Source organism: Notolabrus celidotus, chromosome 7 (genome assembly GCF_009762535.1).
Source record: "Notolabrus celidotus isolate fNotCel1 chromosome 7, fNotCel1.pri, whole genome shotgun sequence".
NCBI lineage: Eukaryota > Metazoa > Chordata > Actinopteri > Labriformes > Labridae > Notolabrus > Notolabrus celidotus.
The window spans coordinates 33,557,552-33,793,259 of record NC_048278.1 but is presented as its reverse complement, the minus strand read 5'-3'; the positions used below and the strand labels follow the sequence as shown (position 1 = coordinate 33,793,259).

At 40.7% G+C, this 235,708-nt stretch overlaps 8 protein-coding genes across 10 annotated transcripts in view; 4 read left to right on the top strand and 4 right to left on the bottom strand.

Moving 5' to 3' along the window:
• Positions 1 to 699: 699 nt before the first annotated feature.
• LOC117816585 (voltage-dependent calcium channel gamma-2 subunit-like) lies at positions 700 to 113,377 on the bottom strand. Its single transcript, XM_034688919.1, has 4 exons — positions 111,264 to 113,377; positions 37,659 to 37,742; positions 9,384 to 9,524; positions 700 to 2,967 (listed from the first exon to the last, which is right to left on the bottom strand). The coding sequence occupies exons 1-4, from the start codon at positions 111,472 to 111,474 to the stop codon at positions 2,441 to 2,443; spliced, it is 963 nt and encodes a 320-aa protein (XP_034544810.1). The 5' UTR covers positions 111,475 to 113,377; the 3' UTR covers positions 700 to 2,440.
• A 23,827-nt stretch (positions 113,378 to 137,204) lies between these two features.
• On the bottom strand, positions 137,205 to 142,953 carry LOC117816227 (CD209 antigen-like protein E). Its single transcript, XM_034688411.1, has 6 exons — positions 142,775 to 142,953; positions 142,005 to 142,103; positions 141,733 to 141,915; positions 139,477 to 139,610; positions 139,188 to 139,288; positions 137,205 to 138,366 (listed from the first exon to the last, which is right to left on the bottom strand). Exons 1-6 carry the CDS (start codon positions 142,923 to 142,925, stop codon positions 138,219 to 138,221), a joined length of 816 nt encoding a protein of 271 aa, XP_034544302.1. The 5' UTR covers positions 142,926 to 142,953; the 3' UTR covers positions 137,205 to 138,218.
• Positions 142,954 to 148,411: 5,458 nt separating this feature from the next.
• Positions 148,412 to 155,968, top strand: LOC117816637 (protein CutA homolog). Of its 2 annotated transcripts, XM_034688995.1 has the most exons (7): positions 148,412 to 148,512; positions 148,856 to 148,920; positions 151,930 to 152,078; positions 153,250 to 153,309; positions 153,420 to 153,465; positions 155,367 to 155,416; positions 155,612 to 155,968. In XM_034688995.1, exons 1-7 carry the CDS (start codon positions 148,479 to 148,481, stop codon positions 155,709 to 155,711), a joined length of 504 nt encoding a protein of 167 aa, XP_034544886.1. In that variant the 5' UTR covers positions 148,412 to 148,478; the 3' UTR covers positions 155,712 to 155,968. The 2 variants fall into 2 exon arrangements, with proteins under 2 accessions (XP_034544886.1, XP_034544887.1); XM_034688996.1 differs by lacking the exon at positions 148,856 to 148,920 and having other exon boundaries at positions 148,413 to 148,512.
• Positions 155,969 to 157,581: 1,613 nt separating this feature from the next.
• LOC117816095 (somatostatin receptor type 5-like) lies at positions 157,582 to 182,703 on the bottom strand. Its single transcript, XM_034688205.1, has 3 exons — positions 182,570 to 182,703; positions 164,616 to 165,466; positions 157,582 to 159,148 (listed from the first exon to the last, which is right to left on the bottom strand). The coding sequence occupies exons 2-3, from the start codon at positions 165,399 to 165,401 to the stop codon at positions 158,423 to 158,425; spliced, it is 1,512 nt and encodes a 503-aa protein (XP_034544096.1). The 5' UTR covers positions 165,402 to 165,466; positions 182,570 to 182,703; the 3' UTR covers positions 157,582 to 158,422.
• A 3,483-nt stretch (positions 182,704 to 186,186) lies between these two features.
• On the top strand, positions 186,187 to 188,947 carry LOC117816084 (trypsin-2-like). Its single transcript, XM_034688192.1, has 6 exons — positions 186,187 to 186,279; positions 186,827 to 187,007; positions 187,410 to 187,613; positions 187,765 to 187,823; positions 188,448 to 188,605; positions 188,719 to 188,947. The coding sequence occupies exons 1-6, from the start codon at positions 186,237 to 186,239 to the stop codon at positions 188,866 to 188,868; spliced, it is 795 nt and encodes a 264-aa protein (XP_034544083.1). The 5' UTR covers positions 186,187 to 186,236; the 3' UTR covers positions 188,869 to 188,947.
• Positions 188,948 to 203,473: 14,526 nt separating this feature from the next.
• Positions 203,474 to 217,988, top strand: LOC117816083 (trypsin-2-like). Of its 2 annotated transcripts, none has more exons than XM_034688190.1 (6): positions 203,474 to 203,539; positions 204,226 to 204,406; positions 204,832 to 205,035; positions 205,187 to 205,245; positions 217,462 to 217,619; positions 217,733 to 217,988. In XM_034688190.1, the coding sequence occupies exons 1-6, from the start codon at positions 203,497 to 203,499 to the stop codon at positions 217,880 to 217,882; spliced, it is 795 nt and encodes a 264-aa protein (XP_034544081.1). In that variant the 5' UTR covers positions 203,474 to 203,496; the 3' UTR covers positions 217,883 to 217,988. The 2 variants fall into 2 exon arrangements, with proteins under 2 accessions (XP_034544081.1, XP_034544082.1); XM_034688191.1 differs by lacking the exons at positions 217,462 to 217,619; positions 217,733 to 217,988 and adding exons at positions 205,878 to 206,035; positions 206,149 to 206,389.
• A 9,192-nt stretch (positions 217,989 to 227,180) lies between these two features.
• On the top strand, positions 227,181 to 229,856 carry LOC117816050 (trypsin-like). Its single transcript, XM_034688139.1, has 6 exons — positions 227,181 to 227,297; positions 227,900 to 228,080; positions 228,482 to 228,676; positions 228,847 to 228,908; positions 229,229 to 229,377; positions 229,501 to 229,856. Exons 1-6 carry the CDS (start codon positions 227,255 to 227,257, stop codon positions 229,687 to 229,689), a joined length of 819 nt encoding a protein of 272 aa, XP_034544030.1. The 5' UTR covers positions 227,181 to 227,254; the 3' UTR covers positions 229,690 to 229,856.
• A 3,716-nt stretch (positions 229,857 to 233,572) lies between these two features.
• Positions 233,573 to 235,708, bottom strand: part of LOC117815591 (transmembrane protease serine 9-like) — a 13,977-nt gene continuing 11,841 nt past the window's right edge. The window contains exons 7-10 of the mRNA XM_034687395.1: positions 235,358 to 235,558; positions 235,148 to 235,206; positions 233,904 to 234,061; positions 233,573 to 233,808 (exon numbers count right to left, since the gene is read on the bottom strand). Of these exons, the coding sequence (XP_034543286.1) occupies positions 233,656 to 233,808; positions 233,904 to 234,061; positions 235,148 to 235,206; positions 235,358 to 235,558 (571 nt within the window). The 3' untranslated portion in view covers positions 233,573 to 233,655. The remainder of the gene's footprint in view (positions 233,809 to 233,903; positions 234,062 to 235,147; positions 235,207 to 235,357; positions 235,559 to 235,708) is intronic.

Sequence of the window (235,708 nt, the reverse complement as noted above, 5' to 3'; positions counted from 1 at the left end):
CGCGTGTGCATCCTGTGATGAAATCAATATATGAATTTATGAAGCCACAACATTTTTCAGGATGATTCCTTTCTTTACTTAACAGCAGCAGTGTCAACAAAGTCCGAGTGTGTTTACATCACTTTGTGGTACACTCCCTGGTTTCTATTGGCTAATTCAACTGCTGCTTATTTCTGCAGCGTGAAAGCTGTTTGACCAATTTATCACTGGTATCGAGTTAATTGTATGACTATCCTGAACTGTTTTACCACACAGCTCTGACAAGTGAATTTCCCATACTGAAGGAATCAGTAAAGCATTGTGTTTTCTCTTAGTTCATAAGTTCCCTTTATCACAGCTGGCTACCTGACTAGCCTTCAAAACCAACGTTTGCACCACAGTTTTCCCCTCCATTGCAGACACTGACAGCAAAAAGGAAACAATTCATGTGACACAGTCCCAGTTCATCCCTGCTCACTCATGAAAAAACATTGTATAAATCAACAACCTTTAACTTGATGTATTTCTCTTGAAACTCCACCAATGATCTTCGATGTCATCCTTCACACCTTGAAAAAAGCGAAGCCTGGAGGCAGCCACTGCTTCTCTTAACATTTCTGTGTCTTCTTGCAGAAAATGCCTTCAAACTAAATGTGATGCCTCCTGTAGGTGTAACAGAGTCAACATTGTGTTTCAAGACCAACATGATACAACAAAGACTCTTTCTGTTCCCTACAGGGGGGTTCAATTTTTATTCGTCATCAGGACTTGATGCATCCAAGTTCAGAATCATTCAGTTTTGGCACCTTGAAAGACATTACGCTTTTTTTAAATTCTCATTTACAACAACACAACGCAAAAACCAAAGAACAAGAAAAAGAATGAGACAAAGAAAGAGACTAAGGCTGTGTGAGAGTCTGAGAAAATAAAAGAGAAATGAAAAGGCAAAATTTTTCTTCTGTTTAAAAAAAAAAAAGCCTTGATACGTTCTCCAAAGTCTGTTCTTTTTGTTTCAAGCGTAATGAAGCCCCAACCCAAATTACCCTCTTAGAAATAAAAAAGAAATGAAAGATTGAAATAGACACAGTACTGTAACATTAAGTTCTACTTTGACACCCCTCTGCCCTTACATGGTATCATTGTTCAGTTGTTCAAAACATAGGTTCTTTAAAAGCAGATCGGATGATTTTTGATTAGCATGCATGTAAATTCTTAATTTTTTGGAGTCATTTAGTTTCACCTCGCTGGTAGCCATGTTCTCTCACGCACTACTTTGTGTCTTTGGCAGTAGTGACGCTTCATTGTCCACAGTCTTCATCAAGTTTGTTGAGAGATCCTCCATTACTCAGAGTTCTCTCTTCACTTCGCCCCTTCATGGAGCGGAGAAAAAAAAGGCAGGGTCAACTTTTAGAAGTAGTCGACCCCGAACGACGGTGGCTGCCAGGGTTTTGCCGGAAGGCCCAAAAAATCTTTTGAAGTTGTTGTAAAAGAATGTAATAATGTGTCTAATACTAACCAATATCAGTTTATCAAGAAGGCTGGAGCCTCTGCCCTTCAGATGAGCCGGTCACGACAAATCCTCCATCTTGGTTTTGAATTCCATGACGACTTGATTTAGTTTCTCTTGTAGGTTACGTTGTTTTCTTTCTTTTTTCTTCTGGTTGATATTTTTGCGCCAGGGAAGTCTAGTCATGATTTATTAACATATATATTCATATATTTATATATATAATCAATACATATATTAACTTACGTGTTTTTTTCCTTTTTTTGTCTTTTTTTTGCGGCTTGAATCGCTCCCTGCTAAAAATTCCCACACCGCAAAGTTTCACAGTATTGATGCGAATAAAGAATGAAATCAAGAAGATACAGCAACTAAAGAAAAGGAGCGGGGTACAAAGGGAGGTTAGGGGGTGTGTGTGTGTGTGTGTTTGTTGGGGGGCTCGTGGGATGGAAGCGTGAGGGCGGGATCATAGGCGGGGGCCAAGGGGGTCAACTACGCCGCCTTATCGTCAGACTGAGGAAGAGTAAAAAATATAAAGTTCACCTTTTTGAACGGGTAGTCTGGCCCAGCCCACCACTCTACTGTTCCACAGCCCCGAGACAGACAACCACCAGCAACCCCCATCCCCCCCCTCCCGACTCCTCTTTCCCCATCCTCCCCCTCAAATCTTTACAAACATGTTCAAAACTCGTTAAACAATGGTAGATGGGAAAATCATGCATGTTTCTTTTTTTATGCATTTTTTTCTCTGTTTCCTTTTTTTTTAAACAGAAACTCAGTGATCATCTGAGGTGCTGCGGAGCGCTCAGAACTCCCCCCTCTGCTGCTAACCCCTCACCCCATCTATCCATACGCCTCTATCCATCGCCTTGCACCATGATCTGTCTTTTGCCGCCCCCCCCCCCCCCTCCCTAAATTCCCTCTGAATATTCAGTGTCTGAGGTCTCTCCTTTAGTTTCATACAGGTGTGGTGCGTCGGTTGGCGGAGTTCCCGCCTGAGTCTTTCAGGTCCTTCTGGATGCAGTTGTGGACCTGCAGGAAGTTGTGGTCCCTCTCCGTTGAGTTATAGGTGGCTGTCGGAGTGCCTGTTTGGCCCTTTGGCAGCGTGTACATGGACAGCTCGGTGGAAGGCAGCGTCCCGAAGGCCTTCAGGCCCACTGGAGATGCCTCGCGGGAGTGCGAGGGATCCGTCGAGCGGGACGAAGAGCGTGAGCGGCGCCGGTAACGATAGCGGTAGCTGGGAATACGCGTTATGGCCGCACCTTGGAGGTAGTCGGCGGCTCGAGCCCCCACTCGCAGCTCCCGATGGCGGTCGATGAACATGTGCACGGCCAGCACGCCCACCATTTCGGCCATGATGAAGGAGAGGGCACCGAAGTAGAAGGACCAGCCGTAGGAGTAGCTGTTCTTCTTGGAGTCACTCTTGGAAGGGTCCCCGGCGTTGGCTGATATGTACACAATGATGCCTATGATGTTGCTCAGGCCTGGGACAAAGACAGAGGAAGAGAGATTAGAAAAATAGAGTGCAGCCAAAGTGTTACTCAAGGAGGCCCACACATTTAACAACTAAAGTCATCACAGTTATTATCTTTGTCAGCTGAAACAAAGCAGGACCGGTTCATCAGAGTTTGGAGGGAGAGTGTTTTTGTACTCATGATTTTAAAATTAGGTAACAAGGTTTACAAGTAAGCATCCTGACAGGCTCATAGACTCGGTGCTATCATGCTCCATCAATCAATCTAATCCAGTCCCATTTTATCAGTACCGAGGATTCTTCATCATCACAAGTAATACCTGAGAAGCCGACCCCCTTGATCTGCATCGATCACAAATTAAACGCTTTTGTCTTTTTTGAATTTTGTGATGATTAGGCGGACTTAGGATCAGATTAGAGGAGCCTACAGTGAGGGGGAAAAAAAACTTTGAGCCAAAGCACGAATGAGCCGGAGGCGGTGGAGCAGAGCAAAGATGGATACCTGCTTCAGTGAAGTGAAAAAAGAAGCTTAAAGAAAATGAATATAACATGAGGTGAAAGCTAGCAGCACCTCATCTTAGGTGCCTTCTTCGTGCAAGCTGTGCAGGACATTCTTTCCAACTTGTTCACCCGTCTCAGTAAAGACAGGGGCGTGCAGCGGCTCACATCTGAACATCATCAGTAGCAAATGCAGGGAAAAAGTCTGATCTTTGGGTTCTGGGTTTGTAATTTCTGACTCATGAAGACTTGAAGTTTTAGATGCAAACGTAAGTAAAGCAGTGTGACAGTCTTAAATCAGTCTGCATCTTCATTAAGGCTTCAACGCCAGACTACATCACAAAAACAACATTTCAAACCATTACAAAGTTATAAAAATGTACAGCATGTACTGTCTGTGTGAGTCTTTGCCACTCATCAGAAATGCTGTATCCCATGTGTCTGCCTCTGATACCGTCTCTGGAGTCACAGGTATTCTCAACAACATCAGAGAAGACAAGGACTTCATCCTCTGTATGCTGCACACCTCATGTCTGCACCCTCTTCATTAAAACAAAGACAGTTCATTTAAATGAGCTACAAAGTCTGTCAACTTAAATGTTAAGTCCAAAAATGAAGTGCTTACAAAAGCAGAAACTGAAGGTAGAGAGTCAACTCTTCAGTGAGGCATGAAAATGTATCGCCTTGTAAAGTTCTTGACCTTTTTTTGATACGAGCTTGTGCAGATGAACCCATAAACTGTATAGATAATGGAGGTAGTATCAGTGATGTCACCCATCTGTTCCTGAGTGCTGTTTTGAAGCCGATCATCGGTCAGAGCCATATTGGTAATGCTGAACTCAACCAAACTTAGTGTGAGGAAAAGAGGCGGGGTTTGAGCCTCCTAGCCTACAGCTATGTGTTCCCGCATGTCAGTCAAGTCAGTCATGTCCTTATTTGGGCAAAACTGGTAATCTTAATATATTCTGAGCCGCCGCGTTAGAAACCCCCAATAGAAATTAGCTAAGTAGACCGAAGCTGGTTTTTGAACCAGGCTGTAAACATGTTTATTTCTGCTGCAAAGATCGTCTTTTTTGAATGGGTGTGTATGTGGTTTCCGGTGTTTCTGCAGCCAGCCTCAAGTGGACGCTCGAGGAATTGCAGTTTTATAACACTTCGGCATGGGCTTCACATTTTGAGACCGGAGGTTGCCGCTTGGATCAAGCTTTAATTTCAATCTTATATTTTGATATCTTTAACTGTTTCTCTGTAGTTTACCCATCACAGCCTTCACTACCCACAACCATGTTCAAATTCACAGCCAAACTCCCTCCACTCTTTTCTCCCCGATCGACTTCTTGTCATACACTACCAGTCAAAAGTTTGGAAACACCTTCTCATTCAAGGGTTTATATTTATTTTAATTATTGTAAACACTGTAGATTAATACCAAAGACATCACAACTATGAAAGAAAAAAAAGCAGAATATGTTTTATATTTTAGATTCTGTAAAGTAGCCCCCTTTCTCCTTCATGACAGCTTTGCACACTCTTGGTATTCTCTCAGTCTGCTTCATGAAGTGGTCTCCTGGAATGGTTTCTAATTAACATGAGCCTTGTCAAGAGTTGATTTGTAGAATGACTTGCCTTCTTAATGTGTTTGAGACCATCAGTTGTGTTGTTCAGAGGTAGGGTTAGTACACAATGGATAGCCCTATTTGACTACTGTTGTAATCCAGATTATGGCAAAACCAGATTATTTCACAGTTTTGATGTCTTCAGTGTTAATCTACAATGTTTAAAATAATTAAATTAAAATAAATGAGAATGAGAATGTGTGTCCAAACATTTGACTGGTAGTGTACATCATGACTGTCTGTATGTTTTCTGACACAGACACATCCATGAACTGCAAACAGACGAAAAGACAAATGCAGAAGCAAACAATGATCCTGTTTAAACAAACAGAAAAGGTGTGAGGACCGTGAAGGTCTGATCGAGATGGATCAGAGCAGAAGAGTATCAGGGACGCCTTATTTTTAGAGTGTAATCCCAGTGGCCTCCTCTTAGCCTAGCAACAGGGCGAGAGAGACAGACAGAGTGAGAGAAACAGAGAGAACTGCATCTCTCACTTCTGACTTGGAGGGGAACTAGTTATCTAGCGCAGCACAGTAGGCCATGGCCTAGAACCAGAGTACAAACACACTCATGCATGCACGCACAAACACACACATATGAAAACACACACACACACACACACACACACTCACAAAAATGCTCAGGCAAAATGGCAACCTGGACTATCTTTGTCTCCCTCGCTTCATCCCGAGGCAGAGAGTTTTATGGTACACACCCAAGGATAATGCATCACCTGGTGATTAACATTCACCAGCAAGGCTTTAGTCGTCTCCAAAACAGGACTTTGTTTTTATTTAGCTGCTCCACAAAACTCACCTCTGTTCCTCTTTTGAATGTTCACATACTGTGACTTTAAAGATGCTCTACTTACTTCTGTAGATTGATAAAGGAGCATTTGCACATTTACACATATTCTGCATCATTATCACCGTGCAAAGGTAGCTTAAAATTCAGTGTATAAGACGCACTTTTAATACCTTTTCTTGCAGTATCTAACTGTGAAGATGGTGCTTGAAGAAGCCAGCAGACGCCTAGCTGTGGAAAGCATGCTGGATGCATAGCAAGCTGGTAGTGCCATCTTTTAATACCCTTCTCCTTCATCAGATCATAATCATGAATATTAAGAAAACAGTGCTATACTATCAAGTAAATGAACCTTGTGTATTAGTGGTTTAATTGGAAAGACTCCTTATGTCTGCAGAGGGGGGTTAAGTCTCAGTGAATTGGACGCAGGTAGTGGATCCATCTGTACCACACAACTATCTATGCCATGCAACTACTATCTATCAGGGTGGCTACACATCCGAAGTTAAACTGCACATAGCTGAGCGCAATGGACATCTTCACACAGGAACACGGTTTAATTATTTTAACCACTGGGTTACTCTCAAATTTTCTGCTTAAGGAGGGAACCGTTTGCCTAGTGGTTTAAGCCTGCAACCCATATACAGAGGCTATAGTCCTTGTAGCAGCAGTCGCGGGTTCGACTCCCATTGTGTTGCCAACTCCTCAGTGAGGAAAGTAGCCATTGGCTGTCCTAAAAGTCGCTAGAAGTTGCTAAATGACCACATCAATTAATTTCCATAACTGAAATTGTAATGGACGCTGCAGGAGAGACGTGTAACGTTGAGGGAGGGACAAAAAAAGGTTAAAAAACACCCTAAATATGTTTAGAACTACACTGAGGAGCCTACAACAAATCAAAGTTAAACATTACATTTTTTAACTATAACATTTTCAAGTTATTTATTGTATACAATCTACATTAACTATCTAAATGGACCAAAAAGAGACAGTAGGCGGGATCAGCCAGCAATGTCTTCGAACATGCGTGATACATTTGCAGTCTGGATGCTGAGGGCCGAACGCCTCCTGCTCTGAATGCAGCTAGGAGGGACTCCCAGCAGCGTCCACTGCTCGTTAAGTAGAGTAAGAACGATACATGCTTTCATGTCAGTCTCCAAAAGTCTCCATTAACACCAGAAAGTCACTAGATTTGTTGCTAGTCGCTAGTTTGAAAAAGAGTCGCTAGAGGGCTCTGAAAAGTCGCTAAGTTGGCAACACTGGACTTGCAGCCTCAACCGTTTGCTGCATGTCTTCCCCTACTCTCTGCTCCCCACATTTCAAAGTCAGTCTCCGTTCTTGTCAATACTGCAGTATGCACCGAACATACAGAGGAGTGAAATTAAATTTCTCTCAGACCCTTGGTGCAACAAGGGTCTGAGTCCTACAACACGAAATTTAGTAGGAATAAGATAAAAGGGCGTGCACGTGAAATAAAAAGATAGGCTAAGCTAAAAACATAACCCAACTGAATAATTAATATAATAAAATAGATGAAAAACAGTGAAAATATTTCCAGTTTCTCTCCAGCTGTCCTTTAAGATAAAGGCAAAAATGGCCAAAAACATAACTTTAGAAAAATAAATTACTTTAAAAAAAAAAATCGTTTGTAGCTTTATTTCACTCTCTAACCAACTACAATCAAGATCAAGATTTATCCTTCAATTCCCAAATTCAGCAAATCTCAAGGTCAGCCTATTTTCACTTGCGCAATATTTCTAAAATTAGACACTTCCTATCTCAGAGCGATGCAGAAAAACTAGTCCATGCATTTGTTACCTCCAGGTTAGATTACTGTAACTCCCTCTTATCAGGCTGCCCTAATAAGTCTCTAAAGATTCTTCAGCTAGTTCAAAACGCCGCAGCTCGAGTATTGACTAAAACTAGGAAGAGGGAGCACATCTCTCCAGTGTTAGCTTCTCTACACTGGCTCCCAATAAAATGTAGAATAGAATTTAAAATCCTTCTTTTAACCTACAAAGCCCTTAAAAATCAGGCACCCTCGTATCTTAAAGAGCTCATAGTGCCCTATTACCCCTCTAGAACTCTACGCTCCCAACATGCAGGCTTGCTAGTTGTACCTAAAATCTCTAAAAGTAGTATGGGAGGTAGAACCTTCAGTTATCAGGCCCCTCTCCTTTGGAATCATCTACCAGTCAGGGTCCGGGAGGCAGACACCCTCTCCACTTTTAAGAGTAGACTTAAAACTTTCCTTTTTGATAAAGCTTATAGTTAAGCTGGATCAGGCTTGGACCAGCTTTTGTCATGCTGCTATAGGCCTAGACTGCCGGGGGAACTGGCACACTGACACTGGGATCCTAGCTCACCTTCTTCCCCCCAAGCCCTTCATCACTTACTTTAACTCTGCCTGTCCCATTAAAGTTACTAACCATAGACCTTTCTGGAGTCCCTGAGCTCCATTGTCTCGTAGATTCCTCTGAGCTGCCGTAGACGTCCTCCTGCTGTGGACGATCTGGACTCCAGCTGATATGGACGTGCTGGACTCCAGCGGCAACAGCTTCTACGACTCGTCTCATCACTATCACCTCTCTCTCTTACTCCCCTCTATCTGTCTTTCCAGACCCAACTCAGTCGAGGCATGATGGCTGTCTAACATGAGTCTGGTCCTGCTCGAGGTTTCTGCCTGTTAAAAGGAAGTTTTTCCTCACCACTGTAACTAGCTAAATACTGCGATGTGCAATGCTCATGATGGATTAAGGTGGGGTCAGACTGAGTCTTACCCTGTCTTGGTGTTGGGTCTCTGTTCATAATTTGACATAGTGTGGTCTAGACCTCCTATGTTTGTAAAAGCGTCTTGAGATAACGTTTGTTGTGATTTGGCGCTATACAAATAAAGATTGATTGATTGATTGATACAATGCTAATGACCCTTTTATATGTGCTGTAGATAGTGCTGAGAGTGCAACTAGTAATGGAGTCTGCACCATGTTTCCTGAACAAGATGAGATATTAACATTTCTAAATTACCCCGGGCTTCATTTTTGTGCTTTATATGTTCTGGAAAAAAACATTTCAAGGATTTTTTTTAAAACTCTGATATCTAAACAACCGAGAAAGGCCAATATAAGTGACCAGTTTCTGTCGTGCTCTAGTGCAGGCTGATAACTGTAAGTCCATTGACCACAGCAGACAACAGCTCTTTGTGCTCCGACTGCCCAGCACCAATCAACAGACTGCACCGTGGAGCCTTTAGCTGCCAAAGAGCCGCATGAAGAGACAAAACATTTACAAGAAGTGTAAATGACTGACACATACTTTTCAGTTCTTTTCCCAATGAAAGACAATATTGCTCACTAACTGCACATCCACATTCCCCTTTCCCTCCTGAAGCCTCCTCCCTCACTTTTGCCCTTCACACATTCACTCTGACATTTCCTGCTCCTCCTGCCATCCAGTCCCTCCTTCCCTCACCCTTCGTTGCCTCCTCCCCTCCCATTGGCTTCGTACCTGCAGAGACAAAGAGGATGCCGGCGCTGAGGATGATGTTGTGGCGTGACTTGTAGAACTCGCTGGCGGCGATGCAGAGCCCCCCCATGAAGAGTAGGATCACACTCAGGATGGGGAAGATACTGGAGGCTCGTACAGCACCTGCACACGGACACACAAAGGCAGAAATAACCGTCATTGACATATTTGTCATCACTCAACACGTGCTCAAGAAATCATGGATAGGGGTATGAATAAATGACGAGTGTGATGGATGAAATAGATGAAAGACCATTTCAATAATAGCAATAAAGTGCTGAAGCATCCATGCTTACAATTTCTAAAGCCTATGGTACCATAACTATCCTTATTTCTACTTTTTCAGGTTGTCAATCATTCACCTAGATAACAATGAAAAGGATGATTCTGAAAAGAGAGTCAGCACCATTTGCTCCCAAGCCAACTTTGACTTTACAAGTGAATGTAGCCTTTAAAGTGAAGCCAATGCCCAAGGACCTTGAACCTGCATTCTTTCCAGAGAACGGGCCAGTAGAGGCCCATTCTGTTGGATTGCAAAAATATGTCAAATTGCATGGAAGTCTATGATAAATTACTCTACTTCTTATTTGTTTTATCACATCAGTAAACAGTTTTATATTGACTTTATGGTCCAAATCTCTAGTTCCAAGTTTCCTTAAAACAACATTATGTTGTGTTATTTGTGGGGATGTGGGGATGTGGGGATGCGGTGCAGAGAGAAACACTGGACGCCGGGTTCGGGATGTGGTTTGGACCAGCAAATTTAATCTCAAAAAGCACAAAAGCAACGTCTCCAAAACCAAGCATCACGTCCGCTCCAAAATCCAACAATCTCTGAACTACGGTGTTGCAGGAGGGACAAAACAGAAAACAAAACAGCAGGAATTGCTCAATGTGGCTGCGATAAACAGCTGAACAGGGACACCCGGTGGCCTTTTTAGGCTACTACCTTACAGTTACTTTATTCGTACCTGTAGGTAGATTTTGTTTGCAGTGAGTCAGCCTCCTTTTAACATCAAACCAACAAACAGCACAGGACAATACATGCTTAGTGCTAAAGAGGTAACCCTTAATAAAAAACAATAACAAATGGAAATGAGCAATCAATAAGAGCAAAATCAATAAAAACAAGATAGACATAAAATCAACCATTGGTCAATAAAAACAAGATAGAAAGAAAGAAAGTGCCACCAGTAAAAAACAAGATGAAAAGGTCCATAAATACTAAATACTTTGTGACCTCTAAATCCTGATAGGGGTGGATCAATGTGGATCCACTTTCTCATTCACATATGGTCACTTTTGGTTCTGAAGAGCAAGTTGGCAACCACCAAAATGCAAAACTTCACCCAAATCAATGATGGAAGCAAAGATAGCTACATCCAGTCATTTACTCTAAAAGTAGTATGGGGAGTAGAACCTTCAGTTATCAGGCCCCTCTCCTTTGGAATCATCTACCAGTCAGGGTCCGGGAGGCAGACACCCTCTCCACTTTTAAGAGTAGGCTTCAAACTTTCCTTTTGATAAAGCTTATAGTTAGAGCTGGATCAGGCTTGGACCAGCTTTTAGTTATGCTGCTATAGGCCTAGACTACCGGGGGGAACTGGTGCACTGACACTGGGATCCTATCTCACCTCCGAACCCCCCCAACCCCCCATCACTTACTTTAACTCTACCTGTCCCATTAAAGTTACTAACCATAGACCTTTCTGGAGTCCCTGAGCTCCCTTGTCTCGTAAGTTCCTCTGAGCTGCCGTAGACCTCCTCCTGCTACGGACGTTCTGGACTCCAACGGCAACAGCTTCTACTACTCATCTCATCACTATCACCTCTCTCTCTTACTCCCCTCTATCCCTCTTTCAAGACCCAACTCGGTCTCAGCAGATGGCTATCTAACATGAGTCTGGTTCTGCCTGAGGTTTCTGCCTGTTAAAGGAAGTTTGTCCTCACCACTGTAACTAGCTAACTACTGCGATGTGCAATGCTCATGGTGGACTAAGGTGGGGTCAGACTGAGTCTTACCCTGTCTCGGTGTTGGGTCTCTGTTCATAATTTGACATAGAGTGGTCTAGACCTCCTATGTTTGTAAAAGCGTCTTGAGATAACGTTTGTTGTGATTTGGTGCTATACAAATAAAGATTGATTGATTGATTGATGATTACTGTCTATAGTTGGAAGATAATCAGCCACCTTCGACGACTTTAACATGTTGCATTCACATAGAAAAAACCCCACAAACGTTCCCAGAGATGATTCTCCCAGGGTTGAGTTCATGAACTTTCTCCTTGGCTACATTCATACATGTATTTACTTGCAAAAAACTTGTGCCACCTTATTTTCTTGTGACTTTCGTATCTGTGTCACAGATCACCCCTCCAGTGAGCGGTGTGTCCATCTTCTCCTATCGGGCCTTTCTCTATCTCTCTGTCACTGCAGCCTTTAAAGTGAAGCCAATGCCCAAGGACCTTGAACCTGCATTCTTTCTAATGGCCAGTAGAGGCCCATTCTGTTGGTTTGCAAAAATATGTCAAATTGCATGGAAGTCTATGATAAATTACTCTACTTCTTATTTGTTTATCACATCAGTAAATTATTTTATAGTGACTTTATGGTCCAAATCTCTGGTTCCAAGTTTCCTTAAAACAGCATTATGTTCCATGTAAAGTAAGAAAGACTTTAAAGTAGGGTTTGTTTTCTGTCACCACCTCTGTGACCTCTAAATCCGGATACATGTGTATCAATACGGACCAGCTTTCTCATTCAAATATCGTCACCAAAATGCAAAACTTAACCTAAATCAATGAGTTAAGCAATGATTGCTACATCCTCTATCATTTACTGTCCATGGTTGGAAGATAATGAGCCACCTTTCACGACTTTAACATGTTCCCAGCGATGATATTCCCAGGGTTGAGTTAGTGAAACTTCTCCTCGGCTACATTCATATTTACTGGTGAAAAACTTTTTCCACCTTATTTTCTGGTGACTTTGGTATCTGTGTCACAGATCACCCCTCCAGTGAGCGGTGTGTCCATCTCCTCCTATCAGGCCTTTCTCTATCTCTCTTTCACTCCATCTCTCCAACTCTCTGTCTGTCTCTGTCCTCCTTTCCTCCCGTATCAGTCTGTCCATCAGCTGTCTCTCTGTTTGCCCTCTGCATGGCTGATTTGCTGATTGGCCTTGGGGTTGTCATGGTGCTGCCATGGTCGCGGAGCTCGATGCTGGTTTTACTTATTTTCGGATTCCTGAACTGAAACCTGTTTTTTTTTTTCCCCTGCATATTTCTGCTCCTTCTTCAGATATCGTTTTCTTTCTCATTCTAAAAATATTAATGTGTAAGTGAGACAAAATGAAAATTGGAAAAGGATGTTTTTGACATGGTGGGTAAAATATCAGAGCTGTCCCTTGGGTTAATCTGAAACATTATGACCCAGGTGACGAACAATGTTGTCAGATCATATTTGGTTGAATGTAAGATGTGACATCAGATAACCAAAATTCATTGTCAGGACAAACCACTGAAACCAACATAGACAATACTGAAATCAGCTGACATGGACATGTAGTTGGTGGAAATGTGTTTTCAAGTAACTCAAATCCAATGTCCTCAAAAGACCTCACTCCAATGGCATTTGACAGTAGATTATACCTCAAGACAAGATGTTTTCATGAGCTAAATTAAAGGTGACATATCATGCAAAATTGACTTTTTAATGGCTCTCTACCTGAAATATGTGTCCCTGGCATGTCTACAAACCCCCCAAGAATGAAAAAAATCCATTCTGCCCCTGTTCTGATTTCTCCACCTTTCTGTAAATGTGTGTGAAACGAGCCGTTTCAGACTTCCGTGTTTTTGTTACGTAACAACAATATCCGGTCTGTCACGGAGTCAGAGCTCGGAGCTTGTTCAGCCCATAGACTGTATAAAATAATACTGAATCCCTCCTCCGTTTTTCATTACCTGCACACGTGTGCTAACAAGGAGCTTAGGAGGGAGGCATGCTAGTTGTAGGCTGTCTTAATAAACACAAAGGTCAGTTTTACTCCCCACGTCTGCAGATTTGAAGATCTAGTGGATGATTTTTTTTATCATGGATAAGTGCTAGCGCTAGTTAGCATAGCTACATGTCGTAGCTGTAGCTGTGTACCAAGACACACGTCTACATACTGACAAATAAAACAACAAGAAACACAGAATCTGTGACCAATCCTTCAGAAAGGTCCTGCTGCCTTTCTGGCAGAGATCGGTTTTACTCCCCACGTCTGCAGATTTGAAGATCTAGTGGATGATTTTTATTCGTCATAGATAAGTGCTAGCGCTAGTTAGCATAGCCACATAGCTACATGTTCGTAGCTGTGTACCAAGACACACGTCGACATACTGATAAATCCTTCAGAAAGGTCCTGCTACAGGCGCCTCTCCGTCAGGATCAGATTCTGGATCAGATTCAGAGGGTTGAAGTAACGCGATCTCTGAGCAGCCGTGTATATTCAGCCAACATGTAAACATTAGATCAACGTGCTGGAGAGCCGAGGCACATCCACTTCCTGAGGGGGCGTGGTCAGAGAGAAAACAGAGTGTTCTGAGGAGGACTGAAGAAGAGGGCTTTTCAGGCAGACCAAAATCTGATTTCAAAGTGTTTTTTTGAGCATAAACTTTAAAGACATGTTTTGGGGACCTCTTAGACCAATATATATTGATGAAAAAAGTGTGATATGTCACCTTTAAACTCTGTCTGTGAAATGTCATAGTCTTAATGTCTATAAAACACCCTTATGTTACACATATACAATCATTCTCGTGAGTGCATTACATCTAAAGTCTATATAAAGACGTGTTTAGATGCATGTTCTTGTCTGGCGCCGCAAATAACATGAATTGCGTGGCGTGAATTGTACGAATGGAGCGTACACGAAAGACATGATTGACGCCAATGATGCAGATTCGCGACTTGTGAATAAGCGAATGAAGCGAGTGTTGAACAATATCTTGAAAAATCTCATCTACAGCTAATCATTCGTGGCATGATGGCCAACAGTATGGAGACCCTCCAGTGATATATTATGTGAACAACAGACCGGCGGAGGATAGTTGTATGGAAAACAGAGGGAAAATTGATCGTGTCTGCATGCAGCTACCTCCATTTTTATTTTAATCAACCCCGAATAAAAGGGAAATTACTTGGAGGAAAGTGAGTAAGGAGGTCGAACTATCTGGAAAGTTTTGAAGTCTTTTGTCTGTCACTTGATTCAAGCTGTTGGTTGTTAACACTGCCCCAAATAGCATACCAGCCTTGAATCTGCAAACTGATGTACACGCAAATGGAGCAAGTTGTTTGTGTGAATGAAGTAGAGTAAACACAGTATATCCTGGCATTCAAATATAAATGAATCAAGAAACCAAATGATTTTATCAGCATCCAGCATGACATTAGAACGCCTCATGACAAAGTTGTCTTCATGCTATCTGGATGACAGCATGGTTTGGTAACCTCTCTGTTCAGCTGAAAACCAAACTCTCCCGCCTGGTGCAGACTGCCATGAAGGTCATTGGAAAGACTGGCAACCCTCCCCTACAGGCCATTTATGAGCAGTGTGTTCTCGGACAGGCTCAGAGAATACTTGTAGATCCATTGCACATCCTTTACTCTGAGTATGAACTTTTACCATCTGGAAGACGGTACAGAGTCCCCAAGTGTAAATTGAACTGTTTTAAAAACTCCTTTGTGCCGATCTCTATCAGAATTTTAAATATTAAATAGCCTGTTACAGTTGGGACAGTGTTATGGTGCCCTCTCTTTCAGAGTATGCTGTGTGTTTGTATGAATGTGTGTACTATTTATTGTATTTTTTTCTTATTTATTTATGTGTTCTTGTGTCATTGTGGTGATTTTTGAAGGAGCAGGTAACACGTGCAGCACTGATATCAAAGACAAATGTCCCTACAGGGAAAAGTACATCGTATCGTCTTACAAATTGAACTTCTAATCAAAGTTGGTTGTTGATGTGACGCCAAAGATAGGCTGTGATGCTCATCCAGTTTTCAGTTTCATTCAGGATTCAACATTGGGTTTTGCCATTCAATCCCAATTAATTTCAAACTAAATATGCATATCCATCCAATATTCAAAACCAACAGATCAGTAATGTAAAGAGGAATCATGTCGAGGTAGTGTGCCTTAAAACTAGAATAAGTTGTGAGATAAAGTGAACTATGTCTTTTAAAGCTGGGGTTGGTAATCAGATTTAGATACACTTTTTGTCATACTGGTTAAAATGATCTTTATGTCCTGATGGTAATCAATACATGATGTGTTCTTAAAAAAGAGTGAAAAAAAGCTGCTATCTACAGCCGGAGTAAACCTGGGAAAACACCAACCAATCAGCCTTTTTTGGCTCCCCAAATTTTAAACCAATCAAATGCCGTTCTGCCGTTCTGCCCTCCTCCTGCGAGTACATTTCCCCGGCGTGCACTCCTCCGAGTCCCCGTCTCCTGCCTCTACTTCCCCTGACTCTATTTACTGCCCCTCTCACTCGTCCTCGGGCCTGTCCCCTCTGACCTGATAAGGTGCTTTGCTCAGGACTGTAGTCCGGATCAGAGTCTAAAAAGCTCTCACCACGGGGGCTCTGACAAGCAGAATAATTAATGACATTTAGTAAGTAAAATATATATTTATTGAGGCGTCCGTCCGGACGCTGTAGTGATGATGAGCCGATTTGTGAACACGTTGATCTTTAATAACCGGTCACTGTCAGCCGTGATCACGCCAACCAACAAAACAACAATCAATGTTTGAATGAATGAAGAACTTCTCCTCTTGTCTCTCCTCTCTCCTGCTCACATACTCTACACCTCTCCTGATGCCTTCACTGACCGTCAACACTGTAGGAATTAAGAACATCTACACTGAACACGTTTAACAAACAGTAGAGCTGTTACAGTATTATATATGTGTTATAACTTTTCTCCTGATATCGTGTCACCGGTACAACTGGATAATGCTAGCATGATAGTTGTGAGTGCTAACAGCAGCCATGTTTGTTTGTGTTTTTAACTTTCACTATGATAATGTTTTGGTGAGGACCGGTTTTGAATCAGTCACGATCATATGGTCGAGAATCAGCGGCGCTCGTGCATGTGAGCGGGGGGGCATCGTTTTGGAGAAGCTCCGAGGGAGGAGGGGAGGGGTTAGACGGAGTCATGAGGAAAAGCTACATTCAAATTCATGCTGGTTTTCCGAGACTACCAACCCTAGCTTTAACACAATATGACAAAAATCTTTGACTAGTTTAAACTTCTGTTATACATTTGTGGTTATTAATTATATATCTAACTTTCAGTTTCACACTGAGTTCAATGTACGTTCTGTCCCAAAGTAACAATCTATAGCAGTTCAAATCCAATGTTTGAATCTAAAACCCTTTAAACAGAAGTCTTTGGTTGAGGACGTACACACGAGGAAGGGCAGTGAGCTCTCAGAACAGAACCAAACTGCCAGATATAACTGATGGCCTGCACATAACAAATCCCTTTGACGAGAGCGGTCCTGACTGAAATGCAGTTTGATGAATGAACCTTTTGGTCTAGTGTATTTAACTTACTCGTGTCCATACAGCTTTTTTTAGAAATAGTAATGTGATCCAGACAATCTGGTTTAAAACTTCTCCTGCCTTTTAGTCTGACTGCTCAAGTGCCTTATCCTGTCAAGTTCTGTTAGAGCATTGTGTTCAAAGAGTATAATGTTATCCCAGTTAATAAAAGTGATGGCCAAATCTAGCAAAATAAGATACTTTATTGCCTTTCTCCAGGGCGCCTAAAAATGGCTGCGTAAGGAAGAAATAACACACTCGTCCTTGATCTTATTTCAAATGACAATAACTCTCCATCTCCTTTTTCTCTTTCCTTTTTTTTTACATTCCTCATCCATCCCTGCATCTTTCTTTTCAAATCTAATTTCAAATTCAAATTATTTTGCTGTCTTTCAAAGCGAGCTCAGGTGAATCCATTCGGCGAAGCAGATCAGATATTAAGGTGACCTCAGACTTGGCACTGCATCAAGCTTCCCCTCCTCTTCCTCCCTCCATCGTATTTGTTTTAACCCCATCTCCGCTTCTTCATTGACATGAGCTGTCAGGACAAATTGTCTTCAAGGTGGAAAGCCTCTTTATCCAGCAGCATACTGTATGCACAATCAGGCACACGTCTCTTTTTACAGAGTAAGCGGAAATGCGTCCTGTCACACACACCCGCACACACACACACCTGTACTACACTTAATTTATCACTCACTAGAGGTGGACACACTGCTGGCTGCTTCATACTGTAAGCACACACACACAGGGCATGTCCTGCACATTGTCTATGGCAGCAGGCTTGTATTTTATAATAACATTTTTATTGATTCTTTTCTAAGCTCCGCCCACTGAAGCTGCTGTTGTTAGACATGTCAAGCACATCATATATGTTAGCATTGAAAACAGTGACATTATGGCCACAGAAGTATTTTTGTAAACACATTTTTCCTGATCTCAGAGAGAAAAAAAGACCTAAACTGAACTCTCAGTTTTACAAATCAATGGACACCTGATAGATTTCTTTACCTGGCGCTAGCTAACCAATTTCTCTGACATTGGAAATGAGAGTTGATTGAAAGCTTCATCTCCTTTTCTTTTTTTTTTTTGACTCATTTGAACACCCAGCTGGAGGGTCTAAATATACACTTGATGGATGTAATCATGGTGTCATGATGATTTAGTACTGGGCCATGCTGAAGATTGAGGCTAAAGTTTGTCTGAAACATCAAGTAGGTTTATAGAGAAGTGGATGGAAGTCAGCGGAGGGTTGCATCAGCTTTGTGCAAGTTCAAACATAGCCTGGTTTGGATGTGATTTCTAATTACACTGGAGTTTACCAAGGGGCAACGTCCAGATGCAAGAATTGAAGCCAATGTGGAAGTGTTAAAATATTCAGTTCAGCAGACTAACAACAGAAATAAACATGTTTACAGCCGGGTACAAAAACAAGTGTAGTCTGGGTAGCTCATTTCTCCATCGGCACACACTGTATGGGGGGTGAATTTTATCATAATGCAGCAATTTCGAAGATATTAAGATTATGAGTCTTCCAATGAGAGGCACAGCTGACTTGATTGACAGGTGGGAACACTGTAGCTATTGGCTAGAAGGCTTAAAGCCCGCCTCTTTACCTCACACTCGCTCAACAGAAGTTATTTTGAGTTCAACATTTCCAATATGGCTGCCGCCACCAATTGGCTTCAAAACAGTGTTTCAGGAACAGATGAGTGACGTGACGGATACTACGTCCATTATTTATAGTCTATGGAGTTTACATACTACTAACATTTTATAAGGAGGAGCAGGGGATTTTAGTTTATCATATATAAGTTACATCCTTTAGAAACATATGATGACTTTGATCTGTGCTGTTGCTTTCGTTTCCACAAGCAGTGACACACTAACAAACACTGTAGTTGATGGTTTCCCCTCTCACATTTCCTCTAGATTAATTATTGCCTCATCAGAAAGCTTTGTCATCTTTTACTTTTGCATTGCTGTTAGTTGATTTCAGGCACAAGAGACAATGCTGCAACAAACACTGCATTAAGAAAAGTGCTTTTCACAGATTCACTAAAAGAAAACGACAATATTTTGGATGGTTTGGACGTTACGCTCAAGATGAACCTTATGTTTCCATAGTGAAGCCAAGCGGTATAGCCTCCAGTCTTGAAATATGAAGCCAATGCAGAAGTAGTAAAAACTGCAGTTCCTTGAGGGTCCACTTGAGGCTGGCTGCAGAAGCACCGGAAGCCACATACACACCCATTCAAAAAAAAGGCCATCTTTATGGTATTACCCAGGGGTTCCCAAACTTTTCAGTCTGCAAAATAAAGGTGCCAAAGACTTGTGACCCCCACTGTCCCTTGAAGTGGTTAAATGTTGCTTCATTACCTTACCTACATGCACATGTGGCTGTGTTTCCTGTGCTGCTGTGAATTAACCTACAGTTGCTACTGATCCTTTTGTTAATGAACTGTTAGCTAACCCTAACTCTAACTTTAGGAGACATCTGGCGACAAAGAAAGGCAGAACACTAATTAAATGTACTTATTTGCAGGGTTTTATTTGAATTTCTGTCTATATTTTTTCAATAATAGGTAAAATAAACAAATTTTGATTACTTAAAGAAAACAAAAAATCTGGAAGACATCTCACGACCCCCCAGAGGGTCCTGACCCACACTTTGGGAACCCCTGGTATTAACAAATATGTTTACATCCTTGTTCAAAAAACTGTTTTGGTCTGAATAGCGTATTTCTGTATCTGCACAGGCCTGCCTCAACTCCACTTCTTTGCTCCTTGCTAGGTCAAATGAAAGTTTAGTTGAGTCAGCATTTCTGATTTGGCCACCGCCGTAGATCGGCTTCAAAACTCTGCTTCAGACACCAATGTGTGACATCACTGAGACTACGTCCATGTTTTATCCAGTCTATGAAGACAATGTAAGAAATGTAGAAATAAGTGCAAATATGGTGTTTTCCCAGTAACTGTTTTGGAGTGACTAAAAAACAACTATGGTTTACACAACCAGTGTAAGCTGATGAAAGCAAATCTGAAAGAGCTTTCCCTAATGCGTTTATCACATCAACTCTTTTGAAAAATATTGAGAAAAGTAGGAGAGAGAATTAAAACAATTTCTGTGCAAATGATCAACTTTCATCCAGCCTCTCTATTCTAATATTGCACACAAAAGACCTTTTGGAAAATGTGACTATTGCTCATTTGTTGCCTTTTTCATTAACATATAATTAAAAGCTTCTCCTTCAGAAGTATCCATTTGGGTTCTGTGGCAACAGTTTTAGAAAACGAGGCAGATTCATGTCGCGGTTTGAGTAATGGCATGTGACTCCATCAGAACAACATGCTGAATGGATGCAAGGTAGAACAATGATGATAACAGATGTTTGTAGCGGGTATCATGCTCAAGAAGAAGCCAAATCACAATGACTTCTACACACAAAATATGATGTGTCAGCAGTGTCAGCGTTCTTCATCAAATTGACTTAGGTTTTATTTGTTGTTGTATACATGATCCTGGTCATCGTTCAGTGATTGTTTCCGTGCCCTTCATGCCTCACTGCTGTGTTGCCTTCAGAGTTTATTGCTTTCTTAATTCTTTTTTGGTGAAGTCTGGCTTCTTTACTGCTTCTGTTCAAACAACACAGCGTGGAAAAAAAAGAACTCTGGACTCTCCTCTGCAAAGTGCCTCATAATTTATAGCTATTCCTAGCATTTAACAAAAGGCACTGAAAGTCTCCTGGCATTGAGTATATATGGAGCAACCAGTGGTGAACTACATCTCTGCTCGACTACATACTTTAGGCGATGCGAATGCAAGCAGGAGGAGAGTTTCTGAGCAAAAAAAAAAGAAGCCAATATAATTAGCCCAGGAAGTGTTTTTTGGAAAAACAACATAGATTGCAGATACTTGAAGTGTTGCGCGATGAGGCAGGAATCCCCAAAGTTTACGAAAGATACTCCCACAACCAGGAAGACAGTGGTTCAAGCCCCGCAGCGGCCCCGAGCAACGTCGACAAAGAAACTAAAGACATATTGTAGACGTCTCCTCACACTGCTGCTGCTGCTCATTTACTCTCAACTCACCTCTCTCCGTCTCTCTGCCTCGCTGCTGTCATGTGCTTGGTGGCAGGGTGCGCCTGGAGGCCAGCGCATTTGGTTAGAAAATCTTCCTTTTAAACTCCCTGCCTTCCGCTTGAAGCGCCAGTGCAGAGAGGAATAGAGAGAGAAAGAGAGAGAGAGAGGGAGGCAGAGATCGCTCCAGGCAAAGCAGCTTCACAGAGAAGTGAAGGCCTGCAGTCTTCATGCTTCTGCTCTAGTCTCATCTCCTTTTCTGCTCCCAGTACTTTTTTTTTTTTTACCTTCTCTCCTAGATTCCCCCCCCTGCCTACTTTATTTCCTCCATCTCCATTTTTGTCAATTCTTTACTTCCCTCCAAAGTTATCATTTTGTATCATCCTGTATTTCTGTCCTACTTTATTGACTGTCCAAGTCTTGGCAGTCGCTGCTGGCTTCCATAATCCAGCGCCTGATTCCTACTGTCTTTCATTTATCTTTACATAAGGATGAAACAATTTCCTGTCGTCTATCCGATCAGAGGGAGAAACTGGATTCTAATACAGCATTTGCAGTTTACAGTTAAGTTTATGCATGCTTTCATTGCAAAGGTTGTTAAAAGTTTAAGATGCTTAAGAAACCAAAATCCAATATCTCCAATCGTCTACACACCAGCAGCATCTTGAAGTTGAATACCTTCATTTAGTTAAGAAGAAAAGTAACTGGAACCAAATGTCTGCCAAACATTTCTAGATGAGCGAAACTCTCACTCTTTGTGTGGATGTCTGATTATGAGGATATGAATAAATCATCTTCAGATGACATCCATCAGGTTTCCTGGATTGCAAAAAATTGGACTTTCAAACACATTCAGTACTTAAAAATAATGTCAATGGACAATCAGGATTAACCCTTTTTTAAAGACATGTTTAAACTCCCATTCATTTCTTTTTCAAAGCAGTTTTGAGTCAATATCAAAAACCTAAAGTAATTCCAATCAGTGTCTTGTAAAATGAGTAACTGCATTGCTGTAACTCTGCTGTGGATGCAATTAAGTTGGTCTCATTCTGAACTGTGAGTCATGAGTGTCTATATACTGTTTTCGTATTTGTGTACCATATATGAGTACATATGAACATATGTGTGTTTGAAATAAAGGCAGGAGTGACAGTGGGCGAGCCGAGCACACATTGGTGTAATCAGCTGTTCCAGTATGCATAGCTTGTAGGTGGTAGCTCAAAGTTAAAGCACTTAGGATATTTTACCACAACAGTCAGTGTATAAGACACACTTTTAATACCTTCTTTTGTCATCTAAAAAGTAAGCTGCTTCCGGTCCACCAATGTGACCATTACACCAGTATAAAATAGTTATAGTATTTCATTATGGCGCCTGAAAAAGCAAGTGACTGCTTCAGTGTGTGAAGCATCCTTGATACAGACCAATCAAGAAGCGGCACTGTTTAACGTTTGCTACCCCATTAGGTTTTAATCATGCAGTTAAAGAAAACGGTGGTACACTGCGAAGTAAATAAACCTTTTTTAGATCTTAAAAACTCCTCAGTTTAAAACAACAATCGACGCAGGGGTGGTGCAAGTCTCAGACAATTGGTTGCAGGTAGTTGATTCGTCCATATCACACAACTATCAACGTTACTGTAAAATGTGCAGAACAGCTGTATGGGGAGCTTGCAAGGCAACAGACGGTTCCAGAAAATAGCTACACGATCATGCAAAAACCACACATTGCTGAATACAACAGAAACACAGGAACACAGTTTGAACCTTTCCCTCTGAGAGCCACCCAAAAATGCATTGCAGTGCATATTGCTTTTGATATGGATCATGAGCTGTCTAGAAGCTTAGTGATGTCGTTATTTTCATAGTGGCAACAGGAAGCAGGAAGATGCTGCAGGGGCTCAACTACATTGTGCTGAAAGCAAGCGGCAACCTCCGGTCTAAAAATATGAGTCTAAGGAAGTGTTAAAAGCTGCAGTTCATTGAGGATCCGCTTGAGGTTGGCTCCGGAAGTACCGGAAACCACATACACACCAATTCAAAAAAGCCGATCTTTACAGCAGAAATAAACATGTTTACAGCCTGGTAGAAAAGACGAGTGTAGTCTGGATCGTTATTTTCTTGATCGGCACACACTGTACAGGGGGGTGAATTTTTTCATTACGCGGCAATCTCAAAGGTATTGAGATTACGAATCTTCCAATGAGAGGTACAGCTGACTTGATTGACAGGAGGGAACACTGTAGCTGTTGGCTAGGAGTCTCAAAGCCCGCCTCTTTATGTCACAATCACTTGACTGCAGCACTTTGGCTCCCACTGACGATTGGCCTCAAAAAAGCGCTTCAGAAACAGATAGGTGACGTCACGGATACTACGTCCATTATTTATACAGTCTACGGCTGAAAGGGATCATTTAAATATAAAATAAAATGCTAAATTCGGGCTTTAATCACATCATGATGAATGCGTCAACATCCCTGTATATATATGAATATTTATGGCTGTTCTCATAGCAAGTAATTCTATCATTGCTCAGTTCTGTTGGTGGACAATCATATCAAATAACTATCAAAGGAATCAACAGCTATCCATATACCCAGCAATGTACTCCATCCATCTTCCTGCACAGTGCTGCAGGAGGACTGAGTTTATCCAGTGAAAGAGGTGGAATACACCCTGAACTGGTCATCTGCTAATTATCTGCATATAAGCAATTTGTAATATTTTTGGAAGGGTTCCCAGTCTGACCATGCAGTGCTCAGGGTTCATTATTTTACTGATACTCTTTAAATTAGAGGAGAGTAAGGAAGGCTTTACACCTTACTGTACTTACTGAGAGAGTCATCCAGAGGAGAAAGAGGACTATTCTGATGATAATGAAGAAGTTCTTTCAATTATACAGCACTGAAGTTCCTGATTATTATATTATCACTTGCTGTATTGCTTATATATTGCTAGTTTTTTCACTTTTCTTCTTGATTTTTCAATCGTTTAACATTTGTGCAAATTAGCACAGCGGAGCGACACTGCTTGTGACATTCCCGTCATTCTTGTGCGATGTGAGTAATTGTGTTGTGCGCGCTATGACTCTTTAACGTGGTGTAATAAACAATCCCAGGGGCTGCACAAACACACAAACACACTAACCAAACATGTATTTGTCTTTCCTCCTCTTATCAAACCTCTATTCTTTTTCATTCTCTATTTCACTTTCAACCTACCTTTACTTCTCCCACTGCTTGGTTGGTTCTGCTGCAGTGATGTGCGTTTGTATTGTAGTGTGTTCGTGTGTGTGTGTGTATGCGTGTGTGTGCGTGTGTGTCTCTGGCTGACTTATGGTTTCATTAGCTGCGGCAGAGGAGAGCCTTGTAATTGTGGCTGAATTATAGAGGCGGGGGTGGACACTACCATGGGAGCTCCCAAGGTTCACGCACGCACGCACGCACACACACACACACACACACACACACACACACACACACACACACACACACACACACACACACACACACACACACACACACACACACACACACACACACACACACACACTACAGAACAGTGCAGCAACCCACCTATTACTTTGTCTCACACACACACACAAACACACACATCAGCTCAACAAGCTACAAAGTGAACACACTCATCGATCAGCCGCCCACCCACTCACTCGCTCACTCTCCAGCTCCAAAGTGGGGTGTTTCCCGTACACACTGTACACTACCCACGCAAGAACGATCTGCTCACTCTCTCTCTCTTTCTCTCTCTCTCATACACACACACACACTCACTTGACTTCTACCTCACACACACGCACACACACATTTCGCCCACGTGGGAGAGCCCAGCAGCACAGAACATGTGGTAGTGGGAACTTGGCAAAACAGCTTCGGGGGGAATAACCGACTGTCTGTCTGTGTGTCCGTGAAAAGCCGACAGACGTGTTCACCAGTGGAATCCTTTTGTAGAAAACGAACACAAGTTATTGAGAGGGAAGAAGCAGGCGTGCACAATCCATCAGGCAGATGTGTGTGTGTTTGTGTGTGTGTGTGTGTGGGCGTCTGTGTGTGTGCCTGTGGTAAGTGTGTGTGTTTTCATATCGATGCTGTAAACACACACCAGGGTGCTCGCGCAGCCTGCCAGTCATTTTCATGCCGTATTACCCGTTTTAATCGTGATATGCCTCCATGTCACAACTGCGCTCCTAAAAATAGCAGCGGTGACATCAGTGAGGGGGATGATGTCATCAGTCGGTGACGTCACGTGTCTCCTAGCATCCCGATCCGGAGTATTAGCATTATGTACGAAGATCCAGCGGTCTAAATTTAGAAACTGCGCACAGCTTCCACTTCAGAGTGTTCAGAGAAAACCAGAGGTCTGTGTGTGTGTGTTTGTGTGTGTATATTTGCATGTTCTTGTATTCCTGTCTTTGTGAGGACCCGGTGTTAAACCTCTGAAATGAGGACATTTTTGTAAGAAGAAGGGACATCAGCTGGTCCAAATGGCTTTTTGTGAATTAGGAAATAAAATGTTTCACTTTGTAATAATATGTGTAAACAGTACATTTTACTTCAACCTTTTAATTCAGTTATTGGTATCAAATATGAAGTACTTGTATATATTCTAAAACTATTTAATCATTCTTCTTTATTGCAATTTAATCTAAAAATGTTGCTCTTTTGTTTAGGTCCTGATATACCTTTCATTTACTTTCTATTCATCTTTCTTTTGGCATATTTATACCTTAAAAAATATCAGTAAAATATGTCTATATGCAAACATTACCCTGATTCATTTCATGAGCATGAATAGTCATGAAACAGTGAGGTAGTGAATCAAACTGGCAAGGAATCTATTTATGGCTCTGTATTTTTTCAATCTAATCATCAGTATTTGGCTCCACTGTCAATAATTTAACTGAACACAACTCAGGTTGATGATAATTTTCAGTGTCAGTATTTTGTCCCAACCATAGACTGTATAAATAATGGACGTAGTACCCGTGACGTCACCCATCTGTTTCTGAAGCGCTGTTTTGAGGCCAATCTTCGGCGGCCGCCATATTGGAAATGTTGAACTCAACATAACAGCTGTCGATCGAGTGTGAGATAAAGAGGCGGGCTTTGAGCCTCCTAGCCAACAGCTACAGTGTTCCTGCCTGTCAATCAAGTTTTTTGTACCAAGCTGTAAACATGTTTATTTCTGCTGTAAAGATCAACTTATTTGAATTTATGTGTATGTGGTTACTCCCAGAGCTAGCCTCAAGCGGTTCCTCCGGTCTCAAAATATGAAGCCCATGCAGAAGTGTTATAAACTGCAATTCATCGGATGTCCACTTGAGGCTGGCTGCACAAACACCGGAAACCACACACACACCAATTCAAAAAAGACGATCTTTGCAGCAGAAATAAACATGTTTACAGCCTGGTTAAAAAAACGGCTTGGGTCTACCTTGCTAATTTTTCTTTCGGCACATGCTGTACGAGGGGTGAATTTTTTTCTTACACGCCTGTTCAGAAGATATTACGATTATGAGTTCTATCACCTCTCCCTCTTACTCCCCTCTATCAAGACCCAACTTGGTCGAGGCATGATGGCTGTCTAACATGAGTCGGGTCCTGCTCGAGGTTTTTGCCTGTTAAAAGGAAGTTTTTCCTCGTCGCTGTAACTAGCTAAATACTGCGATGTGCAATGCTCATGATGGATTAAGGTGGGCTAAGACTGAGTCTTACCCTGTCTTGAAGTTGGGTCTCTTTTCATAATTTGACATAGAATGGTCTAGACCTGCTCTGTTTGTAAAAGCGTCTTGAGATAACGTTTGTTGTGATTTGGCACTATACAAATAAAGATTGATTGATTGACAAGTTTTACCCAAATAAGGACATGACTGACTTGACTGACAGGCGGGAACACTGTAGCTGTTGGCTAGGAGGCTCAAGCCCCGCCTCTTTACCTCACACTAAGTTTGGTTGAGTTCAGCATTTCCAATATGGCTCTCGCTGATCATTGGCTTCAAAACAGCGCTCAAGAACAGATGGGTGACGTCACAGATAATGTCCATTATTTATACAGTCTATGTTTCCATATCTTTGCACTCCTCCCATTACAAGAACAAAACTGTTGAATCTATTATTGTGTTAGGACTCACATCTTCAACATCTGTTAAGTTTTTAAAGATATTTTAGTGTGTGCCATTCTTTCTCAAGTAAGGGTCCTTACAAATATAGGAAGACAAACATTAGTGTGTGTGTGTTTGTGTGTTTGACTGTGCCTTGTTCAGCCAGTTAGGGCTAGAGCTGAGCTGTTGGCCATATCTAATCCCATTCAACGGCTTCATGCAGGATAGGACACACGCACACACACTCGCACTCACACTTCACACGCACACACACTGACACCTATAAAACACACATTCTCACACTGTTGTGTACTTCACACCCTTCTGTCTAACCTTGCATACACACAGTCACTATAATATCCTAAATACATTCTGGAACAAGTGAACACAAACCATGTGACATACACACAGAGACCCGAGTGATAACCAAGTGTTATACACTTCCCTTCATTTAAATCAAACTCCAAATCTACGTACATCCTTCTTTTTTAAACAAGTGTGAAAACACTCTTCAACAGTCCAAAACACTCGTTCAATTCATGTCTCAGAATTTCTTCAAAGTCGTAACCCTAAAACACACTTCATATTTGATACTTCATCCAATTTTAAAATGATCTGAATAGTTTTGTTTCAAGTTGAACACAATGAGGCTCTTGATTATAATCTGGATTCATCTCAGCACAGTGGAAGCAGCTGACATTTTCATAATGACACCAAAAGACATCCATCTAACTACGCTGAGATAAACACCAGCTCTGGGTTCAAGGACGATAATAGCAGACGGCACAAAAAGTATGTGGAATAAAACACAAAGCATCCAAAAACTGGCTCATGTAAGACATTTTAATGTCTAAGTAGGCTGAAAAGAATATTATATATCTCTGTCATCTACTTTTTTAGCAGAGCTTGTAAGTTAAACTTCAAGCAATCATCATTTCGTTCACATTCATGATCCAAATTAAATGTTGAACCACTGTCAGTCTGAAACTTAGACTGTATACAAAGATGGGCGACATGGCAGCTCTCCTAAAGTGCAACCAAAACCCCAAGTTACAGCAGATTGAGGATAGTTAGTTCATGCAGGCCACAAAGTCAAGCTCAGCCTGGATGCCAGGCTATATCAGCTGACAGCTCAGACGATTACCTTCTACACATCCAATTGGCAAATCTCAAAACGAACGATCTATTTGAAATGCTATAGCCTGCCTCTGCTTCCTGTTTCCTCTGCTTTACAATCCACCTCCACTCAAGCTCCTCCTCGTTTTTATACTGTGTGATTTAACAGGTGTCATATGTATTGTCACAGGTGCCTGCTCTGTTCTGTGCCCCTGTAGTCTTTGCAGCTGCTCTGCCTGCCTTGGCTTTTTTATGTATGCACTTGAAAGGGAGTGGAGGTGTGCTCTCCCTGCCTTAAGCTTTGGCATTCCACATATGCACATGGAAGGGCAGGGAGCTCTCAGAACAGAAACATACTGCCAAATATAAATTACTGCATGCAAGTAGTAATTATTTTTGACAAGAATGATCCTGACTGCAATGTGTGTGATTTGGTTTGTCGGGGGGAGTGTGATGTCAATATCACGGCTCAGTCGGCTGATCCCTTCAGCACAGACTCTGACTCTTAATGATGTCAACAACACTAAGGAGAAGGTGTAGACATGTCTATCTTCAGTCAGCAGTCAGTAAGAGTACTTACTCTCTTCCAAGTTCAGTACCTACAATTACATATGCCATTAGTGGTACCTTTTTTTAATTTTAAGTATACAAGTTTTGAAAATATTTGAAGGGGGGTCTGGGGTTTTGAGCATCAAATGCTTTATTTTCTGTATTTTGTTGTATTTTCATGCAACAATTTGTTATGAATCAGATTTTGCTTTTGGAAGCCATTCCAAAATGTTTTCTGAATTGAGTTCGCTTTAATGGAATGTTGAAACCTTGTCTGTTTTGTTGTAGTGTAAGGAGTTGCCTATATCTTTATTCCCTTAATGAACTTATTTAAAATATCACATTGAATTAATTATAATAATACTTCTACAATAATAATAACAACAATAATACATCATAATAAAAAATAAAATAATCCTAAGCTTCTTCTTCTTCTTCTTCTTCTTCTTCTTCTTCTTCTTCTTCTTCTTCTTCTTCTTCTTCTTCTTCTTCTTCTTCTTCTTCTTCTTCTTCTTCTTCTTCTTCTTCTTCTTCTTCTTCTTCTTCTTCTTCTTCTTCTTCTTCTTCTTCTTCTTCTTCTTCTTCTTCTTCCTCCTCCTATTTTTGGGGGAATTATTCTTAATGTAGGCCAAAATAAACTTCTACTACTAATAGAGAGAGAATATAGAGTACATGTTTATAGAAGTGGGGATGTGAAATTGTCTGCATGTTAACAGAGACAAACAGTGACAGCTGTCTTCTATTAATGAGTGTCCGGGTTGTAGGTTGAGCATTGAGCGTGCATTTGGAGATCCTCGAGTTACATTCAAATCTAACAATATTCTTGGTAAACACAATTCAATGGTGGAAGGGTTATGTCCCTAACATCCATACCCAATCCAATGCTTTTGAGGATTCATTTTTCACAATAAAGAGAGCTCTCATTTAAAAGAGAACCTCTAAAATGTAGTTGACATAAAAACACCCAAATTAAAAGACAACATGAAGAACAGCAGCATGAAGCAGCATGGATTTTACAGTAGCATATGTCTTAAACAGTAACACTGTGATAATACTGCTTCAGCAGGAAATAGAAAATCAAGAAACCAAATCCAAAAATGACTTTTCCATTAGTAGAAATAATTAAAACTCCTACTGTGTTGACAATTTAACATCTTGTTGCCAGCTGGGAATTATCAAGGTTTTTTTTTTTTAAACTTTATTTTTGGGGCTTTTTATTTTACGCCTTCATTGAGAGGATAGAAGAGTGGATAGAGCAGGAACCTGGGAGAGAGAGTGGGGAGTGAGAGGGCCACAGGTTGGAATCAAACCCAGGTCAACTTGCCACACATTGGGGGGCACGATTTAACCTAAGTTGAAACTTTCTTATGAAGAAGTTTGACAGAATTTGAAATATGTCAGTCAGAAAAAATCACCATCAGTTTCCTAATTTTTTTTGTCAATTCAATATAGCAGTGAAGTTGATGGTGGCTAAGATGACACCTATGGATATGTTATCATTAAAACATGGATCATCCAGATCTCAGATGATTTCACCGTGGTCCAGCTAGGTGTCCATCAGCATGGTAAGCTGTAAGGACTTGGGTGGTGGCTCTCCCATTCTCTCTCTCTCTCTCTCTGTGGCTGCAGCTGATAGTACTGCTGCAGGAGGACGGCTGACTGCTCGCCCTTACATAACCACATGTACAAATTCACCCAGAGAGAGGTGGGTGGGGATGGCGGGGTGACAAACAGACAGAGGGAAAGAGATCAACTTCAAAGACTCTCGGGGAAAGAAAGAGAGACACGCAGGATGTTAGGTAGAGGGTCGAAAGTGGGCATGGGACAAAGTTTGAGTATTCAGGACAGACATGAATAAATACAAAAATAATGAGATGTGAAACAGAGAGTTCCAAAACCTGCAGCCTCTACGAAGCAGTCAGTGAGGTAACTTCAGGGTTCACTCTGGGTTACAACCTAAGCTGAACAGCTAGCCTGCTCCAGAGTGGGTTATATTTGGGACAAGAGATCATAACATAGCCTACAGACTGATCACTTCTCTTGATCGGGACCTTGTGCAGATTCTGACTGGGGAGGGTGAGAGGGTTCACATCATGTCAGAGGTTGCAGTTTGGTCATTACGCTTTTTAAATCAACTTACAGGATAAAAAAAACACCATTCTGTTTTTAACTAAAGGTTTGGTTTTACTAACTGATGCATGATGCATTTTCTATATTACATCTTCATATCTTTCATGTCTAACATGAGTCTGGTCCTGCTCAAGGTTTCTGCCTGTTAAAGGAAGTTTGTCCTTACCACTGTAACTTGCTGAAAGTTTCAAAGTGCTCTGCTCATGGTGGATTAAGATGAGATCAGACTGAGTCCTGTCTGTAAGATGGGACTGGATCTTATCCTGTCTTGATGTTGGGTCTTTGTCAATAATATAACAGAGTACGATCTGGACCTGCTCTGTTTGGAAAGAGTCTTGAGATAACGTTTGTTGTGATTTGGCGCTATATAAATTAAGATTGACTGATTGATTGATGGATTGATATCAGTAATTGTTATCTCTATATTTTCCAGTTACCCCAACCAGTCAAGTGTGGTATAGGGTCTATTTACAAAGCAAATGTCATACAAGAGTAAACAGAATGTTCTTTACAGAGAGACCTAACATGAGTGCAGCGAAAAAACACTTCCTTGAAACAGGCAGAAACCTCGAGCAGAACCAGACTCATGGTTAACAGCTATCTGATGTGACTGTATGTGCAAATGGAGATGCAGAAAGAAAGAGAATGAATAAGATGTTGATGTTTCCATATTGGCTATTCCCACTTCCCATTTTATATCCACATACATACATGTACAGAGTCGTGTGATTTAGTGGTATGAATGAGACTGATCAGTATAATATGTCACCTTCCTACCTCTACTGAAGCCTTTAAATTAACCTACAGTCACAGGGTTATATGCGTTTTATAGTACATTAGTTTGACAGGTATAAGTACAACTAGTAGATGAAAACAGCCAGGACAAATAAGATCCATGTTTTTGTACAACTTTCGTATATAGGTGGAACATTCCTTGTCAGACTCATGACCTGCTTTCGTATTTCTAATCCAGATATAGGGTTTGAGTGATTGGAGACTAAAATTGAAAAGGTTCTGCTCTTACTAACACCTTCTGACCACTTTGATTCTGAAGCAGCTGAAAGGTAAATGAACAACAGTCACACCGGGCGAGGGACAGCTGCTGCAGTGCACTGTTTCTGAGGACAGATCCCCGTCATTAATGTTGCAGCAGGTGTTGTCCGTTGTTGCTTTTTTAAATCCTGTGTAGTGTTTCTTGTCAAAGACAACTGATGCAGAATCTAAAATGTGTTATGAAATCTCATTAAAAGATGAGTGTGGCAGAATTTTAATGCCTTCTGTTGCTCGTTTGATAACTTCTACAATGTGTTTAGTGACGCTGATGGCAGGAGAGACTGTTTCTGTCAGTCGAAGGGTTCTATTACCATGCCAAATTTGTTTTCCCAAGCAAGTAGTTCTAGCTGCTAAGACCTGAAAAGACCTCAACCAGAGATGTCAGGTCAAATCAAGTCAACTTTTTTATACAACACATTAAAAAACAAGGAAAGAGGATTGAGAGGAAATGTTTAAAACTGCTTTAAAGTCATCTCAAACCACCATATTTGTTATTTAAGTAATTTATCTCACATTGTTATTCTGAGTGACATCCAGTGAGTGCATTTTTGTGCATACAGTAATTTTTAGATAAAAGCAGTGCTTTTAAAACAAACAGGAAAACAGTTCATTTATCATCTAAAAGTATCTTAATTCAGTTATAAGAATCATGCTAAGTGGACTGTTCTTGGAAAGTGCTTTTTCAAGTCCTCTGAACACTCAAAGCACTTCAACATGACAACTCACATTCACCCATTCATACTCACACTGAGAGAAATGCTATACAGAGTGCACATTAGCATTAATTAATCCCATTCATAGGACGCATTGGGGTTCAGGGTCTTGATCAAGGACACATACTGCAGGAGCTAGAACTGAATCACCAATCCCCTTGGTTGAGCGACAACTGACTCTGCCACTGAGCCACAGCCACCCCATGTATGAGTCCTCCTGACTGAGAAAGGCTAAATTAAACAGGCTTGCTGGTATCTAAACACTTGATCTGTCAAGCCTTTAAATGTTTAAGCAAATCTTTAGGTTTGGACTGAGCTTAAATAGTCTGAAACTTTATTTTCATTTGTGGAATCTATGGCCATAAGCAAAACTTGAAGGTGTATTGGTCTGGCATTAAAAGCTGCTTACTTTTAATGCTTCATGAGACAACACAAAGTAGTTCAAAGCTTCACACATATGTGAGATTAACAGCAAGTCTGTTCCTCTAGCTGCACTCGCCCTCTTTGGCCAATCAGCCGATGCTGTGAGAAGGAAACCTGCAGCCTGTTGCACCAGCTGTGCGCAAGTTGTGTCCTAAGTTAGGGTGTAAAGTCCTCCCTAAACCGTACGTTGAAACTAGTTAGTTTGTAACTTAAGTTGTGTCATTGTTTGGTTTCAGCTTAGAGACGTAAGGTTCATCTTAACTAGTAGACTGTAACGTCCAAACTAACCAAAACATTGTCGCAGATATGACGTCTTAACTTGGAACTATCTCAGCTGGTGCAATGCCCAGCTAGTAGAGTGTAAACTCCATCCTAAATGAAAACTATGTTCAAACTAGGCAACGTTTACACGTACGCACAGCTGGTGCAACAGGCTGCTGGTCACTAAATGTGCACAAAATATGCACCTAGTGTGTTCCTTGCTAGCACAGAAAATACAAACGCTTCCATCAGTAGGCTGTTGGCTCAATAATGTAAATGATGGCATAGCTATAGAGATGTCATCCATTGGTGTCTTGACTGCCTGCATGGAGAGTTAAGTTTGGCTAAATCGGGCCCCACCATCATCCATATTCACTTTGTGGTGGAAAGGCAACAATCCCAAACTATATGCACTGAGCAACAAATAAAAAGTTAACACTGAACAGGCTTATGAGCTTGGTATGGCAAACCAAGTATTCCTGCTACGAAGTGCAAACATATCCATGCAAAACAGTAGAACTTCACTCAACAGGAAAGCTTTATTTCAGATGTTTTGAATGGTTAGCTTGAACTACACCGAATATTTTATGTCAGTTTTTCATGAAACCATATCCAGAAGACAACAACATAAACACAGCCAACACAGGAGAGAGGTTCAGTGAATTTGAATAGCTGTGTTTATGTCAAGCAGACAGCCAGCGGTATCTACCTGTCAATCAAAATGAGCACGCCCCTAAGAGTGCAGGACTTTGGGAGCGATTTGGCCCAATGGCTAAATTGGGCACCAGTGAAGCGGTTGGCCTGGGTTCGATTCCAGCCTGCATGTCATTCCCCCACTCTCCCTGTTTCCCCAAAATTATAACTTAAGAAAAAAAAGTGTGCATAACTTTGGGCTGAGTGCAATGAAATATTCCCTCACCTGCAGCTGTCAAAAAATCAAATGATTAGCCTTAAAGACCAAAAACATTTTATATATCAGGGTGCAAACATTGCTGTGAAACAGGGCATGACAATATGAGACTGACTAGAGATTGACTCAGTTTCTGAGCATCAAGCAGGTACTTGAGGAGCTGCAGATTGTGTGCACTTGCATTAGCCTCATTTTTCAACATGGAGATCGCCACTTGGCAAACACACGAGCGCAGAGGGGTTTGAAATGGTCATGGTATAAAGTTAGCAGTTAAGAGAATCAGTGGTTCCCCTGGACAACATTCATAGATTCAAATGAGAAGCATCTTCTATCCGTCACTCTGAACTTGATGATCTGTGTTTCAGTGAACACCAGAGTGCAAAGGATACACGAGTAACAACTGATGTGTGTCTTATCTGTGAGGGATGATTTTATAACACACCAGGAAACCTAACATTGGAAACCAGCAGCCAACACACTCATCCACTCATACTCATGATACTTAGGATTTAACACAAGCTCTTGTTTTTTTTTTCTCGAAGCCAAACTTCTCCCAAACTTTCCAAAAAGTTAATTCTGAATCTGATTTTGGTTCCCTCTCCGTCCTGTTCCCCAATCAATCCCACCGCTCCACCCAGCAGCCTCCATCCACCAGCTGTCAGACAGGCGTGCAGGCCTCAGTGGAGACGGACAGACAGATGGATGGAAAGCAAGAGGGGAGGAGGCAGGGGATGGATGGAAGGAAGGAGGAGAGGGAGAGGTGTGACCCATATAGCAGAGCCTGGAGTATTTATAGAAGACAGTGTCCTAATTGGCAAGCCGCTGGGAGAGCAACAGCACTGCACTGGTACCCTACTCCTTGTCCTTCACCTCCTCAACCCTCCTCTCTCCTTGTCTTGTGCCTTCTCCCTGCCACCTCGTCCTCTTTCACCTCCCAGATTTTTGTCTTCTGGAGCACTTTGTTGCTTTTTCTGATGTTATTCCCTCCTTCCTCCTTCAAATCAGTGACCTCCTGCTTATCCTTCAACTTCCACCTCTTACCATCTCTCCTCTTTTTGAGTCTCTCCATTTCTGCAGTGCCCTCTCTAGTTTCTCCCCTTCAGCTTTATGCAACTTTTTGTCTTTGTCCTCTATCTTTCACCTCAACTTCTCATATCAGCCTTCCTGTCTTCTTTTCCTCTATCTTTTGCTCTAATTGGTCATGGTCCACAGCCAATGTTTGTCCCTTCCTTCTCATCTATTACAAGTGTTATAAGACATCAGCAGTCAACGAGAACTGAGATGTGAGGTAGAAGGGAGCTACTGTACTTTCTGGTCTACTGAGTTGGCAGTGAAGTCTGCATAAAGGAAGGGGAGGAACCTCTGGTTTCAAAAGTAAGGCCAATACTTTTTATGACAGCTCCTCCTGGGACAGAGTTTGGAAGTGTCAGAGTTCAATCCATATCCTTCCTTTTTTGTTGTTCTGAGGAAAGCATCGTCTTTTTAATATTCTACCCTCACTGTTGGAGCTTAGCACAGCTATGAAGACACACGACTCCTCAACGATTGACAGGTGTAATGCCTCTATTAATGGTGATGGAATATGTCACATTAAAAAGGCATTACACCTGTCACTCGTTGAGGAGTCGTCTGTCTGCATAGCTGTGCTAGGGGTTAACAGTGAGGGCAGATCAAGCGATCAATCACATGTTTAATCAGCAATTTAAAATTCCATTGTTTTGCATTTCAGAACAGTTTTAAAGTCTACTGTTAAGTGCCGTGTCCACTTCCGCCATTTTTTTTTGTTGCACTGGCAGAACCCACAACCTCAATTTCAGAGCGCTTCTCCCCAGTGGTTCTATTCCACACTTGCGCTTGCCAAAGTAGAGACCGTTGAGTCTGTTTTAAGATGCTCTGTGTGATTCATACTTCCTTTCATTCAATGGGATTTCATCAAGAAACTATAAAAACTATTGAAAGAAATCGTGTCATAGCATTAGCAGCAGCTTTAACCTCAGAAATTGTACCTTGAAAATATGAGTGTGATAACTTTTCTCCTCTGTATGGACCTCCGCTATTGTTGTTGACAAAGTTGATCTCAGAAGTCCCGCCCCTTCTTGATTCTGATTGGTCAGTGATCAAGAAGTGACAGTGATGAGCGCAATGATGTTCCAACAGTTGAACTTTTTTCAACTGATAGCGCTGCGGCAAAAATCAGATGACGCTGAGGGCGTTTTTACACTGAGGACGCTGAGCGCTGGAAACGCTGGACAACATTGGGTTTGAATCATAGACTGTATCTGTGATGTCACCCATCTGTTCCTGAGTGCTGTTTTGAAACCAATCGACGGCGGCATCCATATTTGAAATGCGGACTCAACCAGGGTTAGTGTGAGTTAAAAAGAGGCGGAGTTTGAGCCTCCTAGCCAACAGCTATGTGTTCCCGCCTGTCAGTCAAGTCAGTCATGTCCTTATTTGGGCAAAAACTCATAATCTTAATATCTTCTGAACCGTCACGTTAGAAAAAAATTCACCCCTGTACAGTGTGTTGATAGAGAAATTAGCTTTGAACCAGGCTGTAAACATGTTTATTAATGCTGCAAAGATCGTCTTTTTTGAATTGGTGTGTATGTGGTTTCCAGTGTTTCTGCAGCCTCAAGTGGACGCTCGATGAATGGCAGTTTATAACACTTCCACATGGGCTTCATATTTTGAGACCGGAGGTTGCCGCTTGGTTTGAACAGAAAACAGGCGCTGCCAGTGTTAAAAATGGCGGCAGTGGACACGGCACCTAAGAATCTGAAGAAATTCTTACCAGTGTCTTGAGTTGAGAATCAAACACATGCAATGAAATGTATTTATGATCTTGACTTTTACATGTATTTAAAGAAATGCTGCACTGCTTCACAAATGAGGTCTGAAAACCACCAACTGTCATTAGAAAGAAAGGAGGGGATCTATTATAAACTAGAGGGCATGGCTTCCTGTGATTCATACGGCACCTTATGAATATACCTGCTAACTAGAATTCAGATATTATCTTTTAAGCCACCCAAATATGGACAGCTCTGGTTTCCTAAAAACTGAAATGGCCACATGCCAAACTCAACAAAAAAGGGAGTGCAACAACCACTCTTGTCACTCTTTGAACAGTCTGTCATCAAAATCTATGTGTTGATTTGTTAACCCAGCAGGGGACATTTAAAAACAAATACAAAGCAGGTGAAACAAACCGGTTCTGAATGATCTTTAAAAAGAAAGAAATCCTCAATGCATAAATGTTGATGTAAAACAGATTCAGAGATTGTGAATGAATGAATAGAAGGAGAGACTCACGTAGGAAGTACTCTGAAGCATCCGCCTCATAGTCGGCATCCTCGGGGAAGTGATCTATCTGCTTACACATGCCTTTGAAGGAACCTGTAAGAGAACAGAAGAAACAGAAAGAAAATGAGAACTGTCATAGGTCTGAGCAGTACAATGTCTGGATTTCACTCTGAGAAATCCTGCAGGTGAATAAAGGTGTACTTATGCAACGTGTATGATTGTCTGAGTGCTTCTTTGAGACAATGACAGCGAGAAACAGAAAGGACAGGTTGAAGGAAATTAGAGGAAGTAGTCCAAAAAGAGGTTTGACAAAAGAGTGTGGAACTGAAGGTGAAACCATGAAGGGAGGGACAGAGGAACAAGGAAAGGAAAGGTGGTTTGATTCAACATTTTAAATGAAGGAAACGAGGAAACAAAGCTTGATTTTCCAACAACTTTGAAGGAAACATATCACAGGGAAGAAAGTGTCAGACACAAGGAGACAGGGGGAGTTTAATCTAAACGCCTTGGCAGAGCAGGCGGGAGGAGGCAGGAGGAGAGATTGAGCGAAATGCAAATGGAAGAGAGGAAGAAAGGGGAGCTGATAGTGCCGCTCATTAAGAAGAATTGTGTGCATGTGTGTGTGTGTATGTGTGTGTGTGTGTTTAGCTTGGTTCTGCTCCAGTGGTAATTGCATGCCCTCCCAAACCACTGCAATTAAACGGGCCCTTGTTAATTGGCGATTGAAGGACGAAAGACTCGCGCCCGGCTTTCAAATGGGCATCGGTTACACATACACACACACACTGGCTCACACTTTCAGGCACACACACACACACATAGCATCAGCATGTGAAATATGTAGCATCAGCCCCTATAGTCAAGAGCCTCGCTGGCTGTCTGTTTCTCTCATCCCAGAACACTTACAGCAAAGTTTCATCATGACCGCAGAGAAAAAGACCAATTTTACACCAAAGCTCAACACATGAAAGAGAGAAGGATTACGACAAGACTCTACCTTCATATTTACATATCTTTAATACACCTCAGCAAACACTCTCCTGAACAAAGTGTTTTCCTCTAGGTAGACTTTGATAGATACATTAAAGATATTTCACCAGGAAGAGGCTCGGAAACCTTTCAGCGCGCTGCGAAACACTTTCATCATTTGGATAATTTTCAGTGAGCGGAGCTGTGTGTTGAAATTGTGCTTCCTGAGAGGACTGTGATAAACAACAGAGCAGTTTTTGTATTTTTTTTCCTTCCATGAGAAAATAGCCTCAAATTCTCACTATTTGTTGTGCAAATGTGAGGGATGCTGCAAAACAGACTTGAATCATGCTGCGTGCACTCAAGAGGCTTTCAGTGAAGAACTGAAACGGGCGTGCTGATGAGAGGTCTCTCAGGTGATGTAGTTTACCCTCAGGGAGACTCAAAAGATATCTTTGTGTTTCTGAAAGACTGAGTCATCATTTTCAAACCATTACATCATTACTTCTTCTATTGGAGGTTTATTAATAAAGAACTTATTGGAAGAACAGTGAAGAAAATACCCTCTTCCTCTGACTCTCCTCTACCTTTCTTTGAGCTGCGATGATGGGTGGAGCTTCACAATCTATAGAGGAAGCTAGTTCACCTGTTGCAGCCCGCCATTTCTGAGAGCAAAGACCTGGCTGGGTGCATGCGTGAGTTTCATTTGATTTAAATGTAGTCACAGCATCCTTTCGGCCAAATTCCACCAGATCCGTGTCAAGTCCGTCTCTGATCCACCATGGCACCAGCTCTGATAGGTTTCTATTCTAGTCAATGTGTTAACTCCCACTGGATCCGCTCCGTTGTGTCCCGGCTGCGTCTCTGATCCGGCAGGTCTGAACACAACGGATCAGATACGCAAGACTTCTATTTTTGCCGGATGCCGGAGCACGACGCATCAATATGCACAGAGCAGATGGAGCGGGACAGGAAGTCAGGTTTCACCAAAACAAAATGAAAACATCCGGTTAATTTTCAGAATAAAACACTCTGTGTTATCACCAGATCGTATTTCACTTAACTACAACAACAAACCGTCATGATGAGCGGAGCCAGGCCTGGAGTCAACAGGTCAGAGGTTTCAGAGGACCAGAAAGACAACATGGATGAAGAGAGGAGCAGGATAATCCTTGACTCAGTGTTTGCTGCGGGAAAACCTCGGTCACATGAGTCCAGCTGTCCGGTGGTCCAGCTCCGTGCTGCGTTCCTAAAACGCAACCGGTGGGTGTTGACGGATGAGAGAGCACGGAGCAGGACCACAGCAGATCGGAACTGACTGGAAGTCCCGTGTTTACTTGTCAAAGCACTTTGTAAATATTTGTTTTTAAAGGAGCTATATAAATAAAAGTCACTATTATATTATTAATGTTAATAGTATACCTTTTCCTGAATTTTATACGTATTTATTAATCAGACCTTTACACTGGACTTGCATCCCACTAGCCCACTAAGTTATACTTTTGGGCTTTTGTGCCTTCATGATAGGACAGCTGAATAGAGACAGGGAATGTGGGGAGTAGAGAGAGGGGGAAGACATGCAGGACATTGGTCGCGGCCGGGAGTCGAACCAGCGACCTCTGCGACGAGGACTATAGCCTCTGTATGTGGGGCGCTTGGACCACTAAGCCACCAGCGCCCCTTGCAGCCCACTCTTGAGATTAATAAATAGGCGAAAAAAGAGAGTGTATCTTGTATACTGAATTTGAAGGTAAGTTGATGTGAAGAAGTGATATAAGAGCAGACTGTCATCTGCATATATCTGAGGGTTCCAGGATGGCATTCCAGCAGGTGTTTCATCTCTTCTGCTCTTCACTCAGGCTGTAATCCTGCATACATGCAAAACCTGTAGGAATGCAAGTGGACTTAACATCTGCAGAGAAGTTGCTGACACTGTAAGAGACTACAACAACTGGACACCAGAACACTTTGGATGGGTTCTAGATTAGAATGGATCACAGTTGAGGACTAATTCATGAACATTTTGCAAAGCCTTTTTTTTATTCTAAGGAGAAATAAGAGCATTTAACTGCATACAAGCTCATCAAGGTTGGAACCCACCTACCTCCTCCATTTTAACATTCCTGCACACATCTGTTTACATGAGTTCTGATTTTCTGAACCCTCTAACTCACATAAATCTACAGCATTACAACACATTCAAAATGGTGTCTGTTGTAGTTGCTAGGAGATGCACGGTGTAGAGGATACAGTAAAAACACTGCGGTACCATCACTCCTTCCACTTCAATAATAATAAGAATAATACTAAGAAAACATCTTCCTGTCAATGTTTGCTTTCCCATTTTAATTTAACGGACGTCTCCACATGAAGACGTCAAACACATCAGTTCACACACTCCCTGCCGGACAGAAACTCCCCTCTCTCTTTCCTCAATCAGCGCTCTCTCTCTCTCTTTCACACTCTCCCTCGCTCCCTCCAACACATGCCCACCCACGCTGCAGCACAAGCACATGTAATCTGGAATTGCATTTTCCCTTCCTCCTCTCTTCTATCGCTCCCTCGCACAGCCCTCTCTCTCTCTCTCTCTCTCTCTCTCTCTCTCCTCTATCTGTCTCTCACATGTGCGGTTACCCTGAGGACCAGATTCCCATTTGAACCGAGTTGGCAGCTTTTCCCCCCTCCTCTGCCCCTTTCCTCTTCTATCTCTCTTTTTTCTTCGTTCCCTCTGCAACTCAAATCAAGAGCACACTTTATTGTCTCGACAGGGATGAAACCTGTGCAGCCTGAGCAGAGCATTATGTCATCATCTGAGATCCACTGATGATATTGACTTTAACAGATGGCCAGAAACCAAAACACTTCAAATGGAATGAATTTCAGCACGCTGTTTTTATTCATTTATGAGCCTCCGAAAGCTTCAGTCATGAGGGTTTTACATACTTTGGTAGTTATCAGATCGCTGTAGACCTCAGAACAAATAGTCCTGATGGTCTCTCTTGTCAATCAGCTGCATAGAAAGACAGAAGACAAGGAAGGCTTCCCAAAAGTTAAACCAACACTCTTAAAACTCCCTCTTGACTGGCCACAGCTTAGGTCATAAAACCCGCCCCCTCCATATTAACAGATGGGACATGGCTCAAACAGTAAAATTAAAATTCACATCAAATGGATTTTTCTCAACGGTTTCTGTCATGACAGTATGTTATTTTTGTACAGATTTATGTGCAACTGTTCATTTGAGGAGTTTAGTGCTAGTTAAAGACCATTTTTTGGGGGTGCCAGACTCTCCTGAATTTTATTTTAAATATGCTGAATGAGACAACTGTGGTATCAATGGAAAGCTGAGAATGTCCACTGTAACTGAGTTTTTAGAGCTTGTTGATAGGACTAGTGGTTCAAAAGTTATCAAACATTTAAGAACAAGTAGCCGCCGCCGGCTGTCTAGGTCTATGAGGGTTAATTATCAAGTGCTAGAAAGAGAGGATGTGATGTCATGATTGACAGCTCTGTTGACAAATGAGGGCTCCTGCAGCAGCAGTCCTAACAGGATTAGCAGAGTAAAGGAGGAACAGTGAGAATAAACATGATGAATTCTGACGCAATTTGCATTGAATTTTCTATAACTGTGAGTCCATGCTTTAACAGTACTGATTTTTTAACAGTAAGTTAAAGGTACAGTGTGTAGAAATTAGAATATTTACTGATAAGCTCCCCTGCTCACTCCTCCCATCAGTGAGGTGACGGTGGCCTTTGAGGACAAGAAGCTCCTGTGATGCATGATAAGTATGATCCTCCATTTATCTAGTTTTAACTACCCAAAACATCTCTCAATACAAATTGATTTGTGCACAACAACCAACAATTCTTCCAAACAGTGCATTCATGGTAAATACAAAAACGCATATGGTACTAGTTTGTCCGTTCTGTGCTACTGGCTGTCCAAGATGGCTGCCCCCATGGAAAGAGACCCAGGCACCGCTGGATCCATCCATCCATCTTCTTCCGCTTATCCGGGTCCGGGTCGCGGGGGCAGCAGTCTCAGCAGGGAAGCCCAGACACTCCTCTCCCCGGCCACTTCCACCAGCTCTTCTGGGAGGATACCGAGGCGCTCCCAGGCCAGCTGAGAGACATAGTCTCGCCAGCGTGTCCTGGGCCTTCCCCGTGGCCTCCTCCCAGTCGGACATGCCCGAAACACCTCCCCAGGGAGACGCCCGGGAGGCATCCTAACCAGATGCCCGAACCACCTCATCTGGCTCCTCTCGATCTGGAGGAGCAGCGGCTCTACTTTGAGCCTCTCCCGGATGTTTGAGCTCCTGACCCTATCTCTAAGGCTGAGCCCAGCCACCCTGCGGAGAAAGCTCATTTCGGCCTCTTGTATTCGCGCTCTCGTTCTTTCGGTCACTACCCACAGCTCGTGACCATAGGTGAGGGTCGGAACGTAGATTGACCGGTAAATTGAGAGCTTTGCCTTCTGGCTCAGCTCTCTCTTCACCACGACAGACCGGTACAGCGCCCGCATCACTGCAGACGCCGCCCCGATCCGTCTGTCAATCTCCCGCTCCCTTTTCCCCTCACTCGTGAACAAGACCCCGAGATACTTGAACTCCTCCGCCTGGGGCAAAGACTCCCCTCCGACCCGGAGAGGGCAGGCTACCCTTTTGCGACTGAGCACCATGGCCTCAGGCTGGATATTTCTTGTAACTACTAAAATAGTTCCCCAGAGGGGTGCTGATTTAGCTCAGTTGGCATAAGGGGCGCCCCATGTACAGAGGCTGTAGTGCTTGTGGCACTGGTTGTAAGATCGATTTATGGTCCTAGCATGATTGCGTGCATGTCATTCTCCCTCTCTTTCTCCCCACTTGCCCCGTCTTTCTCAAGCTATCCAATCAAATAATGTACATAAGTTATGCTAAAGCTTTAAATAGCTTGCTTGGGGTCACCCCTTTCCACACTTCCAACCATTGTGAAAATGTTTACTGAATATAGATGTACATTTGTGATGATGTGTGAATAAAACTAAACTAAACTTAAACTAAACATTTAACACAAGTTAACTTGTGGAGGACAAGTGGAAAAAGGTGAACAGATAAACCATATCCATAAACTATTGCAGAAGCCAATATAAATGGGAAATAAGGCATTGCACCATTTTAGAAACATGCACCAGATTAACTTTAAGTAAGCAGGAGGAAGGAGAAATGCAAAGTTTGGACGTTTGATCAGTTGCTCATTTGTTGCTTATCCTTTTAAACAGAAGCTGTGTTTGGATGGACAGCAGCTGCATAAGAAAAAAAAACTCCTAGTTTTTTCCCTACCAATTAATTTGGACAATGATTACACAAATAGGAACACAACAGTCTTCAGTTCTCAACTTTTCCATCATGATTATTTGCGACTGTTGCTTAATTGATCTTGGATTGAATACAGAAAAGGGCAGGTGTGAATAAGACACATCTCAAAGGGAAACTATCTTTCAAAATAAAGTAAAACTCTGTAGAACAACTTGATGAATTTTAGTAACAGACCTAACTTTTACATTCCCAATAAAAAAATCCACGCTGAAGAGACTCCCCGCCCTCCGTCCTCCTCCTCCGCTGTCGTCATAATGAGGTGTCGCTCTCCTAAATTGCTCCTGCTGAATTAAACATCCTGCTTAAACATGGAGCAGATACTATTATTCTAAGAACAACCTGCACCTCAGGGGTCAGGACAGCTCTGTCACCCACTTATCCTCACAGCGAGAGGGCCCTCTGTGACACACCGCAGATGATTTATACCAATAATGTGACACTTTGGAGACCCCCCTGCTGTCATGAGCCAATCAGAGCCCTGGTTGTCGGCTGACCTCATGGCTGTTAAGGATAAGTTAATGTAGTGTGATGAAACACTGGCAGACATCCTGTTATGAAGTATTAACATCCTAACCCACTGCAGAAAGTGTGTGTGTGTGTTTTAGTGTGTGTGGGAGAAGCAGAGATGTAATGTAAAGTACAAACGCCCTCCTCTGAACCAGCTCTGTGTGTTATGCAAATACTTGGCATAGCGTCTTTATTCTTTATGCTAATTATGGCTCAGGCTATGTGTTTGCTTTAATGCCAGTGAAGTAGTCCCTCTGCTGAAAAAGGTGGATGAACATCACACACCTCAAATAAGATGCGGTTCACAGCAAAGATGGCAATCAGCTCGGTTCAGTCGATTACATTTTGTGTGATGCTCAAAAAGAGCGTTCTATTAATGTAATTATTTCATCCTGGAGAGGCTTTTCTGATGAGTAATGCTCTGTTACCCTGCTTTATTGAATCTGCACAAATCTGTAGCATCAGTACCAATAATGGATAAAAGGACAGTTACAGAGATTGCAGCTCCTGCAGATGAAAACAGAAGTGGGGGGGTAGGTTCAGAAGCTGTTCCACCAATCAACATGCACACTTCAGCTCATTTTTTCAGAGATTACTGCAGCAGTGTGCAGAACAGTCTGTAGTTATAGTGATGAAGTGAACTGTCTCTTTTTCAAACTATAGTTCACCCTACATAAATGTTGGTGTGAAGGGCTGCACAGTCCTCTCGCCCCAGTTATCACCAGGCTTCGTTCAACAACTGCTTTTAGGGAGAAATTTCCTCCTTCAACCCACTTATGTAGTTGAAGATAAATGTGACATTCACCAAAGTTTCTTCAGGCCAGGCATCTGCTGTGTGAATTCTGACCCAATATTTGAGTCACATGACCGAAATTGGAGGCGGGCCGAAATTCAGAGTGTGAGAGCAGGGCACGAGGGCCTATCACAGTTGATCAGCTGCTCCTAACCAAGCGCTAACCTCCAGTCTGAAAGTACGAAGCCCATGTGGAAGTGTCATAAACAGCAGTTTTTCAAGAATCCACTTGAGGCTGGCTGCAGAAACACAGGAAACCACATACAGACCAATACAAAAAAGACGATCTTTGCAGCATTAATTAACATGTTTACAGCCTGGTTCAAAAAACGGCTTGGCTCTACGAAGCCCATTTAAGGACATGACTGACTTGATTGACAGGCGGGAACACATAGCTGTTGGCTAGGAGGCTCAAACCCCGCCTCTTTAACTCACACTCTTTTGTATGACTTCAGAATTTCCAATATGGCTCCCGCCAACGATTGGCTTCAAAACAGCGCTCAGGGACAGATGGGTGACGTCACGGATACTACATCCATTATTTATACAGTCTATGATCTAGAGTTATAGTGATGAAGCGAACCGTCTCTTTTTCAAACTAGAGTTCATCCTACATAAATGTTGGTATGGAGGGCTGCACAGTCCTCGTGCCCCAGTTATCACCAGGCTTTGTTCAACAACTGCTTTTAGGGAGACATTTTATCTTATGTAGTTGAAGAAGTTTCTGCAATTCACCAAATTTGAGTCACATGACCGATGTTGAAGTCGAGCTGAACTTCAGCCCAACCGATGCTGCTCCTAACTGATCGGTTGAATTTCTAGTGTGACATAGGTTTCGGTCGACAAACTGCACACTCTCAAAATGAAAGCAGAGCAACACACAGATTCCCCAATTTCAGGGTTTTTTGTTCCCTGATCCATCCATCCATCCATTTTCTTCCGCTTATCCGAGGTCGGGTCGCAGGTCGCAGTGGTAGCAGTCCAAGCAAATTGACCCAGACATCCCTCTCCCCGGCGACACTTTCCAGCTCCTCCTGGGGAATCCCGAGGCGTTCCCAGACCAGGCGGGAGATATAATCCCTCCACCGCGTTCTGGGTCTACCCCGGGGCCTTCTCCCAGTTGGACGCGCCCGGAACACCTCTAAAGGGAGGCGTCCGGGAGGCATCCTTATCAGATCCCCAAACCACCTCAGCTGACTCCTTTCAACGCGGAGGAGCAGCGGCTCTACTCTGAGCTCCCTCCGGATGTCCGAGCTCCTGACCCTATCTCTAAGGCCGAGCCCAGACACCCTTCACAGGAAACTCATTTCATCCGCTTGTATCCGCGATCTTATCCTTTCGGTCATGACCCACAGCTCATGACCATAGGTGAGGGTTGGAACGTAGACCGACTGGTAAATCGAAAGCTTTACCTTCCGGCTCAGCTCCCTCTTCACCACAATGGTCCGATACAACGTCCGCATCACTGCTGATGCCGCACCAATCCGCCTGTGGATCTCACGCTCCATTTTACCCCCACTCGCAAACAAGATCCCGAGATACTTAAACTCCCCCACTTGGAGCAAAGTCTCACTCCCCACCAAGAGAGAGCAATCCACCGTTCCCTGATCATGCTGCTTTAATGGGAGTCAGCATCTGGCAACATACCGTGTGATGAGGACGTTTATAATACACATAGGGTCAAGATGCACATCTATCAGCTACTACATAAGTCCACCTGTGAGTTCTAATGCAATCCAATTCAACAGCTCTACCACAAGTTTGTGTTTTCAGGTTAGAAAAGGTGCCAGTTGTACTTTGAATTTATTGAAGAAGTTTTCAAAGGAAACTTTATTGACATACACTACTAGTCAAAAGTTTGGAAACACCTTCTCATTCAAGGGTTTGTATTTATTGTAATGATTGTAAACACTGTAGATTAATACTGAAGACATCAAAACTATGAAAGAACATATATGGAATTATTAAATTTAAAAAAAAGTGTTAAACAAAGCAGAATCTGTTTTATATTTTAGATTCTGTAAAGTAGCCCCCTTTTTCCTTCATGACAGCTTTGCACACTCTTGGTATTCTCTCAGTCTGCTTCATGAAGTGGTCTCCTGGACTGGTTTCTAATTAACATGAGCCTTGTCAAGAGTTGATTTGTAGAATGACTTGCCTTCTTAATGTGTTTGAGACCATCAGTTGTGTTGTTCAGAGGTAGGGTTAGTACACAATGGATAGCCACATTTGACTACTGTTGTAATCCAGGTTATGGCAAAACCAGATTATTTCATAGTTTTGATGTCTTCAGTATTAAACTATAATGTAGATTAGAACAAATTTACGAAATGTTCTCATCATTTTTCCCCAACATTTCAGATAAAACCATGTTATTGTTTTAGTTTTTTTGAACAATGTGACATTTCTTTCCTTTAAATCTCCTCAAATCTCTTTGGTTCTTATTTCCTTGTCATTTAAACACCAAGAGAGGGGAATGTGTACTTTCTGTACTTCCCTAACAATAAGTGTTTCTGATTAGACCTCTTATAACAAGGGTAACATTTTGTGCTGAAGCATTATTGAGTCTTAATTCACTTCAGGTGAGAGGAGATTGATTCCACTTGAGTCAAGGTGGCGCTAATTACAGAGCTCCTCCCTGATTGGCCCGGCTGGTGGCGGGTTATAAAGAGTGTGGGAAAACAGCAAACCTGGTAGGTCTGTTTAGAGCTGGGGAGAAGAGCTTTTGTTTGTGTTGACGTTGCTTTCTTCTTAGTTGTTGTCTGTCAAGAACCTGTGGTCATTTACTGAATGCACTTCTGGGATTTTATTTTGTGAACAGCAAAAAATTAAATAAGTGATAGATTATTTTGGTTTGACAGAATTTATAATTTGTAAATCCTTTCAACTCACACCTGCCATCTACAAGTACAACAGTAATCTACAGTATAAATAAGTAAAATGAATGTGAAGGATTGACAGTAAAAGAACAGTCATATTTTACTTTTCATCCGATTGTTTTGCATCAGCAGCATACTACACATCTCATCCGGATTGCTTCAGGAATTTCGTACATTCGAAGAGTTAATTTGCAAAAACAGATAACTCACTTTTAAAAAATTATAAAGATGTTTCAAAAAACATTTTTTTCTCTTACTAGCTTTGGGTATTATCAATCAATTGAATTTGGGTGGCTTTTACTAGGTCAAAATGACATTACTAAGTAGCGGTATCTAAAAAATGTAACCTTATTAAAAAAATGTATATTAAAAGGAAATATGTTTTTTGAAAATGTATAAAAACGGATATATCTGTTTATGCATATTAACTCTCCTTTTCTGGTTGAATCTGCTGTTTGTAAATTTTGTTTTGGGACTGGCAAAAATGGTCCATTGCTTGTAAAAGTGTTTCTGATTTTGCAATTTTTTTTATAAAATGTAAAAATGTTTTCCAAAATCAAAATTTGTCTCTAACTTTGAAAAAGGGTTTAATCCTTTGTAGATTTGCATGGCACTTCCCAGCCTACATAGGATACTGTAGCTGTGTATGAAACATTTACAGAGGCTTTCAACCATAAAAAAAAGTACATGAAGAAGAAATCTCTTTCACATTGATTAAGTCTGTGCATCATCCGAAAATATACCCTTCACTTTTTCATGCATCTGATATTGTTTACTGGTTTTATTATCTATTATTTTGTTGTTTTGTTTGTTTAAGTTTTATACATTTATTTTATGGTGTCTATTAGTTTGATATTCAGGCTCAGACCTGTTGGCTTGACTGCAGTTGTTGCTGCTATAAAGAAGTAATTTCCTGTAAAAGATGAAAAAGTATCCGTCTATCTGTTTAAAAATAAAGGATGAATAATGCACGGAAGAATCAAATACAAGATGCAATCCTCAATCGACCTCAGTTTGTGTAAAATCACCACCTGAAGAACTGATAGTGAACATAATCAATGTAATCTATTGGCATTGAATTGCAATTAATGTAATCAATACAACATATATGCACAGTCCAGAATGAACTCTTTGATTATTACAGGATAAAATAAAAAATACAATCCACTCCAAGAAGCTGAGAACAGAGTCTCTGTCTAAGTACTGGCTTCATTTAATAACTTCATCGGGAGCAGTATTTCATTTTAATCTTTGAACCCAGAGAGCCAAATTCATTTTCAAACAATCTCAGAACACATTCAACAATAGAGAGACCCATTAAAGATCATTGTAATAAACGTGGAATTAGATTCTCACCCTACTTGGTCTGACTAATTTAGAGTAAGCAATTACTTTTCCTGTCTGCAGGCATGCACGTGTGTGTGTGTGTGTGTGTGTATCTGTGTGTGCGCAACACATCAATTACTTTGATGTGTGGTTGTGACAGAGAAAGGAAACTGCTGGGCTTTGCTGCTGAAGAAAAAAAACAAACTGTCATGTCTTTGATTTTTCTGAGACGGAGAGAAGTGGAGCAGTGTGTTTTCATGTGGCACCAAACAAGACGCTGCTCATGTGACAGCAGCACAAATGGTTGGTTAATTGTAATTTGGCAGGACTTGAGTGGTTGTGGCGGTGAGGGGCTTTAGAGGGCCAGGTGTTCAGAGACTCTCTCATATCCAGGTGTTCACACTCTCTGTCCTCAGTGGTAATAAGGACTCAAATGAGCCAAAACAACACACATGCTAACTCGCCTCCAATCTTAAGAGAGTTGTGTGTGTCATGGTTTTTGATAAAGTTACATTTATATTTTGATGCCATACCTTTAGACGTGTGAAATTCAAGGTAAATTTCAGAGCAATTTTATTGTTTATGCTGCAAATACAAGCAAAGAAGAAGAGAGGAGAACCTTTGCAGACACCTCCAAGTCTAAAAAAGAAAAATAACCATTTAAAAAATGGCTGCAAAACAAATAAGCTACATTAACTTTCAGTATCAGCAATGTTTAATAAATATTAAAGTAAGGTTACAAGTTTTAAAGTTTGACTCACTTCTTTAAAAACTCAAAATATACAAAAGTAGTTAAATGACTGCAAGTTTAAACCATTTCACCAGTCTGAACATGATGGTTCAGGAACACCCCAAAAACACTCGCCATTTCTCTACATTCAGTTACAAAGTTTGCATTTAAGAGCGAGACTGAACTAACTGGTGAAGAAGGCCAGCTCAGTCCTGGACCCTGTGGAGGTGGTGGCTGACAGGAGAATTATGACCAAGCTGTCGTCTTTGATGAACATTTCTTTTCTATATATATTCTTGATGAAATTCTTGTACTGTACACCTTTTTGTTTGCTGCTGTAACTCCATGAATTTCCCCGTTGTGGGACGAATAAAGGAGTATCTTATCTTATCTTATCTTATCTTATAAACTCATGCTGAAGTCAGACTACAGCTTAGAAGCACGGTTATTTCCTTATCTGGGAGATGAAAGGTTTTGGGACCCCTGATATTTAAAAGATTCATCAAAGTAGTGTGTTATATAGCGAAGACAATCAAGACCATGTCTGGGATGCCACATGACTTCCTCACAGAAACAGTCTGGCATGTTTGATTTTTCTCTCTGTCTTATGCAACATGTTCTGTCAAGGCAGTGGTGTCGACCAATGAGAACAAAGAGTTCCCTTTGGCATGCAAAAATTAAAAGCTGAAAAAATCAGAAAGTGAAAGAAGAGTGATGAAGTTAGTGCTGGTGGGGCATTGTTTGCATAGTGGTCTAAGCACACGCCCCATATACAGAGGCTATAGTCCTCATCGCAGAGGTCACAGGTTCGATTCCAGCCTGGACCATTTACTGCATGTCCTCCCCCACTCTCTACTCCCCATATTACCTGTCTGTCTTCAGCTGTCCTGTCCATAAAAGGTAAAATGCCCCAAAAATATATATATCCCAAAAAATGTTGCTGCTGCCGAGCTCTGGCAATAGCATCCATGTCTTCATGATGTGTTTCTGAGGGACCGCCATGACAGACTGAAACAAGGGAGATGTTGCAAAGATAGCAGAAACCATCAAAACACCATTATATCATTTATTATAATGTTTTGCTAGACAAAAAAATACGTCCAACGTCATCACGTAGGTCGAGTTGATGATTGGTCTGTCATGTCTGTTGGTCACGTCTTTGCATCACTATGGCTCTGTGGTCACCTAATCTGACAGAGACCATTGTAACAGACACAACTCTTATAGTCTGACCTAGACACAAGGTGTGGTTTTAGGAGTAATCTGGGGTATGCAGCAAAGGGCTGAGGCCAGGGGTGAACCAGTGACCGCTGCCATGAGGAGTAGCCGCTGTGTATGGGGGTGCACACTTTAACCAATGAGCTAAACCAGCGCCCCAACAGTATGCTAAAGAGAGGGCAACTGGAGTACTGCCCTGTATTAGATTGATGAGCAGTCCAGGGTGGGGGCCATGGGTCTCAAGCCAAACTCCCCACTCACCCCATACCCCAGACAGGATATAGATGGAACAAGAGTACTATGTTATAACTTTTTTTAATAGTTGTTCAAAATAAGGGGACTCTGCAGTAGCTCTGGACAAATGCTCATAATGTAAGTCCAGGGCTGCAGCCCCCCTTGAATACTGGACTGGTTTAATGCCATCTTTCAAGCCTAAAGGGGGTCGTAGCGATACTGAAAGGACACATTTCACACGGAGCGTCGCTTTAATGAAGACCCCAGTGTGTGAAATCTGCACGGGTCAGAGAAACTTGTGAGTCATTATACCTGGTGGAATCTAATGACTGAAGTCCTCCACAACATGTATCAAAGTAAGAATCACAAATCTGCATTTTAAGAGCATTTCTTCTCAACAGCAGCCAGCGAACACAACCAGCCAACCTCACACATGTGATGTCACTGTGTTTGTTCTTTTCCTGGCTAAGTTCTGCATCCGATAAAAGACCACTGGCATTTTTTTTTTTCAAAGCAATGAAGCTTCATGTTTGAAGCACAACTTTGCTGCTGTGGCCACTTAGATCAGTGCTGTTGTCATGTATAATGCAGGAGAATGTAAGCATCACTAATAATGTTGCTGCTCGGCTCCCATGATGCTTCTTCCCCTCTCTTTATCTGCACCATATCTCTTTTCATGCGCTTCCCCACACAAGAGCACAGCACAAACAAAATCACATTTGTACTGCAAGAGGTTATTACGGCGAGCAGACGTCCACATCATTTCCAAAAGATGACATTAGCAGCATTTTTTTTTTTAAGGGACAGTTTTTTAGTGCTGCGGCTCTATGGTAGCACACAGTGGCTGAAAGTAGGACTTGTTCTGTGTCACCGGCATGTAGTGCTCTCAGGACAAGGACTTTTACAACTTTCTGCACAAGAGTTCTGAATTTCCAGAGCCTCACCTTGTCCTACAGCAGGTACAGCAGTCCAAAGGTGTAGGCGAAAAAAACAGCATCTACAGAAACACAGCTCTTAAATTGACTGCAACAACTGCATAGTGAAAAATGCAGAACACACAACAAGGCTGTTCACAGAAAACTACTATCACATGTCCTTACAAACTAAAAGGTGCCACAAGTTAGACAACACAATATGAATCTGTGTCAGCCTTGACTACAGGAATTCATATTTCCACTCAATCATGAAGTAGGCCATGACACAGCTGGTATAGTTTTGGGCCGTACAGTTCTCTTATTTCCTCAAAAGTCAGCTCTTTCAAGATGACGTGCAGCCTGTTGCCGGTTTCTTACCACAAAAGTACTTCAAGATAGAGTCTGATAACCTCAAAACAATGTCCATCTTTTTCCTCTACTGCAAGTTTTTGGGGGGTAACATATAGATGGATAACCAGACATGCTTACCCTCACACCTATCGACAATCTAAAGCAGGTGTGTCAAACATAAGGCCCGTGGGCCAAAACCGGCCCACCAGAGGTTCCAATCCGACCCGTGGATGACTTCCGCAAATGAAAAAATTACAGAGAAGACATTAACTTCAATTTTTCAATAAAAGTAACTGCTATTTCAGATTTGTCCTCTGGGGGTTGCATACAATCATAGTGCTGATGGAGCGCATCTGAACAATGCAGGTGACAGGAAAACCTGTGTGCTTGGTGTGTGCACAGCAGGTTTCAGTGCTTAAAGAATATAACATTTGGCCCTACTGTGAGACTCATCATGGTGAAAAATACAACAGCTGTTTTTGTAAAGAGATAGTTCATTAAATGTGAACATTTTTAGAATGTACTTGCACTTTTTTGCATTAAAACAAAACGGAAACATTTGGAGTTGTCCCTCTTTATAGGTTATTATGTTATGATTTTATTTGTCTGGCCCACTTGAGATCAAATTAAGCTGTGTGTAGCCCCTGAACTGAAATTAGTTTGACACCCCTGATCTAAAGTGACCAATTCACCTAGCGAGCTGGGGAAGGAAGTGAGTGTACCAGGGGCAACATTCAAACTCCACTCAGAAAGGCCCCAGCTGCAATTCTAGACATAAACCTTCCTGCAGTGAGGCAAAAGCAAAAACCACTGGGACCCCGATACCTGCAGGAAATATGTTTGCAATACATCCAGTGTTTGTTGATTTGACACATTAGCACTGTGTCTTAAAGGTACATGAGTGGTCATATATTCTAATATGAAGTTTTGCATGATAAAGCATGCATTAAATCAGGTAGCAGGTAGTAAGAATCTGCAAGACCGAACAGTATCTAACATCTAACAGAAGGATGATGCCTCTTTCTGCATCAGCTGAGGTGTTTCAGTCCTCATGATTTATGTGTAATGAATGATTATGTCTTCACAGGTGTAAGTCCCAGCTGTGCACATATTCTGAAGTATCTTCCTTGTTGCATGAAAGTAGATTTTAATGCCTGAGATGCTGTAAATTCCAGTGTGTTTCTAATGTGTTGCATAAAGTAATTCCTGCTTTTAAGTTCAAGCAAACAGGAAAAAAAACATGCATTATTATATGAAAGTCCATGGTAAGGCTACAAGGGAATGCAAGCTGCAAAATCCAAAAGAATCAGGTGGATTTATTTAGAAATGATGGCGAAAATAATGAGAACATCCAAGGCAAGAGGAGCGCAGGGAGAAAAAAAGGACAATAATGCAGATACACAGCGTCTGTTTACACAGAGAGGCATTAGCACACCCACCTTTGGGTCCACACCTGCCATTTTAAAAGTCTAAATATGCCAAGTAGGATTTTGGAGCAGAACAGGGTCAAATAATTAAGCGATTACAGTTAATGAACACGTCTGAAAGAGCTTTAATGGGGAGTAACAGCAACCACCTGCAAACAACCACACTGCTGTCCCCCTTTTGAGAAATCCCTCAGCTCCCTCCGGTCCCTTCACTGCTCCATATCCTAGTTTTGTTTAGTGAAACTTTCTGCAATGTTTTCCTCCCACCCTCAAAGCTTCCTTCAGCACAGACGGAGACAAAGGAGGGAAAGAGTGAGATGAGGTAATAGAAGAGGAAGAGAGGAAAGCGATAGAGAAAGAGAAAGCAGGAGACTAAAGGTGGAGACGGAGATGTGACAGAAATGATTGAAATGTGAGCGACTGCACAAAGCCCGAAAGCGCTCCAGCAGCTCATTGATAAATGAGGCAACAGATGTTTCATCCTGCATAAAATTACAGCAGGCAGCTATATGTGGAGCAGCTACCTGCCCTCATTCTGCAGCTCTCATTACATCCTCCCAAAAATCCTCTCTGTTACAACACAGCAGAGCCAGAAAGAGTGATGTGAGCTCAGATTACACCTCATTACTGTGATCTATATCACTCTGCCATTATATCGGCAGCTTTTCAAAAATGATAGAACAGTCGGTGGATGTCGGTTTTAGGTGTCACTTCTTCATATTTTATCACTTAAGGCTTCCTTACAGTGTCTCTGGATCAAGTCAAGTATTGATTCTAAGTGATTTGTTCATGGGTGACAAAATTCAAACCTAAGCTGCCATGATCCACTACACTGTACATGGGCACTCGGGCCTGTCCCCTCTGACCTGATGAGGTGCTTTGCTCAGGACTGTAGTCCGGATCAGAGTCTAAAAAGCTCTCACCAACAAGCAGAATAATTAATGACGTTCAGTAAGTCCTACAGAAAATATATATTTATTGTAGCGTCCGTCCGGACGCTGTAGGGATGACGAGCCGATTCGTGAACACGTTGAGCTTTAATAACCGATCACTGCAACCAACAAAGCAACAATCAATGTTTGAATGAATGAAGAACTTCTCCTCTTGTCTCTCCTCTCTCCCACTCGCACACTCTACACCTCTCCTGATGCCTTCACTGACCGTCAACACTGTAGGAATTAAGAACATCTACACTGAACATGTTTAACAAACAGTAGAGCTGTTACAGTATTATATATGTGTTATAACTTTTCTCCTGATATCGTGTCACTGGTACAACTGGATAATGCTAGCATGATAGTTGTGAGTACTAACAGCAGCCATGTTTGTTTGTGTTTTTAACTTTCACTATGATAATGTTTTGTTGAGGACCGGTTTTGAATCAGTCACGATCATATGGTCGAGAATCAGCGGCGCTCATGCATGTGAGCGGGGGGGCGTCGTTTTGGAGGAGATCCGAGGGAGGAGGGGAGGGGTTAGACGGAGTCATGAGGAAAAGCTACATTCAAATTCATGCTAGTTTTCCGAGACTACCAACCCTAGCTTTAAGTAGTGAGTAACTAGAGCATTGACAGAAATGTAGGGGAGTAAAAGTAATAAGTTCCTCCCCAAAAAATAATACTCAAGTGAAGAACAGATACTCAAAAACTGAACGTAAGTACAGTACTCAAGTACATTTACTTTGTTTACTGTCCACCACTATGCAGCGGCCTATTGATCTAATAAATGATTTAAACAGTGGTCTTGCTCTGAGTGCACACAGTGACTCACAGTTGCTGTAGTGCAATTAAAATGTGAATAATATGCACTGATTACGCACCACAAACGCACATAGTGGAGCACATTCTTTGTATTTCTGTGACCTACAATCCGTGCTTTGATTTACTGACATGAAAGTTGAATGACAAAGCTAGTGATGGTCAAATCGTCCTACATTACAGCACATTAAAACGCTCTCTCCCCGCTGCAGTGGAAAACCTAAATGGGTCAGAATCAGCCATTAGCTCATGAAGGTTGAGATGTGACTGACGGGACCGGGTGAGATAGTGGGTCAATGAGCAATGAGAAGAAAGCGCTCCCCTCTCTCCTTCTGTCTTTCTTCCCTATCCAACTCTCTCTCTCTCTCTCTACCCCCCTCCCTCCTCACCCCCCTCCATCACCCTCCCATGCCCCACAGTGTGTCTGTGATGGCCGTTGCGTAACATTACTAAAGAAACACCACACCAGTGAGCGGCGAAGAAGGGGAGGGGAGGGAGGGGTGAGGAGGAAGCGCTGACCCAATATCTAATGAAAGAGAAGAGAGATGAAGGGGAGGGGGGGGGGGGGGGGGGGGGGAGATAAAGGACGATGGAGATGAGAGGAAGGAGAGAGGGCGGAGGTGAAGTCACTGCGAGAGATGAGGGATGGAAAGAATGGAGACGTGGAGGAAGAAGAGAGGGAGTTAAAACGAGAGGAGGGGAGGCTGGAGGGGGAGAGAGGGAGACAGAGAGGGGCAGACAATGAGTTCAGGCAAAAGGAGCCGGGACATTTAAACTATAAATAACCAAGATACTAGCAGCAACACTGGTCTCCTCTCCTCCTCTTTGTATCCATCCATCCCTCCCTATATCTCTATAAAATCCTCCCTTCGCCCCCCCCAACAATCAAATCCTGCTCCATGTTTTTCCTCCTGTCTGCTGGTTTGTTCTGATTCATGAAGCAGACAAGGATGTTGACATCTGTGGAGAAGTTTGCAGATTCCTCCTCATAATGATGATGTCTCATATCCTCCTAAAATGACTGATAGGTTCAAGTCTTACGGCAAAAATTCCACCGGATCCGTGTCCGGTCCATCTCTGATCCGTCACGGCACCGGATCTGATAGGTTTCTATTCTAGTCAATGTGTTAACTTCCACTGGATCGGCTCTGCACGATGCAACAAGCAGGACAGAAAGTCAGGTACCAATAACACTCTGTGTTATCACCAGATCGTATTTCACTTATCTACAACAACAAACCGTCATGATGAGCAGAGCCAGGCCTGGAGTCAACAGGTCAGAGGTTTTCAGAGGACCAGAAAGACAACATGGATGAGGAGAGGAGGAGGAGACTCCTTGATTCAGTAATTACAGCAGGAAAACCTCGACCACATGACTCCAGCTGTCTGGAGGTCCTGCTCTGTGCTACACCCCGTGGGTGTTGACGGATGAGAGAGCATGGAGCCGGACCACAGCGGGTCAAAGAAGGACCGGACACAGATCTGGTGCAAGCCTCATGTTAGAGAACCATTGGAAGTCAGCAGCTTCCCGTGTAAGTAGAAGGCTCTACTGCAGCACTTTTGCAGTCTTTTGACCACTCTTTGAGACACACTTGCTGTCTAGTCTTGCGTTTGCATATGCCTCCGGCTGCCTCATGAGTGTAATTTTAAATATACTTGACTATGCACTATGCGTGTTATTGGAGGATACTTCCAGAGGGCAGAACATAAAGCTTAGGTCGTATACAACTACTGGATGTGTGGGATGTAACCAACAGACACAGCGACACTCCAGGAGGTTACTCTCGTACTCAAATCAAGGCAGACAAAGCAACAGTGGTTTGCAAGGCCACTAAATCAAGCCCGACAGGACAATGGTGAGTTTACTCCGTCACATCCACTCTGCCTCTACACTGCTCCTGCTGTTTATATACATCCTGTACCTTGTATTTGTGTTCTTTTTTTGAGGACGTGCACGGCCAATGCACCAAACCACTGCTGGAGACACGTGGAAGCCATCATGTAAGAAGTAAGTAAGTGAGTAAACTTTATTTAGTATAGCACCTTTCACAGAGAATAGCCACAAAGTGCTTCACAGAGAACCAAAATCGACAAGACAATACAATGCGTAAATGAATTAGCCAATAATGAAAGCAGACAAAATTACAACAAATTACAAAAGATGGTCAAAAGCCATTGGTGGAAGTAGCACAGCGCACTTGGGGCGGAAGATTGTTCCACAGAGTTGGAGCCACATGCTCAAAGGCACGCTCACCTTAAGTGAGCACAGCAAGCAGACCCTGGTCTAAGGACCTGAGGGGTCTACTGGGGATGTAAGGGATGAGCAGGTTGGAGATATATGAGGGTGCTTCATCATGGAGAGCTACATATGTTAATATGAGGATCTTAAACTGTATTCTGAATTTGATTGGCAGCGAATGTAAGGAGAATAAGGTGAATAGGATGGGGGTGATGTGGGTTGTTTTACTGGACCTGGTTTACAGTCTTGCTGCAGCGTTTTGGATTAATTGTAGTCAGTCATGAGAAGATTTATTGAGGCAGGTGAAGAGAGAATTGCAATAGTTGAGCCGTCAGAAAATAAAAGCAAGAACCAGCATCTCTAACTCTAAGTGTGAGACCAGGGATTTCATTTTGGCTAAGTTTCTTAGGTGGAAGAAGCATGAAGGGGTTATTGATTTAATGTGATTTCATGCGTTTGTCACTCATGTGTTCACTTATGAGTAGTTAACAGCGAATGGCTGTGTCTTCAGGAGCAACTTTGGGTTTGGTGTCTCACTCAGGAAGATGTAGACTTCAAGAGATCCACCATAGACTAAACAGTGAAAGGGTCTTAATGATTTCACCCATTGGTTTCAGAAGAGTTGTTTTCAAGCCTAATGATGGCAGCCATATTGAAAACGCTAACTCAACCTAACTTTTGATTCACCTCTAGAAATGTGCAAAAAGGTGGAGCTGAGGCGGCCCTTTAGCCTCCTCACAAACAGCTACAGCCCATCAAGCACCCACCTCTCACTGAATAACTCAAAAGCTCTCATAGTTATGCACATTTATGTCTAAGCCATTATATAATTTTAAAACCACCCTCTGTAAAGTAGGAATGAATAAATGAGCTACACACCTGAAAGCATTTTTTGAACCAGGCAGTAAACATGTTTAATTTTGCTGTGAAATTGGGCTTTCTAATATGGGCCTTAAATTAAATTCCTTGGCTTTATTATCCAGCCTCAAGTGGACACTCCAGGAACTGTCATTTTTTGCTGCTTGGAGACGACTCACTCTGCCACCTGAGCCACAGCTGCCTTTCATTGTCTCGTGTTTGATGACCAAAATGATCCGGACACTAATAACATGTCATTGATCTCTTTTTATTCCCACCTTTAAAAAGGTAAATTGGACATTTTTAGAAAATCCTTGCTATTAATGTCACACTAGGCAGCTTCATGTTGCACATGCCCACACTATTGTAGGCACAGGCCTTGACATGCATGACTAAGGGAGCTGGCAGCATGTTGATAGATGAGAAGGTGCTCTTACTGACAGACTATACAGATTTTTAACAGGACGATTCATGAATTTAAATACTTTTTCAAACCTCCAAACTAGGAACAAGGACCCTTGTGTGCACCTCACTGAAATGCATATGCACAAACACATGATTCGGTAGACAGGGCATGTATTTTCTGCTCTGAGCATGACTGCCAAGTTCATCTTTCAGCATTTTGGTTGCAGGTGTTTTAAATCTGCCAATCACAACACTCCAAGAGTGAAACTGTATTCCAGTAAATGATCCAGAGGAGGTCAAAAACATTGATTTGGAAATGAAGGATATACTTTTAGTCTTATATTTGAGACGTGTTTAATGCACCAATCCAGGGGGATTGATCTACATCAACAAATATCAGCAAAGGAACATTTTTCTGAGTAAAAAGGTCACTTTGGGGTAAATATCTCAACAGTATGCAGGCCTGCAGGTCGTCCCTAAAGTCTCTAAAAGTAGTATGGGAGGTAGAGCCTTCAGTTATCAGGAACCTCTCCTTTCGAATCATCTACCAGTCGGGGTCCGGGAGGCAGACACCCTCTCTACTTTTAAGAGTAGGCTTCAAACTTTCCTTTTTGATAAAGCTTATAGTTAGAGCTGGCTCAGGCTTGGACCAGCTCTTAGTTATGCTGCTATAGGCTTAGACTGCCGGGTGAACTGGTGCACTGACACACTGGGATCCTATCTCACCTCCTCTCCCTTAACCCCCTCATCACATACTTTAACTCTACCTGTCCCATTGAAAGTTACTAACCATAGGTCCCTCTGAGCTGCCGTAGGCGTCCTGCCGTGTGGACGTTACAAACTCCAGCGGCAACAGCTTTTACTACTCGTCTCATCAATACCAGCGCTTCCTCTATCTCTTATTCTCCTCTATCCCTCTTTCCAGACCTAACTCGGTCGAGGCAGATGGCTGTCTAACATGAGTCTGGTTCTGCTGGAGGTTTCTGCCTGTTAAAGGAAGTTTTTCCTCACCGCTGTAACTAGCTAAATACTGCGAGGTGCAATGCTCATGGTGGATTTGGTGGGGTAAGACTGAGTCTTATCCTGTCGTGGTGTTGGGTCTCAACCTGTGGTTTGTGTTGATTTGGCGCTATACAAATAAAGATTGATTGATTGATTTGATTTGTTGAGGCTGAATGTTTTGACACATTAGAAACAACACCTGTGTGTTTCAGTAAAGGACACTTCCCCCTAATTGCCATATCAGATTGCATGTGGTGTGATCAATGTTTCTGATACCCGGTCTCATCCTGCCTTTAAATCACATTTCGGAATTGCTCCCTCCTCCTCCTCCGTTCCTTTTTTGTCTTCCTCCATGACCATCCCACTGTCCCTGATTCATCTTCCCTCTTCTTCTTTCACATATTGTCTTTCTACCCGTCACACTTCTTTCATCCCATGTATTCCTGCATCCTACATCTGAGGATGATATTCATTTTAACCGTCATTATCTTTCCGTTCATTCAGCTCCAAACACATCCACACCTGAGAGGAGGCTTCGGAGCTGAAACAGTCTTTCTATAAGCCGCAGAGAGGTGAAGAGCTTCCCTCGAACGCCTCAGCAGTGGTTGTTGAGGGCTGTATGCGGTAAGGAGTGTGTGTGTGTGTGTTTCGAAAAAAAAAGAAGACAGTATATTCATGATCGTGTGTCTTTGTGAGATTACACACGCTCTGTGTTTGTATGTATACTGTATCTACAATATGCATGTGCAGCTGTGCACTCACACACACACACACACACACGTCTCCTCCTGAATCCATGTTTTTTGGCTGTCAGTGCACATATTTGTGTTTGATCCATTAGCTGTTATCCACAGGGTAGACATGTTAACAGGTTTGGCTACCACTGAGAGGATTGGTAAGAGACCACCAGGAGCTCTCTGCGTGTGTTTGTGTGTTTGTGTGTGCACATACATGTATACGCAGAGACTGTGTTTGTGTGTGCGTGTATGTGTGTGTGTGTGTGTGTGTGTGTGTGTGTGTGTGTGTGAGGTCCCATTGAGTCAGTGGAAGGAAAGCAGGGGGTATGAGTGTGAGGGGAGTGAGGGCTGGGGGGGGCTATGACTCATCCACTGCATGGGCCTCTGGCTCTCTCTCTCTCTCTCCCTCTCTCTCTTGCTCGTGCTCCTTCTCTCTCCCTGCATAGCAACGGCTGTGCAAAAAGCTCATATAGGTCCATAGCAACCAGTGCAGATAGAGTAGTGGCCTATAAACACTGCATTACCAGGTCAGAGGGACCCAGGAAATCATACACACAGACTCATGAGTGCAAAACATTTTGTGGATACATCAAGTGGAAAGACTGTGATCCACATGGCCTCATGATGAGCCAAATCCAGCAAAGTGGGGTTCCTTTCCCTGACACTTAGACATCCTTGTAAATATCTCCTTCATTCCCAGTGCTTCTGCATGTAGCTAACTATGCACTTCTGTATATACTTTATTTTTATTTTATTTTATTTGTATTTATATCTTATTTTATTCCTTCTTTTATTAATATCTAACTTTATTACATACTGTTTATAAGAGCTCTGTAATGCCCACATTTCCCTCCCCGGGATAAATAAAGTATTTCTGATTCTGATTGATCTGGTCGTTTCCTTACTGGAGAACACTTCACATCAATGCATCACATGTTTATGAAAAGATGAGCCCTGGGTGTTTTGTATCTCCAAGGCAAATGCTTTAAAACTACAAAGCAAAAGGATCAAAAGTGCAACATTAAAGCAAGGTAAGCCGTAGTACTTGTATCTTTGGGACTTATGAATCGACTTGTACTTGAGCACTTATGACTCTTTTGGTGAAGTACTTTTATTATGTTTTTTTATTATGCTTTGCTATTGGCAACACAGATTGACCAAATGCCTGCAGAATGAAACCTTTTGGAAATGTTCACATCATGATTTTGGGCCTGATTTCAGTGTGTTGGTTTGTCATTACTGCCATGCTTCGACTTGTTCTCAGGCTGCAGGAGACGGCCTTTTTGGACCCACAGTAGGAGATGGACACAGAGCAGAGTACAGCTGCTAATGAGCTGGATTCTTTTCTTGGGAGTTGGTTTAGATTGGATGAATGAACCTTTTCGGGAGGACATGCAACTCTACTCCCCAAACCAGATAAAACTTACTTTAAACTACTGCTTAACCCTGTTTAGATCCTGATATTTGCTGGACACTGACACCTCTGTATGTGTGGTGCATTCTGCAGTTTTTGACGATACAGAAAACTTTGACTATGAAGGTTAGTTGTGTCACGTTACCTGCATAACTTGTAGTTTGGAAACTTTGGAAGATAAAGTCAGGGGTGGGTCCATCGATTCGACACAGAAGTATAAATCAGGCTTAAGTACTAACGTTAGAGTATGATACTATCATATTAAGTCACAATTAAAAGTAATTGATTTCTCATCAATGCAACTTTCTTATGAAATGTGAAGAATTATTCTACAATTTAAAGAACAAGCAAAAAAAACCCAAAACCTTCATTTTAATGCAAAGAAAACGATAAGCCAGTTCTCACACAGTCCAACATTTTTATAGGTCCCCACCTTTAATAAGACAAAAAGCAGATCATAGTTTAGGGGTGGCCAATTAGATTTTAAAGGGGGGCCCCATCACCTCTGGGCACCACCCTGGACACACCCCTGGATGAGGTTCTTCCCCAAACTCCCTGATTTATGATTTATATCAGTCATCTCAAGTTTGAATATCAGCCAGTTATTTTCAGGCAAGCTATGGTTCACTGGTCTCAGCAGATGTGTGTCTAACATGAGTCTGGTCCTGCTGGAGGTTTCTGCCTGTTAAAGGAAGTTTGTCCTTGCCACTGTAACTTGCTAAATGCTGCAAAGTGCTCTGCTCATGGTGGATTAAGATGAGATCAGACTGAGTCCTGTCTGTAAAATGGAACTGGATCTTAACCTGTCTTGATGTTGTATTTCTGGTCTTGTTTCTCTCTTTGCCCTTGAATATGGACTGTGTTCTACTCTGTTCTTTGGACGTAATACATTGTTTGACTCCACCTACCTGCCTCTGAGTCACGCCGTTGAGTCAACTGTTTGTGAAAGTGAAATTTAAACTTTAGTCCCTAATCTGGAATAATCTATACATGTAATTCAAAGTCTCTGTGCTGACATGGAAAACACAGATTCCTGCAGAAGTCACAAAGATATCTACCTGACACATCCCCAACTGGAAGCAATACTGTGCAGAATCTCTTATTCACCTTGCCACATAGTCCAGTGGTCCCTAAAAACAAGCTCACAGCTCGCTGTAATTCCTTTAGCAATTATAGAGATAGATGGGATTAAAAGCACAGCTGTAAGGTGTACAGGTGATGAATGATGTTCACAGACTCTCAGGTTTTCTCTCCAGATTAACACCAAACATGATGAAAGTGTTGTTTGTCACCATCAGCTGATGATCCGACCACAAAACAAGCTCCTGGTGTCCAGGTTTCTCTTCCTGCCTGCTGTGTCGACAACATCAACCATGACTAAGAATCACTCACAGCAGCATCAGCCGTCACCTCGGTACACTCTCAGTTTAACATCTCCTCTCCCTCTCGCCTCACCTCTCCTCCCTTCTTCTCATTACAGACGCTGCTCCCCTCACAGATGTTGTTTGGAAAGATTTCTTCCGTACACACTTACAGCTACCTCTCCTCTTTCTACCTCCTTCACAGATGTTGTTTGGCACATATCTACTCGTCCCTGTCTTCCTCTTCTCTACCTCTTCCTTCCTTCCTCTCTCGCTTCACCTTCTCTTCTTCACCTAATTCTGTCGGTCTCTACATCTGCTCTTTCTCCCAATTTCCTTTCCTCTCTCCACCCCTCGTTCTTTCACTTCATGCTTTCGCCCTGCGTTCGCCAAATGATCAAACTCTCCATTTTTCGTCTTGTTTTCCCTCAATCTGTCCACACTTTTCCTCCACAGCCTCTCTGCTGGATGTTGTGTGGATGAAGGTGAACACTTGAGCAGTGATAAGGAAACTAAAAAGTGTCCTAAAGGAAGAGAAGAAGTTGCGGTTCTTGGGTTTGAGGCAGGGGTGTGTTAAGACTCTTTGACTGGGGAGCTCAACTCGGTCAGCCTGGCTACCCAGGGTTGCATGAAGCACAGGTTGGAGTGCACACACGTCTGAATAACAGTTTTAACATTTGTCTTTACTCATCTTTGCTACTTGAACTACTAACATTAAGACATCACATGGATTGTATACTGTGATAGGTTGGCGACCTGTCCAGGGTGTACCCTGCCTTCCGCCTGAAGCCAGCTGGGATAGGCTCCAGCCCCCCGTGACCCCTAACGGGATAAGTGGTCAAGATAATGGATGGATGGATGGATGGATGGATGGATGGATGGATGGATGGATGGATTGTATATGTCCATGAAGAGGTCTTTGATTTGACACTGTAAATTCAGCTTTGAACAACACAGTGGAAAGATGCATATCCCATCTTAACAGTACTAAATTATTTAAAGAGCCACAAAGACGATGCATCCCTGAAATGCAGTTTTAAGTGCCAACCATAGAATTTTGCTGCATTGAAATATCACAAGCTATTCAAGAGCTACTCAACACACAGTCTCAGAAAATACCAGCGATATAGCCTCTGGGAGCCAATTTCTTCAGCTGTGAGCGACAAATAACTATCAGCCAAACTTCCTTTTACCTACGTTACATTGTTTAAAGTGTGCAACTAGCAACTGGAGAAGCAATATCAAGGAAAGTCCTGCATGTAAGAGCTGCATGGAAGCTGCACTTGCACTCAAAATCTGTTCACAGAGATGAACCAAAGCTAAACTGATGTCCTATGACCTTCAATAGATTCTTGCATAGCATTATACCTGGAACAGTTCTAACTAGGGATGGGCAATTATTTTCAAATATTCATGCACTTTGTAAAAATCGAAGAGTTACTTTGAATATTTTCTCATTTTAAAAGTACAATTTTTCATCGTTTTTACCGGTGCCTGATTGTAATACAGTATTCCCTCCAGACGGTAAATGGACTTGTACTTATTTAGCGCTTTTCTAGTCTTTCTGACCACTTAAAGCGCTTTAACATTACTTGTCACATCCACCCATTCATACCCATTCACTCACTGATGGTAGAGGCTGCTATTTAGTAAGGGACCATCAGTATTAGCTGATCTCATTCGTTCACATTCACACACCTCTGAACAACAGAGGGAGCAATTTGGGGTTCAGTGTCTTGCTCAAGGACACTTCGACATGTGACTGCCGAAGCTGGGATCGAACCGCCAACCTCCCGATTGTAAGACGACCGACTCTACCCACTGAGTTACAGCTGCCCAAAGTGTGCAACTAGCGAAGCAATATCAAGGAAAGTCCTGCATGTAAGAGCTGCATGGAAGCTGCACTTGCACTCAAAATCTGTTCACAGAGATGAACCAAAGCTAACCTGATGTCCTATGACCATCAATAGATTCTTGCATAGCATTATTCCCTTCACTTCTCTAAGGCTAATAACGCATCTGGCATTCTTTTGCTTTCCACTGTTGTCCTGTGTAAAGCAAATGGAAGCTGAAACACCACCAGGGATGGGCAATGATTTTTGAATATTCGAATATGCGTTCACTTTGTAAAAATCGAAGAGTTACTTCAAATATTTTCTCATTTTGAAAGTACAATTTTTCATCGTTTCTACCGGTGCCTGGTTGTAATTTGGTATTCCCGCCAGACGGTGGCTTTTGAGCGTCTTAAAGCTGCTACCTGTATTAAGTAACAGAAGAAGAATGCTAACTGCATTAAATAGCAAAAGAAGAAGAAGACACACTAAAGTCGCAGCGATTTTCTCCATTTCTGAATCTCACACCACTACACATGTTTTTCCAGAGATTGAGCATGGCTGTGAAATGTAAACACACACGTCACGCTGGGTCACAGAAACACCGACATAAAGGTTGAAACAGTCGCTATCAGTGCCGCTACTAGCAGCACCTCGTCCTGCTGCTGGTTAATGTGACTGCCACACAAACGGAACGTTAATGGGACAGGTGTGTGTGTGTGTGTATGTGTGTGTGTGGGGTGACTATTCAAATAATCGTTGAATAGATGCCAATGATTGTCGAATAGTATTTTGGCTTGAAATGCCCATCCCTCGTTCTAACATCAAAAGTAAATGTGTACCCCATATACAGAGGTTATAGTCCTCGTTGCAGCGGTCGCTAGTTCGATTCCCGGCCTCAACCATTTGCTGCATATCCCCCCCCCCCTCTCTCTACTCCCTCTATTTCCTCTCTTTCTCTGCAGCTGTCCCATCAATAAAAGATGGAATTGCCTCAAAATATAACTTAAAAGTTGTTTTTTAAGTCATCTTCCAGCAGAATTTGTTACATATAATATTACTGCTTCTAATTTCTGACTTCTATCAGTGAAATCAGCCCATCCTGAAGTGGGATTAAGGGGTGGTCTCTCAGATCCCAGGGGGAGCTCAGGCCATCAGGTGTTTATGTAACTTTAAAATGTTAAGGCCACATTAAAGGTCAGAATACCTGAATAATGCAGAATCTTATTATCATATGTTTAAAGATGATCTTGTTGTATTCTCTTTAGAAGAGGGTCGCAGTTGTTGACTTGTTGCTCTTTATGTCATTGTTTATTCTGCATCAAAATACAGAGACAGAACCCTCTTATTTGTAAACCCACTTGGCAGTAATCCTGATTCTGACTCAGAAACTGAAGAATCCCTTTAAATCAGAGAGAAGACAGTCTCTCTTTCAACCCTTAAGTAGGAGAATTATAATTTATTAAAGGAACTTTTTCATGTCCTTCAGGCACACATTAGTAATTCCACATCTGCTGCTGGTCAGAATAAGTGAGACATCCCCTTGACCATTGGAGGAACATTGTGACAAACACTTGTCATTATTTTTGACATTTTATAGACTGAAAGATTGATTGAATAATCAATAGATTAATCAGCCTTGAAATAGGTGCTGAGAGTCAGCAGAAACACAGAGGAGCACTGACAAACACTGAGAGACCAGAGACCATCCGGTAAGTGCACGTCCTCCTGAGCGAGGAAACATCCCGGTGACCCAGTGAGTGAAAATACCCTGTACACTGTTTCCCTTTTCTTTTTATGGTATCACAACAAAAATACAGTTTCAACCACTTTCAGCAGCGACTGGATCTCCATTAATCATTTACACAGAGCTCACTTTGGTGTGATACGGAAAATGCACAACACAAAACAGACAAGAAAATATTCAAACCAGGCAAACATCCAAAGGATCCTCACATGTAGAGAATATAGAGTGATATACGGGGTATACTGTCTTTTTGTCAAACGATGCTTAAAAGCATGCGCATCAAATAAGCCTAGAAGCAGAAACACAGACAGGAATGAAGTAAATGTTATACATAGGTAATATTTGCATCTCTCATAATGGTGATGCATGTGTTTGTGTTTACCCAAACACTAAAAAGCCCGTGCACCTCACACACAAACTGTAAGAAGTCCCTTCTTTGTTTTATTCAAAAGCTAAACTTTGGTTTTAAAGTTAGTATTAGAGTTATCATTACTTCATTGTTATTGTTGTCACTATCACTGTTGTTATCACTATTTCATCAGACTGCTGTTGGTGTTTCTTTTTATTCACTATTATTATTACTAGTATTATTTATCTTTTGATTTGGATTTTTTCTATTTCCCTACTGAGCAAATTTATCATTATTATTATTAATATTATTATCATTATTATTTTTACAATGTTACAATGTTAAAATGTCATTTAGCAGACGCTTTTATCAAAAGCGACGTACATACAAGAGCACAAGCAAAGATCTAGACGAGAGGAAACAAGATCAGTAAGAGTAACAAAGTGCTTATTATTATTATTATTATTATTATTATTATTATTTTTATTATTTTTATTATTATCATTCATGCTATCATTATTTATTTATTTAATTTGGATTATTTTTGAATTGCCTACTGAGCTGATTTATCCTTTATTGTTAAGATTAGTATTATTAGTAGTAGTATTATTATTGTTATTAATATTAATTATATGATTATGTATTTTTTTTCTATTGGTCTTTTCTATTATTAGAGCTGATTTCTCCTTTATTATTATTATTATTATTATTATTATTATTATTATCATTGTTATTATTATACATGCTAATATTTATTTATTTTATTTTGATTTATTTTTTTATTTTGATTTTTTTTAAGTTGTATTTTTTGTGGCTTTTTGCCTTTATTAGATAGGACAGCTGAAGAGAGACAGGAAATATGGGGAGCAGAGAGTGGAGAAAGACATGCAGGAAATGGTCAACCGGTCAGGAATCAAACCGGCGACCCCTGCGACGAGGACTGTAGCCTCTGTATGTGGGGTGCTTAACCCGCTAGGCCACCAGCACCCCTTATTTTGATTTTTTTTCTATTTCATACAGAGCGTATTTATCCTTTATTATTATTATTATTATTTTTAAATGATATACCTGTTCATTATTTATTTAGCTCAGCCCCTTCCTCAGATTTGTTTCCAGCATTTTCTCCCCTCAGTTACTCTCAAACCACTGTCCTATTTGTTACCCTTAAATATACAAAGACACACACACACACACACACACACACACACACACACACACACACACACACACACACACACACACCCTCAACATTCAATATTACAATACATTGTTAGTTCCTGCTCGTCTCTGTTCTGCCTGGTTTTATCTCATTAGTGTGTACACTCGTAGTCGTGTCTTTCACACTGTTTTGTATATTGTACATCGTATGTCATATCTCTCCCTCGTCTTCAAGCACCGGTCAGAGAGCTTACTGTTTTTATGCCCCTAAGCTGTGGAACTCTCTTCCTCTGGACATCAGAACGGCAAGCTCTCCGGGTGTTTTTAAAAGTAAAGCTAAGACTTACCTTTTTAATCTTGCTTTTAATTTGGAGTCATTTATTTTTAGCCCTGGACTGCATTATTATTATAATAATTTATTCATTTATTAATTTATTTCTTTATTTATAATATTCATCTGAACTTTTCTTTCCACTCAAACTTATTTTATTAATTTTACTGTATTGATTTTAATTTATTTTTAAGTCTTTTATGATCATGCCTTTTCTAATTTTACCATCGCTGTTTTCTGTCTTTCTGTTATTCTGTGAAGCACTTTGGGCTGCGTGTTTATATGTATGAAATGTGCTATATAAATAAAGTTGAGTTGAGACTTCTATCGTTCTGAAACATTTTAATATAAAAGTGTTGGATGTGATTTCCAATGAAGAGTCCTAAAATGAACAGAGGTTTTAGTCCTTGAAGCAGGCAGCCTGGGTTTGAGTCCAACTCATCAACCTCTCCAACTTCCACTGTCCTGTCTCTCTGAATAAAGGCAGAAAAAACGCACACACAAACTGCACATCTTTTTTTATCATCACCTTAGCTCATGTATCCTAAATTATGTCTTCATAATTTCTCAGCGGTCTGAACGTTCAGTGCAAACAGAGAAGAGTTTCTTTTTTACAACCCGAGACAAACTTCATGAAATGAGAGTTTCTCCTTTCTGAGCTGTGTCTCTCTTTTCAGCGTAGGTATGACTTTAAAATCTTAGACTGCAGGATTCCCAGACCAGAAGAGAGATTTCCTCCCTGAAATGATATAAAGAGTGTTTAACGGGGGTGCCACCACAATCGCCATGACAACAATGATTACTCATCCCCAAACAAGTGAAACAACAATGAATAACATCTAATCAGGCTCAAAGCGCTGAAGGTGTGATTATGCACACTGCTGCTGCTTCGCTATCTTTATGCAAACCATCTCTCTCTCTCTCCTTCTTTCTCTCTCTCTCTCTCTCTCTGAGCGCTCTGGGCAGAATGATTAATTTGCAACTATTGATTCCTTGAGAATGTGGGAGGGATTGAAAGCGAGAGGGACAGAGGGAGGGGAGGGGAGGGGAGGGGAGGAGAGAGCATCCAGTATTCTGAGAAGCGCCTCGCTGCAGCTCTCGCCTCTGGTCCTTCATTTAAGAAAAAGCCGCTGGGTGCAGAGTTTGGATCCGCCAAATCACCGTCCCTCCTTCTCTCTTTATCCCTTCATTTTCCCCTCTTTTATTTCCTTTCTCTCCTGCCTCCGCCTCCCCCTTTCCGCCGCCGTCTAAATATCCTTTAATATTCAACAAAAACACCAGAGAATTTCACACCAAGCAGGAGGAAACTGGGGGGCAGAGGCAGAAAGAGAGAGAGGGAGGGAGGGTGAAATGCTTCCATAACAAAAACAAAAATGTTTGCCCCTCCTAAAGTTCATAAACTATTTACTTCCATAAACATCTTGAAACCGAGAGGCCAGCTGTTAGTCGTGTTTCACTACAACTTCAAAACACTTTCTTTTCACCAGCAGAGGAATATCGTCTTAGTGGAAATCTCAAGGAGCTCATTAAAACAACAGCTCCCTCCTCAGTGAGGGCAAACAAGAGACACACACCTGTCTGATGGGATACCTGTCACCGAGTGACTTACTAAATCACCAATTCCTCCCCCTCCTTTTTTTAAAGATTGATTGAAAATGTCACATTACAAAAACTATCCTTAAGAAAGTTTGGGAATCTGTCAAGTTTCAGGGAGATTTGATTCAGAACACAATTATTTCGTTAGTTTGAATTGACGGACAACATGACAGCTCCCCAAAAGTGAAGCCCAAACATTTGGAGATCCCCTGCTAACTGGCTGTAGTCCAGGTTAATGAAGCTCATTTAAAAATGGAACATGGGTCACACCAGAAATTAAAAACAATGTCCACATTTAGTTATTTGATGTTAAAAAGGACGGATGTGACATCATGATTGACAGCTCTGTTGACAAATGTAGGCTCCTGCAGCATTCTTTAACCAGACTAGAAAAGAAGATGAAGAACAGCAAAAGATAATCTATCAAACACAAACACAAGAGTCATGGAACTTTCAATAACCCTGAGTGTTCTTCTGTGGACTGGACTGTAACCACTTTAGAGATCTGATATATTATCAGTGGGTTGAATTTGTGTGTCAGTTAGCGTGAAGAGGAATGGCGTCGATTGTGCCTCTACTCGTGAGGTAGCTTTGGCTCAAAAGTTCATTGAGTGCCCATTGCAGCAATATCTTGGCTTCACTTGTTTACAGTGGAGGGAGACGGAGTTATGTCATCAATGTTTATACACAGACAATGGTCTGAAGTAAAACAAACAAAGTTTTAAAGCCAACTGTCGTGAAGGACTTGAGCACTTGTGCATTATTGTATGTTGTCATGTTCCTTAGGTGGCTGCAGCACGTGCAAAAGCCGCGAGAAATAGCAGACGCAACCCAGTAAGTAACTGCGATTAGCATTTCAGGGTGTCGTGTAGCTGAGCCCCTCCTTCTTCCATCGCGTCATGACGGTCATGATGATTGGTCGGGTACCTCCATGTAGTCTGCATATCTGTCTGTCAATTCACAGCACAAGTATGTGGCTCTGACCTGGGACCGAAAGTCAATAAGTGCCACCCGCTATTTTATGTATGACGGAGTATTAGGGCCACCTAATAGGGAAAAAAATGGGAAAACTTATGAGTAGAAAAGTAATATTTCCAATGATTCCAGTCTTCTATAGCATGAATGTTATTTTGACAGGGAAGATCAGATAAGCAGCCAGCTTTCTGCACTAAAATAAGGATCATGGAGCATCTTAATTGGCTTCAGAAACAAGTGAATGCCCAACCTTTCAGCACATCAACACCGCGTTGTCATGAGTATCAAATTTGAATCGATTGTGCAAAACACAGAGGCTGTTATAAAGAAAGTTTGGCTATATATATTGATCCTGCTGTGTTGCCAAAAAGAAGCAAAAAAACACAGGTTTCAGGGTGTCTGATTTGAGAAAATATGTCTATGCGACTTTGCATTCAGCCGGGGACGAAAAGGAGCAGGAGGGAGCTGCTTCAGATTCTAAAAAAAAAGTGCAGCACAGGTTTGAAATCCAAAATCCAACATCCATATGTTAGGGCCCTGTTGTCTTGGCTCTGCTGCTGTTTTCTTTCTGTTAGATAGAGGTTTGGCTCCCCCTTGATGTTGGCTATGTCTCATGTGGCAGTGTGTGGCTTCCTTGCTGTTTGGAGACACCACCGAGCTGGGATTGCTGACAATGAACACCTGGGTAGAGATGCATAAAAGCCTCTCAGCCTCTCTCTCTCTCTCTCTGCTTGCTATTCTTTATGGTTTATGGTGTTGAATAAAGAAAACTATCCTTTAATTAAAGCTGTGAGGACTTGTTATGTTCTTAACAAGCTGACCCTTACACCACATCCAATCTAAGTTGTCAGTCTTTGGTAGTTGAGGGGTGTACAGTCCATTTAAGGTTCTCCAAGTATGAGTAGCCCAAGCTGCAACCTCCGGCCGCGAGAATTGAAGCGTGTTAAAAACTGCAGTTCATCAAGTGTCCACTTGAGGCTGGCTCTGGAAGTACCAGAAACCACATACACACAAATTCAAAAAAGCCGATCTTTACAGCAGAAATAAACATGTTCACAACCTGGTACAAAAAACAAGTGTAGTCTGGATAGCTCATTTCTTGATCGGCACACACTGTACAGGGTGTGAATTTTTTCATAACAAGGCAATTTTGAAGATATTAAGATTACCAGTTTTCCACTACAAGAGGCAGAGCTGACTTGATTGACAGGCGTGAACCATAGACTGTATATAAAATGGACGTCATTTAGCTTGGCTCGAAGTGAGGCCGCCACAAAAACTGCTGTAGTGGATTTTCCCGATGTTAAATCAACTATTCATTAAATAACACGAAGACAGGATCAACGTAAAGCATACAGCTCACATCTCTGATCATCCTCGACAGACAGACAGACAGACCCAAACCCGAGAAGCACCCCAAAGGAATCCTTTCCTCTGCTTTTATGGCCTCCCAGCGACGTCATTGTTTTACGTTTATCCTGATGATTACTGTGGCGACAACCTCCTACATGGAGGTCTTGCGCCATACTTGGCTCCCTTCTCGCATCCTGTCAACATATTGTATAACTGGGACACGCATTTCTCTGCCAACTCTACACCTAGGTCAGGTTGACCGGAGTATCTGTTTGTGAGAAAGTGAACTAATGAACCCCTTTAATGGACAAATAGAGGGAACATCTGGTTTTTGGGAAACCACGTTCTCACGGACATTTCTGGGACTTTGGATTAGTGAAATCGCCACAACACTGCTACCCCTAATGGCTGGCTGCAGTATCGGTCAAAAACTCTGTCTCCCCCATTCATTTGAATGGGGATTCGGTCAAACTTTAAAAAATGAATACATGTCGTACGAATGTTTCTCACATCCTTATGCTGTGGTTATATGTAGTTAGTATTTGACTGTTTTGTGTTCAAGGCCTCTTTTTTCTGAAAAGTTTATTTTTCGTTAGTTATTAGAGTTTCAAAAAAAAGGGTTTTACATCCGGTTTTACTTTGATTGACAGCTGCCGACAGACAAACTCCATAGGCAATGGGGTAGAATCGTGTATGGACCGTATGCACGTGTCCCTACCAATCTCAAACGATGGCTGCAAATGTCCCCGCCAGTATTAAGGTTGAAGGGGAAAAAAAATGTGCCTCATGCGGCACACAAAGGGTTAAATCCTTTCCAACTTTGAGACCGGTCTGTTTTTTGATTGGCTTAGCTCCCTGAAAGTTATGTCCCCACCATTGTCAAAATCAAACCTACGCCCTTGTCCGTAGGACCTCGGGACGGTATGCTGTAGGGTGGAGCTTGTTACCATGGAGAAACACAAATTCCCTACTGCGCAGTCCCTGGCTGCAGAAAATTTACAAGATGGCAGCGATCTGGAACAGGATATTTTGGCTTCAAAACCGTACAATGAGAAAAGGCGGAGCTACGCCATCCATTTCATACAGTCTATGGCGGGAACACTGTGGCTGTTGGCTAGTAAGTAAGTAAGTAAGTAAATTTTATTTAGTGTAGCACCTTTCATAGAATAAAATCACAAAGTGCTTCACAGAAAAAATGGTCAATTTAAAATGAAATCCTAAAAAAATGAAATCATAAAGCATTAAAAGAAACAGACAATAGCATACTTAAAACATTAGTCTGTACAAGGTGAGTCGGAGGCTCAAAGCCCGCCTCTTTACGTCACACTCGCTCCACAGAAGTTAGGGTGAGTTCAGCATTTCCAATATGGCTGCCGTCGCCGGCGATTGGCCTCAAAACAGCGCTTCAGAAACTGATGAGTGACATCACTGATACTACATCCATTATTTTCACAGTCTATGGAATAGCCCCAGGGATGAATCACTCAACATTTCCATGAGTAGATCTGCTTATTGTTCGAGAGACACTTCAAACCACAGTGACACAATGTCTCCATAATGTTTTTGCATCTGTTTCAGGGCGTCTAATTTGAACACTCTTATATTTTCTTCTGATGTTACATATTCAACTGTAAGCTTTTACAAAGAGTCAACAGCAAACAGTCTGGAGCATGGAAACACAGAGTGAAACGAGATGTGAGAGAAGAAGAAGAAGAAGAAGAAGAAGTGACACTCCACTGTACAGTTAGCAGATGGCGAGGCAGCCAGTTTTAACAGTCACTTAACTCACAATTAGGCTTTGGAAAAAGAGCTCATACTGACACACTAATAAGAATTCCTTACACAAACACATATCGACTGCGAACTCGCACTAGAGTAAAGTCGAGTAGTTTTGCGTGTGTCACCTGTCTGTCAGCGGCGTTTCCAAACAACAAACAAGCAGACTAGCTGGAGGCCATTTTGTGTCCACATGCTGCTGTCACTGCACTGACCTGGACTCAAACTCTTGAGTGGCTTCAGGAAACTGCTGAATCGTTTGGCTTTATTCTGACTCAACTCATGTACCGCCGTACACCTGCTGCAGGGAAGAAGCTCCCTGTTCTCTGGGAAACAGCACAATCACATTCTCCGCCGTGTCATCAGCTGTTTGCATGAGTGAAGCAGCTTGCACATCAAAATCGCAGGTTTCACAGGAGCGGACACGCAAAAACATGGCTCATGCATCCTCTTTAATATCGTTAATACAGCCAACAATAAGACTGCTATCTCCTTTATCTTATCTTCTGCAGCTTTGTGAATAACTTCCTGGTCTTTAAGAGATTCTGAAAGACACTGTTAGAGCTGAAATATTAACATAAGGTACCTGTGCTCTGATGAACACAAGCGTCCCGTCACGCCCTCACACCAGTATTCTACTGATAAGTGATGTAGTCTGCCATATGACTCTGAATGTCACCCACAACCCAGACATGAAGATAGATGGGGAGAGATGACAGCGAGAGCCAGAACATCAAGTGAGCACCTCCCTTCACCGTTGTTTCATTAAGTTAGGACTATGACACCTCAGGGAGGCTTAAGAGTTGGCTCCAGTGTCCTGGAACTACCCCCCCTTTCTTGCCAGCTCTCACCTCCCACCGTACCCTCATGCCAAAGAGGATAAGAGAAGAGGAAAAACTGAAAGAGTTAGAAAGAGGAGAGGCAAGGCAGGGCCAGGGCGAAGAGCCTGTTTGGTCTAGACTAGAGATAACCCCCTGCTGGGTAACAGGGGACTACCAGATCCGTGTCTGGTCCGTTTCTGATCCGCTGCGGTCTGGCTCCATGCTCTCTTATCCGTCAACACCGACAGGTCGAATTTTTGAAATGCAGCATGGAGCAGGACCACCAGACAGCTGGAGTCATGAATCAATGATCCTCCTCCTCCTCTCTTTGTCCCTACTGTCTTTCTGGTCCTCTGAAAACCTCTGACCTGTTGAATCCAGTCCTGGCTCCACTCATCATGATCGTTTGTTGTTGTAGTTAAGTGGAATAGGATCTGGTGATAACACAGAGTGTTTTATTCTGAAAATTAACCGGATGTTTTCATTTTGTTTTGGTGCCTGACTTCCTGTCCCGCTCCATCTGCTCTGTTGAGATTGATGTGTCATGCTCTGGCATCCCACAAGAATGGAAGTCTTGTGTATCTGATCTGGAAGGGTTCGGACCTGCTGGATCAGAGACGCAGCCGGAACACAACGGAGTGGATCCAGTGGAAGTTAACACATTGACTAGAATAGAAACCTATCAGATCTGGTGCCGTGACGGATCAGAGACAGACCAGACATGGATCTGGTGGAATTTGGCCATAAGGCTGTACGCTCTATCTTCCCCCACTCCCCTGTTTGCAGGAGGGAAGAAAGGAGAGAGAGAAAGCAGAGGAAGGGGTCTTATGTGAGATGTTAGAAAGAAGAAGAGCCTGAGCAAGAAGCCTGTATTGGCTCTACCTAACACTACTCCCCCACTCTGGTGAGGGATGAAAGAGAAAACAGAGCTATATGAACAGCAATATTAATACACCAACTTACAGAAAATGAATCACCAACTACTTTAAAAATCTTAGTTTGTTTTCATTTCAAGCTTCAGAAATTAGATTTTTGTAATAGTGAATAAAAGTGCTTGGGGGTTTGAAATGCTGGTTTAAAAAAGGAGCAAATTCATTAGTTAATTTTGTGCTCTTCAAATGTTCTATCATTATTTTTCAGAATTTGTAACCTCTGACATTTAATGAACACAGTCATTGGTTCATTACTTCCAAAAAATCCAGTGGATTAATCAAAAACAGTTAATACAGGCCTACATTGTCTTTTTTTGTGAGGTCAATTCCGGTCTAGCTACGAATACAAAAATAGTGATGTTAAACATTTTCACATTTCTGTCATTGATTCAGTTTTTTTCTCTCACATTGAACACAGCTCTACAAACTTCCCCATGTAAGGTGGTGCATGTGTGTCTGCTGAGGACTCATCCTTCCGCTCGCTGCTGCTGCTTGCTAAGCTCATTGCTAACAAGGCGACTCAGATGAATGTATCACGTCAGATCTTCTCTCATCAAGGTGATGATGGCTGAACACCAAGGGGACAGTTCAGAGACAGTGGAGGAATTTGGACCTTTCCTGTTGTATTGTGTAACACTACCAAAGGGAGAATATCAGCTTCCAGCTCTTTCATGGCCAACAGTTACTTAATCTGTGTTTTTAGGATTGGCTAAAATTTGTTTTTAACTGAGAAATAGTCCCATGATGATCTAGTGTCTTAAATATTCTAATAGTAGTTTAACTTCCAACCTTGAGACATACATCCAGGGACTTGGCCACCATGTTAAAATGGTGCCACGTGTTTGCTCTGTCAAATGGCTTGCGCCCTGCTACAAAGGACGCATGTTTAGAGCGTAGCACCAGCTCAGAGCAGCTGGGTTCAGTATAGACAAAACAACATACAAACAACAGGTTACAGAGCCTTTCTGCGGTTGAATTACTTCACATATGGATAGTATTCCCTTACTTATGTGCTTAAATCATCACTGAGTAAGCAGCAAAACTATAAAGTTTAATATGAATAATTCTGCTCTATTTTGTTGTCCTGTTACCTTCTGACACAGCAATCATCTTAAAGTCCTGTTGTGGTCGACCTGGATCACAGATATGTATATAGATAGGCACCCTCGTATCTTAAAGAGCTCATAGTGCCCTATTACCCCTCTAGAACTCTACGCTCCCAACATGCAGGCCTGCTAGTTGTACCTAAAATCTCTAAAAGTAGTATGGGAGGTAGAACCTTCAGTTACCAGGCCCCTCTCCTTTGGAATCATCTACCAGTCAGGGTCCGGGAGGCAGACACCCTCTCCACTTTTAAGAGTAGGCTTAAAACTTTCCTTTTTGATAAAGATTATAGTTAGAGCTGGATCAGGCTTGGACCAGCTCTTAGTTATGCTGCTATAGGCTTAGACTACCAGGGGAACTGGGGCACTGACACACTGGGATCCTAGCTCACCCCCTTCCCCCCAACCTCTTCATCACTTACTTTAACTCTGCCTGTCCCATTAAAGTTACTAACCATAGACCTTTCTGGAGTCCCTGAGCTCCCTTGTCTCATAGGTTCCTCTGAGCTGCCGTAGATGTCCTCCTGCTGCGGACGTTCTGGACTCCAGCTGATACGGACGTGCTGGACTCCAGCGGCAACAGCTTCTACTACTCGTCTCATCACTATCACCTCTCTCTGTTACTCCCCTCTATTCCTCTTTCAAGACCCAACTCGGTCGAGGCATGATGGCTGTCTAACATGATTCTGGTTCTGCTGGAGGTTTCTGCCTGTTAAAAGGAAGTTTTTCCTCACCACTATAACTAGCTAAATACTGCGATGTGCAATGCTCATGATGGATTAAGGTGGGGTCAGACTGAGTCTTATCCTGTCTTGGTGTTGGGTCTCTGTTCATAATTTGACAGAGTACGGTCTAGACCTCCTATGTTTGTAAAAGCGTCTTGAGATAACGTTTGTTGTGATTTGGCGCTATACAAATAAAGATTGATTGATTGATTGATTGATATGTGGCTGTTTTTAGCTTACATCCATAATCGATAAGTATTTCTGATCTATACAATCTTTTAAACGGTCAGAAGTTCATATAGGGTATTTTATTTTGAAATTGGAGGATGTTGCATTAGATCCTCGTGCCCGACTTCCTGTCCAGGTCGTTCTTTTCTGTGCAGCTGGGCGCAGGTTCCATTGAAAATAGACTTGAGGCGTATCTCTGGCAGAGCGGCGCAGGGGCACGCTCCAGAGACGGCGCGGCCTGTGTGCAGGGCATTGACTAGAATGGGAACGTATTGTCTGCGACATGCACTGCGCATCCTGTATAAATTGGGGTTAAAGAAATTGCACTGCATGCATGCAAAAGGAATACTAGATGAGCATGCAAGCTGCCTCTCAGAGACACACTCCATCTTATTGTTACTTGTACACTACCTGCCCAGTACAACCAGTCTTTCACTGGGTCATTTAGCAGCAGCACTTGATCAATGGCTGGTTAAAAAAAAAAAGAGTGATTCATTCTACACCTACTTAGTGTATGTCTCCCTGTGTCTCTCTGTCCTGCGGGATGATGAGCTGCAGAAATAAGATGCATATAAACCAGGTATCTGTATCTTCCCATGAACGACTTTCTGCACCGTTCACTCTGCTGAAGCCCACAAGAAGCCTCTTTAAGAATAACCAAATGGAGTCGTCCTCTGCTCTACTTATATTTTAGGCAACACCTGAATTTCATAACTCATAAATGTAGATGAAACCATTAGGGGCTACACCTGAGACCCAGCGCCTGCCCAAAAGGCTATAAGAAATGGTAACTGCTCTGTGAGAGAAACGGCCTTAAGCTAATTCATGCAAATTACAAACTCTGAATAATGTTCTTTTTACATCTCTTCAGGCTCCGTGTCCTCTTTAGCGCTCCCTCTTGTACACAGGTCTCTGCTCAGTTACTGTAGCACTAAAATCAGACAAAGCTACAGGATTGATTGATTCATACAGGACTGCTTTATTGTTTTGAGGGATTAACACTGACAGTTAACCCTGCTGAGAGGGGAGGCAGAGCTTAAATTCCACACTTCATTGATCACTTAGGGGAAAAAAACTGAATATTTTGCATCATGAACAGCCTTAATTAAACGTCTCATGCCCCTCCTCTACAGTGTCGTATTTTACTGGATTTTTATGATTGTGTGTTCTAATTTAAACATCCATATTACTTGATTTAAGTGAGTTATTTCCATTTTATATTATGCATTCTATTTTTTATTATAACCTTAAAATCTAAAGCCCTTGTGGGGAGTTTTAGACTGTTATGGAACAGACTGAAATTAACAATGTTGCCTCTTTATGACCTACAGCAGCAAAAAAGAAGATTGACAGTTTCTTACCTCCACTGTGAGGAGGTAGGTGTCAGACGAGATGATTTACAATCCCACTATGGACCCACAGATCAATATCCAGTTTGGATCACAAAACCTCATGCCCACTAAGTCTGCCCGAAATCTGGGTGTCATGATCGATGACCAGCTAACCTTCAAGGTTCATGTTGCCTCGATTGCTCGGTCCTGGCGTTTTTCCCTCTATAACATAAAGAGGATCAGACCCTACCTGACAGAACACGCAACACAGCTCCTGGTTCAAGCTCTTGTAATGTCACGCATTGACTACTGCAACTCTCTACTGGCAGGCCTCCCTGCATTCACAGTTAAACCTCTGCAAATGATCCAGAACGCAGCAGCAGCACGACTGGTCTTCAACCAGCCTAAGACAGCTCATGTCACTCCCCTGCTCATTTTGCTACACTGGCTTCCAGTTGCAGCTCGCATCAGATACAAAACTCTAATCATGACTTACAAAGCAGTAACCAAAACCGCTCCAGTTTACCTGGAACCCCTCATCCAGGTCTACTGCCCTTCTCGCCCGCTACACTCAGCCTCTGAAAAGCGCCTAGTGCTTCCAGCACACAAGGCCTCAAAATCACTAGCTGGACTCTTCTCTTCTGTTGTCCCTAAATGGTGGAATGAATTGGCCAACTCCATTCGATCTGCAGAGTCCCTCTCTACTTTCAAAAGACAGCTAAAGACCCAGCTCTTTAGGAAGCACTATGCACTTAGCTAGACTGTTCTCCACTGTTGTCCCCCAGTGGCAGATCATGTCTTCCAGCTATGATTGACTCGCACTGTCCTGCTCTACTCTGGGAATCTGTGTTCAGCTCTTGAGGGACCCAGCACTTGGTACTTTGGTCATTATTGTGGTGATGTTAATTGTTGATGATGATAATGGAAGGTCTTAAATTGGTTGGTTGCTTCATTGTAGATGTTCCTTATTTCGGGAAAAAAAAAAAATAATAAAAAATCCTGTTTATTTTTGTTCATTGCCTTCACACTGCTTGGCAGTACCTGCACCCAAATGGACTTGAAGCACTTTGTTACTCTTACTGATCTTGTTTCCTCTTGTCTAGATCTTTGCTTGTGTTGTTCTTGTTCTTGTATGTACGTCGCTTTGGATAAAAGCGTCTGCTAAATGACATTGTAACATTGTAACATCAAGCCTTTTTTTCCCGGTGAGTAATATATTTCTTTATTAGCAGAATCAGAATGAGGTTGTCAGAAAACCCAACTTGCACAGGACAAAAATCAACAAAGCTGTCAAAGTTTCTGCTTTGTCCAGATGGGGCGCCAAAAGTAACACAAAACTTTAATCAGATATGCTATGATCAGAAAAGTAGAATAAAATCAAGTCCTTTGTAGTCACATGCTTTAAGTATATCATGTAGAAGAAGTGATTTAAGGTAAATCTGTTGACATCTCCTAAAATAAAATGGTAAAGGCTCGTATGCACGTCCAGCCATTACACAAACGGGACCATTAGTCTTAACGTACCGTTATAGAACGGCCCATTTGGCCATAGCGTTAGCATGAATACAAATAACTGGCCAATTAACTAATTGCACCATGAAAGTGAGGCTGGTGCAAAACATCACATGTCCAGGGAACCTCCTGGAAAACCCCTATCCAGCAAATTCAAATTTGTGCATGCCTACTATGCATAAACAACAATAAAAATGACGAGCGGTACCGCTGTGACTGAGAGAAGATCAAGAAAAAACTAATTTTCAGCGGAAGAAAAAATGGACATTTTATTATAAGAATATAGAATGAACAAACAACTACTATCAGCAAGTCAATCATCAAAGATAACAAACAAGGAGAAAGGGAAAGTTTGGCTTCAGATCTTGAACCGGGTAAATGCGTGTGGTGTTTCTGAGCACACAGTAGAAGACCTACAAAATAAAATAAGCAACATGAAAGCGGCTTTACGCAACAAGCACCGCCACCAACGTGGTACAGGTGGAGGACCACCTGTCCCCCCATTGAAGGATGAAGACTTGTTAACGGAGTTGTTAGGGAAGGATTCACTTCACGGTATTGCTGGTAGGTTACCTAAGAATTATGTTGTGTCTACTAAATCTAAATTTGCTGTATATTTCAACATCTTCATACTTTTCCAAAGGATTCGTTCGATCCCTAAATATCTGTTGTTTTCACATATTTCGTCTTAAACAGTAACGCATAAGCACGATGTCCTCCATCCTTTAAACAACCTAAAAGTTGCGGTAATCCTGCCGTTAGCACCTATAATGGTGGGGTCTCTCATGCATACCGCTAACAATTTTTTTTCATCATTAGTTCAAGGCCCGTTTTCATTGCTATTGGCTGGACGTGCATACGTGCCAAAATCCTTGCCAAAAAACAACATTATTTGTTAAGAAAAAGATATATGACAAAATTTATGAAATTTACATCAGTGTGCTCAAGAAGAATAAAGCTTTTTTTCTACTTTTGTCTCATATTTGGAAGTGATAAAAAAACAGCTGCCGTAGACGTCCTCCTGCTGTGGACGTTCTGGACTCCAGCTGATACGGACGTGCTGGACTCCAGCAGCAACAGCTTCTGCTACTCATCTCATCACTATCACTTCTCTCTCTTACTCCCCTCTATCTGTCTTTCCAGACCCAACTCAGTCGAGGCATGATGGCTGTCTATCATGAGTCTGGTTCTGTCTGAGGTTTCTGCCTGTTAAAAGGAAGTTTTTCCTCGCCACTGTAACTAGCTAAAAACTGCGAGGTGCAATGCTCATGGTGGATTAAGGTGGGGTCAGACTGAGTCTTACCCCGTCTTGAAGTTGGGTCTCTGTTCATTGTTTGACATAGAATGGTCTAGACCTCTTATGTTTGTAAAAGCGTCTTGAGATAACGTTTATTGTGATTTGGCGCTATACAAATAAAGATTGATTGATTGATTGATTGATTGATTTAAGTACTTTAAAAAACATGTCTTCACTCTCAAGGTGTAAAACCAAGGTCCTCACAAAGATAGAAATACAAGAACACAAACACACATGCACACACTACTTAATCTAAACCAAATCCTGTACTCAAACACCCAGCAGGTGTGGTATTAAAACATATAATTGGTTCTTTTAAAACAACTTTGACAAAATGTCCTCCATCAAGGTGTAAAATCAGGGTCCTCACAAAGATAGAACAACAAGAACACACACACACACACACATACCCATACACAAATCTAGCACACTTATGCTGTCATGCACATACAGACAACTTCACCCAAACAGCTGCAAACCCACAAATGTCTCTCTCTCACTCACAGACACACACACAGACACACACACAGTACGGTCTACAAACACACGGAGGATTTACAGCAGACCGGCAGTCGTAAAACACAGACAGCGGAGTTCATCATAACTCGCTTAATGCTGCACCATTACCGTTAACGTGAGTTAGCCACATCTGGTGTGTCGCTGTAAACTCATTCCACTGGCCATAAAATCCTGATGAATCAAAACCTGACGCCTTGCCGGGTTTCTCTCTGTGTCATGAAGACATCTGGCTGCTTCTCACACAGTCAACAACCAGATTACAGAGCTCTTTGTTTGGTCGTCAGCACAGACTGTGACTGGAGGTTACACACTTTCTAACAGCTTCATGTTGAAGGCATGTCTTGAATTTCAGAGAGAGAGATTGAAACAAAACTACAAGGACAGTAACTAGTCAGTATTGGATTCTGGAGAGCAACAGGGTGGTTTAGCTGCTGGAGATCACTCTTCATCTGATGCGTTTGACAGACTGCACCATGGTGTGTTATTCTATAAGATTCTCAAAGTGTAGCAGAGCACCCTGGCTGCCCAGATGGTGTGTTTTACAGTGTACTGGGTTGCATTTAGCCCATGATGTATCCCAAATAGTGCATCTACAAATACATCAATATCATCTTACGGCTTTAGAGCAGCCTGCTCGCTGTTAGGCTTTGGAGTGTATCAATATCAGGTGGAGCCAGTTGTTTCAATGAGCCCTACACAAAACTACACAAATAACACAAAACCTCCTCTTAGAGAGTGCTTGTTGAGTTTATTCCTGCTTGTTGAAATATGTGGTCATTGTGTGTGTTTGTGTGTATGTCACCTGTGTGAGATAATCCATAGTTATGATGTTTATTGGTGGAAATATGTTATAATAAAGTCACAATTTGGCAGTTATACTTTCATCTATCAATATAAACGGTCAGCTGTTTGTGTGTGTGCGTGTGTCCAGTGTAATACTGTCTTTGCACATAACACATGACTTGACATGACAACACGTGTTTCCACCTTTAACCTAAGCACTCTGACCTCACTGGTTGACGCATCGCATCATGCAAGACACAAGAAGGTGAGGGTAACAGCAACGAAGCCAGAAAAAACAACCAAATAGTCTTTATAGAAAAGAAAGTTTGTTTTGTTGTGTGTGTGCTATATGTTTGTTTTGTGAGAGAGATAATGCTGTCACTTTGGAGCAAGTCATGAATTGTAAATGTGCAATAAATGTGCATCCTTATTTATGCTTCTAATTAGCTTATTTCTCAGCATGTACACTGTTTATTACCTGGCTGGGTTAAATACTTGATTCTGATTGGTTGAGAGCCAAGAACAACAGGAAGCAATCCTAAACATTAGAAGTGACACTAGGTTTAACCAGATCACACACGGTGTATTAAATCATTAAGTCCCACGCATTTCACCTCAGCCTGTTGACACTGTGGCAAAAATGTCAGTTCCAGTCTCTGGAAATGGTTACAGTTACAAGGCAGAGATTTGAGAGCAGCCAGAGGAGCTACTGGTCCCCAACCGTCTCTGAGAGGAAAGTGAAGCAACTTCCTGTCCTGTAAATCCAAACAATGGCAGCAGATCATCTCTAAGTTGCTACAAAGTAACTGAAACCACAGGTGGGAGTGATAATAGCAGCAATGATAAAAGTTGGTATAATTTGCACTCTTTCTTTTCAAAAGGAGAGTAAACTGGAAAGCTCTGACGATAAGTAGAGCTGGATGTCAACATACACTACCAGTCAAAAGTTTGGAAACACCTTCTCATTCATGAGTTTGTATATATTTTAATTATTGGAAACACTGTAGATTAATACTGAAGACACCACAACTATGAAAGAACATATATGGAATTATCTAATTAACAAAAAAGTGTTAAACAAAGCAGAATATGTTTTATATTTTAGATTCTGTAAAGTAGCCCCCTTTTTCCTTCATGACAGCTTTGCACACTCTTGGTATTCTCTCAGTCTGCTTCATGAAGTGGTCTCCTGGAATGGTTTCTAATTAACATGAGCCTTGTGAAGAGTTCATTTGTAGAATGACTTGCCTTCTTAATGTGTTTGAGACCATCAGTTGTGTTGTTCAGAGGTAGGGTTAGCACACAATGGATCGCCCTATTTGACTACTTTTGTAATCCAGATTATGGCAAAACCAGATTATTTCATAGTTTTGATGTCTTCAGTATTAATCTACAATGTTGAAAATAATTAAAATAATTAAAAAAACATTGAATGAGAAGGTGTGTCCAAACTTTTGACTGGTAGTGTGGAATGGAAATGTTAGGTATCCATTTGCATCGAGCCCTGCTTACTCTGTCAGGGTTCCAATTTGCATAACAAACACCTTTTAATTATCCCTTACTGATATTTTAGTCCAATCTACATGGTATCATATTCATGTGCATGCATTCATTACATCTTATTTTCATGTACATGGTTATGTTAGCACTCAATGGTTCAGCTCCCCAGTACATCTCTGACTTGCTCACAGCGTATAACCCGACCCGGATCCTTAGGTCATCAGGTGTTGGTCTTTTAAATGTACCCAGAGTCGAATCAAAGTCCGGTGAAGGGGCCTTCAGCTTCTGTGGTCCTTCTCTCTGGAACAAACTGCCTGCACACCTAAGGTCCATCACTACTGTCTCCACTTTTAAGAAAGAAACTCAAAACATATTTATTTTCTCAAGCGTGTGAATGCTAGGATGACTGATGTGACTGGATGCATTTGCAGCAACACTTGCTGTTTGTTTGACTGCTGTGTCTGGTGTATGTTGGGTGTGTCTATTGTTTTTCTGTTTTTATTTATTCTATTTATAATTTGTTTTTAATGTTTTTTTATGTTTGTAATCCTCCATGTAAAGCACATTGAGCTTACGTGTAATGAAATGTGCTTTATAAATAAAATTGCTATTGCTGTATCACAGACTTTAGCATGTTTTTACATATTTCTCGCTTAATGCTCCTACATAAGTTCCATACTTATGTTACAAGAACTTGAAGTATAATTACCCTCCATCCTCATCCCTGCCCAAGGATCAAGGATCAATAAAGTATCTCTCAATTTGATTCCAAACACATGGACAACACATTATCCTTGCTAGCCTATCTGTTCCTATTCACTACTACCATCCTCATCTTTACATATTTAGGGAGCCTACCCACATCCTGTGGAATGAAGGTCTGTTCCAATGCTGGTTTTGAAGTTATCAGCATTGTTACAAATGCCAGTGAGATGTTGAAAGGGGTTCAGTTCCTGCTTCTCTTTGCATATTCTGTTAAGATATGTTAAGATAAGAGAGCCAAAGTGTGTAATATGATTCAACTCTAATTAGTAATCATGTACAGTTAAGTAAAACTGGGAACAACCACACACACAGACATATGACTCATGTAGTTTACAGATGACAGCATTGTTATCCCATCAGATTGAACATATGTTACTGTTACAACACACCAGTAAAAGAAGCAGCACTGGCTTCACTCCCCAGTCCTCTTGAAGGTCTACTTTTATTGTCCTTAAGTGGAAATCTGTTTTGCAGCCATGCAAAACGATGGAACATAGACTCAGTTAAAGTACTATAAATACAAGTATACATCCTAAAAATACATCAGCAGTGAAGAGGACAATGATTACTATGATTACTATGATAGCTGGAGACATTTAGATTCCACCTTTGGTAATAAGTATCTTCTGCTGGAGGGTAAATTCCCCTTTAAGAGGAAGCCAGGAACACCATGAGATGTCTCAGGCCTTAGTTGTTACTCTTTGAAAAGATATTGAAAACCACTCTGTAGACCTGTCACTATGTTATTGACTGTGGGTAGGTCTAAAGGCTCTGGTTGTTACACATACAGAGCCCCTATATTGCACCTCACAGTGAAAACACAGGCAATACTGCACATGGTGGTAAAAGCACTGGTAATATGACATAAGTGAGGATCTATTTTGTGATGACTGTGAGTGCAGGTCATTTTAAAGTAATGAAATGCTAACAGCACTGAGGTTAGCAGTTTGGTAATGTAAGTAGAAGGAAACATACTGTACGTCCATATTGCTCATGCACACTCACACACACTCAGACACACACACACACGCAATGCGTTCCCTGGTCATTCCCTTTGGCTCCTGATGTCTGTAGGATTAGGGAGCAGTCGGCCTGTCAGCACCTCTCCCACCAGGCGTTAAACAGCCTGTGTGGAGGTGCCAACAGCTCTCTGCTGCACCACGCTCAGCCTACTATAATGTAAAACACAGAACGTGACATGCTGCTACTACTGTTCAACGTTGGACTCCACTGTGAAAACAACACGGGATCTGAAATCACTCCACTTATTAAGGCAGAAGGAGTAAAATACATTTCTGCCACACAAGAATATTACAACTATTAAATACTGTACTTTTTAATTGCTCTATCTTTGCAGGAACCTCAAACTTTAGTCTGGGAAAATCTGCAAAATTATGATTTAATGTTTGTGTCCCTCGTCGTACGTCTTTATCTGCTCTACACACGGTTTGGCAAAATCAAAAACTTTGCTAATTCATTCTAACAACAAAAATAACTATGGGAGAGGACTAGGGTTGTAGTTGTAGGTTCTGATGTTGTAAAAACTCAACACATGATTGGCTGTTTGTGCACCGTGAAAAACCTGGCCTTCATGTTCAAACACTACCACATACTATAAAAGTCTTGTTTTCTTCATGTAGCTCCCCACGCTCTTTAGTTGTAACACCTTATAATGAGACAGTCACAATTTGCAGGGCGATGACCTGGGGGATTTTTGTCTTATCAGATTATCCTGAAAACCAGAAAAACACAGATTGGCAGGGAAAGAAAGAAAGTGTTTTTTCAATTGCGTCAATTAAGATCAGGTCACAGCTAAATAAAATGTACCTGTTCTGTGAGCGTTGAGGAGAGAGTCGTACTCCTATAGAAAGTTTGGAATCACCTTCTCATTCAAGGGTTTGTATTTATTTTAATTATTTGAAACACTGTAGATTAATCCTGAAGACATCACAACTATGATAGAACATATATGGAATTATCTAATTAACAAAAAAGTGTAAAACAAATCAGAATATGTTTTATATTTTAGATTCTGTAAAGTAGCCCCCTTTTTCCCTTCATGACAGCTTTGCACACTCTTGGTATTCTCTCATGAAGTGGTCTCCTGGAATGGTTTCTAATTAACATGAGACTTGTCAAGAGTTGATTTGTGGACTAACTTGCCTTCTTAATGTGTTTGAGACCATCAGTTGTGTTGTTCAGAGGTAGGGTTAGCACACACTGGATAGCCCTATTTGACTACTGTTGTAATCCAGATTATGGCAAAACCAGATTATTTCATAGTTTTGATTTCTTCAGTATTAATCTACAATGTTTAAAATAATTAAAATGAATAAAAACCATTGAATGAGAAGGTGTGGCCAAACTTTTGACTGGTAGTTGAATTGATGACATAGCAGCATCGTCCTTCCAGCCTCTATAGCATTAACTTCAGTGCTTTCTAGTTACCAGTGAGGCTGTTGACTAGAAAGCACAATATTCATACTTTCCTAGTTTTAATAATAGAACATGCTATACATATTTAATCTAGATCTGGATGATAATACACATGGTGATAAACGACCATGCGGCACACATTGCGTTGAGAAGCTGCTGAGCTCAAACCATCCGTCACATTTGAAAACGACACGCCTGTGCTACATCTGTATGTATGTGTGTGCATGTTAAATGTGCTCTGTATTCTCCAGCTTTTGCGTGTGTGTGTGTGTGTGTGTGTGTGTGTGTGTGTGTGTGTGTGAGTGTGTGTGTGTGTGTGTGTTTATTATCCCTCCCATGGTGCAGAGCAGAGTGTGTGTCAGTCCCAGGTGTGTGCTCGTAAACAGCGTCTTTGATTGAGAGGCCGTGATGCCCGTTTGACAGGTTGGCCTTGTGCTGCCAACAGAGCACTGTCCCCATAGTTACGCAGCATCATGTGGCCGTAGATACCCTGCACCGCCATGGATGAAGACAAGGGGAGCAACTGCAAATTAAGGTGGAAGGATGACACGATTAAACTGATGAGGGGAAGGTCATTACTGGGTGTTTGAAGATTATAACTATGATGTACTTCTAACTAGGGCTGGGCGATAATTCAAAAACAATAATTATGATATAATTTTTCTCAATATAAATATAACAAATGTTTGATATAAATAAACCTGTAATTACACCACCCAACCACTGGAAAGGGAGGGGGCACTAATGAGCCTTAGACACTGGTTTCCACCAAACATTAGACAGAAGAAGAAGAACACTAAATCCAGATACAAGCTAACAAACCGGTTGGTTTCTTCAACTTTCACAAAGAGGCTAAAATCTGCCTTTAATTTTAAATGAAATAATTATTTCATATTTATCGTGATGACTATCAATATCGAGTGATTATCGTGACAACATTTTTAATATCGCCCAGCTCTACTTCTAACGCTGAAAAATACTAACTACAAATTAAGTTTCAGATGTTAATTCCAAAATGTAGGTTTATTGCATTTCAGTTTTTCCTGTATTGATTTTGGAGCCCCCTGTGGACATAGCCTAATTATCTCGTCCCCTACAAATGTACGTTTTACACAACATTATCAGATAAGCCCAGTTTTTTTTTTAAGCGCAGTTCTAAGGGCTGTTCTTGTCTGCACTTGAGGCTAAGCTACAGGTGCGAGTCAGTTGAGGTCCTAGACTGTATAAATAATTGACGTAGTATCCGTGACGTCACCCATCTGTTTCTGAAGTGCTGTTTTAAAGCCAATCATCGGTGGCTGCCATATTGGAAATATTGAACTCAACATAACTGCTGTCGAGCGAGTGTGAGGTAAAGAGGCGGGCTTTAAGCCTTCTAGCCAACAGCTACAGTGTTCCCGCCTGTCAATCAAGTCAGCTGTGCCTCATAATGGAAAACTCTTAATCTCTTCAAGATTGCAGCGTTAGGAAAAAATTCACCCCCCGTACAGTGTGTGCAGATTGAGAAATGAGCTATCCAGACTACAGTACACTTGTTTTTTGTACCAGGCTGTAAACATGTTTATTTCTGCTGTAAAGATCAGCTTCGTTGAATTGGTGCGTATGTGGTTTCCGGTACTTTCGGAGCCAGCCTCAAGTGGACACTTGATGAACTGCAGTTTTTAACACTTCAGCATTGGCTTCAATTCTCACGGTCAGTGGTTGCCGCTTGGTTGAGGTTGGCATTACATAGCTGTTTGATAGAAAGTGATCTCTCTCATTGAAGACTTCCCATGATTATCAGGAATAAAAATGGAGAGGTATTAAGCATAGACTGTAAATAAAAATGGACAGCGTTGCTCCGCCTCTTCCTGTTGTACAGTTCTGAAGCCAAAAAATCCCTCTTCTGGGCGCCGCCATTGTGCAGCCAGAGCCTGTCAAGCCTTTGTAATAAGCTCCGCCCTACAGCGTAACGTCACAAGACGCTGTGTGCCCTTTGTAGTTTCGTTCTACGGCGGCTGTGAATCAAAGGAAACCAGGAAGTAAAACCCCGTTTTTTAAACTCTAATAACTAACGAAAAAGAAACTTTTCAGAAAAAAGAGGCCTTGGACACAAAACAGTCAAATACTATGTGAGATGTGAGAAACATTCGTACGATGTGTATTTATTTTTTAAAGTTTGACTGCTCCCCCATTCAAATGAATGGGGAGACGGATTTTTTGACCTATACTGCAGCCAGCCACCAGGGGGCAGTCACACTGCTGAAAGCCTCACCACCAGGGCCGTATCCAGCACGCTTGGTATGAAGTATAAAAAAAGAAAGCTTCCCAGCTTTAAATCCAACCATATCAATTTCTGCATATATTCAAGGGAATCATTTCACCATTCCGTTTGCCCTTTGGGTTTGAAACTCTGAGTTTTATTAGTTGTCACAGGCAGAGTCTTTGTTCCAGCCTTCTTATGCAGATTTGGGTCATGATTTAACATTCATAGTTTTCCAGGAAGCCACATTTGCATTTCATTGGTTCAATGAGTACACAAACACTCTGGCCTAAGATGGCTTTGCTCAGCAACATGAGTCATGACGCTGCTAGAGTCATTAACCTCGCACTTTAATCCTGATCTATTATGTCATGTTCTCATGAATACAAACATGTAGCACACAGACTGACCGAGCGAAGCGATCATGAGCATGAAATAATACTCCAAACACCAACTGTGTGAGCAGTTTGTGGATGCCTCCGCAATGATGGGAATTCAAGTGCACACACAGTTTGGGTATGGGGCACTAAAAGAGTAGATGAGTATTACTTCAAGAATTTGAACCTAATGAAACGAGATTTTCTTAAATAAGTCCGTTCTAGTGTTGTTAACCGAGACCAAGACGTGTCCGAGACCAGAGTGCACCGAGACCAAAGAGATTTAGGGATCGAGACCGAGTCAAGACCAAGACCAAGGCAGGGCAAGACCGAGACAAGACCAAGACTATATACTGTATATCAATGAAAATTCATTATGAGAGTTAACAAAATAAAAGACTTCAGTATATTTTATTTAAGTTTGCTTTGAATACTATTGACAGCAACAAACAAGGTTTGGTTTTGTCTTTGTTGCCTTTCTTTTGACTCCTTAAGTTTAGTTTTTTCTCTTATCACAGTAACGACAGGGACATGTGCATGTGGGACAGAGTGCATCAGTGGTGGTCTCGACCAGTCTTGATATAAAATACGGAGTCCGCCCAGTCTGAGACCGAGACAAGACCGAGTAAAAATGCTTTCGATTCTGAGACAAGACCGAGACCTGAAATAGGCGGCCTCGAGACCAAGACCGATCTTGAGTACTACAACACTAGTCCTTTCATCTTTGAACCAGCCCACCTTTCAGAAACAGAATATTTATTTCCCTTTAGGACGTGTATCAATGACATGTCCTCTATTATCAGTCAGGTTTTTATCCCTATGCATAAACATACATTCCTAAACCATTCATTCAAAACACCTAAAAACGTGTCTAATATGTGAGCATTAATGACCCCAGTTAACCTTGTGATTTTCCTTTGTTACTCCTTTCAAACACGCACTGCACTCTTGAAATTTCCTCCAAAATACTCTGGAGGGAGCATCTGAGATAATCAAGTGGCTGCATACGCTCAACTCAACTTGCCAGCCCCAGAGCTAAAAGTCTGCAAAGTTGAGGTGAGAGGACGAGTGAGCTATAGACTGTAAACAACATGGACTTGGTCACCCATTGGTTTCTGGAGAGGGGTTTGGAAGTCCAGTAACTTCTGGCTAATCTAGAAACAGAGGAGGTTGAGCTGAGGTAGGTTTTTAGCCTCCTGGCCTGCCCGTCAGTCCTGTGCCTGCAAATTTAGGCATAACTCTTAATATCTTCAGAATGGATGAATTCAAAATAATAAATCAATCCCTGTGCAGTGTGTTCAAGTAAAGAGTTAGCTATTCAGAGCCAAATCAATCTATGAGGCTGTAAACATGTTGAATTCTGCTGTTAAAATTGGCATTTTAACATGGGATCTAATGGGATTCCTTGCCTTGTGCAGCCAGCCTCATGTGGGTACTTGAGGAACTGCACTTCTACATTGGCTTCAAGTGTCAACACCAGAGGTTGCGGATGTGCTAAAACCTGCAGTTCATCGAGGACCAGCTTGAGGCTGGCTCTGGAAGTACCAGAAACCACATACACACCAATTCAAAAAAGCAGATTTCTTTACAGCAGAAATAAACATGTTTACAGCCTGGTACAAAAGACGAGTGTAGTCTGGATAGCTCATTTCACTACATTTTTTCATAATGCAGCAATTTTGAAGATATTGACATTATGAGTCTTCCAATGAGAGGCACAGCTGACTTGATCGACAGGCGGGAACACTGTAGCTGTTGGCTAGGAGGCTCAAAGCCCGCCTCTTTACGTCCCACCGACGATTGGCCTCAGAAACAGATGGGTGACATCACGGATACTACGAACCCAGCAAGTAAAAGTTTGGAACTCGTCGGAAGAGATGGCATCAGTGGGAGTGATGGTTGTTAGTCAACCCAGTTTTGCAATTCTGTGTTTGTATGTAAACCCATAAGTGGGCGGCTCATAGAAGACACCTCACTCTGCATGCTCTGACGAGATGCCCTCCTCTCTCCTCTCCCCAACACACACCCAAACCAAACCAACTACATTTCAAACTCTGAGCACATCCACTAAACTTCCTGTATAAATGCCAGGAGTTGATGTGTGAACGGACCATCTGTCTGCTTAAAGAGCACCTTAAAACATAGGGCATGAAAGCTCTGTTTCCATCATAGATGACAAGAGGAAATCCAGTAAGATTCGACCTGTCATGGCTAAGAAAACCAGACATTATTCTTCAAGTTAAGGACTGCACATTTGTAAAGGACCAATGTTTAACATAGAAAGGTTTCAGAAGCCCTAAGGTCGTTTTTCTAAACTACAGAGGGTTGTGTGTTGTCAATTTAGAATACACACATGGAGGCTTCCAGAGGTTCAGATCCTTTTTTTAAATAATTGTAAGTGTGATGAAAGCCAAATGCTGATACAACCACACACACCTGCTCACAAAGACTTGCACCTCATTCCCAGAAACACATCTCCTGTCACACACACCTCTCTTGCTCTCAAACCCGCCGTGATGGAGATTAATAGCAGCATTTAGGGCCCGCTGAGCTCCACCTGTCAAGCCTGGGGCCCCCAGGGCAGCGCCGGTCTGTGCCTCGGATCGAGATACTGTCCTGAGGCGAGATTCATCATGGAAGTTCGCGACAGGCTGGATCTCTGGAGCCAACATCCACAGCTGGACCACCAACACGGGGCCATCCTTCCAAGATGACAGACACACAGGGGGAATCCAACCTGAGCAGACTCGATAGCTGCTGGATGGAGGAGTGTGGGGACCAGAGAACCGTGTGAGAGCTGCGTGGATATCAGGAGGCTCAGATGTGTGCCTGCCTGTGCACTTTTATACAAATGTATGCTGTTTTGAGAACACACACACGCACACACAAACTTAATACTGCAAGTGTTTATCATAAAGACCTAAAACAGACATTTGATGTGCTGCATCTAAGTTTAGTTCCCTAATGTGATGTTTATCGTGTGTACAACTTGCTGCCTTTGTATATCTCACTCTCACACTTTGCTCTGTCTCATCCGTTTAGTTTTAGAACAGCAGCAACAAAGTATGTGTTGTGTCTGTGATGTTCTGCGCGTCACAGCAATTCTCAACCGTCCAGTTCAAGTAGATTAGGTGTGCAAAAAGATAAAAGACGGTTTTGTTGTCACAAGCTGAAGTATTTAAACACTTCACTGACTGTACAGTCACGGTGAATCATCCTGAATCCTTGGGTTTGAATATTTTACTCAGTGTAAACACCACAGAACTTCTTTGAACACTTCGAGCAAGCTCACAGAATAATCTGCACATGACATGACTTTAATGTGTTTTTCCAGCCTAAAAACATGGAGAAGGGTAACAATAAATAAAACAAAGTTGAATTAGCATCAACATGCTATATGTAGCTGCTTGAGCAACAATCCTGAATATGTTTGTTTCCTTAATTTCACACTGGAAGAGGACAATAGAGAAAAAAGGACAAGACAGTGTATTCTTTCACTGAAACTCAAACTAGTAGGCCAATGTTCATCGTTTTTGTTTAGCATGTTAGCATGAAAACAAAACAAAATTCACACAAATTAAGGCTAAAGGTTATAAATTGCAGCTATCAAAGAAATAAATGTCTAAAGTGGTTATGGTTCATTCTCAGGGGAACATGAACACCTTGATTTTGCCAAAAAAAATTAAGTCAAATTATTCTATAAGATGATTTAAAATGTATTGAAAACTTAAATTCACCTCAGGTTGGCACTACAGGGAAAATAACAGTACAGCCATCATTGGGGTGTATCTTCTGGAGACCAGATGTGTCGACAGTGTCAAAATATTGACTGACTGCTGGGGGGGATTCACTTAAAACAGATTACTGCTGCTAATATGTTCAATGAGATCCTTGATTTTAGTGAGGTAAGTACACAGTCAGAGCATAAATGCAATGGTAGGGGAGACCGGGGACAGTTGTAACTTTCTGTCTATAACTTTGAGCTCTTTTAACCCAGTGTGTTCAAACTGCTATACAAACTATCTTCAAGTGTCTGCTAATAAATGGCCTAGAAAATGCCTGTGCAACACAAACAGAAAATGCATGGCTTTATCTCAACTCCAAGGAGTGAAATGTTACAATTGTCCCCAGTCTCCCTGCTAATAATTGGTATAATAATTTCTTTCAACTTTCGGTTTTCTGCCTTGGTTTCCTCATTTTCGGTTTTGGGTTTTGGCCAATAGTTTTCATTTCGGTGCATCCCTAGAAAACACCAAAACATTATCATAGTGAAAGTTAAAAACACAAACAAACATGAAATGTACGCACAGGAGGCGGGCAGAATGGCAGGACGGGATTTGATTGGTTTCATAATTTGGCTCCTGATGGCAGGGATTGGTTGGTGTTTTCCCAGGTTTACTCCGGCTGTAGATAGCAGCTTTTTTTCCTGCTCTTTTTAAAGAACACATTATGTATTGATTGCCATCAGGACATAAAGATAATTTTAACCAGTATAACAAATAGTGCATCTAAATCTGACTACCAACCCGAGCTTTAAAGGTCTAAATCACAAAGCATACTCAATCATGATATTTAAGTGCAAAGTTTGCAACCCTGTGTAGTTTGCTCTTGTTTTGCATCTGATTGGAGATGAGCTGTCGGCATCTCCACTCGGTGCTGCGCAGAGCTACACTGTGTGCTCTCATCCTGACGGAGCTAAATGCCTGTCCACATATGGAGCGCCGCCTGCAAGCTAGTTCAGGCAGACAACTCGAGCTGCGCTCAGTCATACTGACACGTCATCACCCTCCCTATCAGCTGATCTCAACATCCTCTCATTTGGCGGTCTATTTAAGCTGCAAGTCTCCCTGTCTCTGCCTCTGCTTTGCAAGTGCTCATGCTGTCCTGCCCACCTCCTCCCCGGCATCCACCTGCGGGCTCAGGGGGGGGTTAGTCCTATCTCATTAGTCCTAAATGTCTGCATTTAAATAATCTACAAGGAGTGATGAGGTTCGGAGCCCAAACACCAAACACAATACTGTATGCTGCAATAAACTTTATCTTAAGTAAACGTGAGTTGTCTGACTGAAATACCCCTTTTCGACCGAGGCGGTTTGAGTGAACCGGCTCCTGGCCGGGAAAACCGGTTCCAGAGCGGCTCCAACTCTTTGTTGGTCTAGAACCGCAAACCGCTTACGTCAGGGGCGAGGAGCGGGGTTGCCGTGATCAAAAACACAAACCAAACATGTTGATGATGAGCTGAATGGAAAGGGAACACTTTTACCTGTTTATTGGAGTCGATTAATGACAGATGTGATAAAAAATTTCACAGCTTATTTGCAGCTTACTTTCTGGAGCGAGTTGGAAAGCAGCAGCTTGATCATATTCAGAATAAACAAACAGCTATAAAACTCAATCATGCATAATGGCACAGCCCATATTATGTGCAGGGGTGGAGTCAGAAATAGCCCCTGATAGAAATGTCAAATTAGGGGCACTGGTGGCCTAGTGGTCTAAGCGCCCCACGTATCGAGGCTATAGTCCTGCATGTCTTCCCCCACTCTCTACTCCCCATGTTTCCTGTCTCTCTTCAGCTGTCCTGCCAATAAAGGCAAAAAAAGCCCAAAAATATAACTTAAAAAAAAAAGAAATGTCAAATTAATATTTACAAACTGTAAGTGTGCATTGTTTAAAGGTCATCCAGATGTTTATTTGATGGAATGGTCACTGAAAAGTTTGAACATGACACATTATAAGTACTGAAAGTAGCAGATGGTAAAATTTCACTCTAACTGAGCCAATGTTTGTATAGGGTAGGGCCTATGTTTCCCCCAAATTAATGCATACTGGTCATTCAAATGTATGCACACAACACCGGTGCACAGTGATTCTATTTGCACTGCAGCACAGTTTGTGCCGTTGTGCATGCTTTGTGAACTAGACTGTGTCTTTGACTCATTTGCACAGGTTTAGTGGGCGCAAAAGCCGCACAATCCTTTTGTGAATCAGGCCCTCGGTTATTTCAGTCATGCCATCTGTGGAGCCACTACAGTCTTTTAGCATTTCAAATATTACAGAACACATTGTGATTATTTAGTAACATCAGTTTGGAATGACAACAATCCTGCAAATATTGCAATTAAAGGTCTAATGGTTTTGTGTAAACCAAACTGCAATAAAATTCAATTGTAAATCAATGCCAGTGTATTATTCTCAGCTTTTTCTTTTTTTTTTTTTTCTTCCCTGCAACAACAATGATGTGCTAGAAATTTACATGATAGAGAAACAATCTGGTGTAGCTTAAAAAAAAAAGAGAAAGCTATGAAGCTAAAAATAATTTCAAATCGATTTGTGTTGCTTTGTTACGAAGAGTCTCTTGGAGTTTGGTGTTTGCAGCACATAGACAGCTGAAGTTTGACAGCTGCTGTGACCTGTCAGTCACTTCTATTACAGTATCAACAGCAGCTCGCCCACAGAGCGCTGCTGGATGCTGACTGTTTGCCAGCCTCAGCGCAGAGGCAGAACAATGACTCTTATTTCCTTACCCAGCACTCCTCCATCACACATCATAAATAGCTCGTTACATCCTTCAGCATTTTAATGAAGACACTATGGTTTTGACTAGACCTGTGATAATTTAAATGTCTGGATAATATTCATTTCTCACCTTTACTGTGAGTAAAGTCCAAAATGTTACCCAAGTAATGGGGTTCACTTCAAGCTGTCCTTTAATATGCATTTTCATTGAGTGAAGTATTAACATTTTATCAGTTAGGAGGTGAGGGTCCTCTTGTGACTTAGCTGCAATAAGTGGTAGAGTTCTTGAAAACCATTAAGACTATAATTCAGATCAAATACAAAATGAACCTTTTCACATTTGTTGGCTTAAGTCTGTTAAAATGCTGACACTGCACTTCCAACAACAGTCACGTTGAGATCAAGCGGCAACCTCCGGTCTCAAAATATGAAGCCCATGCAGAAGTGTTATAAAACTGCAATTCCTCGAGCATCCACTTGAGGCCGGCTGCAGATTACGAGTTTTGCCCATTTAAGGGCATGCATGACTTGACTGACAGGCGGGAACACTGTAGCTGTTGGCTAGGAGGCTCAAAGCCCGCCTCTTTACCTTACACTTGCTCTACAGAAGTTAGGTTGAGTTCAGCATTACATTGGCTTCAAAACAGCGCTCAGGAACAGCTGGGTGATGTCATGAATACTACGTCCATTATTTATAGAGTCTATGGTTGAGATGGGCAACATGGTGGCAAAAAGGTGAGCTGTAAGAAAACTTTAAACCAACAGTTTAAACCAAAGATAGTTGCTGGACCTGTCTGTTGGTGTGTTGAGCTTATTTTGCATATCATGTTGCACCATCAGCAAAAAAGGTCTATCTACAGTGTCATCTCATTAGCAGTCAAACAATCTTATATCATAGACTTAAAACTTAGACTTAAACTTAAGTCTCACTGATGTCACCCATTGCTTTCTGAAGGGGAGTTATCAAGTCCATCAATGACAGTTCCCATATTGGAAATACTGACTCAGACTAGCTTATGGCTAATCTAGAAACAGGCAAAGAGTTGGATTTGAGGCTACAGCTTAGCCGCTTAGCAAACAGCTACAACACAACCACCTGTTGGTCAAACTAGCCGTATCCCCCATAATGCTTAATTACTTACAACTCTTAGCCTTAATACAAACATGTACCGTTGTTATGAATAAGAAATGGCCAACAGAGACCAAAAACTGTTTTCGTACCAGGTTGGAAACATGTTTAATTCTGCTGTAAAAATTATCAGTTTGATATGGGACCCAATGGGGACCGCCTGGTTTTTGGGGCCAGCCTCAAGTGGACACTCAAGTATCTGCAGTGTTTTGCTATTCCACACAGACTTCCTTTTTAAACACCTCTTGATGCAAACAAAAATTCAGTGTCATCAACCTTACTGTCTCATTGACCTGCTGAAACACTTTAAGGACATGACTATGAATCTTGCCACGCCAGCCTAAAAACCTGAATGATTGCCTTTCTACTCCCTTTAAAGTCAATAAAGGCAGAGCTTGTTTTCTCTTCATGGACTCTTTATTGTCCACCAGCAGCCTCATACACACAAAGGCAGCCATTTCTCTTTATCCCTGTTTCCTCTGAATAAAGGAGTTGCAGGAGTTTTCCACCTGTAAGTTATTGTGAAAAGGAAAACTGCTTAGGAGTGGTTGTAATTGTGAGTAAATTGGTGTATCATAGGTTCTGTTCTTTGGCATGTTAAAATAGCAGAATTTTGCATCCTATCAAAAGTTACATCTCCAACTTGATGCTGTATCCCATAATAATGATCAAATAATGTGTTACTCTTCATTTTAAAGATGCTTCTCTGATTTTGAATTACAAACTTTAACAATTTAAACAGTCTTCCTGCACGATGGCCTGTCAGTGATATGATATGAACTGTGCTTGTACATCCACACCAAAGGAAATCCAAAACACTACACTGATATTACGCCAATCAGAAATGTCCAAAACTGCTTGTACGTCATGCAGTGATACAAAATAGAGTCCACATAAACATCAGCAAGAGCAAGGCAAGTATTTGTCTCCAAAAAATATGCCATTCAGGGTTTAATTACAACAGTGGTAACAGAGCTATCTCCCCAATCATCATTTCATTTGTCTGTATTTTCATCATCAAAATCAAGTGTTTCCTATTTGGCACCCTCCAGATCCCAGATCACACATAATCCGACAGTTTTTGACTCAATCTGCCTAATCAATCCCCATTCCATCAAGACTCATTATTAAGACCTAGATAGCACTCCAGTGTGAGGTATTTTCAGTTAGATTAAAAGCATTTGTTAGGTGTATCGTGTACCTATCATGTGACTGATGCTTGATATGAATAATCAAGCGTTTCTTACAATCAGAATACTTCATAATCTGACATTACATGAAATGCACGCTCACTGTTCCCTGAACGGCTAACTGGAGCTTTAGATAAAGAGTCAGTTTGTGTGTTTTTTTTTCCATCTGATTCCTTGTAATTTGTTACTCCCTGTGCTGGTGTATCACTAGCTGGAGCTTTAGATAAAGAGGCAGTGTGGAGAGGCCCTGTTGATGATCAGCACGGTGGAGCTAACAGAGCTGATGGCTATTAGCATAATTAATGTCATCGCCGTAATGCACTTCAATTCTGACACAGCCTCTCTCTCACTCTGTCTCTCCCTCTCCCTCTCTCTCTCTCACACACACACTCACTCAGACACCCCTACATTTATTTAAAGGCCTAAGCATGAAAGCAGAAGCATAATGAAATCTGCAATGTATAACTCAAGGCTCAGCATGAAAATGTCATGTGTGATCTTCCTTGGTTTTGTGATGCTAACATGTCACTGTGATGACAGAGCCACACTGAACAGTCAGTCAGTCACTGCGTTCTACAAATACTGTACATCATGTCCTGAGCGTTAAAATAAAAGCATGCACTGTGACGTATTATGTTAAAAGCCGGGGCAAGATAGGTTAGATAGAACGTAGGCCTGTGTGTTAAAGATAGCACAGGATGCCTAAGGGGGTGTGACAGAAAACCAGGGCTGCCTGATCTTTCTCTTGTTCTTTTTTCTCCTCTTTTTTTTCTCTCTCTCTCTTTTTCTCAACACCTCCCAATTTCTCTCTTCCTCTCTCCTTCTTTTCTCTTCTCTGCACCACGCAGCTTTAAAGCAACTGTAGCTCTGAAGGCGATGCACACAGAGCGAGCTGGATCCCTCTCAGATTCCTCTCTGCTCTTAACCATTTCAAATCTCCAGTGCCAAGGACACAGAGCGAGCTTAGAGTGTGAAAAGTAAAGCCACTTAGCAGGGAAAATAAGCATATCACATGGAGTGAGTTGGCGTGGCTGCATTCACATCGACAAATGTGTTGTTGATTTGACACAATTCTGCAACCTCTGCCAAGATTCCATGTTTTTCTGTTTTGGAAAAAAACAAACACTTTTTTTTGTCCTTAAACTCGCTCCGTTTGAGAAGTTCCAAATCTGCAGCTATGATTTCATTCCCATAACCTCCTCTTTCAATATCATTACATAAAGTGGTCACATGTTTGATCCCAGGTAGCTTTCATCACACCTGCACCAAATTAGCAGAGAAGAACGGAGCTTTAAAAAAAAGAAGCAGTGACGTGAAACAAGTGTCTCTCTGTTTTTTTTTTCCTCTGAGGTGATTTCAAATAAACCACAAACGAATCATGGAGTAGAGTGGATGTTCATGAGACACATGAAAAGATCATGTACACAAAGTTCACACCTCACATTTCATGAGAGAAACAAGAGATCAAAAGATTTTCTTCTTCACACAAAATGATGATCATTAGCTCCATTTGATTCTCGGTGACACGAGAGCCCTGAAAAAGAAGCATGACATCTAGTCTCTTATTTCCTTCCTGCCTTTTTTGTAGCTTAACAATACGCATTAGCATCTCATTGCCTAAGCATGTTAACTCGCAAAACCTAAGCATTTATTGTGCTGCAAATAAGCATGAAGAGTTTCTATACTTTTAGCCAAGTGGGCTAGCATTAGCAACCACCGCAACCATCCAGTCCCCGGAACCTATCGGCAATCATTTCCTATCATCTGACAACGCTTTGCATTAAATGGATGCCAAATTTTCTGTAACACCAGTGTAGCCATGTAGCCGGTGTGGCATTAAGTCTGATTTATAGTTCTGTGTCGAATTGACGGTGTAGCCTACACCGGGGATCCGCATAGCTCCCATACCTACGCAGTGGCCTATGCACATAGCCGAGGAGCACCTCCTCCAAAATGTAACTACCCATTGAATCGACGTGGACCGCAAGCCCTGTGATTGGTCTGCTCTGTGGCATTGTATTTCCCACATTTACAGCACTCCCGGGATCCCGGCACATTGGCTGTGTATTTCATCTCCTCCTCTCTATTCTTCATGTAATCATGTCTGTATGATAAACAGCAACATGTATCAGCTGTAGATTAACATAACACGCTCTGAAACTCTGTGGAAAAGTAAACAGAGATCGTAGCAGGTCCGGAAGCAGGTGACCGGACTATCAGAGAGATCACACTGCCCTCAAGTGTTTCGGCAGAGAATTGCTGCGCAACACGGACACATCGACGCACAACTATGTAGTGCTCATGTCTGCGTCAGACCTTGCTGCGTAGGGGAGACGCAGAAGTATAAATCAGCCTTTAGACGACTCCTAGCCTTGACTTCCTTTCCTGTGAGGTGTTAACATGTCCATCGTTTCAGTCCCATTACATCCCCTAGAGCAGCACCTGTTCATCTCTTTCAAGAGGTTCTCCATGGAAATATGTTACACCGTGATATTTTAACTTTATGAGCACAAAAAAGACACCAATTTTCATGTCATGCATTTACAATTTAGAGGTGAATTTCGCCAAAATATCAAAGTCATGAAGACGTGTAAAATGTAAAAATGCTAACTATGTCGGGTCTTTCCTCAAGAGCGTTGCATTCCAGGGGGTTAGGAACATAGACTGTAGCAATAATGGATGTAGTAACCGTGACGTCACCCATCTGTTTCTGAAGTGCTGTTTTGAGGCCAATTGGCAGCTGCAGCCATATTGGAAATGTTGAACTGTGACGTAAAGAGGCGGGCTTTGAGCCTCCTACCCAACAGCTACAGTGTTCCCGCCTGTCAATCAACCCAGCTGTGCCTCTCGTAATGGAAAACTCGTAATCTTAATATCTTTGAAATTGCCGTGTTATGAAAATATTCACTCCCCTGTGCAGTGTGTGCCGATTGAGAAATGAGCTATCCAGACTACACTCGTCTTTTGTACCAGGCTGTAAACATGTTTATTTCTGCTGTAAAGATCAGCTTTTTTCTTTTTTGTTTTAAATGTAAAGTAACAATTTTGGCCTTCATTTGATAGGACAGCTGAAGAGAGACAGGAAATGTGGGGAGTAGAGAGTGGGGGAAGACATGCAGGAAATGGTTGCGGCAGGGAGTCGAATCAGCGACCTCTGCAACTAGGACTATAGCCCCTGTATGTGGGCCGCTTAGACCGCTAGGCCACCAGCGCCCCAAAGATTGGCTTTTCAAAATTTGTGAGTATGTGGTTTCCGGTCGGGAAAAGTGACGGCTGATTGGCAGCATCCGGCAGATCTGTTGCTCATGTTACAATGCTGGATCTTCAACAGATTGCTACCTTCACTTGCATGAGATTTTTAATTTCTTCTTCCTTAAGGAAACTGTCATCAGATAGAATCTTGGATTTCAAGTCTGTGTTGCGTTTCTCCTGCTTTTGCTCCTCATATGGACTGTTTAACCTGCATTCATCAGAACCTGCTGATACATGACTACCCAAGTACTGGTTCTACATTTTTAAGTTGAATCTATAAATACAGATTATTTACAGTCTGAAAGTGATGGGTTGGCTACTTTTTGTCTGATGTTTGCCTACCTTTGTTTACCCCACCTGCCATCTGTGAAGGCTGTTGTAATGTGATATCACCGACTGACCACAGCCTCCTCACTCTCCATTACTTTGAGGCCGTGTGTATCTTAAATTTCACTCCCTTGTAATAACCACATAGAATGTGTCTAATAAATGACAATTCAAACCATGAAGACGTCCAGATTGTGCTATTATTGTACTTCACAGCCCCTTCTTCTGTGTTCTTCTTCTCCTGTGGTATTTACTGTATGTGGTATAGCCAAGACATCCATGCCTCAGCCCTGAGAGCCCAAGGCCTGACCTTTTCACTGCTTATAAGGTCAGCGGGTTAGAGATGTAGCCTGGAGCAAGGCCTCTTCAAAGCCAGAGAAGCATCTTTGGAGATGTAAAAACTGATGGAAACAAATAGAACCAGATACGTCTTCCCCTCGCCGTCCTGGCTTAAAGCTTTGCTGTAAGGAGAAACCTGAATAACAAAGAACCAAGCCCTGCTGTTTGGAAGTTGTTGTGGTGGATTAACATACCGTTCAAAGCTTAGTATGTTGTGTCGGTGTGACTTCAAATGCAAACAGATCAGCCCTAAACTCTAATATGGGCTTGGAGGAAGTATGTGGCCAAAAAGAGGTGTTTAAATAACGCTGTGTTTCCAGATATCATGCAGAAGAAGAAGATATGCTTCAGTCTGAATGAGCTACTGTAGCAGATGAAGATGTAGCAAAGAAAAGGAGGCCAAGATTTAATACTTAGGGAAGCTGTTAAAAGGGTTTCCACAGAACATATTGATGGATATAGTGATATTCTTTGAGATTTATTTAAACAGCTGTCTGCCTATTATAATGTTTCAGCTTAAGCTGCACATTGTGTGCTGTGATATCTCCTCCGTTAGCAGCAAGAAGCACTTGTCTGAACATGAAAAGACAGATCCAGGAATAGTTTTCCTGCTATGAACCAAACTTGAAAAAATAAAACAGGTTTAAATTTAGCGAGGTAGAGCTGGAGAAAGGTGCATGTGTAACCATCCTATGAGATCGCTGCAGGAGTTAACCTCCAATGCTTCACAGTCAGCTCTTTTTGTATGAATGAAGGGGTTATTCCTCATTTGAGATTCCTGACCTGACATTAAATTGACGCTAGCTCTCCCTGATTAAGATGCAACATTTAAATGTCACGCGCTTCACTTAAACTTGGCTCCTTTTTCTGTAATGTCAGATCTGGCAATTTAGCTGGCATGTTATTCAGATCTTATTTCTCCATTACGCCTCTCTGCCTCTGCAGGATGCTAGCTCTGTGGAGTAAGGTTGAGGAGCTCACTACGACTTGACGTTGCATCGGATCTTATTGTTAAGAGAGGCCTTGCATTAATGGAAGTGTGTGACAGGATGAGGCTGTGTGGTTCAAGCAGTGTGACGATGTGAGGTCACAACAGGCAGGAAGTGTCAAGCCTGCAACTGGATAATATGCATGAGTGCACAAATCAAACACACCCACACAGACACACAGAGGGCATGAGTAACAGGTAGGTGCTTATTATGACACACATCAACCTATAGAGAGAGTTTTGACTCAGCAGCGTGTCATTCCACGTCACAAGTGCGACATGAATGCAATTTTTTGATGCATCCTCAATGCCCAAAATGGGAATAAGGAGCTACCATACGATACGATACAAAACAATACTATACATTGCTGAGACATGACAATAGACCAGGGGTTCCCAAAGTGTGGGTCGGGACCCCCTGGGGGGTCATGAGATGTCTTTCAGAATATGTGTATATTTTCTAATCTAAAAATAGCATATTTTACCCATTATAGTAGAAAATAGACAGAAAAAGTAGCTAACCTTGTAATAAAACCATGAAAATTGAAAATGTGATGAGTTTTCTGCCTTTCTTTGTTGCCAGATGACTCCTAAGTTTAGGTTTAGTGAACAGTTAATTATCTAAAACATCAGTAGCAGCAGGTTAATTCATAACAGCACAGGAAACACAGACACATGCTCATATAGGTAAGCTAATTTTCTGCAAACCAGCTAAATGAAGCCACATTAAATCACTTTGAGGGACAGTGGGGGTCACGAGTCTTTGGCACCTATATTTTGGGGGTCGTGGGCTAAAAAGTTTTGGTACCCCTGCCATAGACTGTATAAATAATGGACGTAGTATTCGTGACGTCAGCCATCTGTTTCTGAAGCGCTGTTTTGAGGCCAATCATCGACAAGAGCCTAATTGGATGCTTTGAGTCTCCTAGCCAACAGCTACAGTGTTCCCGCCTGTCAATCAAGTCAGCTGTGCCTCTCATTGGAAGACTTGTAATCGCAATATCTTTGAAATTGCAGCGTATAGTGTGTGCCGATCGAGACTACACTCGGTTTTTGTACCAGGCTGTAAACATGTTTACATGGGGGTTTGCCTTTATTGATAGGACAGCTGAAGAAAGACAGGAAATTTGGGAGTAGAGAGTGGGGGAAGACATTCAAGAAATGTAGCTCTAGCGAAAGTTCAGACAGGAAGACTATAAAAGCAATCACATCAGTTGTTTAACTCTCCTCTCCCTCGTTCAATAGCTCACCCGCTTCCAGCTGCATGCTCCGGAGCTGTCATTGGCTAATCAGCAGTGGCGTCATCCAATAGCTCAGTGGCGCGCCCTTATCGTCAGCCTATCAACTCTCTGCTGTCTTTTTAAATGTGTCTCTCTCTCCTGCTAGTTCCTTCTTGCATTGATGGTGCGCACCCCTCCACCTCCCCATCTCCACCTGATCTCTGCGAGTCTTCATTTCCTTGGGTCGTCAACCACCACCACCAGTGTCTGGACTCTAGGGGGGATTTCTTCAGCTGCCAAATTCATGCATCCTACGCTCACAACATTATCACCACAGAGTCCTTACGCCAAATATTTCTGTCAAGTTCCATCATTCATTCAGTTGTAATAAATAACCTTTAATATTCAAATTGTGTCTCTCCTGATTGAAATGGTTGACCGACTGGGAGTCGAACCGGCGACCTCTGTGATGAGGACTGTAGCCTCTATACGAGGGGTTCTTAGACTGCTAGGCCACCAGCGCCCCAAAGATCGGCTTTTTTGAATTGGTGTGTGTGTGGTTTTTGGTACTTCTGGAGCCAGCCTCAAGCGGATCCTCGAACTGCAGTTTTTAGCACTTCTGCATTGGACTCATATTTTTAGACCGGAGGTTGCCACTTGGACATGACCCTGCGTGACATTTCCCCTGGACTCTAAGCACTGCATCACGTAGCAGCTGGGTCAAATTTGGAGCATTTTTTCTTCTTTCTTTTTTCTCTTTAACCAACATTTTATGATGACCGGACGGCCTCCCTACTTGCTGTGATCACTGAAAATATAACCAACTGAATCACGGGAGAAACACCACAAATGCACTGAAACTATGTCATCCTGTGAATCAGGTGAATCTGGGGCCGGGTGTTCAGTGATTCAGGCAGAAGATGGATCACACAGACAGAGTGTAAGTATCTGTGTGTGTCCTAATCCTCTGCAGCATGTGTGTGTGTGTCCCTGTTTGTATTGCTATTCTTGTGAGAAACAGCACACTGATACACCTGGCAGTGTTTGGGGCTTAAGGACTGCATGGTGTCAAGGTAAGAATTAAAAACAGGTTGAGGAGAAAGGTAACAGTTGTTAGGTGTGTGGTGTTGATTTCTTGAGGATAGAGACTTGGACAGGTTTATTTTAGGAAGATGTCTTCGCTGCAGAGGATTACAGAAGTGTTGGTTACATATTCTGGTTCTGATAGAGCTAAAGGAGAGAAGAATGCACAGTAGTGCACTGACATATCAACGTGTTTGGAGATTCTCAATCATTCCGGACATGTTTGAGTCTATTTTTTAAGTATGTGTCCTCAGAAATGGGGAAATAAGAAGGAAATTCTAGCCACATACTAAAATGAATTCCAACATTCAGTCAAACTTTATACAATGTGCAGCATTTTTTTCAGGCTTTTTAGGTTGCACAAGCAACCTTTTGAGGAAGCCAATTCAACCAGTTGTCTTTTTTTTTTTCAGTGGATGTTTTGGCTTTCATGCCTTATAGAGAGATCAGAGAGTGGATAGAGAGGGAAACTGGGAGAAAGTGAGGATGAACGTGCAACAAAGGGCAGAGGGTCAGAATTGGACCCGGGCTACCAGCTTCAAGGACCAGATTCTCTGCTCAATTTAACTGAGTTAAACTGGCGCCCCATTTTCTACATTTCTACTGATGACTATAGAAGATTAAATAAACCAGTCTGCTGACGTGTGAAAGAGTCATATGATGCTGTAAGTGCTGCAGCCAATCAGAAATATTCATCGCTGCACCCTGTTCTTTCAAAATGCACAACAACCCTCATGGGGTGGATCTTTTAACCCATTTAGACCGGATGCAACGTATACACGTATTTACCTTTAAGTACAGATGCGACATATACGTGGTTATCCCTTTAAGACCGGATGCAAGGTGTAGGTCATTTCAGACGGTGTCATCATTTTCAAGACATGTGACTAATGAAATGTGCTGTGATTCGCTGAAATACACATGACGGGAATGACGTGCATGTTTTGGGATTTTTTTTATAAAGACGTGACCAATGAAATGCGCTTGCAGGAAAAAATATTTTGTAATCATTTTAATTTATATTTTTAATATTTTTGTTGTTTGATGATTTTTTTGAAAATGTTTAATGCACATAAGAGCAAAGTAATGATGTTCCAATTAAAGCCCAATTTCTAAACTATCAAATGGTTTTCATTCCATGTTTCTATCTGCTCCAGAGGCTGAGATAGAAAGCTTTTAGTGAAATTTGGCAACTCAGATTTTTTTTCCAGTAAATCTTCAGGTTTTCAGAGGTTGTGTACAATTTATGCTTAGGTTTTTAAAGGCGTTTTTAGCAGCCGTTTTAGGTCTTAATGGGTTAAGGAAGGGGTTAAAATGATGTGCCAGAGACTTTGGCGGTTTTTGAAACCGCCTACGACACTAGCAGTTCTTACTGATTTGGCCAAACTTCAGTATGTAGCATGTGAACAAGAGCAAATTCTGCAGTATGCCAAAACTCCCCAGATGTCGTCCTGATTCGGAAAAATTTCACAGTATGCATCGGACCAGTCTCCCTCAGGTACTGTTTCCCACAATGCACAGCCCCATTCCTCTTATTCTTTTTTCTTCTCTTTTGACGCGAGAATTCCATATTTAGGTGCTGTGAAAACTAATAAACCACTTCTTAGCTTTTTAAATCATTAGTGATGCTAAAGAAGCAGTTTCTCTATCAGCTTAGCTGTTGTTTACTTCAGCTTTCCAAAACTGGAAATCCAGTGACGTCTGGCCCAGCATACGGCATAACAGATCCAACAGAACAGTCATACAACAGACAGGTAGTATGTAGCAGACTGTTTCGAAAACGGCCTCTATCAAGAACCTGTTCCCTATAGGTGAAGTGCACTCAGTACCCCTAATGTTCCTGGTCCCTGGGGAAAGCTCTTGCAGTGAAAATGCAGTGACAGTCCATCTAACAATATATTCAGAACAAAGCAGGTAAGTGACACCACCAAAGTTCCCTCTAAAGATGCAATGACAAGAGTTTATGGGCTTCTATTCTGCCATTTTCAAGGTGGAATGAATTACGTGAACACAATGTGAAACGCATCCTGATCCTCCCAACAGAGGCGGAATATGGAGGAAGAGGTGGCGATATGTAGTGTTAGAGCCGGCAGGGTGTGCATGCATGTCTTAGTGTGAGTGTAAGTGGCGCGCCTGCTGTGCGTTTACAAGCTGTCTCTCATAATGCAATGTGAAATAACACATCCCAACACTACTGTTACATTGTTTTGGGGAGCAACGTGAAGGTACAAAGGCATAGTAATGGCAGAGCTCTGTTCTAGCACTGTTGCATGATTCCAGTGGGTAAGAGGCTCTTGACTCAAAAGATGATCAAATAATCTCTCACACTGGATAAATCTAACTTCATCTTGTTGTACATTGTTGTTATAAGGAGACGAGATTTTGGATTCTGTTCCTCAGCTCCAGCAGTAGACTTCTACAGGTAACAGATAACACTTCCAGGCTAGTACAGAGAGGAGGAGGGGATTACAGAGATTACTTACGACTCCCTACACAGGCATGGGCAAAGAATGTAAAAATCAAGACAGATCTGAAAAGTCTGTGATGAATTCTTCCTTGATCTAAGAGCAAGTAGCTGCAGACGCCCCGGCTTCTTTTATTTATCATGAAACAACCAAGATTGTTTTCCATGTTTCCTTTGGACGGAGTGTAAAAACAACATCAGTAACAAGCTTACAGCAAGGACTGGTGACCATATGTCTCAGCCGCACAGCACACCGTGCTGGACCGTGTGTGTCTTTTGAGATCCAGTGTGGCAGTTTGCTAAGTGAGCCGAGCTGCTCTCTGCTGGGACAATTAAAAAGCCAATCAGCACACCAGCCATGACTAACCAACTCAGAAACACTAGACGAGGAAGCAACAGAGCACTATCGACCAAAATCACCTGTTAGGAAGAAGATGCATTCACTCCTCAACATGTCAACTCAAGCTTTGCTTCCTTTTCATGAAGATGCATGAAGGGAAGATGCTGCAGGGAATTCAAATCAAAGGTTGATTTGGAATAAAATATATGGTTCAGGAACCAAGAGAGCTTGAGATGCTTCAACCCCTAACCAAGTATGCAGATAGATAGATAGATAGATAGATAGATAGATAGATAGATAGATAGATAGATAGATAGATAGATAGATAGATAGATAGATAGATAGATAGATAGATAGATAGATGGATGAGAGGTGTGTGTAGGTTAGAGAGTGAGCGTTTTCATGTGTGGAAATGGATGCAGAGTACCTACAGAATAGTGTGGGCATGCAAGCGTATGTGTAGGCATGTAAGTGCAAATGCAAGGCTGTGTGTATGTGTGTGTGGGCACGTAGGAATCGATATGCCTGCGTGCCTGAGCGCGCCGTGTCGTTGGTGGATTCTGTGCATGTATATATGGCCTCATCAGGACATCTGCAGCTCACCTTCCAGGCAACAGGTCCTCCAGAGGCCGGAGTGCGTCATCACCTCCTCGTTCTTCTTGCTGGTCTCGTTCTCGTTGTTGCTCTTGATCTTGCAGACGCCACGCGAGTACAGCCAGTAGTCTGTCCCCACGGCGATGGTCATAAGGCTGAAGGCGGCGAAGGCCCCTACCGTGGTCAGCAGCATCTGAACTCCGCGGTCAAAAACGCCCATGTTGCCGCATTCCACGAAAGGGGGGCCCCCTTTCCTCTTGATGTATAGGAAGTAAATATTTGTGAGTTTGCGTCGCCACGCCAGCTCGGAAAACGGGGGGTGGGCGGTGTCGGGCGGACGACGGTAGCGGGGGGCCGCTGGGGGGGGCGGGGGAGTTAGGGGAGCTCGGGGGAAATCGTATGGTTGGTTTTGGGTGGGGGGACAACAGACAAATGAAAATTAAGATGAGGGTGGAGGTTTTGGGGGGGGTGGCTGTTTGGCCCAAAAGACGGGTCAAACAGACTTTGGCGAGGAGGTTTCTAAAATCTGATCCTCAAGTGGCAGGAAGTTGCCCAGCTCTGGAAAAAAAAATGTTGACCTAAAAACACAGGCTTCTTGCAGATCCCACCAGAGACCTGGTCTGGGATCCAGGCCTACTTTGTCGAGTTGGAAGGCCTCTAAATGTCAAACTCCGAAAAAAGGCAGAGATAATGAGAAGATGGAGGATCTTGCTCTGTTTCTCTGTGATCGTCTCAGGCCTGGATTTGGCTTTCTGAGCTGACTAAAGCAGCTGCATGTATTACAATCCTCACAGCTTCAACGGTGATAAATGGAATGATGTGCATGTAGCGCTTGATTATTTTTTTTTCCCACACAGGCCGTCTCATGCAGCCCACACTGTCATTCTCAGGCTCAAACACTAACACACACACACACACACAAACACACACTCTTGCTTGCTTATGGTGCCAAACTTTCACTTTGCTCACACCTGTACACAGACGAGCACACGCACGCACGCAGTGTGAATTAATTCATTCTGAAAGGGGGGGGGGGGGGGGGGGGTGAAGAAACACTGGGGTGTGGGGGTGGAGGGTGGTTAAGACTAACACAGTTGGCGGCCTGATTTCTTTAAAATGGCCCCAAAAAAAAGGCAAATAAAAAAAAAAGCAGAGACCTCAAACAGATGACACAATTCAGGATGAGATCTGACTACCTTGATGTAACACAGTGGATCAGTGAGTTATGGAGGCTCATCTCAGGCATTTCAAAAAGGAATCAGACTATCACATGTACTCTGAGGGTAGAGGGTGATGGGAGACAGGCAAGACAGACAGGCAGGCAGGCAGGCAGGGCCTAAAAAATATGTTGGGAAAAAAAATAAAAAAATCACTGAATGTGAAAGAACAAATTCAAAGCAGCAGAATCAAGCGCTCCCCCAAAAAATCAAGGGCAGAGTGATAAATAATGGGAAATAATCAGCCGGTACCATGACTGCCATGAAAACCAGCCATTCCTTAAGAGATGAAGGAAATATAAACCAACCAGGAACGATCAACCCCTCTCTCCAAATAAAAAGGAAAAAAAATCAAGCCAAAAGGAAGGAGGAGGAAAAAATGATTAAGTTGTGAAAATCAAACGGCAGCCTGCTTAGTTTTCCTTTTTTCTAAAATTCTGATCCCCAGTTTCCATATGTGGTCCCTAGACCTTTCTCCAGCGACAGTGTAAATCTGCTATAGGGGGATACAGGCAGCGGTACCGACGGCACACCGCGGAGAGAGGGGCGCATCCAGGCGGGGAGGCCGAGCATCACCGGTCATGCAGCCGGTCGCAGGAACGAGGACGACACGGAGGGATGGAGGAAGCTTCCCGGAGCGTCAGAGTCTCTTCGCCCCAGCATCCACACGATCCTACACGGTTATATATATCACGGCCACCCGGAGCAACCTCGAGCGCACATACATACACAGCCGTCTACTGTCACCACATGGAAATATAATCAGGAACCCCGTCAGAAAGAGAGGGTTCTTTTGTTTCGCAAAAAGCTGTCAAGCGTGGGGGATTTTGTGCGCAAAAAAAAAAAGAAATTTCAAAAGCCGAGCAACACATCAATCCCTTGGTTTCCTCGTTTTTCTTCTTCTTCGCAGAGCTGAGATAGAAGTGGAGAGAAGAGAGGAGGAGGAGGAGGAGGGGGTGGATGATGGTTAGAAGCAGAGGATGAAAAAAATCGACACAACGAGGGAGCGAAGAAGAGAGAGAGAGAGAGAGAGAGTGGAGAAGAGAGGGGAGATGTTCTGTGCGCAGCAGCAGCAGTACTTTACGCAAAAACAAGCGCACTGCTAAAAAAAATAAAATAATAATGTCCTTTTCAACAAGTCATTTCATCTGAAGCTGATTCTCATGTGTGATTTTTCTCTGAGCCAAAAGTCACATGTGGGTTATTAGTGGGGAAAACACACGTGGTCATCAACAACTGCCTTTCTTTTATCTCTTTTTTTTTTTAAATTGAAGGCAAAGATAGAAAAGTTTGTTTGAAATACATTTTATAAAGTCAATTTAAAGCAATGAAATAAGTTTGAGAAGCGGATAAGATTTATTTTTGAAAAAGCAAAGACAAATTTGATAAATTAATATTCATAACAGCTTTAGAAACTCGATATTTAGGAACATTTTCACTATCCTTTATCTGAAACAGGGCAGTAATATAACATGACATTTATTTAGTTTTATTTCCCTTTACTAAACCCACAAATGAAGAGACTCTCTAATGAACTAGAAGAACAACCGCCACATTATTAACTTTTGAAATACATAACTAGTATCTTATACAAAGGCTTACGTGCTGCCATGAACAAATACTTGTTTTTATGCTTCTATAAGATCTCAAACGTAAAATTCAGAGCCTTAAAGTTCAACCTAAGATACTGTATTCCCTCTATTTAGTTTTTTTCCTGAACAGTTTCATGTCAGAATGCTTGAGTGCTTTCTAAAATTCAATCAAATCTCACAGAATATGCACGGTTTGACCTTAATGGTAGACTGCAATCTGAAGTGGGTACAAAGAAGCAGTTAGAGCAGATGATCTTTGCAGCATGGTTTCCCCTTAATTATCAGGGGAATCTAGGTTTACATTATGAAGTTTATTTGATGCTTTAAAGGTAAAGTGTGTAGAATCGAGAATATTTAGCGATATCTGGTGGTCAGATTGTAGATTGAAATGCTCAGCAGTTCCAAAAGCGACGGTGGCCTTTGAGGACAAGAAGCTCATGTGATGCATGATAAGCATGACCTTCTATTTGTCAAGTTGTTTCCATCAGATCCTACAATCAAAACATATTATTTTGTGCACAACAACCACTCTTTGTTTTTCATCTTCCAACTGGTGCATCTACGGCAGTGTCCAACTGAATACAAAAACGTGTGCAGCCAGGACTACATTGTCCATTCTGTGCTACCATAGAAACATGCTGGTGCATGACGGCAGCCGATATGAAAGGGGACCCGCTCTTTAAGTACAGAGAGCAACTGTCTCCCTCTTGTGATTGTATATGACTAAACAAAATGACTTTTATTTTTAAGAGATTATACGCCAAGTTAAACATACTTCCATTCCATTCTATTTCTACCAAGCCTGTTCTGCTAAATGTGGTTAAATGCTACAAACAGCAACTTTAAGTCAGAACTAACCGCTGTGATCAGGACTATCAGCGTTAACGTGTCAATCGTGATACAATGACACCCCTTCAGCACATTGTAGCTTGGCCGCTAGAGCGTCTTCCCACTTCCTGTTACTGCCTCGATGTAAAATAACAACACCTCTGTGTTTTTCGATGGCACATTTCACTTTAGAAAACTCCCACATGGCTCAGTTGACAAGTAAAAAGGTAAAAATGCACCTTGTTTCAGACAGTATACAAATGTCACCAAAGTACTTCTAGGTAGCTGCGACATACGAGCTAAGCATACAGGTGCAGCTAATCAAACTGATGTCAGCCAGGAAGGCACTAATATGAGTGTGTGAATCACCAAAGATTTGTAGATGAAACTAAATCGAAGACATTAACTTAAGCGTTTGTTTAAAGAATGGTACCGACTGCACTCCAGACAACAGTGGGGGAGATTTTTGCTGAACTCAACCAAAAGAGTCTGAGGTAAAGAGGTGGGGTTTGAGCTTCCTAGCCAACAGCTATGTGTTCCCGCCTGTCAGTCAAGTCAGTAATGTCCTTATTTGGGCAAACACTTGTAATCTCAATATCTTCTGAGCTGTTGCGTTAGAAAAAAATTCACCCCCCATACAGTGTGTGCCGACAGAGAAATTAGCTACGTAGACTGAAGCCGTTTTTTGAACCAGGCTGTAAACATGTTTATTTCTGCTGCAAAGATCGTCGTTTTGGAATTGGTGTGTATGTGGTTTCCAGTGTTTCTGCAGCCAGCCTCAAGCGGATTCACGATGAACTGCAGTTTATAACACCTTCTGCATGGGCTTCATATTTTGAGACCTGAGGTTGCCGCTTGGTCGGCATGTTGTGACCGGTCATAATGTCTTACAGTCACAGGTAATAACATCAGTAAACATCTGTACACACACAGGAAATACTTTTCATGCATTAATTTGATTCACAAATGAAGACACTGAAAAGGATTGCTTTACTTTTCTAATATTGACTTAAAACAGTTTAGAAATGTGAAATAATTTAATTTTAAGCATGCAATTAAAAATGTGATGAATCATGATTAGAATGAAATCATTTGACAGGCCTCATTGTGATAAATGCCAGAAAGATCTACATCTAAAATAACCTGCTGAAGAGTCCTGAAGCAAGGCACCAACCCACAAAGTCCGACCTCTGACCTCCTCATAGAAGCCGGGGTAAGAAAAAACAACAACCTCCCGACAGGGATCAATAAGCCGTCACTTTATTATCATCAGCTGTTTTTTCTGTTCCATCAGACTGAGGTGTATTTTAATTTCCTGGTGCAGGGGGGGGAGATACGAGGCACAGATGATGAAAGGGCTGAGCAGTGGGAGTAAAACACCTGACCGAGCAGTCAACGGCTGGGCCGGGTTCAACACAAATAGATGGGTTAGGTTGTAAAGTTCAGTGATCCGTGCACTATGTGTTTGACTCCGTCGTATGTTTCGAATGGCCTCGACACGCAGAGACAGCAATGGTTCTGATACTGTCACAACCCCCACTGAAGGGAGCTTTATGGTACATATGATTAACACAAAGTAGACAGTAAGATTGATTCCTTTAAGAGAGGTTTGCTTTAAGTGCCTGGACATTATTAAGCGTGAAAAGGAAGACGTCAGCGCTGCATTTGGATGAATATGTATTGCAAGGATTACATTTCTAGCTGTGACATGTTTTCCACACACACCCTTTACAATGTTTAGAATAACATCTTCTCATGCATTCTGTGTAAAAATGTTCATCTTCATTTTGTTTGTTTGTGTTTCATTAGTCACATCCTGTTCCTCCTCACAGTGCACCATGGTTACTGCTGCCTCTTCGTGGTGCTGAAACGGACAGCTCCCTTCGCTGCATCCAGGAGCACGGCAACTGTCTCCCTCTTGTGATAGGCTGCTCTGGAGCCACATGGTATTTTCATGGGGATTGCCAGGGATATAGACTGAGATGCACACACACACACACACACACACACACACACACACACACTCTCACACACACAAACACGCAGAGGTACTCTCAGTGCAGCCGGCTGGCTTTCAGATGCAACAAAAAGCTGTGAATGTTTTGTTCTCCACCAGAGAGCTGAGATGAGATGAAGCAACATTTATGCACATTGTTGTTCACGGGTGCATCAGGTTAATCTTTACCTGCAGCAGTTTTAATTTATCTTTAATCTTGTGCTTATTCTCCTCTTGTCTCGACCTCACTCAAAAAAGTGTGTCTTATAATTCCAGAAAGAAAGGACTAACCAGATTGAACAGGGCTTCAATAAAAAGCACTCTTTTAGTTTGAGCTTAAACTTCAGATAAATAGATTCTGTTTTCAGAGCTTAAGTCAATACAGAAGAGCCTCTAAGATGCATTATTTGTGGCGTGCAGCAGGGGGTGACTACAGTGGTTGCAATTAAATTCAGATCGTATGAACCAGATGGGACAAAGAGTCTACTTCTCACTTGATTTATTACTCCAGTAAGCCTTTTCATTCTGACTTACAGTCTTAATCAATAATTGTATGCCCACTGCAATATAGCATGATGTTCATCCCTTCAATAGTGCTTACATTTAGAACAAAACAACAACATCAACGTCAAGTTGCTACTACGCCAGTGAGGATGCATGAGAACAGATATTCATGGTATAAAAATGGGGAAGTGACACCAAGCTGCAACCTCCGGTCTCAAAATATGAAGCCCATGTGGAAGTGTTATAAACTGCAATTCATCAAACGTCCGCTTGAGGCTGGCTGCAGAAACATCGGAAACCACATACACACCAATTCAAAAAAGCCGATCTTTGCAGCAGAAATAAACATGTTTACAGCCTGGTTAAAAAAAAAGGCTTTGGTCTACGTAGCTTTCTGTATCAGCACACACTGTACAGAGGGTGAATTTTTCTAATGCAGCAGTTCAGAAGATATTTGATTTTGAGGTTTTTACCCAAATAAGGACATGACTGACTTGACTGACAGGTGGGAACACATAGCTGTTAGCTAGGAGGCTCAAAACCCGCCTCTTTACGTCACACTCATATAGTTGAGTTCAGCATTTCCAATATGGCTTCCGCCAACGATTGGCTTCAAAACAGCGCTCAGGAACAGATGGGTGACGTCACGGATACTACTTCCATTATTTATACAGTCTATGGTTGACACTCATTATCATGACATCAAATGTTGCATGGATATGAATTGTTGCATTAAACAATAAAAACGCTTACCTCCACTTTACCTTATTTTTCCTCCATTACAGTCAATGTTTATTTAGCAAACTATCAAAAGTCCTAACATCATGAATCCTTATACTTCTTTAAAACCTGATTCTAGTTATTTAGAGCACGTATGTAAAGTTGTTGAACTGTTTCGCTCACAAATAACTCATTTGAGCTTTTCTGTCATGTTCATGCTTGGTTTGTTCACATAAAAGGAGTTATTCCTTTGCCTACTGATCAATATAACATTTATTTATGTCTAGTGGGGGGACTTAATCTTAATCCCACTCTTCATGTCACCAAGTTTGCGATGCACTCTGGGTAAGAATTTGGACTCCTGAAAAGAACATGATTTGGCATTGTAAAGTCTGCATCAGTGACCTCACTGATACGATGTCCTGACAGTGGGTCAGCACTAAGCACTTAAACTTATCAGGAATGTGCTACATTAATAGTGAATCCACGAGTGTGGACTCTGTACCAGAACCACTAAGATGACACTTGCTTAAATTCAGGCTTGACACTAGACCTGCAGTATGCCCGATCCAAAGGGGATCTCACAAAGTAAACTTCATATTAATAGCTGGGTTGAGAAGGGGTGCAGTGGTTAATGCTGTTACCTCACTGCGTTGGTTCTCTCCGAGTACTCCAGCTTCCTCCTACAGTACAAAGATATGCTAGTTAACTGGTTAACTGGTGATTCTTAGTGCCTGTAGGTGTGAGTGTGAGACAGCTGGGATAGGCTCAAAGCTACTTGATGGATGGATGCTACTAAAAGTTATAAAAAGGTTTGCAAAACGACACAAAATACATCTATGTCAAAATGACTATTTCTTGTATTGAACTTTGAGTATTTTTCCATCAAGTTAAAAGCACTGTAGGTAACGTTCACAATGTGTTTATTCCCTTTAGTCTCCTTTGGAGGAAATATGTAGTACTCTTCAAGGATGAAGACTACATTTCCCATGAGCACCGTCAAGCACTAACGGGCAAGATTTGACTCTTGCAAAGGCATACATTTGTTGTGGAAGCAAATGAATGGAATACAGATGTTCTTTTTAAGACTACTTTTCTTTGTTCAAGACAACTTTTAGCAGGATACAGAGTGATGAGGTCATGCCTCTGAAAGAGTAGACACCATGAAAACTGATGAAACCCCCTGATGAACGGTGCTACCTGCTGTTTCTGTGCAAAGCTAACTGCATCTGAACTGCTGCTGCGAGCTGATTTTCAATCTGCACTCTCCATGCAGAGGACAACCCTAACCTCAAGAGAATGATTACAAACTGAAGAAGCATATAGATTCCTGATGATATGCCGAGCTGTGATGTTTCAGATGCATGCAGCTCACATCCTACACATGCAGCAGTAGCTGTGGGGTAGACAGCACAAAGGCTAGCTCACAGAGGAGGTGAGATTCATGCACAACACTGCAGGATTTCTCGGTACCAAAGTTCACTTTTTGCTCAGTTATCTCTTGCTGACGTTCGCAGCCTCTGATATGCAAAGTTGCTCAATACAGCTTCAAGATACAACGCTGCTAAAGATGCTGGCCCTGAAATAGTAACTGAGGAGACAGAGTGGATGTTTAAACCAGGACGCACAGTGGTAGCAGCTAGTTCAGCCTGCTTGTTCAAACGTTCACACATCCAGCGATGGATTTTGGCTTTGTTCTAGCATTTTAAAAATACACTTAGTAGCCTGTTGGGGATGCTGTAATTAAATGTCAAAGCTTCAAACTTTGAAAGGCCATAACTGCTGCAGCAGTCTGACGTGGATGTAATGAGGGAGGCTCTGTCCTGCAGCAGATCCGCTTTGCTTCATTTTCAGATCTGCATCTTGCTAAGACGTATTTCAATCAGAAACATTACAAACTGATTTAGTTATACTTTGTGTCATTTTTTTAAACGCATAATGCAGGAGAGCAAGTAGTTTGCTAGTTTATTAACTATTTTAAAACATTCCTGAAATCTTGCTTGTGCAATAAAACTCTACAAACCAAAATAAGGCATTAAGGCATGAAATCTCTCAAAAGACATGTCTTTTTTTTGGACAAATCCTCTCCTATACTGGCGTGGATAATCACTGAAGTGGCATGAGGTAAAAAAAAAACTAGTATAAAAAGTGAACCTGTCAATTGTCAATATCAATTTTTCCAATTATAACTTTAGTCTTTCTATTTGTTCTGTTTTATTTGTTTTATTTATTTGAATTATTTTTATTTTTCTGTAAAGTAACTTTGCATACCATGAAAAGCGCTCTAAAAATCCTTCTTCTTCTTCTTCTTCTTCTTCTTCTTTATTAATTTATTTCTTTATTTGGTATTAATATTATTATTATTATTATTATTATTATTATTATTATTATTATTATTATTATTATTATTATTATATTAATCAGTTATTCTTAGCTGCCAAACCAAATTCACAATGAATATGTGTACAGTACAACGTCCTTACAGTATGCAAATGTCAGATATTGCAATAACAAACAAACCATAGTACTTTCTGCTAAGCCAAGGAGATCAGCCAGGGGAGTTTATCCAAGCTGCAACCTCTGGGCCTAAAATGTTAAGCCCATGTAGAAGTGCTAAAAACTGCAGTTCATGGAGTGTCCACTTGAGGCTAAATGCAGAAACACTGGAAACCACATACACACCCATTCAAAAAAGACTATCTTTACAGCAATAATAAACATGTTTACAGCCTGGTACAAAAAACGGTTTAGGGCTGAATAGCTCATTTCTCTCTTGGCACACACTATACAGGGTTGAACTTTTTTAAAACTTGTTATTTTTTAAGAGAATAAACTTACGATTTTTCCCCATTTAAGGGCATGGCTGACTTGATTGACGGGTGGGCACCCTGTAGCTGTTTTTTTTTTTTTTTTTTTTTTGGTTTAAGTTATATTTTTGGGCATTTTTGCTTTTAATAGACAGGACAGCTGATGTGAGACAGGAAATGTGGGGAGAAGAGAGGGGGGAGGACATGCAGTAAATGGTCAAGGCTGGAATCGAACCTGCAGCCTCTGCAACGAGGGCTATAGCCTCTTTATATGGAGCCCGCTTAGACCACCCTGCAGCTGTTAGCAAAAAGACTAAAGGCCCGCCTCTTTACCTCACACTAGCTCGACAGACTTTAGGTTGACTTCAGCATTTCCAATATGGCACCTGCTGACAATCGGCTTCAAAACAGCGCTTCAGAAACAGATGGGTGACGTCACGGAAACTGCATCCATTTATTATACAGTGTACGAGTATTTCTAATGCTTCTATGTTTGCACTTTACAAACAGAAAAACTAGACGGCCCCTGGTGTTCACGTATGTCATGAGACATGGATGATGTTAATACACAGACATCCCCAAGACGAGCTCTGCTGAGCAAGAAAGCAAAAGAACCTGGAGAAACATTTTCTAACTGGACACCTCCAGCGCCAGCGACACACCCAATCTCCCTCCTGCCAGATGACACTTTAGGTTTCTGAAAAGAGGCGGTATCTTATGGATAACTCTTCTTCTGAACTTATTGAACTGCTCTGCGTCTATGTCTACGCAAGTGACAGGAATTAAAATAGAAACAGGGCATTGGGGTCAAAACCGCGTCGCATTACGTTGCATCGCTCACGGCCAGTTAGGACACTTTGATGTGAAACAATCTTTCCTCGCTGACACCTGCTCGTGTCGCATGCTGTTAGGAGACAGTGAAAGGTGTCTGCTCATAAAGTATAATCTACGGTCTGCATATTTCAAAGTTAACCATGAGTGTTTGGATGCTCTGAAAAAAGTACGACGAGAGATATTGCTCCATCAATCATCCTGAGGGGAGGGCTTTGACTTCTTTTTAAAACGCGTTACCTCATTCAGTGAAGTCCTTTCACCTAATAGCATTTCATACACTGAGTGAATTACACACAAAAACTAAATCTGAAGATTCAAGAGGGACACAAAGAATGATGAATATGGACCGCTTCCAAAGAAAAAAAGAAAGATAAGAAGAGATCTCTAAAGACGAGAAGAGGCTGCAGATAAAGTGGGAGGAAGAAAGTGAGAGAAAAAGATAAGGAGGGATAGAAAAAGAGCCACGGAGAAAGAAAAGAGAGAGGCAGGCAGAGAGTGAACAGTCTGCCATGTTGGCCGCCCTCCCTCCCTCCTCCTCTGGGGTCTAGAGGACATGTTTAACATTCTGCTCTGCTCCTCCTCCTCTCCTCTCATCCAGCCACAGCCTCCAGTCCCTGCTGCACTCTGGTTACTGATGGCCAGAGACGAGAGGAGAGGTGCAGAAAATCCCTTAATCATGACCAGCATCCTGTTGTTGCTGCATTGTTGGTGCTATATGCTGGGTTTGCACGAACCATGTGTTGATGAAAAGCATGTGATGTGTGTGTTGTGTTCCACCTCTCTGTTAGTGCTTCTACATTACCTCTTATGCTGACTGCTGCACATACAACTAGTTGTTCCAAACTTCTGTCACTTTAAGAATCAGGTTTTATTAATCTAGCACAATTTCTATATTTATACTTCTATTTATTCAAGAGTCTTACCGTCTAACTCCTCAATATGTATTTTCAAGTTAAAGTTGCATTTGGGATTTCACATAACCTCAATCTAACAGCTTTGTGTAACTTGTAATAATAATAATAATAGCGCTTTTTAAAAACTCAAAGACACTGTATAATTTTAAAATCAATACACTTAATAAGTAACTGACGTAAAACAAGTCAAGGAGAAACCTATGTTGTCCCAGACTTTCAAGGAAATTAGATTGACACCCCCTTCCAATTTAGTGACATGCATGGACAAGTTTTGTGACCCTTAGGCCAGCAGAGCCCAGGAGAGTATAATAAATAACTAGAGGTTAAGATAAGTTTGGACTCTCTAGTAGGCTATGTCATTGGTTCGCAGACCTATAAAAGGTCTTGGTCAACAGCACTCTGGGAGTCAGCAGATTTGCAGAGCTGTTCTCCCAAGCATTCCGGGTGCTTGTTCGATACTGGTTTTGGTTCTTGTAATAAACGTATTACTATGCAAGCAAGCCAGTGTCGCGAAGATTCCTTCTGCATCTACACATCACGGGCCGTCAAGATACAACACTAACTTAAAAAGGTGAGTTTTTAATACAGATTTGAATGTTGAAGGGTTAGAGCAGTTATGGATATGAGTGGGGGGAGAGAGGGCGGCTATGGAGAAGGCTCTGTCCCCCCAGGTTCGGTGCTGCTTGGTTCTGTGAGGTGGAGACAGGAGGTTGGCATGTGAGGAAGGCAGGTTAGGGGAAGGAGTGTGATGGTGGAGGAGGTTAGTGAGGTAGGAAGGGGCCTGGTGGTGGTGGCAGTTGCGGTTCTAGACCAATTTTACTGGGGGGGGGGGGGGGGGGGGGGGGGGGGGGGCAGGCTTGGGCTACCAACAGCAGCTTTAAATTCTGAATCTTTGACTCTTTTCCATCCATCCATCCATCCATCCATCCATCATCACCGCTTATCCCGGTAGGGGTCACGGGGGGCTGGAGCCTATCCCAGCTGGCTTCGGGCGGAAGGCAGGGTACACCCTGGACAGGTCGCCAACCTATCACAGGGCTAACACAGAGAGACAGACAACCATTCATGCACACATTCACATCCACGGGCAATTTAGAGTAATCAATCAATCTGAGCATGTTTTTGGACTGTGGGAGGAAGCTGGAGAACCCGGAGAGAACCCACGCATGCACGGGGAGAACATGCAAGTTCCACACAGGCACCCGCCCGGCCGGGGATTCGAACCAGGAACCTTCTAGCTGTGAGGCAACAGCGCTACCCACTGCACCACCGTGCAGCCACCACTTCATTGACTCTTTTGTTGCTGTAAATAATGATAAGTTATCAATCGAACAAATATGGACACTTCAACAAAACTCATACCACAGCAGACGCTGACTGACAAGCTGATTTCTTCATGGCATGTTAAAGTGAGACAGCAAGCCAGCTGTTAGCCAACCATAAAGAAAGCACAATATCGAATGATGACCCCCACAAATACTTGAAATGATTACAACTTTCAAACACTGTTCTGCATGGGTGTGAATGTAATATGTACAACTTTTGTATAGCATTGCAAAGTGTGATGTTTGTACAGTAATATGGAGGAAAGGAATCAAAATGCAGAGATCAATAAATGTTATAATCAAAGCTTACTTTGTCAGAGTCCAGGGAAGTTAATATCCAAAAGAAGTCATCGAGGTCCAACTTACAGTCCAACAAAGCAGGTGAAAACCCCACACAGAGAACATGGGTTAAAGTCTGATGAAACAAACAGGAAGTGAAGGAGCACAGAGACTACATACACATGGGTTAATCAGGCACAGGTGAAAACAATCAGGGATGGGGAACCAATCACAAAGGAGGGAAAACACACTGAAGCAGGAAGTGCAACAACACAAGACAGGAGTGTCCAAGAAGACAAAAACATATTTCTAATAACTTCGTGAATCAAATTCAAAACTTAACAAGGAACATGACGGCCAGCTTATTGGAAACAATGCAGTGTGACTTTATTTGACAACATGGTATGTGTTAAAATTAGCACTCAGGTCTGTTTGATAAAAGTTATTTCCTTCCTGCATGTTAAAAGCAGAATGTGTTTTGCATCTTTGTGCACTTTATTTAAGTTTAATGGCTGACAACTTTATTATTTAGGTTCAGTCCCTTATCTTCCTAATTTCAGAATCAGAATCAGAAATACTTTATTTATCCTGGGGAGGGAAATTCAGTCATTACAGAGCTCTCATAAACAGTATGTAAGAAAGTCAAAATATTAATAGAAGAAGGAATAAAATAAGGTATAAATACGAATAAAATAAAATAAAATAGAGTACAAATAAAATAATAATAAATAAATACAGAAGCACAGAAAAGTTAGAATTACTTTTCTACATTTTTTTTTCCAGCTACAGTTTTTCAAATAAAAATGTTAGAATAATTTTTGGTTAGTGAAAGGTTAGTTATGCAAACTACATTCTTGACTGGTTGAGCAGGACTGGGACGGATCACGTCTCACCCTTAAGACTAACTAATGACATGAACAAATTGACACAAAATATGACTTAAAAGGTTATTTTATTGGGGCGCTGGTGGCCAAGTGGTCTAAGCGCCTCACATACAGAGGCTAAAGTCCTCGTTGCAGAGGTCGCCGGTTCAACTCCTGGCCGTGACCATTTGCTCCATGTCTTCCCCCACTCTCTACTCCCCAAATTTCCTGTCTCTCTTCAGCTGTATTATCAATAAAGGCAAAAAGCCTAAAAATATAACTATAAACATTTTTTTAAAAGTTGATTTTAAAGTAATTTTTTTGTACAGCCCAAAACAGAGTCCCTCCAAGTCCATGATAGATTTCACATCCATAGTAACAGATTGTTATCAGCCTCCTTTTGGATCTCAACAGATTGATTTGATATGATGTAAGATCAATTTGTCAGTGGCATTGCTTTTGTTGTTGAAGATGAATCCCCACTGTTATGGGGTTTTGACCAATCAGAATCAAGTATTCAACACAGACGGAAAGTAAGTCAAAGTTAAAACTGATGCAAGAAATCTTATTTGAGTCACCTGAGCTCTGCTGGCCTTTTATGGTGATGATGAGTATCCTGGCTGCTTTTTCTGGCTTGGTGTAGCATCAGCCATCCCTGAAATCTGATTATCCACCCCCAGTGCCACCCAATTATCCTAATCCGTGATTGGCTATCGGCCCTGTCGAAGCTCAAACCAGCTTGTGCTGTGTTGCAAAACAGCTCCTCGCTTTTTGTAATATTTTTAACCAGGATTCTTTTTTTGGCCTTTGTCTTAATTTGATTGGACAGCTCAAGACAGACAGGAAATGGGGGAAGAAAGTGGGGCGTGACATGGCCAGGAATCAAACCTGGGACCAGCGCACTGAGCAATGTCGCCTCTGTATATGGGGCACCGGCTCTACAGACTGAGCTCAACCAGTGCCCCATTTATGACAGCTCAGTGTACCACATTGTACTTTGTCCAGTAACTTTTGGAGTTTCATTTTAAGAAAATTAAGAATAAAGCTTTGACAGAATAACCAGCTTTATAAACCAACCAATAAGGGTGAGACAAGAGTCTGCTTTGCGTCTGGTCTCGTCTTACTTTGTCAGGATTCTGTTTGGCCTACTCACTTTACATCAGCCCATGCTCCCTTTTCTTCTTCTCCCTCCTTCTGTCTCTTTCTCCCTTTAGTTTTCCTTTAAACCTCATAATAACCATCTTTCTGTCAGACCTCCCAAACACTTTCCCTTTCCTCTTCCCCTCTCTCTTTCCCACTTTGTTGCCTGAGGGAGAGCTGGGCTGTCCTGTTCCTCTCGCTCTCATCCCGAAGCTTCCAGTCTGCCTGAATGACTCTGTGTTACCTGCTGCAACCTGGCCTACTTCGGAAGTTCCTCCCCTTGCTCGGCTCCGGTGCCACCAGCAAAGTCACGGCCAGACGGAAAAGAGGTGGTAGGCTGGTGAATTAGCATCGTGGGGGGAAGGGAGAGAGAGGAGATAAGAGAGGTGCACGGAAAGAAAAGTGTAGAGAATATATTTTTAAGAGCACTTCATGCGGCATTCACATTGTGGCAGTGCTCCATAGAGGACAAACTGGTTTATTCATCGCTGTCAGTGTGAGAACAATGGAACAGTCCCTGCAAGTGCTGATGGAAAGAGGTTTATGCTGATTTTTCCTGGATTTTGCCAGATTTGTTCGGCCTTTGTAGTGATGAAAAATCACCAGAGAAAAGGCTTTTTGGGATAAATGTTGCCACATCTGCTCATCCAGCTGTTCAGCTTCAGAGTTTTTTCTTGAAATTTGAGTTTTGTTGGAAAATAATTGAGCGTTTCAACTCTTCTGTTTTGCTTCTGGCTAATCTACAGGAGCGGTTTTAACTAGAATTGTTTCCTCTTCATGTTCAAGTTCCACAATTGATAAGGGTCGGTTTGTGTTGGACCTGTTATGGTATAAGGTATGGTACTTTTTTTGGCCTGTTTGCCTTTATTTGATAGGACAGCTGAAGAGAGACAGGAAATGTGGGGAGTAGAGAGCGGGGGAAGACATGCAGGAAATGGTCGTCCTGCTGGGAATTGAACCGGCAACCCCTGCGACGAGGACTGTAGCCTCTGTACGTGGGGCGCTTAGACCGCTAGGCCACCAGGGCCCCGAATTTAATACCAACATGCTAAAGCTTGAATCTAAGTTAGAAACATCCAGAGGGGTCGAGCAACATCTCACTGTACCTGCTTACACTTTTGTAAACCTGAACAAGTTGAAATTACTCAAAATGTTTGTCGTAACCATAGACTATAAATAATGGACGTAGTGTCGATGACATCACCCATCTGTTTCTGAAGAGCTGTTTGAGGCCAATCGTCAGCAGCAGCCATATTGCTGCTGTCGAGCCAGTGTGACGTAAAGAGGCGGAGCTTGAGCCTCTTAGCCAACAGCTGCAGTGTTCCCGCAGTCAGATGTGCCTCTCATTGGAAGACTAGTAATCTCAATATCTTCAAAATTGCCACGTTAGAAAAAAATTCACCCCCCTCACAGTGAGAGGACATCCAGAAATGAGCTATCCAGAATACACCCGTCTTTTGTACCTGCTGTAAAGATCGTCTTTTTCCCATTCATGTGTATGTGACTTCCGGTACTTCCTGAGCCAGCCTCAAGTGGATCCTCAATGAACTGCAGTTTTTAGCACTTCCACATTGGACTCATGTTTTTAGAGCGGAGTTTAACTGATACATACGATTTTTTAAGTAGTGGAAATACAATTTTTTTAGTATAACTGAAATTAGAAAATAATTATTTTCTTCTTTTTTTTAATTTTCAAGTTTCACCAACTCAAATTAAGTAGTTACACTTTTTTTTTCATATTTTTAATCCATACATACTAGATGAAACTGAGTATGTCATGGTTTGGTTAGTTTATTTTTTTCCATGTGTTTCATCCATCCATCCATCCATTATCTTCACCGCCTATCCTGTTTCAGGGTCAAGGATGCTGGAGCCAATCCCAGCTGACTTCAGGTGGAACGCAGGGTACACCCTGGCCAGAGAAAGACAACCATTCATGCACACACTCCCACCTACAGGCAATTTAGAGTGATCAATTAACCTGGTGAGCATGTTTTTGGACTGTGGGAGGAAGCCGGAGTACCTGGAGAGAACTCACACCGACCGGGGTACTCGAACCAGGAACCTTCTTGCTGTGAGGCAACAGCCTGAATGAACAAAGCTTCAATTTCACTTTAGTGCTATCTTCAGTGTCTCCAAACTGAAGAGAGTGCAGCTCTTCCTGGTCAAATTTGTCTGACCTGACCTGCTTTCAGGATTCATTTGCATTAAATAAATTATACATGAACACACTCCAGCCCTGCTTTCATAGAGGGGCTCTGAAAATCCTCAAAAGCAGAACTAAAAAGTCACAAGCCTTTTTCCAACAGCCTTTTGAAATGATCAAACTGCATAGATGTTGGTTCCTGCTCACGCTATCCTTGTATCAATAACAACTTAATGAAGTTCTGGAATTTTCTATCAGATGAGGGATACTTTATAGTAATTTGATTCCTTAACTTCATGCTTTTCTGTTTTAAGGGAGTGACAGAGTATCTGTACTGTAATCACAGTGTAACACGGGACTTCCACCAGATCCGCTGCAGCCCGGCTCTGTGCTCTCTCGTCCGTCAACACCCATCGGTTGCATTTTTGGAACGTAGCAAGGAGCAAGACCACTGGACAGCTGGAGTCCTGTCACCAAGGTGTACCCACGGATCAGTCACTGATCAAGGACTATCCTGCTCCTCTCCTCTTCCACTTATTTAGGGAGGCTTTTAGTTGATTCTCGTAGAACTTTTAATGCTTTTAAGGATCATGTAACCTCTGTAATTTGTATGTTGCCTATCGGTTTTATCTTTCTTTCTGCATGTCGTTGTAAAGCACTTTGTGACTGTTGTCTGTGAAAAGCGCTATATAAATAAAGTTTACTTACTTACTTCCATGTTGTCTTTATCAGCCTCTGAAAACCTCTGGCTTGTTGACTCCAAGCCTGCCTCTGCTCAAAATGACATTTTGTTGTCATAGTTAAGTTAAATACGATCTGGTGATAACTCAGAGTGTTTTATTCTGAAAATTGACCGGATGTTTTCATTTTGTTTTGGTGACTGACTTCCTGTCCCGCTCCATCTGCTCTGTTGAGATTGATGCGTCGTGCTCCAACATCCGGCAATAATAGAAGTCTTGCGTATCTGAGCCGTTGCGTTCCGAATCAGAGGCCCAGCTGGAATGCAACAGAGCGGATCCAGTGGAAGTTAACAGATTGACTAGAATAGAAACCTATCAGATCCGGTGCCGTGACGGATCAGAGATGGACGGGACAGGGATCTGGTGGAATTCGGCCGTAAGTCAAGTACACATGTAAAATCTACGCAGCAATAACCTAGCTAGCTTACTTCAGATTGTCTCCATAAAGTTAAATAATGACACTAATGACGCATTAGCATTTTTGTGCATGCTACATGCAAAATGTATTCTTTGCTTGCAACCACGCTGGAGTTCTGAAACCTATACCAACAATAATCAAAATCCAGGAAAGGTCTGCAAAGACTGACATTGTATCTTCTCGCTCTTTTCCTGACAGCACAGACACAGACCGGTTCTTTGAAATGGGCGTTTAAAGCAGAGGGAATTTTTTGAAGCATTTTCATCTTAGACTTGTCAAAATTTCTTCACGCCATCACTCCAACGCATCAAAACGCCAACACGGCGTGAGAACTGTACATTTGTATAGATACACGGTGCAGAATGTATCAAGGAACCATAAAGTGCATGCTTTTAGACAAATGGAAAAGACACAATAATTCTCTGCAAAAGGTTTATTTTACAATGATTACAAAATAACTTGTAAGCTGCTGCATGAGAAGAGGTCCTTGAGTCCTTCCAAGCCTTAGGGAAGTTTCTTCTACGCTTTACACAGGCATTTTTGAGAAAAACCTTGATGCTGGTCCAGCAGATCAGCAGGAGGTCGCACAGCACACTGTATCACTGACATCACCAGACAACATGTAGGCCTTAAGCCATGGGCTCAATTTAAATCAGCATGAAAGTGCAGAGAGGAGTACAATGGAGGTAGAGAGGAAGGGACGGGCTAATTGCTGCAGATTTTCAGGCCTCAAAGGATTTGTCACCCAGAACCCGCTGTAACAGGAGTGAACCTCTCTCACTCCTTGTCTCCTAGGAGAACAAGGCCAAGGCAGCCCTCCCTCCCTCCCTCCCTCCTCAGAAGTCAGTCTGATCTGGGGCAGAAGACAGAATCTCAAACTCTTTCTTTGTCCATGATCCCTCTCTATCCTTACTCATGTTTCACAGTCTCACTCGGTTGTCCTGACTTCTTCTTTGGAGATTCTTTCCTTCAGCGTGTTTCAGTCTCTCTCTGTCGTCCGTGCCCTCTAATGGCTGGTAATAAAGGTGTGGATGAGACTGAGCTGGCACACTCAAACACCAGCCTACACTGAGTCGATACATCTGTCACCTGTTTTTCAGTGTTCTGTTTCATTTTATACTTCAACTCATCATATATTCATCCTGCAGTCAGTGTGATGAAAAGGAGGTCTGTTTATCCCAGATAGAGTCGTGAGTTTGGTGCTGTTATCTTGAGATCCAGCGGATGAGGAAGTGAAACATAATGCTGCTTAACTCTTACTCTGCTTAAACCATATTAGGTGACTGATAGCAGGATCATAAAACTCTTGATATTGCATCATTAGTGTTAATTAAAGTGTAAACGTGTTTTTTTCTGCGGTAAAGATCATCTTTTTTGAATTTGTGTGTATGTGGTTTCCAGTGTTTCTTGAGTAGAACTGTTCTCTCCTGAAGATCCCATATGATGAAAAATACATTTTTCCTTGCCTAACATTTATACTTCAGTCATCATCCAGCCTTACAACCCTCAGAGTTTGGAGGCAAAAAGGCCTCTGTGCTGTTTCTGTAGCTCGATTAATATAGCTACAAGGTGATTTGAATTGGCTCCTGTGGTGATGTAACAATAGGAGGGACATACATATGTATAGGCATGCATGCAAAAACCCTCAAACTCCTCATGTGAATCCATTTCCTCCTAAGCTATTGTGGTTTCACTTTGATGTTGCAGGGTCAAAATGTCAAAGATTGGAGCCAGACGCACCAACTGCTCAGTTGTTGGTTGCAAAAACCAACACAAATATCTTCTGTCCTAGCACTGCAGGACTAAAGAAAACAGTGGCAGTTTCTTTTTTTTTGACAAACACGCTCAGGTTGGTGCTAATTTCTTTGTTTGTGTTTACCACTTCACCTCAGACTGCTTCCACAACAAGGGCCGACAAGAAAAAAGTACACACGAAAGGTAAACAAGTAGGAATAACACTCAAATTGTAACATACCGTTAGGAGACATGCTGATGTAACCCCAGCTGGAACACTTCATTTCATCAGTGGCCTCCACCTGTTCAGGGTCAGACTCTGGATTATATGTAGTGCACTGGTGTGGGTTCTTCTGGAGTACTAGCCATGTTTGTTTTGGTGGAAGACCAGGTGCATGCCAGTGGAAGTGGGCAGTCGGGGATTTGCCAGTCATTCCCTGAGCAAGGCCTACAGCACACTGGGCATTACAGGAACCAACCAGGGAAGAGCCATCAACAACACCGTGTAGGCAGCAGAGAAAGCATCCGGATGGCTCTGGTTGAAGAGGGGAAAGCAGTGGGGGCAGTAGAACGCCCCTTGTACACAGGCCGGGGTCTGATCAGCCTTGGTCGGGTTGCCTGGAGGAGGGTGTCTGTTGCAGGACCCGAAACACTCAGTGATTCCAGGAAACAACACTGATGATGTGTCCAAGGTTGTGCATCACAAGATGTTTTTGAAACCGATTTGGTGTTTTTTTGCCTCTACATTTGCCAAGTTATGCATAACAGAAAACATAAATAAAACAGATTAATTCCCATAGCTTTTTTTTTTTTTGCTCTGTGGCACTGGCTTAATTTTGCAACACTGGAGGATGACTTTTGGTACATATGAGCCAATTGGGATAAATATTGAAAACTGACAAAATGTGTTAATTTGGTACGTTCCATATCTTAAATTAAGCAGATACTTTTTAGGACCTTTCATTATGTGCAGATTTTAGCGCCTCCTGTGGACAAAGCAGTACATCTTCTGTCCTAGCTGATTGTGTCCCATATATGCATGCATAGTTTCCTGTCTGACGAAAGATCCCATCCTGCTTTGTATTAATTCCTCAACATATCACTCAGTGTAATTGCTGAGGGGAATATAAACACAGGCTGCTGTGGCATGCTATAGGTCACTTCTTCTGACACCTACCCAGCACCAGTTATAAACATTAGAAATTACCATATAGAAACCATTAGCTTACTCTCTGGTGCTCTCGTTTGCGTTTGTTGCACTTATTGAGGCCTTCATTATTTCAGTCTGTGGTGGGAATCTGGAAATGATAGACTCAAACTACAACGGTTTGTCTTTGTGAGCTTTATTCCGGCCTTCAGTGAGCTTTGCGAAGCGGTCAGCTGACAGAGTGATCTAACAACCGAGACAAGGTCTGCTCAAGTGACCCATAGTGAAGATACAACACGTTACTTATTCTCTTCAGAGAATAAGATTTACACATCATTAAACATCTTGCTTCCTGGTCACCTTCCTGACTTCTCACCTTATGGTCTGCTCCTCAGCCATGGGAACAGATAACAATATGCAAATCACAGAAGGTCTGGTATGTGTAAATGTTTCTAGCTTCTAATCAAAGCAAGAACAACATACTATCATGTCTGTATTTTTCCCATCACAAGTCTTAACCCTCCGCTGCTCCTCCGGGTCGAGAGGAGCCAGATGAGGTGGTTCGGGCATCTGGTTAGGATGCCTCCCGGACGTCTCCCTGGGGAGGTGTTTCGGGCATGTCCGACTGGGAGGAGGCCACGGGGAAGACCCAGGACACGCTGGCGAGACTATGTCTCTCAGCGCCTCGGTATCCTCCCAGAAGAGCTGGTGGAAGTGGCCGGGGAGAGGAGTGTCTGGGCTTCCCTGCTGAGGCTGCTGCCCCCGCAACTCGGACCCGGATAAGCGGAAGAAGATGGATGGATGGAAGTCTTAACCCTGAAATCTTGTATTAGTTTTGGGGTGTTTCATAGGTAGCTAAATCTCCCTACAGGAGCTTTAACATGTGCATGTGCAGAGTGAGTTTGGATGTCTTCAAAAACTTCAGGGGGTTTCATTTCATGATTATTTTGTGTTAATCTGTTCGCATTATTACTCTTTTCCAGTCGAATTCCCTCCTGTGATGCTCTATCTTCGTGTTTCCATCCCTCCATTTAACACCTTTCTCTGTGAAAAAAGAAGAAACAAAAGCTTCCTTTAATCATGAAACCGCCTTGTCTTCCTGCCCTCTCCTTGGTAAAATCCAGCAGTGCAGAAGTAAATCATCACTTATCTCAGAAAATTGATTCTTATCCCCGAAACCATTTTTCTCATTTTCAGAAAGATGAAGGAAACCCGAAGTGTGAGACTGCCAATGAGTCACAGAAGTTAGTGGAACGGTGGATAACCCGGACATGACGTCAATATCTGTGCTCTCAATGGGCATCGTGTTCGAGCTGCAGTGAAACAGCAGACAAATATTCTTTAACACATGCTCCACTGATCCTGAACATCTAAGCTGTGTATTAGAAATGTCCTTTGGTAGAGGTCTGTCTTTAACCATATCTCTCTCTCTCTCTCCCTCTCTCTCACTCTCTCTATGGAAGTTAAAGGGCCAGCGGAGCCTGATTAGGATGCAGAGGAGGAAGGCTCTGCTGCAAATTGAAAACATATTGATTCTCCTCATGCTCGGAGGGAGAGGGGGCGAGAGACAGAGGGAGAGGAGGGAAAGAAAAAGACAGGGGGGAAAGAGAAAGAAGAAAAAGAGAGAGAGAGAGAGAGAGAGAGGATGAAGAAGTGGGAGAGAGAGGAGGATTTAAATCTGGTGATGAAACAAGGACGGCAAGACAGTCGCCTGGTGCCATAAGCAACTTGTGTGTATTCCTGCTCTCTCTCTCTCACACACACAAACAGAAATGCTTTTATTTCATACACTAAGATAACATCCCATGGGTTGTGGGAACTATGGTCACCATGGCAACGGGGTCAGGCCGGCGCTAGTGCATTTTTTTTTTGTTCTTGTGTCTGTGTGTGTGTGTGTCTGTGTGTGTGTGTGTGTGTGTGTGTGTGTGTGTGTGTGTGTGTGTGTGAGAGTGAGTGTATATGCGTCTTCTGCATGTGAGCACATGCTGTCATGTCCAGCTGTGGTGGGGAGAGGCCGCGGGATGCCGATGAGAGAGGACAGCGCATAACACGTACAGATGTGCTGACTGCACAGTTTCCATGGGAACAAGCCCCCCACCCCACCCCATCCCCCACCCTGCCCTCCCCCTCCATTTCCACCTCCACCACCACCACCACCACCAACACCACCACCACCAACATCCCCCTCCTCCCACCATTGCTCCTCATTGCTCTTGCAGGAGCTTGACAAGCCGGGCTAATACGTCTCGCTGCGTCTTTATGTGAGTCCATGCATTCCTGGTAGAGCTCTCACATCAGCCACGGCTCAATCTGTCTTGTCCTGAGTGCACGTGTCACAGCTACTTTGTATGTGTATGTGTGTGTTTGTGTGTGTATGTGTGTGTACATATTAGTGGGCTATGTGTGACATGCTTGTCTCATTCTTTAATCAAGGCTGAGGGCGATAAGAGGAGAGTGTGAGGGAGGTGGTGGATGTTATCAAACAAAGTGGCTTTATGCCTTACACACACACACACACACACACACACACACACACACACACAAGCACGCATGCAGGGCAGCCATGGTTTGTACACACAGACATCACAGTAATTGCTGGTACCAGAGATGATCATAAAGCAGAGTTTTGTCTCGTCCTCTGTACAAAAGCTGCCATCATATGGTTATCTAATGCAACTGCACGCTGGATAACACTGAACTTTTGGTTTTGTTGGGAACAGCAGAAAAAGCACCTGTTTGAGCTTTAACTATCATGTAACGGGTGTATTGGTGCCTTCTTCTGGTCTTCTGCCTTCTTTGCAGGGAAAACTTATTTTAAGCAATATTTTACCAGTATGTTAAAGCTTATTGTCTCAGAATAAGCCAGGAATGCTAACAATTAGTATTTTCTCACTCCCAAAAATATTTTTGGCACTACTTTCCCCAGGACCGGTCCACTCACTTTCCCCAGGACCAGCTCACTAACTTTCCCTGGGACCGGTTCACTAACTTTCCCCAGGACCGGTCCACTAACTTTCCCCAGGACAGGTCCACTAACTTTCCCCAAGACCGGTTCACTAACTTTCCCTCAGGATCGGTTCACTAACTTTCCCCAGGACTGGTTCACTAACTTTCCCCAGGACCGGTACACTATGTTTACCCAGGACTGGTTCACTAACTTTCCCCAGGACCAGTTCACTAACTTTCCCCAGGACCAGTTCCCTAACTTTCCCTAGGACCAGTTCCCTAACTTTCCCTAGGACCAGTTCATTAACTTTCCCCAGGACCAGTTCCCTAACTTTCCCTAGGACCAGTTCACTAACTTTCCCCAGGACCGTTTCACTAACTTTCCCCAGGACCGGTTCACTAAATTTCCCCAGGACCAGTTCACTATCTTTCCCCAGGACCAGTTCACTAACTTTCCCCAAGACCGGTTCACTAACTTTCCCTCAGGATCGGTTCACTAACTTTCCCCAGGACTGGTCCACTAACTTTCCCTAGGACTGGTCCACTAACTTTCCCCAGGACCGGTACACTATGTTTACCCAGGACTGGTTCACTAACTTTCCCCAGGACCAGTTCACTAACTTTCCCCAGGACCAGTTCCCTAACTTTCCCTAGGACCAGTTCACTAACTTTCCCCAGGACCGTTTCACTAACTTTCCCCAGGACCGGTTCACTAACTTTCCCCAGGACCGGTTCACTAACTTTCCCCAGGACCGGTTCACTAACTTTCCCCAGGACCGGTTCACTAACTTTCCCCAAGACCGGTTCACTAACTTTCCCTCAGGATCGGTTCACTAACTTTCCCCAGGACTGGTCCACTAACTTTCCCTAGGACTGGTCCACTAACTTTCCCCAGGACCTGAACACTATGTTTACCCAGGACTGGTTCACTAACTTTCCCCAGGACCAGTTCACTAACTTTCCCCAGGACCGGTTCACTAACTTTCCCCAGGACCGGTTCACTATCTTTCCCCAGGACCGGTTCACTAACTTTCCCCAAGACCGGTTCACTAACTTTCCCTCAGGATCGGTTCACTAACTTTCCCCAGGACTGGTCCACTAACTTTCCCTAGGACTGGTCCACTAACTTTCCCCAGGACCTGAACACTATGTTTACCCAGGACTGGTTCACTAACTTTCCCCAGGACCAGTTCACTAACTTTCCCCAGGACCAGTTCCCTAACTTTCCCTAGGACCAGTTCACTAACTTTCCCCAGGACCGTTTCACTAACTTTCCCCAGGACCGGTTCACTAACTTTCCCCAGGACCGGTTCACTAACTTTCCCCAGGACTGTTTCACTAACTTTCCCCAGGACCGGTTCACTAACTTTCCCCAGGACCGGTTCACTAACTTTCCCCAGGACCGGTTCACTAACTTTCCCCAGGACCAGTTCACTATCTTTCCCCAGGACCGGTTCACTAACTTTCCCCAAACGGCTCAGAGTTTAGATAAACAGCTCCGTCTGACACCCGGAGCCGAGCTCCTCTGTGGGCACATACTACACTTCAGCCTCCTCTGCTCCGGGCGTCCCATGGTCCTGATGCCCTGAAGACTACGGAGTGATAAACTAATAAATGATAGAAGTCCTGATTCTGAAGTATTTTGTGACTCAGCTCTCAGAGACCATTTGAAATGAATCATTTTCAGATTCTGGAGTTTTGATGTCTTTAGATTCAGAGTCAGACGGCTCAAACATGCAGGATGTGAACTCTCTCTTGACCTGTCAATCAGAGAGTTTTTTCATAGTTGTGGATGTTTATTTTCACTCACAATTTTCATTGATGCTTATGTACAAATTCAATTTTGATATTCTTTATGAATGTTAAATATTCCATATACGTTTCCAGAGACTTTAAGGACTACTTTCTTATATTCTTCAGAGCTGATGGATCTTTGAATAGATATTTGAAGGACTGTCAGAGAATCAAACATTAAACAACTTTAATATGATACTTTCTCAAGCAAACATATGAAAACATTTGTTAAACATATATTTATTGATCAAATTGTACAACTGATGTGAAAATCAACTTTAATATCCTTAAATCAGCTTAAATGTCACACGATACACCAAACTCTTATCATGCATTAGCATTACTGAAACTCTAAAAGCAGATCATAAACTCCACAAAAAGTAACAACAGATTTACTTTATGATTAAGAGCTACAAAGAAACATTTTTAAACATCAGGAGCATTTATACTTGTACCACACGATCCACGAACCACGTCTTTAAAATCCTAATTTAAACCATCACTCTCAACCTAATACAGAAAAGATCCTTTATTACACGACAAAGCTAAAAATGGAAATCCTTTGCACTGGGCTCTGATAGTTCATTGACATTTTTAAGAGATGGTTTTGATTTTTTTGAGGGGGGATTAATGAGGTACCTTCCAATAGGAAGCAAGGCCTGAATTTCAATGCAGGGATTCGGATATCCTACACGAAATATTAAACCACCGTAAGTCTGTCATTTATTTAAGATGTGTATCTTTACAATGACACCGTACGACACACAGTGAATGTTTACACGGTGGTGACAGGGGGTCATCCCTATTTTCAAAATGGCCCAGCGATGGGTTAAACTAGCTGTAGCCTACACTTTGTCCAGCATAAACACGACACAGTAACTGAGTAGCTTGATTAATATTTGCGAGCTAATTTGCAAGCGATTGCTAGCGTTAAGCTGAACTAAACTATCACTGTAGCTCTTCGGTGTGGAGTGCTGTGCTTTTTGATGTTTGCTTCAAGGCAGAAACAGAACGTTAACTCTACAGAGCAAATGTCTTCTCACAGATCCAGTAATTTTTGTTTTGGCACTTCAAGTCATTCCAGTTTTTTCCACTGTTAAGCCCATTTATTTCTGTGCAGTCCTCATTGGACCCCTCATAACTGTTTGGCTCTCCAGATCTCCAGAAGCTGAAATCCAAAAATGACAAAAAAAAAATGACATTTCATATTTGACCAAAATAAAAATAACCGAATACACAACGTCCAAATACTAGATCACAACACTTGATGCAGCTGAATGAAGAGACTGACGATGACTGATAAGCAGCTGGACACACTTTAGCTTGTAGTTAGAGCTGGCTCAAGTTTGAACCAGCCCTTAGTTAGACCGCTATAGGCTAAGACTGCTATAGGCTTAATCTAACTGGGGAACTAACACACTGGGATCCTGTCTTTTCCTCTCTCTCCTCTGTCTGCCTGTTTCTTACTTTAACTCTTCCTGTCCCGTTAAAGTTACTAACCATAGACCTTTCTGGAGTCCCTGAGCTCCCTTGTCCCGTAGGTTCCTCTGGATCTCTGCTGCTGTGGAAGTGCCAGACTCCAGCTGCTACAGCTACTACTATCCATCTCACCACTATCATCTCTCTCCCTCTCTTCATCTCCCTCTCTTCCTCTCTCCAACACGGTCTCAGCAGATGTGTGTCTAACATGAGTCTGGTCCTGCTGGAGGTTTCTGCCTGTTAAAGGAAGTTTGTCCTTGCCACTGTAACTTGCTAAATGCTGCAAAGTGCTCTGTTCATGGTGGATTAAGATGAGATCAGACTGAGTCCTGTCTGTATGATGGGACTGGATCTTATCCTGTCTTGATGTTGGGTCTTGGTTAATAATAGAACATAGAGTACTGTCTAGACCTGCTCTGTTTGGAAAGAGAATGAGGAGAACATTTCTTGCGATTTGGTGCTATACAAATAAAGATTTATTGATTATGAACAAAAAGTTAAAGTGTGGACCTTGTGGTGAGCGGAGTCCCGTCCACCCATTTCCACACCCCTTCTGTCTGTCCGTCAGAAAGTCCAATCCACAGGATCTTCTTGAATCCACTCACAAAGTTCTGCAGAGCAGAAGAGAAACGGTCACATAGACAACAACACACATGCACATGCACACACAAGCACACTTGCACAACCACGCACAAACACACACACACACACGCAGACATGCACACGCACAAACACACACACATGCACACACACACACACACACACACACATACAACCTCATGCACACACACATACACACCTGTTCTTCTCTGCTGTTGATGATCATCAGGTCTGCACCTCTGTTCTGACAGTCAGCCCTACTCTCCAGCCAGGTCTTCTTCAGAGATGAAATGTAATAGAAACTACCGCTGTAATATACCCATCCTTGTTGAGCTGTTTTGGATTTAGAAGAATAAAAAACACAATATCAGAGTTATTCTTAATTTAGGCTGTAAACAACGAAACAGAAAGGAAGCCCGACCACTGGCCGTCAATATGAAGATCTCCCATTTTCAACAAGGAAGCAGGGAACTGTGAGAGAAGTACGGGATAAGGAGAGGGACTGAAAACGGCTGGCTTCAGTCACTATATTCTCCTTAGTCCCACACATTGATTCTGAAACTCTCCACCCAGTAGATCAAAACGGATTTTAAAGGGATAGTTCAGTATTTTGAAGTAGGGTTGTATGAGTTACATGTCACTAGTAAATGTACCAGCCACGACGAATGTCGCTCAGCTCGGCCCCTTTAATGAGAAACTGCAGGGTGAAACAGAACGCAAGCTAGGCTACAGTTATCTACAGGTGGGGCCAAGTCTCCCACACGTTGCAGACTGCAGCCCTGTTTGATCTGCTGGTTTGTTTTAGGTTTTAGGTGTTTTTCGAATGAAGGAAACTTTACCTCGGAACTAGGGACTTTACCTCTGAACTATGTGGGTTTTGACTGGTGGAGCCAGGGTCTTGATTTAGTTAAGAGGTAGATAATCTCCCCCCCTAAAAAGCCCCTAGAGGGGTAGTACTTTTCAAAGGTCCCGGGGCTTTCGGGGAGCAGAGCCAGCAATGCTGAACGTGTCTGATTGGTGGATTAACCACAGTGTTTTTATTCCGCCCGTCGTCCACAATAACATCACACACATCTGTGGTTCACTTGATTTCTCTTTCTTTCATTAGTTTTTTATTTGTTCTATCTGTTTTGTATGTGTGTGTACTTTTACACCCGTCCTTCTTGGCCATTCTGAGCTGTTTTTGATTTAGAAGATAAAAAACACAATATCTGAGTTATTCTTAGTTTAGGCTGTAAACAACGAAACAGAACGGAAGCCCAGCCACTGGCTGTCAATATGAAGATCTCCCCATTTTCAACAAGGAAGCAGGGAACTGTGAAAGAAGTATGGGGATAAGGAGAGGGACTGAATATGGCTGGCTTCAGTCACTATATTCTTTTTGTTGCAGACTGCAGCCCTGTTTGATCTGCTGGTTTATTTAAAGGTGCACTACTTTAGCCTGAACTAAAAGGTTCTGTGCCCCCCATTGTTGTCCGCGTTTCGACCGCTCGGCCGAAGCCCCGGGTAGATTTTGCAAATCAGGCAAGTGACGTATGGAGGAAATAAAAAGTACGCCACCAGACCAGTAGATGGCAGTAAGACAAAGATGAATGCCATTCATCACAGATGACACCATAGAAGTAGACGGACAGGCAGGTATCATTATGAGCAACACGACAGTTAGCCTGTTAGCATGAAGAGACTCAGCTGGTGCTGTTTTAGATGGTGCTATATTTCATCACAGATGGATTCACTGAATCAACACGTGAGAGGAGATAAGCGCGAGTAGCAAAGACATTTCAACACGGCTTTAAAATCCTTTTTAATTCAAAAAGCCGTGGCAGAGATCGGCAGTGTTTTGGTTTAAACAGCGACCCTGTTAACTGGAGACTCTCAGCCGGATGCATCCCTTATAAACGCCTTTAGACGATCATTAAACATCTGATGAAGATGTTGAATCTTAAAACTCCCAATGTGTTTCAACAGCTGTGTAAACTCCATAAACACTGTTACATTCAGCTGAAAGTCTCCAGTTTACAAGGTCACTTTTAAAACCGTAACACCGGGAGAGACGCATTTGCGGTGGGCTGAGAGAAGACTACTGTTACAAGATGCTAAATCAATTTCTGGTGGCAAAGTGAAGTGCCGAAAAAAATCTCAGTAGAGCAGACACCTAAAACAAGCTGAGTGCTCGAGTTGGAGTCTTTCAAATTTAGCTAATTGACGTGGCAGATTTGACCTTGTCTGCAGAAACTGCAGCCTAGCTTGCGTGCTGTTTGGCCTAACAGTTTTTCACTGACCATGCAGAGCTGAGCAGCATCCGTTGTGGCTCGTACAATTACTAGTGACGTGAAACTCATTAACCCCATTTCAAAAATACTGAAGTATCCCTTTAAGTTTGACAGTTTCTAAATCAAAAACATTGCAGTTCAAAGTGATTCAATTTAGCATGCACTATTCATTAAAAAATTACCTTGAAACTTCCTGTGAAGATCATCCAACTTCGCCATGTCCCCCAGTTTCTTTTGCAGCTGCTCTTGTTCCACAGCCAGATTTCTGTTACTGGTCTGTAACTGGTCCATTTCTTTGGTCAGGTTGTAGATAATGGTCTGTGTCGAGTCCATGTGTGATTTGCACTCAGAGTTGCCTTTGGTGTCTGCTTGAAAATAAAGTAAACAACAAACGAACAGACTCTGTAAACAACCGTCCAATAGGGCTTTATCAGCATGTTGCTAAAGTACCCACATGGTAAAATCAGAGTGATGACTCGAACCAGAAGGAGAACACACAGCAGTCCCAGGCAAATGGCAGGAACTCTGTAGAACTTCTTCACATTTGGAGCACCTGATGGTAGAAACCGTTATTTGTGTGAAATCTGATAAAACACAACTTCATCACATCATTAACACAGTCTGTATTATGTAGCTCAAATCCCACATCCTCTCCTCCAGACTGTCGATTCTTGGTGTGGGTTAAAAGTCACTTTACTGACTCCGGTCCGTACCTCATGCTCGACAAAGAAGAAGAGGAAGAAGACTTTTGACTTTGACTTTTCAGACAGATTCATTCATGAGACTATCCAAAATTAAGTCCTTAAAATATATATCTCAATGTACATTGATGATGAGTAAATAATTAACACTGCCACCAACACAAAAAAAAAATCCTCACTTTAAACAACACCAGAGAGCCATCCTCCCCCAGTGAGCATATGACCTGGCCAACAACCCAACCCTCCCTGAAACCTTCCACAAGACTTCAAATTATCAGTCAGTCTTAAAAATTTGATTCTAGTTCACCACCAAACCCTCAGACAGCAGATAAGAGCGGGTCAGCCTTCTCCTTTTGGTTTTTCGGCCTTAAAAAGCCAGCTTGGTGTTTTCAAAAAGCAGAAAGTGTCAGCCAGCATTGATCCTGAAAGGTCTTTGTTAGTTTAATCCAGTCTCTCCTGGGTTTGTGAATGCCTATGAGTGACATAGTTTGATCAGACCGACATGTTTGAGTGTGTTCATTACCTGAAGGCGTATGTCCAGCTGTGTGAAGCTCCAGAGTCTGACCTGCATCTGCATTTTCATAAATACCCTCTGAGCGTGATGGCAAATTCTCCCTTTGGCCTGCAGAACCTGATGGTGTATCTACTCTAACGTGAAGAGCAGATTCCTCCATGATGCTCCGCTTGCAGTCCGGGTCGGTTTAGTCCTGAGACTGTCAAAGACTTCAGATTAAAAATGTGTCCTTAAAAGGAGCAGTCAATTACTTCACAGGAAACTGAAGGCTTGTCAGGTAAAATATTGTGGGTAGCCTCTTCCTGTTGCACAGTGAGTCTGCTTTTAAGTGTAATCATCTAAAATCTTCACTTCTACCTTCAAAAGAACTCCTGAACAGAGAGGCGTAACACTTTGAGTATGAATTTAAGTAAACAAACTTCTGTGTTCGTTGGAAACTTGGAGACCTTTTGGAAATTGTTGGAAATCATTGGCTTATGTTGTGTGCTGTTAACTCTTCTAATCCTCAGCTAAATATATTGTATATATTTAGACATTGAGATTAAAAATATCTTCTTCAAATGGAGAAGTGCTCGAGAACGCCAGCAGTGAAAAAAACAGAAGTTACAAAGGGAAGGGCTGTAAAGATCGGCTTTTTTGAATTTGTATTTGGTTTCCAGTACTTCTGGAGCCAGCCTCAAGTTGATCCTGGATGAACTTCAGATTTTAGCACTTCCGCATTGGACTCATAGTTTTAGACCGGAGGAGGCCGCTTGATTTAAAATGAGTAATCGTGTGTAATGTTTTAGCTCTGTGTTTCAATGGTATATATTTATGCACACAAGTCAAATAAAAATATCTGCCTTTTGCATGTTGACAAAGTGGAATTTTCTATTGTATTTCATTCTAGAGTCACAGGATAATCCATTTATTTTAATCAAAAATTGAAGGAACCAGATGAATACAAGTATATACCCTATTTGATATCACTTAAAACAAACTTAAAAGGCCAGAGTTATACAGTCATTAGTGACAGACATGGGGAATCCAGCATTCACAGTCTATCTTTAAAGGTGGTGTGCAATTGTGAGCAACTGCATTGACCGTTTTTTTAAAATCATCATTTCTGTTTTCTCAATATTATGCTTGATCAATGGAGCCAAAGACATAATTTCCATATGTTTAAGAGGCTTTTTTGTTCCTTTTAGGTTGTCAAGGACTTTAATATCTAGTCCCTACCTGCAACAACCCAATGTAATATCAATTTGTGTGTGTATGTGTGTGAGGGATTCCCTTTTCTCTCTTTTTAATGTTTTGAATTATTGTTTTAACCTTAACAGTTAGCATGTCTTTCAACATCTAACCTTTGATGGACTACAAAACGACAGAAGAATTATAATGTAAGCCTTCCTGAAACATTTAGAACTAAAAACCTTTTTCTTTCTAAGGGCGTTTCCCTATTTTTTATTCTTAGTTTTTATCTGCCCTCCCGTCAGCAAGTGTCAGCAATTTATTGTCTCTTTTTAACCCAGTTTTCACTTCTGCTTGTTTTAGTGATGTGTCATGTAACACTTCCTGAATGTTAAGTGTGTTGCAAATAATTTATCAGCATTACTATTATTATTATCATTGTTGTTGTTGTTGTTGTTGTTATTATTGTTGTTATTATTATTATTATTATTATTATTATTATTATTATTATTATTATTTTTGTTATTATTATTGTTATTATTATTATTATGACTATTACTACCATTATTATTATTATTATTATTATTATTATTATTATTATTATTATTATTATTATTATTATTATTATTATCATTATTATTATTATTATCATCATTATTATTATTATTATTATTATTATTATTATTATTATTATTATTATTATTATTATTATTATTATTATTATTATTATTATTATTTAGATCCATGTTCAAAAGTAAAGGAGCTTAAAGACAGATACAACATTATTTGGCAGACAGTACAGGTCAGCTTTAACTACAATGTGAAGTTTATTGTGTCTGTTTTGATTTTTTAATCTTATTCCATTCAAGTTCTTGGACAGTATGAGCTTTCCACTGCATATCTACTTTTTATTCCACTTCTATGTTAATTTTCCATACAATGGCATTGTAACACAAAGTGCTATACATAAAAACAACTTAAAATAGAGTAAATAAAAAAAGGAAATATATATATAAAAATTTAAATAAAAAGACCCCCCATCCTTATCCCAACCCCAGGCAGCCCCAACCCCAAACACAACCCACAATCCTAAGGTTAAGAACACAATATGTGCAATAATAATAATAATAAATTTAATAATAATAATAATAATAATAATAATAATAATAATAAGAAGAAGAAGAAGAAGAAGAAGAAGAAGAAGAAGAAGAAGAAGGATACAAATAAGAATAAGAATAAGAATAATAACAATAAAACTGAAATAAATGAATAAATGAAAAATATATAAGAAGTTGCTGAACGAACTGAGAAAATGCTCTCATGGTATCTTAATGAGGAAACACTGGAGGAAACATAAGATATTAAAACCCAATGCAGGACATTAAACTCACCAAAATAAAATACATTGTTAAGATAATAAAACACTAAAATATTAAAACATTAAAAGAAAATAAGATGCTATACTTAAAATAAGTAAATAAATAAATTTAAATAAAATAAAATAAAATAAAATTAAATTAAATAAAAAGTTTCTTAAATTGGAACTAGATAATAGATAAATAAATAAAGTAAGGTGAAAAAAACTGTTTAAAGAATAAAACTCGATGGCAGACTCTCCCTTTTGCCAGCAGAACCTGATGGTGTATCTACTTTAGAGTAAAAAGCAGATTCCTCCATGATGCTCCACTTGCAGTCCAGGTCGGTTTAGTCCTTCCTGTTGCACAGTGTATGTCTGCTTTCAGAGTAATCATCAATGCATCTACAGTTTTAACTTTCACCATCAGAAGAACTCGATCTGAACTGAGAGGTGTAACACTTCTGAGAATTTGAGTCAACAAACTTCTGTGTTGGTTGGAAACTTAGAGACCTTTTCATACAAGTTGGAAATACACTGTAACAAATTGATGTCATTTCTACAGTGAGATGAGCATTGAGGGTCAGGTGGTTGTGCCACCACATCCAAATGTCCTTGCTGGAATGGCAGCATTGTTTTCCAGTAATTTAAGTAGCACAAAGTTTCTGAAAGCATTATGTGTTTTAAAACTGTTGTTGTTTTAATAAAACCTTTATAATTTAGAAGCTCTGACTTTTGGTTTTATTTAACAGGTAAAGAGAATAACAGCAAGCCTTGTCTTATTCAAAACATTTCACAATGTGCCTGTGTAAATAACAAAAAATAACTATAACCATTGTACAGCAATATATTGTATTATGAAGTATTAACAGCTTTTATTGGCAACTAAAGTTGCCAGGTAACTTCTGTAATTTGAATAGAACACAAGAAAATGTTGTAAACTAGATTACAATAATTTTTTGTTTTTTCAAAGAAAACAATAAATTGGTGTAATGTATATACAACAAACAACTATAAAAGGTATCCTGTAATATACTGTAATTTATTTTACAGTAATTAACAACACAATTTACAAGACTTTACTGGCAACTTTTTTGCCAGGTGTTTATTGTAAATTCTACAGTCTATTCGTTACAGTGTAGTGATGGGAAGTTGGGCTCTTTTCAGAGATTCGGCTCTTTTGACTCCCGAACGGCTCTTAATTTAGGATCTTTTGCAGCCATATGTTTTACCTTAACTTTGCAGAACTAATAGTTTGTGTTGAAAACCCTTTTATGTACAGTGTTTTTATGAGAAGCCTTATAATTGCCCAACTTTGTGCATTTATTGTGTTACAAAACGATTCTTACTTTTGTTTAATTTTTTAATCAAACTTTTTTATCGTACAAACATATCCACAGAACAGAACCAGAACCAAACTCAAGCAAACCGAACCGGAACCAAACTCAAGCAAACAGAACCAGAACCAAACTCAAGCAAACAGAACCAAACTCAGGCAAACAGAAACAAGAACCAACTCAAGCAAACAGAACCAGAACCAACTAAAGCAAACAGAACCAGAACCAAACGCAAGCAAACAGAACCAGAACCAAACTCAAGCAAACAGAACCAGACCCAAACTCAAGCAAACAGAACCAGAACCAAACTCAAGCAAACAGAACCAGAACCAAACTCAAGCAAACAGAACCAAACTCAGGCAAACAGAAACAAGAACCAAACTCAAGCAAACAGAACCAAACTCAGGCAAACAGAAACAAGAACCAACTCAAGCAAACAGAACCGGAACCAAACTCAAGCAAACAGAACCAGAACCAACTCAAGCAAACAGAACAAGAACCAAATTCAAGCAAACAGAACCAAAACCAACTCAAGCAAACATTATTAATGTCCTCAGGTTGGCATTGAGAAAAATCAGATGCCTCAGCTTGGATGGGCTGATCCGATTTCTCCTCTCAGTGAGTATTTGTCCGGTCTTCGAGAAGACTCTCAGAAGGAACAGATGAAGCCACGATACACAGCCTCCCCTCCATCACCTGTATCCTATATCCTCACATGCGATTGGCCGCATGGCCGCCATGCTGACCAGTCAAAACAAAGTTCTGCTGTGAGCAGAGCTGGGACTGAGCACTGTGAGAGCTAAGCAGCCAAAGGAAAAAAATGGGAGCGGCTCTTCTCTTATCAGCTAAATATATCGTAAATACTTAGAAATTAAAATTAGAATCTCTTCTTCAAATGGAGAAGTGCTCGAGGGAAAAAACAGAAGTTACAGAGAGAACCAAAGAACAGTTCACAAGAACAAACATTTGCAATAGAAGAGAAACTATCACAGTCAGATGTTTAACCAGGTGAGTTAAAAAAAATCATTATAAAGAATCTGAAAACTCACACTGCTATTGGCTTAGACTGCTATAGGCTTAAGGCTGATTCTACAGGGGGTTACATTTTGGAGGAGGTGCGAAACAGCTACAGCTGGAGGCTGGAGCCTATCCCAGCTGGCGTCGGGCAGAAGGCAGGGTACAGCCTGGACAGGTCGCCAGCCTATCACAGGGCGGAACTAGATAATAAATAAATAAATACATAAATACATAAATAAAGTAAGGTGAAATAAAACTGTTTAAAGAATAAAACTCAGTTAAAATTGTTCTCCACATAGGTCTTTCTTGGCAGTCAACCCAATTCTGTTTCTGATTTTTGTAGGCTGACTGTGATATTTAGTTTTTTGACCCACTAGTAAAGAACCCCCCCCCCCCCCCCAAAAAAAACAGTTTAATTTCCCCTTTTTGTTTTGAATTTTAATTAATTTTAATTAATTTTAATTCCATTTGTAACATTGTATATATCTAAATTGTATTCTAGCTTTATTTATCTATTTATTTATTTTTTTAAACTTATTTCATTTTATTTAAAAAAAAATTTAAACTTATTTTATTTTATTTTTATTTATTTTAAGTTATTATTATTTTTTTTTTACTTATTTTTTTTTTATTTTATTTTATTTTATTTTACTTAATGAAAGTTCTTACTTGAATGTACTTATGTCTGGGTTGCTGTAACAACTGAATTTCCCCCCCGGGGGATCAATAAAGTAATATCCTATCTTACTTTATTTGCCTCCCTCCTCAGCCGGATGCTGATTTGCGACAGTTTCACAAACACACAGCCGTCACACTTTACGGCTGAGCGTGTTGCATGCTCGACAAGAGGCACTGGACACTGTCAGAAGGTAACACAACACATCACACTCTATTGCAACATGTTTCTGCTCCACATAACTTCATGCCTGATATTTGTATTGGACACTTGGTCCTGTAGTGTCTCACAGAGCTGCTGTTAGACTCTGCTCAGGCTTACATCAGCTAGATCTGCTATCATGCCTTCCTGGTTTCTACAGTCTCCAAGTAGATACACGATTCTCCCTTAGTGCGCATGTTCAAAACTCACTGCACACAGAGTAAACATTACAAAGTATCACACAGCTTTCTGTGACTCTCAGGCTTTTAAACGTAGAGGGGACTGTTTGGATAAGTTGGCTGGCTAACTTTTAGCTGTGTCTGTCGCCCGAATAGACATGCGCATTGGACTGCCGAGTGCAGACACACTGCAAGGTGGATCCTTGAAAGCTTTGGTTGTGGTGAGTGTGTGTGTCCTTAATGCTTTATGCTTTATGCTACATGCAGATGTCTTAAACACACCACTTTCAATTCATTGTTGTAGTTCATCCATAGAACTGGGCTGCAAACATTGCTCCCACCAGGAATCAATGTGTGCATTTTTAAATCAGCATAAGGGGAAAGTCCATTCAAATACAATAAAGTAAAGAATGCATGTAAATTGTATTCACTGAAATATAACAGATATAAACCAGATTTCTTACCTAGTGGTTAAAATATATAGAGATATTGGCTTTTATGTAGGGTTTAACAATTGTATTACTTACCTTTTACTGTTATATTGATTTAAATGTTGCTTTATTATTTTAGTAATTTTAAATGTTATCTTATTTTATTTGTATTTATGTATTCATTCATTTATCTATTTTATTTATCTACTCAGTTTTATTGATATTTTTAGCCTTAGTTTTATTTTCAACTCTTATCCTTACCCTTTTTAAATCTATTTATTTCAATTCAATTCAAATTTGCTCTATTGGCATGAACAAAGACATGTTATTGCCAAAGCACATACATTCATACAATACATTATATATATTCACAACACACTATAGGTTGATAGTGTAATTGTACCTGTGCAATTACACTATCAAATATTTTTGTCCAGATTCTAATTGGAATGTTAATCTTGAATAACTTGTTTTTTAATGCATAGATTGCCCTCCGTGCTTTTTCTTTAAGTGCATTTATTGCCATGATAAAATGTCCTGATGCAGATATGTTCAGACCAAGGTAAGGGTAATTCTTTGTGTGTTTAATTTGAGTGTTATTCAGAGTAAAAATATATTTATTTTCAAGACCGCTGGGCTTTTTTTTTGAAAGATCATTATTTGTGTCTTCTTAAAATTGACCTCCAAGGCCCAGCTCTGGCAGTATTGTTCCAGAATGGTCAGGTTATGTTGGAGACCATCTCTGGTTGGAGACTTTTTAACTTTCAACTATTTGTATTCTTAATTTTGATGCTTTAACTTATTTTAATTACACACATTTTTTTTGTTGGTGAGCATTAGTCTCTATTTTATTTTAATTCTTCTTATTATTATTTTATTATTATTATTATTTTCCCCTAATATGTCGTGCCATTGTTTTATTTCTGCTTCTTTCTTGTTTTTAATCGCTTTAAAGCACTTTGGGTTGCATTTGATTTTTATGAAAGCTGCTATACAAATACAGCTTGATTGATTGATTGATTGATATTAATAAAGTATGTAGCGAAACAAAATACAGCGTAAAAGAACAAGAGGTTATCTATTTGAAGCTAACTGTCTTTTAAAATTGAAAAAGTATCAAGTAGCATCATGCAAATAAAATAGAAGTCTGGGACACAGTCAGTAAACAACAAATGAGCTTTTCAGGGAAAAGTATTGCTAACATTTTAAGCAGCAGTTAACAACTTGATTTGCAAACCGAAGTCAGTGTCAAAACTCAGCAACATTGGTTTTTCATACAGCTATAAACATATTTAAAATGTATGCACATTTCATCTTTCATGCATAGGGTTGCAAAATTCCAGGAATTTTCAAAGTTGGGAACTTTCCATGGGAATTAATAGGAATAAACCAGGAATTTACTAAATTGAAGGTTGGCTCTTAACAGGGAACTTAAATATAGTTGTGTAAAATATATTTTAGCATAATCCTCAACTCAACTCAACTCAACTTTATTTATAAAGCACTTTAAGAACAACAGCAGCTGGACACAAAGTGCTGTACACAAACATAATGGATAAAAACAAACAATAAAATCATAAAATCAATAAGAACAATAAGATAAAATAAAGTTAAACAATAAAAAATAAAAAGGCACTAAAACAAGAGCAGGGTCTCATGCTGAGTCGAAAGCCAGGGAATAAAAATGGGTTTTAAGACGAGTTTTAAAAGTGGACAGTGAGGGGGCCTGTCTGACGGCTAAAGGAAGATCGTTCCACAGTTTGGGAGCAGCGACAGAAAAAGCCCTATCCCCCCCCTGAGCTTCCGCTTGGACCTCGGTACCTCCAGGAGCAGCTGATCAGCTGACCTGAGGCACCGAGCAGGGGCGTAGAGATGGATCAGCTCAGAGAGGTAGGGCGGGGCGAGACCATTTAAAGATTTAAAAACAAATAAAATAATCTTAAAATGGACTCTAAAATGCACAGGCAACCAGTGGATCCTGACTAAAACAACCAGATTTCATGCAAGTACAGTTTAATATCTTTGCTATTCCTCAATCACATGCACATAGCACACTGCTTACTGCAGGGCTATTGAGACCACGCCCCCTACATGCACTGTGCATTCCTCCATCACATGCACAGATGATTTCTAGAATCCTGCAGAGGCTAGGTTTCAGAAGCTTGAGGGAAGATGCTTTTTTTATTTGCATGTTGAATAGGGCTTTGTTGGAGGGAGAGGGGCTCTTTTAATTTAACATTTTGAATGGGACTTTGTTGGGATTGCATTTTTGAATGGGCTGGGTCGGGGGATGAGTTATATTTAACTCAACATTCATGTTTTTGTTCTTCAATGAAAGAATTGATCGTTCAATAAAATATTTAACACTTGATAAAGTTCTACTTACAAATACATCTGGTTTTAATTGTATTATTTTGGATGGATGTCTGCTTATAACAAAACAAATATTTATGTTTGGATATGATACCTTTACATTAAATTACCCTCAATTCCCAGTTAATTCCCATAATTCCCATGCAAAGTTTCTAATTTGGAGTATTTCCAAAATTCCACAGCTTAACTTCCCATGGAAATTTACTGGAAATGTTCCACCACTTTGCAACCCTTTTCATGCACAAAGGGAATCCTAGTTGTGTTGTGAAACACCCTTGTAAATGTGTCCTATGTGTGTCTTACACTAAAGGGAAAAGAGATCAGAAACATCCCATTGGTTGTGCTTATAATGTATTCTGGATGTGATTCCTCCATGTTGTTGTTTGGTTTTCATCCTGTGTTCTTCTTTGTATTTTCGTCTTCCAGACTGTGCTCCTTGGTGTGTTTATGTTCCAGCTGCTACGGAGCGTTGGACTGAGGGCCTTTTCCATGGCATCTGAGACGTACACGTCGGGCACACACTCTGCCGCCTTCGTCACCTGCCCTAATGACACCGTGGCAAAAGAACTGGCAAGGTGATAAAAGCAGCGACAGCCCCTTTATGATTAGAAAGATTTTCATTTGTTGATGTCTGTGAATGATTTTAATCAGAATAGGCTCATATATAATTATCCTGCAATTAGGGAAGAGAAGTCAGTGTTATTATCAATCAATCAATCTTTTACAAACGTTATCTGAAGACCGTACTCTATGTTCTATTATTAACAAAGACCCAACATCAAGACAGGATCCAGTCCCATCTTACAGACAGGACTCAGTCTGATCTCATCTTAATCCACCATGAGCAGAGCGCTTTGCAGCATTTAGCAAGTTACAGTGGCAAGGACAAACTTCCTTTAACAGGCAGAAAACCTCCAGCAGGACCAGACTCATGTTAGACATTACCACAGTCTCCAGACCGAGTTGGAGAGAGGGATAGAGGAGATGAAGAGAGAGAGAGAGAGAGGATAGTGGTGAGATGGATAGTAGTAGTTGTAGAAGCCGGAGTCTGGCACGTCGACAGCAGCAGGCCGTCCATGGCAGAGATCCAGAGGAACCGACGAGACAAGGGAGCTCAGGGACACCAGAATGGTATATGGTTAGTAACTTTAATGTGACAGGAAGAGTTAGGACTCAGTCTGATCTAACCTTAATCCACCATGAGCAGAGCACTTTTCAGCATTTAGCAAGTTACAGTGGCAAGGACAAACTTCCTTTAACAGGCAGAAACCTCCAGCAGGACCAGACTCATGTTAGACATTACCACAGTCTCCAACTGCTGAGACCGTGTTGGAGAGAGGGACAGAGGAGATGAAGAGAGAGAGAGAGGATAGTGATGAGATGGATAGTAGTAGTTGTAGAAGCTGGAGCCTGGCACGTCGACAGCAGCAGGCCGTCCACGGCAGAGATCCAGAGGAACCTACGAGACAAGGGAGCTCAGGGACACCAGAATGGTATATGGTTAGTAACTTTAATGTGACAGGAAGAGTTAGGACTCAGTCTGATCTCATCTTAATCCACCATGAGCAGAGCACTTTGCAGCATTTAGCAAGTTACAGTGGCAAGGACAAACTTCCTTTAAAAGGCAGAAACCTCCAGCAGGACCAGACTCATGTTAGACACACATCCGCTGAGACCGAGTTAGAGTTGAAAAGAGGGATAGAAGGAGATGAAGAGAGAGATAATGAATATTCTTTGACCTCACAGGGGCATTGTGGAAAAGAAGCTAGCAGCCTGCGTCAACATTGTCCCAGCAATCACGTCTGTGTAAGTGTTGAAACAGCTGTTTTTCAGTGTAACGCTCGACTCTGTGTTTTCAACATTCACACAGTGTTGTAGTTTAAAGACAAGTCATGGGTTCCTTTTTGTTCCTGCAGATATGAATGGCAGGGGAAGATAGAAGAGGACAGCGAGGTGCTGCTGGTGAGTGTTGTCTGAGTGTTCTAACATTGTAGGCTTTTGATGATTGTTTCAAAATGCATGAATACTGTTTCTGCAACATGGGGTAATGTAGGGGCCGGTACAAATACGTATACTATCAGGGTGGCTTTTAAGTGCCACTACTTCCCTAATTCACTTGTTGGCATGTATCGTGCTGCCAGTATCAGTCCATGTACATTACATTCTACATTTATACCGTTAATAAATTATAGCGGCAGATAATGCTGACTGTCATAACATACGTTCATTGAAAACAGAAACCTTCAGTGTGTCACACAAACAAAAAACCTCTGCATTTCTGCATTAACATAACCCAATCCAATTTTCCATCAATCAATCAATCTTTATTTGTACAGCGCCAAATCACAAGAAACATTATCTCAAGACGCTTTTACAAACATAGGAGGTCTAGACCGCTCTATGTCAAATTATGAACAGAGACCCAACTTCAAGACAGGGTAAGACTCAGTCTGACTCCACCTTAATCCATCATGAGCATTGCACCTCGCAGTATTTAGCTAGTTACAGCAGTGAGGAAAAACTTCCTTTAACAGGCAGAAACCTCGAGCAGAACCAGACTCATGTTAGACAGCCATCTGCTGAGACCCAGTTGGGTCTGGAAAGAGGGACAGGAGAATAAGAGATAGAGGGAGCGGTGATGGTGATGAGACGAGTAGTTTAGTAGCTCCGCTGGAGTCTAGCATGTCCGTATCAGCTGGAGTCTGGAACGTCCACAGCAGGAGGACGTCTACCACAGCTCAGAGGAACCTACGAGACAAGGGAGCTCAGGGACTCCAGAAAGGTCTATGGTTAGTAACTTTAATGGGACAGGCAGAGTTAAAGTAAGTGATGAGGGGGTTGGGGGGAGGGGGTGAGATAGGATCCCAGTGTGTCAGTGCGCCAGTTCCCCTGGCAGTCTAAGCCTATAGCAGCAAAACTAGGACTTGGTCCAAGCCTGAGCCAGCTCTAAGACTACTCTTAAAAGTAGAGAGGGTGTCTGCCTCCCGGACCCTGACTTGTAGATGATTCCAAAGGAGAGGCGCCTGATAACTGAAGGTTCTACCTCCCATACTACTTTTAGAGACTTTAGGTAGGACCAGCAGGCCTGCATTTTGGGAGCGTAGAGTTCTAGAGGGGTAATAGGGCACTATGAGCTATTTAAGATACGAAGATGTCTGACCATTAAGAGCTTTGTAGGTCAGAAGGATTTTAAGAGAGAACATCTCTCTTTTCCTGGTTCTAGTCAGTACTCGAGCTGCAGCGTTTTGAACTAGCTGAGGAGTCTTTTCAGACTTATTAGGGCAACCCGATAGAAGGGAATTCAACCAGGCTCTATAAATTATACAGAGTCTAGCTTTGGTGTGTGGTGCAAAGAAGTCATCAGACCTTCAATGAAGGTCACGTTCACAGCAGAAGGCTGTCTACGGCAGAGATCCAGAGGAACCTACGAGACAAGCGAGCTCAGGGACTCTAGAAAGGTCTATGGTTAGTAACTTTAACAGGACAGGTACAGTTAAAGTAAGTGACAGGCAGAGAGAGCGTTGAGATAGGATTCCAGTGTGTCAGTGTGTCAGTTCCCCCGGCAGTTTAAGCCTATGGCAGCATAACTAAAAGCTGGTCCAAACCTGAACCAGACCTAAATATCATCATCAAGTTGTGCTTGGTTTGTGTTCTTTGTGCCTTTTTGGAGCCAGGCTAACATTGCTACGTTAGTTTGACGTTACGTTAAGTATGCATAATGTGTCACAGATGAAAGCATGCAAGCGTCCTGTAGTGCGCCATGGGTCTTGTATTTAAGGTGTTTCCAGTGTGAGGGAGTTAATGTCATTTGTTCTGAATTGTCTTTAGAAATCAGTCCGCCTGACTCTTTGTCTCATGTCTAGATGATCAAAACAAGAAGCTCCAAGGTGCCTGCTCTTGCAGAATATGTTCGGTAAGTTTGTTTTTCACCTAAACCAGAAAAATAAAATAAAAACTCAACCCATCTGAACTCCTCCGGGAACACTGCACTGATGATTGAATCCATTACCTGCCATGACTCATGCAGTCAGAGAGGGTGGCTTTAACTACTGCTGCTTGTGTGTACTGTGCACTCGACTGACTCATAACAGCTCATTGTCCTCTGCAGCTCCAACCATCCATACGAGGTGGCCGAGGTCATCAGCCTGCCTATTGACCAGGGCAACCCGCCCTACCTCAAGTGGATAGGAGACATCGTCCCAGAGTAAGGACATAGGGAGGAATGAGCGGACTGATTTATTAATAAACTGGTTAAAAAAGGAGATTACAACTGTTTTCCTTTGATGAAAAACCCAATAATCTGCCCCCCCCTTAAGAAACCACTCTTCTTTAATGTTATCTCACCAAGACCTATAAACAACACAAAGGTTTGTCATGTGAATCACCAACATGAGTGTTTTTTAAGTGTTTCATTTGAGGCTGAAAACATCTCTCATGTTTACCTCTAGAGGGCAGCCTTGACTTAGTCTAAAAAAAGCTGAACACATAATTTTTTGATACTGCAGATAAAATGTTAAAAATAAGGTGATATAAATGTTTCTGTATCTTTCTTTGTAGAAAAATAAATAAATAAAGCATTTCACAATAAAGTGGGGTATTGTTTTTATTTATTTTGTCCTCTTTTGTTGGTAAACAATCAGTAAAGTTGAGGTCATAATGACAGGGATCATGTAGTTCAAAACGGCATAGCTACATATAACACAAACTGTCAACACATAAAACACTACAACAGCAACGTCAAATGTTAACACATATTTATCAACATCTCATCATGGTACATTTAGCTTAAATACTGCAATACAACAACGCTGATAATACAACATCTAAACACAAAACTGTACCCACCGTCACGAACCATAAACTGAGAGATTCAGATTTTCACTTGGCAAGTTGGCTCAGCAGCAGAGACTGGATCAGACGTTTGACTGAAACCTAAGAGCCTGATATAATACACAAAGACGTCTAAATACACACTAATCACAGGCTTCTGTATGGTGAGTGGACTGTGTTTATTCAGCGCTTTTAGTCTTCTGATCACTCAAAGCGCTTTTACATCACATGTCACATTCACCCGTTCACATCACATTCATACACTGATAGCAGAACCCATCAGTTCTTCACTAAGCTCATTCTCACACTGATGGCACACCACGAGGGGCAGTTTGGGGTTATGTGTCTCGCCAAAAGACACTTCAGCATGTGGACAGCAGGCTCTGGGATAGAACCCCAGACCTTCAGATTTTTTTTAATTCATTCATTTTATTTTTGTACATGACCAGTCAAAAGTTTGGGAACACCTCCTCATTCAAGGGTTTGTATTTATTTTAATTATTTGAAACACTGTAGATTAATACTGAAGACATCACAACTATGAAAGAACATATATGGAATTATTTAATCAACAAAAAGGGTTGTTTTATATTTTAGATTCTGTAAAGTAGCCCCCTTTTTCCTTCATGACAGCTTTGCACACTCTTGGTATTCTCTCAGTCTGCTTCATGAAGTGGTCTCCTGGAATGGTTTCTAATTAACATGAGCCTTGTCAAGAGTTCATTTGTAGAATGACTTGCCTGCTTAATGTGTTTGAGACCATCAGTTGTGTTGTTCAGAGGTAGGGTTAGTACACAATGGATAGCCCTATTTGACTACTGTTGTAATCCAGATTATGGCAAAACCAGATTGTTTCATAGTTTTGATGTCTTCAGTGTTAATCTACAATGTTGAAAATAATTAAAATGAATACAAACCATTGAATGAGAAGGTGTGTCCAAACTTTTGACTGGTAGTGTATTTAACCAGGAAAACCTCATTGAGATAAAGAATCTCCTTTACAGTAGTATCCTGGCCAAGATCAGCAGCAGCATGTTCCAACAAAGTTACAAACAACACAAAATTCTGAAACATGACAACATATCATGGATCACATGACAGAAAGTCATCAGTCAAAGCTTATACAAGCTGATGCATCTTCCTCAAATGCCTTCAATCTGCTTTTAAAAACGTTTAGAGAGACAAGCTCACTCAAACCCAAGTGCTCCTGCAGCAGGTTCCAGGCTCTCCTGCAGCAGGTTCCAGGCTGCAGGAGCTGAGTATCTGAAACTCTTTTTTTTCCATTTCAAGACACACTCCAGGGACCGAAAGCAAAAACAAATTTTGTGACTGGGTCATGGAGCAGACACTGTAACTTCCAGTATTTTTTAAATAAATCAAATCACATTAACACCAAGTGGCAATCTCCGGCCCCGAGAATTGAAGCCAATGCAGAAGTGTTAAAAACTGCAGTTCATCGAGTGTCCACTTGAGGCTGACTCCAGAAGTACCGGATACCACATACACACAAATTCAAAAAATCTTTACAGCAGAAATAAACATGTTTACATCCTGGTACAAAAGACAAGTATAGTCTGGATATCTCCAGATCATGACCATCATGAGCTTTTGTCCGTTTAAGGCTCTGGAACTTAAAGATTGGTGAAATAGTTTCAAGAACAAGACAGAAAGCTGGAGTAAGATTAAGTGAGGTCATCTCTCCAGCCTCTGACAAATAATACTTTCAGGCATTTTCCAAGGCTGTGTTTTTCAAAGTGATCTATGTATTTTAATTTGTTCTTCCATCGGCTTTATCATGCTTATTAACACGCCAGCTTTAATACTTTTTCAAATGAACTCCATTTTTCATTCTGACACTTGTGTTTCTCTCTGAAGATGCTTACATAATGCATGTTAGCTTTTCAGCAAAGGGAAAAAGGATCTGACTGCAACTTCAAAGATTTGCACATTGTGAAACAGCCAGCACACATGACCTAGTACTCAACAGTCAACTGTACTCCACAGTTTATACTAATTACAGCGATATCTCTTTACATAATACACTTTATATGACATCCAAGAAAATAAGGTGCACATATTTCATCATGTGTTACAGATAACTTATCTCCAGCACAGAGTTTTGGGCCAGGGATTCCTCAGGTTGTGACTTGCTGTTTTTGTTTTTGCTTGCCAAAGAGGACTCTGCCTCTGCAGGATCAAAGTCTAGCCTTTCATCAGCCGGGTCTCCATATTTGACGGTCTGACCGGAGTGTTCCGGCTCAGGCTTGGCTCTTTGCACAGCCTGTGTCCTTGAACCCTCGGTTACTCCACTGTGGTTTCCATTCTGTGTCGCTTTGCATGCTTCCCTCATCTGCCTGGCCCCTTCAGTTCCACTGGTTCCTCCCTCATCTCCTTTGTCAATATTATCTTCACCATGCATATTTATGACTCCTTTGCTTTTTTGCTCTTGAAGAGCAATGCCGCCCCACTCCTCCGTTGGCCTCTGCGGCTCAGTACCGGCCCTGTCGTTGATCTTTACCCGACGTGAAGCCCCGCACAGAGCCTTCCTGAAGCCCCTCTTGAAGTTGTCTGACAGGAACCCGTACAGTATTGGGTTGGCACAGCTGTTCGCATAAGACAGCACAACAACAAAAAAGTAGAGCCCTCTGAAGTCCCCGGGTAGGACAACCAGGAGGTTGACGATGTTCAGTGCATAGAAAGGCAGCCAGCAAAGGACAAACACTGCCACCACCACAACCACCATCCTGGTGATTTTACGCTCTGACTTCCTGCGCCTGGAGGACGTCGCCTGCGCTCGTTTTCCAACACTGCGCACCTTTGAAAAGAAACATGAAGAAGTTTTACATGCCTTAAAAATATACAAATCAACACACAATGCTAAAGCTCACAGGTATTCTCTCTCTGCAAACTTTGTACCTATGAAATAGACTGAATGATCCATTGACAGATAACTGATGCAGTCTGTTGTATCAAGTGCAAATGAAGAGTTCATTTGCAAAAACAGATAACTCTGTTTTTATACATTTTCAAAAAACCTATTCCTTTTTTTTAAAGATTCTTCATAAAGTTACATTTTCAAGATATCTCTGATTAGTAAAGTCATTTTGACTTAGTCAAAGCCACCCAACCTCAGTTGATTGATCATACCAAAAGCTAGTATTAAATAAAAAAAAGTGTTTTTGATACATTTTTTTAATTTTTCAAAAGTGAGTTAACTGTTTTTGCAAATTAACTCTTCAAATATAACTAAATTATTTTTTTTTATTTATATAGCACGTTTCATACATTCAAGCATGCAGCCCAAAGTGCTTCACCACAGAACAGAGAGACAGAAAACAACAGGAATAGATGAAATGATAAAAGGCCAAGACAAGATAGAGGAAAGTAACATGAAATACTTAAAAATGAAATCATTGCAGTAAAATAAATTAAAATAAAATCATTGCAGTAAAATAAATTAAAATAATTTTGATAAATATCAGAAAAACTAATTAAATCATTGCAATACATTTTTTTAAAATAAAATCTGATAAATATCAGAAAATTTAATTAAACCATTGCAATAGAAAAAATTAAAATAAAATCGAATAAATATCAGAAAAATTAATGAAATCATTGCAATATAATTTTTTTTATAAAATCTAACAAATATCAGAAAAACTAATTAAATCATTGCAATAGAAAAAATTAAAATAAAATCTGATAAATATCAGAAAAATTAATTAAATCATTGCAATAGAAAAACTTTAAATAAAATCTGATAAATATCAGAAAATGTAATCCAACCATTGCAATAGAAAAACTTTAAATAAAATCTAACAAATATCAGAAAAATTAATGAAATCATTGCAATAGAAAAAATTAAAATAAAATCCGATACATATCAGAAAAATTAAAATAAAACATAAAATAATATCATAAGATAGAATACAATATAAGAAATAATATCCTATAATGATAATAATAATAATAGTAATAATAATAATAATAATAATACATTTTATTTATATAAAATATATATTATATAATGTATTTTTCAGAAAACTCAAAGACACTTCACAAATAGCACACAATAAAAGACACAATAAAAGAAACAAAATATAACACCAGATCACCAGATGATCAGTAAACTCCACCATCTCAACGTCTCTCCACTTCTCATCCACTGGATACACAGTTTCCTCAGCAACAGACCACAAGCAGTCAGAGTAGGCACAATAACATCTTCAACCACCATCACCAACACCGGTGCCCCTCAAGGCTGTGTCCTGAGTCCCTTCCTGTACACCCTCTATACCAATGACTGCATCAGCCCCTCAACAACCACAACATATTTCAAATACTCTGATGACACTGCCATACTTGCCCTCCTTAATGACAATAACTCTGTTCTAAATTACCAGGATTCCATCTCCCACTTCACACTATGGTGCACGGACAATCACCTTCAGCTGAACATTTCAAAAACAAAAGAACTGGTCATTCACTCCTCCAGCACTCACAGCCCGGCTCACAACCCCATCCACATCAACAATCAAGCAGTCGAAATAGTGGATCACTTCAAATATCTCGGACTCACCCTGGACAATAAACTCAACTTTGATCAACACACCACTGACATTCACAAACGCTGCCAACAAAGACTCTCTGCCATCCGAAAACTCAAAGCACTTTCTGTCGCCCCCCCACCTTCTACTGTTACTGTACCAAAGCATCATCCAACCCATTCTCCTCTACTGTTCCCCCTGCTACTCCAACATGCTAACTGTCTCCAACAAAAACAAACTCATACGCACCACAAACACTGCCACCAAAATCATCCGCCTCCCCACACCCAGCCTGTCTGACCTCAACAACAGAGCCATCATACGCAGAGCACGGACTATAACACTGGACCCCCAACACCCCCTCTACTCAGTCTTCACACTACTCCCCTCCGGTCGCAGATACAGATCCCCTTACTGTAGGCGAGCCCGGTTTGGCAGAAGCTTCGTCCCATCGGCCATAGCACTGCTAAACAGAATGCCACTGTAATGTGTCCGGTGTGTTTATATGTGTCCGGTGTGCATATATGTGTCCAGTGTGTTCATATGTGTTCGGTGTGTTTTATATGTGTCCAGTGTGTGTATATTTGTGGGATGTGGTGCACCATTGCTGTGAGGCTGGGTGGATGTTTATGGTTATTGTGTTCATACATGTATTCCTGTACAGACCGTGGCAACAAATCTCCTTATTAAGGACAAATAAAGATCTATCTATCTATCTATCTATCTATCTATCTATCTATCTATCTATCTATCTATCTATCTATCTATCTATCTATCTATCTATCTATCTATCTATCTATCTATCTATCTATCTATCTATCTATCTATCTATCTATCTATCTATAAACACAGTGGATATAAAAACATTAACAGTTAAAAGTAGTTCTGAGGAGGTGAGTTTTGAGCTGGGATTTGAATGTTTGTGGGTCAGTGGAGTTGCGTATGTGTTTGGGGAGGGAGTTCCAGAGGGCGGGGGCAGCAATGGAGTAAGCCCTGTCGCCCCATCCTAATAATACAAGTAAAACATCTAACTCCTCCAAATGCACTTAATCGTTTTGTAATGTTCAGGGATTTAAACATGAAACTTTATTAAAAACAAGGTCACGGCCTTGTTCCTACTCTTTTCAGTAATGTTTCATGTTTTATTCATGAGAAATCACAATTCATATTGTGAGATATGGAAAAATATGACTGCATCAGAAATAACTCTAAGCATACGGACATTATGCACTCCCATTTATTTTTAAATGGTTGTAAAAACAGGCCTTTTTTAACATTTCATTGATAGCCTCAATGCTAATAGATGCTGTACAAAACTAAGCATAATCAAAAAGTACAGACATGCATGCAAATTATAGTTTATACATTACAGTGGGTGGACATTTGCTCTCTGTTTTCCACAGAATCATAATAAAACTCTGGCACTGTGTAATTATTTCTGTGCAGATATTGCTTCATTAAAAGTGCCTTCTAACATCATTAGTGATAACAACAGAGTCCAATTAAAAAGGATAGAAGTGTGTACAATGAGTTTGTGCAGGTTGTTAGGTAACTCTGGTATTGCATTAAAGGGCCTTCTCTGCATTGCAGCTTTATTTGATTGAATTCACATAAGTGGGAACATGACACTCTTCCTTCTGTAAAAGGTACAAAAGTTCAGGAAACCTGTGAGAATACATCTGCGTTACATCTAGTCACGAAGCTGGAAATTCAGTGACGTGCATCAAGTAGCATTTGTCTGCAGACCAAGAGGACCAAGAGGCTGCAGATTCAGACCTACAATTCTGAGGCCCTTGTTTGTGACGGCACCACTAAGTGCATTGGATTGCCAAGGACCGAATTTTGGTGTCAACCCGACTACTAAACTCAACTCAACTCAACTTTATTTATAAAGCACCTTTCATACATAAAAACATGTAGCCCAAAGTGCTTCACAGAGTAACAGACAATAAAAAAACAACAGCAATGGTAAAATTATAGAAGGCATGATTTAAAAAAAAAGAAATACTTAAAAAAGAAAAGAAAATCAACACAGTAAAATTAATAAAATAAGTAAGAGTGGAAATAAAAGTTAAAAATAAGGTAGAGTTAACGAGATCAGATGAACACAAGAAATAAATAAGATAAATAAATACATGTTAAAACAATGGTTTAGATAAAAATGATAATAAAATAATCAAATAATCAAATAATAATACAAATAATAATAATAATGATAATGCAGTCCAGGGCTAAAATAAATTACTCCACATTAAAAGCTAGATTAAAAAGGTAAGTCTTAAGTTTACTTTTAAAAACACCCAGAGAGCTCGCTGTTCTAATGTCCAGAGGCAAAGAGTTCCACAGCCTAGGGGCACAAAAACAGAAAGCTCTCTGGCCGGTGCCTGTGTGAGACACACGAGGAACATTTAGAAGGGAAGCATTCGAGGACCTCAGTGATCGGGCTGGAACATAAAATGACAGGAGATCAGTAATGTATGGAGGAGCAAGGCTGTTAAGAGCTTTAAAAACAAGTAAAATGACTTTAAAATCAATTCTAAAAGACTACGGCGTCCAATGTTCTCAACGCTGCAATAGCCAGACTCCAGTCAGACCACCAGAGTGCCCTCTTCCTGATCTCCGGGGACTTCAACCATGTGTTTATTTTCTACGTAGCTTATTATTGTATTTGTACAACTTATTGTGTATAGAGCAACTGTAATGACCAAATTTCCCTACCTGGGATAAATAAAGTATTTCTGATTCTGATTCCCATTCTGAATTTTCCTAACCCTAACCCTTACTTTAAATGGTTGCAACTACACAAAGGCCCAGAATTGCAGTCTGGCCTCTGGCTCTGCAGACAAATAATGTTTGCTCTGTCAAAAGACAGCATGAGCTCAGTGTTATAGTATTGAACAAATTGGTGAAACTGTAGGTTAAAGCCCCAGTTAGCAGTTTTTTGAGGCATAAGAAAAAGACTGAAGTTTAAAGGGACACCTCTTTATGATCTGCAAAACCAAATGAGACTGTCAGCAAGAGACAGATTATTTTTTAATGTTTATTTTTGATGTTTACCTGATATTGCCAGATTGGTGTCAGATGAGGAGATCTACAACAACCTGTTTTTACAGGCCGTTTACTTTTGCCGATGCTTCCCATTCTGCTCCTCTCATTGGTTATTGAAGGTATTCCATTGGAGGCAGCCGGGTCTTGGATTGTAAATATCAGGTTTGATATTTACATTCCCAGGTCAGGGTTGGCTTGTGTTGGGGGCATTAAAGTAATCGTATTGACACAACACACTCGAGGATTATATGGTAAAACCAATCAGATATGACAAGCCTTGAATCAGGCCACACCCCCTGGATCATGGGGGTGACAAATCAGGCCTGTAGTAATCTAGTGTGGGCCAGCCTAAGCTCCAGTGTAACAACCTACAATCAAATGCTGAACAGAGCCTTCACAAGCTTTAGTCAAGCCCACTCATGGCTTTGAGAACAAATAGGGGCATTAAACATCATTTTTTGACTCACCATGCAGTGACTAATTAAAATGACTGCACTCTGCAGTTCCCTCTCATCCTGACTCAGTTTAAAAACCTGGTTTTTGAATCTTTGTTTTCAAGATGCACCTGTGTCAATTTAAAGGAAATGAAGCTTACAGTCTTTGAAGAAGAATTTGAAATCAAAATACATTTCTAGCGGACCATTTCAAAACAAAGGAGACATAACTGTGTGTCTGTTCATTTAGTACCTTTATGACGATCAGCAGGTAGCACAAGCAGATGACCAGCAGGGGGCAGAAGAAACCCACAATGCAGGTGTACACAATAAAAGATGTCTTCCAAACTTCTGCTGGCTCAGGCCACACGATGCTGCAGTTCCCATCATCCTTCAGCACATTGGCAAACACCACCACAGGCAGCACCACCACAAAGGAACCCGCCCAAACCGTGGCACTGATGGCTTTGGCCACTCGGGGGCGCCGCCACCAGAAGGAGCGGATTGGGTGCACCACGGCCAGGTAGCGATCCACTGACATCACAGTCAGGCAGAAGATGCTGGTGAACTGGTTGATGGCGTCTACGGTCATGACCACACGGCACATCAGGGAACCAAAGGGCCAAGAGAGGAGAGCGTTCTGCACCGCTAAGAAGGGCAGGCCCAGCATGAAGAGCTCGTCCGCAATGGCTAAGTTCAGGATGTAGATGTTGGTGACTGACTCATTCTTGGTGTAGTTAACAATCACATGGATGACCAGAGTGTTTCCAACAAGGCCAACTACGCACACTATCCCGTAGATGAGAGGGATGAAGATTCCTGCCACGCCAGGAAGGGACTCTGGTTTAGGATTGGTGCAGTTTTGGCAGGTGCTGTTTAAAAGTAAAGAGCCAACACTCTCTGTGATGTCTAGAAGTGGTTCAGACGGAGTGGAGAGGAGCAGGAAATGGGAGTAAGGGGTACTGGAGTTGTTGCTCCAGGTAGCTGTATGGGCTTCCTGAGGGAGCAAGGTAACCTGTGTGGCTTGGATGAGCTCCATGGAGACGATTAGTGTTGAGATTGAAGGGGTGTGGATCTGATTCCATCAGTGTCTGATCACCAGTTCTGCAAGGCAAAGAAAGAGTAGTTAATATCATGTTATATAGAAATGCATAGTTTTTACATTATTACAGAAATTCTTGTGCATGTGATTCATTACCAAAGTTCGGTTGCAGTGCACCTAGCAGAGCCTGAGAAAATCTATAAAGATTTGAACCTGGATTCAAGCTGTGCTCACGTTGGCTGATGAACACTGCTTGAATAAATGCAATACACAACCCATATGCTGCAGTGTGATCACACCTTCAGATGAGAAGATCAATGCAAACATCTGTCCATGTATTATAAAGCTATAAGGGCCCCATCATACACCCGGCACAAGGCACGGAAGCACACAGTGGAAATGTCTCACCCAATGCAGACACATTTTCAAACCCAGCGCCTACATAGTGTACAAATTGGTGTGGAGGTGTGTGTATTTTGTGTGTAATGCAGGTTCAGACCATAGACTGTATAATTAATGGATGTAGTATCTATGGCTGCACCCATCTGTTTCTAAAGCGCTGTTTTGAAGCCAATCGTTGGAGGGTGACAAATTGGAAATGCTGAACTCAACCTAACTTCAGTCAGGCTAGTGTGAGGTAAAAAGGCAGGCTTTGAGCCTCCTTGCCAACAGCGCCTGTCAATCAAGTCCGCTGTGCCTCTCATAATGTAAATCTTGTAATCTTAAAATCTTCAAAACTGCAGCGTTATGAAAAAATTCAACCCCCATAGAGTGTGCCGAAAGAGAAATTAGCTATTCAGGCTAAACTCATTTTTTGTACTAAGTTGTGAACATGTTTATTTCTGCTGTAAAGACAGTCTTTTTTGAATGGGTGTCTATGTGGTTTCCGGAGCCAGCCTCAAGTGGACGCTCAGTGAACTGCAGTTTTTAACACTTCTGCATTGGCTTCAATTCTCAGGGCCAGAGGTTACTGCTTGGTTCAGGGTTATAGGGGGAGGGAAGTTAAATAAGCTCATTCTATTTAAGTAGAAAGTCTGTAATCCGCAGGGTTCATAACAATGTGACTGCTTGCAGACACTTAAAGGACTGAGAGAAAGACACTCTGGTGGGCTTGATTCAGGTTCTGAATAATCAAGGGACTGCATCCAACCTCACAGCGCCCAGATTGTGCTCGCCTCCACAAGCTACATGCCTTTATTAACTTTGCGACATGTGCTGTAGACCGTGCCCTTCAGATAATTAAAATAGGGCCCATAGACTGAAATTAAAGATAACTGAACCTGCCAACCACTTATTAAGCTAACTGGGCATATTTTAAAGCTGTGCTACCCACCAAAGCTGTCAGGGTGGGACCTCACTGTGTGTATGAGCATGTCTGAGTGTGTGTGTGTGTGTGTGTGTGTGTGTGTGTGTGTGTGTATATGCTGTTGTGGAATTGCAGTGTGTGTGAGTAGCTTTTAAATGGCACCAGTGTAAGCTAAGCTAAACTAAATTAAGCCAACAGTCTCCTTGCTGCATCCTTATCCTCAACATTCAGTTTTGAGAGTCTCAGACAGTAACACCCATCCTTCTTCTAAATAGTGCATTCACAAAAAAAGAATAAGAGATAAGGATGAAACAGAGATATACTGTATATATATATATATAGTTTGTTGTGTCTCTCAGGGTGAATCCACAGTCAAAATGTCTGCCCTCTGATCATGATGTTGACAACAGTTGAAGTTTAAAAAGTTTGGTCCAGCTCACAGCAGCAGTTGTAGAATACTAAACTTCTAATCAACCTAACAGCTCTCCTCCCACCCATCACAACAAAAACAAGTCCTGCCCTGGAACAAAAACACAACATATTTAGCTCTATTAGCACACGACTTGTTTATGCAGCCATAGTGCCTTTTTAATGACCACCATGCCACACGCAGGCACACCCTCATCCCCTACAGTGAGGTGCTGTGCTGGGAACACAATGCCCTGACCTATGGAGGGAAAATAACAGAGGCATGTCTTCCACAACCTTGACTTAAATGCATTAATGGAGAGGTAGACAGGAAGGGAGACGAAAAAGAGGAAATTAATCATTTAAAGCCCAGCAGGATGCAGACAATGAACACGCAGGTGAGTCAAAGATATGAACTATACCGGCAGGCAACACTGTATTGTAGACTGTGTTTAATTATAGCGATATGAGCGGCCTAACTTGTGGTATAGGTTCTGCAGCAGCACACAGATAATAAATAACAAAATAAATAAACAGGTATTTCATTATATTGGTTGTAGCTTGAAAAAGAAAGATACACAATCACCTCAAGCTTATTTTCTCTCTTCAGAAATAACCAAACAGGGCCTCAATCACACAATGTAAATGCCACAAGACAGTATGTATTATGACACTGTGAGAAACCACTCAATACTTTCAAATATGCGCATACACACTCTTGCATAATCCTGTCAACAAACAATATTGTCTTTTTGGATTCCAATCAATGTATTGGTTGGCAGATATGGGCCTGACATATTTACATTGGTAGTTGGTGTTAATGTTTTCAGCTGAAATGGTGTCTTTATAGTTTTTCACAGCTCTGGCTCATTGGTTAGCAATACTCCCTGCATGTTAGCGGTGTGAAATAGTAATGGATGGTTTCCAATTCAGTTATTTGTTCAGGAAAGAAGTCAGAGTAGCCTTGCATGACATTATCATTCCAAAATTAGTGCACAATCCAGTGTTTCCCCTAGGTTTACAGCCTTGGGGGGCTATCTATCTATCTATCTATCTATCTATCTATCTATCTATCTATCTATCTATCTATCTTTAAATAATTCATGTAGTCGATCAGATATTGGTATCAGAGTTTTACCAAGTATTTTAATCGTCGACATTTCACTCTTTTAACACTTTTGCTTTTGTAATATCTCATGTTAAATAATCTAGCCTGCAGAAAAGTCAAAAGAAAACATTCTTCATGTGTCCACTATATCTGATTCTCTTGATTCAAATAAAAATGCCATGAACACAAAATACAGGTCTGCATTGCACTTTAACGACGGTCCCTGAATGCACCTGCAGTGACAGTCAGCTCACGACACTCTTTGATGCCAAGGAATTGATCAAAACTTACTAAATGTGTCTGATGTATCACCAAACTGGATTAAATCAAGCTCCAGATGCTGAGCTTTTTATGGTAAGAGCGGCAAAAACAGCAAACGTCAAATATTAAACAGACGTCCCCCGGTTGTGTTTTTATCACTAACGCACACAGAGGGGTAAAAATCCTCAATGAAGAGGAGACTGAGTTAACACTGTACACCTGCTGCAGGTAGAGACCAAGCTAACACTGCACCACACCAATAATAACTCAGCCTGTCACAGGAATGCATAGCTTTAATTTCTAAAGATTAGACGCACAGCGGGGAAAATATGAATTGTTAATGTCCGACGGTCCTTTTTAAGTTTTCATCTGAGTTTGTATTATCAGTGATGCACTTAAGCTCGTCATAGTTGTTGATGAACATTTATTGTATCGTTAGTCTGTTTAATAAAAGAACAAGTTTAAGACCTTATCTATAAGAGAGGTAACCCTCAATTACTTCTGCTGTGATCTGGCGCTATATAGAAAATAAAATTTAATGAACTTCCAAGGGGGGCGGCCGCCGCTGTTTGGGGGGCGCCCCGCCCCCTAGTATAATGGTAGGGGAAACACTGCAATCGTAGTCCATATATAATAAATGGATCTAGTATTTGTGATGTCACCCATGTGTTTCTGAAGCCCTGTTTGGAAGTTGTCAGCGGGAAGCATCACAGAAGCATCCCAGTAGAATTAATATCTCACACAGTAAACACACAACTCGGAAACACTTTCCCTCCTCGACATATAGGAAGAGAATACAGCGGTGAGCTGTGGTCTGTGCAGGAAAGAAAACTTCTATCCACCACCAAGACGACTGATTTTATTCTCAAAATGCATCATAGCAAACAACACGTTTCCACTAAGCAAGCAGCCAAAGAGCTTTGTGCTGCAAACACCACCGACCCAGGTGCAGCTCACTTTAGTTCTGCAGAGCAAGGGGGAGCCGCTCCTTAAATCTGTTAGCCAGGAAGGACTAAGCAGACTGATTGTGAGGTACTGTATGTTGTTGAAGACATTGTTTCTGTATCAAGTGTTGAGTCTTCTGTCAGAGAAGCAACCAACACAACACCAGTGAGACGAGAGGCAGGGTAACTTAATAAGTAACACACTTCAAAGCCAGCCTACTCCCTCATTGTTACTTTAACAATGTGCATCCCTCTGTTAATGTAGCTATGTTGTGTCTGTTTTCATTGGGAATATGTTGTGTTTAAGTGTGTTTAAAATGTGTCTCTTTATAATGTGTTACCTTGTGTTTTTATGGCACACACTCAATCACAAGTTTTGGCCTTATGCCTGCAAAAAGTAGACATTAAACGTATCTTTATCTTATCTTTAGCTTTATCTTATTTGCAAAACATTGAGTACCAGTCACTAATTGTGACTATCAACCAACATACATGCCATTCAACCCATTTAAAAATCCAGTCTGTTCTAAAATTATAAAACAATTCTTTAATAATCTCAGTCCAAAGCTTGAATTTAACTAGAGAGCTTGAAAGAGTTATGTACAGCAAATTAATCAATCAAAGTTTGTGCGTTGCAGGAATCCCAGGGATTCCTGCAACCAGCAAAGTGAGCTGCAAAGCCACGCAGGATCGATTCCCTGTCACAGGGGAATTTGGTGCATGCAACCCCCAACTCTCTCCCTGCATTTCCTGTCTCTCTCTGTCTCAAGCTGTCCAAAGATCCTCCTTTAAAATAAAAAAAATGAATTAAGACCTGCATGTAACCGAAAAAAGTTGGTAAAACCTCTTAGGTTATAGATTAAACAAGATGAGAAAAAGAACATATATAATCAAATACTCAAGACAACTTTTAAATTTCACAACACACTCTGGTTTTCAGCAGAACGCAGAGCACAACTTTGCCATCCTGGAGGATGAAACCACATGCATATCTCCAGAAGAATGAACTGCTGAAGCATCTTATAATGTGAAAGAGGTTAGGTGACAACTCCCATGACTACAGCAACATACAAACGAAGCGGAAGATTGAAACTTGCGTCTTTTTCTACACCGTATGATCGTTTGAAGAGATTTTTGAGGCAATTCAGCACGCTCCATTTATCACACAGACAAACACACACAAACACAAACACACATTCACCAGGTTGCTCCTGACATCCAGGGTGTGCAGACAACCCCCTTGCCATGCTAATCTCTGACGCACACAATAACAGCAGACTGACAATCTGTCCTCCATGAATGCATCACCTCTTTTGTTCGCCATTCTGTGGTCAGCTCAATGTGAAACTTCTGGGACTTGTTGCTATGGGGATGACGGGTCAAGACAAGGCCCTAAAGGCCGCGTAGCAGAGCAAATGAAAGACAAACATAGGATTCAGAATGAATGCTGATTGAAGAGGCGGTGCTCTTTACATTCACATTCAAAAGGTAACAATGACATTTACAGAGCATTGTGTACATGTTGGTGTATGTGTATGTGTGCAGTGCGTATGCAAAGTGCTCCCTTGTGCATCTGCAATGCAGATACTGCAGGTTCTGGACTTGCTGTTAATACAGGGTTGGCCCCCTTCTGTTCAGTTGGTTTATAGACGGTCCATGAGCTCTCGTCTAAACCAAATTCTCATTGGTCGGACAATCGCACCAAACTTTAATTTGCAGGGCTGGGAGGGAGGTCATAATTCATAATATTATTTATTTATTTTATTCTGGACACCCAAGGTCACTTTACAACATAGCAATCATAAAAGCAACACTCAACAGTAAATAAATACATGCATTAGAATATAGATACAATACTAGAAAAATGAAAAGGGGAGGGGAAGTCATTCCAGTCCCAAGTAGACGGATTAGAGTGAGTATGCTTGGCTGAAAAGGTGAGTTTTTAGGCGGGATTTGAAGGTGGTGGGAGAGGTGGAATTTTGTACGTCCAGGGGGAGAGAGTTCCAGAGGCGGGGGGGCCGAGTGGCTGAAAGCTCTCGACCCAATGGTGATCAAGCGAGCAGGTGGGAGGGTGAGTTAGGTGGAAGAGGAGGACCTGAGACTAAGGTAGGGTGGGTATTTTGGTATGGAGGAGCTCAATGAGGTACTGAGGAGCTTGGTTGTTGATGTCCTTGAAAGTGAGAAACAGAATCTTAAAAATGACACTATAACACATTTTACCTTTATCTTTCTGTTTAATGGTTTAATAGACAGAAAGTCAACCAGCCCTAAGACTTCAGGCTCTTCTAGAAGAGGTTGAAGATTGCGAGGCACATTACTTCGCCTCCAATTAAATGACACTAGAGATAGACTGATTAATCGGGCTGATTGAAGGCCGTTGCAATGAAGCAAACTTTACAAACTTACCAAGCTTACCATCAAGTCTTTGGCTGGTTAGTGTTTAAAGCTTAATAGAAACATGTTGGGTAGGTATGAACAGTGTTGCCAACTTAGGGAGTTTTCAGACCTCTCTAACGACTCTTTTTCAAAAAAGCGACAATTCTAGCGACTTTTTCTGGTGTTATATGGAGACTTTTGGAGACTGAGGTGAAAGCATGTATCGTTCTTACTGTCCTCAATGAGCAGTGGATGCTGCTGGGAGTCCCTCCTAGCTGCATTCAGAGCAGGACGCGTTCCATCCGCTGCATCCAGACTGCAAATGTATCACGCATGTACGAAGACATTGCTGGCTGATCCTGCCTACTGTCTCTTTTTGGTCCATTTAGATAGTTAATGTAGATTGTACACAATAAACATCTTGAAAATGTTATGGTTGAAAAATGTCATGTTTCACTTTGATTTGTTGTAGGCTCCTAAGTGTAGTGATAAACATGTTTTAGGTGTTTTTTAACCTCTTTTTGTCTCTCGCTCAACGCTACACGTCTCTCCTGCAGCGTCCATTACAATTCAAACTATGCAAATTAATTCCCCTCTATGCTCCTGTAAGCCCCGCCCACATACAGATCATTGTGCATGCTCAATCAGGACAATGTAGGAGAGTAATCAGGAGAGTGGCTCTGATTGGTCAGAGCTGATGGGAGCAATTGGAATTTATAGATTGATGGATGGAAAATACAGAGGTCTTGCCATAACTTGGTCTTGCCTTGTTTTAACCCAATCCTACCAACTGCAGCTTTAATCTCTTCTCTTCTTATCTCACAAATATCAATCATGCAGTTTATGTGCAACACTTCCTTAACCGTCAAGCCGAATGAAGCATTATTTGAAGCTCTGATGACTTCCAGATCTTTGTTCATCACCAGTCACCAGATTGTATCTTTGATTCAGGCTGGCACTTGCAGCTCAACAAGCTTCAGAGCTTCTGTATTATTGTAGCTCCTTTAAAAAGAGTTTCCCCACAATGATACAGCTGTGTTTTTACATAAGTTGTACATTTGCGGTCATTCCTGTCAAGAGTCTCAAGTATCTGAGCATACACGGAGCTTACACAGGTCACATCAGCGACTGATGAACCTCTCATAGAGATAAAGGAAGCTGGATGGCAAGCACTTTGGAAGCCAAGAAGCCACTTTGACATGTCAATTGGGGACTTTTCTGAAAGCAGTACATATTTTAACAGCGTTGTTGTCTTTCTGCATATAAGAAGGCTCTTCATTATTGCGTGGTTCATACTGGTGTTGAAAAAGTGCCACCCTCACACTGAAAACACTGAATTCCTGTGTAACAACCTGATAGTTTTCAAGCCACAGTTTTGTAAAACAACAAGCTGGTGTGATAAAAAGGCAAAAAGGTCACCAATACACCAAACACCTGTCTGGTTAATATTCATTCATGCAAATGAATTCAGGCTGATTGCTTTGGAAAGCTAGCAATTTCTCTTTTCCACAACACATAGTTTAGGGCTTTTTATTTTGTCTTTCAACCTCTATCTGGTTTATAATTAAAGGTTGGTCCCTTTCAGAGACCCTTTGTAATATCGAGAATTAATTAGCATAGCATTACAGCAAACAAATTTTGTGTCAATTAAGCCTCTGGAAATGTGGCTTTGAATAAAAAATGCATACATTATAGATATAGTTTCATTAAAAATGACTTTGAGTAGGTATAGGTAGATAGATAGGTCTGAGCCAGATCTGGCATCAAGCCGGCACTGCTGGCTGACTGCTGGCATGGCAAGTGGTATGTCAACCGGATGTGGGCCAGGTCTGGCAATGATGGCATTGTATATATGATGGCATGCCACACCTGGGCCGATTGTGGCTTGGTTTATGTCAACCTTAATCGGCCCAGATGCCAGACCAATTTTGCTATATGGGCATCTCTCTTCTTTCTCTTCATCTCCCTCTATCCCTCTCTCCAACACGGTCTCAGCAGATGTGTGTCTAACATGAGTCTGGTCCTGCTGGAGGTTTCTGCCTGTTAAAGGAAGTTTGTCCTTGCCACTGTAACTCGCTAAATGCTGCAAAGTTCTCTGCTCATGGTGGATTAAGATGAGATCAGATTGAGTCCTGTCTGTAAGATGGGACTGGATTTGATCCTGTCTTGATGTTGGGTCTTTGTTAATAATTTTACATAGAGTACGGTCTAGACCTGCTCTGTTTAGAAAGAGTCTTCAGATAATGTTTGTTGTGATTTGGTGCTATATAAATAAAGATTGAGTATTGATTTAAGTCTGGCTCATAACCAGTTAAAATATCCTTGCATGAGCTTTAAAGAGCCAAAAAGATCTGAAAACAAACCACTCAAGGCACAATGAAAGAGCATGTTACTCTTCGAATACTGCAGTCAGAACAGAACAGAGCTTTGGTCATCTGAGTTGGAATAAGGGAAGGCAGAAGCCTGTTAATGGTGTTAGAAAACACTATGTTCAATGCCATAGTTAGCAGTTAGCATATGCATGCTCAGATGCCTGTGTTTGTTGTTAAAGCCCTGAATGAGATGCTAATCAACGGTTTGGCTGCACTAGCCAACGCATTATTATAATTATGCAACAAAACTCCTTTGGCAACGTTCAACACACACTGGTTAAAACGCATCATCACACACTAAATTGATGAAACATTTGTGCAACACTTAACACCTGTCACTATACCTGTCACCAGGTATTTGGAGCCATTTAATAGTCACTCAGGGACCATGGTAACGCTGGATAGAGACACACAAAGAGATGAGGAGCGACTATTCCCTGTGACTGCTCCTTATTGCAGAATTTAATGGTGATAAATTATGCATGCTTAATCTTGTCCAACTCACAGTTAATATTAGAAAGGCTTCTCAACTCAAAGTGAGTTTCTAATCAAAGCAGACCTACTGGAACAAATGAGTTCCTGGAAGTGTCACTGTTACCTTGTAAGACCAGGTGTTGCAGTTTTTCAATATTACTTTAGCTGTCCTTCATAAATGTTAATAGAATTTGTTTTTCTTTTGAAAATACCAGATAAATGTAGTCACTGCATCCTGTTGTTTATCCTCACAAAGTTATTGGATTGTAAATTCAGTTTTGGAATCTGTGACGTTACCCATTTTTGTACCAGGCTGTAAACATGTTTACTTCTGCTGTAAAGATTGTGTTTTTTGAATTGGTGCGTATGTGGTTTCTGGTGTTTCTGCAGCCAGCCTCAAGTGGACGCTCCATGAACTGCAGTTTTTTTAGCGCTTCTGCATGGGCTTCATGTTTTAAGACTGGAAGTTGCTGATTGGTAACAAGGCTACCCTTACAAGATGGAAGCTCAGCCCAATAGGACTGGCTGCTAGAGCACACAATAACAGGAGTAATGTCATGGGAGCAGTTCTACTCAACACATGTGGCAGAGTTTGCAGTGTTTGGGTCACAGACTTCATCTGGTGACTCTCCATTGGTGAGTTCAGAGCTAAATGAGCTGATGATGCCAGGCCCAATGCTCAGTGAAATGATTGTTTCCAGTAAGAACTGGAATTTTGGTTGTCTCATATACGTATATAAGAATGTTTAACACTTTCCAGTCTAAGTGTCAGGGGCAGAGTAACTTCCTTCCAATGTCATCAGATGCCACTGGGTGAAAGGCGAGACAGGGTCACTGTAGTAATCAAGGTCTTTCTCCATGCTCCTGTCTTTATCTGTATGTTGTGACTGACTTAGTGTCTCCAGACTAGAGCACCGCTCTTCTTCCCAATTGTTTTGTTTCTTATTGTCCAAATATGGTTATCTAACTTTAGTGTCGTCTTTGGGGATAAATAACACGCCTGAGGGATTGTCTGACAGAATTGACTTGGCATTGCACTGCACTCCCCTGCCTGTGTATTGTTATGTTATTTCTCCTCGAACGAGTTCTGCATAAACTATTTCAACGTGAGCCGTCAGAGTCTCCTGAGTCTTCTGTGTCCAGTCTCCAGTTTATTGATTAATTCCACCACAGGAACCACTTGCAGTTATATACTCATTGTCCACAAAAGAATGTATCTGAAATCTTCTATTCTATCTATTGAGATATGATGTAAGCTCCATATCGCCCAGCCCTGTGAGAAAACATGACAACATTTTCTCAAATGTGCCAATAAAGAGATGAAGACTCTGTGAAGGGGTGTTTAAGTTATCCGTCCAGTGGAGGAGTCCACAGCAAGCTGAAAACAGGAAGTATGATCAAATTCAGTTTTGTTATTAATTTTATTTTCTCTCTTAATAAAATGAATGTTCATTAAAAAATATGACTGATATTAATGATCTGTGATATACTGTAAACTGGGAGGTGGGCAGTTGTTTTGCAGCATAGTTTTCTATATTTTGGTCTTACCCCCAATTTACACAGGATGCGCCGCATTGCGGTCCGACGGCTTGCGCCCTGCTACACAGGACGCATATTCGGAGCGTAGCACCAGCTCAGAGCAGCCAGGATCAGCTGGGTCCAGCATAGAGAGAACTACATACAAACAACATGTTACAGAACCTTTCTGTGGTTGAACTTCTGCTCATTTGGATAGTATTCCATCACTTTTGTGCTTTAATCATTGCTTGGTATGCTGCATAACTATAAAGTTTAGATTCTGCAGGTTTAGATGAGTTTAATATGAATAATTCTGCTCTATTTTGTTGTCCTGTTACCTTCTGTTACCTTAAAGTCCTGTTGTAGTCGACCTGGATCACAGATATTTGGCTGTTTGTAGTATTACGTCCTATTTGATCAAGATTTATCCTTCAACTCCCAAATTCAGCAAATCTCAAGGTCAGCCTATTTTCACTTGCGCAATATTTCTAAAATTAGACACTTCCTATCTCAGAGAGACGCAGAAAAACTAGTCCATACACGTGTAACCTCCAGGTTAGATTACTGTAACTCCCTCTTATCAGGCTGCCCCAATAAGTCTCTTAAGATTCTTCAGCTAGTTCAAAACGCCGCAGCTCGAGTATTGACTAGAACTAGGAAGAGGGAGCACACATTTCTCCAGTGCTAGCTTCTCTACACTGGCTCCCAATAAAATGTAGAATAGAATTTAAAATCCTTCTTTTAACCTACAAAGCCCTTAAAAATCAGGCACCCCCGTATCTTAAAGAGCTCATAGTGCCCTATTACCCCTCTAGAACTCTACGCTCCCAACATGCAGGCTTGCTAGTTGTACCTAAAATCTCTAAAAGTAGTATGGGAGGTAGAACCTTCAGTGACCAGGCCCCTCTCCTTTGGAATCATCTACCAGTCAGGGTCTGGGAGGCAGACACCCTCTCCACTTTTAAGAGTAGGCTTCAAACTTTCCTTTTTGATAAAGCTTATAGTTAGAGCTGGATCAGGCTTGGACCAGCTTTTGTCATGCTGCCATAGGCCTAGACTGCCGGGGGAACTGGCGCACTGACACACTGGGATCCTAGCTCACCCCCTTCCCCCCAACCCCCTCATCACTTACTTTAACTCTGCCTGTCCCATTTAAGTTACTAACCATAGACCTTTCTGGAGTCCCTGAGCTCCATTGTCTTGTAGATTCCTCTGAGCTGCCGTAGACGTCCTCCTGCTGCGGACGATCTGGACTCCAGCTGATACGGACGTGCTGGACTCCAGCGGCAACAGCTTCTACGACTCGTCTCATCACTATCAACTCTCTCTCTTACTCCCCTCTATCTGTCTTTCCAGACCCAACTCGGTCGAGGCATGATGGCTGTCTAACATGAGTCTGGTTCTGCTGGAGGTTTCTTCCTGTTAAAAGGAAGTTTTTCCTCACCACAGTAAGCTTAATACTGCAATGTGCAATGCTCATGATGGATTAAGGTGGGGTCAGACTGAGTCTTATCCTGTCTTGGTGTTGGGTCTCTGTTCATAATTTGACATACAGTGGTCTAGACCTCCTCTGTTTGTAAAAGCGTCTTGAGATAACGTTTGTTGTGATTTGGCGCTGTACAAATAAAGATTGATTGATTGATTGATTGACATCCATAATCAATGAGTATTTCTGATCTATATGATCTTTGAATGGTTGGGAGTCTGTATATAGTGTTTTATTCTGAAATTGGCGGATGTTGCATGCCATCCTCGCGCCTGACTTCCTGTCCAGGTCGTTCTTTTCTGTGCAGATTGACGCATGCTGGGCGCAGGCTCCGTTGAAAATAGACTCGAAGCGTATCTCTGGCGGAGAGCTATGGGGGCACGCTCCCAGAGCTGAGACGTGGCACGACGCTCCCTGTGTACACATGAGCATTGACTAGAATGGGAATGTATTGGCTGTGGTGTGCGCGGCGCAGCTGTAATGCGGTGTTACTAGTTGAAGCATAAAAGCCACCACATTGATCGCTCAGGAACATCACAGTAAAAAGCCTAAGTCCCCTTAAAGAGAAAACCTGACACACACACACACACACACACACACACACACACACACAACCTTCCTTGCAACAGCAGAGAGAGCCGTGTTTGCTCTGCAGTAACGGCCCTTTTACCTAAAGTGTAATGTTTGTTCTAGTTCTTTAGCTGCCAAATGATGGACAACATCTTTTGATTTACATGTTCTTTTCTTTTTAAATGATTCCACCTCAGAACAAGAGGATGAGAGAGGAAGAGAGAAACACCATCAGCTAATTGACGATCCATCAGTCTTATTCCCCTCGGGAGTCTACTCCCTCAGATGCTGTTCAATTAACCGATGTTTCAGGTTAGCGTCAGGTCTACATCCCTGCCTTGGTGCTGCTGCCACACTCTTCATTACAAAGACAGACAAAAGCTCACAGATTAGCATTTACTTTGATCAATACCCCAACCTGATTGGCGTACACACGAGTACACTTACCCAGCACAGCTTTAAATGTGGTTTAAAGACAAAGACACAGAGAAGAACATATTAAATTGATCATTTTGTCATTAAAGATTAAGATTTGGATTAAAGAAATAAAAACTCCCACAGGGAACCTTAAAGGCACATTCTAGTTAGGTAACATGTATGTGAATGCATCTGAGTGCATTTCTGTTTTTGTTGTCATGCAAAGTCACAGTTCTCCTGAACACAACATTAGCGGCAATTAACTCTTCCCACACAGCATGGAGAACCCGTTTTCCACACAAACGGCTGTAATTGCGGGACAAATTGGCCAGATGAAAAGAACAGGATAAAAGGCCTTAAAAGCTGCAACAGAGCTGGTTTTTACCTATCAAAATAAAAGCTCCTCTGATTGCCCAGACAGATACAAAGACAGAGCAAGAGAAGAAGATGGTGCATGAGAGGGGAGATTGTTTTCTCCGTTTGACTGCTTTCCATTCATTCTAAGAGGGAGAATTCACCATCAGAAGAAAGGTGGTGAACAGGGATTGGCTGAGCAGTATTTGCTCAGTGAGTTTTATGCTCCCCCCTTTCTTGTTTGCTCTTCTTTCCATTCCTCCTATCACTTCTTTTTCACAGTCTTTCTCCCTCTCAACGTCATCTCCTCTCTTAACTCTCGCCTTTCCCCGTTTCCTATCCTCTTGTTTGCACTCTTCTGATCTCACCTCCTGTGACCCCGCTTTGAACCCTCTCCAAACTAACATTTTTCTCTACCCTTCTTTTGATATTCACTCCCTCTTACTTAACTTTTTTTGTTTGTATATCATTCCTTCCTCTTGTCATCGTTTCAATTATATCATGTGCTATCACTTTTTGAGCATTAGAATATAAAATACTTCATGTAAAGGTTTATGAAGACTGGCCCATTCGGATGAAGAACAAACCACGATAGTCTTGTATTTTAATCCCAGCATAAAGAGATACAGCTAATTTAAATAACTTAATATAGGGGCGTTTGGACCAGTGGAACTAGGGTCTAAATTTAGTCCAAGGGTAGACACTCTCCCCTCTAAAAAGCCCCTGCTAGAGGCGTAGTACTATTGAAAAGCCCCGGGGCTTTCGGGGAGCAGGGCGGCTGTCTGCACGTTTCTGATTGGTCCGGCATTTGTAGCGTTTTCATTGGACCCGCCATGTTTAAAACACTGCAAGTCAGGCTGCAGTACTTTTCACTTTTCTATTGAATTCAAGATGAGCGAGAAGAGAACCTACAACCTGTGGAGGGATGAGGAGGTGCAGGTCTTGCTTGCAGTGTACTCAAGAGGAGGAGATCCAGCAGGACTTGCGTACAGCTGCACGCAATGACAAAGTGTACGCCAACATTTCCAAAAAGACTTGCGGATATGGACATTGTGCACACAGGGAAGAAGGTCCGCGAAAAACTTAAAAAACTGCGGCGAGATTACAAGATCGTAAAGGACCACAACAACCATTGCGGGTCTGACCGAAGGACCAGCAAGTGGCTATATCCACAAAAAGATATACTACTCTTTGATATGGAAATTATGTTTAAGTTTCTTACTCAAACAACAGAGGGGTTCATCTCATGCTTCAGTACACTACTTCAAAAAATGCAAAGAAATCTGTCACAGCAGAAGTTTCAGGTATTGCAGGTGACGACTAGCAAATCATTTTTTTCCCTGCCTTAAAACAAAACCAACATAAAATTTTATAATGCTAAATCCCTCTTTCCAGACCCAACTCAGTCGAGGCAGATGGCTGTCTAACATGAATCTGGTTCTGCTTGAGGTTTCTGCCTGTTAAAGGAAGTTTTTCCTCACTGCTGTAACTAGCTAAATACTGCGAGGTGCAATGCTCATGGTGGATTAAGATGTGATCAGACTGAGTCTTACACTGTCTTGGTGTTGGGTCTCTGTTCATAATTTGACATAGAGTGGTCTAGACCTGCTCTGTTTGTAGAACGTTTGTTGTGATTTGGCGCTACACAAATAAATATTGATTGATATATTCTAGAAAAACACACATTAAAAAAAGCTCAATTATAGTCTCAGCTCTTAAAGATTTGTCCAATTGCAGCTATCACTGTACATTAATTAGTAAAATAAGGTTATACTTGAATGTTTGTGTGTATCATTATTGTTAATCTGAATCTGCACAGGGATTTTGCCTTTCAAATCATCCATCCATCCATCCATCCATCCATCCATCCATCCATCCATCCATCCATCCATTTTCTTCTGCTTATCCAGGGTTGGGTCATGGAGAAAGCAACACTTTCCAGCTCCTCCTGGGGAATCCTGAGGCGATCCCAGACCAGGTTGGATATATAATCCCTCCAACGAGTTCTGGGTCTTCCCCCGGGGCCTTCTCCCAGTTGGACGTGCCCGGAACATCTCTAAAGAGAGGCGAAGGAGCATCGACTCTTCTATCAAGCCCCCTCTAGATGTCTGAGCTCCTGACCTTCTCTCTAAGGCTGAGCCCAGACACCCTTCGGAGGAGACTCATTTCAGCCGCTTGTATTCGAGATCTTATTCTTTCGGTCAAGACCCACAGCTCATGACCATAGGTGAGGGTTGGAACTTAGACCGACTGGTAAATTGAAAGCTTTGCCTTCCGTCTCAGCTCCCTCTTCACCACGACGGTCCGGTACAACACCTACATAACTGCTGACGCTGCACCAATCTGCATGTCAATCTCAACAAGACCCTTAGATGCTTAAACTCCCCAATCTGGAGCAAAAAGTCGCTCCCCACTGAGAGAGAGCAATCCACTGTTTTCCAGCAGAGAACCATGGCCTCAGACTTGGAGGTACTGACTCTCATCCCAGCAGCTTTCAAAGCAAATGAGGAAAGTGTAGGTTTTGCCTTCAGGATGTACAGAAGAGCCCTAACTTCACTTGCCATTAAGACAACTATAATGTAATATCCTATTATACTGTAGTGTATATGTGTACTATAAAGCTTGAAGAAACATCTCACCAATGCACGGAGTTTGGCTTCATTGTGAGAAAAAAAAAGAGGTATTTTGAGAGGCCTTCAGAGGTCAAAGTATGAAGTGTTCAACAAGAAAAGGTGTCACAAAAAGAAGCCTATGGGAAAAGTCACACAAAAACATACCAAGTGAAACAGAAAATGCTCTCTAATACTTCTAATCAAGAGCTCAATTCTCCCGAGACACGTTTCCTTTTCCCTCTCCTCTCCTCCGCTCTTATCTTTCAACATCACAATCAATGATTAGCTGCCATGCTGGCTGCTGCTGCTCTCTTTAACACAAGAATGCATTACAAATAAATGCCCATGGGGTATTTGCTTTGCACCAAAAACGAATAAAAGAATATTGTATTCAACTGTGTATTTTTTTTTTAATTAACAGTGTATGCCTGAAGATACGTGCATTTATTACTGTGTGTTAAAGATAAATAATGAAAGAGAGAATGTGTGCTCTGTGGATCAAAACACACTATGCTCACCTAGAAATAGAAACATCATCTGACATAGGAGCTTTCAGGTAGCTGAGGTAGTATATATAATACCTTAACATGGTCAGATATGAGAGCCTGCAGGATACTGAATGGATGTGTTATAAAATTTCAGTGAACACAATGATCCCTGTTTGGTTATAGTGAGAATCAAATGTGAGCTCAGTTTGAATTATTAAAATAAGAAGCCTACACACAATGAGGAGCATACAATAAAACAAGACCGACTTTTACTGCCTCACCTGAACGCCTCTTCAGTGATAAGCCAGCCTTTACAGAGTATTTCACTAAGTCAACACTAACTTAATGAAGCGCTCGTGTTTTATCCTCGGAAGACAGTTAGCAATAAAACAATTTGAACACAGAGGAGAGACTTCTACACAGCACACACAGAGAGCCGGAGATGACTTGGACATTCTTAATTGAACTCACCACAATCAGCATGTCCACGGTTATACATCGGAGCAGCATCGTGACAGTCCGAGAGAGAGAGAGAGAGAGGGAGAGGGGGGAGAGAACAAGCCTGAGAGAGATGTTTGAGCTGTTGCGCTGCAGAGCGCTGTCTGCAGACACAGAGAGCTGTACTGCTGCTGTGTCTCCACCCCCCGAGCCCCCTCTATACACACACACACACACACACACACACACACACACACACGGACAGAAAGACAGAGAGAGAGAGAGAGAGAGAGAGAGAGAGAGGGAGATGAAACAAGTGTAAGGGGGGAAAAAAAGGCCATGAACCGACCAATACCAAATACCTTTCCCCCCATCAGTTATTATTTCCCTGCCAATTTCCTGACATCACATTCAGGTGCAATTAACAACGAAAGCAGACAGACAATAGACAATAGCAGCACAATGCAATGCAATATTTCAGCTTTATTCTATTACTTTTTCCCCAACCTTTTGTGAGTTAAAGAACATAAGTAAGATGTTTACAGAATAACCAATGTTGCAGCTGGTAAAGGTGTCTTATTGTTTTGTGCACTGCAGAAAAGATAAATCCATCAGTTATTAAAGGTGACATATTACGCTCTTTTTTTATCAAAATATATTGGTCTAAGAGGTCCCCAAAACATGTCTTTAAAGTTTATTGCTCAAGAGTTCTAAGAGGAATGGTGATGGTCGCATGCACACAGTCACAAGCACAGAAGAAAAAGGTTTTCTTTCTTTTCTTTTGCTGCAAGAATAAATTGCATTAATATTTGACAGTTTGTGAAAACATAACACAAACCAGAAATATATATGCAGACAAGAGAAAAAGAAAAGAAGAAAAAAAAAGATAAGAGAGAAAAAGAAAAAAAAAATCAATCAAGTTTATTGCTCAAAAAACACTTTGAAATCAGATTTTGGTCTGCTTGTAAAACCCCTCTTTTTCAGCCCTGCTCAGAACAGGCTGTTTTCTGTGTCTGTGCCTTTAAATGAGAATGAGCTCTCTGACCGCGCCCCCTCAGGAAGTGGATGTGGCCTCGGCTGTCCAGCACCCCTCTGAATCTGATCCAGAATCTGATCCTGATGGAGAGGCGCCTGCAGCAGGACCTTTCTGAACGATTGGTCACAGATTTAGTGTTTCTTGCTATGCTAACTAGTACTAACACATGATAAATACAAATTATCCACTAGATCTTCGAATCTGCAGACTCCTTGTTAGCACACGTGTGCAGGGAAGGAAAAACAGAGGAGGGGTTGAGTTGTATTTTATACAGTCTATGGGCTGAACAAGCTCCGAGCTCTGACTTCCTGTTACAGACCGGATGTCGTTGTGTCGTATGAAAAACACTGAAATCTGAAACGGGGGGGGGGGGGGGGGGGGGGGGTTAAGACATTACTGTAATCCTGTGCCTTATTATTCAAAGCAACTTGACATTGTCTGTTAAAATGTTCAAAACTTAATAAAAAGAGTTTGAAAAAAAGCTCAAGCATCTTCTTTTTAATCCCATTTAGTCATCCAGAAATACAACACAACACCAGACATATTATGTTATTGTAAGTTACTTAAAAATGCTCCAGATAGCATACATATGATATTTAATATTCCTGCAGCTCACCAACTATAAAAAGTCAGTGAACAAAACGGTCTCAGTGAATAGTTACGCTGCGATAGAGAGATTCAAATATATCTGTATACGTTTATAGCAGGAACAAAAGCAGCCACAGTGTGCCGAAGTCTCATTTATTAATATATGATGTTCTAACACTTCAAGCCAAACTGTCACTGAGGGAACGTAACGACTTTTATGACCTCACCTGAGCTCCTCTGTCCTGATAAGCCTTCTGTCAGAGAACCTATTTTACTAAGTAAACGATGTAAACTTTGTGTTCAATTTTCAGAGGAAAGCTAACGATGGAAACGACCAACGACGAAAAGACAGTTAGGAAACATGCTGAAGAATAATAAAACTGTATCAGTGTGGTGTTACACAGACACTAGTAAACACACACATGGAGTTATAATGCTAGTGCTTCCATCAAAATTAATTAACGAAGACCATAGACCTGGATATGTCACTTCTCCTCGTGAGTTTTTCGCCTTTTCTGTCTAATTTCTGATATTTCAGAGTAGTTCCTCTAGATTTTAACATTTTATTCCTCTACGACTAGAAGTTTGTTGCATTTGCCCTATCATAATAATAATAATAATACATTTTATTTAGAAACGCCTTTCAAAGCACTCAAGGTCACTTTACAGACAGATTAAAACACAATAAATAAAAACAACGTGATGAAATAAATAAAAACAAGCAGGGTTATATCAAGTTAAAATGAGGCAGTGCAATCAGACAAGGAATGCAATTTGAAACAGGTGAGTTTTAAGTTTGGATTTGAACAGGGGTAGTGAGTCGGAGTTACGGATGTCAGGTGGGAGTGACAGGGGGGCACAGAGAGGTGGAGGGAAGAGGAAGACCTGAGGGAGCGAGAGGGGGTGACGATGTGGAGGAGATCAGACAGATACGGAGGCGAGAGGTTGTGAATGGCCTTGAATGTGTACAGAAGGATTTTGAAATTAATTCTGAATCATCACCTTCTTTTTGCAAGCGTCTCACACTTTATTGAAGCTGCTGTGATGAACTTTATCAGTTTGTGTCTATTTGGTGACCTCTGGATGGTAGTGAACCTTTAACTTGTTCCTGGACTTGTCCTGTCTTACCTCTTCATGTATAAGTCATGTTTTCTGATGAAAAATGTAATCCTGCTTTCTTATCACTCACATAATTATTGTTATTATTATTATAAGTAGGCTCCATTCCTTGCATAATGCCTATGCTTTCCCTTCTCTACAGACATTGTATTAGTCTGATGAATGTCATCTTGCATGTCATCCTTTGCATCGCTCACTGTGAATCTTTGCCTTAGAAGATTTAGAGATGACGTATAAAGTTAAAGACCCAACACTATTTACTATGTACGTTAAGTTACAAAAGTACAGAGAGAGAGAGTAGATCAAACATAACTGGCCGTATATAAATTGTAAATGTTTGAAATGTTTGCTGTACGTTTTTTATTGATTCTTACTGTTCTGTTTTTTGCTTTTAACTCTGTAAAGAACTTTGAATTGCTCTTTGTATGAATGGTGCTTTATAAATAAACTTGCCTTGCCTTAATAAAAGATACCACACCATTGTAAACACCATGGGTGGATGTTTTATGAGGTTTGGCTTCATAAATAACTGTATAAATACAGTTAGTTTCCAGCATGTAAAGACGTAATGTTTACATTCATGTCCCATTATTACTATTGATAATGTTATTCAGTGATTCTAAAATAGTTATGACTTCAGGGGATTTGGAAGGATTTACTTTTTCAAAACAAAACGTCAATAATATAAACTTGAATTTGTGGGGTCTTGCTGAAACACATGAATTACTATCTACATGTTCAACGTTTCTTCGTACCAGAATCATTTATTGCCGTAAAAGGACAAGACCGTTCAATAAGTGGTCAAATCATTTGCACATGTGTAAACGTTGGCGTTGTAGCCAATGAGGATTGTTTTGATAAATCATTGTGAGGTGATTGGTGGCTCGAGTTCCACCAGGGCAGTGTGAAAACATTTAAAATGCACCACTGTGGCACCAGGAGGGTAGTCTTGCAAAGATGGGTAGCATGACACGTCTTCTCCTCCTTTTGCTGTGGGCCGGTGAGTAGTCAGCATTTTCTCTTCAAATCTGCTTCATTGGTTTATTTATTAAAAGGTTTTCTCATAAGTAACTTGAAAAGGGAGTACCGGTAAAAAATCAATTTCTGAGGATGTATTTAATGTTTCTATGAACTTGCCTGTTCGTCTGAACTTGCAGTATTAGACTAAAAAGATACCCTCTGAGGTTCAACAGATGTAGGGGCATGATGCATGCATAGAATATCCATTTATTACCAACCATTAATAACCATGAAAGCAACGTCACACCAGAGGAGGTAACTTATCAGAGGTTGTTTGTGAGGTCAGTGGAACTACGTGGAAAGTGATGGCTGCTGGATTCTAAGAGTAGAGGTGTTAAAGGTCAGAGAGTGGACTCAGATAAAGTCTTTTATATCACTAGTTATGATCACATCTGTAGTTCCTCTACATTATGTTCTTACAATACCTCACAAGACATTCCTCCATGTGTAGTATATTGTTGCCTTAAAAGTTGTTTTCTTCACTCGTTCCAACTCACACTCACCCGGTGGAGGACTTTCTCTTTCAGGTGTCACAGTAAGCACAGCTGTGGATCTGCAGAAGAGAATCTATCTGGGTCATAAATGCAAAGATGATGAGCGTCAGTACCATGTGAAGTTGATAGTAAATGATGGGACCCATAACTTCTTGTGTGGTGGCTCTCTGATCAGTAACCGCTGGATCCTGACTGCAGCTCACTGCGAGGAGAAGTGAGAGAGGGACAGTCTTTCTTTAATACACTTGCAGCAGTATATTTTCAAATGAAATATTCAATCTGAATTCCTGATAGCTTTCTGAACATGGATACATATTTGCTTTTGTTAAAATTAAATCATTTATTACCCCTGTTTCTAAACTAAGATACACTGACAATAACTCCGTGAATGTTCTCTTTTACCTCTGGAATCTGTAAGAGAGGAACATCTTTTTTTAGTTTATACTAATACACTGTACTATGTTTTTTAGAAATTCAATCTATTATTCCTGATAGCATTCCTAACAGAAAGATCGCAATGATTTGTTAATATTCAGTAAATATGTAATTATCATGTGATAATGATGTTTTAACAGTACTTCAGTGATGTTCCTCTTTTACCTCTTTTTATTTTTAGGATTATGACTCCATATTTAGGTGTGCATTCAGGTCAAGGTCAAGTAACACCAGGTAAAATAAAATCGAACAAGATCTATAAGAAATGGAAGCTTATTAAACGGAGCAAGGAACATGACATCATGCTGCTGGAGCTTGATAATCCCTCCGGGATCAAACCTGTGGATCTTCCTACTACAAAGGAGTGTAAGGATCGTAAGAAGATGTGAGTTATGATCTTCCCTAAGCTACACTTTGCAGGAACTAACATTTCTGTAGAAAGAAACACAACCTGTGTTTTTGATTTGATGAGACTTTTAACACCTTTTCAAAACTTCTAATGAAACTGTTTGTTTTCATTATGTTTTGCTTTTCAGTCTTTCGTTTCAGATTGCAGGTTTCATGAACAGAACTTTAGATTCTCAAAACGAAATAGGTGAGAATAATCTTAAATCTTTTGTTTATTGGTGTTATTTAAAAATGGATTATAAGAACTATTTAGCAATAGTCCATATTGTAACTTTTGTGCTTGGTCAACTTTCTGCACATATTAAGATCACATACTTTGTAATTTTTATCTAACATGTGTAGGGAAAATATATAATATGCTGCTCTTGCTTTTCAAACACAACCTCGCACATTTTAGATGTTTGAGGAGCATGCAGGGTAGAGTAGATCAAACCAGAGTTAAAGGGTTCAATTTGATTCTTTGAAGAAATAAACACAGTTTGTTTCAGTTTTGATGAAGGTTTGAAAAGAAGAAATAAACTGATTTCAAGGAGATGTTCTGATTTATTGGAGGAATAATTTTCCTAACTATTAAAATGATGAAAGGATAAAAAATTGTTAAAAAAACAACAACGTACATTACTGTAATCATTAATATGTGTATGTCTGTATACTCCCTGTCTTTTGTTTTTGTTTTTGTTTTGTTTGTTGTTTCTGTCTTTCCTTTATTCAGTTTATCACTTGTCATTTCTTTCTCACAAATAAAGCAAAAAAATGATGACACATTTTTTTTACTTTGTGCTAAATACTTTTCTTAATCCTTATCATGTAGTCGATCATGTATCAGACACTCTTCAGTGTGCAGACATGGAGGCGATGGACTGTAAGAAGTATTTGAAATGCATAAAGAAAGAACAGCCGGACTTCCACAAGAAGTACAGCTTTCAACACCTGCTCTGTGGCCAGTCTTCTGAAGCGTCTTCTACTCCAGTGAGTTAGAGATGTTTCTTACCCTACAGTCATTTCATGTTTTATAACTTCACAATCATCAAGTTTTCAGGACATCATGTCAAATTCTGTTCCCTCTGATATCTGTCTCTCAGGGTGACTCTGGTGGAGGAGTGGTGCACAACGAGAAGATTTATGGGGTCATTTCTTTTGGTCGTTTCAGGCCTCGCTGTGTTCATTATAATGCATACATGGACGTCTGTAAATACCTTAAATGGATAAAAAAGACTGCTGGCCTTAAATAGACAAAGTAAAGACCAAATGATTGAACTTGAAATGTCTTGTGAGTTGCATCTCATTTGCAGTTAATAAATGAAAACTTGATTCGATCAGAATAAATAAGTGTCTGTCTTCTTTAAAAGATCATCTAACTCAAACATTAGCAGTAATTCGGGATGATTCTTTGTTTCAAAAAACAGTGTTTAAGGTATCACGTTATAGGAACCTCCATAAAGATATGATAAAGAATACATAAATAATAATTTTAATGTCCCAGTTGTAAAAAAGTTTAATATTCTTGACCAGGATAACTACCAAATTTTTATGGATGTTTGTCTCATTTTTAAAGATTTAAACGCCCTTGCCCCCCCTCCGCTAAGTGACTTCATCCAGAAAAAAAACAATGATGGACGGAGAACTAGAGCTCTAGCCAGAGGACACTGTACTGTACCTAGGCGTAGGACTAAATTCAGTCAGATGGTGGTATCTGTAAGAGGAACACATTCCTGGAACAAGTTACCATCACACATCAGACACTGTGACATCTACTCACTCTTTAAAAAAACCCTCAAACAGTGGTTAAAAACAAATCAGACATGTACGCATACCTAAATACTGATTCTTAATCTGATGCCTGTTCCCGGGGGCTTTTTGTTCATTGATCTTTTTAACCGTGTTGTTGTGTTGATTTTGTCTCCCTGTGTTTTATTAGTCTTGATTTGTCTGTCTGTGTTTTATTAGTCTTGATTTGTCTGTCTGTGTTTTATTAGTCTTGATTTGTCTGTCTGTGTTTTATTAGTCTTGATTTGTCTGCCTGTTTTATTAGTCTTGATTTGTCTGTCTGTGTTTTCTTAGTCTTGATTTGTCTGTCTGTGTTTTATTAGTCTTGATTTGTCTGTCTGTGTTTTATTAGTCTTGATTTGTCTGTCTGTGTTTTATTAGTCTTGATTTGTCTGCCTGTTTTATTAGTCTTGATTTGTCTGTCTGTGTTTTCTTAGTCTTGATTTGTCTGTCTGTGTTTTATTAGTCTTGATTTGTCTGCCTGTTTTATTAGTCTTGATTTTTCTGTCTGTGTTTTATTTGTCTTGATTTGTCTGCCTGTGTTTTATTAGTCTTGATTTTTCTGCCTGTGTTCTATTAGTCTAGATTTGTCTGTCTGTGTTTTATCAGTCTTGATTTTTCTGTCTGTGTTTTATTAGTCTTGATTTGTCTGCCTGTGTTTTGTTAGTCTTGATTTTTCTGTCTGTGTTTTATTTGTCTTGATTTGTCTGCCTGTGTTTTATTAGTCTTGATTTTTCTGCCTGTGTTCTATTAGTCTAGATTTGTCTGTCTGTGTTTTAGTAGTCTTGATTTTTCTGTCTGTGTTTTATTAGTCTTGATTTGTCTGCCTGTGTTTTGTTAGTCTTGATTTTTCTGCTTGTGTTTTATAAGTCTTGATTTTTCTGCCTGTGTTCTATTAGTCTTGATTTGTCTGTCTGTGTTTTATAAGTCTTGATTTTTCTGCTTGTGTTTTATAAGTCTTGATTTGTCTCCCTGTGTTTTATTAGTCTTGATTTGTCTGTCTGTGTTTTATTAGTCTTGATTTGTCTGTCTGTGTTTTATTAGTCTTGATTTGTCTGTCTGTGTTTTATTAGTCTTGATTTGTCTGCCTGTGTTTTATAAGTCTTGATTTGTCTCCCTGTGTTTTATTAGTCTTGATTTGTCTGCCTGTGTTTTATAAGTCTTGATTTGTCTCCCTGTGTTTTATTAGTCTTGATTTTTCTGTCTGTGTTTTATTTGTCTTGATTTTTCTGCCTGTGTTCTATTAGTCTTGATTTTTCTGCCTGTGTTTTATAAGTCTTGATTTGTCTGTTTGTGTTTTATTAGTCTTGATTTGTCTGTCTGTGTTTTATTAGTCTTGATTTGTCTGCCTGTGTTTTATAAGTCTTGATTTGTCTCCCTGTGTTTTATTAGTCTTGATTTGTCTCCCTGTGTTTTATTAGTCTTGATTTTTCTGCCTGTTTTATTAGTCTTGATTTGTCTGTCTGTGTTTTATTAGTCTTGATTTGTCTGCCTGTTTTATTAGTCTTGATTTGTCTGTCTGTGTTTTCTTAGTCTTGATTTGTCTGTCTGTGTTTTATTAGTCTTGATTTGTCTGCCTGTTTTATTAGTCTTGATTTGTCTGTCTGTGTTTTATTAGTCTTGATTTGTCTGTCTGTGTTTTATTAGTCTTGATTTGTCTGCCTGTGTTTTATAAGTCTTGATTTGTCTCCCTGTGTTTTATTAGTCTTGATTTGTCTCCCTGTGTTTTATTAGTCTTGATTTTTCTGCCTGTTTTATTAGTCTTGATTTGTCTGTCTGTGTTTTATTAGTCTTGATTTGTCTGTCTGTGTTTTATTAGTCTTGATTTTTCTGCCTGTGTTTTGTTAGTCTTGATTTTTCTGCTTGTGTTTTATAAGTCTTGATTTTTCTGCCTGTGTTCTATTAGTCTTGATTTGTCTGTCTGTGTTTTATAAGTCTTGATTTTTCTGCTTGTGTTTTATAAGTCTTGATTTGTCTCCCTGTGTTTTATTAGTCTTGATTTGTCTGTCTGTGTTTTATTAGTCTTGATTTGTCTGTCTGTGTTTTATTAGTCTTGATTTGTCTGTCTGTGTTTTATTAGTCTTGATTTGTCTGCCTGTGTTTTATAAGTCTTGATTTGTCTCCCTGTGTTTTATTAGTCTTGATTTGTCTGCCTGTGTTTTATAAGTCTTGATTTGTCTCCCTGTGTTTTATTAGTCTTGATTTTTCTGTCTGTGTTTTATTTGTCTTGATTTTTCTGCCTGTGTTCTATTAGTCTTGATTTTTCTGCCTGTGTTTTATAAGTCTTGATTTGTCTGTTTGTGTTTTATTAGTCTTGATTTGTCTGTCTGTGTTTTATTAGTCTTGATTTGTCTGCCTGTGTTTTATAAGTCTTGATTTGTCTCCCTGTGTTTTATTAGTCTTGATTTGTCTCCCTGTGTTTTATTAGTCTTGATTTTTCTGCCTGTTTTATTAGTCTTGATTTGTCTGTCTGTGTTTTATTAGTCTTGATTTGTCTGCCTGTTTTATTAGTCTTGATTTGTCTGTCTGTGTTTTCTTAGTCTTGATTTGTCTGTCTGTGTTTTATTAGTCTTGATTTGTCTGCCTGTTTTATTAGTCTTGATTTGTCTGTCTGTGTTTTATTAGTCTTGATTTGTCTGTCTGTGTTTTATTAGTCTTGATTTGTCTGCCTGTGTTTTATAAGTCTTGATTTGTCTCCCTGTGTTTTATTAGTCTTGATTTGTCTCCCTGTGTTTTATTAGTCTTGATTTTTCTGCCTGTTTTATTAGTCTTGATTTGTCTGTCTGTGTTTTATTAGTCTTGATTTGTCTGTCTGTGTTTTATTAGTCTTGATTTTTCTGCCTGTGTTTTATTAGTCTTGATTTGTCTGTCTGTGTTTTATAAGTCTTGATTTTTCTGCTTGTGTTTTATAAGTCTTGATTTGTCTCCCTCTGTTTTAATTAGTCTTGATTTGTCTGTCTGTGTTTTGTTAGTCTTGATTTTTCTGTCTGTTTTTTTAGTCTTGATTTGTCTGTCTGTGTTTTGTTAGTCTTGATTTGTCTGTGTTTTATAAGTCTTGATTTTTCTGCCTGTGTTTTATAAGTCTTGATTTGTCTGTCTGTGTTTTATTAGTCTTGATTTGTCTGCCTGTGTTCTTTTAGTCTTGATTTTTCTACCTGTGTTTTATTAGTCTTGATTTTTCTGTCTGTGTTTTATTTGTCTTGATTTTTCTGCCTGTGTTCTATTAGTCTTGATTTTTCTACCTGTGTTCTATTAGTCTTGATTTGTCTGTCTGTGTTTTGTTAGTCTTGATTTTTCTGCCTGTGTTTTATTAGTCTTGATTTGTCTTTCTGTGTTTTGTTAGTCTTGATTTTTCTGCCTGTGTTTTATAAGTCTTGATTTGTCTGTCTGTGTTTTATTAGTCTTGATTTGTCTGTCTGTGTTTTATTAGTCTTGATTTGTCTGTCTGTGTTTTATTAGTCTTGATTTGTCTGTCTGTGTTTTCTTAGTCTTGATTTTTCTGCCTGTGTTTTATTAGTCTTGATTTGTCTGCCTGTGTTTTGTTAGTCTTGATTTGTCTGCCTGTGTTTTGTTAGTCTTGATTTGTCTGCCTGTGTTTTGTAATTGTCTATCATGTGATTTGAAGTCTTACTGTGTCTGTGTGTTAAGTTTGGTGCATTTACATTGATTCTCAATGCATTAATGTTGATTAATGTGCATTGTCCCAACTCAATAAATAAATAGATTAAATTAAATGAAAATGAATAAAGAGTAACCCTGTTTGTCCATCATTTGAAAAAAAAAAAAAAATAATAATAATGATAAAATAACAGTAAGGATTTGGATTCTGTCCAGGTGTAATATGATCAGGTTTGAAAGTTCAGTTCAATCAGACTGTTGAAGGTGTGATGGATAACAAACTACAATGGTTAACCAATCAATAAAGGGTTAATAAGAGGTTTTATCAACTACAAGAGAAAAGCCCTCAGTATTTTGTACCTGCATTTTGATTTCACATTGAAATCCTCAGGTTAATATTAAGTCAGTGTTGAATGAAAGATAGATTTAAAGGAGACTTTAATCTTTCAGCAACATTTGGGGAACATCTCTTATTTTGTGGATCATTGAACTTTTCTTTATTTGAACTCAGTGTGTTTCAGCTCTTGTCCTTTCAAAAAGTGTAGAAACAATGACACCTGCTAATGAAAGGTACCCGACTGATCTCAGATCTCAGGTGTACAGCCTGCAATAAAGAACAACCCACTAGGTGGCAGACAGGTACTTAACAAAGGTCCACCAGGTGAGTTTCTCACCTGCAAAACACCACCAGGTGAATTTCAGATGAATCTCAAGCTGTTATAGTGAGTATCTACTAACAACCAGTGGCTCTCCATTTCAATCAGGAGAGACAAAATTTGAAGAGTGAAATGTCATTTATTACAACTTAATGAAGAATGAACTTTGACAGAAATCTTTGGCCCAAGGGCTCTATGGGATCATTTTGTGAGCATATGTGTGAATCTGGCAGCAGAAGAAATCCCCCCTTAGAGGTGGCTGGGGATTTCTAGGAATTGAAGACTTTGCAGAGATGAGAAGGTGGAGGGATGCGAACTATCTAAAGCAAGGAACTAGCTGGAGAGAGAGAGAAAGAGAGAGAGAAAGAGAGAGAGAAAGAGAGAGAGAGAGAGAGAGAGAGAGAGAGAGAGAGAGAGAGAGAGAGAGAGAGAGAGAGAGAGAGAGAGAGAGAGAGAGAGAGAGAGAGAGAAACTTAGAAAGACAGCAGCAGGAAGTTGATAGGCTGACTATAAGGTCGTGCCACTGTGCTATTGGATGACAACTGCCGCTGACTAACCAATGACGGCTCGGGAGCATGCAGCTGGAAGAGGTTGAGCTATTGAGCAAGAGGGAGGAGAGTTAAACCACTGCCCTGAATGCTCTTATAGTCTTCCTGTCCGAACCTTCACTAGAGCTACATTAGTTTGTCTGTTAAAAGTGATATAAGTATTTGTTTTGGTCATCTCAAATTAATGAAGGTCGACCTTATGGCCTTTAAACAATGGTCCAATCTTCATGATTCACTGATGGAAAATATTGAAAAATAAATCTACACTTGAATGACATCATGAGATGAAAGTTGAGTCAAACAGATCATGGATGTCTTACTGTCTTACTATCTTACTGATCTTCCGGTTGTGTAAGATGCTTGATTGTGACTGGTCCAAACTCCTTGAAGACGGTGAATAACTTTCTTTAACATGAGCAACGCCACAGTCAAACTGATCGCACGTCATGTATAACAAAAAGCGTTCTGGCACATTCAGCTTCTGCTTGTTGCCACCATAGACCAAGGTGAGGTAAAACTGTTAGCTTCCGTTAGCATCATATTGGTATACAATGTGGCTAAAATGTAAGCTTCGGCTAGCATGCTAAATCGGCAGGCTAAGGATGTTTGCATATTGGATCCTGTCCATCAATATTAGCGATGAGCAGAGCAGGTGAGAGAAACTTTAGGTTACCAGGCTCTATAAAGAAACTTAAACCATGAGCGGTGGTGATGATAGCAGCAGGGTTCAAAGTTGTGACATTAGTTTGTTTTTAAAGGTGTGTGAACAGCAGAGCTCAGAGAAGGAGAGCTGAATGAGGACAGTTTCATGTTAAATCCACCGCAACAGGCAGATAAGAATCCATCACCATTGAACGCTGACTAATGTGGAATCACTGGGACTATCTTTAAAAAAAAAACTTCAACCTGAAGGATTCTTTTTCCAATAGCAACCCTCTAACCACACATTATCCCTTACAGAGTAGGGCCGAAGTAGAGCTGCTGGGTTGGAGCTGGAGACACACGGGGTGGTGTCAGGACTGTTTGATTGTATCTCAAAGTGACAGTAAAACATTTAGAAAACAAAAAATAGAGAGCAGAAAGCAACTTGCAAACGCCATTAACTTGGATTTTATTTTTAAAGCACATCACATCAAAGAAAAACTTGCAATCAGATAATGCATATTTTCTGGCGTGAGTGTAACAAAGTGAGAAAGAGAAGGAGTGTAACACTGAAATATAAAAATGTGTCTTACTGATACACCTGATACATGAAAATGAATTACTGGTGAGGACTATGTCCTGGTCAGAGGTGTCAAAAGTATTCACATTCATTACTCATGTAGAAGTATAGATGCTAGGGTTTAAAAATACTTCTGTAGAAGTTGAAGTATGAACTCAAGCTTTTTATTTAAGTAAAAGTGTAAAAGTACTGGTTTCAAAACTACTTAAAGTATAAAAGTAAAAGTAATGTAAGGGGAAAAAAATTTCATGAAGGACAAAAGCTTAGGCTGCACCACAGGGGCCTATAGTGCACGACCCCACCTCCCAAAAAATACATTTTTCTAGAGGCCATAATGACTATAATGTTATATTAAAGGTGACATATTATGCTCTTTTTCATCAACATATATTGGTCTAAGAGGTCCCCAAAACATGTCTTTAAAGTTTATGCTCAAAAAAACACTTTGAAATCAGATTTTGGTCTGCCTGTAAACCCCTCTTTTTCAGCCCTGCTCAGAACAGGCTGTTTTCTGTGTCTGTGCCTTTAAATGAGAATGAGCTCTCTGACCACGCCCCCTCAGGAAGAGGATGTGCCCTCGGCTGTCCAGTTGATCTAATGTTTACATGTTGGCTGAATATACACGGCTGCTCACAGACCTGCGTTACTTCAACCCTCTGAATCTGATCCAGAATCTGATCCTGATGGAGAGGCGCCTGCAGCAGAACCTTTCTGAACGATTGGCCACAGATTTAGTGTTTCTTGTTGTTTTATTTGTCAGTATCTCGACGTGTGTCTTGGTACACAGCTACAAACATGTAGCTATGTGGCTATGCTAACTAGCGCTAGCACTTTTCCATGATAAATAAAAATCATCCACTAGATCTTCAAATCTGCAGACGTGGGGAGTAAAACCGACCTTTGTGTTTATTAAGACAGCCTACAGTTAGCATGCCTCCCTCCTAAGCTCCTTGTTAGCACACATTTGTGCAGGTAATAATAAACAGAGGAGGAGTTGAGTTGTATTTTATACAGTCTATGGGCTGAACAAGCTCCGAGCTCTGACTTGCGTTACAGACCGAATGGCGTTATGACGTATGAAAAACACTTAAAACTGAAACGGCTAGTTTCACAAACATTTACAGAAAGGTGTAGAAATCAGAACAGGGGCAGAATGGATTCTTTTCATTTTTGGGGGGTTTGTAGACATGCCAGGGAAACATATTTCAGGTAGAGAACCATTAAAAAGTCAATTTTGCATGATATGTCACCTTTAATATGTTAATGTTGAAATATTGGGGTTGCACCTATTTCAGCCGCATTTATGGCCATTGAAAATGAACTCATTTTAGTGTAATGCAAATACATTAAAGAACTATATATGTGTACTACTGAGCATTAAGTAGTACCTGTGTTTCATGGAGCGGAAGACATGATGACTCGTGGCCTATAAGTATTGTAATGGTGCAAAAAGTCAAACCTCACAGGCATGTTATCAATAGCCTTTATTGGAATGTCAATGTACATAACATTTTGTAACGATGACGAGCCAAAATGAAATTAGAGAAACAAGGCTAATTTTTAAAATGTAAAGAGTAGAAGTAAAAAGTTAGCTGAAAAACAATTACTCCACTAGAGTATAGATACCCAAATTTTCTACTTAAGTAAGGTAACAAAGTATATGTACTTTGTTACTTGACGCCTCTGCTCCTGGTACATTACAATATCAACAAATACATAGAGCTCTGTGTGTTTCTAAAAGCTCCACAAACTCCATCATGTCAGTGAACAAAAAGAGCCTTTTGTATTCTTACTATGAGATAGAGATATTTGAATGAACAGTTGGATACACTGACTGTAAAGCATGTGCGGTTGCAGGGTGCCAAAGTTGTATTCATTTCCATTTGACACACCACAAGGTAAATTCAGGAGATAAAAGCGCAGGGTGTGTGAGCTCCATTGTTTTGATAAGGCAATGGCAAATTTGACTGAGTCACCCTCATCCAAACCCCGACGTTTAATCTTAAGCTAACAGTTAAAAAGGAAAATATGGTGAGTGCCAAAGACAGACAACACAGCTGAGTGTGAGACCACATTTTATGGAGAGAAATCTAAAAAGAAAGCTAATCCTTTATCAACCTTTTCTTGAGTGATTTACATTAGAGCAGTGTTTTAAGACTCCAGTGAGTTTAATGAGACTGATTGTGACTTGGGAACTGCTCAGTTTGCTAACATTTGAGTTGTTTCTGAGTAAAAATAAATTGGAGTCCAATTGTTTTTGGCATTTCATCATCAACATTTCATCCTCTTAGTTAACTAAGCCTGACTGTTCTGCTTCAAGACAGTCGTCTTGTTTAAATCAATGAAAATATAATAATAATAATAATAATAATAATAATAATAACAACAACAAAAACAACAATTAAATAAATAATAATAATAATAATAATAAAAATAACAATAACAATAATTAAATACATAATAATAATAATAATAATAATAATAATAATAATTAAATAAATACATAATAATAATAATTATAATTATAATAACAAAAACAATAACAATAACAATAATTAAATACATAATAATAATAATAATAATAATAATAATAATAATAATAATAATAATAATAATAATAAAGCACTTACCAAAACAGACATTACAAAGTGCTTTACATCATAAAAACCCACAATAATAAACAATGCATGGGGGGCATATAGAGCTAATAAGACAATTTAAGTGAAACAGCTGAATAAAAGAGCAAAAGAGAAACTACTAAAAGCAATTAAAACATTAAAATCAGTAAAACGAATAAAAAAATGAGTGAATATAAGAAAATGTTAATAATAGTAGTAGCATCGTGGATAAAACAATATTACAAGAAGGCCTTCTGATAAAAAATATGTTTTCAGCTGTGTTTTAAAAGAAGATATTGATGCAGCTCTCCTGAGATCCTCAGGCAAATTGTTCCATAGTCGTGGAGCCTGCGCAGCAAATGCTTGGTCACCCTTCGATGTTAAGTTTGTGACTGGAACTTTATGGAGATTCCTGCCTGAGGATCTGTGGCTGTGTCTGCTGGTAGGGTGACAGCAACTCATATAAATATTCAGGGGCCAGGCTGTGAAGTGCTTTTAAAGGGATAAGCAAAAGCTTAAAATCTATTCTAAAAGCAATGGACAGCAAGTGAAGGGTCATTAACCCTCCTGTTATGTTGCGGGTCAAATTGACCCTTTTTAAAGTCTATTTTAGGCAATATATGAGTTCCAAACCAGCTAAATGCAGCACAAAAATCTGGGCAGCATGTGACAGAAGAGGAGTCGTGTTCATTTACTAACATCACTTCATAAAAATAAAAAAAATCTAAATTTAAAATAAAATAAACAAAAATCTTTGTCATGTCAAACTATTGTATTTATATTTAGCGCTTTCCAACGTACATTAAAAAAGATTTAACATGAATTATAATGAAAAACGAGTTATCCTCATTGAACCATGATCTGTGAGAATAAAAGAACACCGATGGACCAAATCTTGATTTAAATGGTTAATAATGGAGTTAAAATTTGATTTAAAGAAAATGTGTTTTGGGATTTTTTGGGGTTCTGACACTTTTGGATAATTGAATATGCCCGGGTCAAATTGACCCAGGAACATTATTGCTGTTCCAGAGAAACCAACAAAACAGGAGGGTTAAAACAGGAGTAATGTGCTCTCTCTTCTTGGTTTGGTTAAAAGTATTGCTGCTGAATTTTGTACCAACTGTAGTCGATTGATATATTTTTGAGTTATACCTGTTAAAAGCCTATTACAGTAATCTAACCTAGAAGAAATAAAAAGCATGAATAATTGTTTGCGTGTCATTAAAACTCAACATTGATCTTATCCGGGCAATATTCCTAAGGTGATAAAAGCAGGACTGGATGTTATTAGTATGTTTTTCAAATATATACTAAAATACTACTAGTGCATTGACAGAGGGGGAGAAAAAGTTGCTGTTTTAGGGGAACAGACATGAACATGAGGACATACTGACCACAAATGGTATGAAAGTAAGGGTTTAGCACAATGGATGGCTGTGAGATAATAGGCCTCTCAGACTGTGTTGAAAACTACACTCTACTCACTGTATAGTGACTGTTAATAGCATACACAACTTTGAAGAGCTGTCATACCTTTTATATTGCACTCACACAATGCATTGTGAAAAGTTGGGATATACAATCATGCATTGATGTGCAAAGGGAAGTGGCTGATGAATGAGAATATCAAGACCAGAAAAGTTCAGATATGATTAGATTTTTTACCAAAATCAAGCTCTTGTATGAAGAGTACAAAGTATTTCTTGTTGATGATGACAGACAGGAGACCATAGTCTGTATGTATAGTCATTTATAGTCTCCAAAAATGGGGGTTAGGCCAACAAGACTATATTTTCTTATGATGTGTCTTTTTTCCCCCTCATAACTCTGACATTAATATGAGATAAACACTGCCTTGAAGAAACCCACCTCACTTTGCCCTCGACTGATAAGTTTAGTAGCCTACTCCATGGATCCTGATGTCCCCCAAAGCCTGAGATAGAAAGGATAGATGGGTAGTGAGAGCCAGCACATCACTGGGGTTATCAAGTGGGCTCCTCCCTTCAATGATATGTTCTTTAGTTCGGCCAACGACAAATTGAAGAGTTAGCTCAGACGTCCCAAAGTAACCCCTCTCCATGCCAGCTCCCATTGTTCATCATATCCACCAGCAGAACACCCCAATCTAATAACCCAACCCATCCAGTATTGCCACGTACATGGACCCAGGCTCTGTACATGCAAGCTCCAGGTCGTAACAACACCAATGCAATCTGCTCTGCCACCTGGACCCGAGCAGTCCCCACCACCCAACACCCAACAGGAAGAGTCTGCAGCTAGATGTTAGAAGACAGGGGAGGCAGAGCCAAGATGGGATGCCAATCTAGGCTCTACCCTCCCTACTGAATCTTTCCTTAATTCTGTTTTGACCCCCTGCTGATATCAATTCTCCTCATCCAGATCCACTGACTTGTTTTAACTGCTTCGTCAGACATTTCCTTCAGAAAGTCAGAATAAAAAATAATGTCACATATTTGTTTCTGTGCTAGCCCTCAATTGTTTCTTTGTGTGTGGTCCTAATCCTCTTCCATTAAAGCCAAAGTCTTTAAGTTTTAATTTACTTTAAGAACTAAAAGTGAGAGTATTTGTCAGGCAGTATAACCCATTTATTGTATAGTCGTTAAATCTTCTTTTAATTGACTTCAACAAACAGTTTAGTAAGAATTCAGATCAATGCCTGACATGAGCAGATAAATAAAGAATAATAATACGTATGCTACACTCAGAATATTCCATGTCTGTTCCAGTGACTGATTCCTAGATGTCAGTGAACAAAAAGCTCCTTGTGCAAATTAACGTATAGATAGTGATATTTAAATGGACATGTAGATACTCTCACCGCAGAGACAAGAGCAGCCAAAGTGCTCTGCAGTTCCATTTATTCAAATATGATGTACTATCATACAATGAAGCAGATTCAAACTCCTCGGTTTTTATGAGCCATGGTGTTAAGAGGAAACATTACTAAGGTGCCAAATATCTACTAAATAAATCCTGAAGTTCAAAGCTTTAGTGAACATACCGTGACGAATATGACTCTGAGCAACTTCAAGATGCAGTAGAGCCGATAGAAAAGTGCAAAATAAGCAGTTGTAGTTTGTGTGTGCTGTGGATTCAAAGAGCTTTTGGTTTGATTTTCTTTGAAAAATAACATGTAATGAAAGCTAAAAATGTCAACATGTTCAGGATAGAAATAAACATGCTATCGTGCTCTGGTTCAAATAAAATGGCTCGCTAGTTGAAGGAAAATTGTGGATGCACTCCTGAATCCTGACTTGTCTGCAGTCACTCAGTTGGGGAGCGTGCATATGTTCCCACAGCTCCATGTTCCCACAGCCCCATGTTCCAAAAGCCCTATGCTCCCACAGCCCTGTGCTCCCACAGCCCCATGTTCCCACAGCCCCATGTTCCCACATCCCCATGTTCCCGTAGCGCCATGTTCCCACAGCCCTATGCTCCCACAGCCCTATGCTCCCACAGCCCCATGCTCCCACAGCCCCATGTTCCCACAGCCCTGTTTTCCCACAGCCCAATGTTCCCACAGCACAATGTTCCCACAGCCCTATGTTCCCACATCCCTATGTTCCCACAGCCCTATGTTCCCACAGCCCTATGTTCCCAAAGCCTTATGTTCCCACAGCCCTATGTTCCCACATCCCATTTGTTCCCACAGCCCCAAGTTCCCACAGCCCTATGTTCCCAAAGCCCTATGTTCCCAAAGCCTTATGTTCCCACAACCCATTTGTTCCCACAGCCCCATGTTCCCACAGCCCCAAGTTCCCACAGCCCCACGTTCCCACAGCCAAATGTTCCCTAGGCCCTATGTTCCCACAGCCCTATGTTCCCACAGCCTTATGTTCCCACAGCCCCATGTTCCCACGGCTCTATGTTCCCACAGCCGTTTATTCCCATAGCCCTTTGTTCCCACAGCCCCATGTTCCCACAGCCTTATGTTCCCACAGCCCCATGTTCCCACAGCCTCATGTTCCAAAAGCCCTATGCTCCCACAGCCCTTTGTTCTCACAGCCCCATGTTCCTGCAGCATTATGTTCTCACAGACTAATGTTCCCGCAGCCCCATGTTCCCACAGCCCTATGTTCCCACAGCCCAATTTTCCCACAGCCCCAAGTTCCCACAGCCCCAAGTTCCCACAGCTAAATGTTCCCAAGGCCCTATGTTCCCACAGCGTTTTGTTCCCACAGCGTTTTGTTCCCACAGCCCATTTGTTCCCACAGCCCCATGTTCCCACAGCCCTATGTTCCCACAACCTTATGTTCCCCCTTATGTTCCCACAGCCCTTTGTTCCCATAGCCCCAATTTCCCACAGCCCTATGTTCCCACATTTCCTTTTTCATAAATTTGTATCACATTTTATCCCCCTTTCTCCTTATTTGGTAGCCAATTACACCTAACTTATTATCCAGTAGTAATGGACTACAGAGGGAATGTAGCTTTTAGCTAGACCTGGTGCGTCCATCTCTTTGTTTATTGCAAAAATTTAATAAAGTGTTTCCCAAAAATGTTGTGGGAGGATAGGGCTTAAATTGAAGGGAAATGTAGGAACACAAGACCTAATTTTGAAAATGTCTTAGAAATGTGGGAACATAGGGATGACCCCACTCAATTGTTTGCAATCTATTTCCCTCAGAGTACAAATGTTCATACGATTCTAATGACTTTTGCAGCAAAAGTAAATACATTGTAAAATATGAATTTTCTTGCTCTTAAAAAAGCACCAACTTGTCATAATGGAGACATTTTTCAGTGGTTGGATTGAAAATGGCGTTTTTAGTGGTTGTGTTAAGTATTTAGGTCTTAGTGAAGGTAGCCCAAACACTACACTTGGCGCACTTTTTCTCACTCGTATTCTCTTTCTGTCCAGAGGCATCTTTAGCTCATCTTTAGAGACATGAACTAAATATGTTCAATGTTTTCACACTATAAACAGTTTTCATGGTGCACTTGCTTTTCTATGTACCAATGAAAAGGTCAGGAAAGTGGTGATGATGTTTCTATGCCAGACATGAAGAAGTTTTGAACAAAAGGCAGGTCTGTGAGCAGATATCATGAACGTGAACAAGGGTACAGCAGCATTTGCATATAATTGATTTCAGTGATTTTGAAGAATTCATTCAGGACCAACTTGTGTTTCACTTAGACAATAATTATGGTTATTTAAACTCAGACCTGTTATGATGTGCAACATACTGGTGTAGTCTCCCTGAGATGAGAACACAGTCACTGACCGTATCACGAGGGAAAGAACACCTGATAGGTGATCAAAACATTTGCAAATGTGAAGACGTTGTAGCCAATGGTGTTGTTTTGATAAATCATCGTGAGGTGATTGGTGGATCGAGTGCCAACAGGGCAGTGTGAAAACATTCAAAATGCACCACTGTGGCACCAGGAGGGCAGTCAAGCAAAGATGGGTGGCATGACACGTCTTCTTCTCCTTTTGCTGTGGGTCGGTGAGTAGTCAGCATTTTGTTTTCAAATCTGCTTCATTGGTTTATTTATTAAAAGGTTTTCTCTTAAGTATCCTGAAAAGGGAATACCACTAATAGAGGGATTTCTGAGGATGTATTTCATGTTTCTGTGAACTTGCTGTCCTCCTGAACTTGCAGCATTAGACTAAAAGATACCCTCTGAGGTTCAATAGATGTAGGGGCATGATGCATGCATAGAATATCCATTTATTACCAACCATTAATAACCATGAAAGCAACGCCACACCAGAGGAGGTAACTTATCAGAGGTTGTTTGTAAGGTCAGTGGAACTACATGGGAAGTGATGGCTGCTGGATTATAAGAGTAAAGGTGTTAAAGGTCAGAGAGTGGACTCAGATAAAGTCTTTTATATCACTAGTTATTATTTCTAACACTAGTATCTTCAGACAGCAGGAATTACATGAGGTGTGATGTCAGTGAGAACTTGTGTCTGAACCTAGAAGTGACACTTGATGAGCACATCTATGTTATGTTATGTTATGTTATGTTATGTTATGTTATGTTATGTTATGTTATGTTATGTTATGTTATGTTATTACAATACTTCACAAGACATTCCTCCATGTGTAGTATATTGTTGTCTAAAAAGTTGTTTTCTACTTTTGTTCCAACTCACACTCACCTGGTGGAGGACTTTCTCTTTCAGGTGTCACAGTGAGCACAGCTGTGGATCTGCAGAAGAGAATCTATGGGGGTCATGTATGCAAAGATGATGAGCGTCAGTACCATGTCATGGTGATTGGAAATAATGGGACCCATGACTTCTTGTGTGGTGGCTCTCTGATCAGTAACCGCTGGATCCTGACTGCAGCTCACTGCGAGAAGAAGTGAGAGAGGGACAGTCTTTATTAAATACACTTGTAGCAGTATATTTTCTGATGAAATATTCAATCTGAATTCTTGATAGCTTTCTAAACATGGATACATATTAGCTTTTGTTAAAGTTCAGTTATTTATTATTATTATTATTTATTAACCCTGTTTCTGAACTAAGATGTATTGACAGTAACTCAGTGAATGTTCTTTTTTACCTCTGGAATCTGTAAGAGAGGAACGTGTTTTTTTAGTTCATACTAATACACTGTACTGTATTTTTATAAACTTCAAATTTCAATCTGATATCCCTGATAGCATTCCTAACAGAAAGATTGCAATTATTTTTTAATATTCAGTAAATATGTAATGATCATGTGATAATGATGTTTTAACAGTACTTCAGTGATGTTCCTCTTTCACCTCTTCTTGTTTTTAGGGTTATGACTCCATATTTAGGTGTGCATCCAGGTCGAAATCTAGGAACACCCGGCGCAATAAAATCGAACAAGATCTATAAGAAATGGAAGCTTATTAAACGGAGCAAGGAACATGACATCATGCTGCTGGAGCTTGATAATCCCTCCGGGATCAAACCTGTGGATCTTCCTACTACAAAGGAGTGTAAGGATCGTAAGAAGATGTGAGTTATGATCTTTCCTAAGCTACACTTTGCAGAAACTAACATTTCTGTAGAAAGAAACACAATCTGTGTTTTTGATTCAATGAGACTTTTAACACCTTTTCAAAACTTCTAATGAAACTGTTTGTTTTCATTATGTTTTGTATTTCAGTCTTTCGTTTCAGATTGCCGGTTTCATGAACAGAACTTTAGATTCTCAAAACAAAATAGGTGAGAATAATCTTAAATCTTTTGTTTATTGGTGTTATTTAAAAAATGGATTATAAGAACTATTTAGCAATAGTCCATATTGTAACTTTTGTGCTTGGTCAACTTTCTGCACATATTAAGATCACATACTTTGTAATTTTTATCTAACATGTGTAGGGAAAATATATAATATGCTGCTCTTGCTTTTCAAACACAACCTCGCACATTTTAGATGTTTGAGGAGCATGCAGGGTAGAGTAGATCAAACCAGAGTTGAAGGGTTCAATTTGATTCTTTGAAGATAAAAGCAGAGTTTGTTTCAGTTTTGATGAAGGTTGAAAATAATAAATAACCTGATTCCAAGGAGAAGTTCTGATTTGTTGGAGGAATGATTTTCCTAACAATTTGAAATGATGAAATGATTAAAAAAAATATTTAAAAAACAACAACGTACATTACTGTAATCATTAATATGTGTATGTCTGTATACTCCCTGTCTTTTTTTTTGTTGTTTTGTTTTTGTTTTTTGTTTCTGTCTTTCCTTTATTCGTCATATCACTTGTCATTTCTTTATCACAAATAAAGCAAAAAAAAAAGATAACGAAACATTTTTTACTTTGTGCTTAATACTTTTCTTAATTCTTATCATGTAGTTGATCATGAATCAGACACTCTTCAGTGTGCAGACATGGAGGCGGTGGACTGTAAGGACTATTTGAAATGCTTAAAGACCAGATGGCCGAAATTCTACAAGGAGCACAGCTTTCAACACCTGCTCTGTGGCCAATCTTCTGTAGCGATTGCTACTCCAGTGAGTTAGAGATGTTTCTTACCCTACAGTCATTTCATGTTTTACAACTTCACAATCATCAAGTTTTCAGGACATCATGTCAAATTCTGTTCCTTCTGATATCTGTCTCTTAGGGTGACTCTGGTGGAGGAGTGCTGCACAACGGCAAGCTTTATGGGGTCATTTCTTTTGGTGATGGCATTCCAAGCTGTTTTAGTTATGATGCATACATGGATGTCTGTAAATACCTTAAATGGATAAAAAAGACTGCTGGCATCAAGTAAAGAGACAAAGTAAAGAAAGATGTACGAAATGATTCAACTTGAAATGTCTCTTGAGTTGCATCTCATTTGCAGTTAATAAATGAAAACTTGATTCAATCAGAATAAATAAGTGTCTGTCTTTTTTAAAAGATCATTTAGACCAAGCATTAGCACTAATTCAGGATGATTGTTTCAAAAAACAGTGTTTAAGGTATCACTTTACAGCAACCTCCATACAGATATGATAAAGAGTACATGCATAGTAATTTTAACCTCCCAGTTGTAAAGAGTAACCCTGTTTGTCCATAATTTGAAAATAATAATAATAATAATAATAATAATAATAATAATAATAATAATAATAATAATAATAATAATAATAATAATAATAATAATAATAATAATAAAATAACAGTATGGATTTGGATTCTGTCCAGGAGTAATATGATTAAGTGTCAAAGTTCAGTTCAGTCAGAATGTTGAAGGTGTGGTGGATAACAAACTTTAGTGGTTAACCAATCAATAAAGGGTTAATATGAGGTTGGGTCAACTACAAGAGGAAAGCCCTCAGTATTTTCCTATTTTCTATTTTTAACCCTCAGGTTAATATTAAGTCAGTGTTGAATGAAATGATGGATTTCAACATGACTTTAATCTTTGCACAACATTTGGGGAACACCTCTTATTTTGTGGATCATTGAACTTTTCTTTATTTGAACTCAGTGTGTTTCAGCTCTTGTCCTTTCAAAGAGTGTAGAAACAATGACACCTGCTGATGAAAGGTACCCGACTGATCTCAGGTGTACAGCCTGCAATAAAGAACAACCCACTAGGTGGCAGACAGGTACTTAACAAAGGTCCACCAGGTGAGTTTCTCACCTGCAAAACACCACCAGGTGAATTTCAGATGAATCTCAAGCTGTTATAGTGAGTATCTACTAACAACCAGTGGCTCTCTATTTCAATCAGGAGAGACAAAATTTGAAGAGTGAAATGTCATTTATTACAACTTAATGAAGAATGAACTTTGACAGAAATCTTTGGTTCAAGGACTCTATGGGATCATTTTGTGAGCATAAGTGTGAATCTGGCAGCAAAAGAAATCCCCCTAGAGTCCAGACACTGGTGGCGGTGGCTGAGGATTTCTAGGAATTGAGGACTTGCAGAGACCGGGTGGAGGGATGCGAACTATCTACAGCAAGGAACTAGCTGGAGAGAGAGAGAGAGAGAGAGAGAGAGAGAGAGAGAGAGAGAGAGAGAGAGAGAGAGAGAGAGAGAGAGAGAGAGAGAGAGAGAGAGAGAGAGAGAGAGAGAGAGAGAGAGAGAGATTGAGAGAGAGAGATTTAGAAAGACAGCAGCAGGAAGTTGATAGGCTGACGATAAGGTCGTGCCACTGTGCTATTGGATGACAGCCGCCGCTGATTAACCAATGATGGCTCCAGGAGCACGCAGCTGGAAGAGGTTAAGCTATTGAGCAAGAGGGAGGAGAGTTAAACCACTGCCCTGAATGCTCTTATAGTCTTCCTGTCCGAACCTTCACTAGAGCTACATTAGTTTGTCTGTTAAAAGTGATATAAGTATTTGTTTTGGTCATCTCAAATTAATGAAGGTCGACCTTATGGCCTTTAAACAATGGTCCAATCTTCATGATTCACTGATGGAAAATATTGAAAAATAAATCTACACTTGAATGACATCATGAGATGAAAGTTGAGTCAAACAGATCATGGATGTCTTACTGTCTTACTATCTTACTGATCTTCCGGTTGTGTAAGATGCTTGATTCTGATTGGTCCAAACTCCTTGAAGACGGTTAATAACTTTCTTTAACATGAGCAACGCCAGAGTCAAACTGATCACACGTCATGTATAACAAAAAGCGTTCTGGCACATTCAGCTTCTCCTTGTTGCCACCATAGACCAAGGTGAGGTAAAACTGTTAGCTTCCGTTAGCATCATATTGGTACAAAATGTGGCTAAAATGTAAGCTTCGGCTAGCATGCTAAATCGGCAGGCTAAGGATGTTTGCATATTGGATCCTGTCCATCAATATTAGCGATGAGCGGAGCAGGTGAGAGAAACTTTAGGTTACCGGGCTCTACAAAGAAACTTAAACCCTGAGTGGTGGTGATGATAGCAGCAGGGTTCAAAGTTGTGACATTAGTTTGTTTTTAAAGGTGTGTGAACAGCAGAGCTCAGAGAAGGAGAGCTGAATGGGGACAGTTTCATGTTAAATCCACTGCAACAGGCAGATAAGAATCCATCGACACAGAACGCTGACTGATGTGAAATCACTGGGACTATCTTTAAAAAAAAAACTTCAACCTGAAGGATTCTTTTTCCAATAGCAACCCTCTAACCACACATTATCCCTTACAGAGTAGGGCCGAAGTAGAGCTGCTGGGTTGGAGCTGGAGACACAGGGGGTGGTGTCAGGACTGTTTGATTGTATCTCAAAGTGACAGTAAAACATTTGGAAAACAAAAAATAGAGAGCGGAAAGCGACTTGCAAACGCCATTAACTTGGATTTTATTTTTAAAGCACATCACATCAAAGAAAACCTGCAAGCAGATAATGCATATTTTCTGGCGTGAGTGTAACAAAGTGAGAAAGAGAAGGAGTGTAACACTGAAATATAAAAATGTGTCTTACTGATACACCTGATACATGAAAATGAATTACTGTGAAGGACTATCTCCTGGTGCATTACAACATCAACAAATACATTGAGCTTGTTTCTAAAAGCTACACAAACTCTATCATGTCAGTGAACAAAAAGAGCCTTTTGTATTCTTACTATGAGATAGAGATATTTGAATGAACAGTTGGATACACTGACTGTAAAGCATGTGCGGTTGCAGGGTGCCAAAGTTGTATTCATTTCCATTTGACACACCACAAGGTAAATTCAGGAGATAAAAGCGCAGGGTGTGTGAGCTCCATTGTTTTGATAAGGCAATGGCAAATTTGACTGAGTCACCCTCATCCAAACCCCGACGTTTAATCTTAAGCTAACAGTTAAAAAGGAAAATATGGTGAGTGCCAAAGACAGACAACACAGCTGAGTGTGAGACCACATTTTATGGAGAGAAATCTAAAAAGAAAGCTAATCCTTTATCAACCTTTTCTTAAGTGATTTACATTAGAGCAGTGTTTTAAGACTCCAGTGAGTTTAATGAGACTGATTGTGACTTGGGAACTGCTCAGTTTGCTAACATTTGAGTTGTTTCTGAGTAAAAATAAATTGGAGTCTAATTGTTTTTGGCATTTCATCATCAACATTTCATCCTCTTAGTTAACTAAGCCTGACTGTTCTGCTTCAAGACAGTCGTCTTGTTTAAATCAATGAAAATATAATAATAATAATAATAATAATAATAATAATAATAATAACAACAACAAAAACAACAATTAAATAAATAATAATAATAATAATAATAAAAATAACAATAACAATAACAATAATTAAATACATAATAATAATAATAATAATAATAATTAAATAAATACATAATAATAATAATTATAATAACAAAAACAATAACAATAACAATAATTAAATACATAATAATAATAATAATAATAATAATAATAATAATAATAATAATAATAATAATAATAATAATAAAGCACTTACCAAAACAGACATTACAAAGTGCTTTACATCATAAAAACCCACAATAATAAACAATGCATGGGGGGCATATAGAGCTAATAAGACAATTTAAGTGAAACAGCTGAATAAAAGAGCAAAAGAGAAACTACTAAAAGCAATTAAAACATTAAAATCAGTAAAACGAATAAAAAAATGAGTGAATATAAGAAAAATGTTAATAATAGTAGTAGCATCGTGGATAAAACAATATTACAAGAAGGCCTTCTGATAAAAAATATGTTTTCAGCTGTGTTTTAAAAGAAGATATTGATGCAGCTCTCCTGAGATCCTCAGGCAAATTGTTCCATAGTCGTGGAGCCTGCGCAGCAAATGCTTGGTCACCCTTCGATGTTAAGTTTGTGACTGGAACTTTATGGAGATTCCTGCCTGAGGATCTGTGGCTGTGTCTGCTGGTAGGGTGACAGCAACTCATATAAATATTCAGGGGCCAGGCTGTGAAGTGCTTTTAAAGGGATAAGCAAAAGCTTAAAATCTATTCTAAAAGCAATGGACAGCAAGTGAAGGGTCATTAACCCTCCTGTTATGTTGCGGGTCAAATTGACCCTTTTTAAAGTCTATTTTAGGCAATATATGAGTTCCAAACCAGCTAAATGCAGCACAAAAATCTGGGCAGCATGTGACAGAAGAGGAGTCGTGTTCATTTACTAACATCACTTCATAAAAATAAAAAAAATCTACATTTAAAATAAAATAAACAAAAATCTTTGTCATGTCAAACTATTGTATTTATATTTAGCGCTTTCCAACGTACATTAAAAAAGATTTAACATGAATTATAATGAAAAACGAGTTATCCTCATTGAACCATGATCTGTGAGAATAAAAGAACACCGATGGACCAAATCTTGATTTAAATGGTTAATAATGGAGTTAAAATTTGATTTAAAGAAAATGTGTTTTGGGATTTTTTGGGGTTCTGACACTTTTGGATAATTGAATATGCCCGGGTCAAATTGACCCAGGAACATTATTGCTGTTCCAGAGAAACCAACAAAACAGGAGGGTTAAAACAGGAGTAATGTGCTCTCTCTTCTTGGTTTTGGTTAAAAGTATTGCTGCTGAATTTTGTACCAACTGTAGTCGATTGATATATTTTTGAGTTATACCTGTTAAAAGCCTATTACAGTAATCTAACCTAGAAGAAATAAAAAGCATGAATAATTGTTTGCGTGTCATTAAAACTCAACATTGATCTTATCCGGGCAATATTCCTAAGGTGATAAAAGCAGGACTGGATGTTATTAGTATGTTTTTCAAATATATACTAAAATACTACTAGTGCATTGACAGAGGGGGAGAAAAAGTTGCTGTTTTAGGGGAACAGACATGAACATGAGGACATACTGACCACAAATGGTATGAAAGTAAGGGTTTAGCACAATGGATGGCTGTGAGATAATAGGCCTCTCAGACTGTGTTGAAAACTACACTCTACTCACTGTATAGTGACTGTTAATAGCATACACAACTTTGAAGAGCTGTCATACCTTTTATATTGCACTCACACAATGCATTGTGAAAAGTTGGGATATACAATCATGCATTGATGTGCAAAGGGAAGTGGCTGATGAATGAGAATATCAAGACCAGAAAAGTTCAGATATGATTAGATTTTTTACCAAAATCAAGCTCTTGTATGAAGAGTACAAAGTATTTCTTGTTGATGATGACAGACAGGAGACCATAGTCTGTATGTATAGTCATTTATAGTCTCCAAAAATGGGGGTTAGGCCAACAAGACTATATTTTCTTATGATGTGTCTTTTTTCCCCCTCATAACTCTGACATTAATATGAGATAAACACTGCCTTGAAGAAACCCACCTCACTTTGCCCTCGACTGATAAGTTTAGTAGCCTACTCCATGGATCCTGATGTCCCCCAAAGCCTGAGATAGAAAGGATAGATGGGTAGTGAGAGCCAGCACATCACTGGGGTTATCAAGTGGGCTCCTCCCTTCAATGATGTGTTCTTTAGTTCGGCCAACGACAAATTGAAGAGTTAGCTCAGACGTCCCAAAGTAACCCCTCTCCATGCCAGCTCCCATTGTTCATCATATCCACCAGCAGAACACCCCAATCTAATAACCCAACCCATCCAGTATTGCCACGTACATGGACCGAGGCTCTGTACATGCAAGATCCAGGTCGTAACAACACCAATGCAATCTGCTCTGCCACCTGGACCCGAGTTGTCCCCACCACCCAACACCCAACAGGAAGAGTCTGCAGCTAGATGTTAGAAGACAGGGGAGGCAGAGCCAAGATGGGATGCCAATCTAGGCTCTACCCTCCCTACTGAATCTTTCCTTAATTCTGTTTTGACCCCCTGCCGATATCAATTCTCCTCATCCAGATCCACTGACTTGTTTTAACTGCTTCGTCAGACATTTCCTTCAGAAAGTCAGAATAAAAAATAATGTCACATATTTGTTTCTGTGCTAACACTCAATTGTTTTTTTTTTGTGTGTGGTCCTAATCCTCTTCCATTAAAGCCAAAGTCTTTAAGTTTTAATTTACTTTAAGAACTAAAAGTGAGAGTACTTGTCAGGCAGTATAACCCATTTATTGTATAGTCATTAAATCTTCTTTTAATTGACTTCAACAAACAGTTTAGTAAGAATTCAGATCAATGCCTGACATGAGCAGATAAATAAAGAATAATAATACGTATGCTACACCCAGAATATTCCATGTCTGTTCCAGTGACTGATTCCTAGATGTCAGTGAACAAAAAGATCCTTGTGCAAATTAACGTATAGATAGTGATATTTAAATGGACATGTAGATACTCTCACCGCAGAGACAAGAGCAGCCAAAGTGCTCTGCAGTTCCATTTATTCAAATATGATGTACTATCATACAATGAAGCAGATTCAAACTCCTCGGTTTTTATGAGCCATGGTGTTAAGAGGAAACATTACTAAGGTGCCAAATATCTACTAAATAAATCCTGAAGTTCAAAGCTTTAGTGAACATACCGTGACGAATATGACTCTGAGCAACTTCAAGATGCAGTAGAGCCGATAGAAAAGTGCAAAATAAGCAGTTGTAGTTTGTGTGTGCTGTGGATTCAAAGAGCTTTTGGTTTGATTTTCTTTGAAAAATAACATGTAATGAAAGCTAAAAATGTCAACATGTTCAGGATAGAAATAAACATGCTATCGTGCTCTGGTTCAAATAAAATGGCTCGCTAGTTGAAGGAAAATTGTGGATGCACTCCTGAATCCTGACTTGTCTGCAGTCACTCAGTTGGGGAGCGTGCATATGTTCCCACAGCTCCATGTTCCCACAGCCCCATGTTCCAAAAGCCCTATGCTCCCACAGCCCTGTGCTCCCACAGCCCCATGTTCCCACAGCCCCATGTTCCCACATCCCCATGTTCCCGTAGCCCCATGTTCCCACAGCCCTATGCTCCCACAGCCCTATGCTCCCACAGCCCTATGCTCCCACAGCCCCATGTTCCCACAGCCCTGTTTTCCCACAGCCCAATGTTCCCACAGCACAATGTTCCCACAGCCAAATGTTCCCTAGGCCCTATGTTCCCACAGCCCTATGTTCCCACAGCCTTATGTTCCCACAGCCCCATGTTCCCACAGCTCTATGTTCCCACAGCCGTTTATTCCCATAGCCCTTTGTTCCCACAGCCCCATGTTCCCACAGCCCCATGTTCCCACAGCCTCATGTTCCAAAAGCCCTATGCTCCCACAGCCCTTTGTTCTCACAGCCCCATGTTCCTGCAGCATTATGTTCTCACAGACTAATGTTCCCACAGCCCTATGTTCCCACAGCCCAATGTTCCCACAGCCCCAAGTTCCCACAGCCCCAAGTTCCCACAGCTAAATGTTCCCAAGGCCCTATGTTCCCACAGCGTTTTGTTCCCACAGCGTTTTGTTCCCACAGCCCATTTGTTCCCACAGCCCCATGTTACCACAGCCCTATGTTCCCACAACCTTATGTTCCCCCTTATGTTCCCACAGCCCTTTGTTCCCATAGCCCCAATTTCCCACAGCCCTATGTTCCCACATTTCCTTTTTCATAAATTTGTATCACATTTTATCCCCCTTTCTCCTTATTTGGTAGCCAATTACACCTAACTTATTATCCAGTAGTAATGGACTACAGAGGGAATGTAGCTTTTAGCTAGACCTGGTGCGTCCATCTCTTTGTTTATTGCAAATATTTAATAAAGTGTTTCCCAAAAATGTTGTGGGAGGATAGGGCTTAAATTGAAGGGAAATGTAGGAACACAAGACCTAATTTTGAAAATGTCTTAGAAATGTGGGAACATAGGGATGACCCCACTCAATTGTTTGCAATCTATTTCCCTCAGAGTACAAATGTTCATACGATGACTTTTGCAGCAAAAGTAAATACATTGTAAAATATGAATTTTCTTGCTCTTAAAAAAGCACCAACTTGTCATAATGGAGATATTTTTCAGTGGTTGGATTGAAAATGGCGTTTTTAGTGGTTGTGTTAAGTATTTAGGTCTTAGTGAAGGTAGCCCAAACACTACACTTGGGGTAATTCCTCATTTCATGTCACATGAGCTCTACATGTGGCGCACTTTTTCTCACTCGTATTCTCTTTCTGTCCAGAGGCATCTTTAGTTCATCTTTAGAGACATGAACTAAAGATGTTCAATGTTTTCACACAACAAACAGTTTTCATGGTGCACTTGCTTTTCTATGTACCAATGAAAAGGTCAGGAAAGTGGTGATGATGTTTCTATGCCAGACATGAAGAAGTTTTGAACAAAAGGCAGGTCTGTGAGCAGATATCATGAACGTGAACACAGGAACAGCATCATTTGCATATAATTGATTTCAGTGATTTTGAAGAATTCATTCAGGACCAACTTGTGTTTCACTTAGACAATAATTATGGTTATTTAAACTCAGACCTGTTATGATGTGCAACATACTGGTGTAGTCTCCCTGAGATGAGAACACAGTCACTGACCGTATCACGAGGGAAAGAACACCTGATAGGTGATCAAAACATTTGCAAATGTGAAGACGTTGTAGCCAATGGTGTTGTTTTGATAAATCATCGTGAGGTGATTGGTGGATCGAGTGCCAACAGGGCAGTGTGAAAACATTCAAAATGCACCACTGTGGCACCAGGAGGGCAGTCAAGCAAAGATGGGTGGCATGACACGTCTTCTTCTCCTTTTGCTGTGGGTCGGTGAGTAGTCAGCATTTTGTTTTCAAATCTGCTTCATTGGTTTATTTATTAAAAGGTTTTCTCTTAAGTATCCTGAAAAGGGAATACCACTAATAGAGGGATTTCTGAGGATGTATTTCATGTTTCTGTGAACTTGCTGTCCTCCTGAACTTGCAGCATTAGACTAAAAGATACCCTCTGAGGTTCAACAGATGTAGGGGCATGATGCATGCATAGAATATCCATTTATTACCAACCATTAATAACCATGAAAGCAACGCCACACCAGAGGAGGTAACTTATCAGAGGTTGTTTGTAAGGTCAGTGGAACTACATGGGAAGTGATGGCTGCTGGATTATAAGAGTAAAGGTGTTAAAGGTCAGAGAGTGGACTCAGATAAAGTCTTTTATATCACTAGTTATTATTTCTAACACTAGTATCTTCAGACAGCAGGAATTACATGAGGTGTGATGTCAGTGAGAACTTGTGTCTGAACCTAGAAGTGACACTTGATGAGCACATCTATGTTATGTTATGTTATGTTATGTTATGTTATGTTATGTTATGTTATGTTATGTTATGTTATGTTATGTTATGTTATTACAATACTTCACAAGACATTCCTCCATGTGTAGTATATTGTTGTCTAAAAAGTTGTTTTCTACTTTTGTTCCAACTCACACTCACCTGGTGGAGGACTTTCTCTTTCAGGTGTCACAGTGAGCACAGCTGTGGATCTGCAGAAGAGAATCTATGGGGGTCATGTATGCAAAGATGATGAGCGTCAGTACCATGTCATGGTGATTGGAAATGATGGGACCCATAACTTCTTGTGCGGTGGCTCTCTGATCAGTAACCGCTGGATCCTGACTGCAGCTCACTGCGAGAAGAAGTGAGAGAGGGACAGTCTTTCTTAAATACACTTGTAGCAGTATATACTATAATGAAATATTCAATCTGAATTCTTGATACATTTTTGAACATGGATACATATTAGCTTTTGTTAATAGTCAGTTATTTATTACCCCTGTTTCTGAACTAAGATGTATTGACAATAATTCTGTGAATGTTCTCTTTTACCTCTGGAATCTGTAAGAGAGGAACATTTTTTTTTAGTTTATACTAATACACTGTACTATGTTTTTTAGAAATTCAATCTATTATTCCTGATAGCATTCCTAACAGAAAGATCGCAATGATTTGTTAATATTCAGTAAATATGTAATTATCATGTGATAATGATGTTTTAACAGTACTTCAGTGATGTTCCTCTTTTACCTCTTTTTATTTTTAGGATTATGACTCCATATTTAGGTGTGCATTCAGGTCAAGGTCAAGTAACACCAGGTAAAATAAAATCGAACAAGATCTATAAGAAATGGAAGCTTATTAAACGGAGCAAGGAACATGACATCATGCTGCTGGAGCTTGATAATCCCTCCGGGATCAAACCTGTGGATCTTCCTACTACAAAGGAGTGTAAGGATCGTAAGAAGATGTGAGTTATGATCTTCCCTAAGCTACACTTTGCAGGAACTAACATTTCTGTAGAAAGAAACACAACCTGTGTTTTTGATTTGATGAGACTTTTAACACCTTTTCAAAACTTCTAATGAAACTGTTTGTTTTCATTATGTTTTGCTTTTCAGTCTTTCGTTTCAGATTGCAGGTTTCATGAACAGAACTTGAGATTCTCAAAACGAAATAGGTGAGAATAATCTTAAATCTTTTGTTTATTGGTGTTATTTAAAAAATGGATTATAAGAACTATTTAGCAATAGTCCATATTGTAACTTTTGTGCTTGGTCAACTTTCTGCACATATTAAGATCACATACTTTGTAATTTTTATCTAACATGTGTAGGGAAAATATATAATATGCTGCTCTTGCTTTTCAAACACAACCTCGCACATTTTAGATGTTTGAGGAGCATGCAGGGTAGAGTAGATCAAACCAGAGTTAAAGGGTTCAATTTGATTCTTTGAAGATAAAAGCAGAGTTTGTTTCAGTTTTGATGAAGGTTGAAAATAATAAATAACCTGATTCCAAGGAGAAGTTCTGATTTGTTGGAGGAATGATTTTCCTAACAATTTGAAATGATGAAATGATTAAAAAAAATATTTAAAAAACAACAACGTACATTACTGTAATCATTAATATGTGTATGTCTGTATACTCCCTGTCTTTTTTTTGTTGTTTTGTTTTTGTTTTTTGTTTCTGTCTTTCCTTTATTCGTCATATCACTTGTCATTTCTTTATCACAAATAAAGCAAAAAAAAAAGATAACGAAACATTTTTTACTTTGTGCTTAATACTTTTCTTAATTCTTATCATGTAGTTGATCATGAATCAGACACTCTTCAGTGTGCAGACATGGAGGCGGTGGACTGTAAGAAGTATTTGGACTGCATAAAGAAAGAACAGGCGGACTTCCACAAGGAGCACAGCTTTCAACACCTGCTCTGCGGCAAATCTTCTGTAGCGTCTACTACTCCAGTGAGTTAGAGATGTTTCTTACCCTACAGTCATTTCATGTTTGTAAACTTCACAATCATCAAGTTTTCAAGACATCATGTCAAGTTATTTTCCTTATGTTATCTGTCTCTCAGGGTGACTCTGGTGGAGGAGTGGTGCACAACAAGAAGATTTATGGGGTCATTTCTTTTGGTCGTTTCAGGCCTCGCTGTGTTCATTATAATGCATACATGGACGTCTGTGAATACCTCCCATGGATAAAAAAGACTACTGGTATCCCTTAAAGAGACAAAGTAAAGAAAGATCTACTAAATGATTGAACTTGAAATGTCTCTTGAGTTGCATCTCATTTGCAGTTAATAAATGAAAACTTGATTCAATCAGAATAAATAAGTGTCTGTCTTTTTTAAAAGATCATTTAGACCAAACATTAGAAGCAATTCAGGATGATTGTTTCAAAAAACAGTGTTTAAGGTATCACTTTACAGCAACCTCCATACAGATATGATAAAGAGTACATGCATAGTAATTTTAACCTCCCAGTTGTAAAGAGTAACCCTGTTTGTCCATAATTTGAAAATAATAATAATAATAATAATAATAATAATAATAATAATAATAATAATAATAATAATAATAATAATAAAATAACAGTATGGATTTGGATTCTGTCCAGGAGTAATATGATTAAGTGTCAAAGTTCAGTTTAGTCAGAATGTTGAAGGTGTGATGGATAACAAACTTTAGATAGATTTCAACATGACTTTAATCTTTGCACAACATTTGGGGAACATCTCTTATTTTGTGGATCATTGAACTTTTCTTTATTTGAACTCAGTGTGTTTCAGCTCTTGTCCTTTCAAAGAGTGTAGAAACAATGACACCTGCTGATGAAAGGTACCCGACTGATCTCAGGTGTGCAGCCTGCAATAAAGAACAACCCACTAGGTGGCAGACAGGTACTTAACAAAGGTCCACCAGGTGAGTTTCTCACCTGCAAAACACCACCAGGTGAATTTCAGATGAATCTCAAGCTGTTATAGTGTTTGAAGAGTTACAATGGTACAATGTTACAATGTCATTTAGCAGACGCTTTTATCCAAAGCGACGTACATATGAGAACAAGAACAACACAATCAAAGATCTAGACAAGAGGAAACAAGATCAGTATGGGTAACAAAGTGCTTCAAGTCAATTTGGGTGCAGGTACTGCCAAGCAGTGTAAAGGCAATGCACAAAATTAAGTAAGGATTTATTTTTTTTTTCAAAATAAGGAACATCTACAATGAAGCAACCAACCAATTTAAGACCTTCCATTATCATCATCAACAATTAACATCACCACAATAATCACCAAAGTACCAAATGCTGGGTCACTCAAGAGCTGAACACAGATTCTCAGAGTAGAGCAGGACAGTTAGAGTCAACTGTAGCTGGAAGACATGATCTGCCACTGGGGACAACAGTGGAGAACAGTCTACAGTCATGGCCAAAAGTTTTGAGAATGACACAACTATTAATTTTCACAAAGTCTGCTGTTTCAGTTTTTATAATGGCAATTTGCATATACTCCAGAATGTTATGAGGAGTGATCAGCTCAACTGCAATTAATTGCAAAGTCCCTCTTTGCCTTGAAAATGAACTTTATCACCAAAACACATTTCCACTGCATTTCAGCCCTGCCACAAAAGGACCAGCTAACATAATTTCAATGGCACACAGGTGTCACACACATTAACACAGGTGTGGGTGTTGATGAGGACAAGGCTGGCGATCAATCTGTCATGATTGAGTGACTGGACACTTTAAAAGGAAGATGGTGCATGACACCATTGTTCCTCATCTGTTAGCCATGGTTACCTGCAAGGAAACACGTGCAGCCATCATTGCATTGCACAAAAAGGGCCTAACAGGGAAGTTTATAGCAGCGAGTAAGATTGCACCTCAGTCAACCGTCTGTCGAATTATCAAGAACTTCAAGGAGAGAGGTTCAATTGTTGCCAAACAGGCTCCAGGGCGCCCAAGAAAGTCCAGCAAGCGCCAGGACCATCTCCTGAAGGTGTTACAGCTGCGGGATCGGGCCACCACCAGTGCAGAGCTTGCTCAGGAATGGCAGCAGGCAGGTGTGAGTGCATCTGCACGCACAGTGAGGCGAAGACTTTTGGAGGAAGGCCTGGTGTCAAGGAGGGCAGCAAAGAAGCCACTTCTCTCCAGTAAAAACATCAGGGACAGACTGATATTCTGCAGAAGGTACAGGGACTGGACTGCTGAGGACTGGGGTAAAGTCATTTTCTCTGATGAATCCCCTTTCCGATTGTTTGGGGCATCTGGAGGAAGGCTTGTTCGGAGAAGACGAGGTGAGCGCTACCATCGGTCCTGTCTCTTGCCAACAGTGAAGCATCCTGAGATCATTCATGTGTGGGGTTGCTTTTCGGTCAAGGGAGTGGGCTCTCTCACAATCTTGCCTAAAAACACAGCCATGAATAAAGAATGGTACCAGAACGTCCTCCGAGAGCAACTTCTCCCAACCATCCAAGGGCAGTTTGGTGATGAAGAATGCCTTTTCCAGCATGATGGAGCACCTTGCCATAAAGCAAAAGTCATAACAAAATGGCTCGGGGAACAAAACATTAAGATTTTGGGCCCTTGGCCAGGAAACTCCCCAGATCTTAATCCCATTGAGAACTTGTGGTCAATCCTCAAGAGGCGGGTGGACAATCAAAAACCCACAAATTCTGACAAACTCCAAGCATTGATTATGCAAGAATGGACTGCCATCAGTCAGGATTTGGTCCAGAAGTTGATTGACAGCATGCCATTGCAGAGGTCTTGAAAAAGAAGGGTCAACACTGCAAATATTGACTTATTGCATGAATTCTGTGTAATTCTCAATAAAAGCTTTTGATACTTATGAAATGCTTCTAATTGTATTTCATTATACCATAGAAACATCTGACAAAAACACCTAAAAACCCTGAAGCAGCAGACTTTGTGAAAATGTAATATTTGTGTCATTCTCAAAACTTTTGGCCATGACTGTAGCTAAGTGCATAGTGATTCCTAAAGAGATGGGTCTTTAGCTGTCTTTTGAAAGTAGAGAGGGACTCTGCAGATTGAATGGAGTTGGCTAATTCATTCCACCATTTAGGGGCAACAGAAGAGAAGAGTCAAGCAAAATATTATTTATTACGACTTAATGATGAATGAAAATTGACAGAAATCTTTGGTCCAAGGACTCTATGGGGATCATTTTGTGAGTGTATGTGTGAATTTGGCAGCAGAAGAAATCACCCCTAGAGTGAAACCCAGAACATTTTCAGAATCAAAGTAAGAGTCATCCTGAGACTTGAGAATCCAGTTTTGTGTAAATACCTAGCAGCAACCTCTGGTCTTAAAATATGAAGCCCATGTGTAAGTGTTTTAAACTGCAGTTCCTTGAGCGTCCACTTGAGGCTGGCTGCAGAAAGACCAGCAACCACATACACACCCATTCAAAGAAGACGATCTTTACAGCAATAATAAACATGTTTACAGCCTGGTAATAAAAAAAGGTTTAGGTCTTAATAGCTAATTCTTCTATCTGCACACACTGCACGAAGGGGGGGGGGGGCAATTTTTTTATAACTCTGTATTTCTGAAGGTATTGAACTTACAAGTTTTTAGTTATCTGCTCTAAATGTGATAAAAAAAAGTGACGTTTTTATGATGTCTTGGAGCTAAATGTGGAGAATTGTTGTCGTTATTTTCAGTGTTCACAATATTACAAACGGCACCCTATATTTCTCAACAGCCGGACAGTGACTCTGACATCATGAAAAACATCCCCTCAGCTGCTCTTCATTCAGCAGCAGGATCAGAGAAATAAAGCACGTCACTGAGTGTTTAAGTAGGTGAACAGATCTGTCAAAGTGTGTCCTTAAAACTGGAACTAAGTCAAATTGTTGCTGTATTCTTGTACTGTCGGCCTATGGTCATGTTTTACACTCTCACAGCTTACATGTCATCTTGAAAACAATCAGTATCTGTACTTCATGTGTGTCCCAGAGTGATCCATGTCTGTAAAGGAACTGAGACACAAAAACATGGTGGAAGTTCAACCTTGATAGCTTAAAGTTAAACATTCTCCTGCTTTGGGGGCTTTTAAGGTGCCAACTTAAATCCTTTATTTCAAAATAAGCTATCACAGTCACCACAGAGGAGCTGTATTAAGGTGATTATTGTCATGGTCCTCATCATGGCAGCCCTCCCCTCTCCCTCTTTGTAGCTGTGTCTCAATTCAGGGGCTGCATCCTTCGGAGGACGCAGCCTACGCGGTCTTCGGAGGTGAGTCCTTCGGAGGCCCGTTTGAGGGCCGCATTAACCGTTGTGAAATGAGACGGTCTGGCCTTCGGAGGATTTCCGGGTTGCGTCACCAATTGTTCACGCCCTCACCTTTACGTCAAGGTTTCTGCTGTCCGTAGATGCTACATTAAGTCAGTGCTAAAAGCTGACAGGAGATTTGAAAATATGACTATGTGATGTGAATGTTGTCATACACCTTTTCAGAAGTGTTCTGTTGATTTTCTCTTTGCCAGCTCTGAAAAACAAAACATCTTAAAAAACATAGTAGCTTCAATATCATCATCCATGTCTGTATACACTTTGTATTTTATTTTCAGGTTGTCCCATTTATTTTGGCCTGCTGGCCAAGACACATGTTGTTAAATAAACACACATATGTGTGTAAATACTGTATATATACATATATTGTGTATATATACATATATATATATATATATATATATATGTATATGTATATATACACACACCATTCAGTATGTTCTCAGAAATATGACATTTTAAAATTCAGCCTGAGAGGCTGTTCATATTCAATCATCCTAAAAATAAAAACTCGTATGTCCAGCAAATTTGTTGAAATCTGAACTGATGTATGAAGTAATTGTTAATTACCATACCTTAACTAATGATGTATTAAACACGTTGTCATAACATGAAGTCAGACAGGATCATTAGTTCATGGTGAACAACAGGAATTACTTATTAATTCATACAGAAATTCATCATGAGTCATGCATTACTTCAACATGACTTCAGCATTATTTCACTAAGAAAACTGATCCATTATTATAAAGTGTTACCATAATTATTGACTAACCTCCATCTAACAGTGGCTGAATGTTTTACACCCGTAATGATCGTTCTGATCCCTCAGGTTTATGAATCTCTCGGTTTGATCCTTGCTCCCTAAAAAACAAAAGAAATGTAAAGCACGTTTTGTCATGTCAACAGACACAAGGATTCTTATATGGCGAAATAACAATAATAATAAAAATTGTAATAATCCTGAAGTCAGCTCAGTATTCAATGCAAACCTTTACCTACAGTTTAACAGTCTGGAAATAATGCAGGGCTCACAACCTCATCTAAAGTTGGTCATCTTAGTCCATTTATACAAAATATGAAGTATAACAGTCTAGTCCCGTGGCTACATGTAAGCATTACTAACGTCATGTAATTTAACAGAAACATTAAAGTGTTAAGGTCCCTTGAAGCTTCACATATCTGGCGTTGGATGTTCAAAAGAGTAAAACCCAAATACTTACATTTAAAAGTGAATTCCACTCCGTCTCTCTCCTTTGCAGCACGCAAAGGATCTTGGGATGTATGAGGCCACGAAGGATAGTAGCGATGTGTCCTTCTAGAACAGGGAAAAGAAGGCCGCATTTGTGGGCTGCATCCGGGTGTTTTTGAAGGAGCCTTCGAAATGGGACAGCCTTCGCGCAGCGTTGTGACGTAATCGGCCTTCAAAATGCAGCCTCAGGAGGATGCAGACCCTGAATTGAGACACAGCTTGTGTGTGTGTTTTGTCATTTCCCTGTCTGTTACTCCTCCTCCTGTGTCTCTTCCCCTTGTTTGTGTCTTGTGGGTGAATGTGGGTGGGGTTTCCATTCAACAGGCAGCACCAGGTGAAGCCATTCAATAATAACCCTCTCCTATAAAGACTCCAGATTCTCTCCTAATCGTTGCCAGATCGTACTTCAGTTTTTTTCAGTGGTACTCTGAGTCCGTGGCTCCTCAAGCATTTATGTTTTTACTTGTCTTAGTGTGTGTTTCATCTTGCTTCAGAGATTGCCGTGCATGCTTCCCGCTCTCGTGCTGATCGCTTCCCTTTCTGCTGCTGAACCTGCCTGCCTTTGCCTGAGCTCCTGTTACCCCCTGTGGAAGGACGCCGGAGAGAGGGACTGCTCCGCTCGATACCCACGGCGCCTTTACCACAGAGTGAACTCAAAATAAAAGACTTGTATTTTCACAATCTAGCTTGCCTGAGTTCTGCTTTTGGGTCCAGTCCTGGTGAAAATCCTAACAATTATGTTTGTATTCCTTTGTAATATGCTTCAGTTGTGTTTTCTGTCTTTGGTGCTCAGAGTACTCTCAGTTGTAACTGTCCACTCCTGACTCAATATGAGGGTTTGAAGGAGTTCATGAGGGATCAGTAGTAAAATATGTCACTGCCTATCGACACCATGGAGCTCACCCGTCCTAAGTTCTCTTTGTCTGCTGAATTTGCCTTGGGTGTCAAAGTACATCACATTTTATTAAACAAACGTCAGCACACTACGTCTGCTTTTGTTCCTGCAGTGAGTGTATCCAGATGTTCATTTAAATCTCACTATCTCATCATAGTTTTGTACGAGGCTCTCTTTGTTCTCTGTCGTCTTCATTTGTGTTAACTGACTGAAACATGAAGGTGTTCTGTTTACTTTGACTGATACCTTGCTGCACCAGGAGATAGTCCTCCCTGTCTCTGGAACACATCCACAAAGACCAACTCACAGGGAGAGAGTAAAGCAGACACGACAAGTGTTTGTTATCCCCTCTAACCTCTAAAATGACAGTGCAGGTGTATTTTGTTGCACACTTGGACACAATAAGGGGATTTCCATGCGTGCATGGATTTTATAAAAACGTTTACTCCAACTCTTTCTCTGCAAATACACAAATACAAGCACATCAACTTCATGAGGCATGTGTTTAACATCCCTCACTCAAACACACTGCAATGAATGTTTGTTAGTGCTGTCAATCACACTCATGCTTAACAATACTCTGCACACTCACACAGTTACTGTTATAGCAGGCTACAGGTGGTTATGCTGCTGTAACAGGTGCACCACCTCAAAGACTACTGAGTAGCTTGCTAACATTGATATAAAGTGACCTGTTTGCATGCACAGAGGTCTGGTTTCTCTCATACACATCATACATACTCTGCAGGTCTCAACCAAAGATTCACCTTAACTTTCACATTACTGTAATCAATGCAATAGTGGAACAATAATAAGATCCTTTAACGTTTGCACAAACAGATTATTTTATCAGCTGACTCCTTCTTAACATCTTAACATTGATGCCACTGTTGAATTTGCCTCACACATATTTAACTAATATGCACATTCAAAATGCAGCTCAGTAAAACTTCCCAAATAAAATCTCCCTGAAGCAATCCACAGATGGCATAGTGGAAGCTAAATGTTATCATCACATCATACTGCCTTGTCCCAGGTAAATGTTGAGAATCCAACTAATTGGATTCATTTTCTTAGTTTCTGGATTAATAAGAAAAAAAAGGCAATGATTAAATCTAGAGAGACATCAATCAATCAATCAATCAATCAATCAATCAATCAATCAATCAATCAATCAATCAATCAATCAATCAATCAATCAATCAATCAACCAATCTTTATTTGTATAGCGCCAAAACATAACAAACGTTATCTCAAGACACTTTTACAAACATAGCAGGTCTAGACCCAACTTCAATACAGAGTAAGACTCAGTCCTACCCCACTCAACTGCTCAATGGTCAGGCTCCAGTCTACATTAGGGAGCAGCTGAAGCCTTATAACTCCAGCAGGACTCTGAGGTCCTCTGATCAGGGTTTATTGGTTGTGCCTCGTACCAGGTTAAAAACTAAAGGGGACTCTGCTTTCCAGGTTGTTGGTCCTAAACTCTGTAACAGTCTCCCTCTGGAACTGAGAACTGTGGACACTGTTGACAGGTTCAAAAAGCAGTTGAAGACCTATCTGTTTAGACTTGCCTTTGTTTAATCTGTCTGTTTTTATGTCATGTTTTTGGATGTATTTGCAATCGCTGTTTTGCCTTTTAATGTTTTTCTATTGTTGTTGTTGTAAAGCAACTTGGGACCTCTGTTTTTGAGAGGTGCTCTGTAAATAAATCTTACTTACTTAATTACTTACTTTAATCCACCATGAGCATTGCACCTCGCAGTATTTAGCTAGTTATAGCAGGGAGGAAAAACTTCCTGATTACAGGCAGAAACCTCGAGCAGAACCAGACTCATGTTAGACAGCCATCTGCCTCGACCGAGTTGGGTCTGGAAAGAGGAATAGAGGAGAAGAAGAGACACAGAGGGAGCGGTGATAGTGATGAGACGAGTAGTAGTAGCTGTTGCCGCAGGATGGACATGAGGTCATAGTTTGAATTAAGAAACATATTTGATAACTTATTAACCTCCTTTGGATTACAGCTAATGTTAGCATTCAGCCACTTCCTAGCATAATTACAAATCACAGATTAATCCGGTTAAACTCACCGGATGTATAAAGAACAACAGCCCAACATTTACTGTGTGGCTCTGAACCAAAGAGTCACTGTACCTTTCACATTACTGTAGTCAATGCAACATAGTGGAACAATAAGGTAAGATCCTTTAACGTTTGCACAAACAGGAAGTAGTCAGCTAATGAATTGGTATAACATCCTAACATTGATGCCACTGTTCAATTTGCCTCACGTTAGCTGGCCTGAAGTACAATATTTATCCTGAAATATAATACAGGTAGATGCCGTTTGTGCTGTCATCCACATCATGAGGCTTTAATCCAGTTCATGTATCATTCTTTAATATCTTTTAGATGTATCATAAGGTTGATACTTTCATAATTTTCAATACCACATGCTTTAAAGCAACACAGTGTCTGCTATTTTTATGTTCCATGGAATCCAAAAGTAATAAAGCTAGAGGAAAGTTCTGCATTCATGGATCCATGCATGTATTGAAAAGTAGTTTTGCTACAATAATAGATAAATGTTGAATGTTTCACATGAGTACAGTTAATTCTTGCTAACGTGATTGATCAATCTTTTGTTGTCTGACACCTAATCACAAAACATGTTTTTGTAATTTAAAGATATTGATTGCTGTTCCTTCACATCGTCGTAGTGCTGTGTCTATGCCAGACATGAGGGAGTTTTGCACAAGAGCAGGTCTGTGAGCAAATATCATGAACGAGAACAAGGGTACAGCAGCATTTGCATGTAACTGATTTCAGTGAATTTGAAGAATTCATTCAGGACCAAATTTTGTTTCACTTAGACAATAATTATAGTTGTTTAAACTCAGTCCTGTTATGATGTGCTACATACTGGTGGGGTCTCCCTGAGATGAGAACACAGTCACAGAAAGAACACCTGATAGGTGATCAAAAAATTTGCAAATGTGAAGCCATGGTAGCCAATGAGGATTGTTTTGATAAATCATTGTGAGGTGATTGGTGGCTGGAGTGCCAACAGGGCAGTGTGAAAACATTTAAAATGCACCACTGTGGCACCAGGAGGGCAGTCAAGCAAAGATGGGTGGCATGACACGTCTTCTCCTCCTTTTGCTGTGGGTTGGTGAGTAGTCAGCATTTTCTTTTCCAATCTGCTTCATTGGTTTATTTATTAAAAGGTTTTCTCTTAAATATCTTGGAAAGGGAATACCACTAATAGAGGAATTTCTGAAGATATATTTCATGTTTCTGTGAACTTACCTGTCCTCCTGAACTTGCAGCATTAGACTAAAAGATACCCTCTGAGGTTCAATAGATGCAGTGGCATGATGCATGCATAGAATATCCATTTATTACCAACCATTAATAACCATGAGAGCAACGCCACACCAGAGGAGGTTACTTATCAGAGGCTGTTTGTAAGGTCAGTGGAGTAGAGGTGTGAAAGGTCAGAGGGTGGACTCAGATAAAGTCTTTCATATCACTAGTTATTATTTCTAACACTAGTATGTCCAGACAGCAGGAATGACATGAGGTGTGATGTCAGTGAGAACTTGTGTCTGAACGCAGAAGAGACACTTGATGAGCACATCCATGTTATGTTATGTCATGTTATTACAATGTTTCACAAGACATTCCTCCATGTGTAGTATATTGTTGCCTTAAAAGTTGTTTCCTACTCTTGTTCCAACTCACACTCACCTGGTGGAGGACTTTCTCTTTCAGGTGTCACAGTGAGCACAGCTGTGGATCTGCAGAAGAGAATCATTGGGGGTCAAACATGTGGAAATGGAGAGCGTCAGTACCATGTGAAGTTGATTGGAAATGATGGGACCCATAACTTCTTGTGCGGTGGCTCTCTGATCAGTGACCAGTGGATCCTGACTGCAGCTCACTGCAAGCAGAAGTGAGAGAGGGACAGTCTTTCTTAAATACACTTGTAGCAGTATATGTTTTTTAATGAAATATTCAATCTGAATTCTTGATAGTTTTCTGAACATGGATACATATTTGCTTTTGTTAAAATTCAGTCATTTATTACCCGTTTCTAAACTAAGATGTATTGACAATATTTCCATGAATGTTCTCTTTTACCTCTGGAATCTGTAAGAGAGGAACTTTTTTTAATATAATACACTGTACTGTGTTTTTATAAACTTCAAATTTCAATCTGATATTCCTGATAGCATTCCTAACAGAAATATAACAATGATTTGTTAATATTCAGTAAATATGTAATGATCATGTGATAATGATGTTTTAACAGTACTTCAGTGATGTTCCTCTTTCCCCTCTTCTCATTTTAAGGGAAATAACAGCATATTTAGGTGTGCATCCAGGTTTAGGTCCAGGAACACCAGGCGCGACAAATAAGCACAAGACCTTTAAGAAATGGAAGTATATTTTCTTTAAAGAGAAACATGACATCATGCTGCTGAAGCTAGAAAAAACCACCACTATTCAACCTGTAGACCCGCCTGACTGTAGCAAACGCCCCACTGTGTGAGTTTTGATCTCTGAACTCTTTAGTCTCTAAAATTCAGTAACTGTTGAGTACTCTTGGAAAGAGAAGGCATTTGATATAAAAGTAGTTTTTGTTCTTTTAAGTTTTCAGAATTTGTCTTGAAGAAAAATAATTCACTATTTGATTTAATGTTATGGTTTTATTTCAGTGGTAAGATGGTTCAGGTTGCAGGTCATGGACCAACAACTCTGGGTCCTAATGGCAAGAGAGGTGAGATAACTTCTGTTCATTTAATATTAACATTTATGCTTATCCCAGTGTTTTTATTGTAGCATATATAATTGTATTATGACTCAACTGTGGTTTTTAAATACACTCTTCTTAAATGTTGGCATTCATTAACTATAAACAGAAAACCCCAAATCTACCAGTGTACTTTCTTTCCAAACTTATCTCTGAATAATAATAACTATCTCATTTACTTTGTTTATTTGTGGATACAAACTTTATTTATTTATTTACATGTTTGGTTGGTCATATTGAAGTTTTGTTTGGTATTTCAAGCATATCTTTTTCTTTTTTTCATCCAGTACCTGGTGAATCAGACACACTCCAGTGTGTAGAACTTGAAATTGTAGCCAATTCATACAAAAACTGTTTGGACAAATCAGATTATATGAAAAAATATGGCGAAAGTCACTTTAAACTTTACCAATCTCAGGGAAAGGATATATCTCTGGTGAGTAGGCATGGCTTCTATATTCTGTATTTCCTTCAGTCATATTTTTTTCTATTATAATATTTATACAAATTTTAACAAATGATGAAAAAACTAACTATATTTCATACATTCCTCTCACAGGGTGACTCTGGTGGTGGAGTGGTGTACAACAACATGATTTATGGTGTCAATGCTTTCACACGTAGTGGTACCTATGGCTGTGTTGCACCTGCTGGATTCGTGGACGTCTGTGAATACAAGGAATGGATTGAAAAGACTGCTGGTATCAAATTTGAGCCCAGAGTCGCGGGACAACCAAATAGTGGCTAACTGTGAAATGTCTGTCATCTTAGGCACTTCATGTTTAATTCACAAGTTACCAAGCTGTATTTGTGATTGATGCATTGCCACTTGATTGGTATTCTTTCAACATGTAACTTATGATTTGAAAAGTGCTTACTACAAGAACGTATAAATAAAGAAGTCTTACAGCATGAGCAGAGTTCTCTGTTTGGATTCTTTCCTTTTGTTGTTGTTGTGGTAAAACAAATATTAACAGTGAGTTTACAGAATAAATTTGTGATTCTTGCTGTTACATAGTATTATGTGGATTAAAACCTTAGAGACAACAACAGTGGTTTTCTATTTCTTATAACAATTGTTATGCCCAGTCCAGGAGACACTAGAGTTCAGCATATAGGTGACACCTTCCTCTCCTCACTCCCAAAAAAGACCAGGAAATGGAAAAGCAGTCCACAGTTTGTTACATTTATTCCATAAACACTAGTAGCTGATAAAAATAATCTGAGATGTCTGAAATACCATAGCTATGCAGATGACACACACATTTACATCACCATATCACCAGGGGATTATAGTCCCATACAAACGCTGAGTAAATACATTGAACAAATCAATGACTGGACAAGCCAGAACTTTCTTCAGTGAAACAAAGAAAAAACTGAAATGATTGTTTTTGGAGGAAGAAAGGTTAAAGGTTACTGCTCAGCTCCAATCTGCACAGATGAAATGTTCAAACCAAGCCAGAAACCTTGGTGCAGTCATAGACTCAGACCTTAATTTCAGCAGCCACATTAAGACCATCACAAAGTCCGCCTACTATCAAGGATTAAAGGACTTATGTCTCAGCACTGGCCTGATTTGCACAATCTACCCGGGGATGCGGCCCCGCGGTCGAAACGCAGACAACAATGGGGGGCACAGGAACCTTTTAGTTCAGGGTAAAGTAGTTCTGGAGGCGGAAAGACCCCGGAACTCTTGGTCGAAGTGCACCTATAATGTCATTCGCTGACCAATACCTTACATATCACTTGTAAGGAAGAGGTTGACTCTGATGTTTGTTCCCCTAAAGTTAACTGATCTCACATCTGTGAAAATAAGGCTCAGTGTAAGAAACACATATTGAACATATGACCACTAACAGCTCTGCAACAATCAGCTCTGTTCCTGGTGTCTCCAGTTTAGTGCACATTACAGCTGCTCTCAGTGCAAAACCAGGCCTGTGAAGGACTGTCAGTTATGTCAACAGTGTCATCATATCATGACTGATATTTGTGACTCTGACTGTTATAAACTTTCAAGAAGAACACTGGGCTGTATGGCTGATTCCAGCTGAGCCTTGGTTGGCTCAAGACACAGGCCACATAGGCAATCATATAATATGTTAGAGTCTGTAAGGGCCGGGGGGGACTGGTGTGAGCCTCAGTGCGATAAAGCTAAATATGGAGTTAAATGTTAATCTACGGCAAGACTGACAATCTTACTGCGCCCCCTTGGGTTTAGTGAGTACATTCAGGGTCAATCTTGAGTTACCTGATGGGAGTTCAATCTTTGGTGGGGTCGTCATCTTAGCTGCTTATGCTGCACACCGAACTTTGACTGACATGTACACACCAATTACCTATCACTTGTCTTGATCCTTCAGCTTTATGAGCAGGTTATGGTAGGGGAGGGCAAGAGCATTCACTGACAAGTTAATACAACCCCGATTTCAGAGAGGTTTGGACACTGTGTCAAATGTCAATAAAACATTAATCAAAGGTTTAAAATTAGGTAAACCCTGTGTTTTAAACCTCCTGTAATGTTCGTTTCTCAGGGACAGTAATAATCGTCCTGGGCCAACTTGACCCGGGGCATATTTAATGATTCAAAAGTGTCAGAACCCCAAAAATCCCAATATTCATTTATCAAATCTCATTATTACATCCATTACTAACCATTTAAATCATTAGTTAGTGCATTGGTGTTCTTTAATTCTCACAGATCATAGTTCAATGAGATTAATTCAGTTGTTTTTTTAATGAAAAGTCATGCTAAAACTTTTTTAATGTACATTGGAAAGTGATTGGGGTGAAATATGTCACACAGTTGCAAAGAAACATTTAGTATTTGACTCTTCTGACAAATACTACTACTCTTTAGCCTCAACTTTGACTGCCGGGTCAAATTGACCCACAAACAGTATATATGTAATATAAACATGCAGGGGGGGGGGTTGCAAATTTGTGAAATGAACCATTTTCATTGTATATGTTGTTCACGCCAAGCAAAAGAAGTTTCATAGCGAAAAAAAAATTCTTTAAAGTTTTGTTTTTTAAATTATTTATGAACTTTAAATGGGTCAATTTGACCCTTAACATAACAGGAGGGTTAACTCAATAAAGGCACAAACAACATGTGAAATGTTGAAACTGAGAAGATTTATTCTTTTATGAAAAATATATGCTCTTTTTAAATTTGATGCCAGGTAAATTTGTGAATTGAAACAAGAATATAATTAGTCAACAATATTCTACACATGATGGAATGTCTTGTGAAGTATTGTAAGAAACATGATGTAGAGCAGTGGTGTCCAAACTTTTTTCAAAGAGGACCACATTTGATGTTGTATGAAAACCTCAGGGCCAGTGGCTCCTACTGAGACTTAGGAATCATAAAAGTTATATATGAAATATTTATTTAATAACAATTATTTTACTTTTCTTTGCTCAATAAATCAGTAACTAGGTAGTTCTCAACAAGCCACATAAACATTAGAAAACTTTATCTTCTTCTGGAGGAGAATGTTTTTCAGTAGGGGAAAGCAATGTGGGAAAAAATTTGTATCATTAATTTCCTATGGCAGGATCACAATCTGGATTTCATCACACTTCTTTTTCATGTTGTTTTTAAGACTTTTCTGACCAGCAGACAACATTTTATAACAAAGTAATAATTTTCCTGTGCTCTGAACATTTTTTATGCATCAAATTGAACCTTTTCTGCACAATTTCATAATTTTGATCTTGTCTTGTGTCCTCTTTTGTGTCTACTGAACTTTTAGTGTTCGTCAAGAACATTTTCACATCATGATAAAAACACTACTTTAAAGGCACTATGAGGAGTTTTTAACTGGCTGAGAAACAGACTGTAACTGATACTGATGCCTCTTTATGACCCTCAAAAGCAAACAAGACCATCTACAACACCACTGATACCTTCTCTGTTGTCATTTTAATGTCTAAAACTGCTCTGAGGGGGTAGGTGTCAGAACAAATGATTGACATCTCGCTTTAGAAACACCCTTTTTTGGCTGTTTTTATTGCAAATAATCACATTGTAAGATAAGTCTAAATGTTAAAAGACAACAGGATGAGGTTATTGTCTGAAGACAATTATTTTGCATTTACAGGACAAGAGATAAGAGGTATCACTTTGTCCACAAGGGGGCGCCATAATCGATACAAGTTAAAAGTTCCTCACAGCAGCTTTAAAAAACCTGTCAACTTTAAGAGTTCTTGTGTTTCTTCTTTATTGCCATCTTGCAGAATTCCCAGTGTTTTGGCTTTAAACAGGTAGTCCATATGAAGCTTTTTGAGACGTTTCTGGATTGACTTTAGTTTTGTTTGTGCGCTTGAAAGAAACTACAAATGTACAGATGATTCAGAATGTGATTAATTTCTGTGCTATAAATAACACAATTTAAGATGGAAGCTTGGGGCCATAAATAAATGGACCTTGGGCTGCGATTGGCCCCGGGCCATACTTTGGACATGCCTGATGTAGAGGAACTACAGATGCTGTAATGATGAGCAAAATCAATCAAACAGGTGTGTAGAGGTTTTATGTATTAAATCAAAAAAATACAAATCTACAACCATCGTTTTTAACTGGGTTTTTGAAACAGACAGACATCGATAAACTGCAAGTGGGATACAACTCACATGTGAAAGGCCTCTTTATTGACAAGACATTTCAAGTTCAATCATTGAGTAGATCTTTCATTACTTTGTCTCTTTAAGGGATGCCAGCAGTCTCTTTTATCCATGGGAGGTATTCACAGACGTCCATATATGCAATTGGACTAACACAGGCATGAGTGCCACTACCTCCAAAAGTAATGACCCCATAAAGTTTGCCGTTGTGCACCACACCTCCACCGGAGTCACCCTGAAAGACAGATAACAGAAGGAACAGAATTTTACATAACGTCCTGAAAACTTGAGGATTTAAACATGTTAGGGTAAGAAACACCTCTAACTCACCGGAGACGCATCCGCAACAGAAGACTGGCCACAGAGCAGGTGTTGAAAGCTGTGCTTCTTGTAGAAGTCCGGCTGGTTGGTCTTTAAGCAGTTCAAAAAGTTCTTACAGTCGATCACTCCGATGTCTGCACACTGAAGAGTGTTTGATTCTTCTTCTCCTACATGACGATTAAGAAAAGTATTACACACAAAGTATAAAACATGTCATCATCGTCTTAAAGGTGACATATAATGCTCTTTTTCATCAACATATATTGGTCTAAGAGGTCCCCAAAACATGTCTTTAAAGTTTATGCTCAAAAAAACACTTTGAAATCAGATTTTGGCATGCCTGAAAATCCCTCTTTTTCAGCCCTGCTCAGAACAGGCTGTTTCCTGTGTCTGTGCCTTTAAATGAGAATGAGCTCTCTGACCACGCCCCCTCAGGAAGTGGATGTGGCCTCGGCTCTCCAGCACGTTGATCTAATGTTTACATGTTGGCTGAATATACACGGCTGCTCACAGACCCGTGTTACTTCAACCCTCTGAATCTGATCCAGAATCTGATCCTGATGGAGAGGCGCCTGCAGCAGAACCTTTCTGAAGGATTGGTCACAGATTTAGTGTTTCTTGTTGTTTTATTTGTCAGTATGTCGACGTGTGTCTTGGTACACAGCGACGAACATGTAGCTATGTGGCTATGCTAACTAGCGCTAGCACTTTTCCATGATAAATAAAAATCATCCACTAGATCTTCAAATCTGCAGACGTGGGGAGTAAAACCGACCTTTGTGTTTATTAAGACAGCCTACAACTAGCATGCCTCCCTCCTAAGCTCCTTGTTAGCACACATGTGTGCAGGGAATGAAAAACGGAGGAGGGGTTGAGTTGTATTTTATACAGTCTATGGGCCGAACAAGCTCCAAGCTCTGACTTCAGTTACAGACCGGATGTTGTTGTGACGTATGAAAAACACTGAAAACTGAAACGGCTCGTTTCAGCACACATTTACAGAAAGGTGGAGAAATCAGAACAGGGACAGAATGGATAGTTTTTCATTTTCGGGGGGTTTGTAGACATGCCAGGGAAACATATTTCAGGTAGAGAACCATTAAAAGGTTGATTTTGCATGATATGTCACCTTTAAATGTTTGGAAAAATCATTCCTTGAGCAAGAGAAGCAGATTTTATTTTTTAAAGAACAGGTCATATTTGTTGAATAAATGAGTATGATGTACGTTTTGTTCATATATGCAGTAATTTACCTCTTTCTTTATTCGGACCCATAGTTGTGGATGAATGACCTGCAATCTGAAATGAAAGACTGAAATACAAAACATAATGAAAACAAACAGTTTCATTAGAAGTTTTGAAAAGGTGTTAAAAATCTCATCAAATCAAAAACACAGATTATGTTTCTTTCTACAGACATGTTACTTCCTGCAAAGTGTAGCTTAGGAAAGATCATAACTCACATGTTCTTACGAGCGTTACACTCCTCAACAGTAGGAAGATCCACAGGTTTGATGGCGACAGCTTTACGAAGCTTCAGCAGCATGATGTCGTGGTTCTTCGATATTATGAAGTTCACCTTTTCCTTGTAGGTCTTAGGTAAGGATGTGATATACACACTTCTTCCTGGGCCTGGATGCACATCTAGAATCGCTTTTGGAAGCCTTCAAATAAAAAGAGAGGTTAAAGAGAACAATCTCTGTATGACTGGAAACACATCATATTTGAATGTAGGTTGGTAGATACTGATTATGAACAAAAGCAATGCTACCTTCATGTTTGGAAAGCTATTGTAACTTTAAGATTGCACTGGA

Coding starts and splice junctions, on each gene's coding strand:
- LOC117816083 (XM_034688190.1), top strand. CDS start 203,497: ATGGGTGGCATGACACGTCTTCTTCTCCTTTTGCTGTGGGTCG. Junction 203,540..204,225: donor TCTCCTTTTGCTGTGGGTCG/GTGAGTAGTCAG, acceptor TTTCTCTTTCAG/GTGTCACAGTGAGCACAGCT. Junction 205,036..205,186: donor TGTAAGGATCGTAAGAAGAT/GTGAGTTATGAT, acceptor TTTGTATTTCAG/TCTTTCGTTTCAGATTGCCG.
- LOC117816637 (XM_034688995.1), top strand. CDS start 148,479: ATGCTCGACAAGAGGCACTGGACACTGTCAGAAG. Junction 148,513..148,855: donor GCACTGGACACTGTCAGAAG/GTAACACAACAC, acceptor TCGCCCGAATAG/ACATGCGCATTGGACTGCCG. Junction 155,417..155,611: donor GCTCTTGCAGAATATGTTCG/GTAAGTTTGTTT, acceptor TGTCCTCTGCAG/CTCCAACCATCCATACGAGG.
- LOC117816084 (XM_034688192.1), top strand. CDS start 186,237: ATGGGTAGCATGACACGTCTTCTCCTCCTTTTGCTGTGGGCCG. Junction 186,280..186,826: donor CCTCCTTTTGCTGTGGGCCG/GTGAGTAGTCAG, acceptor TTTCTCTTTCAG/GTGTCACAGTAAGCACAGCT. Junction 187,614..187,764: donor TGTAAGGATCGTAAGAAGAT/GTGAGTTATGAT, acceptor TTTGCTTTTCAG/TCTTTCGTTTCAGATTGCAG.
- LOC117816227 (XM_034688411.1), bottom strand. CDS start 142,925: ATGGAGGAATCTGCTCTTCACGTTAGAGTAGATACACCATCAGGTTCT. Junction 141,916..142,004: donor CATCACTCTGATTTTACCAT/GTGGGTACTTTA, acceptor ATTTTCAAGCAG/ACACCAAAGGCAACTCTGAG. Junction 139,611..141,732: donor TCTTCACAGGAAGTTTCAAG/GTAATTTTTTAA, acceptor AATCCAAAACAG/CTCAACAAGGATGGGTATAT.
- LOC117816095 (XM_034688205.1), bottom strand. CDS start 165,401: ATGGAGCTCATCCAAGCCACACAGGTTACCTTGCTCCCTCAGGAAGCC. Junction 159,149..164,615: donor ACCTGCTGATCGTCATAAAG/GTACTAAATGAA, acceptor TTCTTTTCAAAG/GTGCGCAGTGTTGGAAAACG.
- LOC117816050 (XM_034688139.1), top strand. CDS start 227,255: ATGGGTGGCATGACACGTCTTCTCCTCCTTTTGCTGTGGGTTG. Junction 228,081..228,481: donor GCAGCTCACTGCAAGCAGAA/GTGAGAGAGGGA, acceptor TCTCATTTTAAG/GGAAATAACAGCATATTTAG. Junction 229,378..229,500: donor AGGGAAAGGATATATCTCTG/GTGAGTAGGCAT, acceptor TTCCTCTCACAG/GGTGACTCTGGTGGTGGAGT.
- LOC117816585 (XM_034688919.1), bottom strand. CDS start 111,474: ATGGGCGTTTTTGACCGCGGAGTTCAGATGCTGCTGACCACGGTAGGG. Junction 37,743..111,263: donor GAGGACCTGTTGCCTGGAAG/GTGAGCTGCAGA, acceptor GTTCTCTTACAG/GTTCCTTCAAAGGCATGTGT. Junction 2,968..9,383: donor CATCCTCTTTGTCTCTGCAG/GTACGAAGCCAA, acceptor TCTTTGTCCCAG/GCCTGAGCAACATCATAGGC.